General features: G+C 47.7%; 3 protein-coding genes and 1 non-coding gene across 4 annotated transcripts in view; 1 reads left to right on the top strand and 3 right to left on the bottom strand.

Moving 5' to 3' along the window:
• Positions 1-36,681: 36,681 nt before the first annotated feature.
• tada1 (transcriptional adaptor 1) lies at positions 36,682-118,852 on the bottom strand. The gene is made up of 8 exons (XM_038794975.1): positions 118,658-118,852; positions 98,111-98,202; positions 88,526-88,591; positions 86,213-86,310; positions 85,798-86,007; positions 83,443-83,594; positions 78,692-78,851; positions 36,682-38,253 (listed from the first exon to the last, which is right to left on the bottom strand). The coding sequence occupies exons 1-8, from the start codon at positions 118,729-118,731 to the stop codon at positions 38,104-38,106; spliced, it is 1,002 nt and encodes a 333-aa protein (XP_038650903.1). The 5' UTR covers positions 118,732-118,852; the 3' UTR covers positions 36,682-38,103.
• A 14,102-nt stretch (positions 118,853-132,954) lies between these two features.
• Positions 132,955-153,329, top strand: prdx6 (peroxiredoxin 6). The gene is made up of 5 exons (XM_038794976.1): positions 132,955-133,160; positions 137,431-137,587; positions 145,351-145,497; positions 152,431-152,577; positions 153,021-153,329. Exons 1-5 carry the CDS (start codon positions 133,072-133,074, stop codon positions 153,147-153,149), a joined length of 669 nt encoding a protein of 222 aa, XP_038650904.1. The 5' UTR covers positions 132,955-133,071; the 3' UTR covers positions 153,150-153,329.
• A 64,159-nt stretch (positions 153,330-217,488) lies between these two features.
• trnas-cga lies at positions 217,489-217,570 on the bottom strand. Its single transcript has one exon. It is a non-coding gene; the product is annotated as a tRNA-Ser (tRNA).
• Positions 217,571-272,308: 54,738 nt separating this feature from the next.
• The window catches only part of LOC119964231, a 901,051-nt gene continuing 885,001 nt past the window's right edge, over positions 272,309-288,358 (bottom strand). Inside the window, 6 exon segments of the mRNA XM_038793515.1 lie at positions 272,309-274,053; positions 275,904-276,018; positions 278,975-279,358; positions 280,667-280,859; positions 285,828-285,917; positions 287,373-287,494. Of these exon segments, the coding sequence (XP_038649443.1) occupies positions 273,773-274,053; positions 275,904-276,018; positions 278,975-279,358; positions 280,667-280,859; positions 285,828-285,917; positions 287,373-287,494 (1,185 nt within the window). The 3' untranslated portion in view covers positions 272,309-273,772.

The raw sequence follows: 288,358 nt of genomic DNA on the forward strand, positions 1-288,358 counted from the left end.
GAAAACATTGTCAAGAAGTAATTAGATATAGGTCTTGGGGCTAAAGGGATCAAGGAATATGGGGGGGAAGATGGGATCAGGGTATTGAACTTAATGATCAGCCATGATCATAATGAATGGTGGAGCAGGCTCAAAGGGCCAAATGGCCTCCTCCTGCTTCGATTTTCTATGTATGAAAAGGGTTTCTTAAAACCCCAAAGCGGAGACGGGCCTTCTGTGTTGAACACTGCTTCATTTCGCAGAGCATTCCCCTTTCTGCAGCTTCTAATCTCTTAGCTGGTCATTTTGCAGATCCAGAGACACTTCAGCCACAGATCCCATACGTGTCGTAAACTTGAGTCACCAAATAAACGGAGCAGCTCGCCACAAAACCACCATGTCAGCCGTGACTCAGTTGGGAGCAACTTCAATGCAAAAACCTGGGCTGACACTTCAGTTCAGTACTGTGGCAATGCTGCACTGCTGGAGGTGCCATTTTTCAGATGAGTTGTTGAGCCAAGGCCCTATGGCCTCTCAGTGGACAGAAAGGATACCATGGCACAAATTTGAAGCAGAGCAGAGTAGTTCTCTCTGGTGTCCTGACCAATATTTCTCTCTCAATCAACATCATAAAAACAGATTAGCTGCTCATGATTACATTGCTGTTTGTGGAAGTTTGTTGTTTGCAGATGGACCATCTTGTTTCTTGCATTACAACTGCGGCTATACATCAAAAATATTGCATCGGTTGATAGATTCTTTGGGATGTCATGAGGTTGTGAAAGGCATTGTACGAATTCAATTCCATCTTTCCTTGCCTCCCGAAAGCCACCACACTGCCATTAAATTTACCAAGGCAGAAGTCAAAAGGACTTTAGCTCCTTGACCCTTTTAAATAACACCAATTTTGGGTTCCCCACACTGCTTAACATATGTCAAACTAAGAGTGCTCAGCATAGGCTTTCAGTGCACAGGGACAGACCAAGTTAGTGAAATGTATTTTGGGTTATTTACAAAAATGGCTGAAGAATGTCACAATCAGACCTCTTCTCATGTTGGCAGCATTAGTACCTTGCATTTGCCAGCATGGCTCCCATGATGCTATGTAGCTGTAATAACCCTCACGAGGTCCATGGGCAAAGCTTAATCGATCTCCCCACATTACTTGTGGAATACGAGCTTCCCTGCTAGTGGGCGGAGGCTGGCCCAGCTGGGGCTCGTCACCATGTTATGTAAAAGCTGGCCCGGACAGGGACCTGCATTCTGATATTCACAACACAGATTTATTGCGTGTATGACTACCATAAACTTGTGTTTATTCACCTACAGGGACCTCCTGGGTCTTCATAGTCCCCCAAAACTACAGTCACTGACTGCTGCAAGGCTAATTGTTAACTCTCCCCCCTCAACTTCTCTCTCACTCATGTACATCAATACCTAGCTTCAAATTCCATCCCTCTTCCTGTCAGTGGCAGAACCAGACTGTTCCCAACCTTAGTGTTGTATCTGACCCAAGATAGCTTGGAACCTCATATCTGGATTGGAGGGTAGGTCTTATGAGGAAAGGTTGAGGGTATTAGGGCTTTTCTCATTGGAGCGAAGGAGGACGAAAGGTGACTTAATTGAGGTGTATAAGATGATGAGAGGGAAAGATAGAGTGGACGTTCAGCAACTTTTTCCTCAGGTGGATGTAGCTGTTGCAAGGGGGCATAACTATAAGGTTCATGGTGGAAGATATAGGAGGGATGTCAGAGGTAGGTTCTTTACTCAGAGAGTGGTTGGGGCGTGGAACGCACTCCCAGCTATGGTAATGGAGTGGGACACTTTAGGTACTTTCAAGTGGTTATTGGATAGGCATATGGAGTTCACTAGAATGGCTGGGTGGGGGTTGATTTGATCTTAGTTTCAGACTAGTTTGGCACAACATCATGGGCCGAAGGGCCTGTACTGTGCTGTACAGTTCTATGTTCTATCACTAAGATTGCCTGCTTCTACCTTGCAATATTGTCCAACTGTGCCCTCGCCTTGGCTCATGTGCTGCTAAAATTCTCATCTATGCCTTTATTCACTTCTAGACTTGACGAAGTCAAAGCTCTCCTGCTGACCCCACCTTCAACCTTCCATAAACTTCACTCTTCTACCCATATCCTAACTTACACTTCTCCCAATCCCTGTTCTCGCTGACCTAAGTCAATTTATGATCCAGAAATGCCTCCATTTCTTTGTAAATGTGTTTTTATTGGCTTTATATTTGACTTGTAACAACATTGCTGAATAAAGATTTAAATATAAAAGAGAAGAGAACAAAAGATCCGAAGAGAACACAGAGAAAACACAGAGAGAAAAAAACGAAAATGGGGAAGCAAAGTGAGTTGGTATAAATACACGGAAAACAGGTATTGAGATGTGAGGCCTGTCAGCATTCGGCCCCCAGTAATAAGTTATCCCAACCGCACTATTCCTATTGCACTATTTATATGAGACTCCATGTTATTAGAACACACAAGGGGCTTGTTTGGAGTTACCCAGGTGCGCTCACTTGTTGTTGCTGTGGCCACCCCTTCTTGTTTTTCCCTCTTTGGTCCCTTTGCCTTGCTTTCACTGTGTGCTGGGTGGTGTCCTGCCCCATCCCTTCTCTGGTCCCCCCCATCTCACTTCTCTTCATCCTTTGTCTGATTCGGTCCCTCCCACCCCACTCCCTTATTGGTTGCTGGTCACAAACAGGTCCTCGAAGAAGTTGGTAAATTGTGTCCATGTATTGGAGAAGCCCTCCTTGATCCACAGAGGCTGAATTTTATTCTTTTCAATTTGAGGAATTCCGCTAAATCGGGAAGCCAGTCTGCAGTCAAGTAGGAGTCTCAGACAAGCCATCAGGGAGGCAAAGGCTAGGATGTCTGCCTATCTCCCCATAAAGAGTTCTGGCTGTTCCAATACCCCAAAGACTGCCACTTGTGGGCACGGCTCCACCCTCACCCACACAACCTTGGACATGGCCTCGAAAAAGACGGTCCAGTACTCATCAAATCTGGGACATGACCAGACGGCATGGTTGGCCGGGTCTCCCTGGCACCCTTCAGATTTGTCGTCCACCTCCAGAACAAACCCCCTCATGCGTGTTCTGGTCAAGTGCGTACTTGAGGAGGCAAATTTTGCCCAGTTCTTCTTCCCACGTTTCCCTTATCTCGTCCAGTGGTGACCGTATCTCCTCCAGTAAATGTCCGTACATGTCAACGCAGCTGCCATACATAAATGCACCCGTGGTTAGAAGTCTATCCAGTAGGGAGTTTTTAAAAATTCAGTTACGGGATGTGGGCGTCGCTGATTTGGGCAGCATTTATTGTCCTTCCATAGTTGCCCTGCAGCAGATGTTGGTGACCTGCTTTCTTGAATTGTACAGTCCTTGAAGTGCAGGTACACCCATAGTGCTGTTAGTGAGGGAGTTCCAGGTTTTTGCCCAAGCGACAGTGAAGGAACGGCGATATATTTCCAAGTCAGGGTGGTGAGTGACTTGGAGAGAACCTCCAGGTGATGGTGTTCCCAGGTAACTGCTGCTCTTATCCTTCTAGATGGTAGAGGTTGTGGGTTTGGAAGGTGCTGTCAAAGGAACCTTGGCGAGTTCCTGCAGTGCATCTTGTAGATGGTACACACAGCTGCCACTGTTCACTCTTGATGGAGGGTTTCAATGTTTGTCGAAAGAGGAGCAATCAAGCAGCTGCTTGTTCTGGATGATGTCGACCTTCTTGAGCGTTGTTGGAGCTGCACTCATCCAGGCAAGTGTAGAGTATTCCATTATACTCCTGACTCATGCCTTGTAGATGGTTGACATGGTTTGGGGGTCAGGAGGTGAGTTACTCGCCATAGGATTCCTAGTCTTTGACCTGCCCTGGTAGCAACAGTACGAATGTGGCTAGTCCTGTTCAGTTTCTGATCGATGATCACCCCCAGGATGTTGATTGTGGGGGATTCAACGATGGTAATGCCATTGAATGTCAAGGGGGGATCGTTAGATCCTCTCTTGTAGGAGATGGTCATTGCCTGGCACTTCTATGTCATAAAAGTAACTTGCTACTTGTCAGCCCAAGCCTGGATATTGTCTAGGTCTAGCTGCATTTGAACATGGACTGCTTTATTATCTGAGCGGTCGCAAATGGTGCTGATCATTATGTAGTCATCCGCAAACATCCCCACTTCTGACCTTAGGGAGGTCATTGATGAAGCAGCAGAGAATGGTTGAGCCAAGGACACTGCCCTAAGGAACAGCTGCAGTGATGTCCTGGAGCTGATATGATTGAACTCCAACTACCACAACCATCTTCCTTTGTGCCAGGTATGACTCCAGCCAGCAGAAAGTTTTCCCCGATTTCCATTGACTCCAGTTTAGTTAGGGCTCCTTGATGCTATACTCAGTTGAATGCTGCCTTGATGTTAAGGGTAGACACTCTGCCCTTAACTCTGGCATTAAGCTCTTTTGTCCATATTTGAATCAAGGCTGTAATGAGGTCAGGAGTTGAGTGACCCTGACGGAACCCAAACTGAGCGTCCGTGAGCAGATTATTTCTGAGTAAGTGCCACTTGATAGCACTGTTGATGACTCCTTCCATCACTTTGCTGTTGATGGAGAGTAGACTGATAGGACAGTAATTGGCTGGGTTGGATTTGTCCTGTTTCTTGTGTACAGGACACATCTGGGCAATTTTCTACATTTCCGAATAAATGCCAGTGTTGTAGCTGTACTGGAACAGCTTAGCTAGGGGTGCTGCAAGTTCTGGAGCACAAGTCTTCAGTACTATTGCCGGAATATTGTCAGGGCCCATAGTCTTTGCAGTATCCAGCGCCTTCAGCTGTTTCTTGATATCATGTGGAGTGAATCGTATTGGCTGAAGTCTGTGATGCTGGGGACCTCCGGAGGAGACCGAGATGGATCATCCACTCGGCACTTCTGGCTGAAGATTGTTGCAAGTGCCTCAGCCTTGTCTTTTGCATATATATGCTGGGCTCCCCATCATTGAGGATGGTTATTTGTGGAGTCTCCTCCTTCAATGAGTTGTTTAGTTGTCCACCACCATTCACAGCTGGATGTGGCAGGACTGCAGAGCTTAGATCTGATGCATTTGTTGTGGAATCACTTAGCCCTGTCTATTACTTGCTGCTTAAGCTGTTTGATACACAAGTGGTCTTGTATTGTAGCTTCACCAGGTTGACACCTCATTTTTCGGTATGCCTGATGTTGCTCCTGGCATGCTCTCCTGCACCCTTCATTGAACCAAGGTTGATCCCCTGGCTTGGTGGTAATGGTAGAGTGGGGGATGTGCTGGACCATGAGGTTGCAGATTATAGTTGAATACATAGAACATAGAACAGTACAGCACAGAACAGGCCCTTCGGCCCTCGATGTTGTGCCGAGCAATGAACACCCTACTCAAACCCACGTATCCACCCTATACCCGTAACCCAACAACCCCCCCCCCCCCCCCCCCCCCCCCATTAACCTTACTTTTAAGGACACTACGGGCAATTTAGCATGGCCAATCCACCTAACCCGCACATCTTTGGACTGTGGGAGGAAACCGGAGCACCCGGAGGAAACCCACGCACACACGGGGAGGACGTGCAGACTCCACACAGACAGTGACCCAGCCGGGAATCGAACCTGGGACCCTGGAGCTGTGAAGCATTTATGCTAACCACCATGCTACCGTGCTGCCCTACAATTCTGCTGCTGCTGATGGCCCACAGTTCCTCATGGATGCCCAGTCTTGAATTACTAGATCATGCCACACAGCATGATGGAGGGTATCCTCAATGTGAAGACGAGACTTTGTCTCCACAAGGACTGCACCGTGGTCACTTCTACCGATACTCTCATGGACAGATGCATCAACACCAGGCAGATTGGTGAGGATGAGTCAAGCATGTTTTTTCCTCTTGTTGGTTCCCTCACCACCTACTGCAGTCCCAGTCGAGCAGCTATGTCCTTTAGGGCCCAGCCAACTCGGTCTGTGGTGGTACTACCGAGACACTCTTGGTGATGGACATTGAAGTTCCCCACCCAGTGAATATTCTGCGTCCTTACGATTCTCAGTGCTTCCTCCAAGGAAGAGGTAGTACAATAGCACAGTGGGTAGTACTGTTGCTTCACAGCGGCAGGGTCACAGGTTCGATTCCGGCTTGGGTCACTGACTGTGCAGAGTCTGCACGTTCACCCTGTGTCTACGTGGGTTTCTTCCGGGTGTTCTGGTTTCCTCCCACAAGTCCCAAAAGATTTGCTGTTTGGTGAATTGGACATCCTGAATCATCCCTCTGTGTACCTGAGCAGGCGTGGTGGACCGTGGCGACTAGGGGCATTTCACAGTCACTTCATTGCAGCATTAATGTAAGCCTACTTGTGACAATAAAGATTATTATTATTATAAGTTGTGTCCAACATGGGGGAGTACTGATTCATTGCTGATGGTGGACAGAACATGGTAATCAGCAGGAGGTTTCCTTGCCCATGTTTAACCTGAAGCCATGAGACTTCATGGGATCCAGAGTCGATGTTGAGGACCCTCAGGGCAACTCCCTCCCGATTGTATACCACTGTGCCACCACCTCTGCTGGTGTCCTGCCGGTGAGACAGCACATACCCAGGAATGGTGAGAGTGATGTCTGGGACATTGTCTGTAAGGTAAGATTCTGAGAGTGTGACTATGTCAGGCTGTTGTTTAACTAGTCGGTGCGACAGCTCTCCCAACTTTGGCACAAGCCCCAGATATTTGCAAGGAGGACTTTGCAGGATCGCCAGGACTGGGTTTGACATTGTCGTTTCTGGTGCCTGGGTCGATCCCGTTTCACTCCTTTTTTGTGTTTTCATAGCAGTTGAAAACAAGCAAGTGGCTTGCTCGGCCATTTAAGAGGGCAGTTAAGAGTCAACCACATTGCTGCAGGTCTGGAGTGTCCTGGTAGCTAGGGGAACATTGCTGTCTCCTTGTGGAGGAAGTTGCTTCATTGCATATATCGCAACCTGTTCCCTTTTGGGAGCTGTAACCTGTCCTACAGTTCCTCCAGAGTCGCTGTCCTGACTTTTATGTTTAGGTCCCCCACCATCAGTGTCCCCTCATCCTGTCTCCACCTTTTAAAGGAGACATCTAATATTACCGTGGTGAATTAATGGTTCTTGCAGATGGGGGGGGGGGGTCCATGGTGAATATTGCTATCAGTCCGCAGTGGTGCCTGAGTTGGTTCTACGCTCTAAGCGAGGCCACCAGCACTAGGCTTTTTGAGTATTTTGTGAGTGTGGCTGTGGCCTGTGCTCAGTGGGATGTCCCTGTTCACGAGGTCTTCTCCAGTTTTAGTTGCTTAATTGCCAGGGCAAATAGCCGCAGGGATAAGGGGCATGTCTGCCTCTTGACTGTGCAGCCAAAAGTATTCAGAGTGGTGGCGTTTGTTCGTAGGCTCGCCATGGGAGTGCTATACAGCAGTTCACCCATGAGGTGAATTCTGGCCCAAACTCGAACCATTCTAGTACCTCCATGAGGTATTCGGCTATGTCGAATGCCTTCTCTGCATCGAGGGAGATGATCATTTCTGGTGTCCCCTCTCCTGATGGAATCATGATCATGTTCAGCAGGTGCCTGATGTTGGCCGTTAGTTGTCTGCCCTTGACAAAACCCATCTGGTCCTCTGCGACTATCTCCATCACGCAACTCTCCAGTCGCTTCACCAAGGCCTTAGCCAGGACTTTGGCATCAGTGTTTAGGGATGAGATGGGTCGTATGACCTGCACTACGTCCGGTCTTTGTCTTTTTTAGTGATCAGTGATATTGAGGCCTGAGCTAGTGTGGGCGGCTGGGTCTCTCTCAATAGCAAAACATTGAACATCCCTGCAAGTGCTGGGCCAGTGCTGTCACAAATATTTTATAGAACTCCACCAGGAATGTGTCCGGATACAGTGCTCTCCCCGACTGCATTGAACTGATACGCTCCATGACCGCTCCCAGTTCTAGTATGCTTCCAGACCCTGGTTTCCTGGTAGGTCTGTCCTATCCAGATGTTTCCTACCCTCAGTCGGGTCCTTCTCCTTCAGGTGTGTCTCTTGGAGAAAGACTATGTCTGCCTTCAGGATTTTCAGGTGGGTAAAGACTCTGGATATTTTCACTGGGCCGTTGAGTCCCCTGATGTTCCAGGTGACTATCTTGATGGGAGTTTTCTGTTCCCCCCCCCGGCAGGGTCAGCAATACCTACCTCATGGACATGCCCCAGCAAGCCAGGATTTCCCATTGTCTGGAGCCATCCAAGATGGTCACTGTTGCCTTCTTTGTTCCAGCCGTCCACACATGCACCCTGTTGTAACCAGCATTCTACCCTCGCCTCTCCCCTCACTTGTTTCCCAATCCCCCCCCAACCCGGCTGTCACCCCTTTCCCCATGCCTCTGTTGGCTTTCCACCCCTGCCTCTCCCCCTCTTACCCTTCTCCCCTCCTTCTCCCTGTCCTGTTGTTCTGTCGTCCCCCGTCCCCCCTTCGGCCAGGTGCTCCCTCTCTTTCAACGTCGTGGCAGTCCCTCTTCTCTTACTTCCATGTGCTTGCATGTTTGCCAGTCTGATGGCTACGTGTCCTCAGGTGGTTATTCGATCTCGGTGGAAGGTGTGTTTTTGTTGGCTAAACAGATGATTTCCGGGTTAAAAGGACCTAAATTGAAGTTTCTAGAGGACAGCCACCTTTCGTGCAACTCATTGCTCCACCGGAAGTCAGAAATGCTTCAACTGTAAAAATCTCGTCCTCATTTTCAAATCCTTTCATGGCCCGCCCCTCTCTGCTTCACTAACCTAATCCAGCCTCACGGTCATCCTAGATCTCTGCATTTGAACACATCTGGTGCATCCTTGACTTTAGCCAGTTTATCACCGATGGCCGTGCCAGCTGCCTAGGTCCTCAGCTCTGGAATTCTCACCAGCTCTCACCAGTTTATTTTCCTCCTTCCGATATTCCTTCAAACCTTCCTCTTTAAGAAAGCTTATCCTCTGTGGTTCAGTATCAAATTTTACTTGAAAATGCTCCTGCAAAGCACAAAATAAATACAAGTTTCTTTTAGTTCAGCATGTTTTTCATCAACCCGAGATGTCAGGCGCAATATTAAAGTTTAGTGTTTTTTGTCTTTGTGCTTTTCTCCAATCAAGGCAAAGTAAGTCTTTAGTCAGAAACGTTTCTGTACCTTCTCTTCACAATTCATTCCACTTGCTCATTTCATATACGCATACAATGAAGTTTCAGAAGTTTCCCTTTCAAACACCCACCTACGGAGAGGAAAGCCCATCCTCCCACCATACATTGAGTATTTCATGATAGCTGAGCTATAACACATTTGAAATAATTTGCCCTATATTTCAGCATTAGGTTACTCTAAATAATTTACAAAGCAGCGTTGCTCGTTATGCTTTCCCTTAATTTGCTCTGTTTTAATTACCTTTGCTCAAGAGTCGCCAGGTATCTTTCTGATACCACCACAGGGTTCAAAGCCAAGTACTGATCAATAACTCGATACACCAGTTAGTAAGTTTGAAATCAATACACATTTATTTACACACAAAGTCAATTATTGCTCATGCATAAACTCTACTCGCTTAAGTACAACTATTACTAAAAGCCTATACTTAGCTTCGAGTGGCCCACCCAGTCAGAGGAACAATGGCCGTTGTCCGGTTCTGATACTGCTGGCTTCGAACTGGTATGGAATAGTAGCTAGGAGCGTCTATCTCATAGTGTGTGTTGACCTTAGACTTACTTGGTTGATGCAGCTGCTAGGCAGGTCTCTCCTCGCTGAGAGCCAAGGCCAAGAGAGCAAACTGAACTTGGGGATGCTATCTTATAGTCCCCAGGGGTTTCGAGCCCTTCTGGGAGGACCCCGGACTTGGTTCCAATTAATTGGACCATGTCCCAATCGTTCGTATTGATTTTCTCCAATACCGGAGGTGTTCCCTGATCGTTGGGCGGGCCCTATGTGGCCGTTGGCCTGCCTTTGTTTTAGTTCCCACTGGCGCTGGGGAGTCTGTCCTGGTCTCGATTGTTTCAATGTTTCTTTTTGTCCCTGGAGATAGCTCATTAATATGTTAATGGCTATTGGTTTCAGTTCTGTCTGGGTTCTGCAAATCTTAATCCACAGGAAACCTTGCACCTGCTTGTTTTCTCTAGTGTTGTCCATTTTTCCCTGCAGTCCTTGCGAGTATCCATTTTGAATCGGGACGTGGCTACCCCAGGTGGCTACAGCAGTCCAAGCCTTTAATTATCCCATTGTGACAAAATATAAATGAGTCACTTTTCCACTCCGAGCATGAAGCTTAAAACTCCGAGAAGAGCACTTGACAGGAAATTGGACCAAAAGCTTGGGAAAAACGACATACAGCAGCATTTTAAACATTCATTTTCCAGCCCCACCATCCCATCCCCCACCCCGTCCCCTCTGCCCTCTCAACTTGTTTCTATAACAGTTTATTTTTAAATTTAAGGAAAATGACATTGCCAGATGTACAAAATTGGCAGAATAGCTTTTTGTCTGTTTTTGAGACGGGTGTCATAATCAGGGTCTTTTCTTTTCAGAAGTGTCACTAATGATAACCCTCTGCTGTCTTGGGATCATGGAAACAGCATTACGCTGTTCTTAAAAATGGGCAAGCATTGCTGATCTTCTGGGATTTCCCTAGCCATAATGCAAATAAGTATCCCTTTGAACCACGCCAATTTGTGGCTGATTCACCAGACTGCATCTTCAATTGAACCTATCCAGATACCATAAAACCATAAGCTATAGGAGCAGATTTAGGCCCTTCGGCCCTTTGGGTTTGCCCTGCCATTCGATCATGGCTGATATGTTCCTCATTCCCATTCTCCTGCCTTCTCCCCATAACCCCCGATCTCCATATTGATCAAGAAATCCCCTTATTAATCATGGACACCAAACATGTGGTTGATGTGCTGTTGCCTCCAGGGCTACACACCATGAGCTGGATGGTGAAATCTGACAGGGGTCTTAACACAGAATATCGGCTGGTATTCTGTGTACTGAGGCACTTCAACCTTGTCAGAGGTACCATCATTCAGATGAGTCATTGAACAGAGGACTTGTCTGCCCTCCTTGGTGGATGTAAAATACCTCGTGGCCCTACTTGAAAAGCAATGCAGCTTTCCCTGTTGTCCTGGCCCTCAGCCATCCCTTAGTGTGTAGCACCAAGAGAGGTTACTACGTATCTGTTTGTGGAGGCCTTGTGGAACATAATGTTGGCTGCCGCTGATGTGTTGGGTAAGCTGGGTCTACGAGGACTGCGTTTACTGCAGTAGAGAGAGAGAGACAGGCTTCCAACACTTGAAGAAATGCAACTCAATTTTATTGAACACTTAACTATAATACATGCTATAACTGTGGGTCGACACTATGTTGACTTGACTGGAGACCTGAGGCTAACCTGACCAGACTATCTGATGACCACATGGTGTTTGTTCTAGTTGCTGCTCACGAGCTCTGACTGTCTCAGAGGCTGGGTCCCGAGAGAACGGGAAAACTAGTGCTCTTTGGCTTAATAGTGGCCGTGTCCTGTCTGGTGATTGGCTGCTGTGTTCTGTGTGTTCACTGGTCATCCTGTGTGTCAATCACTGCCTGACTGCACACCATCATATACCTGGATGTATATTATGACATCTCCCCCACTTTAAAAAAAAATGTGTTCAGGTCAATAAATAGTGAGTGTGTGCGTACAGGAGCCTGACTATATGCAGAATATGTTAACGTATTTACATGGGAAGGTGTCTAGTGCAGATAAAGGGCAGATTACACATGAGAAAAAGAACGATATGTGCAGATGTGTAAACGATGAGATAACAAGGTAATGCAACATTCAGACTATAAATTCAGTCTCTGTGGCGGATGACAAATTCAAGGGTGGGTCAGGGGCCACCTGCACTTGAACGGGCGGAGCTGCCTCCAATGTAGAGGTCGATAGAATAACTGGCAGATCGGTGGCCTCGTGGAAGGGCGCGTCCTGAGGAACCAGCGTGCTAGGCGGGACATCACGGTTAGGTGACGGGCGCGGAAGCCGACGCAGTGCCCGCCTATTACGCCGAAGAAAGGAGCCATCAGGCATGCGAACGAGGAACAATCTCGGGGCCACTTGCTTGACCACCACAGCTGTGGCAGACCAGCCACCGTCAGGTAGCTGAACACGAACCCGGTCAGCAGGGACCAGAGCAGGGAGATCTGTGGCATGGGCGTCGTACGCCGACTTGCATTGGGCCCTAGACTGTTGCATCCTCTGTAGGACAGGGAAGTTGTCAAGGTCTGGGATGTGGATGGCCGGCACCGTCGTCCGTAGTGTGCGGTTCATTAGCAGCTGCACTGGGGACAGCCCAGTGGACAAAGGAGTTGCCCTGTAGGCTAACAGCGCCAGGTTGAAATCAGAACCTGAGTCAGCAGCTTTGCACAACAGTCTTTTAACGATGTGGACCCCTTTTTCAGCCTTCCCATTCGACTGGGTTAGTGGGGGCTTGATGTGACGTGCCGAAAATTGAACAGCCGGGCAAAATCTGTCCACTCCTGACTGAAGAAGCAGGGGCTGTTGTCACTCATCACTGTGACTGGGATGCCATGCCGGGCAAAGGTCTCTTTGCATGCCTTGATCACCGTTGCTGAGGTGAGGTCAGTCAGTTTGACCACCTCGGGGTAGTTGGAAAAGTAGTCCACTAGGAGGACATAGTCTCGGCCCTTGGCATGGAACAGGTCAACACCAATTTTGGACCATGGGGAGGTCACCATTTCATGCGGCTGTCGAGTCACTTTAGGCTGAGCCGGCTGGAACTTTTGACACGTTGGGCAATTGAGGACCGTGTTGGCGATATCCTGGCTGATGCCTGGCCAATATACTGCCTCGCAGGCTCGACAGCGACACTTTTCGACCCCCAGGTGACCCTCGTGGATTTGGCCGAGGACCAACTCTCGCATGCTCTGTGGGATCACAATTCTGTCCAGCTTCATTAGTATGCCATCTACCACCGTTAGATCGTCCTTTACATTATAAAAATGGGGGCACTGCCTCTTTTGCCAACCATCCGTGAGATGTCGGATGACCTGCTGGAGTAGAGGATCCCTGGCCATCTCCTGATGAATTTGCGTGACCCTTTCATCAGTGGCCGGAAAGTTAGAGGCCCAGAATTCCACCTGCGCATCTATTTGACAGACAAAGTCAGTCTGCTCACACGGTGTGGTGGTGGATCTGGAGAGTGCATCGGCCACAATGAGCTCCTTGCCCAGGGTGTAGACCAGGTCGAAATCGTAGCGGCGGAGTTTGAGGAGGATACGTTGTAGCCGTGGCATCATGTCATTGAGGTCTTTTTGGAAGATGTGAACCAATGGCCTGTGGTCCATCTCGAACGTGAATTTGGGGGGTCCATACACGTAATCATGGAATTTGTCAATCCCTGTGAGGAGGCCCAGGCATTCTTTTTCAATCTGAGCATATCGTTGCTCAGTGGGTGTCATGGCTCTAGAGGCATATGCAACTGTGGCCCAGGAGGAAGAGTCGTCCCGTTGGAGGAGCACTGCCCCAATGCCAGCCTGGCTCGTGTCGGTAGATATTTTCGTCTCCTTGGCGAGGTCGAAAAACGCCAGCACGGGGGCCTTGGTGAGTTTCGCCCTGAGCTCACGCCACTCTTGCTCATGCGCGGGTAGCCACTGGAAGTCCGTAGTTTTTTTTACGAGATGGCGGAGAGCTGTGGTGTGTGATGCAAGGTTGGGGATAAACTTCCCAAGGAAGTTGACCATCCCTAGGAAGCGGAGGACCACCTTCTTGTCCTCAAGGGTCTTCATGGCGTTGATCGCCGACACCTTGCCTGCATCTGGCTGCACACCGAACTGCGGAATATGGTCGCCAAGGAATTTGATTCTGATTGACCGAACGAGCATTTGGCTCTGTTGAGTCAGAGGCCATGCTCGTGGATCCTGTGGAACACCCGTTTGAGGCGATCGATGTGCTCCTGAGGAGTTGTGGACCAGATAATGATATCATCAATGTACACTCGCACCCCCTCGATACCCTTCATCATTTGTTCCATTATGCGGTGGAACACCTCGAGGCGGAGATGATGCCAAAGGGCATTTGGTTGTAACAATAGCGACCGAACGGGGTGTTAAATGTGCACAGCTTTCGACTGGACGCATCCAGCTGTATTTGCCAAAACCCCTTGGAGACATCCAGCTTCGTGAAGAACTTGGCATGAGCCATTTCGCTGGTTAGCTCTGGTTAGCTGGTTTAGCTCACTGGGCTAAATCGCTGGCTTTTAAAGCAGACCAAGCAGGCCAGCAGCACGGTTCGATTCCCGTACCAGCCTCCCCGGACAGGCGCCGGAATGTGGCGACTAGGGGCTTTTCACAGTAACTTCATTGAAGCCTACTCGTGACAATAAGCGATTTTCATTTTTTTCATTTTGTTTAGGCATTGCGTGGTGTTCCCAATGATGTTACGGTTCAAATCTTTGGGGTCAATACAGATTCGAAGTTTCCCTGACGGCTTTTTGACACAAACCATGGGGCTAACCCAGTCTGTGGGTTCCGTGACCTTAGAAATGACGCCCTGGTCCTGGAGGTCATGCAGCTGCTGCTTGAGGTGGTCCTTAAGGGGTGCCGGCACCCGACACGGTGCATGGACCACAGGGGTGGTATTTGGCTTCAACAGGATTTTGTATCGGTAAAGGAGTGTGTCCATACCTTCGAACACGCTATGGTATTGCGCTATGATGTCAACGAGGTGGGCTTGGAAGTTAACATCTTGCGAGGCCATTGCCTCTGCGGGCGACATGGTGTGAACCCGCTGCACAAGGTTCAGGAGTTTGCAGGCCCGAGCACCGAGCAGGGAAGCTCTGTTGGTTCCTACAATTTCAAAACGCAGTGTTGCTTTTGAAGAACGATGGGAAACCACAAGCTGGCATGAGCCACTGGCAGCAATGGCATTGCCATTGTAGTCGAGGAGCTGGCAGGCCAGTGGAAGAATGCTTGGCTTGACGCGGATGGTGTCAAGGTCAGACTTTGAAATGAGGTTCGCTGAAGCGCCGGTGTCCAGCTTGAAACGTATGCGAGCCTTGTTGATCGTAAGGGTGGCACACCACTCGTCGTCCGGATCAATGCTCATTATTGGGAGTTGTTGCACCATCTTTGATAAAGGCAGCATATGCTTGGTGATGATGCCCACCCGGAATGGGGATGTGAGGCCCTCAGTGTCGGGATCTGGAAGACTGGCGGGGTTGGAGTCTGTGACTGGTTGCTGTACTGACCGGACGCTCCTGCGCTGTGGCTGGGATCCCTGGATGCTGGGCAGTGGAGCAGATCTGCAAAGGGCTGCGTAGTGGTCAAGCTTGCCACACAGGAGACAGCGTCAAGATTTCGCAGGACATTGCCACTTTAAATGGGCGGAGCCACAGTTAGAGCACGTCATGGTGCAGCTGTCAGGACGTTCCGTACGCCACCGTGCATGCGCAGTGGGGTCGAATGACGTGCGCACTTATGCGGTTCGGTCATCAGCCTTGCCGTCCCCTCGCGCGCATGGCAGGAACCCGGGAAAAGCGCCACTGTAAGCATGCAGGCAGGGGAAGAGCTACTGAAAGCTGGAAGGCCCCAGCTGGAGTTGGTGGCTTTTATTAAGATGGAATTCCATTGGCACCGGAGCGAGGCCACTCTGCGAGCTCTCCCCAACAGATCCACTTTTTACTTAACTTATACTCGTTCTTATCTCCCTATTATGTATTTTCTTTTATTCCTTTTTCTTCCCATGTACCTAATGATCTGTTGAGCTTCTCGCAGAAAAAAACTTTTCACTGTACCTCAGTACACATGACAATAAACAAATCCAATCCAGTCCAATTCGGGCAGCAGAGGAAGGAAATGCGGGAGGATCGCTCGAATGACATCGAAGGAGCTGTGGTACATACCCCTGAAGAGTTCTCTGAAATGGGTGGAGAAGTGTTTGGAGGTGCAGGGGTCACAGATTCGGGAGATCGATGGAGTGATCTCGGACCACAGCGATCGTGTGGTGGCTCTGGAGGCGGAGGTGGGGCTCCTAGGAGGCCGCTGTAAAATGTTGAAAGCAAAGGTGGAGGAATTGGAGAATACTTTGAGAAGGCAGAATCTGCGAATAGTGGGCCAGCCTGAAGGAGTGGAAGGTGTGAGTGCCATTATGTACGCCTTGAAGATGCTGACGGGGCTGGTGGCGGAAGGGGTGCTGGATAAGGCCCCTGAAGTAGACCAAGTGCATAGATCCCTGAGGCAGAAGCCTAGAGCTGGGGAGCCGCCGTGAGCAGTGATCATGAGACTCCACAAATTTGTGGAGAAAGAGAAGATTTTTGCGATGGGCCAGGAAGAAGCGGACCTGCAAATGGGAGGGTAACAAGGTTCAAATTTATCAGGACATCGGAGCCGAGTTGGCGAAGTGGTGGGCAGGCTTCATCAAGGCCAAGGCAGTGTTGTACCAGCAGCAGATCAGGTTTGGTGAAGTTATGGGTGACGTTCAGAGGCTGGGAGTATTATTTCGAGACCCCAGAAGAATGCAAAGACTTTATTAAGGAGCATAAACTGGTGAAGAACTGAACGGACGATGTTTAGGAACTGGGGTGCTGGCACTTTGATTTGGTTGGGAGCATGTTTGAAGTGGGGGTAAGGATTGGGGGATTTTCACCTCTTGGCGGGGGGGATGATTTGCTGTTTACTGTTGGGATTGTAAGGGATTGTAGGGGTGAAAGGTTTATGTGGGGACGGATGTTCCCCCCCACCCCCCCCCCCCCCCTCCTGTTTTATGGGACTGTTTGTGTTTAACATTTGTTTGTTTGCTTTTGGAGAAGGCTGTCTGGAGTTTAGGAGAAGTCCTTGTTTGGGTGGGGGAGGGTAAGGTCAGCAGGGAGCCTTTCTCCTTGAGTTGAGGGGTGGCGGGGGATTGGGAGGTCATTGGGAGGTTCCGTTGGGCAAGTGATGCTGGTGAACGGAAGTGAGGTGGTGTGGTAAAAGGCCGTGAGGGGTGGGCAGACCAAGGGGAGGTTGTTGCGACTTGGCAGGAAGTGAGAGATGACATGGTCAGGGGCGCAGAAGGGGACCATCTGGGATGGGCTAGGTATAGGGTAGAATTAAGTGGGCGGGTGTTAAGTAGGGAAGATGACGGAGGGTAAGGGAGATTGGAAGCATAAGCCTCCGGGAAGACTGGTAATGTGGAACATCCGGGGACTGAATGGTCCGGTGAAAAGGTTGCGGGTGTTCGCGCACCTCAGGAGCTTGAAAGCGAGGTGGTCTTTCTGCAGGAGACGCATCACCGTGTGAAGGACCCGGTTAGGTTAATGAAGGGATGAGTCGGGTTGGTTTTTCACTTGGGGTTAGATTCAAAATGGAGGGGAGTGACAATTTTCATGAGCAAAAAAATGGGATTTGTGAGTGCGAAGGAGGCAAGGGATCCGAGTGGGAGATATGTGATTGTGAGTAGCGTATTGAAAGGGGCGCCGATGGTATTGGTAAATGTGTATGGCCCAATTGGAATGATGTGGGTTTTATGAGGGGGTTACTGGCAGCAATCCCGGATTTGGCCACACACCAGTTGATCATGGGAGGAACATAGAACATAGAACATTACAGCACAGTACAGGCCCTTTGGCCCTCGATGTTGCGCCGTCCTGTGAAACCCTTCTAAAGCCCATCTACACTATTCCCTTATCGTCCATATGCCTATCCAATGACCATTTGAATGCGTTTAGTGTTGGCGAGTCCACTACTGTTGCAGGCAGGGAATTCCACGCCCATACTACTCTCTGAGTAAAGACTCTACCTCTGACATCTGTCCTATATCTATCTCCCCTCAATTTAAAGCTATGTCCCCTCGTGCTGGACATCACCATCCGAGGAAAAAGGCTCTCAATGTCCACACTATCTAATCCTCTGATCATCTTGTATGCCTCAATTAAGTCACCTCTTAACCTTCTTCTCTCTAACGAAAACAGCCTCAAGCCCTTCAGCCTTTCCTTGTAAGATCTTCCCTCCATACCAGGCAACATCCTTGTAAATCTCCTCTGTACCCTTTCCAATGCTTCCACATCCTTCCTATAATGCGGCGACCAGAACTGCACGCAATACTCCAAATGCGGCCGCACCAAAGTTTTGTACAACGGCAACATGACCTCATGGCTCCGAAACTCAGTTCCTCTACCAATAAAAGCTAACACACCGTACACCTTCTTAAAAACCCTCTCAACCTGGGTGGCAACTTTCAGGGATCTATGGACATGGACACTCTGCTCGTCCACACTACCAAGAATCTTACCAGTAGCCCAGTACTCTGTCTCCCTGTTATTCCTTCCAAAATGAATCACCTCACACTTTTCTGCATTAAACTCCATTTGCCACCTGTCAGCCCAGCTCTGCAGCTTATCTATGTCCCTCTGCAGCACGGTAGCATGGTGGTTAGCATAAATGCTTCACATCTCCAGGGTCCCAGGTTCGATTCCCGGCTGGGTCACTGTCTGTGCAGAGTCTGCACGTCCTCCCCGTGTGTGCGTGGGTTTCCTCCGGGTGCTCCGGTTTCCTCCCACAGTCCAAAGATGTGCGGGTTAGGTGGATTGGCCATGCTAAATTGCCCGTAGTGTCCTAAAAAGTAAGGTTAAGGGGGGTGGATGTTGGGTTACGGGTATAGGGTGGATACGTGGGTTTGAGTAGGGTGATCATTGCTCGGCACAACATCGAGGGCCGAAGGGCCTGTTCTGTGCTGTACTGTTCTAAGTTCTAAGTTCTAAGTAACTTGTGACATCCTTCTGCACTGTCTACAACTCCACCGACTTTAGTGTCATCTGCAAATTTACTCACCCATCCTTCTACGCCCTCCTCCAGGTCATTTATAAAAATGACAAACAGCAGCGGCCCTAAAACAGATCCTTGTGGTACACCACTAGTAACTGGACACCAGTCTGAACATTTCCCATCAACCACCACCCTTTGTCTTCTATCAGCTAGCCAATTTCTGATCCAAACTGCTAAATCACCCTGAATCCCATGCCTCTGTATTTTCTGCAATAGCCTACCATGGGGGACCTTATCAAATGCTTTACTGAAATCCATATACACCACATCAACTGCTTTACCCTCATCCACTTGTTTGGTCACCTTCTCGAAGAACTCAATAAGGTTTGTGAGGCACGACCTACCCTTCACAAAACCATGTTGACTATCTCTAATCAAATTATTCCTTTCCAAATGATTATACATCCTATCTCTTATAAACCTTTCCAAGACTTTTCCCACAACAGAAGTAAGGCTCACTGGTCTATAGTTACCGGGGTTATCTCTACTCCCTTTCTTGAACAAGGGGACAACATTTGCTATCCTCCAGTCTTCTGGCACTATTCCTGTAGACAAAGATGACTTAAAGATCAAAGCCAAAGGCTCAGCAATCTCTTCCCTAGCTTCCCAGAGAATCATAGGATAAATCCCATCCGGCCCAGGGGACTTATCTATTTTCACACTTTCCAGAATCGCTAACACCTCCTCCTTATGAACCTCAAGCCCTTCTAGTCTAGTAGCCTGTATCTCAGTATTCTCCTCGACATCATTGTCTTTTTCCTGTGTGAATACAGATGAAAAATACTCATTTAACACCTCTCCTATCTCCTTGGACTCCACGCACAACTTCCCACTACTGTCCTTGACTGGCCTTACACTTACCCTAGTCATTCTTTTATTCCTGACATATCTATAGAAAGCTTTAGGGTTATCCTTGATCCTCCCTACCAAAGACTTCTCATGTCCTCTCCTGGCTCTTCTTAGCTCTCTCTTTAGAGCCTTCCTAGCTAACCTGTAACTCTCAAGCGCCCTAACTGAACCATCAAATCACATCTTTACATAAGCCTCCTTCTTCCTCTTGACAAGTGTTTCAACTGCTTTAGTAAACCATGGTACCCTTGCTCGACCACTTCCTCCCTGCCTAACAGGTACATACTTATCAAGGACATGCAATAGCTGTACCTTGAACATGCTCCACATTTCCATTGTGCCCATCCTCTGCAGTTTTCCTCTCCATCCGATGCATCCTAAGTCTTGCCTAATGGCATCATAATTGCCTTTCCCCCAGATATGACTCTTGCCTTGCGGTATATACCTATCCCTTTCCATGACTAAAGTAAACGTAATCGAATTGTGGTCACTATCACCAAAGTGCTCACCTACCTCCAAATCTGACACCTGTCCTGGTTGATTACCCAGTACCAAATCCAATACGGCCTCGCGTCTCGTTGGCCTATCTACATAATGTGTCAAGAAACCCTCCTGCACACATTGGACAAAAACGGACCCATCTAAAGTACTCGAACTATAGTGTTTCCAGTAAATATTTGGAAAGTTAAAGTCCCCCATTAAAACTACCCTGTTACTTTCGCTCCTATCCAGAATCATCTTTGCAATCCTTTCCTCTACATCTCTGGAACTTTTCGGAGGCCTACAGAAAACCCCTACCAGGGTGACCTCTCCTTTCCTGTTTCATAACTCAGCCCATACAACCTCAGTATTCGAGTCCTCATCAAATGTCCTTTCTGCCATTGTAATACTGTCCTTGACTAACAATGACACCCCTCCCCCTCTCATACCACCTTCCCTGAGCTTCCTGAAATATCTAAACCCCGGCACCTGCAACAACCGTTCCTGTCCCTGCTCTATCCATGTCTCCGAAATGGCCACAACATCGAAGTCCCAGGTACCAACCCATGCCGCAAGTTTACCCACCTTATTCCGGATGCTCCTGGCACTGAAGTAGACGCGCTTTAAAGCACCTTCTTTCCTGCCGGTACACTCCTAGAACTTTGAAACCTTACTTATGACCTCACTACTCTCAACTCCCTGTTCTGGAGCTACAATTCAGGTTCCCAATCCCCTGCTGAACTAGTTTAAACCCTCCCGAAGAGCATTAGCAAACCTCCCCCCCCCCCCCCCCCCCCAGGATATTAGTACCCCTCTGGTCCAGGTGTAGACCATCCCGTTTGTAGAGGTCTGACCTACCCCAGAATGAGCCCCAATTGTCCAGGAATCTGAAACCCTCCCTCCTGCACCATCCCTGCAGCCACGTGTTCAACTGCTCTCTCTCCCTATTCCTCGACTCGCTATGTGGACCACGACTTGGGGCTGCTCCCCCTCCTCCTTAAGGATCCCGAAAACACGATCCGAGACATCACGGACCCTGGCACCTGGGAGGCAACACACCAACCGCGAGTCTCTCTCTTTCCCACAGAATCTCCTATCTATCCCCCTATGGAGTCTCCAATGACTAATGTTCTTCTCCTCTCCCCCCTTCCCTTCTGAGCAACAGGAACAAACTTTGTGCCAGAGACCTGTACCCCATGGCTGACCCCTGGTAAATTGTCCCCTCCCAACAGTATCCAAAGCGGTATACCTGTTTCTAAGGGGAACGACCACAGGGGATCCCTGTACGACTGCTTCCCCCCAGCCCCTCTCACCATCACCCATCTATCTTTATTCTTTGGCATAACTACCTCCCTGAAGCTTCTATCTATGACCACCTCTGCCTCCCAAATGATCCGAAGTTCATCCAGCTCCAGTTCCCTAACACAGTTTTTGAGGAGCTGGAGTTGGGTGCACTTCACACAGATGAAATCATCAGGGACACTGACGACGTCCCTCACATCAAACATTCTGCAGGAGGAGCATTGTACTGCCTTCCCTGCCATCCCCTCTAGATAAAAAATAAGAAAAAGAAAGGAAGAGCTTACCTGATATTCCCTCAACCCCTTAGGTTAGAGGAGGTGGCAGGGTGAGGGACACTACAAGTGTATTGTCTCGGGTTTAGCAACCGCCCGACATATAGACAGGTACTCACCTTCCCGACAGGGCCCTGCTCCCGCCGAAAATCCAGAGGCCGCTCCCGCTGAAAGGCAAGCAAATTTAAAGGGACATACTCACCTTCCCGACAGGCCCCTGCTCCCGCCGAAAATCCGGAGGCCATTCCCGCTGAAAGGCAAGCAAATTTAAAGGCACACACTCACCTGAGTATGCGGGGATAATTATCTCGGACCATGCACCCCACTGGCTGGAGATTCAGTTTAGATCGGGACGAGAGCAGAGGCCAGGATGGAGGTTTGACTCGGAGATGTTGGTAGATGGAGGTTTTTGTGATAAGGTGCAGGTGACGATTAAGGAGTATGTGGAGTTGAATCAAAATGGGTAGGTGTCGGCGGCCATTTTTTGGGAAGCGCTGAAGGCAGTGGTCCGGGAAGAAATTAATTAATTTAAGGTTCGTGCGGATAGGGAAAGGATGGCAGAGCATGACCATCTAGTGTGTGAGATAGTGGAGGTGGACAGGGAATATTCGAGGGTGCCCACCGTGGAGGAAAAAGTCGCAGGGGCAGTTTGACAGGCTGACAACAGGGAGGGCGGTAGGGCAACTGTGTAGGGCAAGAGGGGTGCAATATGAGTATGGAGAGAAGGCGAGCCGCATGCTGGCGCACTAGCTGCGGAGGCAGGCAGCATCCAGGGAAATATTGAAGACACGGACTGGGGCTGGGGATGTGATGTTGGGGGCTAGAGAAGATAAATGAGGCATTTAGGGAGTACTACCAGGGACTTTACGAGGCGAACCCGGGGAGGGGGAGGGGGACATGGTGAGCTGGAATTTCCCCAGGTGGAGGAAGCAAAGAGACAGGCATTGGAGGAGCCCCTGGGACTGAGGGGGGTCCTGGATAGTATCAGGGGTATGAAGTCGGGGAAGGCTCCTGAGCCAGATGTTCGAAGCACCTGACACCGCATCTGTTGGGGGCGTTTAATGAAGCACTGGAGAAGGGGGAGTTGCCGGAGATGATGGCGCAGGCAGTAATCACACCAATCCCAAAAAAGGGGAATGTGGGTCGTATAGGCCCATATCACAATAGAACACGGATGTGAAAGTATTGGCTAAGTTGTTAGTGGGGAGGATGGAGGATTGTGTCCCGGGGATGTTTGCAGAAGATCAAACAGGCTTTGTGAAGGGCAGGCAGCTTGCGAGTAATATAAGGCGGCTGTTGAATGTGGTGATGAATACGTCGGGGGCTCTGGTACTGGAGGTGGTGGTGTCCATGGACACGGAGAAGGCATATGACCGAGTGGAGTGGCAGTACTTGTTCGAGGTTTTGGGAATGTTTGGGTTTGGGCCGAGATTTGTGGCATGGGTACGGTTGCTGTATGTGGCACCAAGGGCGAGGGTGAGGATGAATGATATGAGCTGACAAAGCTTTGACTTACACAGGGGTACGCGGCAGGGGTGCTGCTTTCACTGGTGCTGTTTGCGCTGGCCATAGAGCTGTTGGCAATGGCTCTTAAGGGGACGGCGGAGTGGTGGGGGATTATGAGGGGACAGAGGGAGCATTGGGTGTCGCTCTCTGCCGATGATCTCTTGCTATATGTTTCGGATCCGTTGCAGAGTATGGGGAAGATTATGGGCCTGTTGGGAGGTTTGGAGGGTTCTCGGGGTACAAACTGAAAGTAGGGAAAAGCGAGGTTTTCCCGGTGAATGAGTTGGGACAGTGGACTAATTTAGGGGGGGGATGCCATTTATGGTAGCGAGGGATAGATTTAGGTATTTGGGGATTCAGGTAGCGAGGGAATCGACAGGGCTCCATAAAGCTGGTAGAGGCCAGGGAAGATCTTAAGAGGTGGGATACGCTGCACTTAACGTCGGCGGGGAGGGTCCAACTGGTGAAAATGAATATTCTGCCGAGGTTCTTGTTTATTTTTCGGGCTCTCCCGTTCTTTATACCATAGGCCTTTTTTCGGAACGTGGACACAATCATTTTGGACTTTGTATGGGCGGGGAAGGTGCCGAGGGTGGGGAGGACCTTGCTACAGAGGTAGAGGCAGCAGGGGGGTTGGTGTTACCAAACCTGTTTCATTATTTTTGGGCGGCGAATGTGGACAAGGTGAAGCGGTGGTGGAAAGAAGAGATAGAGTGGGTTATGAAGGAGGAGGAATCTTGTACGGGTCTAGTTTGAGGGCATGGCAGTGTTGCCAATGGCTCCGAGTAGGTATTCAGGGAGCCCGGTGGTGCAGTCCACGGTGAAGATATGGAATGAGTTGAGGAGGCATTTTAGGGTGGAAGGGATGTCGATGCTAACCCCGTTGTTCGAGAATCATGGGTTTGAGACAGGGGGATGGATAGTGTGTACAGGAGGTGGAGGGAAGTGGGGCGGTCAAGGTGACGGATCTGAATTTGGAGGAAGGCTTGGGCAAGTCAGTTCAGGTTATCTGCAGGTTAGGGACTTTGCACGAAAGATCTGGAGGGGGTTAGGTTGCCCGGATACACCCTGCTGGAGCAACTGCTGCTTCCGGATGTGGAAGGGGAGGGAAGAACTGGGGATGTAAACATGTGGCTGGGGAAGCAGGGAGGCGAGTGGGTGATGAAGATCAAGGAGAAATGGGAAGCGGAGTTGGGAGGGGAGATCAATTGGGGAGTATGGAGTGAGGCACTGCGTAGGGTAAACAGGACCTCCTCTTGTGCAAGGATGAGCCTGATAGAGATTAAGGTGGTGCACAGGGTGCATATGACTCGGGCGAGAATGAGTGGGTTCTTTCAGGGGGAAAATCTGTACAGCCTGTATAGTTGATTACTGGGAAGTATGTTCCCAGGGTGTTTATTTGCTGTAACCTGTTTTGATACATGTTAGCAATAAAATACATTTAAAGAAAAACAGGTTGATTATCAACCTGGAAACAATGTTCTAATACGCCAATGGCAGGTGGTAACGGTGGGAGAGACTCCTGGTCACTCATGCTTGATGTGGAGTGGCATCCCTCAAACTATAAGCCTCTCGCGACAGACTAGCAGCCCGTTCCAGGTAATATCCTTGCTCAGGGAACAAATGAAAGTCTGCGTTAGCGCACCACTATATGTGGGAAGTGAAACAACAGCAATAGTATACAGTGCACTCTCAAGAATGCAAAAACAGAGGACGTGGGAGCACAGCATGAAGGATCGATGGAGAATATCAGAAAAGATGATGAATTAAAATAGGAATAGAGCACAGGTGGACGCCAGGAAAAAACTACTCCTTTGCCCTCTCCCACGAGACGATAAACATTTTCTTTTCAAGTGCATTCCCAATTTGCTTTGGGGAATAATGGCAAACTTTGTCACTGGATAAAAGTATTTTTATTGGATTGTGTGGAAGTGGTCACTATTAATGGGCAATTATCAAATCCAACATACATGATTTCTGGAGTCCCTCAAGATTGCCAGATTCAGCACAGCAGAGTTTCGATATATGTGGATGTCATTAAAATTTATTTGGAAGTTAGAAAAAGAATCCAGGGCACTCAAATGCACTTCTCCAGAGTGAACCCTCGACTATGGTGCAGTGGCCCAGGGCATGGCAATTTGCCTTTAATGTGGCAAAGTGTGCAGTTTTACATTTTGGCTACAATAACCCTAATTCAGAGTCTCATATCAATAGCCATCTTTTAGCACATTCAACAATGAAAAGGTCATTTGGGTCTGACTGTTACAAGTAATTTGAAGTTTATAAACCATGTGGCTCAGGCAGCATAGCGGGCAGAAAATGCTTTACGAGATCTTTATTGAGTCGGGATGTCAGTGTTCATCATAAACTCTATAAGCAGCTGGTCGGCCGGATCTGGAATATGCACCCACAGTTTGGAATCCACACTTTCAGAGAGATATACAGCTGATAGAGAGAAAGCAAAGACGTGTTACCAAGAAAATCTTGGGCGGGATTCTCCGTTAATGGTGCTAAGTGTCATCTGGCCCCGATGAGCTGCGGTCCTGCATCGCACAGGAGGCAAGCACGGCACTGGAGCGGTTCACGCAGCTCCAGCTGCCGATACGGGCGCCAGCATGGCCGGCGCGAGTCCGCGCATCTGCGCCGCGGCAGGAGGCATTGGGGCCAGCGGTTTCGGCTATGTATCAGGAAGTCCAAGGCCTGAGGCATCTGTGCAGGTGGGGACCGAGGTCCAGGAGAGGGCTGTCCTCTCACAGGCAGCCATGTGCGAGAGCCACCTGGATGTTGCAGCAGCGCTCCTCAGCATGGCCCAGTCACAGCAGACCATGGCTAGGAACGTTGGCCGCATTACCCAGGCGCTGACCAGCATGGCACAGACACTGGGCGGGGTGGCCCAGTCTCAGAGGGAGGTGGCCGAGGCCCAGAGGGAAGTGGCCCAGACCCAGAGGGAGGTGGTTCAATCACTGCCTGATGTGGCACTGACCCATAGAGTGGTGACACAGTCGCAGCGTGATTTGATGCATCACAGACGGAGATGGTCCACTCCCTGTGCTCCATGGCAGTGAACATGAAGATCCTGGTCGAGACCAGAGCGGGCCTCCAGGACTAGCAGCGCCAGGTGGCTCCAAGGGATGACTTCGCTCACATGGCTGTCCCATGGAGTAGCCCGGGGGACATCGGGCACAGCAACAGAGGAGGAAGTGATGGGGCCTATACCAGTGACTCTTGTAGGGGAGGGGCCTGAACAGTGCAGCACCTCGGACTTCCCCTCCTCCTGTCCCTGATGCATCTGGTAGGCAGTGGGCAGAACAGGGCGGCACCACGCCACCCGGGACACCCGAGCAGTGGCCGGGTCCATCTCAGCTGGGTCGTCCCAGCAGGAGACCCGCGCCAATGGGCACCCTTGTCGAAGGGCAGGAGCCACAGTCGGTCGGCTCCGCTCCTGTTGTGCCATCTGGGGAACCACCTAGACGGAGTGTGAGGGCCCATAAGGCCAGAAAGTTAGACACGGTTCAGCCATCGGGATTAGGGCACAGACTGTATCAATATTTCTCCACAATAAACACCTGTAAACACCGTTGAAATCTGCCTGTGTGCTCTGTCTGATGGGTGTGGTGGTGGGGCAGTCAGTGATGTCACTGGGATTAAGGGGTGGTGGACGAGTGAGGTCCAGTGGTTGGACCGTGCAGCCTCACGCCCTCCCCCCCGACCGTCCCCATCACTCTGTCCTCAGCTACTCGACAAGGCCGAGTGATGAGACTGGCCAGCTCACATTCAGGGATCACCCAGGTGGAAGGTGCTACTGTGGGCATGAATCAGACATTGTCAAACGATGTGGAGCACGGAGCTCATTGCAGAGTGGGCTGTCATCATCCTCTATTCCATGGACCAGACCCACTGTCATTGCCAACCCAGTGTCCCCAGCTCGTAGCACCGTAGGTATGTATAACGGAAGGGTGTGCAAGTGGGCGGTTTGGTGGTGTGGGAGGTGAGGGGGTGTGGATCTGAGATGTGGTGGCCATGTCCCTGGCCAGTATCCCCCCTCTCTCGACCCCCTCCCAGTCGGTGAAAGCATCCCGTGCGTGCTGGCCCTTGCGATAACGTCGTGCGGCCTCCCCGGCCGTATGCCCTGCTCATCGTTCCCCTTGTCTGGATCCTCCTCATCGGACGAGACGTACCCCTCCTCCTCATCCCCCTCCTCCAGCACATTGCCCCTCTGCTGCACAATGTTGTGGAGGATGCAGCAGGCCACCATGATGCAGGCAATCCTCACAGCATCATACTAGAGGGCCTCTCCAGAGTGGTCCAGGTACCTGAAGTGCATCTCGATCACACTCCTGGTCGATGTATGGGCGTCATTGTTGGGGGTCTCCACGTCGGTCTGTAGCCTCCAGATACGTGCCATTAGCCATGGCCACAACAACTAAACCCTATCACCCAGGAGCCAACCCCTCAGCCACGGGGGTGCCCCTCGAACATGTCAAGAGTCACCGAGTGTGCCAGGATGAAGGAATCATGCACACTGCCCAGGTATTGGGCGCAGAGGTGTACAATGTGCAGCTGATGGTCACAGACCAGCTGGATGTTCATCGAGTGGTACCCCTTTTGGTTAGTGTACAGCGGCCTGTTATCCGCCGGTGCCCGTAGGTCTACATGCATCCCCTCATGCAGGGGCAGATTTAGCTCACTGGGCTAAATCGCTGGCTTTTAAAGCATACCAAGCAGGCCAGCAGCATGGTTCGATTCCCGTATCAGCCTCCCCGGACAAGCGCCGTAATGTGGCGACTAGGGGCTTTTTACAGTAACTTCATTGAAGCCTACTCGTGACAATAAGCGATTTTCATTCATTTTTCATCCCATCCGTTGCCCCCTGGACCCGGGGCATCCCGGCGATGGCAGCGAACCCCGCTGGCCGGGCATGCTGGTGGGCTCGGTCCGCATGGAACTGTAAGTATTGAGGGAGGCGTCTGGGCATATAGGGCCTCTGTGATGGCGCGGATGCACCTGTATATGCGAGATCCCGGGCAGGTCCCCATTCGACAACTGGAAGGACCCCGTCTCAAAGAAGTTCAAGGCGACCGTCACCTTAACGGTCACCGGGAGAGGGTGTCCTCACCCGTACCCCTGTAGTGCCAGGTGTGCCATCATCTGGCAGATGTGTCTTTCTGCTCAGCCGGAGTTTCCGACGGCATGGCAGGTCCTCGAATGACAGGCGGTGCCAGTACATGAGGCCTCATGGGCACGTCTCCTTGGCACCTCCTCCTTCTCGGCTTGTTGGGCGGCCAGACCTTCAGCCTGTGCGACCGCCATCTACCCCTCTGCAGCCCATTCCTCTGCAGCCCAATCCTCTGCTGGCCGTTCCGCTCCACTGCTGCGGCTTCCCCCTCCTCTCCAATCGGCCCCCACTCAAATGGCCGCAGGGCATCTCGCAGGGATGCGTCCATCGCCACGGTGGTCAGCCCTGCAGGTTGAAATGAAAAAAAAAATGAAAATCGCTTATTGTCATGAGTAGGCTTCAATGAAGTTACTGTGAAAAGTCCCTAGTCGCCACATTCCGGCGCCTGTCCGGGGAGGCTGGTACGGGAATCGAACCGTGCTGCTGGCCTGCTTTAAAAGCCAGCGATTTAGCCCAGTGAGCTAAACCAGCCCCTGGTTGAATGCCAAATGCATTGGTTGAATGCCAAATGCCATTGTCTGCAGGGGGTGAAAGGCCCACATGTTAGCATGCCGCATACTCCCGTGCCCAGGCAGGTTCCATGGGCTACATGGTGAACCTGCCACACATGTTCCTCCTCAACCCCCGCAGCCCTGCCCCGTCGGTGTCCAGCACCATGGGGGCCCCCAGTCCTGGCACCCATTCCTGCTGCCAGGGGTACCATTGCCCTCACTGGGGCTGCCGCGGGTGTTGCTTTTGATGGTCCGCCGGTGGGTAGGTCCTGCTGGGCAGGGTGTTCTTGGGTGGGGGGCGCACTGCGGCTGGGGTGCAGGGCTGGGTGCATCCATATGGACGGTGTCACTGTAGAATGTGGGGCCAAGGTGTGTGGTCAGTGAGGTGCGCAAGATGACCATCGTAATGACCGGTTGGTATCCAGGCACCGCCCCAGTCCTGTGAGGGGGGGTACACCCCGGCTTCCCGCCTTTTCTCCCCCCTCCCCTGGCCCTGATGGCCTCAGCCAGCAAGGCCGGTGTCTGGACCGGCAGCCCGCAGTCACTCCACACCATTTCCTACCTCCTCTCTCTTGCTCAGCAGCCACAACGCCAGGTTCACAACTTTTGAGAGCACAAGTGAACCCACCGTCGGGAACTCGGCCCATCAGCAGCAAAGACTCTCGGAGGCTCCAGAGAATAGGGTGTTAGGCCCGCTAATGATATGCCTACTGTACTTTTATCCATGTGGCGAGTGACACATTATGCCATTTTAGGGGTGACGGAGTATCCTGATTTGAGGTCAGACCGGCACCTACCGCGACTTTGGTGTCCAAAGCTATTTCTATTATTATTATTAGTTGATTAGAACCTTGGTAAGGCCACACGTGTTTTATTGCACACAATTCTGGTTGCCACACTACCATAAGGATGTGAAGGCTTTGGAGAGTGCACAGAGGAGCTTTACCAGGATGTTGTCTGGTCTGGAGGGTGTTAGCTATGTGGAGAGGCTGAATAGACTCGGACTGTTTTTAGTAGAAAGACGGAGGTTGAGGGGTGACCTGACTGAGGTCTACAAAATTATGAGGGGCATGGATAGAGTGGATGGGCAGGCACTCTTTCCCAGGGTGGAGGGGTCAGTCACCAGGGCACAGGTTTAAGGTCCGTGGGGCAAAGTTTAGAGGAGATATGCAAGGCAGGTTTTTTATGCAGGGGTAGTGAGTGCCTGTAACACGTTGCCAGGGGAGGTTGTGGAAGCCGATACATTAACGGCGTTCAATAGGTATCTTGACAAGTACATGGATAGGATGGGTATTGAGGGATACGACACCAGGAAGAGCTGAGGGTTTTGGCCAAAGTTGGTATCATGACTGGTACAGATTTGGAGGGCCGAAGGGCCTGTTCCTGTGCTGTATTGTTCTTTCTCAATTTTTTACCTCAACTCCACCTTTCGGCATTTTCCCTACATCACTTAATTTGCTCGTAATCAAAATCTATCAACCTATCTTTGGAGTATGCTCAACAACTGAGGATCCACAGCTCTCTGGCATGGAGAATTCCAAAGAATCACAACCTTGAGTGAAGAAATTTCTCGTCTCAGCACCATATGGCCAACCCCTTGTTCTGAGACTATGACCTTGTGTTCAAGATTCCCCAGTCAGTGGAAATATTTTCTGCAGATCAACTCCTGTCAAGTCCTTTAAGAATTTTATATGCTTCAATTAAATCACCTCTCATTCTTAGAAACACCATAGAATATACATCCAGTCTATTCAATCTCTCTTCATAGGACAATCTCTGCATCCCAAGAAGCAATTGAGTGAACCCTTTATTGCACTCCAAGGGCACGGAGGTCAAAAGTGCATTAAATAATTCAGGTGCGATCTCAACAGTGCCCAATGATAATCATGGAACCATTGTCAATTGTCGTAAAAACCCATCTGGTTGACTAATGTCCTTTAGAGAAGGAAATATGCTATCCTTCCCTTGTCTGGCCCGCATGACTCCAAACCGACAGCAATATGGTTACTTTTTAACTGCCCTCTGAACTTGCTACTTAGGGATGGGCAACAAATGCTGCCCATGAAAGAGTAAAAAACAATTCCTCAATCAGTCCTAATATGTTGCCCCAATCGCATATAATGTGGTGTAATAACCTCTTGTAGGGAAATTTATAAAATGTGTTTTGCAAATCCAGATACCACATTGGTTCTCCCTTATGGATCTTATTAGTTACATCCTTTAAAAAGTTCTTAACAGATTAACCAAATGCATTTCCCTTTCACAAATCTGTCTGTATTCTGTTTTATCATGTTATGATTTTTTAAGGAATCTGTTACCACACCCCTACTACTGATGTTAGGCTAATTATCTATAGCTCCCTTCTTCTCTATGTGTTTGATGCCTCTGCTAGTTCCTTATTCCCCATTATAATTTCACTCTCTAAAAGTACCACATTTACATTAACTAATGCTTTCCTATCTACATACCAATCAAACAAATCTCTTTCCTGGTCAATTTCTTGGTCCTTTGTCGAATTCTAAAAGCAGGGACCCTAAACTCTTAAAAGGTACCTGGACCTTAAGTGCTGTCATCTACAGGGCTATGGACTGGGTGCAGGAATGTGGGATTAGAAAAGGGACCGGAGTGTCCTTGGGCTGGCATGGACAAGATGGGCCGAATTCTCTGCTGTAACTTTTCTATGGCTCTCAATCTTAATGCAGCTTCCCAATCTACTTAGCCAATATGCCCCTCATACCCATGTAGTTTGCTTTGTTTAGATTGAAGATTTTAGTTCTATATGTAACTCAATCATCTTCAAACTCAATGGGTTGAATTTTCACTGCAGGGTAGGAAAGGGAAATCTAGACCATTTTGAGGTCCTGAATCTGCCCGCAGGGAAAACATAAATGGATCTAGAGGTTCATGGAGGCAACCACTTAATTGTTCTGGATATAGGCTTGGCAGCGAATTGATGACTGCGGGGAGTGGTAACAAAGGTGTGTCAGCTAAAGTGCAGGCCCAATTTTAACTCACCACGGCCGCCATTAGTGTGGCTGCCAATTCACTTCTGTGATGGCACAGTGAGTAATCAGAGAAAACTTCATTTTCACAATGTCGCACGAGGGACAGAGACCCAAAACCTTGCGCAGGACATCTCGAATTTCAGACACTGACCCAGAGGTGATGCCAGAGGCTGTGAGGAAATTGAGGGAGATCCGCTTCCTGATGTGGGCAGGAGGGCCAACCAAACCTGAATACACATCACTGCAATGACTCGCAGCAAAAACATGGTGAGAAGAACCTGGATTTAGAGCAGGAAAAGGTTCAATGGCCTGATATGCTCTGGAAAGGGGATTGCAAACCCCAATCCTCAGAAACAGTGTCTGGGCATTCAACCTCCAGCAAACATAACAGCTGTGGAGCTTCAGGGTATATGCAACTTCTGAACATGAAGATTGTGTCCACACAATTGACCCCTCCGAATAGCACATAGACATATTATTGCTGAGGACTTGTCATACTGATACATGCACCCTTCAAGTAAGTGGAGCAGCTGCCAATGGCCATAGAAGACAGTGATGCCATATCTCACTCGAGAGAAATAGGCACATAATACCCGAGAGACAATCCAAACAGTGGAGTTCTGCCCTACCTTCACATCATCACACAAATGGAGAAGGGACCAATGGAAAATCAGCGTGGCTGACCACACCCATCTCAGCAGAGCCATGTGACAGCTGTCCCCACCTCCTCCAAGGTCACCAGGAGAGCACTGCACAGAAGTTGTAAAGGGCTAACTTTAACACTAACTCTAGCTAGTGTAAGGAGCTGTGTAATAATTGTCACACAGAAAAGAATGAGGGAAATCTGTAAAGGGAGCAGTTCCTCTATCCAAGTGCTTTGTAATCCGGTACATAGTTCAGCATATAAATAAAGGTTACTTTGAAAAGCGATCTTCATCTCTAGCTGGATCTCTTGCCAAAAATAAGACACCCAACGTCTTCCAAGACAACCCAATGACGACAATAGATTGAGCAGCAGTGGCTCCATCAATAAAGAGGTGGCCAACTACAGACCACCGTGTCACCTAGTGGGTCACTAGGGTGTCTCCTTGCTGCAACTACAAATTTTTCTTTCTCAGCTCAATGCAAATAATACTTGAATCCACATCCGTGAGACTTCTTTAATTGATAGAAAGCCAATTGAAGGAGATCAAGGCTCAATGGTGATGGTAAAAAACCTCCGGGCAGAAGTGCTTCCTTTACTAGCAGCAAGAGTTTACATGATGGCTGCTTTTTCAATAGATGTGTTAACACCATTGGCACCTTAAGGGGGCATCCTGTACCAGACCATTCACCCTGGATCAGATGGCCTCATCTGAAACATTGCTGAATCAAATAATCACTGACATGCATGGCATCCTACCTCCCTGTTCAGCTGAAGCACCATGGTGCTCTGCACCCTTCTTTGTGTACAGTTTTGATAATACTACTGAGTTTTAGGGAATAGCTATAGATTGTATTTTAAACACTTTTTAAAACAGTTCCATTTGAATTTCTGTTAGTGGAAAACTTTACAATTAAGACAGGGAACAGAATGGCAACTGTATATCAGGAACACTGGTTTTAATGGATTTTATGACTTTAAAGTATACTTTTCATTTCTGTGGAACTTGGGTTAAAATGTGAATGTGATTGAGAAGAGAAGGGGGTGAACAGCCAGCTGTCGTGGTGCACATCGGCACCAACGATATAGGTAAAAAATAGGATGAGGTCCTACAAGCTGAATTCAGGGAGTTAGGAGTTAAACTAAAACGTAGGACCTCAAAGGTAGTAATCTCAGGATTGCTATCAGCACCACGAGCTAGTCAGAGTAGGAATGACAGGATAGATAGGATGAATGCGTGGCTCGAGAGATGGTGCAAGAGGGAGGGATTCAAGTTCTTGGGGCATTGGAACCGGTTCTGAGGAACGTGGGACCAGTACAAACCGGATGGTCTGCACCTGGGCAGGACTGGAACCGATGTCCCTGGGGGGAGGGGGGGGGGGGGGGGGGGGGGGTGTTTGCTAGAGCTGTTGGGGAGAGTTTAATGTGGCTGGGGGATGGGAACTGATGCTGGAAGTCGGAGGGAAGTAAAACAGGGCCAGAAACAAAAAGCAGTAAAGGGGGAAAGTGTAAGGCAGAGGAGCCATAGTCAAAAATCAAAAAGGGCCACAGAATAGGGTACAGTGACTGAGGAGTGTGTTAAAAGAGAAGTGGCCAATCAGAATTGAGGGTGTTGTGCCTAAATGCACGCAGTATACGGAACAAGGTAAATGAGCTTGTTGCGCGCATTGAAATTGGCCGGTACGATGCTGTGGGCATCATAGAGACATGGCTGCAAGGGGATCAGGGCTGGGATCAAAATATCCAAGGATATATGTCCTATCAAAAGGACAGGCAGATGGGCAAAGGGGGCGGGGTTGCATTGTTAGTAAGGAATGAAGTTCAATCGATAACAAGGAGCGGTACAGGATCAGAAGGCAAAGAATCTTTGTGGGTATAGTTGAGGAATCGCAAAGGTAAAAAGACCCTGATGGGAGTTATGTACAGGCCCGGGCAGTAGTCAGGATGTGGGGCAGAAAATAAATCAGGAGATAGAAAAGACATGTAAAAAAGGCAATATTACAATAATCATGGGGGACTTCAATATGCAGGTGGACTGGGAAAATCAGGTTGCTAGTGGATCTCAAGAAAGGGAATTTGTGGAATGTTGAAGAGATGGTTTTTTTGGAGCAGCTTGTGACAGAGCAGACTAGGGAACAGGCAATTCTGGATTTGGTGATGTGTAATGAGGCAGACTTGATTAGGGAACTTAAGGTGAAGGAACCCTTAGGGAGCAGTGACCACAATATGTTTGAATTTACCCTGCAGTTTGAGAGGGAGAAGCTGCAATCAGATGTAACAGTATTAAATTAAATTAGGGTAACTACAACAATTAAATAAGGGTAACTACAAAGACATGGAGGGAGGAGCTGGCCAGAGTTGATTGGAGAAGGAGCCTAGCAGGGAAGACAATGGAACAGCAATGGCAGGAGTTTTTTGGGGTTATTAGGGAGGCACAACAGAAATTCATCCCAAGGAGGAGGAAACATGCGAAAGGGAGGACAAGGCATCCATGGCTGACGAGGGATGTCAAGGACAGCATAAAGGCTAAGGAAAAGGCATACAAAGTGGAGAGATAGTATTGAGGGAGCAAGGGGGATTAGTGGGAAGCCTTTAAAAGCGAGCAGAGGACAACTAAAAAAGCAATAAGGAGAAAAGATGAAGTATGAATGCAAGCTAGCTAGTAATATAAAGGAAGATAGGAAGAGATTTTTTTTCAATTTGTAAAAGGTAAGAGGCAAAAATAGACATTGGACAACTAGAAAATGTGGCTGGAGAAGTAATAATAGGAGACAAAGAAATGACAGACGAACTGAGTAGTTACTTTGCATCACAGTCTGCTCACAACGGTATATACCTTTGGGGCCCAGGGAGTAAGAAATGGCCACTTCAGTTTACATAACTCTCCATACATATGTGGGGTGACACCACATGACCCTAATCCGATGGAAGAGGTGAATTTGAACTATTTCCAAATAAGGGATGTCAGAATAATGAGAAGTCGGGATGAAAGTTGGAAAAAGCAATATCTTTGTTGGCAGCTTTACCATGGCGGTGGTGGTATGATTGTTCTGAGACAAGTTAACATTACTTCAGGGACAGAAGAAGAGAAATACATCATCTGGAATGACAGTATTTGAGGAATCCAAGACCTTGAAGAATGAGAAACCTCAATGTTCTCTACTGTTTTTGGTTAAGTATATGGAAGATCTTGCTCAACAAATTTTACTTGATTCATAAATACTAGTTATTCACACCTTGTTAGGTCAGGCACAGTGAAGGAATCCTAGTGTTAGAAATGAAGAATTCAGAATTTACGAGATTTCACTTAGACCTCCCACTCCTCCTCTTCCTTTGAGGTCTTGTCACATTCCAGGACCTCACCATCCCCACAGTCCACAACTCTCTGAAGGACTAGTTTACGGAGAATGCAGCAGACCATTGTAATGGGGGAGACCTTACAGGAGTGTATTGGTACTGACTGATACAGCTAGAGGAACTGCATCTTCAGAAGTCCAATCGTCCGCTCATTGGCGGTCCTAGTAAGCAGATGTACGATCTCCATGCACTGTGTAGGATTCTCATAGAGAGGCGAGTAGCTATCTCGAAGTGATATCCCTGTCCCTGACTGGGGCAGTCTGGGCTGAAGGATGAAGAAGTCAGTGTATCTGGCAGAAAAGCGAGCACACACGAGGAAGTAGACCAGCTGAATGTTGACGGAGTTCAAACCCTTCCTGTTGATGAATGAGTGGATGGTCATTGGGTACCTTGGTAGTTAAGTGGATGCAATTGTTGATGCCCTGAACCTTGGAAAGTCCAGCTCCAGCAAACATCAGTAATCTACAAAATCAGTATCGTTCAACTATTTGAGATTCCGCCAAAGTTCACAGTTGATTCTTGCAAGGAGCTCGAAATGAAAAGGTCCAAAACCACAGCGACTTTGACAGCTACTAATTGCATCCTTGTACCAAGCTACCCACTGACCATCCACTCATTCAACTGGTCAGCTTCCTCATGTGTGCTTGCTTTTCTGCCAGATCTTTAGTGATGAAAGCAGAGACCCTCTTTAGTGAGAGGATGGAGAATTTGCATTGCTCTCTATGAGGCAACATCGATACCTCAATGAGCCCAGTGAAGAAAGCAATGAGGTAACTGTGGACTTGCCAGAGGAGGATTTATTGCTGGAACAGGGGAATACCAGTAAGGCAAAACAGTATTGATGCAATGCGATCAGGGAACGCCAAGCATGATTGGTTGACAAGGAGGAGTCAGAATTGAAGGTTCCAAAAAGAGCCAAACCAGGGGAAAAGAAAAGGAATAGAAGCAATGAAGTGGTGAAAGAAAGTACCATAAAATGACAATAAAGTATTACAATAACTAATTAATGAACTGTCAGACCACAGGTTAATGCCAAACACTGAAGCACTTTCAAAGTTATAACCAACAATCAAATACTTGTGTATCACCAAGATAAACATAGCTTTAAAGGAGAAAGTTTAAGAAACGCAAGCATATTATTAAGCATAATCTGTTCATCAGTAATTCAAAAGAATGAGCCAACTTGAAGTTATTTTTCAGGAAATGACTCAGCAGAACGGAAAGGGTTACATTCTGGGAAAGGAAGTCTGTTAGCAATTGTATTAAACTAATTTAACGGCCAACATCGTCACACATAAGTATTATAAATTATAAGAGATTGCATTCAAAAACAAAATACAGTGGAAAGTTACAATCTTTGAACACTATCTACCTTGGATTAGATTTTTAGGCAAACTGATAAGAAATCACACTTTATGGCTGTGCATTCCAAATTCAGAGATAATGTTTAGAAGCTTTTCACCAACACCTAAATGTCTCTGTTTTTTGTATATTTACATTTTAATGAATGAATTCTTGCAGTTTTACACATAAACTACAAACTAAAAATAAAATTATAAATACACAAAAAGTTAAAAAAAAAGCACCTGCGCATACAAAAAAAGACATACCTGCATTCTATCAATCGTTACAATTTTTTGTTGTACAAAAATAAAATGATTCCATGGTGTTATTACATTGCATTGGTAATCTTGAACCTGTAACCATTTTGCACATTGATAAAGAGGTCTTTGTTGAGTTAGAATGTTGAAGAAGAACTAGCAATGGCAAGTAGGGATCTCAAACTAACTGGCAAAGTTAGTTATTGTTCGTCTCATCAGTAGACAGGTACTAAACAAAATAGTCAAATAGGCCTTTAAAGTATGCTGTGGGATACACTGTACAAATCTTTGCTCAGCCAGTTTTGTCTGAAATTCTATCCCAGGTAACCTCAATGTAGACATTTCAGTCGATGAGATACAAACCCATTCTAATTGATTTATGAGAATATTTTATCAAAATTGTCAGACTGAAATTAAATACTAACTTCCATTTGTTTCAATTTACAGCTGTAATGACATGCTGCCAATGATGCTCATCACTATAACAGATTCTACCCAGTGATGACAGAGAGACAGAATGAGGTTGAGGTGGTATCGCATTCATTTGAATTGGAGGCAAAGCTCTAGCAATCTGAGCTCTAGCAATTGGGACAAAATCAGTCAACAAACAAGACCCTCCTTGACCGCCAGCCTCTGACGATGGATCTTATCCTGCTCCAATTCCTCATGGCTAGGATGCCAGAGTCTAGCCAATATCCTTTCTATATTCAAGGCGTAGACTGTGTGGGCCGGTATCACTTCCCTGTGTACCTACAAAAGAAAACAAATGGTAAGTGCAAAATAAAGTAGGGACAGATAAATTAGACAATTTGAAACTAGAAAAAATTCCGGATAACTTCAACCTCTGCTGATTTCCAAGTTGGATCCAAGAGTGAACTCCAATGAATGTTAATATTTACTATTGTGAAGAGCTGAAAAACCAAGGTGCAAGAATATATTCAACGGTTATGAGACCGGGTGTCAAAGCAATGGTTTGTAATGATCAAGACCCACTCTGATTGTCATCTCCAGGTTAGTTAAACTTGCACATGCATCTGTCCTTCAATAGAACACGGCTCCCGACAATCAAAGTGATACCCAGCTGCCCCATTTAGGATTTGGAAGAGACTTCCACCAGTGAATTAGTTTAGTCTTTCTCTGCCAGGCACCTATAACCAAATTCTTCAATCAATTATTTCAAGCATTTATTATACCAGAGGTAACAAAAAACAGATCATAGGGAGATGGGAATTAAAGTAGGCCATTCAGCTTGACGATGGTTGATCTATACATCAATTCCATTTACCCGCCTTTAAACCACATGCTCAATGCCCTTGTCTAAGAAAAATACATCAATCTTGAAAGCTCTAATTTCAGTATCTCTCCTTGCTCTTATTTCCTTATAACTTTTCCACATCAGCCCTTTCAAACCCTTTTAACACCTTAATGACCTTGATTAATTTCCCTTCGATTTATTATACAAAACAGAATACAAGTTATGTTTGCATAACATCTCTTCATAGTTTAACGCTCCCAGCATCATTCTAGTAAATCTTCACTGCACCTCCTTCAAGACCAAGATAATTATTTCCTGAGTTGGGGTGCTTAAGATTGAACACAGTACTCCTGCTAGGGTCCAAGAGGCTATACAACTGAAATATAATCTCTTTCCCATTGTATTCCAACCCCTTGAAATGAAGAAGCAAATCAGCAGTCTCTTTTTCAATGACTTAATTAATGCAAAACTCAATATAATATCACTATTTGCAAGTGATTCTGAATTTTCTTTCAAGATGGCAGAACCAAAAACAGAAAGTGTGTGCACAAAATCATTGACTTCTGGCTCTGCAACTCTTCAAAACTCATAATTACAAAGGTTTTGAAGATTACTCGCTCTTGATTTTACTGATGAGGCCAAAAATAGTCCAGAAATCAAGCTATTGTTCCTTGTAAGCAGATGACCAATGGAGATAAGTGCAAATGACTTTTCGCAAATGGTCATCATCATTATCAAGTCTGTGAATTGATCTTTTAGTAATGCCATCTTGGTTTCCCATTTTTGTTTCTAGGAGGAAATAGTTAAGCTAAATTCCAAAATTTGGAATTTTGTAAAAATGCTAAATGCATTGTGCAAAATGTAACCTGCAATGCTGGAATTCCGAAACATTACTAGCTCATATGAAATAATGAATACTGGTCCAATTAAAGAATTTTGAGCGCTGATGTAATTGTATTACATGCCTGAACTGCAGGCAGACTTGCAATTCTTTCAGAAAATGTGCCAGAGGGAGTATTGCTGGAGCATGGATGATACATCTGCACGGAACCTGCAGCAGGATCTGGACAATATCGAGGGTTGGGCTGACAAGTGGCAAGTTCCATTCGTGCCACATGAGTGCCAGGCAACGACCATCTTCTACAAGAGAGTCTCTTACCATCGCCCCATGACATTCAATGGCAGTACCATCGCTGAATCCCCCACAATCCACACCCTGGGGGTTACCATTGATCAGAAACTGAACTGGACTAGCCACATTAATACTGTGGCTACCAAGGCAGGTCAAATACTAGGAATCCTACGGCGAGTAATTCACCTTCTGACCCCCTAAAGCCTGTTCACCGTCTACAAGGCACAAGTCAGGAGTGTGATGGAATACTCTCCATTTGCCAGGCTGAGTGCAGCTCCAACAACACTCAAGAAGCTCGACACCATCCAGGACAAAGCAGCCTGCTTGATTGCTCTTACTTCCACAAACATTCAAACCCGCCACCACCGATGAACAGTGGCAGCCTTGTGTGCCATCTACAGGATATACTGCAGTAATTCACCAAGGTTTCTTAGACTCAGCTTCCAAACCCATGACCATTACCATCTAGAAAAACAAGAACAGCAGATATCTGGGAACCCCACCACCTGAAAGTTCCCCTCCAAGTCACTCACCACCCTGACTTAGAAATATATCGCCGTTCCTTCACTGTTGCAGGGAAAAAATCCTTGAACTTCCTCCCCAAAAGCACAGTGGGTGTACTTACACCACAAAGACAGCAGCGGTTCAAGAAGGCAACTCACCTCCACCTAGGGCAGCTAGGGATGCACAATAAATGCTGGCCTAACTAGCAACGCCCGCATCCCATAAATGAATTAAAAAACCTCTGTCACTTATGAAATCTGATTTTCTATTCCATCAGAAACAATCCCCCAGATACTTTTGGAAGAGTGGCTCTTCCTTCTCCCTGCGGTGGGAAACATTTCATAGCACTATGGTTCAACTTTATTTAATGTACTGCCATCAAATTGTCTGTTCTATTATAAGCATGTAGACATGAATCAACTGGCCCTTTAATATTTTATTTTTCTCAACCCTAAACATCAAATATCTTCAATTGAATTTGTGGTTAACATTTCATGTTGTTTCATAATATTTCAAGATGACAAATAGCTTTACATGACAGGACGCATCTGTCATAGCTTAGTATTAGATCACTGCTGATGGCATTCACAGTAAAAAAAAAACACTATTAACCCCTATAACAATTAAAATGGGTCCAATTAAAGAGTCTTGTGAGTTGATGTAACTGCAGGGCAGTGTTTTTTAAACTGCGGGTCACGGCCTGAGGGTGGGTCGTGGGCAGGTGTCGGGAGGGTCGCGGAGCGATCAGTCGTGGCTTTCCCAATCGTGACAGAAGTGCCCAACGGCCACGACCGGCTTTTAAATTGGGAATGCTGGCCGTGACCTGCCTTTAGATAGGAATGATGGAGTCTTCCCGCCTGAACCGGCACCAAAGAGCACGTCACGCACACGGCATGTACACTGACATCATGTGCCCTGTCGGTCTGTGCTTTGGGCACAAAATCATGGAGGAAAAATTCCTCCATATTGTAGTTGCCAGAAACAACAGGACTGTGAAGAACTGAATGTGGATCATTTTGTAAAAAGGAAGAGAGGGCCAGAGATGCAAACAGGCCAAGAGCTCACAACTCATTCTGCTGGAGAGAGCTGATCAGGAGAGTCCACAGCAGGATAAAGCAGTGCTGGTGTGAGCTGTATACAGAGCATCTGGTGAACAACCCATTAAGAAACTAAAATTGGCCACAGACTTCCGGTGGTGGCCATGGAGTAGGAGGTCGCACATTTGGTAGTTCCCGCTTGTGACGAGTCTTTTGGACCTTTTCTCCCATTGTTTTCGGAATTTTATTGGATAAATCAGTGGACAGTGAGACAGCGAGGAGAAATACCCCACCAGTGTATGGAGCAGTGGACAAGAAGTGGCCGTGTAAGGAGACATAGTCAAGCAAGGAAGATTTGTGCAGAGCCGGCAGCGCAGGAAAACATGATTGATCGGGTGGAACAGGGTCTAGAAACCCACGGATGGGCGATTCAGAAGGTGGAGGAAATGGTGTCCAAGCAAGAGGACCATTTAACTCCTTTGGAGGCCGAGGTGGGGCTGATGAAGGATGACCAGAAAAGGTTGCAGGAGAAGTTGGGAGGACTTGGAGAACAGGTCCAGGAGACAGAACCTAAGGTGACGTTTCGGATGCGAGGCATATGTGGCAAGTATGCTGTAAAGGTTGATGAGAGATGGGGCATTTACGTGACCCTTGGAAGTGGACAGAGTGCATAGAGCTCTTGTGAGGAAGCCGCAAGCGAATGAACCGCTGAGGGTGATGGTGGTGCGAATGCACTGGTTCCTGGACAAGGAACAGATTTTGAATATGCAGTGCTTGCTGTAACAAGGGGTAATTGTGGTTTCTTGTTCCCTTTTTTCTTTTCCTTGGTTGCTTTTGCCCTTTCATTTTCTTTGGTTTTCGTTGTGATAAGATGTTTGAGCAGCTGCTCAGAAATGTAAAGATACTTCCATTGGAAGTTGGGTGGAGGGATTTTTTCTACTGTTTGTTCACTGGGGACTGTGATGCTTTGAATATGTATGTCCAAGCGGGGGGAGGAGGGAGAACAATGGGGAGATAGGATGTCTGGCGCCATGGGCGGGAGCTACCAGGCTAGCTAGCTCACGGAAACGCAGTGGGGGTGAGGTGATAAGTTTGATATGGGGGGGGGGGGGGTTGGGTTTCTGGTGCGGTTACTAGGGGGGAGGTAGGGGTGGAGGGAGGAGCTGCTCTGCACACAGGGGAGGAACTGTTGCTAGGGGCAAAGGGGAGGTCGAGGACAACGGATGCCCGAGCAAGCGAGGGACGTGGGCTGGCGGCTGGCCCAAGAAGGGTGATGGCTAATAGGCGACTTGGCCAATTACTTGGAACGTCAGAGGGCTAAATGGGCCGGTTAAGAGGGCTCGCGTGTTCGCGCATCTGAGGGAATTGAAGGCGGACGTGGCAATGTTACAAGAGACACACCTAAAGGTTATAAACCAGACCAGATTGTTGAGGAAGGGGTGGGTAGGCCAGGTATTTTATTCAGGGCTGGACTCTAAGACTGTGGGGGGGGGGGTCGCGATCTTGATTAACAAACGGGTGGCATTTGAAGCAGGGAGAATCATGTCAGATGCGGGGGGGGGAAAGGTACATTATGGTGTGTGGAAAACTTGAGGGGATGCGGGTGGTACTCGTGAATATATATGCACCAAACTGGGATAATGTGGAATTTGAGGCCGGTGTTAGGTAAGATTCACCCTTTCGGGGGTGGTTGATACCGAGTACTCAGCAATCGCGGTGTCGGATCATGCCCCACATTGGGTGGATCTATGGGCTAGTATGGAAAGAGAGCAGTGCCCGTTATGGAGGTTGGATGTGGAACTATTAGCAGATGAGGGTGCGTGTGGGTGGGTGAGCAAGTCCAGCCAGAACTATTTGGAAATAAATGATATAGGGGGAGGTCTCAGCAGCAAAGGTGTGGGAAGCTCCGAAGGCAGTGGTTAGAGGGGAGTTAATTTCGATATGGGCCCATAGGAAAAGGTGGAATGAGCAGAGAGGGATAGGTTAGTTGGGGAGATACTCTAGGTGGATAGGAGATATTCGGAGGCCCCGGAGGCGGGGCTACTGAAGGAGCAGCGGAGGTTACAGTTGGAGTTTGGGCTGCTATCTACAGGGAAGGCCGTGGATCAACTGAGGAAGGCAAGGGGAGCAGTGAATGAGTATGGGGAAAAGGCCAGTAGAATGCTAGCACACCAGCTGAGGAAAAGGGAGGCGGCCAGGGAGATAGGGAGAGTAAAGAACAGAGGTGGGAATGCGGTCCTGGACCCTGTGGGGGTGAATGAGGTGTTTAAGGACTTTTATAGCAAGTTATATGAGTTGGAACCCCTGGCTGGGGTGGAGGGGATGTGGCAGCTCTTGGGTCAGCTGAGGTTCCCAAGGGTGGAGGAAGAACTGGTGGAAGGGCTAGGAGCCCCACTTGAGGCCCCAATTGGGCTAGGAGCCCCCAATGCTCGTGAGGGCATTTAATGAGGCAAAGGAGAGGGGAGTCCTTCCCCGAACAACGTCGCAGGCCTCAATCGCATTGATTCTGAAGCAGGAGAAGGACCCTGAGCAATGTGGCTCATACAGGCCGATCTTCCTATTGAATGTGGACGGTAAACTGCTGGCTAAGATATTGGCCACAAGGATAGAGGACTGTGTCCTGGGGTGATAGGGGAAGACTCCGCGGACGGGGTTTGTAAAGGACAGGCAACTCATGGCCAATGTTAGAAGGCTCTTAAATGTTATCATGATGCCCCTGGCCCCGGAATGGGAGACATTGCACAGGTTAAACTTGTCTTGGCTTGCAGAACAAATGAAGAAGGACTTTAGGACATGGGACATGCTCCCGCTACCACTGGCGGGGAGGGTACAGACCGTGAAAATGATGGTCCTCCCCAGTTTCTATTTGTCTTTCAGTGTCTCCCCATCTTTATCCCAAGGGCCCTTTTTCTAAACGGGTGAATAAGGTGATTTTGGGCTTTGTGTGGGCGGGTAAAACCCCGCGAGTGAAGAAAGTGTTGTTCGAGCGTAGTCGGTGGGAGGGTGGGTTGGCGCTGCCGAGCTTTTGTAACTACTAGGGAGTGGCTAATATAGCCATGATGATTAGGAAGTGGGTAGTGGGGGAGAGGGTGTGGGAGCCGGGGGGGGGGGGGGGGTGTCGGTGTGGGAGCATGTAGAGGCGGCATCATGCAAGAACACATGTTTGGGGGCACTAATAGAGGCACCTCTGCCATTCTCGCCGGCCCGGTACTCCACAAACCCGGTGGTAGTGGCGGCTCTAAGAGTCTGGGGGCAGTGGAGTAAATATAGGAGAATGGAGGAAGCATCGAACTGGGCCCCGATTTACAACAACCATCGGTTTGTGCCGGGAAACTGAATAGAGGGTTTCAGAGATGGCAGAGAGTAGGAATTGAGAGGATGGGAGATCTATTTATAGACGGGAGCTTCCCCAGCTTGAAGGATTTGGAGGAGAAATTTGAATTGACAGCAGGAAATGATATCTGTAGGTATGGGATTTTCTGAGAAGACAGGTTCCGACCTTCCCGCTCCTGCCACCACAGGGGATACAGGACAGGCTTGTTTCCAGAACATAGGTGGGAGAGGGGAAGCTATCAGATATTTGCAAAGAACTTATGGAGTCGGAGGAAACTCAGATAGAGGAACTAAAGGGCAAGTGGGAAGATGAGCTAGGAGGAGAGATAGAGACGGGTCTCTTGGTGGATGCCTTAATCAGGGTTAACACATCCTCATCATGTGCCAGGCTTAGCCTGATACAATTTAAGGTAATCCACCAGGCACACATGATGGTGGCCCGGATGAGCAAGTTCTTTGGGGTAGAGGACAGTGTGCAGGTGCACGGGAGATCCAGCAAACCATGTCCATACATTTTGGGCATGCCCAAAGCTTAGAGGGTTTTGGCAGAGTTTTGCTAAGGTTATGTCCACGATACTTAAAACACGGGTGGCACCGGGTCCAGAGGTGGCAACCTCGGGAGTATCGGAAGAGCCGGGAGTCCAGTGGGCAAAAGAGGCCAACGTCTTGGCCTTTGCCTCCCTGGTAGCCAGATCTTGTTAATGTGGAGGGATCGACGTCCCCGAAATTAGAGACCTGGGTTAGTGACATGGCTGGGTTTCTCAATCTCGAGAAAATAAAGTTAACCCTAAAAGGGTCAATGTTACGGTTCGTCCGGAGGTGGCAGCCATTCGTCGACTTTCTCTGAGAAAATTAGAATGTCAGTAGAGGCAGAAATCTGGGGGGGGGGGGGGGGGGGAATTAGGCTATTGTTTCATTGTTTGGGGGTGCGAGGAACGTGATAGGGATGGAAATATTGTATGTACCATTTTTATGTTGTGGTTATTATTATTATAAAAACTACAAATACCCTAATAAAATGTTTTTAAAAAAAATAAACTGAAATTGGGAACAGAGTAGTATAACAATGATTTCTTGAGGTATGGCTTTAATTGCACCAATGCAAATCAGGATGCAAAGCCCATGTGTGTTATATGTGGATACATAGAATTTACAGTACGGAAGGAGGCCATTCGGCCCATCGAGTCTGCACCGGCTCTTGGAAAGAACACCCTACCTAAGGTCAACACCTCCACCCTATCCCCATAACCCAGTAACCCCACCCAACACTAAGGGCAATTTTGGACACCTTGGGCAATTTATCATGGCCAATCCACCTAACCTGCACATCTTTGTGACTGTGGGAGGAAACCGGACCACCCGGAGGAAACCCACGCACACACGGGGAGGATGTGCAGACTCCGCACAGACAGTGACCCAAGCCAGAATCGAACCTGGGACCCTGGATCTGTGAAGCGATTGTGCTATCCACAATGCTACCGTGCTGCCCCAAACATACTGGCAAGTGAGAATTGGATGCTAACTATGTCTTACCTTGCAGACATCTTTTCAATTCTAAACAAACTGAACCTCAAATTGCAAGGGAAGGGTGATGATTGCTTTCGGCCCTGTGAAGAAATAGATACTTTCTTTCCTAAAGTCATTGAAAGTTTGGCAAGTGCAAGTAAAAAGCCAAAACTACCATATGTACTGCTCCAACACATTGATAAAAAGTGTTAGTAAGGGATCTATCAGTCAGGGAACTGTCAATAGACTGGCAAGCCTTATTCAGTCGCATCTGGCTGCACTGATCAACAGTTTTTGTCGCTACTTTCCAGAGAAGTTTCAGACATTGAAAGTGGTGGGTGACCAATCCTTTTGAGTTTAAGACCCTAGAGTCAATTATTAACTTACAGCTGACTCCAAATGAAGAGACTGAACTTTTGCGCTTCACCTGTGAACAGCACATTAAAAACATGCCACATGTCCACGTGGTTGTCTGCATTCTGGAGTAGTGTCGCTGAGGAGTATCCAGTGCTGAGTAGAGTCATAGAAGTTTACAACACATAAAAGCCTTTTCTGCATTGGTCAAATATAACCACATAACTATTCTAATCCCATTTTATAGCATTTGGCCCATAACTTTGTATGTATGATAGTGTCCCTTTAAGAGATGTTTTTGTCTTATCACATGGCTTCAGTGATGTTATTGTGTGGGTGGAGCTGGGCCGTGGCTCTGGGAGTGGTTTTACTTTCATTTTGGTTTGGGGCTTCTTTGTGGCTCTGAGTTTTGCCTTTCATTTTCACATTTGGCTGCTGTACTCAGAAAGAGAAGTATCTCGGCATGTCTCTCTATCTTCAGTTTAAAAGCTGTTTCCAGGTTACTTGATAACTTAAAAGTGATAACTGTTGTCTGGACGGGATTCAAACCTGCTGTTCTGGAAAGAAAACAGGTGTATCCATACCAAGTGTTAAAGATAGTAAGAGTGCTGTGTGCTGGGCCACACCTTTGAAAAGGGGTTTCTGGTTTATGGGATCTTGTTATTAAATTGGAACCGTTAAAGGGGGGGATGTATTAAGGGTTATACATAGATTACTATAGTTGTGTGGGGTATTTATGTTGGTAGTTAATAAAAATGCTTACTGTGTGTGTTTATAAAAATGTTAACTAAATTCTTAGAATAAAGCTTGTTTTTGATTAAAAGTGCTTAAGGCCTCTGTTGAATAAAACCTGAAAGGCAGGCCCTTGTGTTCATCGTAATCAAAATCGAAATACAGTTATAGATCAGGTGAACTCCATGATATACTTCGGAGTTTTCTAACAGCTGGCCCATAACAAATGGCATTGCAAGTGCACATCTAAATACTTCTTAAATGTTATGAGGGTCTCAGCCTTCACCACTCTTTCAGGCAGCAAGTTCCAGACTCCCACCACCCTCTGGGTGAAAATGTTTTTCCTCATATTGATTCTAAACCTCCTGCCCCTTATCTTAAATCTATGCCCTCTGGTCATTGATCCCTCGACTCTATGCTCTTAAACTCTATGCCTTGGCTACTAAAGGCAAGTATCCCACATGCCTGTGAACCTGGAGTGAGATCGTGAAGACCATGCAGGCTCACTTATTGCATTAAATTTAAGTGTAAATAATGATTCGCAAAGGTCAACTGGCGCTGAGGCACTGATGTTAACTCTGTTAGCGATGTTATAAGACAGAGTCTATTTTGCTAAAGCTAAGGAATAACACAAGTACAATTACAATGTTCGGTGTAGTCTACAGGCCGTCAACTAGTGGGAAGGCTGTAGCAGAACAAATTTGCCACAAAATCACAGAAAGGTGCAAAAATTACAAAATACTTATAATGGGGGACTTTAGTTATCCAAATATAGACCGTGATAGTAGTGCAAGGGCAGAGAGGGATGGAAGTTCCTACAGTGCACTCAGGAAATATTATTATTCATTCATGGGATGCAGGTATCGCTAGCTAGGCCAATGTTCTTCCCTATCCCTACTTGCCCTTGAGAAGGAGGTGGGGAGTTGCGGTTTTGTAGCTTCTGCACGGTCGCGCCAATGTACCACGCTTCGGGACATTCGGAAGATGTCATAGTTTCTCCGCTCTGCTCTGGGGAAACACTGGACAATGAATGGCAGTCTGTCGGTTGTGTCCCGTGTTTGTCTTCAGAGGAGGAAAGGATGTCCCAAAGTGTGATACATTGGCGAGACCATGCAGACGCTACGACAACAGATGAACGGACATTGCACGACAATCGCCAGGCAGGAATGTTCCCTTCCAGTCGGGGAACACTTCAGCAGTCAAGGGCATTCAGCCTCTGATCTTCGGGTAAGCGTTCTGCAAGGCAGCCTTCAGGACGTGCGACAACGCAGAATCGCCGAGCAGAAACTTATAGCCAAGTTCCACACACTAGTATGGCCTCAATCGGGACCTTGGATTCATGTCACATGATAATCACCCCCCCACCATCTGGCCTGGGCTTGCGAAATCCTACCAACTGTCCTGGCTTGAGACAATTCACACCTCTTTAACCAGGGATTACCCCTCTCTCTGGATCTTTAAAGACTTAATTACCTGCAAATGCTCGCATTCAAAGTATCGTCTTACATCTTTGACTTTGTCTATATATATGTTTCTGGAACTACCTCTTCATTCACCCGAGGATGGAGCAGTGCTCCGAAAGCTAGTGATTTGAAACAAACCTGTTGGACTTTAACCTGGTGTTGTAAGACTTCTTACTGTGCTCACCCCAGTCCAACGCCGGCATCTCCACATTATGGCCTACAAAGACATGAGGGAGGAGCTGGTCACAGTTGATTGGAAAAGGAGCCTAGCATGGAAGTCAGTGGAACAGCAATAGCAGGGTTTTTTGGGGAATATTCGTCAGGCAAAACAGGAATTCATCCCAAGGAGAAGGAAACATGCTGAGGGGAGGACAAGGCATCCATGGCTGACAAGGGAAGTCAAGGACAGTATAAAAGCTAAAGAAAAAGCATATAAAGTGACGAGGATTAGTGGGAAGGCAGAGGATTGGGGCAGCACGGTAGCATTGTGGATAGCACAATCGCTTCACAGCTCCAGGGTCCCAGGTTCGATTCCGGCTTGGGCCACTGTCTGTGCGGAGTCTGCACATCCTCCCCGTGTGTGCATGGGTTTCCTCCGGGTGCTCCGGTTTCCTCCCACAGTCCAAAGATGTGCAGGTTAGGTGGATTGGCCATGATAAATTACCCTTAGTGTCCAAAATTGCCCTTAGTGTTCGGTGGGGTTACTGGGTTATGGGGATAGGGTGGAGGTGTTAACCTTGGGTGGGGTGCTCTTTCCAGGAGCCGGTGCAGATTCAATGGGCCGAATGGCCTCCTTCTGCACTGTAAATTCTATGGATTGGGAAGCCTTTAAAAGCGAGCAGAGGACAACTAAAAAAACAATGGGGGGGGGGGGGGGGAGAAGATGAAGTATGAGTGCAAGCTAGCTAGTAATATAAAGGAAGATAGGAAGAGATCTTTTCAATATCTAAAAGGGGAGAGAGAGAGGCAAAAATAGACATTGGACCACTGGAAAATGTGGCTGGAGAAATAATAGGAAACAAAGAAATGGCAGAGGAACTGAATAGTTACTTTGCATCAGTCTTCACAGTGGAAGACACCAGTGAGATGCCAGCGCTCCAGGAGGATCAGGGGGCACAGGTGAGTGCAGTGAAATGAAAATCGCTTATTGTCACAAGTAGGCTGCAAAAAGCCCCTAGTCGCCACATTCCGGTGCCTGTTCGGGGAGGCTGGATAAATCACAAGGACCAGAGGGACTACACCCCATGGTTCTAAAAGAGGTAACTGAGGAGATTGTGGAGGCACTGCTGGTGATATTTCAGGAATCACTGGAGGAAGGAAGGGTCCCAGAGGACTGGAAAGTGGCTAATGTAACACCGCTGTTTAAGAAGGGACGGAGGCAGAAGACAGGAAATTATAGGCCGTTTAACCTGACTTCAGTCATTGGTATGATTTTAGAGTTCATTATTAATGATGAAATTGCAGCGTACTTGGAAGTGCATGATAAAATATGACTGAGTTAGCACGGCTTAGTCAAGGGGAGGTCATGTCTAACAAATCTGTTAAGAGTTTTTTGAGGAATTAACAAGGAAGTTGACAAAGGAGTACCAGTGGATGTGATTTATTTAGTTTTCCAGGCCTTTGACAAGGTGCTGGCTAGGAGACTGTTCAATAAGTTAAGAGCCCATGGTGTTAAGGGTAAGATCCTCTCATGGATAGAGGATTGGCTGACTGGCAGAAGGCAGAGAGTGTGGATAAAGGGGTCTTTTTCAAGATGGCAGCCTGTGACTAGTGGTGTGCCTCAGGGGTTGGTGCTGCGACCATAACTTTTCACAATATACATTAATGATCTGGAAGAAGGAACTGTAGGCCCTGTTAAGTTTTCAGATGATATAAAGATCTGTAGAGGGACAGGTAATGTTGATGAAGCAGGCAGGCTGCAGAAGGACTTGGGACTAGAACACAAGACCAGGGATGTATTTCTGAGGCTACATAAGGCTCTGGTCTGACTCCATTTGGAGTATTGTGAGCAGTTTTGGGCCCCTTATCCAAGAAAGGATGTGCTGGCCTTGGAATGGGAGGTTCACATGAATGATCCCTGCAATGAAGAGCTTGTGGTATGAGGAACGGTTGAGGACTCTGGTTCTGTACTCGTTGGAATTTAGAAGGATGAGAGGGGACCTTATTGAAACTTACAGGATACTGCGAGGCTTGGATAGAGTGGACATGGAGAGGATATTTTCACTTGTAGGAAAAAACTAGAAGCAGAGGACACAATCTCAGACTAAAGGGACAATCCTTTAAAACAGAGATGAGGAGGAATTTCTTCAGCCAGCGGCTGGTGAATCTGTGGAACTCATTGCCGCAGAAGGCTGTGGAGCCCAAATCACTGAGTGTCTTTAAGACAGAGATAGATACTTTCTTGATTAATAAGGGGATCAGGGGTTATGGGAGAAGGGAGGAGAATGGGGATGAGAAAAATATCAGCCACGATTGAATGGCGGAGCAGACTCGATGTGCCGAGTGGCCTAATTCTGCTCCTATGTCTTATGGTCTGATTGGGAGAGGCGTTGCCATGGGGAATGCACCAGTTGATGACGACTGACAGCCAAACAGACATTCTGCCTACCACAGAAATTATTAATGTAGGATATAAATTTCAGTGCCAGTGTGATGCTAGGTATGTATCCCAAAGACTGGCAGATCGTATCAAACATCATATCCCAGCTGCTGTTTGCAATGGGAAGACAGTACCCAACCAGCGCCCGCTGGTAAAACTCAAAAACAGTGCCCAGTGCCACAGTGGCACAGTGGTTAACACTGTTGCCTCACAGCACTTTCTTCCTATCTGCTTGGGTTTCTTCCGGGTGCTCCGGTTTTCTCCCAGGGTCCAAAAATGTGTAGGTTAGGTGGATTGGCCCTTAAATTGCCTTACTGCCCAAAGGTTATGTGGGATTACAGGAATAAGGTGGGGGAGTAGGCCTGGGCAGGGTGCTCTTTCAGAGGGTCGGACTCAATGGGCAAAATGGCCTCCTACTGCACTGTAGAGATTCTATGATATGATATGATGTGATCCTGCAATTGGACAGCATTTGCCAAATTACTCTCAGCGTGCTAAGAATTACACTGACAACCAATTTAAGATAGTCAGTCGGGCTTATAGTGTGATCCATTTGAGTGTACTGGAAGCTGCATATATTTATACACTGAGCCATGCTCTTTGGAGACAGAAAGAACACATGCACACATTGTGCATGTTTGGGTTAAACTAAATAAGTGGCAGGCATTCGCTAATTCATTCCACAGAGCAATGTCTTGACCAATCAGGGTCAACTTGCCAACCAATCAGCATTCTCTTCTGCTAGTGCAAACTGTTCTTTTCCCCTTATACTGGTATTCTTGCAAAGTGTCCTGACGAGTGCAAGACTAAAACACCGGACGTGTCTCTTTTTTCAGCAATATTCATTTTTGTAACATAGTGATGAACACTGATACAAAAATGTTTTGAGTTTGTACTGTCAATCTCCAATTCCAAATTCACCCCATGCTGAGCCATGATTATCTCTCGGAAGAATTTGATTGAGAGGCTTCCTGTGTGGAAAAAATGGAGACAATGTAATGATCTCAAAAGGGGGACCTCATCCAAACTATTCGATTAACAGGCAAGCTTCAAAGGAGAAACATTTCACACACATTCCTTCAAAAAACTTCAATATTCCCAATGCTTTTCATTGTAATGTGGGCGGAACGGTAGCACATTGGTTAGCACTGTTCCTTCGCAGCTCTGGGTCTTTTTAAAATTGGCAGGCGGTAACTAGTAGGGTACCGCAGGGATCGGTGCTAGGACCCCAGCAATTCACAATATATATTATTGATTTAGATGAGGGAACAAAATGTAATATCTCCAAATTTGCAGATGACACCAAGTTGGGTGGGAGGAGGATGCAGAGAATCCTTCAGTGTGATTTGGACAAGTTGAGTGAGTGAGTAAATGAATAGCAGATGCAGCATAATTTGGAGAAATTAGAGGTTTCTGGGAGCAAAAACAAGAAGGCAGACTATTATCTAAATGGCCATTAGTTAGGAAAGGGGAATGTGCAAGGAGACCTGGGTGCCCTCGTACACCAGTCACTGAAGCAGGCGGTAAAGAAGACAAATGGTTGCTGGCCTTCATCAAGTACAGGAGCAGGGATGTCTTGCTGAAATTATATAGGAGGAAGCCACACCTGGAATAGTAAGTGTAGTTCTGGTCTCCTTATCGGAGGAAGGATGTTCTTGCTCTAGAAATAATGTAGAGAAGGTTTACCATACTGATTCCTGGATGAAGGATCAGTGTATGAAGAGAGATTGGTTCGGATTGTATGCGCTGCAGTTCAGAAGAATGAGGGGGATCTCATAGAAAGCTAAACAATTCTACCAGGACTAGACAGGGTAGATGCAGGAATAATGTGCCCGATTTTGGGGGGGGGGGGGGGGGGGGGGGGGGGGGGGTGTTCCAGAACCACACTACAGGTAGGATGTGGTTGCACAAGAAAGGATGAAGAGATTCAGCAAAATGATGCCTGGGCTGGAGGATTTCAGCTATGAAGAAAGGTTGGTTCGGCTGGGATATTCTCCTTAAAGCAGAGAAAGCTGAACTGGGACCTGACTGAGGTGTACAAAATTATGAAGGACATAGATAGGGATACACAGGAGGAAACCCCCCTTAGTAAGGGAGTCAATAACCAGGGGCGTAGATTTGCGGTAATGACAAGAGATTTGGAGGGAAAGTTTTTCACCCAGAGGGTGGTGTATATCTGGAACTCACTATTTGAAAGGGTGGTAGAGGTGAGAGCCCTCACAACATTTAAGACGAGTGCTTGATATTCCATAGCATACAAGGCTAAATGCTGGAAAATGAGATTAAAATAGATAGATGCCCAATGGTTGATGAGACACAATGGGCCAAAAGAGCCTCCATCTGTGCTGTATGACTCTATAACTCTGCCCCTCATCAATAACTGTGAGAATATCTTTAATGTCTTAATTGCGAACAAGAATTGGTTTCTTCCTTGCAGCCGGTCTATTACGTGCATGGTTTAGATTAGATTATTCTTGTCTGTGCGATAATTCTACTCTCACCATTTCTTCATACAGGAAGCCTCTCAGCCAAGAAATATCTTTATTCTGCCAACTATTAATGCCAAGTCTCTTTAGTCCAAAAGTGACAGCCCCCGAGCAGTATTAATTAGTTGCAGAGGACAACTGTCTGACTTTGTGTAGACACCCGCTAACACATTGACTACTTTCTGCTGAATTACAGAAACTGCTGTGGCAAGGAGAAACACAGCAGCCAGAAAAAAATTCAAAACACATTTTTTAAAACACAGTTAATCTGTTTTAAGGATGTCGACGGAGGGATCAATATGTAGGGGCAACAGAACTTCCCTTTACTTCTTTGAAAGTCTTACCTCAGTGGTAGCACTCCTGCCCAAGTCACGTGAGAAACATGCGGTTCTAAACTTGCGTTAAAAACAAGTGGAATAGCATTACAACTGTGACTGCTACTCCTTGGAAGCCCTGGCCCAATATATTGAAGGCCGAGGTAGGCAGATTTTTTAATTTCCAAGGAGCCAAAGGTAGGCAGGAAAGTGAAGTTCAGGCCACAATCAGATCAGCCATGATCTAACCGAATGGTGGAGCAGGCTCAATGGGCCTACAACTGCTTCTCACTCTCGTATTCTTATGTCCAACAATTCAGTGTAATACAACAATTTGCCTTTATAAATATATAATAAATTTAACAACGTATTCCAAGGTGCTTTACAAGCAATATGTGATGGCAGATCATTTGAGGAGTGAATTCCAGTAGTGCACATATTTCCTCAGATAATATTGAAAGGCTGTTGCTGGTGACTAGACTTATGCATGGAGATATGTCAATCACTGGTGCCTGTGGATCATTTTCCCATGAATCAAAGTCAGAGAATATAAAAGTTGCAGAAGCAGAACGGCATTGTTCACTAGGTCAAAGCAGCACTGGGGAGTCACCATTAGAAATCCTAGATACTGGGGTGGTTACAGGCAGTAAAGTCTTTGACAAGCTTCAAATTGATTTAGGATACTGAAACTGATCCCTGTGAGCACCAATTGATAATGCTTCCTTTTGCTGAAATCCAATAAGTGAAAATCAGGTCTGCCTTATTAACAGTCAAATTCTGCAGCTGAAAATTATTTCCCCATGCACATAACTTTAGATCAGATGCAACTCAACTCAACAGACTTTTCTTTCAATTATATTATTCAATAGTCCTCTCTTCAATAGCTAGGATTAGTAATGTAATTTCCTCAGAACACCGCCATACTTAAAATCACCTTTACAGCAGCCATTTTAGAGATACTGAGAGAGGGAGGCATTGTCTGAGGTTCCGTCTCACCAGCTGACGTGTTAAACAGAGACTCTGTCTGAACTCTCTTGTGATAAAAACAAGCAATGTGTCAGCCTCTCGAGCAATCTGTAAAGCTCTTTTACACAGTTAAAACATTGCTGCTCTGGTTCTGAACTCAGGATGTTTAGATTGGGTGGTGGCTATTAAAAATGTCGTCAACATAATTAAGTCAGACAATTAAAGAGGAAGAAAGTCAGACAATCCATTAGTCTTCCCAGTGACTGAGGAAATTTAAAACTTAGATTGACATCATCCCTACAGGTTATATTCTGATTGCTCAGAAGCCTTTTATTTAATTAACTAATAGACTGTAGAGCTTCAAAAAGAGACAGCTCCAAATCTGGGCTTCCAGTGGGTCAGTCAGTTTTTGCCCCACAAGAATAAGAGCATGTGCAGGCCACAGGGCTCCTTGAGCCAAAACCAAAATTATAACTGAATTTGGACCTGGTCTCCACTTTCCCGTCCAATTCCCAAACCCCTCAATTTCTTTGTGCAAAAAAGCTATAAATCTCAGCCTTGCAGATATTCATTGGCTGAACATGCACAGCCCTCTAGGATAGGGAATTCCATAGGTTCACATCACCGAGTGAAAAAAATTCTCCTCATCTCAGTCTGTAATGGTCAACTTATCCTGAGAATATTCCCTCGGCTCCCTAGCCAGGGATACACCTACTCAGTTAAGACCTCTCAGAATCTTGTTGGTTTCATGGAGATTGCCTCTCATCCTGAGGACAAAAGACTATGCCACTCGATCTCTCTTCACATACGGCAATCCTCACATCTCATGAATCAATCTAGTGAATACTTGTTGCACCCCAAAGCACTTACATAGTCCCTTATTTGTCAAATACTGTAACTGTATTCCAGATCTGGCCAATAGTGCCGTACAATTGCAGCAAGACTGCCTTACTTTGTACTCCAACCACTTTACAATAAAGTCCAACATGTCATTTGCTTTCTTAATTTCTTGGTCCATCTGCACATTAACTCTGATATTGGTGTACAAAGAAATGCAAATCCCTCGGAACATGAGCATTTAATAGTTTTGTAACCTTTAAATAATATTCAGCTTTTCTCTTATTTCTATCAAAGTGAACAACTTCACATTTCCCCACATTATACTCAGTATTTCATCTTTCTGCCTACTCATTTAACACATTTATATCCTTTGTGGACCTGCAACACTTTCCCACCTAGCTTTCTATCAAAACTGAAGTACATTAAACTTGGGATCCTCTCATCTAAGTCATCAACAACATTTGTGAAAAGAGGAGACTTCAGCAGTGATCCTCGCAAAACCTCATTGGTAACCAGAAACTGACTTCCTCATTCTTATTATCAGTCCATTGACCAAACCCGCTAGCTATATTAACAAATTACACCCAACCCCATGACACCTCACCATGTGCAACAACCTATTTCGTGCCACCTATTAAATGCCTTTTGAAAATCCCAATTTACTACATCCACTGGTCCCTGCCATTTACACCTTCAAAAAAACCCTAACATTTGTAAAACACAATTTCCTTTTCATAAAAATACTACTGACCTCCGCCTAATATTATGATTTGTTTAAGTGCCCTATCACTTTCTTAATATGGATTCTAGTATTTTCCTGATAATCTATGTCAGGCTAACTGGCATATGGTTTCCCATTTCCTTTCACATTTCTCAAATAGCATTTACTCCCTTTCAATCCGCTGGGACCATTGAAATTTTGGAAGATTACACCTGGAGGAGGAGGCCCCCCCCGCCCCGGTCTAGGGGATCTTTTGGCTTTCAATCTCATTAATTTCTCCAGTACTTTCTCTTTATTAATATTCGTTCTCATTACGTTACTGGTTTGCTATTTCTGGTATGCCTTTTCCATTTTCCACTGCGAAGACTGAAGCCATTTACTTATTCCCCAATTTAATTTCTCCTGTTTCACCTCTAACGGGCCAGTGTTTACTTTTGCAACTCTGCATTTTTACCTACTTACAATGTGATTTTTATATTACTCTCTTTCTATTTTCTCCCTCCGTCAATATTTTGTTCACTTTTTTCTGAAATCTAAAGTTCTTCCAATCAACATTATTTTTTTGGCATTAAAAGACTATATGATAACAAAACATTTAAGTGCTGGGTATCAAGGGGACAAGATTATTTATTTATATTTTTTTAAACTTTAAAAAATATATATTTTTATTGAGGCATTTATAAAATAAAACATCAAACACAACCACAACCAAGATTAAAAAGATAACCAAAAGATAACAAACAGGAGTTCACATCGTAACTCAATGAATAACCAACAACCGCAGCCCTCCCTCCCTACCATACCCCCACCCTCTCTGCATTCACTTTTTCCTGTTAACCTTAAACCCACCCCACCCTCCCTATCCCTGCTGACTTAACTGTCCTGGAAGAAGTCAATGAACGGTTTCCATCTCAAGGCGAACCCTTCCAGCGTCCCCCTCCAGGCGAACTTAATTTTCTCCAGCCAAAGGAAATCTGCAAGACCACTCATCCACACCCCTGGTTTCGGCGGCTCAGATCCACCCCAACAGGATCCGTCACTGGGCTACCAGGGAGGCAAAGGCCAGAACATTGGCCTCTCTCACTCCATGGACTCCCGGGTCTTCCGGCACTCCAAACACTGCCAATTCTGGACTCGGAACCACCTTCACCCTCAGTACCTCCGACATCACGTCAGCGAACCCCCGCCAAAATCCCTGCAGCTTCGGGGAAAACATGTGAACATGATTTGCGCATCCCCAGCGCACCGGCCACACCTATCCTCCAACCCCTCAAAGAGCCTATTCATTCTAGCCACCGTCATATGTGCCCTATGGACTACCTTAAATTGAATAACATTCAGCCTTTCACACGAAGATGAGCCATTCACCCTCCTCAAAAGCTTCCTCCCGTAGCCCAGCCTCCAGTTCTCTCTCTCTCTCTCCACCCCCCCCCCCCCCCCCCCCCCCCCCCCCCAAGCTCATCCTCCCACTTTCGCTTAACTACTCCTATCGGGGTGCCCTCCCAATCCATCAATTCCTTATATACACCTCTGACACCCTGCACTCTCCAACCCCTATTGTCGACAACACCTTGTCCTGCAACCCCGGGGGCGGCAGATCAGGGAAGGACGGCACCTGTTTTCTCACTTAGTTCCGCACCTGTAAGTATCAGAACCCATTTCAACCCCCGAAACCTCCCCGTCCAGGCCCCCAGAGCAAACTATGATTCCCACAGATCGGAGCCCAATCCGAGGCCTCTTCGAGCATCAAGTGCTGTTGCCATTGTCCCCACATCCTGAGAGCGCCTCTGCTACCGGACTTGTGGAGTACCTAGCATGCGAGATCGGCAGAGGCGCTGTTAACAGCGCTGCCAAACTAATACCCTGACACGAGGCTGCTCCATCCACTCCCATACTAAACCCTCCCCCACTAACCACTTCCTTACCATGGCTATATTTACTGCCCAATAATGATTCGTTAAATTTGGCATGGCCAACACTCTTCTCCCTCGCCCCGCTCCAAAAGCGCCTTCCTTACCAGAGGGACCTTCCGCACCCACACAAATCCCGATATCAACGAGTTAACCTTCTTGAAAAAGGCCTTAGAGATAAAATTCGTGAGCTTCTGGAATAGAAACAAAAACTTCCAGAGCACATTCATCTTTACGGACTGCTCCCGCCCCGCCAATGATAACGGAAGCACATCCCACCTTTTAAATTCACCCTTCATTTGCTCCACCAACTGAGCCAGATTCAACTTGTGCAATTGCTCCCACCCCCGCCCCACCTGGATACCCAGATACCTAAAGCTCACCTGCACTACCTTAAACAGCAGCTCGCCCAGCCTTCTCTCCTGTCCCATTGCCTCGATTGGGAAGACCTCACACTTTCCCGAAAACGGCCAAATTCCACCAAATTGTCCATAATATCCTCTATGCTTTCCAGTGGGTTTGATATATACAACAGGTCGTCCGCATATAGGGACAGCCTATGCTCCACCTCCACCCCGCACAATCCTTTTCCAACCTCTAAGCGCCATCGCCAATGGCTCTGTCGCCAAGACGAAAAGCAACGGGGAGAGTGGGCAGCCCTGCCTCATCCCCCCGGTATAACCTAAAGTACCCCGAGCTCACCCAATTCGTTCTTACACTCACCACCGGCGCCCGGTATAGCAATCAGATACAATCCTCAAACCCCTGCCCAAACCTGAACCGCCCCAATACCTCCCACAAATACTCCCACTCTACCTGATCAAAGGTCTTCTCCACGTCCATCGTGACCGCCACCTCCACATTCCATCCGTCCGGAGGTATCATTATGACATTTAACAATGCCTCCCTTTTACGAATCCAGTCTGGTCCCCCCATCACCTCCGACACGCAATCCTCAATCCCAGAGGTCAGAATCTTAGCCAACAACTTGGCATCCACATTCATTAGTGACATTGGGCGGTAGGACCCACACTGTTCCTGTCCTTATCTTTCTTCAGGATCAGAGATATTGAGGCCTGCGACAACATAGCGGGGGAGCTCACCCTTCTCCCTCGCCTCATTAAATGCCCTCACCAGCAGGGGCCCCAGGTCTCCCAAAAACTTTTTATAAAATTCTACTGGGAAAGTGTCCAGGCCCTTCCCTGCCTGCATTGTCCCCATACTCTCCAGCATCTCCACCGATCCAATGGAAGCTCCCAGCCACTCTACCAGGCCCTCCTCCACCCTGGTGAATTCCAACCTGTCCAAAAGATCCCCCATTCCCTCTCCCACCCGGCCGCGGGCTCTGATTCATAAAGCCTCCTATAGAACTCACTCACCCCTACCGGATCCAATACCACTTCACCTTTGCCGTCCTTCACCCTGCCAATTTCCATCGCCGCCTCCTGCTTCCTGAGCTGGTGGGCCAGCATCCTGCTAGCCTTCTCCCCATACTCGTACACTGCCCCTCTGACCCTCTGCAACTGACCCACTGCCTTCCTCGTGGACACCAGCCCAAACTCCATCTGGAGTTTCTGTCTTTCTTTCAACAATCTCGTCTCCGGGGCCTCCGCGCACCCTCTGCTCACCCGCAGAATCTCGTCCACCAACCTTGACATCTCTGCTCACTCCTCCCTCTCTGTGAGCCTGAATTGATATAAACTCCCCGCTGACCACTGCCTTGAGTGCCTCCCGTAACATGGTGGCCGAGACCTCACCTAGTCATTTACTTCCACGTAGCAGCCCCACATCCAACTGTGAGGAAATGAATAAATGAATGTGATAAAATTAGGCACTAGGACCCTGAGGGCACTGTGGTCACAGACAGAACAAAGGAAAGCAGAAGTTTCATGGCTCGCGGGGGATGGTAACCTCGTGGTCAGAAGGAATCAAAGATGCTGGGGTTACAATGCAAAGTGACCAATTAGGATATAGGGCCAGGTCAGGAGGTGTATAGAATGACCAATGGGAAGCTTATATGTGAATCTTACTGTGATTTTGAATATATCAGCAGAAGCTTCTTTGTATTCTGTCTCTCTTTATTCTGGGCTCTCAGAAGACAGTGTGTGTGTCCTGAGGTCCTATGGATTAAGTCAGCCTTGCAAGTTGGTTATTATTAAATGATATGATACCTGCAAATCCATCTCAGATTTTATTGAATCTAGACTGACAGCAAATTAACCAGGGATCCACATTTGGTGCCGAAACCCGGGATTTCTCAAGACGGACATACCGGCCAGCTGCGAACTCAGAATTAGGCCGGTCTGGACTGGGAGGGTGGAAATGGGCCCACAACGTGAGTAGCTTAAAATTGCCACGTTGATCTCCCCTTTCCCATGGACTGATTGGCCTGGTCAATCGCGGCTGACACGGAGTGACTGTCTCGACGAAATCAAAGGTCAGTCTGATGGATTTAAAGATTTTCTTTCAGTCATTGCAGGTGTGGTTAAGTTTTGGTATGAGGCAAACAGTTCAGATGGGAAATCTGATGAGATGTGGTCTGGTGCCTCAGTTGTATGAAGCAAACAGTTCAGATGGAATTCTGATGGGATGTAGGTCTGGTTAAGTTTTGGTATTTTAGCGAACAGTTCAGATGGAATTCTGATGGGATGTTCGGTTGCATGTGAGTAGCAAATTAAAAATTGGCTCTATTAAATTATATTTTGATTCGGTTAAGGTCTTTAACGGATTGATGTGCTAGCGCGAAACAGTTCAGTAAAAGACCGCTGATGGAATGTTGGCGCACACTTCAATCCCGTTCTATTCTAATTTGATTTTAAAAAAATTGGTTAAGGTCCGTACTGGGTTGATGTGATGTCCGAAACAGTTCAGTAGAGGAAGGATCGCTGATGGAATGTTTGCGGACAGTTCAATGCCGTTCAACTATAGCTTCGCGAAGATATGGGTTGTTTGAATGAAACAGAATTGGGTTATAAATGACTTGTGTGTTGATGAATGCATGTGTACGGATGTGAATTCCTTTGTCTGAATGGAGATCTCCAATGAATGAATGAGTCTGTTTGATAAGAATGTGATAACCTCTGTTCCTAGTTTTGTGAAATGTTGTGTTTTAGGAGGTATTAAAGTGAGAGTTAAAACGGAGTAAGTATTTGAAAGTTCTTCAGAACCTTAGTAATAATGATGTTAATTAAACATAATTCTCAGGAAGAAAACAAAAATTGAAATCAAACTGTATAAATTGGGATTCGTAAATGATTAGTTGCAACTCGGCATAGTCTTGGCTGGAAAAAAATAAATAAATAAAATGAGGGAGATAAATACAAAAGTTTCAAATCAATTAGAAGTAAAATAAATGGCCGGCACAGCAATGTGCTTGGGACAAAGATTTCAAGCAGTCAGCTTTGTGTAAGCTGTACTGCATGGCTCCGCAGGGTCCTAGTGCCCGACGAGCACGAAAAGTCACTTGCAGAAATAATGATGTTTAGCATGTTATAGACATTGAAGAAGGAGATTTGGAGAATAAAGATATTGGACCAGAAGTTAGATTAAGAGAATTAATTGCAGTATCAGGAAATGAGAATCTGATTGCAGGGAAATATTTAATGAAAAAATTGATGCAGAAAAATTAAGATATTAAAACCAATTGCTAATTTAGAGGAAGTTTGGGTGAAGCTACCAACTAAGACTTCAGGGAACATCATCCGTGAAGCTGTAAGATGTGAAGACAAGATTAGTTCAGATTCTGAGTACACATACAGTTGAATTAGGGCAGCATGGTGTCTGGAGCAAATGAAATTGTATCACATTTAAAACAAATGATCCGATGGGGGAGAAGACAGTGAATTAAAACCTGTTCGCAGCATTGATTGGACAGCTGATAAAGTTCAAATGTCATGTTTGGATCTTACTTTCATACAAATCCGGTCGTCATCAACATAAAGTAATTAAAGTAAATACAGTAGCACTATCAGGAATGTATCAAAGGAAGGTTTTTACCAGATTGGATCACTGGGTGAGCAAAAGGGGAGGAGTTTGAGATTCTTCGCATCTCACTCAGGGGTGCAATATCAGAAGGAGGAGGCTTAACAGGCCACAAGGGCGGTGATTAATGGCCCTCAGTTTAAAATGGTTCACAGTGAGTATCAGGAAACCACAAGTCTGGATTGTGGGGCATTCTGTAGCCCGATTGTTTGGACTGGTAGTAGTCATATGAAACCCAGGAGACGGTCAGATACTGAGTATTCAGGAGAATGGATAATGCATTTGCAAAGACAGCGATGGGATGCTGCAGCCCCCAGGGAGATTTGGGGCATTCAGGTTTGTCCTGATTGTTTTGTGGAATATCAGGCAACTTTAATGATTGAGGTTTGTGACCACAGAGGGGATTTTGAATCCAAGAGCATGGAGCAGTGCAGCACAGGGCAGGCCCTTCGGCCCTCGATGTTGTGCCGAGCAATGATCGCCCCGCTCGGACCCACGTATCCACCCTATACCCGTGGCCCAACAGCTTCCCCTCCCCCTTGCCTTGCTATTGGGACACTGCGGGCAATTTGGCGTGGCCGGTCCACGTAACCCCGCACATCTTTGGACTGTGGGAGGAAACCCACGCACACCGGGGGGGGGGACGTACGGACTCCGCACAGACAGTGACCCAGCCGGGAGTCGAGCCTGGGATCCTGGAGCTGTGAAGCATTTGTGCTAACCACCATGCTACATAAGTGTCAGTGTAAGTGGGATAGATTAATGACAACGTGCAATTACTGCAAGGATAATTTGGCCGACAACAATGTGACTTTAAAAGGCTGTGCAATCTTGTAGACAAGTGACAGACTTATGGTATCGATTTGTGAGGCAGTACATGGGCTATGCTAGATGGTACTTCTGGGATATCCAAGCACGGATAGGAAGATACAAATTAAGAAATAGGACCCTCTCCGCCTTTGACCTGTTCGTTTTAGTTTCAGATGAAGCAACGATCATACCGATGAAGAACCTGAACAACACTCTGCAGAAGAATGTTTCAGACAGTATGGGAAAAAACTAATGATACAATTGGCTACATGTTTGAGGGAATTGAATGATAGAGCCCGGAAGAAAAATCTTACGGGTTAGCAACAAATCAAAATATCAAATTATTACTGAATACTGAAACCTCCGGTCAGATATCTCTAACGGGACGTTAGCTGATGGGTGATCTGTGGTCTCCAGGAGGGACGTATTACGCGGAGGAGTTATTAAGGGTCTCGGCAGACAGCAGTGACTGACGAGGAACCCCCATATTTTAAATGACAGTAGTCTGGAACAGTGCATCTCAAACTATCTGATGTGGCGTACCGGCAGTTTTTCCAATGTGCCAGGGACCGGTGAGCGAAACAAGCCAATCCAGGATTACTGTCTCTTTCTTTTCTGTAAACACTCCACGTACCGGTGCGTACACGTACCACACTTTGAGAGGCACTGGTCTAGAATATTAGCAGCTTGCTGCCGCGAGGGGAAATTTGTAACCAATATAGCATTGGAGAGTATAACAGTTGTTACAGACTAAATGTCCTGTAAGTTGTTAGGGACTGTTATGTATAAATTCAAATGGGCTGTAACCACAAGAAGTTACCTGTACTAAGTGCGTGAGTGGTGTTTAAGAAAAAACAAATAATGGCAAGTATACACTCCATGCGGTAAGGAAAATGAGAATAGACAACAGGGGGTTGAAGAAAACGGAGCTATTGTCTCAAGTAAGCCAGGGCTGGCGGGCTACATAATTCAGTACAATGTTTGACGTCAGAGTCAGGAAGTCAGAAGGAGAGAAACATGATTGGTTGACGCTCCTGCAATTAATAAAGCAAGATAATCAGTGCATGATATAAAATATCAGCAATTACCATTCCTATGGGAAACGGAAAGCACTTCCTACAAAAAAAATCCCAGTGAGGGATAAGGACCTTTTGGTCGCTGATGGACTGAGCTGTGGGCTGCTTCTAAGGGACATGAGGACGCTTTTATGGTGCTACTGCCCCGAGGTAGTCAGATGCCTTGGAGGTAGTGGGACACCGGAATGGCTATTGTGTTACCTTCCTGAGTGGTGCCAGCTACGGTTCACGGTGATTGGACTTGAGGAAAGCACCTCACAAAGGGTCTATTGACACTGGTCTGCGAGATGGATGCATTTACCATTGATTTTCCTGCACAGTTTACAAATTATGACATGTAAACACGAATGACAAGGCTGAGGGATAGTTGCTAGTCAGTATAACTATAAGAAGGATATAAATCCTAAGGGAAACACAGTAGTACTGAGGATGGCTATCTATCTAGTCAGATTCAGTTCGGGGTAATCTCTCATAGCTTGGTCAAGGGGATTTACCTGCTGCATGGATTGATAATACTTGTTATTATAATTGTAGACTGCACAATCATTGGATGCTGCCGATAGGCTTGGCCCATCATTATTCACCAAAGATGACATCTCGTCACTGGTGACCATCACACCAGACGGAAGAGGACGGAGAGCCAAAGGCTGTAAAAATGTGATGAGGTGTTTATGTACGGAATACTGGCTCAGTTAAGTTCTGTTAACGGGCCTCATATTTTATTGGATAGGTTAACAAGGAGTCCTGCTCCCAGTTGGGGCAGACGCCAGCAGTTAGACTGTGCGGATAGACCGCAGGCAGCCGGGTTGGTTGAGAGACACAATCAGACCCTCAAAACTAAATTGGCTAAATTAAGAGCGGACACGGGGCCGACATGGCTTAAGTTGCTCTCCGGTGTCCTCATTCAGCTGTAGGTCACACCTGCAGGATCGGCCTGGCTCTCTCCTGCCGAGTCTTTTCCGGCAGGCCCATTAGAACTCCCGGGAACCTGCCTGTTCCCAGATTGGTCCAGTTTCACCATCTGACTAAAGAAAGGACTAACTATGTTCTAGCCCTCACTAACGCCCTCAAGGAGCTCCATGGCCAGTACCGTGCAGCTCACTCGTCACCGTCCCTATTACATAGCTCGCTCTCAGTGCAGCCTGGTCGTTATGTCATGGTCAAGAATTGGACTCGGAAAGGGTCAGAGCCACGATGGGAGGGGCCTTTCCAAGTTCTCCTTACCACCCCCACTGCAGTTAAAGTGGAGGGGTGGAGTGTTTGGGCCCACCTCCACCACTGTAAAAGGTTGGTCACTAACCTGCCTCCCTTCCCCAGCGCTATTTTACAGGTGTGAAGCATGATGGGGTGGCTACACGCCGCCTGTGTGATCTTCGGCAACGCCTCGCTTAGAGTGACATCGGCGGCGGTAATGGAACAGGGGAATATCATCTACATCTGTAACCCCAACCGAAGTACCCGGACATTCCACCTCTGCAAAGATGACGTTCTTTGCTGCCCCCATATACGAGGACGTGGTATCGACTCATGGAAGGTCATCCGGTTAACGGACCAGGCAGGACTTATGAAGCAATTGCACCGGTCCCAACGATGGGAAGGGAAGACTGCATGGACATTGCCTTGTTTTTGGAGCATATGTAAATTTGATTTTGGATGTGTTAACCTTGATGCCTTACAGGTAAAATCAGACTATGAGGAGGGGGTAGGAAGAGGTTGTGAGAGAGAAAGAGGGACTAGACAGAGGAAGGGCTGTGTAAGAGGGGAGGTACAACCAGACGTAGATTATCAGGAGATGTACTTAATTTATTTAGGATCCGGAATGAGGGAAACCTGGACGGTATGAATCTCTTCTAGATTTACCACCGCTTGTATGGCCAGGGGAGGGTTGTCTGCTACCCAAACCCCACATCGGTGTCTAGGTTATGTTCTGTTTCACCGCTTTGGGGCACTCCCCCAACTGTGGTTCATTGTCAGAGTTCCGAGCCACCGCCCGAGCAAGTTACTCTTCCTTACGATCCAGGTTCGGCCCACCGGCTATTCGCCTTCCCCTTCCTGGGGATAATTCCCACTCTCACTAGGATAAGCTTCAACGGTGGAGGGCATATATATCTAGCCCCTTCACTCCCAATAGAGATTCCCGGTCATATGAGAATTGTTTCAGCAGTGAGAGGTACGGCTGTTTGCTGGTAGAGATGAAAATGAATATAACATGTCTGTCCTCCACTTGTACTGATCCAAAGTGTTGCATAACCCTGACATCAGGTCAATGTGCCTGTTACAATGCCACTTGTGACCCGTTGACGCTAGGCATCCAGCTCCTTTGTAGCTGGGCGAATGTCTCTCATATCACTGTTGAGTCTAGGGCGTTCCGCATTGCTATGAGGCCCGAATGGGCGTTCCAAAGCTGGATGAAATGGGCTACTGGGGGTTCCCTGCTCAATCAATATACTGATTGTGATGCCAGCCGGTACACGGAGCAAGGATACTACTTTTTCTTCAATGGTACAGCGGCCAATGTTTAGTCACTCCCATTTCCCCGCCAAATTGCTATCGGGACTCTAGTCCCCACCACAGTCCCCTGCCCCACTGAGTGGATACTGCACCATAAATTGGCGCGTCGGTCAGTCTCAGACGAATTTTTCGAAGGTTGGAAGAAACCTCAGGTTCCAGCACCCAACCGGGGCCACTCAGCCGGATGGGGAATTCTGAGCGCCTAGACACTGGGGGGGTGTGGGGGGTTCCTTGGCGGTCAACGATAGGAAGTATTTTATTTGCGGCCTTACCATCCTGGGAAACGAGACCTTAGGGGCCCTTGGGGCACTAACCAGGGAATTATCTCAACTCAGGTTGTTTGCCATGCAGAACCGTTATGCTCTTGACTATCTTGCCTGCATCTTTGTGGGCACGATCATCCTTAAATGCGTGATGGGTAAAATGCAGGATGCCGTGGAACAAATAGCCGCCGCCAGAGTCTTGACTGTTAGGATCCACGAGCATGCAGCGGCCGATGAGGTGCTGCAGTAGGATTTAGAAATGCAGCAACAAGTTTTCCTAGATGAGGGGCCGTGACTGCGGCTTGGACCGATAGTTTATCATGAAATGATAAAAGGAGGGAATGAGGAAATGAATAAATGAATGTGATAAAATTAGGCACTAGGACCCTGAGGGCACTGTGGTCACAGACAGAACAAAGGAAAGCAGAAGTTTCATGGCTCGCGGGGGATGGTAACCTCGTGGTCAGAAGGAATCAAAGATGCTGGGGTTACAATGCAAAGTGACCAATTAGGATATAGGGCCAGGTCAGGAGGTGTATAGAATGACCAATGGGAAGCTTATATGTGAATCTTACTGTGATTTTGAATATATCAGCAGAAGCTTCTTTGTATTCTGTCTCTCTTTATTCTGGGCTCTCAGAAGACAGTGTGTGTGTCCTGAGGTCCTATGGATTAAGTCAGCCTTGCAAGTTGGTTATTATTAAATGATATGATACCTGCAAATCCATCTCAGATTTTATTGAATCTAGACTGACAGCAAATTAACCAGGGATCCACAACTGGGGCATAAACATTAACTAGGACCACAGGCATCCTCTCCAATTTCCCACTTAACATCATGAACCTCTTCCCCGTATCCGCTACAATATTCCCCAGCTCAAATGCCACACACTTATTGACCAGCACTGCCACCCCACGCGTCTTCGTATCCAACCCCGAATGGAAAACTTACCCTACCCACTCTTTACTTAGCCTTGCCTGGTCCCCAATCTTCAGATGCGTCTTTTACAAAAAGATCTCATCCGCTTTGAAACTCCTCAACTGCGCGAAAATGCACGGCCGTTTGACTGGCCCATTCAGGCCCCTCATGTTCCATGTGACCAGCCTGGTCAGAGGGCATTCCCCCCCCACCCCGATTAATCATACCCCTTCTTAAGCCACCCACCCCCCTGCCACGCTACTCTCCAGGCCCACCGTCAACACCCCCACCAATATAGCGCCACGGCAACAACACCTTAGTCAGCCCCCCCCCCCCCCCCCCGTCTTCCCCTAAAGAAACAACAACCCCATCCCCCTCTACTTCACGAACCACCTGCTTACCCCCGTGCTCCCATTAACTAGCCCACCCAGCTAGCTTGGCAGCCCCGCCCAAGACACCACAGCCTCCAACCCCCCACTGATTCCTCCCCCCCGGTTCGCTCACCTCGCAACCAATGAAAAACAATTAAAAAAAACAGAAGAAAATTTGAAAAAGCTACAAGCACTTGCCCCGTCATCCCTCAAAACATCGCGGAGGAGAAGAGTTCCCCAAACACCAACTAAACAAAATATACAAGAATTACCAAAGACCAGAGAGAAAAAAAAAGGGAAAAGCACATTCACCTCCACACCCCTCCTCCATAGTTCAATGTCCTCTTTCACCTGCCAGTCCATTGTTTCTCAGAAATTCCATGGCCCTAGAGGGTGAAATTTGCCCTAAGGGGATCAGTGCAGGGGTTCTTCAGGAGGTGGCAATCATTCCTAGATTTCCTGGTAGAACGGTAGAAAAAGGCCAGCAGCAACCCGGGGGGAGGGCCGTCTCTCTGTTTTGGGCTGAAGGGACGTGTATATATGTTCTTTGCTAATGACGGGCGTTAATTTATTTCTTCTTTTTTGTATACATGGGGGGAGTGGGGATTTGTTCTTTCTGTTCTTAGTATTTTCTGTTATTGATATTTTGTGAAAATTTGAATAAAAATTATTTAAAAAAAAAGAAATTCCATGGCCTCCATCGTGTTCCAAAATAGCGCTCTTTATTATTAAAGGTCACCCAGAGAGGAGCCGTGTACAGCATCTCAAACTTCACCCCCTTTTTAAAGAGGGCATCCTTCACCTGATTAAACCCGGCCCTCCACTTTGCCAGATCCAGGCCCAGGTCCTGATACACTCGCAGCTCACTCCCATCCCATGTGCATCTCCTCGTTTGTCTTGTCCATCTCAGGATCTACTCCTTTTCTAACAACCAGTGAAGACACACCACCATTGCCCTCGATGGCTCGTTCGCCTGCGGCCTCCTCATTAGCGCCCTATCCGCTCAATCGACCTCCAGCGACCGGTCAAAGGCCCCCTCGCCCATCAGCTTTTCCAGCATTCCAGCCACATACGAGGCAGCGTCCACTCCCTCAATGCCTTCAGGCATTGATACAAATCTCAAGTTCTGCCTCCGGGGGCAGTTCGCAAGGTCCTCTACTTTCTCCTGCAGCCGCTTCCGGGTCTCATGAATTACTCCCATCTCGACCACTAACGAAGCCAGCTGCTCCCCCACTGCCTCCTCCACTTTCTGGATGGCCTGGCCCAGGCTATCCAGATCTGCTCCACTTCTCCAGCATCTGCTTCACTCGGTCGATTCCCGACTTCAGCAGGTCTACAGCCTTGGCTAGGTCCTCATGGGTCTCTCTCTCCTCTGCTGGCTTTACTTATTTAAGAAGTCCACCAGTTGGTCCATCGACCATTGGGTAGGCAGCGCAGGCTCTGTACCCTTCGTCATTTTGGCGCACATAAAATCCCCTGCTCCAGCTGCTCCCTTCTTCTTGACCCACTTCTGGTCTGTGGATCCATCCACCAGTCCCATCAGTGGAGTCAGACTTCCCTCTGGTAAGCCCTACACCTTTTTCAGCCACACATCCACCCTCCCACACATGGAAAAGGTCCGGAAAAAAAAAACTCCTTGAATGGGAGCTGCATCTACAAGTTTGCTGACAATGCAACCATAGTGGGCTGGATCTCGAATAACGACGAGTCAGAATACAGGAGGGAGATGGAGAACCTAGTGGAGTGGTGCAGCGACAACAATCTCTCCCTCAATGCCAGCAAAACTAAAGAGCTGGTCATTGACTTCAGGAAGCAAAGTACTGTACACACCCCCTTGTCTGTAGGCAACAGGTCAAACTGCATCTGCAGCTTCTTCCTGCTAGCCAGGAGCTCTGAGGTTGGATCATTCCAGTACCTGCGGTCTACATCCAAGATATCATCCACCAACTTTTGGCATGACTCCCTCCACTCCCTATCCATATGTGCCTTGTGTGAAATGATCACCCATCTAATCACTGCTTTCAGGCCGTTCCATAGAACCAAAGAGTGAGATAACCCATTTGTCTATTGCCCTCATTATCCGTTCACAGAACCCTAAGTTTGCCAATAACCCCCCCATCCAGCTTCCATGCTGGATGTTGAACCGGAACTATTTCTAACACCAATCTAGCAGGTGTGGAGCCTGGCCCGAGATGACTATTCAGCTTTCCTCATCCCAGGCTAAGAGACTTTCCCATCATAAAAAAAACAATTTTCGAATATACTTTAGTGGGGAGAAGAGGAGAATTCCTTACCCCCATTGTGCATAAACCGCCATTGATCTGCCCCCATCTCCTCCATAAATGCCAACAGCACCGTTGCTACCCCCGGAGGGGCCAACTACTTCAGTTTAGACCAATCTAGTTTTGGATTCAACTCACAATTCAAGTCTTCCCCCAACAATAACTGATGCGCAGCCAAGTCTGGTACTGTGGCCAACAATCTCCTCATGAATGTTACATTGTCCCAATTTGGAGCATATACATTCACCAACACCACTAACTTACTTTGCAGTGTTCCAGTGACTATAACATATCTACCTCCCTGATTTGCCACAACACTGAAAAGTAGGTTAGTGATGTTGGTGAATGTATATGCTCCAAATTGGGACGATGTAACATTCATGAGATTGTTGCCAGATCCTTCCCGCCAGAAAACAGACTCTTATTTATAAAGATGGCCACCCTCCAGGCCCTGCTATCAAAGCCCGAGTGAAACACCTGGCTCATCCAGCCCTTCCGAAGCCTGGAAGACCCGCATGTGGGTCTCCTTCAAAACCATCACATTGGTCCTTAAATTCTTCAGATGAGAGAACATTTTCGATTGTTTCACTGGCCCCCCCTAAAAGCCCCAACGTTCTATTTAACTTGTCTGACCAGGGGAGTCTCATGCCCCTCCTCTCAAGTCAGCTATTCCCATCACCAGGGATTATCCCCACCCACTTGTAAACGCTTGGGGCCAACGCCCGCCCAAGATGGCCACCAGCCCCACCCAAAAGGTGAGACAGAGAAAAATCCCACGTCACCGTCAGCAATCTACCTTACCATCCCCCTCCTCCCCCACGAAACACACCTTTTCGGTTAATCAAAATCTGTCTGACCAGGTCCAACAGGCCGCAGCCCCACCCCCCCCACCTCACTTCCATTCACTAGCTAAGCTCCAACTACTAATAAGGTAGGACCCCCCATTCCACTGCAAAGGAAGGCCTAAACACTTCTTAATCTTCCATCTTGGGCCACATATTATCCCCATTACTGCCTTAATTCTTCCCCAACTTCTTTGCGCCCCCCTTCACTCCCCCAACAACATATAGACAAAAATATTTAACCCCAAACAATCCGTCCTGTCAACATCCATTAAAGTTCCATTCAAACCCACTCAATTCAGTCCCAAGTCCTTGTTTTTTGATGAAAGCCTCCATCTCCTCTGACATCTTGAAAAAGTGATCCTTTGAGTTGTGAGTGACTCTCAATCTCGCCGAGTACACCAAACTAACACGTACACCACTTCCTATACAACGCCAACTTCACTTTATTTTATTTTTGAAATTTAAAGTATCTAATTCTTTTTTTCCAATTAAGGGGCAATTTAGCGTGACCAATTTATCTACCCTACACATCTATTTGGATTGTGGGGGTTAGACCCACGCAGACACAAGGAAGAATGTGCAAACTCCACATTACTCCACATGGGTGATCCGAAGCCGCAATTGAACCAGTGTCCTCGGTACCATGAGGCAGCAGTGTCAACCTCAACCTGTTCTCCAGGTCTTCGACCGTAAACCTCAGACCCTTATTCCTCTCATCCATCACCAGCAGCTCAGCTTCCAGTGAGGCTATTTGATTGTTGTGCCATGGCAAGGTCTCCTCCAATCCCTTCAGCACCTCTCCACGCTCCCACACCACCTGCAAAGTTGTTCCCAATCTCTCATCGGGCTCAGTACGTCCTCCACAGACGGAGAGTCCCAGCATCTCCGTTCCTAGCCTTTCAAAGTTCTTGTCGAATTGTCTCAAATTCAATTGCCATTACCTCCATTGGCATATCTACTGTGATAGGTGCGGCCCCAACCAACAAGGTTGCCTTCGCCATCTTTGCTCCCAATGAGCTTTGCACCCTTCTCCGCCTTCGATGAAGGGCTACCACTTGCAGCCTTCTTTCCAACATTCTTTTTCACAGCTTTTGACATCTTCTCAAAGTACTGTTAGATGGGTCAGATTTGACAACCAATTTCAAGCTTAAAATGCTGACTAAATTGCTTGTGGTGCCAGAAGTGTGGCCCTGTCTGTACTCCCTGGAGGAACCACCTCTTTTGCATTCTGATCCCTCACCCGCAGAGGAGGCTGAGCAAATATTCTCGACCTTTTCACTGGGCCACCCAACCACCTCACTTTCCAGTGACCAACTGAATCCCGGGGGGACTCCCACCGCACCCCCACCTTCCATTTCCACCAAGAGATTATCAAGCATCTGCCCAGAGAGTGTAGGCCAAGGCCACCCAAGATGGCCACTAAACCCACCCACCAAGTGAAACAAAAGAAAAGTCTATGGTCACCATCAGCGAACAACCTTCACCACCCCTCGCAGAACAAAAGCTCTCCCACACATACATATTGATTACTAAAAAAATGAACAATACGCCCAATAAAACAAAGATGCAAGGCTCATCAAACCAAGCAAAACTGGTTCAATGATTTGCAGCTCCCCCCCTCACTCATGTTAGCTAGTTTAACTTACTGTTAGCGGGGCAGCGCCCACCCAGGGAAAAAGAAAACACTGCTGCCCGACCCGGGTATAAAAAGTAAAACATAATCCAGCCAACATACCAAGATCAAATTCCCACCTAGAGCTCTATATTTCCAGCAATGTTGCAAAAAACCCAAACCCCTCAGAACAATGAACCTCCCATCAACATACGACGTTTGAAACAACCATCTCACTGAAGAACAAAGAAAAGCTAACAGATATATACAAAAATACCTCCAAACCCTTCCCCATCCACAACAACAAAAGTCCCCACAGAGCACAATTAGTTAGAACCAAATGCATCAGACTCCTCCGGTATATCAAAATAATGGTCTTCCGACTCGTAGGTAACCCACAGCTTCGCCAGGTACAACACCCCAAACCAAACTCCAACGGTGGCCTTAGTTTTATTGAAGGCCACCTGCTTCCTTGCCAGTTCAGCTCGGATGTCGTGGTAAATCCTGACGAGGTTACCTTCCCATTTCCAATCTCGACGTTCTTTGGCTTACTTCAGGGTCCGCTCCTCCTCCTGAAAATTGAAATAGAATGCTGACCGCTTGTGGTGATTCATTCTGTCAAGGCTTCAGCCGGATACTTCGATGGGCACTGTCCAGGTCTGGAGGAAATGCGAGTCCACGCATCATCTTCCCATCATCTTCCCAAATATCTGCGAAAAATAGCAGGTGGTAATCGGCCCTACACACCCTCTGGCAACCCCACGACTCGGAGGTTCTGCTTCCTGAACCGGTTCTCAAGGTCATCCACCTTGGCTCTCAGAATCTTGATCTTCTCAGCCACCAGGGTGATCTCAGCCTCCAGCGAGACAATTGCTCAGTATATCTCGATAGAGCCTTCTCCACACCCACCAACACCTCACTGTGCTCCTTAACCGTCTTGGAGGTCTTTTCCAACTTCACTCAGCTGACACCTAGAGCCTCCTCAATCGACTTTCGAAGGGTTTCAGACAACACCATCCACTGTTTTTAAAATTGCTAATCGAACTCTGTCGATAGCACGCTGGTAAGCATGTCCACTGTGAACGGGGCGGCTGCAGCTTTTTTCCAAGAGAACCAGGCGGAGCCTCCGAGTCTGTCAACGAGTGTCTGTCCGCAGGCTTATCTTCAACCTTTCTTGGCATTTTCCAGAAACAGACTCTTTATATCTTCAGACGAATAGTTTTCCACAAGAACACCCCAAAAACCAGCCAAAAAGACCAAGTACCCTGGCGGGAGCTACCTTGTGCGTGACTCTCCCTACATGCCACCACTGGAAGTCCCCCGGTTATTTATATATTCAACAAGATTAATGGATGGGAATTACTGGCTGCAGAATTCCAGCCTCTGGCTTGTAGCCATGGTATTTATATGGTTGATTCAGTTCACGTTCTTGTCAACAGCAACTTCTAGCATGTCTCAAATGCTGCGGTGCATTGTGCAGTCACCATTGAACATCCCCACTTCAGAACTTGCGATGGACAGAAAGTCATTGATGAAGCAGCTGAAGATGGTTAAGGAATGATGGTTACCCTGATGGTTACCCTGAGGAACTCCTGCAGTGATGTCCTGGAACTGAGATGACTGACCTCCAAATGATTGCCTAGGTACATCTCCACAAATGCTTGCTGCTCTTCAAGTTGAAATTCTCCATCAATGATTCCAACAGGCTGCCTCAACCCTTCAGGACATCTTGGTTAACCCCGACTTGATCTGGTGTCTATGTACCAATGCTTTCTAGCAGGGGCACAAGACCTGGACAGGAATGTGAAAACTAGTTCATTTGCCCCTATCCCATTTTTAAAAACAGCAACGTCAACTGTAATATCTTTATATACACCCCAGCCAAGGGGAGTTAACATAATTCAGACCTGACCTTCTAGATTTGCAGGAATTAATTCTACATTAACTGTACCACGAGAAATGTTAATGTTATGGGAACTCAATATTATGAGCAGAATAATTTCAGAAATTAAATTCATTTTGTGCTATTCCTATAAAATGTTATACATGGTCCAACACCATGACCATGGATTGGGACAGAGGAAGAGATCGGGAAGAAAAGAACAGGAGGAAGAGAAGGAAGTGGGGCCGGGACATGGTATGCAAGAAAAAAAAATTCTGGCAAATGAAGGGGCCTAGCCAACTCTCTCAATAGGATGTTATAGGCAGTGTAGAAAGTAAGGAACCTGTCAGTTATTTCTCCAGGTTCTAAGTGGAACAAAGTTCCTGTTCACATTCACTGCTCAGTTGGGAGATGAAAAAAAAGAGAACCTATAATACAATGTTTCTTAGCCTCCGTGGCAAGTCCTGTTATTGTGTCAGGGGATAGTATTTTGTACTGCACAACTGAGCCAACGGTCAATGTTGCATGACAGAATAAAGTGTACTATTGTGTCCAGATCAGTTTGCCATCCCTAATTTTGAGGAAAACCTTTGCTGCTGTGGGGTCAGCATGTGCATGTTTAGTACTTGTTAACGTTCAATGCAGAGTCTTTGAGGAAATTCAAGAGGCATGATCAACAGGAATGGATGGGGGCACGGTAGCAAAGTGGTTAGCTCAGTTGCTTCACAATTCCAGGGTCGCAGGTTCTATTCCCGGCTTGGGTCACTGTGTTGAGTTTGCACTATCTTCCCGTGTCTACCTGGATTTCCTCCGGGTGCTCTGGTTTCCACCCACAATCCAAAGACATGCAGGTTAGGTGGATTGGCCATACTAAGTTGCCCTTAGTGTCCAATGAGGGTTGGGTGGGGTTCCTGGGATAGGGTGGAGATGTGGGCTTGAGTGGGGTGCTCTTTCCAAGGGCCGGTGCAGACCCGATGAGCCAAATGGCCTCCTTCAGCACTGTAAATTCTACGATTCTAGGAGCAGAACTGCTGGAAAGACAAGGGAACCCAAGGATTAAAACGCTAATTATGGGAAATCACTGGATCTACAGAGAGTCAAGGAATTTAATTGATAGGCATAGATCAGAATTTTGCATTAGCAACAAAACAGCGATGGAGGCATTTGTGGTAATCAGATCTAACATTTTGCTCAACGTGGGTGGGAGACAGCTAAAACAAATATTTATCAAATGCAGACACAAAGAAAGATCATAATAGTGGAAAGGAAAAGGGACAGAGAAAGGGAGTTACTGCGCGTGCCTATTTCAGTGTGAAAAGCAGCCACAGCAGCACTTCAATTACTGTTGTGAATATCAATTCAAGGTTTATGTTTTAGTTTTTTGGGGAATTTAAAATTAACCTGCAGAAAATGGGATGAATGCAATTAAAGCAAGCTTGAAGTCTTTTACATTTTAAAATGGTTGGGACCTTGCTGCCTTAAGAGGTTAACAGACAGAAAGGCAAGATAATTAAAATGCTGAGCTTTACAGATTGACAGAAAATCTCAAGAAATGACAGCTCAAAAGATGGCCCATGTTGCTTAGTTAAGTCAGAAGGCATAGAGCCATGAAACAGCAGGTGGGCTTAATAAAGAGCTGAAGACGTGCGCCGGGGTTCTCCGAACCCCCCAGCGGGTCGGAGAATCCCCGGGGGAGGCGCGAATCCCGCCCCGCCGCCGGCTGCCCTATTCTCTGGTCCGGGGGTGGATCCTACCCCGCCGTGGTGGTGGTGGGGGGGGGGGCACGGTGACCTGGCCCACGATCGGGGCCTACCAATCTGCAGGCGGGCTGGTTCCGTGGGGGGGGGGCCTTCTTTCCCCCGCACCAGGTCCCCATATTGCCATGGGGCCGGCGCAGAGAAGGGAACCCCCGCGCATGCGCAGAAATACACATGCCATTCCACGCATGCGCGAGATCATGCCAGCCGTTCCGCGCATGCGTGAACTCGCGCCAGCCCTTTGGCGCCGGTTGGAGTGGCGCCAACTACTCCGCCGTCAACCTAGCCCCCCGAGAAACTAGAGAATTCCTCACTTTCGGGGAGTGGTTGGCACCGGTTTCCCGCCGGCGTGGGGACATAGCCCCGTTTTCAGAGAATCCCGCCCGTGATGTCTGCAAAACTTGTATAAAGTGATCCTTTTGTTTTGGCAGTTAGACCTATACTAGCTTAAAAGAATTTATTAAATTCTGAAAAGTTGTAAAATCCATTTATTTCATCACACCAAAACATTAATTGCAAAGGACGTGATAATTAATCCAAGGTCAATTTGAGGACAATCCAGAGCAGGTTACCTCATTCAGACATTAGTATATGAAAATCTCTATTGTAGAGCAACCTAGAAATACAACTGTGATTTCCTCATAAGGGCACATTAACCATGAAGTTTTAAATAAAATCTAAACCCCACTTAATGTTATGCAATTGATAGGATTGTAAAGTGATTCCTCTATTTCACAAAAATTATTTTACAATGTTCTAGTTCCCAAATTTCAGCACCACAGGTAGATGGATAAAAGAAAAATACTACTAATGCTGGAAATTTAACCAAAACATTGGAAATAAATCTGCTTCCAGCTCCTGAGATGCTGCCAATGTTCCAAATTAAATATGGCTGTGAGAGAGATAGTTAGCTACTAGATTGTCTGTTTGATTGTAGACGGGAAAAGCGGTCCTTTCTTTGCCATTGATAATTTTCTTACACACTTAAATGCTAATGGATTACTGTACTACACTATGACCAACTTATGAACTTTGACACAATATGTGCCCCCAATATCAAGAAAATGAAACATGTTGCAATGGCACCTTCAAGCTGTTCATGGAATAAACATTTTCTGGAAAACTACCAAACACAGATTATGGGCAAGTTCTTTTGGAAATGGCAAAATTTTTCAACAGTGGCTGAATATCTAAGTATTGGAGGATGAATAGATTTAGATTCAATTGTAAAGGTAAAGTCTGCCATAGTCCCAGATGACCATAGGCTGCTTTCCCTTTTGAGGGAGAGCTGACTGGTGGCAATTTAACCCGAAGATCACCACACCTAAGGCGAGGGGCAAGGTTGAGAAGATGGGCCTTCATGAATAATCTCAGCCGGTATGGGAATTGAACCCGCACTGCTGGTCTTGCTCTGCATCACAAACAGCTGTCTAGCCAAGTGAGCTAAACCAGCCCCCAAACAATGGAAAATGCGCCCTTGAACGGGCTCAAACCAGCAAACATCCAGTTAACAGCCAACGCGTTAACCAATTGCACCACAAAGACTGATAAGATTCAAGTGAAAGAGCAACGGTAACAGGCAGATATAGTCCAAGTACAAAGCAGCAGGATTCAGCATTTATACTTGCTCACTCCATATAGTTTCTCATGGCTTGTTATTTATTGATTGAAAGGAGGAGAAAACCATATACAAAAAACTGGTGATGGTTTTATTGAGTACAATTTACCTGGAGGGCTCCAAGAAGGTCATACATGTTGACAGGTGGTAAGGAAGCTAGCATATCTTCACCAGAACAGGCTAGAAGAAGAGCTGCCTGTTGCTCTACATCGTCTGGTGAGAGATGGGAACCTGGATTCAGTCCAACAGTTACGGGCATCCCAGTCGGACTATTTCAGAGGAAAGAAAAAAATTAAAACCGTATTCCTTGGCACAAAAATACTTTCATTACTACAGAGGATACAAGTTGGGTTGGCAAAACGTTAACATATTAGTAACAGAACTAAAAATATGCACTGTGTCATATAAAGAGTTGCGTCTTTGGGAGTTCCAATTTTTTCAAGTGAAAGATTTTCCAAACACTTTACATTGTGTAAAGTTAGAGCACAGGACGCCCACCACTAAGGGCGTGATCCACCGGCCACTTTGTGATCTAGCTTGAGCGCTGTGCGGCCAGTGAATGCTGGGAGAGACCTCCGCCGGGTTTCCCGGCAGCCTTCATACCTCGTGGGATCTACCAAAGTCTCGCGAGGTCTCGAACATAGAAGCACGTCCAAAAGTCGCGGCATCAAATGGCATACGCTGAAGTCGGTTTTAAACTGACTTCAACGAACATACTCGGGTTCTACCAGCCTCCTGTGATCGACAGGCCTCCCCAGTGCCGTAGCCAGGCGCCGTTCAGCACTGCTCCACATAAACGTGGCCAGGCGAAACGGCACCCGGGTGGTCTCCAGGCTGGGTCCCTGGGTGGTCAGGGCAAGTGCAGGCTGGCTCCCTGGTCCTCCCCCTGGAACATGGTGCCTTGGCCCAGCTGGCACCTTGGCACTGCCACCTGGCACTGCTAGGGTGCCTGGACGACACTGCCAAGCTGGCAGGAGCACAGCCTGGGTCCAATGCAAGGGTGCCCGAGTGTCAGCGTGACTCTGTCAAGACTCAGGGGCCATGCCCATGAAAGGAGGGGGATATGAAGGGTGATGGTTGTGCATGGAAAGTAAGTAGGGGCCTCTGGGATGTTGGGTTGGGTGGGGGGGGGTTGCAGGGAGGGCCTAGAAAAGTGTGTGGGGGGGCCTGAAGAGGCATCCATGGACCCCAAAGTGGGGTGTCCTCACTTGGGCACTACTCCACCCTGCACCCCTCCCCCATGCGCGCTGGGGTGACATGGTTGGGAAGTATTGGGGACCCACAAACTCTCTTACTGACCAGGGCACCAGAGCCCCCTTTCAAAATGGCAGCCTGATCTCGGAGTTCAGCTTCCCAATGCTGAAAAAATTTGTAAGTGTGAGCTAAACTGGTGAGAAACTCCTCAGGTCCAAAAAGGTAACGCAAGTGTCATTGGATAGTGATATGAAACTCGTTGACAGAGCCAGCGGGAAAATCCCCGAAAAACCTTCCACAAATGAACTTCAAAAGTTTTCACTCAAAACCAGAAAATACTGAACAATCTCAGCAGGATGGCAGCATCTGTGGAGAGAAAAGGGAGCTAACGTTTCGAGTCTGGGTGACTCTTTGTCAAAGCTCCTGTTGAATCACGCCATATGTTTGCAGGGAAAAATCACAGCAGAATTGGCAAACGCTCAGTGACAGAGGATAAATCGAATAACAATATTTTCCATCAGAGATTACATGGGAATGGTTTAACATTTGAAATGGCAGCATTATGATGAAACATCATCACACATCTGGAAGTCACTCAGCAACTTCATGATTGGAACTCTGTTACTTCAGCTCCCTCATATGGTCAAACACAATAATGCTCCAAGTCAATTGAAGTACCCAGCAATAAATAGCAACAAAATGCATAACCTGTACATACACAGAATATGAATGTAGAAACATGTCCCAAAAGGTATATAAAGAAATGGACATCAAGCCAAAGAGAAGGAATGACCAACAGCTAGGTCAAAGAGTTGAATTTAAAGTACGGTCTTAAAGGAACAGGGGAAGGAGGAAGCAAAAGAGAGTATTCCAAAGCATAGAACCAAGGAGGCTGAAAATACACCACTAAAATAGAGCAAAGGGAGGGGAAGAATGCATGAGACTGGAGAGGGGAATGGCGGGTTAGGTTTTGTAGTGCTCCAGGAGGCTATAGATTTGCGCTTAAATCCTCTGCGGCAATAGAGGAAAATATGAATTGGGTGACTGGGAGCCAATGCAGCTTAGCAACTCAATAGGAATTGATGTGGGCAGCATGGAGATAGAGTTTAGGATGAGCATAATATTTTGGAAAATGGAGGATGATAAATTGGTCAAGCAATTGAGTCAAATCAAAAATAAAATGTGAAAGAATGAAATGAACTGAAAAATCATAACACAACTGATATTTTTCTACATTTGATGAGCGGCGAAATGAGTCAACTAAAAAAAAGAGTAAAATCCAGTTCAAAATGGAAAACTGATTGTGGGCAGTTTTCCAGAAAGCCATGAGAAAAAACCTGAGCACTTCTGCAAGACCTGACCTAGCTCACTTCCCATTACTGACCTACTTTGGCTCCCATTCCAAACTGCCACTGCTGAACTGCATCATCTACAGTTCATAGAATCTAAATGTGCACTGCAGTCTCTAATTCTCCAAGTACTGTAGTGAGTGCACATATTGAATCAATTCTGTTACAGATACGGCAGAGGTGCAATCTCCTTGTCGCCATCAGCACCATTTCAGAAAGCATTCTGGCACGATCTGACAATAATACCAGGGGGCAATAGCAATAGTGGCAGTTTACCAGACAATTAATCCACAGGATGCTCATGAATTTTATCTTGCAAACTTACTCCCGTGGAATCAATATGGTATTTTCCAACACTATAATGGAATTTTGCCTTGCAAACCATTTGGATCTGGCAGAGGGGAGAATTAGCCTCTCGATTAGTTTTTTTTGGCGAGTTTCAAATACATTTGATTTCTACTTTTTACTTTTTTTTAATAATAATCTTTATTGTCACAAGTAGGCTTACATTAACACTGCAATGAAGTTACTATGAAAAGCCCCTAGTCGCCACATTCCAGCTCCTGTTCGGGTACAGAGGGAGACTTCAGAATGTCTAAATTACCTAATAGCACGTCTTTCGTGACTTGTGGGGGGAAACCGGAGCACCTGGAGGTACCCCACGCAGACATGGGGAGAACGTGCAGACTCCACACAGACAGTGACCCAAACCAAGAATCGAATCTGGGACCCTGGAGCTGTGAAGCAACAGTGCTAGCCGCTGTGCTGCCCACTTCTATACTTTGACCAGATTTACAAGGTTATTCAGAAGAATTTTAAAAATCTGAAGCACTGCAGAAAATATGACAACAATAATTCTTTGTCTTGAAACAACACTGGAAAAGCTTGAAGCTTTGGCTTACGTAAAAGGTAAAATGAATTTGATCAGGAAGCAAGGAGACTGAAATCTAGCTGGCTGTCTACTTGTTTGCAAGACATGTTAAGGTAGACTAACAAGTTCCAGTCCTACAGTCTAAATACAATATTATGGGATATTCAACTTGCCACCCAACTGTAAACCTGGTGCTGCAGATTGGCATGTCCAACTTTCATCCATCAGTTTTGCATTCAGGTAGCAACTTGAAAATCTACCTCTAATGTTCTTTTAAGAGCAAAAGAGACTCCCAATGTTTTGAATGCTTGCTTCAAATTGGATCCTGCAAGTGAATATACATTTAAAAATGAAAGCCATTGTGTATACTACAAATTTTAGTACCGTAATTACTAGTTAAATATTGTGGGAGACGGTGAGCAGGACGGTCGGCGAGAGGTAGCGAGCTGGAGGGGAGAGGCAGGAAGCAGGAGGGTCATCAAGCAGGATCAGGAGTGTCCGAAAGATAGCCACAGGAAAGACAAGTGAGGGCTGAGTATTAAACATCACTGGTATAGATATTCTTCACACAAAACTTTTTTCAGAAAACGGTTTTAAGAAAAGCCATTGTTGCTTTGAGTGCAAGGAGAGTCTCTCCCTGCACTTGCTCCAAAATGGCAATACCTGGGTCACGCACGTCGGCCCCAACGTGAAACAACTCTAAAAATGGAAGTCCTGATGCAAAGTGTTCCTACATCCGCAACATTAAAGCAGAACATGCTGAAAGAGACAACTTAAAACTTGGACTTGCTTTACTCTGTCCAGGAGTTACCATTTGATTTTAACAAATTCTGTTCTCCTATTGAGGCTTTTTGTATAATTCAGCCCAGTTCTGATGAATTATTCTCTTTTAGATGAGATGATAAACCAATGTCTGCCCTCTCAGGATGTATGCACTTTTCAACGAGGAGCAAAGGAAACCTCCTGGTATTTTGACCAATAATTATCCCTCAACAACACTCAAACAAATAATCTAGTCATTTGCCTCAGTACTATTTGCAGGGCCTTGCTCTGCACAAATTGGCATTTCTGACATCAGAAGAGTGACTAAATTTCAAAGTAGTTCATTGGATGTAAAGCCAAAGCATTAGCTTTCGAACATCCCACAGTTATGAAAAATGCTGTACAAATGCAAATCTTTCTTTTGTATAACCCAGAAGAACAAAACTTTTGTCCTGCAGGATCAGCAGTAGTTTACTGCAATACTATTATGCCGAGGAATGCATTATACTCACAATTTTTAAAAAACACATGAAAAGATCAACGGAGCTGCAGAGATTAATGGGAATGATAAAGTCTTCCTATTTGTTAAACTTCATGTTACTTTCAGGTTTATCCTTTCACTTCCTTATTTATCCTGCTTTCTTAAAATGGAAAATCTACATATATGCTTGTGATTGTACTTACCAGTCAATAATGTTGTTGTAGGCAATAATGCTGTTTTTTAAATATGGCTGGGGGTTAATACTACTCCCGAAAGCATACTTAAAATGGCCATCACGTAAACGGTATGATCTCCTCCTAGATATGACAGCTGTCAGAATGTCCTTCAGATGATTCTATTGGAAGAAGCACATAGTCACAAGGTGGAGCTGTATATTAAACTGGTTCATTTATGGGCATGGAGGTTTCTTTCTCCTACTTTCTTCAAATTATTTCTGGTTTCTGTTTTAGACTACTCCCATGGTGAATACCAATAATGTTCCTTAGAGTGTTTCTCACTTTCCTATACAAGATCCATTGTATACTTAATTAACAGGTGAACCTTTAGGAATTCAGCTATGAATTCTACTCTGCATGTCCATTGGATTATTCTTGGGTTCACAACATTTTGCTTTAGGTTTTATTTACCAAGCAACTGAATTAAGCAGATTTTTCTTATAAACAAATATTAGCTTTTCACAGAATTAAAATTAGCCAGCTCCTTGTAGAGTATAAAGTGGCAAATAGTGCACATCTGCTGTGCTATGATGCCAGTAATTTTGTAATAAAAAACTGTTCCTTTTCCATTTTTGGTTTAAGGAAACTTTCTGGCCTAACTCTCCAACAATTCCAGAGACTCACCAACCTGAAAGAATCAGGGTAATAAATACAAAACAGTGAATTGAAATAATTATTACATTTTAAAAGCAGCTGCCAATTACATATATGTTTGAACAAACCATTCAAGATACTTGTCTTTGACCTTGTCTCATTTGTATTTGGCTCTCTTGTTGGACACATCTGGTCTTGTTACACTAAGACATGCAAAATCAGCTAAGAAACTCTGCCACCAAGAGAGCTGATTTATTGAAGTATGGTCTTTTTTACCTGTTGGTGATTGTACAAATAATGTAGTGTCAGTTGCTCAATGGCACTTGCATTTTTAACCACACCTAGTACACTTTATTGAACTGCTAGTGTCTAATAAAGTGCTGTGCATGTGGCTCGATGGCTAGCACATCTGCCTGAGTGGCAAATCTAGACTAACACCTCACTGCAGAACCGGGAGGGGGGGCAAATGTTATGAGCGACTGATGCAACGAATGGACATATAAGCGGCGTTATATCAACTCATTAAAGTCACAGAAATCCAGTATTTACACCCCTTCACTCAGAGGAAGGGAGAAACTCAGCGACTGGAACAAACTAATCAAAGATAAACTGGCCAAATCATAACAAAATCTATGTGTTACAAATATTTCTAATGGTGCTACAGCATACTGGAGATGTATTTACCACTCCATTCTATGAATAATATAGGATCAGGCCATAATTTCCCCACAGATCAGTTCCTATTCTCGCTTGGGTTGTCTCAGATGAACACCTCGCACATCAGTAACGCCTTTAATAACACAGTAAAATATCCCAAGCACGTCATAGGAGCGTCCTAGGGGCTGGTTTAGCTCACTGGGCTAAATCGCTGGCTTTTAAAGCAGACCAAGCAGGCCAGCAGCACGGTTCGATTCCTGTACCAGCCTCCCCGAACAGGCGGAATGTGGCGACTAGGGGCTTTTCACAGTAACTTCATTGAAGCCTACTTGTGACAATAAGCGATTTTCATTTTTATTTTTCATTTCATCAAACAAAATTTGACACCAAGCCACATAAGGTGACATTTGGACTGATGACCAAACATTATTTTAAGGCACGTCTTCAAAGAGGAAAGTCAAGTTGAGAGGTGGAAAGATGAAATTTGAGAGGTTAGGGTCTTAGGAGTTAAAACACAGTCCCCAATAGTTCGGAATTTAAATTGGGTTGTGCATAGGTTAGAATTGGAAGAATACAGATATCTGTGAGTTAAAAGGCTGAAAGAGGTTACAGAGATGGACGAGTGAACCCACAGAGGATTTGAAAACAAGGCTAAAAAGTTTAAAATGAAGGTTCACCTCGGAGCCAATATGGGTCAGCAAGCATGGAGGTCTTGGCTGAGGGGACTTGGTGCGAGTTAGCACATGGACAGTAGAGGTTAAGTTTATGGAAGGTAGGAGAGCATTGGAATAGTGAAATTTAAAAGGTAACATGGATGAGTGCTTCAGCAGCAGATGAGGTGGGACAGGGACACAGCCAGGCAATATTACAGAATTAGACATAGGCAACTTTCGTGATTGCTTGGATATAATGGTCAGGAAATTCATTTTGAAGTCAAATGCCTGATCTCATCGGTAGAGGGTGATGTGGGTGCAGTGAGACCCGCACCAGAGTCTCATATATTATATATTTTTTAATGATGTAAATCTAATTTTATTCATAAGCAAACAAAAGGCAAATTCATCATAGTACCTCCACTGCATGCACCACCGCTGACACTGCATCTTCAGATACATTGTCCAGTTCACATTCATAAGCTGTTACTATCATCCGACCTTCTAGCTGGCCTCTGGTGGGAAGCACCATTGTATGAGTGCAAAATTTCACATCATCCTCTTCTTGAGGATCCTTTGCCGGAAAGTGTTGTGCGCCCAATAAAGGATTCTGCGCTTGAAAACGATGCTGAAGAAAAATACATTGATAACTTATTAAGCACAATGCCAAAGAAGTTTTATGCATACACACAAAAACAAAAGACTGGCTCTTTTGAGTACTGCGGGGGCTTTTCACAGTAACTTCATTTGAAGCCTACTTGTGACAATAAGCGATTTTCATTTCATTTTTTTTTCATTCCAGAAAGAGATTATTATGGTCGAAAATAACTCACTTCAAATTTTGCCCGTAGAGATGGAAACTTTTTTTTGCTTTTAGGTTTGCCAGATTTAGCATTGGATGGACTGGTCCACAATAGCGAAGTACAACCATCTGTAACAGGAACAGTACAAAAAGCATTATAAATACTGTTTAGCAGGACAGATAGCTGATAGCGTTGAATGCAAATGACTCAACTTGTCTTGCAAGTCACACAAGAAATTTGATATAAGTTCCTGCCAACCAGATCATGGCAATTTGAAGAGTAAGAGTGTATGAAATATGAACTTTCACCACATTATTTAATACATTGCAGAAAAACTACTGCTGCACCTTCTTTAGAAAAACATCTCAAGTGTGGAGCTGAAGTTGTTCCAGTTGTGGATGTGTGGTGCTAAGCATGCTTCCTCGTGGCACAATAACGAGTGACCTCAAAAGAATCAAGATTTCGACCCTGTAAATCAATGGTTGGAAATCCGTGGCCTAGGGGACACATGCGGCCCACAAGACCATTTTGTTGACTTTTGCCCACGTGCAGAGTTGCCACATTACGTGTTTCCACACATCTAGCTTTTTTTCCTACTGGTATGACTGAAGTCATATGCACGTAAAGCAAGGGCAAGTGAGGTGAATGCTGATTGCGCACAACATTGACTGTTCGAGCAGTGTACTCTCTCTGCTTCCAGTGCAAATATTTATTTTGGTTTTATCATTTTGAAGTCGATGATAGTTCTATTAATATATAAGCGATTAAGCATTTTTTCTAAATAGTCATGAAATATTTGGCGGCATGCCCTAAATCTGATTTCCATCTTGCAGCCCACTGAAATGAACTAGGGCCACTTCTTTTCAAAATAAATTTGGAGTACCCAATTATTTTTTCCAATTAAGGGGCAATTTAGTGTGGCCAATCCGCCTAACCTACACATCTTTGGGTTGTGGGGGTAAAACCCACGCAGGAACTGGGAGAATGTGCAAACTCCACAAAGACAGTGACCCGGGGCCGGGATTGAACCCGGGTCCTCAGCGTCGTAGGCAGAAGTACTAACCACTGCGCCACCGTGCCACCCAGGAGGGCCACTCCTGTGGCCCATTCACTCGCCTAGGTTTCCTATCACTGCTGCAAACAATTCTCATACGGTCAAAGATTCATCATAAATTAGGAGCCAAAAAGATTGGGAATAAATTTAGCTCCAGTTGCACATCTCTCTTTCATAAAGTACTCTGAAAGGGGAAAGATTTCCAGAGATCAGGGTTTCTTTGCAAAGTCTTGCACCTCTCCAGTTCAATGGTCCTTAAGCCTCAAGCTGTTTTCAAGCATGATAGGCATTCAGCACACCCAGCCCATCAGGAATTCTATCTGGAAAGGGAAAGGGGAGCAGAAGCAGAAACTTTAAATAAAACCATTGGCCACAAAATTGACTCATGACATTGAATACTTTCAATAGTTTTGATTACCAGATTCATTTCTGATTCCACTGCTCGATGCTCAATTACCTTCCTCCTAAACATGGAACCAAACTCTCAAACTGGCAACAAAGCAAAAGGGTACATCCTAATACAAATACTTCAGGATGAGCAACCTAGAATTAATACTCTATTTATATACAGGAGTACTTTTTCATGGTACATGCAACTTTCAGTTTCATCTTGATAACACAGTCCCCTATCTGAATTCAGATATTTCTGATATCGCATGGATGAGTAATTTCAATTCTCTTTAATCTGAAAGTGTGGGTTGAATTGAGCATCAGCTTTGATTTTTCTGTTTTGAAGCCAAACTGAACTTTCAACGGTATTGAGTACATTCCAGCTAAGTTCAATCCTGCATCCAGTGTATTTTGCTTTTGTTTCTCAGAATCAATTTATTTGGCTGGGTTTTAATGCCAAAGGTACATTTATGAAGTCGGGAATAATTCAACTTGGCAATGACACTTGATGAAATTCAAAGATGAAATAGAAAACAGAAATTAGCAACAAATTGGAAAAAACAATTTTGCTGTGCATCAATGAGCAAAAAGTCTCGACAACGGGCGGCATGGTGGTGCAGTGGTTAGCACTTCTGTCTCACGGCACTGAGGACCAGATTCAATGCCAGCCCCAGGTCACTGTTTGTGTGGAGTTTGCACATTCTCCCCATATCTGCGTGGGTCTCAACCCCACAACCCAAAGATGTGCAGGTTAGGTGGATTGGCAACACTAAATTGCCCTTTAATCGGTAAAAAAAAAAATTGGATACTCAACTTAGTTTCGGCAACATAAAATAAAAGAGAAAGCCTTTGGTTTCTTTAAATTCTTATCCTATTCAAATGTTTCCATTCCCACTTACCTGGAGTAGACACCATGATCTGACATCTGGTGAGAATGGCGAGCAAGAAATCATTATGAGAATGCACTGGAAAACAAAAACAATTTTCCTGTAGTATTAGCATTTAACCGTGGCCAATTTTGTGTCGTTGAGCATGGGCTTGTCCAAGAGCTTGGAATCAGTTTAGATTTCTATTATGATTCTGGCACATCTTAAAAATAACATTTGTTTACCTGTTAAATGGGCAAGTGTACTGAAACACTGCATCATCACATGACTGACTTGAAAGAATGATGAGGTCCCACAGATCTATGTAAAACTATTTGCGAAGTAGATGACTACCATGTCAGTTTTAATAAAATTATCTTGTGTGTTTTATCATTAAAAACCTCTGCTCTTTGCATATTGTACTTCCCACAGCAAATTTTGATCGTTTCTCCGTAAATCCTTCCTCCTCCTTCTCAGTGACTTCAATGATTCAGATTAATAATTTTCCCTCCTGCTTTCCGTCATTGGATATTCCTAACACTGCCAATGGCACAGCACAGCCCTGAGAACTTATTACTTACTGGTGAGTTTCCAATGAATGGAATCTGGTCATGAACCAAGTCCAGGCCTAACTGATTTCTGATTCAAGCCAAAGTCAGCTTCAAACGCCTCTAATGTCCTTGCCCCATTACGTACCACACACCATTCAGTCAAGCAAATTACTGTTTGATCAGAATTTGACTTTTCCTAGGATATTCTGGGAAAATTGAAACCAGAAGTCAATCTTGCTGGAAAAATAATGGCATATCAGTGACGCAGGCTTTTATAAACACACAAATCAGCAAGCTCTGGGAATTAAGAGGTATACTTCAATTTGCAAATCCCCAAAACTTTATGCATTTCACAAATGACATCACCTGGACTTTCCCTGTTATTTTTAAGAACTCATTGGATGTGCACATTAGTTGCTCATCACACTCACTGCAAAATGTTAAGAGCTTGTAACTAAATACCCTTTCAACAACATGATCAGTGATAATTCAATGGCAATTATCTCTGGCCCAGAAAGAGAATAATTTAAACTGCTTGGTACCATTCCTGCCGATAGTAAATTCTCAGATTTTGAAATTTTTTACCCTGCTTTTTCCTTCAGTCTCCTTTCCTTAACCATTCGTTCCTTTGCGATTTCTCTTTCGCCGTCTGATGCCACTCTAATTCACCCTCCTATTCAATTTCTCTTTCTTTCTCAATCCTTAAATCTAATTGGTTAAAAAGATAAATGTTGCTGGGGGTTCTGCGGGCATGTGGTGAGCCGTGGGAGAGCTATGGCTGACCGGCGCAGAAGGAGGGGGAAGACTCCCCAGATTCGGCTGGTCACATGGAACGCGAGGGGGCTGAATGGACCGGTGAAGCGGTCCCGGGTCTTGGCGCACCTGAAGGGGCTGGGGGCGGATGTGGCTATGCTCCAGGAGACGCACCTTAAGGTGGCGGATCAGGTGAAGCTGAGAAGAGGCTGGGTGGGGCAGGTGTTTCACTCGGGGCGTGATGCGAAGAATCGAGGGGTGGCGATTTTAGTTGGCAAGAGCTTGTCGTTTGTTGCGTCGAGTGTGGTGGCGGACAGTGGAGGTAGATACGTAATGGTGAGTGGTAGGCTTCAAGGGGAGCGGGTGGTTCTGGTTAATGTGTACGCCCCCAACTGGGACGATGCGGGCTTCATGCAGCGAATGTTGAGCCGGATCCCGGACCTGGAGACGGGGGGCTTGATCTTGGGAGGGGACTTTAATACTGTGTTGGATCCAACTCTGGATCGTTCGAAGTCTAGGACGGGCAAGAGGCCGGTGACGGCCTCGGTGCTGAGGGGGTTCATGGATCAGATGGGAGGGATAGACCCTTGGAGGTTTTTGAGGTTGGGAGGTAGGGAGTTCTCCTTTTTCTCCCATGTCCACAAGGCTTATTCCCGGTTTGACTTTTTTGTTCTCAGTAGGGCCCTAATCCAGAGTGGTGGGGGCGGAGTACTCGGCGATAGTCATATCTGACCATGCTCCGCATTCGCTGGGGGAGGGGAAGGATCAGCGCCCGCTGTGGAGGTTATATGTGGGGCTTCTGGCAGAGGAGGAAGTATGTGGGCGGGTCCGTACGGGTATATGGAAGCTAATGATAACGGGGAGGTGCAAGTTGGGGTGGCTTGGGAAGCGCTGAAGGCAGTGGTTAGAGGGGAGCTGATATCCATTCGGACGCACAGGGAGAGGGGGGAGAGGTTGGTGGAAGAAATGGTAAGGGTGGACAGGAGGTATGCGGATGCCCCGGAAGAGGGGCTTTTGGGGAAGCGTCGCAGTCTCCAAGCGGAGTTCGATATACTGACCACCCGGAAGGCGGAGGCGCAGTGGAGGAGGGCGCAGGGGGCGGTATATGAGTACGGGGAGAAGGCAAGTCGGATGCTGGCCCACCAGCTCCGGAAGCGGGAGGCAGTGAGATAGGAGGAGTCACAGAGGCAGGAGGGAACTTGGTGCGGAGTGGCAGGGACATTAATGGGGTGTTCAGATCCTTTTACGAGGGGCTGTACTGGGCGGTGCCCCCTAGGGAGGAGGGCGGGATGGACTACTTTCTGGATAAGCTGGAGTTCCCAAGAGTAGAGGTTGAGCGGGTGGAGGGTCTGGGGGCCCCAATCGAGCTGGAGGAGCTGATGGAGGCGCTGGGGAGCATGCAGACAGGGAAAGCACCGGGACCTGACGGGTTCCTGGTGGAGCTTTATAAGAAGTTTTCAGATCTGCTGGGCCTGCTGCTTGTGAGGACCCTGAATGAGGCGAGGGAGGGGGGGGCTCTGCCCCCGACGATGTCTAGAGCAATAATCTCACTGATCCTGAAGCGGGATGAGGACCCCCTCCAGTGTGGGTCTTACAGGCCGATTTCGCTCCTCAACATGGACACAAAGTTGTTGGCTAAGATACTGTCCAGGAGGGTGGAGGATGTGGTCCCGATGGTTATCCATGAGGACCAAACGGGATTTGTGAAGGGGATGCAGCTGAATGTCAATGTATGGCGGCTTCTTAATGTTATGATGATGGCATCGGCGGATGGGGAGGCGGAAATAGTAGCATCGATGGATGTGGAAATAGTAGCATCGATGGATGCGGAGAAAGCTTTTGACAGGGTGGAGTGGAGCTACCTGTGGGAAGTGCTGAGGAGGTTTGGGTTTGGTGAGGGATTCATTAGCTGTGTGAGGCTGCTGTATAGCTCCCCGGTAGTGAGTGTGGTGACGAATGGGAGGAGGTCGGAGGACTTTTGGCTGTCCCAGGGGACGAGGCAGCTCTCCCCTGTCTCCCCTGCTCTTCGCGTTAGCGATTGAGCCCTTGGCCATGGATGGCGCGGAGGGATTAGAAGAACTGGACGGGGATTGTGCGGCGGGGGGGGGGTGGAACACCGGTTGTCGCTGTACGCAGATGATTTGCTGTTGTACATCGCGGATCTGGCGGGGGGGGGGGGGGGGGGGGGGGGGGGGGGGGGGGTGCCAGAGGTGTTAAAGATACTTGGGGAGTTTGGGGATTTTTCAGGCTATAAGCTCAAAGTGGGGAAGAGTGACCTGTTTGTGCTGAACCTGGGGGACCAGGAGAGGGAGATAGGAGAGCTCCTGTTAAAGAGGGCGGAGAGGAGCTTTAGATATCTTGGGGTCCAGATAGCTAGGAGCTGGGGGGGCCTTGCATAGGCTAAACTTTTCGAGGCTGGTGGAACAGATGGAGGAGGAGTTCAGGAGGTGGGCTGCGCTGCCATCTTTGGCGGGTAGGGTCCAGTCAGTTAAGATGACGGTGCTCCCAAGGTTTTTGTTTCTTTTCCCGTGCCTCCCCATATTGATTCCGAAGGCCATTTTTAAGAGGGTTAATAAGAGTATTCTGGGGTTCGTGTGGCCGCGGAAGACCCCGAGAGTGAGGAGGGTTTTCCTGGAGCGAGGCAGGGAGGTAGGCGGCTTGGCGTTGCCCAACTTGTGTGGGTATTACTGGGCTGCGAACATGGCAATGATTCATAGGTGGGTGATGGAGGGGGAAGGTGCCGCATGGAAGAGGTTGGAGGTGGCGTCCTGTGTGGGTACGAGTTTGGGGGCATTGGTGACGGCCCCGCTCCCACTCCCCCCGGCAAGGTACTCTACTAGTCCGGTAGTGGTGGCTTCCCTCAAAATTTGGGGGCAGTGGAGTCGGCATTGGGGGGGGGGGGGGGGGGGGGAGTGTGAAGGCCTCAGTGTGGGCCCCGTTACGGGGCAATCACCGGTTTGCACCAGGGAGAATAGATGGCGGGTTTTTGAGTTGGCATAGGGCAGGCATCAGGCGGATGGGGGACCTTTTCCTCGATGGGAAGTTTGCGACTTTAGAGGAGTTGGGGGGAAGTGGGGCCTCCCCCCTGGGAATGCTTTCAGGTATATGCAGATTAGGGCATTTGTCAAGCGGCAGGTGGCGGAGGTTCCGCTACTGCCGCCTAGGGGGGTTGCAGAACAGGGTGCTCTCGTGGACGTGGGTCAGTGAGGGTAGGATCTCGGCAATTTATCAGGTGATGCAGGAGGAGGAGGAGGCCTCGGTGGAAGAACTGAATGCGAAGTGGGAGAAGGAGCTAGGGGAGGAGATCGACGATGGGACGTGGGGGACGCCCTGGGGAGGGTGAACGCGTCCTCTTCTTGTGCACGGCTCAGCTTAATTCAGCTGAAGGTGCTGCATAGGGCGCACATGACGGGGGCCAGGATGAGCCGGTTCTTTGGGGGTGGGGGGGGGGGGGGGGGGGGGGGGGGGGGAGGAGGAGGACGACAGGTGTGGGAGGTGTTTGGGAGGCCCGGCGAACCACACCCACATGTTCTGGGTGTGTCCGGCGTTGGAAGGGTTTTGGAAGGGGGTGGCGGGGACTTTGTCCAAGGTGGTCGGTTCCAGGGTGGAGCCAGGCTGGGGGCTCGCGATCTTTGGGGTAACATTGGAGCCGGTAGTGCAGGAGGCGAGAGAGGCCGGTACCCTGGCCTTTGCGTCTCTAGTAGCCCAGTGTAGGATTCGCTTACAGTGAAGGGATGCGAAGCCCCTGAGCCCGGAGGCCTGGATTAATGACATGGCCGGGTTAATCAGGCTGGAGAAGGTAAAGTTTGCGAGGCCCCAGTTGCTCAGTTACCCTCACCGTGCCATTATCAGCTCACACTTCCAGCAACTTGGATGGCACGGTAGCACAGTGGTCAGCACAGTTGCTTCACAGCTCCAGGGTCCCAAGTTCGATTCCCGGTTGGTTCACTGTCTGTGCGGGGTCTGCATATTCTCCCCGTGTCTTCGTGGGTGACCTCTGGGTGCTCAGGTTTCCTCCCACAGTCCAAAGATGTGCAGGTTAGGTGGAGAGGCCTTGCTAAATTCCCTTAGGTTAGGTTAGGTGGGGTTACTGGGTTACGGGGAAAGAGTGGAGGTGTGGGTTTAAGTAGGGTGCTCTTTCCAAGAGCCAGTGCAGACTCGATGGACCAAGTGGCCTCCTTCTGCACTGTTGATTCTATTCTTCTGCACTGTTGATTCTATTCTATTCTTACAACAGTTTTCCAAATTGAAGGGCATGGGGAAAAAAAATCAATGGGAGACCACAATAAGATGCCCTATCCAATCAAGGTTCACTGCCTAGTTTTTGATTACATTTGCACCATCCAGAAATCTCAATTGTTATATGCATATTGTGTGTCTGGATGCTACAATGCAATATTGAGTCATTTGAGTTCCAATGGAAGTTATAACTCGTCACTGTTTTTCCTAGCTGGTTGACATGTAAAGCGCATTGTCATTGTGTATCAAGTACTGCATTTCCAAAAAGCAGGATTTCTAAAAAAAATCTAATTGCGTGCACACAATTTGCTCATAGCAGCAAGTAGTTCCCAACACCCAACACCAAAGCTCAGGCAAAATGTCCAACTCAAGCCTCAGGCTCCAGTCAGAAGGCCAGGCTAATGTTGAGGCGGTGGTGGGGCACGGGAAAAACGGTGAATCTTCGAAAATTCAAGTCTAAATTTATGGTAGAGTTTAATTTTTGTCAGAATTGTACAATTTACTAATCTGTTCCAGGTGTAATTTCTAGCTCTACAATGTAACCTGAATATGGGAAGAAATAGTATTCCAAACTAACTTGAAGAAATTATCTGCCAATTAGATTAGTTAGTTTTGTATTTTTGATACAGGAATGGTAATTAGTTTTGAAATCAAGGAATTTGATTAGTGTATCGTGTCAAGAGACTTGCCATCGCCATAGAAATACATGGAACGGCATCAACTTGTACTTATGAACACCATCCACTAAACCTGCCAAAATTTTGGGTCTTGTAATAATAATCTTTATTATTGTCACAAGTAGGCTTACATTAACACTGCAATGAAGTTACTGTGAAAATCAAAGTAAATTTTTAAAAGCATGCTAATTCTTAATTACTCCAATAACAACCTCTCTGGCTCTGAAAATTAATTTTCACAGAGACATTATTGACACCCTTCAAGTTTCATTTACTGCTGGAGACTCAAGAGAAATGTTTATGTTTATTTTTTTTACCTCTTTTATCCCCTCTTTCTCTATTTCACTTCCTGATTTGGCATTGAAATTGACACATCCCGGTTCAGTCTGCCCCACTTCTAATAATACTGCAATCTGGCTGGTTAAGGAAACACACCATTGCTTGCTGTGTTCACACAGGTGGATTTCTAATCAATCACAAACCCCAGAGAACATCTGTGGCCAAGTGTTAAGAGTGATGAATGAATTACTGCATTAGTTCACTGCTGACTGCAAAATCCAGGCCATTTAACCTTTGTTTGATACCAGACTGTGATTAATTGAGCGAATCCCAATTTTCTATCTACAACGTTATGTCCTGACAAGTGATGAATGGGAGACCAAAATTTGATGTGATAAGGGCACAGTGGTTAGCATTGGGACTACAGCACTTGAGGACTTGGGTTCGAATCCCAGCCCAGGGTCACTGCCCGTGTGGAGTTTGCACATTCTCCCCGTGTCTGTGTGGGTTTCACCCTCACAACCCAAAGATGTGCAGGTTAGGTGGATTGACCACACTAAATTGCCCCTTAATTGCAAAAACAAATTGGGTACTCTAAATTTATTTTTTTAAAAGATTTAATGTGATATAATAGACATAAATTTGAGCACTTTCCACTGTGCTTCTTTCCTTCAATTTTCTCCATATCTAGCCCCAAGGTCATGATTGACACTAAACTACAGCTCTCAGGCCTTACACGCAAGTTACCAATTTCCATATTGTGCCGAATGAGAATTGGTCCACATAAATCCCGGCCAGGCTTTCCCTCATCATACCTCTCCAGCATCATATCTCAGCTGATTCATGTCTTGTACACTTCATAAATTTGCTGACTGCGTGCTCCCCCTCCAAACCATGTTTGCGACATTGCCCTGAGCCATTCTTATTCTTAACTCCTCTATCATGCTAATCTCCAAAGATTTGTCTTCACCACCCAAAAGTGATCAAACAAAATCCAAGAGACTACAGTGATCAGAGGACACAGCACCTGAACCCCAATGCATTTTATGTACAACAATTGTTGTCAGTTGGGACTCATCCAGTTCCTCTTCATCAATTCCACACTTACGGGAAGGGCGGCATGTGGTGCAGTGGTTAGCCTGGGACCTCCGCAATGAGGACTCTGGTTTGAATCCTGGCCCTGGGTCACTGTCCATGTGGAGTTTACACAGTCTCCCCATGTCTGCGTGGGTTTCACCCCCACAACCCAAAGATGTGCTGGTTAGGTGGATTGGTCATGCTAAATTTCCCCTTAATTGAAAAAGAAAAATAATTGGCCACTTCTAAATTTATTAAAACAAAATTCCACATTTACTCCACAAGCCAGAAAATTATCCACGAAATCTAAATTCTCAGAAATAAGAAATTGGCCTAGTTTTATGATTCTAGTCAATGCTAACACCAACACCAGTCTTATCCATCAGTTCTCTTACAAACTTGCTCAACCTTAATCATGCATCATGCACGCAATCAATAGTCCCAGAACAGTGAAAATGGACGTATGTCGTAATTATTCCAAAGCAGTCACCTGCCAGCATTGACAACTAGTGTTCAATTCCTCTTACTGACCACTCCTTCAAAAATCACAGAAAGCTTTATAGCGCAACGAACGATAGAAGTAAAGCAACACAGCCTTGACCCAAGCAGTTTGCAAAAATCAAAGGTATGCTAACTTCCAATTGCTAGATCAATATTCTGTAAACACTGTATGAGCACGCTGAAAGGTCAGGGTTAATTTCTTCATTCATGTTCATGGACTTGTCCAAAGCACTCAATTACCACTGGCCATATGATCGCCTTCTCAAAACTGCTAAAAACAGGAGTTGATTCACCCCAATTTCTTGGAAAAATTACTTAATTTTAAATCGCAAAGTATATTAAGTTCACCAACAGGTGGATGTGCACACATGCTGGAGTCTCCAGGGAACTAAGATGGGACCCTCTGTGTTCCTGGTCATGATCAATGAGGCCAACTGCAGTGATGTTGACACTGTCATTCACCATTTTAGATATATCAACAACCTGACAGTTATCAAAATGTGTAGCATTCACATCAAATCTCATATGCCAGCTGTCCTTAAGTACACAATTGATCTGTAGAGAATGAAATACACCTCAACCCTTAAGTGTGAGATTTTTGACATCTGCTTCTCTTAAAACAAACTTGCCCCACCCAAGACTGTCACTAAATAATGTCAGAATACAACATCATAACACAGTCAAACTGTATATTTATCCAGGCAGATCTTCCATTCTTCAGAAGCTGAAATATTATTCACTCTCAAGAGATGATCTTGTAACCATTTTTGCGTGGTTTTGTTCGCTCCTTTTTGGAAAATGGGACACCTATGCGGTTGTGCAGATTTACAAAAACAGCAATGCAAGGCCCTCAGAAAGGGGCTTGCAAAGTCTTAATAGCCCAAAATGCCATTGTTATTCTGATGTTTTACACAATTGCAGTATGGAGACACTCGAGAACAGACTTCATCAACCTGTCATTCTTTCATGGCATTACCGCCGAGCTCCAAACAGATCTCACAGCAGCTACCAACTATAGAACGCGGAACAACTATCAGAATAAAGATATAGTCCCATATCTCAACTGCCCAATGAATAAATTGTAATACTGGTCAAATTTGAACTCGGATAATATAAATGCCCTCATCTAATGATCAGTATTAATTTGTTCTATCACTTTTTTATTTTTACATTTTACTTGGAATGATTACCTCAATTCAGTCCTTGGCCATGGCAGAAGCTGATGTAAAAACATATAAACCTTTGATTAAGTTAAGTGCAACTTTTACTCTCAGATTTTGCACTGGATAGATCAGATGTTCTTTCTGGGGAATAATTTGAAAATGCTATGTTTTCATTAAGCAACAACATCGCCATTATATTAATCTGCATGCTTTGACTACAAAGAGAAAGGGATTAGGATGGAGGTAAATCTTGAATTGGTTCACAGCACCTCCTCGTGTCAGCAGATTTCAACTTCCTTTTCCTTTCCATTTGAGCATGGATTTTTGTTGAACACTCTAGCTGTTAGAGGCAAGAGAATAAACAGTCACAGATCTTACCATTATCGTGAGTAAGGAGTCTCCTCGCTTCCACATCAAACTCCTCTTTGCTTATCTTTTGCTTGAACCAAAGCTTCAAGTTTGCCCAATATCTGAGAAAGAAAAAGGAGACAAAGAATTTGCTTTTTTCTCAGCTCGTGGTTAGGCTCTGGAGTGCACTGTCTGAGACTGTGGTGGAGGCAAATTTAGTTTAGCTTCCAAAAAGGAACTGAATAAGAACTTGAACAGAGAACACTGCTGGCAGGGAAACTACAACCAAAACAACAATTTCATACAGAATAGGAAATCAGTATTGTTTAAGGAGAATATTACTGTGCTAGAGATAGGATGTTCTGGAAAACAGAATCCATTTGGTTCAAGTCAAGAAACAGCAGAGTGCCAAGACACTATGGGTGTATTATACATATCATTTATTAATGGGCACCAGTTTAGCTCAATTGGCGAGACAGCTGGTTTGTGATGCAGAGCAAGGCCAGCAGCGCGGGTTCAATTCCTGTACCAGCTAAGATTATTCATGAAGGCACGGTCTTCTCGACCTTGCCTCTCTCCTAAGGCGTGGTGATCCTCAGGTTAAAATCGCCACCAGTCAGTTCTCCCCTTCAAAGGAAAAACCAATCTGTGGTCATTTGGGACTATGGCGACTTTACCTTTATTGATTTGGAAGAGGTAGAGGACTACATTTGCAGGGTAATTACAGAGAATTACAACTATTTGCTCTTTTGAATTGAGGAAATGAGCAGTAAAATAAGCAAATTAAAGAGGAACGACAGACCTCTGGTGGGATACTGCAACAAAAATCAACATGTCCAAGGACATGTAACTGACCAAACTAAAATATCATTACCGGAGCTGATGATGAACCTCAGCCCCTGCAGCACCCGCAAGTGCGGAAAGTCTGAACAGCTATCATCTTAATAAACCCAATAAATTAAACAAAAATTACAGGGGTGACAGCCCCTGGTGGAGCACAGTAACTAAAACACCAAAAGCAAACTTAACTAAAAACAAATGACATTCCTGGAAGCGATGGTGCACCCAGCCCCATGACACCCCCAGTCGGGAAGGCCTGAAGAAATTATATGTGTGGGATTTAAATTATTCTACCAAAGGTTGGGATACTAAAAATTGTGATCAACTGTAATGGACAGTAGCAGTTCAGGAGTTTTTTTTCATCAGTATGATTCAGGCACAATGAGAAATGGAGTTATTGCTGGTTCTGGTGAAGAAGATGAGTCAAGTTAAGCGTTACTCGGGGGAAACAATAATGATTATATCTTCAGTTTTAGGCTCATTGTTTTTTTAAAATAAATTTTAAGTACCCAATTCATTTTTCCAATTAAGGGGCAATTTAGAGCGGCGAATCCACCTACCCTGCACATCTTTGGGTTGTGGGATGAAACCCACGCAAACACAGGGAGAATGTGCAAACTCATCATGGGCAGTGACCCAGAGCCAGGATCGAATCTGGAACCTTGGCGCCGTGAGGAAGCAGTGCTAATCACTGCACCACCGTGCTGCCCTGCTTTAGGCTCATTGCTGAATAGGAGAAGGAGCAATGTAGAGTAGAAATACTTAATTGCAGGAGGTCCGATTTCAGTGGGGATGAGAACAGTCTGTCCCAGGTGAACTAAGATCAAGGTTTGGCAAATAAAACTCTAACGGAGCAATGGGCTGCCTTTAAAGAGGTGATGGTTCGGGTACAGTCAATGTCTATTCCCAGGAGAGGAAAAGATAGGACAACCACAGCTAGAACTATATGGTTGAAAAGAGAGAGAGAGAGAGAATAATGAAGCACAGAATGGGATATACAACAGATCTATGGCAGGTTGCTAATACAAGCGAGAACCAGGCTGAATACAAGAAGTTCAGAGGGTAAGTGCATGGTAGCACAGTGGTTAGCACTGTTGCTTCATAGCGCCAGGGACCCGGGTTCGACTCCCTTGGGTCACTGTCTGTGTGGAGTCTGTACGTGCTCCCCGTGTCTGCGTGAGTTTCCTCCAGGTGCTCCAGTTTCCTCCCACAAGTCCTAAAAGACATGCTTGTTAGGTGAATTGGACATTCTGCATTCTCCCTGTGTACCCGGACAGGCGCCGTAGTGTGGCGACTAGGGGAGTTGCACAGTAACTTCATTGCAGTGTTAATGTAAGCCTACTTGTGACACTAGTAAAGATTATTAACAGAAATTAGAAAGGCAAAGAGAGAGTATGTGAAAAGACTGGCATCTCACACAAATGAGAATCCAGAAGGCATCTATGAGCATTTAAATAGTAAAAAGGTAGTAAGAGGAGGGGTGAGGCAGATTAGGGATCAAAACTATATGGAAGCAGAGGACGTAACTGAGGTACTAAGTTTGTCCTTTTCATCTGCCTTTACCAAGGAAGATTATGCTGCTAATGTTGTAGCAAAAACAGGACATGGCTGAGACACAGGATATAAGAAAGCTCTGGCTGTTAAAAGTAGGGAAAATCCCAAAATATTCCAGAAGTATATCAATGGAAGACGATAAATAGGGAAAGAGTAGGGCCCATTTGGGACCAATGAGTAAATCTGTGGGTGGAGCCAGAAGACATTGGTGGGGTGTTGAATGAATTCTTCACATCTGTCTTCACCCAAAAGAATGAAAAGATAGATATATAACTCAGGGAAAGAGACTGTGAAGTTCTTGAGCAAATTGCGTAGGGAGTGGCAAGATACTGGAGGAGTTGGCAGGCTTAAAAGTGGGCAATTCTCCAGGTCTGGATGAATTGTGCTCCAGGATGCTGTGGGAAGCGAGGGAGGAGACTGCAGGGGCTCGGACCCAATTTTTTTATTCCTCTCTGGCCACGGTGGAGGTGCCAGAGGACTGGAGAATAGCTAATGTGGGCCCACTCATTAAGAAAGGATGCTGAAATAAGCCAGGGAATTACAGACCAATGAGTCTCACGTCAGTGGTAGGGAAACTATTAGAGAATTCTGAAGGAAATATCTCCACTTGGAGAAGAAAGGTTTGATCAGGAATAGTCAGCATGGCTTTGTCAGAGGGAGATCACGCGTCACCAATTTGATTGAATTTTTGAGGTCAGTGCAGACTCGATGGGCTGAAGGGCCTTTTCCACACTGTATTATTACATAGAACAGTACAGCACAGTACAGGCCCTTCGGCCCACAATGTTGTGCCGACCATTTATCCTAATCTAAGATCAACCTAACCTACACCCCTTCAATTTACTGCTGTCCATGTGTCTGTCCAAGAGTCGCTTAAATGTCCCTAATGACTCTGACTGCCACCTCCGCTGGCAGTACATTCCACGCACCCACCACTCTCTGTGTTAAGAACTTACCCCTGACATCTCCCCTATACCTTCCTCCAATCACATTAAAATGATGTCCCCCTCGTGACAGCCATCTCCGCCCTGGGGAAAAGTCTCTGGCTATCCACTCTATCCATGCCTTTCATCACCTTGTACACCTCTATCATGTCACCTCTCTTCCTTCTTCACTCCAGTGAGAAAAGCCCTAGCTCCCTCAACCTTTCTTCATAAGACATGCCCTCCAGTCCAGATAGCATACTGGTAAATCTCTTCTGCACCCTCTCCAAAGCATCCACATCCTTCCTATAATGAGGTGACCAGACTGGACACAATATTCCAAGTGTGGTCTAACCAGGGTTTTATAAAGCTGCAGCAAAACCCCGCGGCTCTTAAACTCAATCCCCCTGTTAATGAAAGCCAACACATCATATGTCTTTGCAATAACCTTATCAACCTGGGTGGCAACTTTGAGAGATCTATGTACGTGGACCCCAAGATCCCTCTGTTCCTCCACACTTCCAAGAATCCTGCCTTTAACACTGCATTCAGCATTCAAATTCAACCTTCCAAAATGAATCACTTCACATTTACCTTGGTTGAACTCCATTTGCCACTTCTCAGCCCAGTTCTGCATCCTGTCAATGTCCTGCTGTCACTTGCAACAGCCCTCGATACAATCTACAACTCCACCATCGGCAAACTTACTAACCCACCCTTCCACTTCCTGATCCACGTCATTTATAGAAACCACAAAGAGCAGAGGTTCCAGAACAGATCCCTGAGGGACACTACGGGTCACCGAACTCCAGGCAGAATATTTTCGATCTACTACCACTCGCTGTCTTCTTTCGGCCCCCCAATTCTGTATCCAGACAGCCACATTTCCCAGTATCCCATGTCCCTTGACTTTCTGAATGAGCCTACCATGGGGACCCTTATCAAATGCCTTACTGAAATCCATATGTACCACATCCACTGCCCGACCTTTGACAATGTGTCTCGTCACAACCTCAAAGAGCACTAGAGTTGCTGGCGCCCCGGGCAAGCTGAACTTCGGCGCCCTTGGGGGGCGGGGCCGGGGGGGGGGGGCGGACCCGAGGGGGGGGGAGGGGGGGGGGGAGACCCGCCCTGGGGGAGGGCGGCCACCGCACATGCGCGGGTTGGCACCGGCCCAACTGCGCATGCGCGGGACCCGAGTCTCTGGCGCCCCCTAGCACATGGCGCCCCGGGCGACTGCCCGAGTTGCCGGTGCCTTGAGCCGGCCCTGTCAAAGAGTTCAATGAAGGTTGTGAGGCATGACCTGCCCCTCACAAAGCCATGTTGATGGCTTTAATCAAACTATGTTTTTCTAAATAATCATAAATCCTATCTCTCAGAATCCTTTCCAATATTTTGCTCACCACAGACATAAGACTGACTGGTCTGTAATTCCCAGGGATTTCCCTATTCCCTTTCTTGAACAGGGGAACAACATTCACCTCTCTCCAATCATCCAGTACTACTCCAGTGGAGAGTGAGGATGCAAAGATTTTCAACGGCGCAGCAATCTCCTCCCTCGCTTCCCGTAGTAACCTTCGGTATATCCCGTCAGGCCCAGTGGACTGATGCTTTTCAAAATTACCAGCACATCCTCCTTCTTAATATCAACCCGTTTGCGTCTATTAACCTGGTTCACGCTGTTCTCAAGAGCAACAAGGTCCCTCTCTCTAGTGAATACTGAAGCAAAATATTCATTTAGGGCATCCCCTACCTGCTCAGACTCCAGTGACAAGTTGCTTCCACTATCCCTGATCAGCCCTACTCTAACTCTGATCATCCTCTTATTTCTCACACAAGTGTAGAACGCCTCGGGGTTTTCCCTAATGCGTCCCGCCAGTGCTTTTTCATGCCCCCTTCTAGCTCTCCTAAGTCCATTTTTCAGTTCTTTCGTGGCTACCTTGTAACCCTCTAGAGCCGTGCCAGATCCTTGCTTCTTCAACCTTACGCAAGTTTCCTTCTTCCTCCTGACTAGAAGCTCCACTTTTCTTGTCATCCAAGGCTCCTTCACCTTACCATTCCTTCCTTGTTTCAGTGGGACAAAACTATCCAGCCATCGAAGCAAGTGCTCCTTAAACAACCCCGACATTACTGTTGTGCATTTCCCTGAGAACTATTCCCAATTTATGCTCCTCAGCTCCTGTCTAATAGCAGTATAATTTCCCCATCCCAATTAAATACCTTCCCATACTGCCTGTTCCTATCCATCTCCATGACTATGGTAAAGATCAAGGACCTGTGTGGTCACTGTCACCGAAATGCTCTCCCACCGAGACATCTGACACCTGGCCTAGTTCGTTGCCAAGCACCAAATCCAATATGGCCTTCCCCCTTTGGCTTTTCTACATATTGAGTCAGGAATCCTTCCTGTACACACCTGACAAAATCTGCTCAATCCAACCATTTGCACTAAGGAGGTTCCAGTCAATATTAGGGAAGTTGAATTCACCGATGACAACAACTCTGTTACTTCTGCACCTTTCCAAGATCTGTTCCTCCATCTTTCTGCTGCTACTTGGGGGGGGGGGGGGGGGGGGGGGGGGGGGGGTCTATAGAAAACTCCCAATAAGGTGACTGCTTCTTTCTTGTTTCTGACTTCCACCCATACTGCCTCAGTAGACAAACCCTCCTCAACTACCTCCTTTTTTGCTGCTATGATGCACTCCCTAATTAATAGTGCCACTCCCCTTCTTCTTTTACCTCCTTCCCTATCCTTCTTAAAACATCTAAATCCCGGAACATCTAACCATTCCTGCCCCTGTGAAATCCATGTCTCTGTAATGTCCACATCATAGTTCCATGTACAGATCCATGCTCTAAGTTCATCTCCCTTATTCCTGACACTCCTTACATTGAAACAGACACACTTTAACCTATTCCATTAAGTGCAATTTTGCCCTATCAATTGTCTATCCTTCCTCACAGACTCGCTGCTTATTATTTCTGCCTGTTCAACAGCTACCCTATCCTCTGATCCATAGCTCTGTTTCCCATCCCTCTGCCAAATTAGTTTAAACCTCCCAAAGAGCTCTAGCAAACCTCCTGCACAGGATACTGGTGCCCCTCCAGTTTAGGTGCAACACATCCTTCATGTACAGGTCCCACCTTCCCCAGAAGGTGTCCCAATGATCTACATATCAGAAGCCTTCCCACCTGCACCAGCCCTGTAGCCACATATTCAGCTGCACTCGCTCTCTGTTCCTTGCCTCACTTGCACGTGGCACCGGCAGCAATCCTGAGATTACTACTCTGCTCGTCCTGCACTTTAGCTTCCAACCTAACTCCCTAAAATCACTTTATAGGTCCTCATCCCTTTTCTTCGCTGTGTCGTTGGTGCCTATTTGCACCACGACTTCTGGTTGCTCCTCCTCCACCTTAAGAATCCTATAGGCTCGGTCGGAGGCGTCTCTGACCTTGCACCCGGGAGACAACATACCTTCCGGGAGTCTCATTCGCGACCACAGAATCTCCTATCCATTCCCCTAACCATAGAGTCTCCTATCACTATCGCTTTTTTATTCTCCCGCCTTCCCTTCTGAGCCACAGATCCAGGCTCAGTGCCAGAGACCTGGCTGATATGGCCTTCCCCTTGTAGGGTGTGTGTGTCCCCCCCCCCCCCTCCCCATTAGGCCCTTAAAAAATATATATATACTGCTGCTACTCTCTCAAGTGAACCCTCTAAAGTTGAATGATACAAATATAGCGTGCTGCCCCCTAAAAAAAAAGAAAAAAACAACTGTTACGTTACAGAATGTGGCTGAGATTCTGCCCTGTGAACCAGGTGGAAGTTCGCCCTCCGACTCTGCTCCAGGTCAGCTGCACTTTTTGTAAACTCCCAACTCCCCTCACGTTCTTTGAGGAAATGAAAGGAGCACCTTGCTCCCTCCTCACCCAACTCCCTCAGTCACTGAACTCCCAATTTGGCACTCTAATGCAGCCCAGTCCGCACTCCAGTGCAAAGTCAGCACTGTAAGATTGTCCACCTTCATACAGTTTCACTCTAGCCTCTGAAAACTGGCTTAATTCAATTAACTAATTAACAAGCTGCAAGTAAAGCCTCAGTAAACTCTGTTTAAAGCTGCTCTACAGCTGGTTTAAAACTCACCTTCTTCTCACCCAAACAGCAACTTTTAAGTTAATTTACTAAATAAAAGACTTTAGATAAAAATCAACCCTCAATATCCCTCAGTCACCAACCTCTCAATTTAGCACTCTAATGCAACCCAGTCAGCGCTCCAGTGCAAACAAAAAAATTCTCGTGATGTAAGTCAGAGGAATTAGAAAGGCTGCTTGTCCTTAAAATTGTGAAATCACCAGGCCTGGATGGGATGCATCCAAAGATGCTGAGCAAAGTAAGGTCAGAAATATTTTTTTAAGGCAGCAATGGATACAATGTACTGACTTAAAGACTAGCGGAGATAGATTCAATCATGGCATTCAAATGGGAAATGGACAAGCACCTGAAGATGTTCAGAAAACAAAGGTAATTCTAAAGGATTTATACTTGTATTGGTAAACATTAGAAATAAGGTATGTTGTGTTAGGTGAGTTTAATTTAATCTTTCTGTGCCTGGAAGGGTAACCGCTTATATTTAGATTCATGCTGGACAAAGGTGTTTGCCTGCGTGGTAGTTGGTTTCAATTCCAACTGTGATTCTATTGTGCTTAAGAGAGGGCTATGGCGAGACTTCCGGTTGCGGCTATGCGGAGCTAAGCCGCACGTTCGGCAGCTCCCGCTATTTAGGGACTTTTGGGCCGTTTCGAGGGCCCCAAACGGCGCTGTTTCTACGCATCCTGGTGGGGGAAGGTGCCTGGAAGAACTTGCCCCACATTATCTGGTGAAAAAGGCTGCAGAAACGCCCCAAAAAAAACGGGTGAAGAAAAACAAAATGGCGGCCGGCGCAACACCCGAGGACTGGTGGAAGTGGGCGCAGGAGCAACAGGCCTCGCTCCTACGTTGTTTTGCTGAGCTGAAGGCTGAGCTGCTGGACTCCATGAATGCAACTACGACCAAGCTGCTTGGGACCCAGGCGGCACAGGAGGAGTCTATTCGGGAGTTGCAGCGGCAGGCCGTTGAAAGAGAGGAGGAGGCCGTGGTCCTCGTTGGGAAAGTGGAGTTGCACGAGGCACTTCATAAAAAGTGGCAGGACCGCTTGGAGGAGCTGGACGTTCGCACGAGGCGAAAGAATCTGAGGATCCTGGGCCTGGCGGAGGGGCTGGAGGGGTCGGATCTCCCGGCGTATGTGACCACGTTGTTGAGCTCGTTGATGGGAGCAGAGTCCTTCCATTTGCCCCTGGAGCTCGAGGGAGCGCACAGAGTGATGGCCAGGAGGCCCAAGGCAGATGAGCCCCCGAGGGCGGTGCTGGTGCGGTTCCACCGATTCAGTGACCGGGAGTGTGTGCTGCGCTGGGCCAAGAAAGAGAGGAGCAGTAAATGGGAGAATTCGGTAGAATCTACCAGGACTGGAGTGCGGAAGTGGCTAAGCGGCGGGCCGGGTTAAACCGGACGAAGGCGGTGCTTCATGCTAAGCAGGTCAGGTTTGGAATGCTGCAGCCTGCGCGCCTGTGGGTGACATACAAGGACCGGCACCATTACTTCGAGTTCCCGGAGGAGGCGTGGGCCTTTGTACAGGCGGAGAAGCTGGACTTGAACTAGGGCCTGGGAACATACTTTGGCCGGCGCTGTTTCCGCTGTGGCTGTTTTGTTCCAACTGTTTCAACTTTTTCAACTTCGACATGTGTGTTATGTATGCTGGTTTTCTTTTTGCTCTGTTTACGGGTGGGTTTGTCTGTTGGGTATGGTTGTGGGGTAGGTGGGGAGTGTTGGGGGTTTGTGTTCTATATGTTCTCTTCTGTACGGGGCTGGGGATTGAGGGGAAACTGGATTTTGGGGAACTGCGTCAGAAGGGTGGGGTGTGGCAGTGTGAAAGCGCGGGCTTTCCTCTGGTCTCCTGCGCTGCGGGGCAGGGGGGTGGAGCTTGCGAAGGGGGCGGGGCCTCTACGGGTCTTTTTTCCCGCGCTGCAGTAATGCCAAGGAGGTGTGGCAAGAGGGGGATGACCCCAAGCCGGGAGGGGATAGGTTTTGGCGGGAGCTGCCGGGGTCAGCAGAAGTCAGCTGACTCACGGAAGTACCGTGGAGGGTGCGTCGCGGCTAGGAGGGGTCCTAGCCGGGGGGGGGGGGGGGGGGGGGGGGGGGGGGGGGGGGATACCGGGTTGCTGCTGGAATGACTAGGAAGGAGCCGATGAGGGCCGGGGGGGAAGAGGAGAGGCGCTATCGCCATGGGGAACGGGTCGAGCGGGGTGTGCTGGCCTGGGGCGAACATCTGCCAAGCTATGGCTAGTCGTCAGGGGAGGGGGGCGGGTTGCCCTCTGATCCGGCTGATTACCTGGAACGTGAGGGGGCTGAACGGGCCGGTTAAGAGAACCAGGGTGGTCTCCCACCTAAGGGGGTTGAAGGCGGACGTGGCTATGCTCCAGGAGACCCACCTGAAGGTGGCGGACCAGGTCCGTCTGAGGAAGGGGTGGGTGGGGCAGGTTTATCATTCAGGATTGGACGCAAAGAACCGGGGGGTGGCGATTCTAGTGGGGAAGAGGGTGGCGTTTGAGGCGGCTGAGGTGGTGTCGGACAAGGAGGGCAGATATATTATGGTGAGGGGTAGGCTGCAGGGAGAGAAGGTGGTGCTGGTGAACGTATATGCCCCGAATTGGGATGATGCTGGCTTCATGAGGCGCTTGTTGGGCCGCATCCCGGACCTGGAGGCAGGGGGCCTGATCATGGGGGGAGATTTTAACACAGTGCTGGATCCCACACTGGACCGGTCCAGTTCAAGGACGGGTAGGAGACCGGCGGCGGCCAAAGTGCTGAGGGGATACATGGACCAGATGGGAGGGGTGGATCCCTGGAGGTTTGGGAGACCGAGAGCGTGGGAGTATTCCTTTTTCTCTCACGTCCATAGGGTTTATTCCCGGATAGACTTTTTTGTCCTGAGCAGGGGGTTGATCCCGAGGGTGCAGGATGCCGAGTATTCGGCCATAGCGATTTCGGACCATGCCCCGCACTGGATTGATCTGGAGATGGGGGAGGCACGGGACCAGCGCCCACTCTGGCGCCTGGATGTGGGGATGCTGGCGGAGGAGGAGGTGTGTAAGAGGGTTCGGAGAAGCATTGAGGGGTAACTGGATACCAATGATACGGGGGAGGTCCAGGTGGGGATGGTCTGGGAGGCTCTGAAAGCAGTGATCCGGGGGGAGCTGATCTCCATCCGGGCCCACAGGGAAAGGAGGGAGAGGAAGGAGAGGGAGAGACTGGTGGGAGAGCTTCTGGAGGTGGACAGGAGATATGCGGAGGCACCGGAGGAAGGGTTGCTGGGAGAACGGCGCAGGTTGCAGGCCAATTTTGACTTGTTGACCACCAGAAAGGCGGAGACACAGTGGAGGAGGGCGCAGGGCGCGGTATATGAGTATGGAGAGAAGGCGAGCAGGATGTTGGCGCATCAGCTCCGTTGGCGAGATGCGGCTAGGGAAATTGGGGGAGTGAAGGATGGGGGTGGAAATGTAGTGCAGAAGGGGACAAAAGTAAACGGGGTCTTTAGGGACTTTTACGAGGGATTGTACCGGTCGGAACCTCCAAGGGGGAGAGAGGGGATGGAGAGCTTCATGAACAGGCTATGTTTCCCAAGGGTTCAAGAGAGGCTGGTTGAGGGGCTGGGGGCGCCGATAGAGTTGGAGGAGCTAGTCAGGGGGATCGGGAAAATGCAGTCAGGTAAGGCCCCGGGGCCGGACGGGTTCCCGGCAGAATTTTACAAAAAATATGCGGACCTGGTGGGTCCCCTGCTGGTGCGAACTTTCAATGAGGCGTGGGAGGGGGGGGCTTCGCCCCCGACGATGTCGCGGGCACTGATCTCTTTGATCCTAAAACGGGATAAGGACCCTTTGCAGTGCGGATCATATAGGCCTATCTCACTCCTTAACGTAGACGCTAAGTTGCTGGCAAAGATCCTGGCTACCAGGATAGAGGATTGTGTGCCAGAGGTAATTCATGAAGATCAGACAGGGTTTGTCAAGGGGCGGCAGCTCAACACGAATGTGCGGAGACTGCTCAATGTTATCATGATGCCGGCAGTGGAGGGGGAGGCGGAGATAGTGGTGGCGCTGGATGCAGAGAAGGCGTTTGATAGAGTTGAGTGGGGGTACCTATGGGAGGTGCTGGAGAGGTTTGGATTTGGGGAGGGATTCATCAAATGGGTGAGGCTGCTTTACGCGGCGCCGATGGCGAGTGTAGTCACAAATGGAAGGAGATCGGAGTATTTTAGGCTTTATCGTGGGACCAGGCAGGGGTGTCCCCCCTGCTCTTTGCACTGGCGATTGAACCGCTGGCCATGGCGTTGAGGGAGTCAGGGAAGTGGAGGGGTCTGGTGCGGGGGAGGGGGGGGGCACCGGGTATCGCTGTACGCGGACGACCTGCTGTTATATGTGGCGGACCCAGAGGGGGGAATGCCGGGGGTGATGGAACTGTTAGCGGAATTTGGGGGCTTCTCAGGCTATAAGCTGAACTTAGGAAAGAGCGAGGTATTTGTAGTGCACCCGGGAGATCAGGGGGAGGGAATTGGGAGGCTCCCCTTCAGGAGGGCAGTGAAGAGTTTCAGGTACCTGGGGGTGCAGGTGGCCAGGAGTTGGGGGGCTCTTCATAAGCTTAACTTCACCAGACTAGTGGAACAGATGGAGGAGGAATTTAAAAGGTGGGACATGGTGCCGCTATCGCTGGCGGGCAGAGTGCAATCCGTCAAAATGACGGTTCTCCCGAGGTTCTTGTTCCTCTTCCAGTGCTTGCCCATCTTTATCCCTAGGGCCTTTTTTAAAAGGGTGACCAGCAGCATCATGGGATTTGTTTGGGCGCATGGCACCCCGAGGGTGAAGAGGGTCTTCTTGGAGCGGAGTAGGGAAGGGGGGGGGCTGGCGTTGCCCAACCTCTCGGGGTACTACTGGGCGGCCAACGTGTCGATGGTGCGTAAGTGGGTGATGGAGGGGGAGGGGGCAGCACGGAAACGGATGGAGAGAGCGTCCTGTGGGGATACAAGCCTGGGGGCCCTGGTAACGGCGCCGTGGCCACTCCCTCCCACGAGGTATACCACGAGTCCGGTGGTGGCGGCTACCCTCAAGATTTGGGGGCAGTGGAGGCGACATAGGGGAGAAGTGGGGGGCTCGATGGAAGCTCCGTTAAGGGGGAACCATAGGTTTGTCCCGGGGAACATGGATGGGGGATTTCGGGGATGGTATAGAGCGGGCATTAGACAGCTGAAGGACCTGTTTATCAACGGAAGGTATGCGAGCCTGGGGGAGTTGGAGGAGAAATTTGGGCTCCCGCCGGGAAACATGTTTAGATATCTGCAGGTAAAGGCATTTGCTAGACGGCAGGTGGAGGGATTCCCTGCGCTCCCCGCGAAGGGGGTGAGTGACAGGGTGCTCTCGGGGGTCTGGGTCGGGGAGGGGAAGATATCCGATATCTACAAGCTTATGCAGGAGGTGGAAGAGACGTCAGTAGAGGAGCTGAAAACGAAGTGGGAGGGGGAACTGGGGGAACAGATCGAAGACGGGACATGGGCTGATGCCCTGGAGAGGGTAAATTCTTCCTCCTCGTGTGCGCAGCTTAGCCTCATCCAATTCAAGGTGCTGCATAGGGCCCACATGACTGGGACGAGGATGAGTAGGTTCTTTGGGGGTGAAGATAGGTGTGCCAGGTGCTCGGGGAGTCCAGCGAACCATGCCCATATGTTCTGGGCATGCCCGGCATTGGAGGAGTTCTGGAAGGGGGTGGCGAGGACGATGTCAAGGGTGGTGGGATCCAGGGTCAAGCCAGGATGGGGACTCGCGATCTTTGGGGTTGGGGTAGAGCCGGGAGTGCAGGAGGCGAAAGAGGCCGGTGTGCTGGCCTTTGCGTCCCTAGTAGCCCGGCGAAGGGTTTTGCTACAGTGGAAGGACGCGAGGCCCCCAAGCGTGGAGACCTGGATCAATGACATGGCGGGCTTCATTAAGCTTGAGAAGGTTAAATTCGCCCTGAGAGGATCGGTGCAAGGGTTCTTTAAACGGTGGCAACCTTTCCTCGACTTTCTGGCTCAACGATAGGGTACTGGGACAGTAGCAGCAGCAACCCGGGGGGGTGGGGGGGACACGTTGATTATGTTGGCTTATTTTATTTAAATTTGATTTATCTAATTTTAATTTATGGTTAAGTTCTCTTGTTTGGGGGGGGGGGGGGGGAATGTGATACATGTGATGTTACAGTATGGGGGGGAATTGTGGGTGTTATGGGGCTGTTAGTTGCATATTACTGCTTTTTACTATACTTGTTGTTATATTTTCTGTAAAAAATTCCAATAAAAATTATTTTTTTTTAAAAAAAAGAGAGGGCTATGGCATGCAGAGTAAATAACCAGGCAATTGGGGCCTTGCAAGGTAGAGAAGCTTTAGTTTAGCTAATTTGATTGCAGTTGGAGATAGGAGCTTTCACAGCTCTGCCAGAAATGTTCTCCCCGTGTTCTCGTGAGTTTCCTCCGGGTGCTCCGGTTTCTTCCCACAAGTCCCGAAAGACGTGCTGCTAGGTCATTTGGACATTCTGAATTCTCCCTCCGTGTACCCGAACAGGCGCTGGAAAGTGGCGATTAGCGGCTTTTCAAAGTAACTTCATTACAGTGTTAATTTATGCCTACTTGTGGCAATAAATATTATTATTATTAAACAGTTTGTTTTACAAGGCTAAAGAGGGAACATCACTCTCAGCCTTACTAGAAGTAAAGCCATACATAAAATCCCTACAACGCAGGAGGTCCTTTGGTTCATCGAGTCTGCACCAACCCTCTGAAAGAGTACCCTTCCTAGGCCCACTCCCCTATCCCTGTAACCCCACCTAACCTGCAGATGTTTGGACACTAAGAGCAATTTATCATGACCAATCCATCTAACCTACGGAGTAACGGTTAAGAAAACAGTTGACAGAAACCTAAAGTCCAGCTGGTTAAGGAAATTTGAGAAATTAAGGAAATTTTCCAAGTCTGGAGTTAATGGAATAGGGGTAACTGGGAACCAGAACAAATAACTGTTCGGTAAGGTCACTAAGAGTTGAAAAGACATTGGATCATGAGAGGCCAGAAAGATATCTAAAGTAGTGCTAAGGTTTGTGAGAAAATACTGCAGTTTGGGGAATATTATGTGAAATAATTGTAGAAATTGGTGGCTGGACCTCAAAGTTTGTACAAAAGTCTTTAAGCCAAAGGAAACCTGAAGGGGGAAGGTGTAAAACCTGAAAGCGAAACCTTGATGGAAGCAGCAGAGGTGTGACCTTTAAAATCAGAATTTGAAATCACGCGGGGGGAAGCCGGAGTTCAGTGAGACAAAGTGGCTCAGGGTATAAGAATCATCTGGGGGGATTTTGGGGAGAAATCCACATTCACTTGGGTTCAGAGAGGAGTGTCTTACCACAGTCACCTTACGTGTTAATGAGACCGTTGTAGCTTACAATGTACTTTTCAATCCGTGTTGATCTTAAAATCTGTGTGTATTTCTTAAGATAATGGGGAATAAAAGAGTATTGTATTATAATCCAATTTTTTCATGTTTAATAAAAATAATTTCTTATATTAATAATAATCTTTATTAATGTCACAAGTAGGCTTACATCAACACTGCAATGAAGTTACTGTGAAAATTCCCTAATCACCTGTTCGGTGTACTGAGGGAGAATTCAGAATGTCCAATTCAGCGGCCCCGTGACTCATTTCCTCCACATTTTATAAATAAAAGTTGCGGTCTTCTGAGCAAGGGTTCCATTCTGGGATCTTCCCGTCCAGTTATGATATCAACTAGGATCGTTACAAGGGAAAATAAATGTGGAACTACAGAGGGTGAAACTAGCCAGGACTCTTACACTGAGCCGCCAGTATGGACCCGAAGGTCAAGTGGCCTCAGTCTGTGTTGCAGCATTTCTAGAATTCTAATGTTGAAAAATGTTGCAAGGTGAATCTTAGAGGCTCAATCAAAAACAATGGATACCAAGCCAAAGAAGAAGAATCTGGGAAGGATGACTGAACGATTTGCAAGGGGAGATGGACTTTTAAGGATCTTAAACAAAGCAAAGCATAGGGTTTAGGGAGGACATGCAGGTTGCCGACCTTACGTAGCGGTCAGTTGTGGAGCAAAGTGAAGGGGGTGAGCGTACAAAACATGGTCAGGGTCAGAGAAACAGAAATTTGAGTGGTGTCGTGGGCTTGTAAGGCTAAAGAATGTTACAGTGATAGGGAATAGTGAGGTAATGTAGGTCCTTGAAGAGATTCAATGTAAAAATTAGAAGTTTAAATTCAAAAGATCAGCAGGGAGACAGAGATGAGTGGAGCTTCGTGCAAGATAGAAACTAGTCAATGAAATTCGGATGAGCAGAGGTTTATGGAAATTATCGGATGGGGCAGGATTGGAATAGTGGAGCACAGGGGTGACAAAGGCATAGATGAGGGTTTCAATGGTGGTTGGGCTACAGAGAGGAAGTCAGAAGCTCAATTGGGAGTCAGATGGAAGGCTGATACAGTGGGCCAGGGAGAACGATGGGAGCCACTGACAAGGATACAAGTTTTGTGGCGAGGTTAGCAGATAGTGGATTCAGTATTCACTAAGTTTGGCTGGAGAAATTTGTAGTCCATCAAGACTGAAAATTAGACAACCAGTCTGACAAATGAAGGAAGCTGGAGAGGTGATGGATTGTTGGAGCTAGGTATCACCATCATACATGTGGAAGGTAACCTTATGTTTGCAGAGTATGTCATTAAGGAACAATGTATGGATAAGGAAAAGGAGATGGCGAAGGATAAACCCTTGGGGTAATCGGAGGAAATGGGCAGGAAGAGAGGAATTGTTGGATCCATCCCGGATCAGAAGGAAGCATGACTGTACCACTTAATTAGACAATGAAGCAAAGGCATTGGAGGAAGATAGAGTGGCTAGTTATGGCAAAGGCTTCATTGGAATCAAGGAGGATGTGAAAGGATAATGCACCACCAGAGATTGCCATCTGTGACTTTGGTTAAATCGTGAACTCACAGGTCACCAAAGGCAAACAATCATATTTTGACAAAATCTTGGGAGTCAAACAATTTTATCTCTCTAGCTGAAGGTAGATGATACTTTTTGACTACAGTCAACTTTTTGACTACAGTCAACTTTTTGACTACAGTCAACTTTTTGACTACAGTCAACTTTTTGACTACAGTCAACTTCTCTTCACTTAAAGTTGCTCGATTAGCACAACATTTCCACAGCTTAGTTCAAATTATTGTATAAGTCATGTTTGTTGGCACACATAAAAATCTTCAATACAATCAAGAATAAACTATTACAATTTGGAACTTAATGGGTTAGAATACGCGCTCTCATCTTTGGGATCTCAGTCTGGAATCAGCACAGAAAGATTGGTAAAGTTTTGACGCCAGGAGGCTAAATGGGTCACCACTGAAGTGAAATCTATCCATGATATGTTGTTGTGCAAGGATAGAGTATTTTCCTTAGATTTTTATGCATTCTAAATAACTGTATTCCTGTATAATTTGTGGAGTATAAATGATAAATTAGCAATGAACACCAGAAAAGTAACAAGAAAGAGAAATGCAATAGAAAACCATTGACTTTGACTGCAGAGTCACACAGTGGTGAAATAAAGCTGATGAATTAACGACAAGCAACATGTGGAGCAGGGGTTTGAATTTCCTTTCCCAGTGCACTGGTTAACACACCCACATTAAATTCATGCATAATGCAGACATGGTAAGGGTGTTAGGGGCGAAGAGTCCAAATGAGTTGGAATTTGTACAAGATAGAAGAAGATGGTCAGTGTGAAGGGTGTTACATAGTTCGGACCAGGAGATGACTGCGTTTGGAGAGGGTGAGCCTGGAACAGTAATGATCAATAAAATAATTCATGGAAAGTCTTTACACAAACAGGAGACATGGAGCAGCATGGTAGCACAGTGGTTAGCACTGCTGCCTCACGGCGCTGAGGACCCGAGTTCAATCCCGGCCCCGGGTCACTGTCCATGTGGAGTTTGCACATTCTTGACGTGTCTGCATGGGTCTCACCCCCACAACCTAAAAAGATGTGCAAGGTAGGTAGGTTGGCCATGCTAAATTGCTCATTAACTGGAAATAAAGAATCGGATGGTCTAAATTTATAAAATAAAAATATTTTTTAAAAACATGTGATGACGTAAAGAAATATCATTTTTCCAATATCACTTATGGTATACTGTGAAATAGGGAGTATGTGGATATGTGTGACTAATTTAATTAAATTGAAAACAGTTAGACTGTAAAACTTATCATTGAAAGGGATTATGTGTAAAAGTAAGCATTTGAAGTGGAGATCCACAAAGATAAGATAGAGCACCGAGCAACATAAAAAATTTAAATTAAATAAATAAATCATCTTTATTGTCACAAGTAGGCTTACATTAACGCTGCAATGAAGTTACTGTGAAAAGCCCCTAGCCGCCACATTCCGTTGCCTATTCGGGTACACGGGGAGAATTCAGAATTCTCAGCTGTTACGGGAATGGAACGCATGCTGCTGGCCTTGTTCGCTGTTATTAGTCCACTGTGTCTGCGTGGGTTTCCTCAGTATGCTCCGGTTTCCTCCCACAGGTCCTGAAAAGACTGTTTTCTCCCTCTGTGCACCCGAACAGGCGTCAGAATGTGGTGACTAGGGGCTTTTCACAGTAACTTCATTGCAATGTAAACCTACTTGTGACAATAAAGATTATTATTAAGAAAGTTAGGAAAAATGGGGTTTAAAACATACTTAAGGAAGGATTGTAGGCTTTATGGGTAGAGAGTGGGCATGTAATGAGCTGTGTTTCGAGAGAACTGTGAAAGAAACAAAGTGAGCTTTGGCCATTCTCAGGAAAGTGCTTGTCTGCTCCTGAAAGCGAAGTAAGAGAGGGTGAAGTCTTATGAAATACCTCTCCTTTGGCAACATTGGATGTGTTGTCGTAGCATTCCTGGATCTTTTTATGAATTAAGAATCTAAATGGACTGTTGCCTGTAATAGTGTGTTTTGGCTGTGCAGGGAACTCGGCAGAAATCTTTTGTGAAATACTTTTAACTGTGTAATTGTAATCTGGTTTTAATTTTGTTCATAAATGTATTAATTGAACATTTAAAATCTACAAGTGGTATTGGAATTCTTGCTTCTGGCTTCAGTGAACATCCCTTCTCATAATAAAATACAAATTGCAAATAGTATTCAAAGATGGAACTTCGACAATCCTGTGTGGTAGAGAATTCCAAAGATTCACAACTCTTAGAGTAAAGTAACTTTTCGACATCTCAGTCCTAAATGATTGGCCCCCATATCCTGAGACTGTGGCCATGTTTTAGTCTCCCCCTGCAGTGGAAAGTCTCTTAACATCTACTCTATCAAGCTGCTTCATAATTTTGGATGTTTCAATGAGATCGCCCCCCATTCTTACTCCAGAGAATATTAGCCCAATTTCCTTAGCCTCCCATCATAGGACAACCCCACTCATCCGAGGGGGCAATTTAGTGAAACTTTGCTATACCATCAATGCAAGTATATCCTTCCCTTAATAAGGAGACCAAAAAAACATACAGTGCTCCAAATGTGGTCTCACCAAAACTCAGTACAAATGTAAAAAGACTTCTTTATTCCTGGACTCCAATTGCTATAAAGGCCAGCTTTCTATTTGCCTTCATAATTGCTTGCTGTACTTGCATGCTAACTTTCAGTGATCCTTGTATGAACACACCCAAACATCAACATTACAAGTTTTGCAACTTTAAAATAAATATTCTGCTTCTCCATTCTTGTAACCAAAGTGAATGACTTCACATTATATCCCATCTGCCATCTTATTGCCCATTGACTAAACCTGTCTTCATCTCTGCAGCCTCCCCACAGTTTACCTTTCCATCTAGTTTTGTACAATCAGCAAATGTAAATACATTACTCTCTTGTCTAATTCATGCATATAGATTGTAAATAACTACACCCCAACATCAGTTTTGCAGCATTCCACTAGTCAGTCTGCCACTTTGAAAAAATCCAGTTTAAAGGTCTCTCCCTGCTTCCTTTCTATGAACCTTTAACCATGCTAATATATTACCCCCAGCTCCATGGGCACTTATAAGACCATAAGACATAGGAGCGGAAGTAAGGCCATTCGGCCCATCGAGTCCACTCCACCATTCAATCATGGTTGATTTCAACTCCATTTACCCGCTCTCTCCCCATAGCCCTTAATTCCTCGAGAAATCAAGAATTTAATCAATTTCTGTCTTAAAGACACTACCCTTTTGTGCAGCATCTCATCGAATGCCATTTGGAAATCTGGCTCCTCTTTATCTACCCTATTAGGTATATCCTCAAAACACAAATACATTTATCAAACAAGATTTCCCTTTTGTAAAAAACCTTGTTGAATTGTTCTAATATTTATAGAATTTACAGTGCAGAAGGAGGCCATTCGGCCCATCGAGTCTGCACCGGCTCCTGGAAAGAGCACTTTTAGGATGTTGTATTCTAATGGACACGCTCTTCGATTTTCTTTCAATTTAAAGCTATTAACCAGGCTAAATGAGAGTTTGATGGAAAACTCTATGAGGTGTCAGTGCACTCTCATTTAGCATGACTAACATTTATTGGGGGAAAATAAAGACCCTTCCCCATCTTGAGTTTGCGATGTTGAAAACTAAAACTTTTTAAATTAATAGTCACCAAATAGACTCAAGCATTATCCAATGTGATCTATTGTTTCCTAATTATTTGAGTACTTTTTAAAAATAAAAACTGCCCCTATCGGTGCACATTAGACCCATTCATTACCTAAACCTCTGGTCTATATCAAAAAATAAATCAGCACTGATGCAAAAAAAGGATAGTGGAGGGTCAGATCTGTGCCTTTTGAACTCCAGAGAGAGCAGGGGCAGCTGCCTGCAGACAGAGGTGTCAGCTTCAAGACACACACCTTCCAGGCCTGGGCTCGCTCTGCTGCTGGATTTAAATTATAATTAAAAGGGCCCCCCACCACCCAGAGGATGGCCGCAGGGCCCAGGCAGTGATAGTAAAGCCGGCCAGCAGATAGCCATAAAAGGGTTAATGTTAATGGCGGCTTTGAGTGGCCCCAGGCTCCAGTAGCAGCAGCACCGCCCCCGCCTCAGCCCCACTCACTGCTTCACATTCTCGCCTAACGCCTCCGTCAGGGTCTTTTTCGCGGCCTCCAGCTCGTTGATGTGAGTCGCCATGTCCAGGAAGGAATTGACGGAACAGTTACTGCTTCTCCTCACCGCCTGAAGGCGTTTACACAAAGTCGCTGGAGGAGCCGCTCAATCCCGCCCCCTGCCGGTCTGGAGGACCCGCTCAATCCCGCCCCCTGCCGGTCTGGAGGACCCGTTCAATCTACTCCCGGCCCGGAGGACCTGTTCAATCCAGCCCCTTTTGCCGGTCTGGAAGACCCGCTTAATCCCGCCCTGTGTCGGCTTGGATGACCCGCTCAAACCTCACTCCCTGCCGGCCTGGAGGACTACCCCCGCAATCCACCCCCCTGCTGGATTGGAGGATCCGCTCAATCTCTCCCCTTGCCGCTTGAAGGAACTGTTCAATCCAGCCCCATGCCGGTCTGAAGGCCACGCTCTGACTCGCCCCCTGGTGGCCTGGAGGACCAGCTCAGGGATGGACCCTTGGAGCCAGGCACCACCAACTGGAGCAGAATAGGACATTGTAACCCTGTCACTAACCTCCCCACGAAGGCACCAGAGGGATGAGATTATTGACCATTCTGAAAGTATCCAGCCAGAGTAAAAATCCTGCGACTTTCATGCTTTTACGATGTCCCCAAAATCTTTCCCAACCAAAGCTCTTTTGAAGCAGTTATTCCCAGATCTAATATTAGGCAGCTGCAATCTGTACCAAACAAGCTCCCGCAAAGAATAATGGGATAGATGGGCAGACATCCCTTTGAGTGGTATTGGTTTCAGGATGAATGTTGGCCAGGATACTGGGGCAAACTTCATGTGCCCCTTTTGAACATTGGCGGGGGGCTGTTCACATTTCATCCAAAAGATCAAATGGGACCTATGTTTACTGCCGCATTTGAAAGACATTTGGCTCTTCAAGGCTGCTCTGCCATTCCAGAAGATCATGTTGATCTTTCACCTCAGCTCCGCAGAGTACATGCCCGATGTTTCTCCCAGGTTTACTGGCAGCATGAGTTGTAGAGCGAGAGAGGATGAATGTTGAATGGTCACAGTGTGCTGGCTGGAGGGTTGTGAAGCAAATGGAGTTGGACTTGTAGCTTGGAGGCTAAGAAGGAAGCTGGGAAGGGATGCAAGGGAGGGGGAAGAAAAGAACCTTGCGTAAAGGATCAGCAGTTGGACTCTCTACCTTAAAGTAGTGAGAAAGCCAGGTTGTGGGGGACATATAAAACAGCAGCTGCCTCCACTCGAGTGATGCTGGTGACCCATATGTGTGAAACAAGACACACATAGCTTAGACCTGATAATAGTAGGTCTGAACTTTCTGGAAGCCTTTGGAGATGGTAATTTTGGATATAGCCCCAGGGGAGATCAGGTGTCCCTTTGGATTGTTAAAAGTAGGCTAGAATGTGTGTAAAAAGCACATACACGCATTAACTGCCAAGCTCATTGGAAATGTCACAAGTGTCAAGTGGAAGTGTCAAAATGAACTGGCAAAGGCAACTGTCATGCTGTGAAGGCATTTAAAATTCCTGCACTTTAAATCTGGAGAGTTTAAAAAATCATTACTTGCTATTTTGCTTTGTCTAATTCCCTAAGACTGAGGGCTACCATTATTCGGTTAGTGCTGTATGATTGATTTCACAACCTACCGTTATCACAATGGGGTGCCTTCCATCACACAGTTATATTGACAGCTCCAAGAGTATTTGAGGTGGAACTATGAATTTAGTGCTTGTTTTATAAGGGATCCAACAGTTGAATGAAACATTTGTTTTAAAGGAATGTAGTTGAAGGAATGTAAGTGTTGTGAATGTTTTTGTGAATAATTTATTTTAAAAATAAGATCTGTAATAAACATTTGAGCTTTTTTAAATTTTATCTCAGCATGGATCCTGATGTAAGTCCGTGGTGAAAACTGGAGGAGTTGACATGGTAAATAAGGGCAAAGGGTGATAGGTAGGGGGCATTGGTTGGCCTGAATCGGCATAGGAGCTATAAATGGTTATGGGGTTGGTAGAGGGGCATAAATTGGATGAAAAGTATAATGGGCCAGGGGAGTGGTAAACAGTCATAGGCTGGCGTGAAAGGTATGAGGGATTATGGGGTGGGTGGAAGGAATGAGATAGTATTGGTTATAGATCATAGAATCTACAGTGCAGAAGGAAGCCATTTGGCCCATTGAGTCTGTACTGGCCCTTACAAAGAGCACCCCACTCAAGCCCACGTCTCTACCCTATCCCTGTAACCTAGTAACCCCCACTTAACCTTTTTTGGACACTAAGGGCAATTTAGCAGGGCCAATCCACCTAACCAGCACATCCTGGACTGAGGGAGGAAACCGGAGCACCCTGGGGAAACCCACGCAGACACGGGGAGAACGTGCAGACTCCGCACAGACAGTGACACAAGCCGGGAATCGAACCAGGGACCCTGGAGCAGTGAAGCAATTTGTGCTAACCACAATGCTACCATGCTGCTGGTTGGCATGGATGGGGTGAGAACTGTTGCTTATCTATTGACTTTTTAAAAATCTTGCACACAATGCTAGAGCACACAGGCATCTTCCATTCTGTCAGCCTCCATATCCGGCTGGATGCCAGGCCCACAGGTTCACAGCCCTATGAACCATAGAATCATACAGTAGAGAAGAGGCCTTTGGCACATCAAAGCCTGCACCGACAAAAGACTACTTTAAATCTGCACTAATCCCACTTCCGAGCACTTGACCCATAACCTTGAATGTTATTTGATTTCATGTGCTCATCCAAGAACATTTTAAAGATTGTGAGGTTTCCTGACTCAACCACACTTCCAGGCAGTGCATTCCAGATTCCCACCATCCTCTGGGTGGAGTTTATTTTCCTCAAATCCCCTCTAAACCACCTGCCTTTCACCTTAAAATTATGCCCCCTTGTTGTTGACTCTTCAGCTAAGGGGAACAGCTGCTTTCTATCCACCCTCATAATCTTATGCACCTCAATCAGGCCCCCTCTAAGCCTCCTTTCCTCCAAAGAAAACAACCCAAGCTTATGCAGCCTCTCCCCACAGCTAAAATATTCCATCTCAGGCAACATCCTAGTGAATCTCCTTTGCAACCTCTGTAGTGCAATCACATCCTTCCTATAGTGCAGTGACTAGAGCTAAACACAGTATTCCAGCTGTGTCCCAACCAACATCCTGTACAGTATCAACATAACCTCGCTGCTCTTATAATCTATGCCCCGACTCAAAAAGGCAAGTGTCCGTATTCCTTTTTAATTACCCTATTCACCGGTCCTGCTGCCTTCAGGGATCTGTGGACAAGTACCCCAAGATCCCTCTGTTCCTCGTGTCCTGCCATTATGTGGTGATCCACTGTGTAATTGTGTGTGTGCCTGTATTAGGGGATGTACAGTAGTACCTATACTACAGGTTCACCGGTAGCCCCTGCTGGCTAGCTCTGCCCACAAGGAGCCGTATAAATATGCATGAGTTCTCCTGAGCAGCCATTGTACCAGCTGCAGTTGGAGGATAAACATCTAACTGTAATAAAGCCTCTATTGTACCAATTTGAGTCTTTAGTACGATTGATAGCGCATCACATTCATTGAAAACTGCCTTGTCGTGTTACTCCTTCCAAAGTGCATCAAACGTTTCATGGTTAAATTCCATCTGCCACTGATCTGCCCATCTGACCCATCCGTCTATATCATCCTGTAACCTCAGGCCTTCTTCTTCATTGCCAGTGACCCAGCCAATCTCTGTGTCACCTGCAAATTTACTTATCGTTCCCTCCACATTTTCTTCTATATTGTTTTTATATAACACAAACAACAGGGACCCAATACTGATCCCTGTGGTATGCCACTGGACTACCACCACTACCTGTCTCCTATCATTAAGCCAATTTTTGATCCACCTTGCCACATTATCCTGGATCGCATTAACTTTTACCTCCTTTTCAGCCTCCCATGGGGAACCTTGTCAAATACTTTGCTGAAATCCATATAAACTACATCAACTGCATGACCCTCATCTACACACCTGGTCACCTCCTCAAAAAATGTAATCAAATGTGTTATGCGTGACCTCCCTCTGACAAAGCCATGATGACTATCATTAAAATTTTCCCCCACTGCTACCTTACATACCTGTCCGACTTTGTTCCCCAGAACTAGGTCCAACATTGCACAATTCCCTGTTGGATCTTCGACATATTGATATAAAAAGCTATCTTGAGCACATTTCAATAAATCTGCCCCCTCTAAACCCTTTACAAGGTGACTATCCCAATTAATGTTGGGGAAGTTGAATTTTTGTTTTTACACACCTTAGTGAATTGTTTACATAGGTGATCCTCGATTGCCCACTGCCTATTTGGTGCGCTAATACATTCCCAGCAATGTGACTGCCCCCTTTTTATTCCCAAACTCTACCCACAAAGTTGCATTAGAAGACCTTCAATAATATCGTCCCTCCTTATTGCAATATCAGACTCCTTAATTAGCAATGCAACACCACCTCCTCTTTTACACCCTTCCCTGTGGTGTCTGAAAATCCTACGCCCTGGAATGTTGAGCTGCCAGTTCAACCACATCTCTGTGATGGCAACAACATCATAATTCCACATGTCAATACACACCCTTAACTCATCTATCTTACCTGTGATACTAGGATGAAAGTAGAGGCCACCCAGCCGCTCCTTACTCCCTTGAAACTCAACGTGCTGTATCCCTATTGCAATAACATTATGTGTTCCCTCCCCCTGCTGAACTAGATGGAATCCCCTCCCAACAGCACTAGCAAATCTACCCGCAAGGATGTTGGTCCCATTCTAGTTCAGGTGCAGACCATCCCGCATGTACAGATCCCATCTTCCCCAGAAGCAATCCCAGTGATCCAGGAATCTAAATCCCTCCATCCTGCACCAACTCTTGAGGCTCACATTCATCTGCCCTACTCTCCTATTTCAGTACTCACTAGCACGTGGCACTGGGTGTAATCCAGAGATTACAACCTTTGAGGCCCTGCTCTTTAGTCTACTGCCTAACACCCTAAATTCTTGATGCAAGGCCTCATCCCTCATTTTACCTGCATAATTGGTACCAATGTGTACCACGACCTTTGTCTGATCACCTTCCCCCTTCAGGATGCCCTGCATCTGTTGTGTAACATTCCTGACTCTGACCCCAGGCAGGCAACACACCATCCTGGAGTCTAGACTGCGGCCGCAGAAACACCTGTCTGTTCCCCGAACTAATGAATCCCCTCTCACTATCGCTCCTGCTGACTTCTTCCTTCCCATTTCTCATCTCAGTCCTAAATGATCAACTCTTTAGACAAAAATTGTTTGTGAGCCCTAGTTCTAGAGTCCCCACCCAGGGGAAACATCGTCTCAGCATTTACCCAGTCATTTACCCAGTCATTTACCCAGCATTTACCCAGCAAATACCCTTAGGTATTTTATACGGTTTAATTGATATCAGCTCTCATTCTTTGAAACCCTCAGAAAATAGGCCTTATCTGCTCCATCTCCTCATCGGGCAATTTCCCCTCATTCGAGGAATCGTTCTCGTGTACCTTTACTTCATCCAAGTAAAGTATGTCCTTCCTTAGTTAAAGGAGACCAAAACTACACATAGTCTTCCAGATGTAGTTTCACTAATGCCATGCATTGATATTTATTCTTAAAGGCCAATCAGATCCACTGATCCCTTCATTCACTCTGATGCTTCCAAAGTCAAGAACACCAAAACTGCTGTTGGAGGCCTATAAACAACTCCCGCATATACATAGGTACATAGATAGAAGATAGGAGTAGGAGGAGGCCTTTTGGCCCTACGAGCCTGCTCTGCCATTCATCACGATCACAATATGGATTGCTTATTATTTCTTACCTCTACCCAGGTTCTACATCTTGATTTTCCAAACTAACATCCTTGCTTGCAATTCTCTTTACCTCATTGTTCATTGTCAGGGTAATCCCTCCTCCTTTTTCCATTTTCCGTATCTCTTCCAGGAAGTGCCACATATCTTGCAATATTGGACTGAGCATCAGGAGCACTTTGCACTCTACTTTTTTTTCCCTTTTAAATCCAGCAGATCAGAAGAGGGGGACTTCAGTTTCAGTTTTCATCCAAACTGTACCTCCAGGGAAGCAGCGTTCCCTTCTAAACGGTTCAGGCCTCAAATTTATCCTCCAGGCATATGCAGAATTTTCTGATTCAGAGATGAGAATGCTAATGCTTTACTAAGGTAAATAGCAGAAATTACAATACTAGATTTATTAAATTATCAAATGCTAGAATATACAGACAGTTATTCATTTACGGGATGTGGGTGTCACTGGCTAGGCTTGCATTTAGTGCCCATCCCTAATTGCCCTTGAAAATGTGGTGATGAGCCACTTCTTGAACCGTCTCAGTCCATGTAGTGTAGGTATACCCACAGTGCAGTTAAGAAGGGAGTTCCAGGTTTTTGAACCAGCAATAATGCAGGAACGCTGATATAGGGCAGCACGGTGGCCTAGTGGTTAGCACAACCGCCTCACGGCGCTGAGGTCTCAGGTTCGATCCCGGCTCTGGGTCACTGTCCGTGTGGAGTTTGCACATTCTCCCCGTGTCTGCGTGGGTTTCGCCCCCACAATCCAAAAATGTGCAGAGTAGGTGGATTGGCCACACTAAATTGCCCCCTTAATTGGAAAAGATAATTGGATAATCTAAATTTATTTTTAAAAAAGGAACGCTGATATATTTCCACGTCAGTATGGAGCGTGACATGGAGGAGAACTCCATGTCACGCTCCAGGTGGTGATTTTCTCATGCATCTGCTGCTCTTGTCCTTCAAGGATCCATGTTTGGAAGGCACTGTCAAAAGAGTCTTGGCAAGTTACATCTTACAGATGGCACACACTGCTGCCACTGAGGGCGTAAATGCTGTGGGTTGTGGCTGGGGTGCTAATCAAGTGGGCTGCTTTATCCTGGATGATGTCGAGTTTCTTGAGTATTGTTGGAGCTGCTCTGATCAAGGCAACTCCTGACTTGTGCCTTGTAGATGATGGACAGTCTTTGTGGAGTCAGGAGCTGAGTTACTCACTGTATATTTCTAGCCTTTGACCTGCTCTGATAGCCACATTATTTAGCTGGCTGGTCCAGTTCAGTTTTTAGTCAATGGTAAGTCCCCAGGATGTTGACAGTAGGGGATTCAGGAATGGTAATACCATTGAATGTCAATGGGTAATGGTTAGATTATGCCTTGTTGGAGATGGTAATTGCCTGGCACTTGTGTGTGAGAATTTTACTTGTCACTTTTCACCCCATGCAGACATCCGGTGGCAGCAAATAGCTGAAAGTCACACGATGGGTGGCTCCTGCTCGAGACTCTGGTTTTTGGACTTTAATGCCCGGTTTCAGGGGCGTTTTTTGAATAAACTGGTACAGGAAAGCATAAGGAAGGTGCGGAATGTCGAAAACCGAGAAAAAAGCTGTTGGGAAGAAGGGGGTGACTGAAAGTTCACCGTCGGGTGAATGGTTCAGCCTGGCAGCAGGAAAGATGGTGGAGGCTGGATCGCCGGGTGGGGCCGTGCCCCTCACAATGGAGGCGCTGACTGAGGTGATGGCTGGAGAATTCGAGAGGCAGTTCGCTAAACATATGGAGGTGCTGCAAAAGGAGATAATGGCTGCGATGAAGGATTGGGTAGAGGCGGCAGTGTTGAATACATTAGTCGAGGTACGGAAGCAAGAGGAGACGGAAGCAAGCAAGCCGGAAGCAAACGTTCCACAGAGAGCAGTTATAATTTGTTTTCACAAGTTTCATGTTAAGGAGAAGGTCCTGAGTTGGGTGAAGCAAAGGCATGAGGTGAAGTGGGAAGCTTTTGGTATTCAAATATACCAAGACTTGACGATGGAGCAAGCGAGAAGGCGGGCGGCCTTCGGATGGGCAAGGCGGCACTTTACAGTAACTGCGTGAGGTTTGGCATGGTCAACCCGGTGAAGCTGATGGTGACCTACAATTCGAGAGACTTCTACTTCGAGACGGTGGAGGCGGCAAAGGCGTTCATGAAGGCCGAAGGACTGGGACTGAAATGAGAAGTGGGAGTGGGGTTAGGACTTGGACTGAGGGGATGGGGATTGTGTTTAGTCTTTATCTCTCATTTTGGGTTGTGTTGTGTTCTGTATTGGTGCGGGGAACAGCAGGGTTTTAGGGTTGAATAGGGATGGGTAGTTTATCTTTGTTATAGCTTACAGTTGGTTACAATTAGATTGGGCTTTGGGGCTATGGCGGTTTTCTGGGGCACGGCTTTTGCACTGGCTTTGTTTGATTGTCTTTGTTTTTAGTGACTGGGTCATGGGAGAGGGGATTGGGAGGAGGGGTGCTTGGGCAGGTGACTCCGTACTAGCAAGCGAAGGTTGGCTAGGGAATGGGAGTGTGGTGAGGGGAAGAGGCTGCGTTTGTTGGAACCTGGTCGAATAGGTTTCGATGGGCCTGGGAGGTGTGAAAAGTGGGGGATGGGATCGATACTGGGAGAGGTGTTTGCAAGAGAGAGTGGATGGGGGGATTCTGGGAGGGAGGAGGGGTTCGACAGTAACAAAGGGAGGGGTGGGTCAGGCACGAAGGGCAGGGCCTGGGGTTATGATGATGGCAGATAGGAGGGGGGGGCAGTGAGAGACCCCCTCCCCCCAACCCGGTTAGAATGGTGACGTGGAATTTGAGGGGGTTAGGGGGGCCCGTGAAGAGATCGAGGTTTTTTACACACTTAAAGAGCTTCAAGGCTGATGTGGTGACGTCGCAGGAGACCAGTCTTAGGGCAAAGGAACTGGTGAGGCTTTGGAAGGGTTGGTTGCATCAGATTCTCCACCGGGGTTTGATAGTAGTGCTCGGGGTGGGGCGGGGGGGGGGGGGGGCTGGCAGTATTGGTGGATAAAAGAATGAGGTTCCAGATGGTGGTGGCGGACCAGGCTGGCAGATACGTGATAGTGACGGGAACGCTAGAGGGGAGGTTGGTGGCACTGGCAAGCACATATGGCCCCAACTGGGATGATGCACGGTTTGTGAAGAGGGTGCTGAGTGCCATTCCGGATTTGGATACCCACAAGTTGATAGTGGGGGGGGGTCAGCAATAGTGATTTTGTACCATGCTCTGCACTGGGTGGATGTTGTTTTGGAGAAGGGGATGGTCCAGATCCCGGGGTGGAGAATGGACGTGGGGTTGCTAGTGGACCAGAGCTCTTGTGATCAGATCGGGAAGGTGATCTAGTAATATGTGGGATTTCACTGCATGGGTAGGTGGTTTGGGAGGCTCTGAAGGCAGTGGTGAGGGGACGGTGATCTCGTTCAAAGCTAAGATGGAGAAGGGGGAGAGTGAGGAGCAGCAAAAATAGAAAGAGGAGATCCTGGAGGTGGATGGGAGACACGGGGAACCTGGCCCTCTTGTCCAAGAGGAAGGAGCTGCAGGTGAGGTTCGACCATTGTCCACAGGAAAAGTGGTGCACCAGTTGAGAAGGGTGAGGGGGGTGGTGGTGGTGGTGGTGGGGGGGGGGGGGGGGAACGGTCTACGAGTATGGGGAGATGGCAAGCTGCATGCTGTCTGGCAGCTCCGGAGGGAGGCAGTGGAGAGGGCGATAGTCCAGATACGGGAAAGGATGGGGAAGTTGGTAGTGGCCCCGGAGCTGGTCAATAAAGTACTCAAGGAGTTTTATATGGATCTACACAGATTGGAGCCACCAGAGGAGGTGCAGGAGAAGAGGGAGTTCCTGGATGGTTTGCAGTATCGAAGGCTGGGTGAGGAGGATAGAGCAGGCTTGGAGGGGTCAGTGGAGGAGCACAAGATGAAGGAGGCAATTGGAAGGATGCAGGCAGGGAAGGCAGAGGGACCTGATGAGTTTGCAGTTGAATTCTATAAGAAATTTAAGGAAAAGTGAACCCAGCTGATGGTGGGAATGTTTGAGAATGCGATGTGCAGGGTTGTCTTGCTGCATATGATGAGCTGGCTTCGATTTCGCTGATGCTAAAAAAGGTTAGTTACCCAGTAGAGTGTGGGTCATATAGGTCCACATCCCTACTGAAAGTAGATGCCAAGGTATTGGCAAAGCTGCTGGCTTCAAGGCTGGAAGGATGTCTTCCAGAGGTGATTGGGGAGGATCAGGCGGGGTTCATGAAGGGAAAGCAGCTGTTCTCGAAAGTGAGGAGATTTCTGAATGTGATCCTATCTCCGGCAGTGGGAAAGGAGACAGAGTTGGTGGTAGCGCTGGATGCAGAGAAGACATTTGATCGAGTAGAGTGGGGTTACTTGATGGTGGTAATGGAGAGATTTAGAATTAGGCTGACGTTTGTGGCGTGGGTGCAACTGTTGTACAAGGAGTGGATGGCGAGTGTTCGCACTGACAGCATGAACTTGGGGTACTTTGCACTGCACCGGGGTATGAGATAGGGGTGCCCTATGTCCCCCGCTGTTGTTTGCATTGGCTATAGAATCCTTAGCCATTGCGCTAAGGATAGTGATGTGGAATTGCGTTTGAGGCTGTGGAAGGGGATAGTGGGGGGGAGGATGGAACATAGAGTGTCCCTATATGTCGATGATATGCTACTGCATATCTTGGAACCGAGCACATTGGCAGGGAATATAATAGGGTTGCTCCGAAGATTCGGGACGTTCTCCGGGTACAAATTGAATGTAGGCAAGAGCAAGTATTTCATGGTCTCCCAGCTGGGAGCAGGGTGGAGGGTGGCTGCCATTCTGTTTGGCGGCAACCCACTTTAGGTATTTAGGAGTACAGATGACCTGGGATTGGGGAGGGCTCTGAAAATATAATTTTACCAGTTTGGTGGGTCAGTGAAGGCTGATCTGTCAAGGTAGGACAACCTCCCTCTGTCATTGGTGGGTGGGTGCAGGTAGTTAAAATTAATGTGTTGCCGCAATTCTTGTTCTTATTTTTGTGTCTGCTGGTCTTTTTATCAAAGTATTCCTTCTGGGGGGTGGGGACAAATTGATCTCCTCGTTTATCTGGGGTGAGAAGTGGTCACGATTAGGAGGGTGTTTCTGCAGAGAGGATAACAGACGGAGGGAAGGGGGGGCAGTGGTGTGGCTAGGCCTCCCAAACTTGCTGTATTATTATTGGGCGGCGAATACGGAGAAGGTGCAGGGCTGGAGCAAGGAGGGGGAGACTCGATGGGTTAATATGGAGGCGGGCTGGCGTAGGGGGTCAGGGTTGCGGGCACTGGCAATGGTACCGCTTCCAATGGCTCCAGGAAAGTACTCAGTGAGTCCGGTGGTTGTGGCCACATTGAAGATCTGGAGGCAGTTCAAGCAACATTTTAAGCTGTGGGCAGGGTCAGGGCAGGCAAAGTGGGAACAGGAGTTGTGGGGGCGATGGTAGATGGGATTGAGGTGTGAGGTGCTGAATGCTTTGACCTCGTATGAGAGGCAGGGGCTGAAACAATTGAAAGTCGTAGAGGGTGCACCACACAAAATCAAGGATGAGCCGGCTGTTCGAAGGGGTGGGGGATGTCTGTGAGCGATGTGGGAAGGGCCCGCAAATCATGTTCATATGCTTTGGTCCTGCCCGAAGTTGGAAAGGTTTTGGAGGACGGTATTTAGCACAATCTTGGGGTCTTGCATATAGATGTGAAGCATTGTCCCCTATAAGTCATATTCGGGGTGTCGGACTCGAACTCGAAGATTCTGTACAAATCAAAATCCAAACCACTAAAGATATCTTTGAAGGAGAAGGAATAAAATGGATCTTTGCTGCTAACCTTGCTAGCTACTGGCATCTGGTGCTCAATGCATGGTAAAACCTAGAAGCCTGGGATGGAAGGCATCAAGGCACCTCTACAGCTTCGGATTACGGGTAATGTAGACAAAAATTGGAGGGTGGTGAACCAACAGTTCAAACTCGATGTTGCAGTCCTTGGTCTGCAGGAACAACCCGATGAGAGACGAATTGTGTTGCTGCTCACGGCAGGTCCCCAGGCATTTGAAATTTTCAACACTTTTGTCTCTGAAAACGAGGCTAACAAGAAAAGCTTTGACAAAGTTCTTAAACAATTTGATCGGCATTGCTCCCCTAAAAAAATGAGACCTTTGAGCGCTTTATATTCCGTTCGTGCACCCAGAACGCGGGAGAGGCATTCGATAGCTTCCTCACCGACTTGCGATTGAAGGCGCAGTCATGCAACTTCAGCACACTCCAGTCATTAATGATGTGCGATCAGATACTTTTTGGAACCTCCAATGATAAAGTACGTGACTGGCTTCTGCAGGAAACAGACCTGCAACTTGAAATTGCGATTCAAATACGTCACGCGAGTAAGCTTGCAGCAAAGCAGCCCAGCACGCTGAATCTCCGGCATTTTGACGCGAAGGCGGAAGGGGCAGCAGACGCCATTAGTGTGGTGACGCAGCTGAATAAGAAGCGTGCTCCCAGTGCGGCAACCATTTTGAGCGCCCAATCCGATCCTCCATTTTATGTCCGCGATGTGGCAAATGGCATTTGCCACGGCAATGCCCTGCTTATGAAAAGACGTGTGCTATCTGTAATGGCAGGAATCATTTTGCAACCAATGTTATTCAAGGAGAAGACCTGAACAAACAAAGAGTATCAGCGCTATTGATGAAGTGTGCCTACAGGACATATTCTTTGTAGACATGATCTCCAGCAAGGACAAGGAGACTCAAATCATACCAAATAACAATGTATTTGTACCAATCTGCAGCAATAGTGAATTGAAGGCAGATAATGATAAAGATAAATGGACAGTGATAACGGTCAAGCTTGACACCAGTGGAAGGGCCAACCTCATCAACCTGTCCGATGAAAAAAACTGCGGTTTCAACCAGAACTGTATCAATAGAATCATAGAATTTACATCGCTGAAGGAGGCCATTCAGTCCATCCAGTCTGCAACGACCTTTGGAATGAGCATCCACCCAAGCCCACACCTCCATCCTATCCCCGTAACCTCACCTAACCTTTATAGACACTAAGGGCAATTTATCATGGCCAATCCACCTAACCTGCACATCTTTGGACTGTGGGAGGAAACCAGAGCACCCGGAGAAAGCCCACATAGACACGGGGAGAACGCGCTGACTCCGCACAGTGACCCAAGCCGGGAATCACACTGGAGCTGTGAAGCAACAGTGCTAACCACTGTGCTGCCAATGGTAACAAAATCTCGGTGTTAGGAGCATGTGAGCTTGATGTCAATGTCAAAAACAAAATTCACAAGTTGAAATTTTCTGTGGTGGCGGCGGACTGCGAGTGTTTGATTGGAGTTAAGGCGTTTGAGGAACTACAGCTCGTCCGACGAGTCTACAGTGCAGACAATGCTGCGACAGGCTCTCATCCCTCAGGAGACTCCATACTGAATGATTTCCCTGAAATTTTCCAAGGTTTTGGGATGTTACCATACACGTACAAGATTCAATTGAAGGAATATGCAAAGCCTGTGATTCACGTGCTGAGATGTATGCAAGCACCATTAAGGGACCTTTCATAGAATCACTAAAGTGCAGAAATCGGACATTCGGCCTATCGAGTCTGCACTGACCCTCTCAAAGAGCACTCCGTCTAGACCCACTCCCCTGCCCTATCCCAATAACCTAACCTGCACATCTTTGGATTGTGGGAGAAAATCGGGGCACCTGGAGAAAACCCCCGCAGACACCGGGAAAATGTGCAAACTCCAGTCACCCAAGGTCAGAATCAAACCTGGGTCCTTGGCGCTGTGAGGCACCAGTGTTAACTATTGTGCCACTGTGGAAGGCAGACTGTCCCCACCTTAGCTCAGAGAAGACAAAGGGGAGATTTAATAGAGGTGTTCAAAATTTTTAAGGGGCTTGTCTAAATTAAGGATAAAATATTTGCAATGGCAGGAGGTTCAGTAATTGGAACTCATAGATTGAAATAAGTGGCAAAAGCTTAAGGGAGATTGGGGAACTTTATTTTCGATCATGTTATGATCGAGCATGCACCATCTGAAAGGGTACGGGAAGCAGATTCAATAGTAACTTTCAAAAGGGAATTGGCTAATTGGTAAAGTTTACATGACTATTGGGCAAAGTTTGTGGGAGTGGATGGTCCTTTCAAGTACAGTGTTCGCTAACCATGAATTTGATATTAATATTACAAAGCTCTGGCTAACTTTAATTCATGCTTACTTCTTGCCTAGCTGCAAATGAACCTAGTAACATGTCGCACATGGATGATCTTTTTATTATTTCGCCGAGATCAGTAATTGATAGGGTTTTGCGGGCAAGTAAGCCGGCCCAATTGAGTAAAACTCGCGTGTTCTCCCTCCAAACCTTATTGGTGCAACACACTTCCTCATTCCCACCCCCTTTTATTCCTGTGCAGTCTCTGGTCTGTTCCTGGTAGTCGGGTTAAAACAAGATTCAAGTTAACAGCAATGGGGATCAATCTGGGCGACGTGTTCCCAAATTTTGAAGCTGACACAACTGCAGGAAGGATTAAATTTCATGAATGGCTGGGAAACTCGTAAGTTTTAAGAAAAATTAAACAGCTTGTAAATTTCAGACGTATGGAACGTTGTGACATGCGGCGCCTGCGCAGAACCCGCCACTTGCAAACGCGCGTTTCATGTACAAAAATCAAAGTTTGTGTGTTTTAAACTGCTTTTTTATAAAGTGTGAGAGCGGCTGCGTGGCTACTCATTGAAGAACCTTAGAAATGTTGCTTACACGATGTAGGGTCCTATAAGCAAACGCAAAGAGACACAGTGGACAGATCATGCCATTCTATATGGGATTTGTGTGTGTGTCTGACAGATATTCAGTGGTGAAGATAAGTGAAAATGTAACGTTAAATATTGAATGTCATGCTCTTAAAACGGAAGCTGTGCTGCTGTTCTCTGCAGTGCGCAGTTGCAATGACCTTATTCTGAAGTGCATGTGTGTTGTCATGGAGGAATATAGGGGGGTGGGAGGAGGACAGGGGTCACGCTGCCCACCTGTTTCTGAACCAATAACCCAGTGGGTGTCTGCTGTCGAGGTTCGGTGTGCAATCACGTCCCAACGATCTTTAAGCTGTATGTTAAAGTCGACAGTATTCTGAACGGTTACGCCACTCCCCAAGGGAACAGAGATCAAAGTGATATTGTCTGATTAAAGTTCAACTTTCGACAGATGCTGCCATACCTATTGGAGATTTCCAGCACCTGCAACATTCTGTTTTTGCCCCTTTCTCTTAAAATGACTGCAGCCTGATTAAGTTAATACTCTTGTTTTCAGCCTGATTAAGTTAATACTCTTGGTTTTTTTTAAACTAAAAAGCGTATCTGCTAGTTGGCTGCAATTGGGAAGGTTGTTCAAAACTTCAAACAGCTTCTTGAAGCAAACCAAATGTCCTCTTCCTTAAACCCTCCCGCAAGCATGAATCTTTCATTCCGAAAATGCATGATGTGAGGCGGTTTCTCTGGTTCCCCCAGCTGTGTGTTTCTCGGTGGCGTGTTATTCGCTGGCGGCGGGATTCTCTACTTCCATTGAAGCCACCCTACGCTGCCAGGAAACCTACTGGAACAGGGGGCTTGATTCTCCCCTACCCGGCGTGACGGAGGGTCCCGGCGTAGGGGAGTGGCGCCAACCACTCGGGGGTCGAGCCTCCCCAAAGGTGGGGAATTCTCCCCACCTTTGGGGGCCAGCCCCGTGCTGGAGCGGTTGGCACCAGAAGACTGGCGCAAAAAACCGGCACCCCCGGCAGCGGGGCTGGCCGAAAGGCTTTCGCCGGTCTGTGCATGCGCCGGGGTGACGCCAGCTGCTGCTGACGTCACCACCGGCGCATGCGCAATGTGGGGTTCTGTTCCGCTCGTGGAAGAGAAATAGTGCACCCAGGGCACTGGCCTGGAGTCTGAGTTGGGGGCCCCGATCGCGGGCCAGGCCACCGTGGGGGCACCCCCGGGGTCCGATCGCCCCCCCCCCCCCCCCCCCCAAGGACCCCTGGGGCCCGCTTGCGCCACTGATCCCGCCGTTACAGAGGTGGTTCAAACCTCGGCGGCGGGAGAGGCCCATCCGGGCCGGAGAATCACCGCAGGGGCCTCGCCGATTGGAGTGGCGAGATTCCTCCCGCCGCCACTTCCCGGGTGGCGGAGAATCTCTGCCACGGTGGGGGCTGGATTTTCGGCGGCCCCAGGCGATTCTCCGACCCTGCTGGGGGTCGGAGAATTTTGCCCCGGGCATGCAAACGGCTGGAGAATTCTGGCCGTGATTGCAGTATCCGGCAACTATTAACCTTATCCTACTAGATGTTTCTGGGAGAAACCAGCTCCCAGTGTTTTACAGCACCAATCCAAATTCTGTGTTCACCGGAGGTGAGAACAATGAGGGTATTTCATTGAAACATAAAATTCTGACAGGTTGGATAGACTGGATGCAAGGGTGATGTTTCGCCCTGACTGCGAGGAGAGAGCTGTCCACAACGAGGGGTCACGGTCTCCAGATACGGGGTAAGCCATTTAGGACAGGGATGATCAGAAATGTCTTCACTCGGTCGTGAAGGCTGTGGATACCAAGTCACATAATATATTTAATAAGGAAAATAGGTATATTTCTAAACACTAAAGGCATCAAAGAATACGGGGAGAGAGCAGGAATGTGGCGTTGAGATGGAGCATTAACCATGGTCACACTAAAATCTAGTTTCTATCCTAGGGACAGGGTCGATCCCTAAAAAACTGGGTCAATGAGTTGACTGCTGGAGATGTTGTATTGTACAGTGTAACTGTGGAGAATTGGCTCATGGCTGCCAACCTCCCAAAATCTAAATTTAAAACCAGAACAAAATATAAAGCAGCTTAAAATAATTTAAATGATCTACTTGCTCTTCGTGCTATCATCCGAGTTTCTACATCCCTTCAGATCGCGGTAATATTATTATGAGATACTTGAGATCTTTGCAGGTTGTCTTAACCCCCCCACAAACCATCATTGATCTCCTCCTGGAGTATGAGCTTCCTAGATAGGGGGCAGAGGCCACCCCCTGGGGTTCATTATGTACTAATATAAAAGCTGACCCAAAGCAAGGTCTGGTGGGGTTAGTTTTCCCAGCAAAGACTGAACTGGGTGCAATATACTGCTTTGAACAGAACTCTAAATATAGTTAAATAAATCCCATGTTCATTTACTGCCAGCTTCCTCAAGTTGGAAACAGGTATTGCTACTTTTAGAGTTACCTTGCAAGGTTGGTTGCCAAATATGCTGCACAACTAGACAGTATATGCAGCTAAAACTAATTAATTGAAACATAAATGGGATTGATTTCTTTCAGTTTAAAAAAAAAAATGGAATGCAGTAAATGAGTAATTTGAGATATGATGTGTGTAAGTGTACAAGGCTTTGGGCTTATGAATCTCACAATTTTTTACCTCTGGGGGTTTTCCTCGCCTCCAGCCTCGTACTGTTGCAGAACTACTGATAGATCATGATTGCTGTCATTATACAGCAACACCATTATCACTGTGTCACACGACTACCAGGAGCTAAAGAGTTTTTTAAAGCTGCGTTTTAACAATTGTGAATTTTGTCTTCCTTTTATTTTTCTGTGCTTTGAAAGTAAGTTCTGGACTGGAGTTCAGATTCACGCATACCAAAAAGGCGTGGAAAAGATTGTTCAGCAACCTTGCCCAGGAAGTGGTTAGGAAGCGACCTGGAGTACAAAAGTTAGCCATTATTCTATTCATGTTTTGCTCTCTGCCATTCTGCTCCCTCCCAGGCCAATTTAAGCTGCAAGTGGATGTGTTTGGATTCATATGGGAACTTTGATGGCCTGTTAAATACTCTCCGAACAGTTACTGTCAAATGTTTTCCCTGACTGACCATTCAAGCGAGATGCTAAACGTTGTCTACTCTGAGACCATCCATACCCCAGTCAGGAGAAAATGCCTTCCTGTGCATTCCTAGAGGGGAGAAATAGAACACAAAAGAAGCACGATAGGAGGAGGGTCATGTGAAATGTAGGCACTGCACAGACCAGTTAGACCAAGTTGCCTGTTTCTGCGTTGAAAATTCGGTGTAAGATCTAACGGGGAAAGTTGTGTGTTTTTGGATAGGGAACATAGCTTGGAAATACCCAAATTAAATCTTCTGCATAAACACTGATAGAAGTAGTATCTCGTCACTTTTTTTTAGTTTTGAAAAAGCAACTCTTTTCAAATGATGAAGAACATCTGAGCTAGGAGCAGGCAATTAATTTACTCCATGTCCCAGCATCCACTGCACTCTGTGGTAGTGAATTCCACAGATTCACAATCCTTTGAAGGAAGTAATTCCTCCTCATCTCTGCTTTAAATCTGCGACCCCTTATCCTAAAACTATGATCTCTCATTCCAGATTTTCCCCACAAGAGGAAGCATTCACTTTGTTGATACCTTTTATCATCTTGTATGCTTGAATTAAATCTCCTCTCATTCTTCTAAACTCTCTGGAGAGTATGGACCTAAACTGCTCAAACTTCTCTTCATAAAACAAACCCCAAATCTCCAGAATCAATCTAGTGGACCTCCTCTGAACTCCCTCTAATGCAACTACATCCCTCCCCAAATAAGGGAACCAAAACTGTATGCAGTACAGTTGCATAAACACGTCTCTACTTTTATACTCCAATCCTTTAGCTATAACGGTCAAAATTCCTTTTGCCTTATTTATTACCTGCATAGTACCTTTCTGTGATTAATGCACGAGGACACCCAGATCCTTCTGCACCATTTTGTAAAAATGGGATGTGGTGTACTGATGGCTTTTTGTTTGTTGTTCAGATGGGGCATCCTGTGCTCCCACCCAGCAGACTACACCCCTGTCTGCACCACAGAATTGGGCCGCATGGCAAAGTTGGCTTCGGAATTTCAAAAACGCAACGTGAAAATGATAGCTCTCTCAATTGACAGTGTTCAGGATCACCATGGATGGACCAAGGTATAATTCACTGCATTGAACTTAACAGCTATCCACTTAATGCATTGAACTTAATACTAATTTTATTGGTAATAAAAAACAAAAATGCTGGAAAAACTCAGTAGGTCAAACAACATCTGTTGAGAGAGAAACAGAGCTAACGTTTCGAGTCCAATAAGACTCGCCTTCAGATCATTGAGATCACCTCCACTTTTAAACAACAAAGCAAAATAGAGGAGTGCCAGTTATAATAGAATATTGTCATGTGCTTTGCTTAGAAGTGCAAAATTGTGAAATAATTTATACGGGAGTCACGTTATGAGAGAATTTTTGAAATATTAAACAAATAATTTCAGTCATGCGCATATATAATATAGGACACTCTAATGTCTGAAGGGAAATAAACTTGCTCTTTACAATGCAGTTCTTCAAGTCCAGCAATTTATCTAAAAGGGTCAAATGATACCAGCAATCTCAAATTAGTATGGTGGCAACCTTATTGAGACATACAGGATTTTCAGGAGGCTTGACAGGATGGTTGTGGGAGAGTCTAGGACCAGAGAGCATACTCTCAGAGTACGAGGTCGCTCATTTAAGACGGGAATGAGGAGGAGTTTCTTTTCTTGAGGGTTGTGAAACTGTGGAATTTGTTGTTGCAGAGCTGTAGGTGCTGGGTTTGTTACTGCAGAAAGCTGTAGGTGCTGGGTCCGTTACTGCAGAGAGCTGTAGGTGCTGGGTTCGTTAATGCAGAGAGCTGTAGGTGATGGGTTCGTTACTGCAGAAAACTGTAGGTGATGGGTCCATTACTGCAGAGAGCTGTAGGTGCTGGGTTCGTTACTGCAGAGAGCTGTAGGTGCTGGGTTCGTTACTGCAGAAAGCTGTAGGTGCTGGGTTCGTTACTGCAGAGAGCTGTAGGGGCTGGGTTCGTTACTGCAGAGAGCTGTAGGTGATGGGTTCGTTACTGCAGAAAGCTGTAGGTGCTGGGTTCGTTACTGCAGAGAGCTGTAGGTGATGGGTTCGTTACTGCAGAGAGCTGTAGGTGCTGGGTTCGTTACTACAGAGAGCTGTAGGTGATGGGTTCGTTACTGCAGAGAGCTGTAGGTGCTGGGTTCGTTACTGCAGAGAGCTGTAGGTGCTGGGTTCGTTACTGCAGAAAGCTGTAGGTGCTGGGTTCGTTACTGCAGAGAGCTGTAGGTGCTGTGTTCGTTACTGCAGAGAGCTGTAGGTGCTGGGTTCGTTACTGCAGAGAGCTGTAGGTGCTGGGTTCGTTACTGCAGAGAGCTGTAGGTGCTGGGTTCGTTACTGCAGAGAGCTGTAGGTGCTGGGTTGTGAAGTATGTTCAAGACAAATTTTTAATCCGTTAGGGAATTGAGTGTCATGGGGGTAAGGCAGGAAAGTGGAGTTCAGGATCATCCGGCCAGATCAATCATATCTCATTGAATGACAGAGCAGTCTCAATGGGCAGAATGGCCTACATCTTATAGCCACAATCCCTGTTGTGGTCCAAGCACAACATGTATCTTTCTTTTTTCACCGCTGGCCCATATGGGGTCTTTTTCAGGATGGTAGCCGGTGACTACTCGTGTGCCTCAGGGGTCGGTGCTGGAACCACAATATTTCACAATATATATTAATGATCCGGAAGAAGGAACTGAGGGACTGTTGCTAAGGTTGCAAATGATACAAAGATCTGTCAAGGGACAGGTAGTATTGAGGGAGCAGGCGGGCTGCAGAAGGACTTGGACAGGCTAGGAGAGTGGGCAAAGAAGTGGCAGATGGAATACAATGTGGAAAAGTGTGAGGTTTTGCACTTTGGAAGGAGGAATTTTTTTCAAAATGGGAAAATGCTTAGGAAATCAGAAGCACAAAGGGACTTGGGAGTCCTTGTTCACAATTCTCTTAAGGATTACGTGCAGGTTCAGTCGGCAGTTAGCATTCAGGTCGAGAGGGCTAGAATACAAGACCAGAGATGTACATCTGAGGCTATATAAAGCCCTGGTCAGACCCCATTTGGAGTATTGTGAGCAGCTTTGGACGCTGTATCTAAGGAAGGATGTGCTGGCCTTGGAAAGGGTCCAGAGGAGGATCGCAAGAATGAAGAACTTGTTGTATGAGGAACGGTTGAGGACTCTGGTTCTGTACTCGTGGAATTTAGATGGATGAGAGGGGACCTTTATTGAAACTTACAGGATACTGCGAGGCTTGGATAGAGAGGATATTTTCGCTTGCAGGAAGAAACTAGAAACAGAGGACACAATCTCAGACTAAAGGGACAATCCTTTAAACAGAGATGAGGAGGAATTTCTTCAGCCAGAGGGTGGTGAATCTGTGGAACTCTTTGCCGCAGGAGGCTGTGGAGGCCAAATCACTGAGTGTCTTTAAGACAGAGATAGATAGGTTTTTGATTAATATGGGGAGAAGGCAGAGAATGGGGATGAGAAAAATATCGGCCGTGATTGAATGGCGGAGCAGACCCGATGGGCCGAGTGGCCTAATTCTGCTCCTATGTTTTATGGTCTTGTATTAATCTTTACTCACATAAATATTGTACATAGGGCAATAAAGGGCTGAATTTTATGGCCCCCCTCCCCCCGCCGGCCATGTTTTCGGTGGTGGTGGAGGGGGCAGGTAAATGTGATAGGTGACTAGACCACCATCTTCCTGCCTAACCCTGACCTATAATACAGTGAGCAGGCGGTGATTCACCACCCTCTGGCTGAAGAAATTCCTCCTCATCTCTGCTATTTAAAAAAATATATATTAATGGGACTTGAGCTTGTTAACGGCCCAATTGACTGGAATTATTCACTGCCCAGGCCATAACGCGGTTGGCATTGGCAGGCAGGAAATAGTGGAGCCTCTACTTTTTCACCATCTGAAGTGATAAAATGGGAAGGAGGAATGGTGCCTGTTTTGGGAGGTATCCTGTAGGTTTCAGGGGCCACCTCGCTTTGTGTTTCCCCACCTAGCCTCCAAAACGCATCTTCGAGTGTGCCCGATCATTCCTGCTTTAAAAACTTGTATTAGCTATAGTCTCGGAACCAGGCACCACCCCTCTCCCCTAAAACTTAGCCCCAAATGTCACCAGTATAGCTTTAGAGCACGGGCAAATGCAGAGTTTCTTCATGATCTAGCAACTGGAACCTACCCGTGTAGGAATGAAGGGATGGGGAAGGGCAGAAAGATTCCACATTGTGGAACCATTTGCAGAATTAAACTACTGGCACCAAGCATCCCTTGTAGCATTGAGCCCTATAACATTTTCAGTGGTACTTGTCTTAGCCCTGTCTTTGCATTTGCATGCAGCATAGGTTATTCATAGGGGAAGGAAGTTGTTACAGAAGTTGCTGAACCTGTTTTCGGTGGATGCAATCCAATGATGAGCTGTAAATCTGACTGACATGTTTGGCAGAAAGGTTGTTATTTTGATTTGCCAGCAGCAGAAATGTATTTGAAGATCAGATAGATTTTATTTATATATATTTTTTTTAAATTTAGAGTGTCCGATCCTTTTTTCCAATTCGGGGACAATTTAGCGTGGCCAATCCACCTGCCCTGCACATCTTTGGCTTGTGGGGGAGAAACCCACGCAAACACGGGCAAAATGTGCAAACTCCACATGGACAGTGACCCAGAGCCAGGATCAAACCTGGGACCTCGGCGTCATGAGGCAGTAATGCTATCCACTGCGCCACCGTGCAGCCCTAGATCAGATAGATTTTAGAGCATCAATGAGTTTCATATATTGACATAATGAGAAAATATGGAGAAATTTTCTTCCCACATCCTAATTCCTGCAAGTTCCATTCACCTATCATCCCCCACTGTGCCCATTGACCTAAATTGGTTCCTGGTTTGGCAAAATCTGAATTTTAAAATGATCGTCCTTATTTTCAGTTCCCTCCAGGGCCTCGCTTCTTTGATATTGTCCAGCCCTATAATCCTCCAAGGCCTCTGTGTTCTCCAATTCTGTTGTGAGTTCCTGATTCCCTTTGCCCCCATTGTTGGTGGCTGTGCCTTCAAAAGTTGAGGCCCCGGACTGTGGTTAAACCCCTCTTTTTTTGCCTTCTTTAAAACCTATCTCTTTGACCATGATTTTGATTACCTATCCTAATTTCCTAATGATGAAACACTTTTTTAAAATGTTTTACTACATAAGAGGCACTATATAAATGCAAGTTGTTCAAATCTGATATTCCCAATGTTTGGCGTTGATGGTCAGAATGGATGAGAGTCTAGAATGAAACAAAATTGTTGTTTAATTAGCATGCTGCCATAAAACATTAGTATATATGTGCTGGGGCGGGGGGGGGGTGGTGGTATGGTGCAGTGGTTAGCACTGTTACCTCACGGCACTGAGAACCTGGGTTCGATCCCAGGCAACTGTGTGCAGTTTGCACATTCTCCCCATGTCTGCATGGGTCTCACTCCCGCAACCCAAAGATATGCAGGGTAGGTGGATTGGCCACACTAAATTGCCCCTTTAAAAACCAAATTATGCAAGGGTTCACAGTCTAGGGACATGATGCAGACAGTAAGGCCTGTGATGAGGAGAGATTTCTTCACTTGGAGGATTGTGAACTTGTGGAATTCAAGGCTGCGGAAGCCAGGTCACTGAATATGTTTAGGAAGGAAATAGATAGATTTCTAGACACGAAAGGCGTCAAGGGATATGGGGAGAGAGCCAGAGTATGGTGCTGAGATGATATTAAATGGTGGACAGATTTGAGGGGCCAAATGGCCTGCTCCTATTTTCTATGTTCAACTTTGTTCTGTTTTACCAATTGCTGACATTTGTCCAGGAGTTTGTTTAGAAGCAAAGTACAGCCTATCTTCAGCCATTTTGTATCACAGTTGAATCATAGTTGCTACAGTGCCTGTTGTGCAATTAAAAAAAAAATATAGTACCCAATTCATTTTTTCAAATTAAGGAGCAATTTAGCATGGCCAGTCCACCTAGTCTGCACATCTTTGGGTTGTAGGGGCAAAACCCATGCAAACACGGAGAGAATGTGCAAACTCCACACGGACAGTGACCCAGAGCCGGGATCGAACCTGGGACCTCAGTGCTGTGAGGCAGCAGTATTAACTAGGCACCACTGTGCTGCCCTACATGTTGTGTAATTTAACACTGGATTATTGTGGTTCATTTATGCACCTTAGGACTCTGCTAGTGTAATCCCTGCCCTTCTGTTTGCGGTCTAACTTATCCAACGTGGATAAAACTTGCTTAAGTAATAAATCACGATAGAATGGTGGAGAAGAGTCGATGAGCCGAATGACCTAATTCTGCTCCTTATGAACTTATGAAATCAACAGGAAAATTGTAAAGAGTTTTCAGTGTCCCTGGCAACTTAAACCTCTTATTCTTAGGCCGATAGTATAACCAGCTATTATACTCATTATTACTTCACTTGAAATCCACCAGTCTGTAATGCTGCCAACACAGCTGATGCTTTTGTTTGTTTTGTTGTTCTTTTTTTTAAAAAAACCTTTCAACGGCATTCCCACATCCTGGACTGGATAAGAGTATCGGAAGATCCTTATTTAGTTGCACGCAGTGTCATTGAGCTGATAGGAATTTGACTCTTTTTTTTTTTAACTTAAACAAAAAACAGTCACTGAATGGTTCCTCTGTATGTCTATACTCTGCAAAATGCTGGTGTCCGGCAACTCCAACTGGCCAGATTCTGCAGAAATTTTGATGCTAGGCACGCATTATTTAACTGTTACATGCCCAGGTACACGTTCTGGCAGTGGCTTTATAAAACTCCTTCACCGTACCTTGTTGCAACAGTTCAAATAAAGCAATAATAAGTTATAGAACCAAAAAAACACAATTGGTGCAAAAAACGCTGGCTTTGCCATTGTTCCGGTGCTGGCTCTCCAATTGACGTTGTCCAATCTAAACCTGTTTCATGACTGCCTTTCTGCATTATTTTTCAAATACTTATCTAGCTGGGTCACTGTCTGTGCGGAGTCTGCACGTCCTCCCCGTGTGTGCGTGGGTTTCCTCCGGGTGCTCCGGTTTCCTCCCACAGTCCAAAGATGTGCGGGTTAGGTGGATTGGCCATGCTAAATTGCCCGTAGTGTCCTAAAAAGTAAGGTTAAGGGGTTTGGGTTACGGGTATAGGGTGCATACGTGGGTTTGAGTAGGGTGATCATGGCTCGGCACAATATCGAGGGCCGAAGGGCCTGTTCTGTGCTGTACTGTTCTATGTTCTATCTTTTTAAGCTCAGAGTCTGCTGTGATTGTCACCAAATGTCAAATATTGCCAAATTATTAGCACACAATAGTAAATGGAAGACGTATTGTTCTCCCACTCCTTTCCTGACCTTAAGAATATCTTATTATCAATGATTTCCAAATGTTGAAGATTTTATGCAAAGTTGTGCAGCACAAGACAGTTCAAACTCAAAGCAAAAGTAAAACCCAGTGCCACAAACCAGCTCCAAACCAAAGCGAAAGTAAAACCAACTCCCAGAGTCACAGCCCAACTTCACCCACGCAATGACATCACTGAAGCCATGTGATAAGACAAAAACATTTCTTCAAGGGATACTCACATGACACTCTATCTTCTTTGTGCCCAGAAGGTAGCGATGCCTAAATTTGATTGTCTTCCATTAATAATTTCAGAATCTATTAGAAATTACACTTGAACCTCTCTTGAGCTAGCCAAACTTTCCATTTACCCATACATTGACCGTAGTGGGGGAGAGGCATCATGTTAAATGTCTGTATGTGGTGACGGAGTGGAAATCGTGTGCTCTCTCTAACATGAATGAGTGCAAGGAGCTACCTAGCTAAACTTTAAGACTCCCTTATTAAATCAAGAATACCGTGGCCCTGTTGAGGAAAAACTAGGTCAGCTGTTCTCACTTCGGTTTCCATATGGATTGAGCAATAGCATTTTTCCCTCTGTGCACCCGGATCAGCGCCGGAATGTGGCAACTAGGGGCTTTTCACAGTAACTTCATTGCAGTGTTAATGTAAGCCTACTTGTGACATTAATAAAGATTATTATTATTATAATAAACACCAGTGCAGGAAAAATGCATTTTCTTTTGAGGACTGAAGAGTGTTTGTGTAACAAGCTCAGGGTCTTCAATCCGCTCCAAGATTTATGCACATAATCCATCCTGACACATGGAGTGCAGTATTGAAGGAGGACTGCCCAGTTGGGCCTGGCCTTTGGATTGAATGTTGCATCTGAGGCATATATATATACCTTAAAAATCCCACAACAGAGTAGGGAATTCTGCATTTTTTGTAAATTCATTCAGGGGATGTGGGTGTTGTTGGCTGGGCTAGCATTTATTGCCCATCCATCTGAATGTTTTGCTGGGCCATTTTAAGTTAATATTTTTCCCTTAAACAGAAACACTAGCTTAACAGCTCACACTGCATTTTTTTGTAGATGTTTGATATGTACTGCTGAGTGCCAAAGAGCTGCTGAATGTGGCCATTGTATTTCAAAGTAATGAATGTAAGACACTTGTTCGTTCTCACTAAAGGAAGGCTCTGAGAATCAGAGGTGGAATTAATCGTTGGTAAGTCTCCTATTGGGGTGAAAATATATAAGCAAGTGTGCATTATGAGGTCCTTAGCTGAGATGGTGCATTCTGTAGACCAGGAATAGGTTGGCCATTCAACACTCTTGTCAGTCGATTGAAGGCAATGTTATGTTTGGTAGGTGCCTTCCCATGGAACTCAATTGGGGGCAGTTGTAATAGTAAAATCTCTCTGGATACACATGCTGACTTCTGTTTGCCACGTGCAGGATATCAATGCATACATCGGGGCATCGAATGTTGAAAAGCTGCCATTCCCCATCATTGCCGATGAAAAGAGAGAACTGGCCGTTCAACTGGGAATGCTTGACCCTTCGGAAAGGAACAAGGAGGGCCTACCACTGACTGCTCGTGCTGTAAGTTCACCAATGCAAAGGCTAGCGTAATGTGGCTCAACCTGTTACTTTTATGGGGCAAATACCATTGGAGGGCTTTAGTACTTGGCTACCCACATTATGACCCTCATTTGTGAATCGGCAACTTCCATACAGGATTCTTGTTCTACATCGGGTCTGGGAGAACAGTGTGAAAGCAGACATGCTCGACGTTTGAAGGCACCCTTTTTACTTGCCTGAGCAAGTTTTTGAAAGCTGTGCCAGGAAGCAGGGGACGTTGGGAGGTTTTTTTTAATAACCAATTTTATTGAGGTAGTTTTTGGCTTTGTAAACAGTTACAGACATCAGCAGAAAGAAAGCAAAAATGTGCAAACATCCACGTACATTCAATACTCCAATCGTAACATACTGCACAAGCCCGCTCCTCTCCCACCGGTACTACCTGCCATTTTATCCCTCCTACTCTACTCTACTCCCCCCCCTCCCTTGCTGTTGCTCACTCTCCCACAAAGAAGTCAATGAATGATTGCCACCTTCGGGCGAACCCCTGAACAGATCCCCTCAAGGCGAACTTAATTTTTTCCATACCCAGGAAACTCGACATGTCCGCAAGCCACAACTCAGTCTACGGGGGCTTTGAGTCCCTCCACGCCAATAGTATTCGTCGCCGGGCTATCAGGGAAGCAAAGGCCAAAACATCGGCCTCTTTCTCCCCCTGGACTCCCGCGTCTTCCGAAAGCCCAAAAATTGCCACCCCTGGACCCATCGCCACCCTTGTTTTTAGCTTAGGGCATGCCCAAAACATGTGTACGTGGTTCGCTGGTCCTCGCGTACCTAGCGCATTTGTCCTCTATCCCAAAGAATTTGCTCATCTGAGCCACCGTCATGTGGGCCCGGTGAACAACCTTAAATTGAATCAGCCCGAGCCTGGCACATGTCGCGGTCGAATTTACCCTACTCAGGGCCTCTGCCCACAGCCCGTCCTCCATTTCCCCGCCTAGCTCCTCCTCCCATTTAAGTTTCAGTTCCTCCGTCTGGGACCCTTCCTCCCTCATGAGCACCTTATAAATATCAGAGACTCTACACTCCCCTTCTTCCCCCCCTAGAGACTATTCTGTCTTGGATCCCCATTGGCGGGAGGCGTGGGAAAGATGGGACCTGTCTACAAACAAAGTCCCGCAGCTGTAGGTACCTAAAATCATTTCCCCTTACCAGCCCAAAGTTCTCCTCCAAGCTCCTCAAACTCGCAAAGCTCCCTTCCAGGAACATATCGCCCACCCCCGCCCGCTGCCATGCTCGAAACCCTCCATCCATACTCCTGGGGGCAAACCGATGGTTGTCGCAGATTGGCGCCCAGACAGACGCCCCCATCTCCCCCACATGCCTCCTCCACTGGCCCCATATCCGCAGGGTCGCCACCACTACCGGGCTGGTGGAGTACCTGGCCGGCGGCAGCGGTAGAGGAGCCGTGACCAGGGCTGCCATGCTGGAGCCCCTGCACGAAGCCGCCTCCACCCGCTCCCAGATAGACCCCGTACCCACCATCCACTTCCTTATCATAGCGATGTTGGCCGCCCAGTAATAATTAATCAGACTCGGCAAAGCCAGCCCTCCCTCGCTGCGGTTCCTCTCCAGCATCGCCTTCTTCACCCGCGGGGATTTTCCCGCCCAGACAAAGCTCATGATCATCCTGTTAACTCTTTTGAAGAAGGACTGTGGGACAAAGATCGGGAGGCACTGAAAAATAAACAGAAATCTAGGGAGGATTGTCATCTTTACAGTCTGCACCCTCCCTGCCAGCGACAGCGGGAGTGCATCCCATCTCCGAAACTCTCCCTTCATTTGCTCCACCACCCTGGCCAAATTTAACTTGTGCAGCCTGCCCCAGTCTCGTGCCACCTGGATTCCCAAATACCGGAAATTTTCCTCAACCAGCCTAAACGGTAGCCCTCTCAATCTGTTCTCCTGGCCCCTTGCCTGTACCACAAACATTTCACTCTTGGCCGTATTTAATTTGTATCCTGAAAACTGGCCGAACTTCCTCAACATTCTCAGTATACTTCCTATCCCGGCCACTGGGTCCGACACGTACAGGAGCAGGTCGTCTGCGTAAAGAGACACCCTATGTTCTACCCCGCCCCTCACCATCCCCTTCCATCCCTCTGCGGCTCTCAGCGCAATCGCCAGCGGCTCTATGGCCAGCGCAAACAGCAGCGGGGAGAGCGGGCAGCCCTGTCTGGTCCCAGGGTACAGCCTAAAGTACTCCGACACTTCTCTGTTAGTCCTGACGCTGGCCCTCGGGGCCTGATATAATAATTTTATCCAATCCACCAGTCCCTCCCCGAACCCAAACCCTCTGAGCACCTCCCATAGATAGTCCCACTCCACCCGGTCAAAGGCCTTCTCGGCGTCCATCGCCACCACTACCTCCACCTCCCTGCCCGCCGGGGGCATCATTATCACATTAAGTAATCTTCTCAGGTTGGCCTCCAGCTGCCTACCTTTCACGAACCCAGTTTGGTCCTCCCCAATCACCTCCGGTACACAGTCCTCCATTCTAACCGCCAGTACCTTTGCCAGGAGCTTGGCGTCTACATTAATCAGGGAGATTGGCCTGTAGGACCCGCATGCCTCTGGGTCTTTACCCCGCTTCAATATCAGTGATATAGTGGCTTGCAATATTGTCGGCGGCAGGGTCCCTCTGTCCCTTGCCTCATTGAAAACCCTCGCCAAGACTGGGCCCACCAGCTCAGAAAACTTCCTATAGAACTCTACTGGGTATCCATCCGGCCCCGGGGACTTCCCCGACTGCATGGCCTTTAGGCCCCCCAGTACCTCCTCCACTCTTCTAGGGGCCCCCAGCTCATCCACTCGCCCCCCCCCCCCCCCCCCCCCCCCCAACCTACTGTTGGGAATGTTAACCCGTCCAGAAACCTTTTTCATCTCCTCTGGTTCTTCCGGCGGCTCCGAAGTATACAGCTTACGATAGAAGTCCCGGAATACCTTATTCAATCCTGCCGGGTCCTCCACTTTGCGCCCCTCCCCATCCATCACTCTACTTATTTCCCTGGCCGCCTCCCTCTTCCTGAGTTGCTACGCTAACAATCTGCTAGCCTTTTCCCTATGCTCGTACACCACTCCCCTCGCCTTCCTAAGCTGTTCCATGGCCCTACTCGTGGATAGTGCCCCCAGTTCTGCCTGTAGTCTCTGCCTCTCCCTGAGTAAAACCTCCCCCGGGGACTCCGCGTGCTCTTCATCTATCCAACCCATTTCCCTAACCAATCTATCCATCTCTGCCCGGTCTGCCTTGGCTCTGTGGGCCCCAATTGAAATCAGCTCCCCCCCGCACTACTGCCTTTAGCGCCTCCCACGTGGTCGCCGCTGAGACCCCCCCCCCCGTGTCATTCACCTGCAAGTAATTTTGCATACATCTCCGAAGCCTCTCGCAGATCCCCTCCTCCGACAGCAGTCCCACGTCTAGCCTCCATTGCGGGCGTTGGTAGCTCGCCCCCCCTAATCTGCAGGTCTACCCAGTGCGGGGCATGGTCTGAGATAGTAATTGCCAAATATTCCGTGTTCTTTACCTCCCCTATACAATCCCTGCTTAGTACGAAGAAATCTATCCTAGAATATATTTTATGGACGTGCGAGTAAAACGAGTAGCCCCTTCCTGTTGGCTGTCTATCTCTCCAGGGGTCCACTGCGCCCATTTGCTCCATAAACCCTTTCAGCTCCCTTGCCATTGCTGGGAGCCTACCCGTTCTGGGACACGACCGATCCAAAACCGGGTCAAGGACCATGTTAAAGTCCCCCCCCATTATTTGCCTGCGAGAGTCCAGGTCCGGGATCTTCCCCAGCACTCTTTTAATGAAGTCCACGTCATCCCAGTTCGGGGCATATATATTCACCAGCACCACTCTTCTCCCCTCCAGTCTGCCCCGTACCATCAGGTATCTGCCCCCCCTGTCTGCGGCTATGCCCTCCGCCTCAAATTGCCACCCGCTTGTTGATCATGATTGCCACCCCTCTGGACTTCGAGTCCAAGTCCGAGTGGAAGACCTGGCTAATCCAGCCCTTCCTTAGCCTGGTCTGGTCTGACACTTTCAGATGTGTCTCCTGCAACATAATTACGTCCACCCTCAGGGCCCGCAAGTGCGCGAACACCCGTGCCCTCTTAACCAGCCCATTCAGTCCCCTGACGTTCCAGGTGATCAGCCTGGTCGGGGGGCACAACCCCCCCCCCCCCCCCCACGCTGGCCAGCCATAGCCTTTCTCGGGCCGGCCCCCGGCCCGTGCGTCGCGCCATTCCTGGCCCGCCCGTTGGCTGCCTCCACCCTCGACCTCCTTTCCAGTGCCTATTTCAAGTCCCTCCCACGTCAGCAGAACAACCCCCCCCCGCCCCCCGTCCTAACAACATCCCCCGATACCCCCACCCCTGCCATCCACTGGCTGTGATATCTCCCCCCCCCCTCCCTCCGCCCACCTGACTCCCTTGACTAGCCAATCTGCTAGCCCGGTGACTCAACACTCCGGCACCTTCCTGTCTCAATCCCATTGTTTCCCCGTCCTCCTCCCCACTCCCTGGTGCCCCATCCCCCACTCCAACCCACTGGAGCAAATTCACTGGCACAGGAAGGCATGGACATCAACAAAACAAAAAAAACCCCAACCCACGTCCTTGGCCCCCCTTGCTGACCGGCCCCCCTTCGTTACCGTGCCAGCTCCAGTGTCCTCCGCGAGCTGCACAAAAAGTACAAATCCGCCCAAAAAGGAAAAAACAGAAAAAGAGAGGAAAAAACAAAAACATAAGAGAAAAAACAACCAAACCAAAAAAAAAACCCAAACCAATGTCCATGAGCAAAGGAAAGAGTCCCAAATGTTCCGCTTGGCACCTTTTGACCCAGCAAAACGTTGACCAGCAGTCCAGGCCCACTTAGCGTACCTTCCCACGGTAATCCTCGGGCCCTAATTCGCGTCCGTGGGGCCTCTTTTCGGGACCAGCCCCTGATCCCTCGCAAAATCCATCCCTTCTTCAGGCTCGGAGAAGTAGTGGTGCTGACCCTGGTGCGTGACCCATAAACGAGCCGGGAACAGCAGACCAAACTTCACGTGCTTCTTGAACAGCACCTCCTTGACATTCTTAAAGGCTGCTCGCCGCCGTGCCACCTCCTGGCTTAGGCCCTGGTAAATGCGGAGGACACTGTTATTCCACGTGCTGCTCCTGGTGCTCTTTGCCCACCGCAGCACCCGCTCCTTGTCCACGAACCTGTGGAACCTAATCACCATCGGGCGGGGGGGGGGGGGGGGGGGGGGGGGGGCCTGCCTCGCCTCGCCTCGCCTCGCCTGGCCTGCACTCTGTATGCCCCCTCCAGCTCCGGCGGTCGCGGAAAGGCTTCGGCCCCCATCAGCAGCATCAACAGGTCTGCTACAAACACTGCGGCATCAGCTCCCTCCGGGAGGCCGACCATCCTTGGGTTGTTCCTGCGGACTCTATTCTCCAGCTCCTCCACTCTGTCCAGCAGTCTTCTCTGCCGCTCCTTCAGCCCGTCAACTTCTAGCGCCGCAACCGTCTGCGCATCCGCCTGCTCCTCCACCGCCTCTCCCAGCTCCTTAACTTTAACATCTTGCGCATCCAGCCTCTGGTTCAGCTGATCCACCGCTTTCTGGATTGGGTCCAAGCTGTCCCGCTTCAGCGCTTCAAAACTGGACTTCATTACCTGGAGCATGTTATCCAGCGCCTGCTGGATTGCTGAGTCCAGGGTCAGTGTGTCCGCCATCTTAGGTTCCAGGTAAGTTTCTTCAGGTCCTTGTCTCTGTCCCTTTTTTTCTCTTTTCTTCTGCCTCCTGGACTCCCGCTGTTCCATGTGCCGCAGCCCGCTCCTCAGCACTTTCGCTGCCGCCTTCCTTCAGGTCCGTGGCCCCGCTATCGTGGGGAATCAGCCCCTAAACGCCCGCCGGAGTGAGAGCCCGCCGAATGTGTGGCTCACTCGGACATCGCCGCCACCGGAAGTCCGGGACGTTGGGAGGTTTGACATTACTTGAAACCCGGAAGGAATTGGGCCTGGAGTTCTGTTGTGAGTGCTGAGTTTACTTCGTTCATATTCTGGTGCTATTGGTGATGGGTGTACACTGTTGTTGTATCACAGTGTGGGCTGGTGCTACTGGTACTCCATTAGGGGCTGGATTCTCTGTTTTTGGAACTAAGTCCCCACGCCATCGTGTAAACGGTGGGGCGGGATGTTCTGCCCCGCCGCGCCACATTTCTGCCTCACCACGTCGGTGGGATGCTCCATTACGCTGGCCAGTCAATAGGATTTCCCAGTGGGGTTTTACGACAAGAAAACTGGCGTCAAATGGCCACAGATTCACCGTTTTGCTGGGGGCAGCTGTCGTAGAGCTCGCAGTTCTAGCTGTTGATGCAGCCCACAGCACTTCAGGGTCAGAAGGCATGCATTCGCAATGCCCCAACACTTCAGGGTCAGAGGGCATGCATTCGCAATGCAGCGGCCGCGTCGTGCTCCATGGCGAACACAGCCTGCAGACCTGGACCGGCTAAATAGTGACCTGCGTAGGCTGCTCGCGCGCTCAGACCGCCCACCCATATTGCTCCCAGCCCCCAATGAAGTCTCCCCTGCCCGCCGATCAGCCCTCCCCCGACTGTGGCGGCCCCACACTGAGTACGCAGCCGCCACGCGAGGATCCCTGACGATGAGACCGCACGAGACCTGCGCCGTTGCAAATTTGGCTGGTCGGCAATGGAGTATCATGGGGCGTGCCTCAGGCAATGGCTACATGCTTATATTGCATCTTTCCTTGATGAACCACAGATTGCATTAGCTTCTCTCCTAATTGCTCACTGCACTTTCGTGGATGGATGTTAACTGGGTTTAACTGGATTTTAACTATCGCTGACTGAACTAATAAATAAATAAGTGCTTTCTCCTTTTTCTTCAGGTGTTTGTTATTGGCCCTGACAAGACACTGAAGTTGTCCATCCTGTACCCAGCCACCACTGGGAGGAACTTTGATGAAATTCTCAGAGTTATTGATTCCCTGCAGTTGACAGCTTACAAGAAGGTGGCCACACCAGTGGACTGGAAGGTGAGGGCCTGCCCTATGCAGCATATCCACACGCTGCTGTAGCCCCTGAACTTTATGTAGCCAACAACTAGAAAGAGCACCAATTCATGGGGACGGTGCTCAAGAGGCTTGTTACGGGGGAGGAGATGGGGCTGACTTTAATCTTTCTTGCCATGTAGAGAAATGGGTGATGGCAAATCAGTATCTGTACATCTTCCCTGACGTTTGCAATGATGGAGAAAATGGGAGGGCTGTGAAAGTGGCTGCATGTGTTTTTGACTAATGATAAAAGTTACAATTGGAGTTATTTTCTCCCAAAAGTTAGGTGGAAAATGATAGCATTTCGGCACCCATTCAAACCATTCGCTGATACGGGTAGGGTTTGGTCTAATACTAGCAGAGGTTGTTGTAGTATTTTTCAAAATGTATTGGTAGCAAGTTTTAACAACTTGATTTCTCCACAGGCTGGTGGGGATTGCATGGTCCTTCCCAGTATTTCTGAAGAAGACGCAAAAAAACTCTTCCCGAAGGGAATTCAAATGCAGGAGCTTCCTTCCTCCAAAAAGTACTTGCGCTTCACGCCTCACCCGTGAAGCACGTCAGCAGACTCTTCACATCTACATGAAATGCTACACTACTTCCCCTCCGTGCCTGCTGTTGCTTCAAAGGTTACTGAAGGTGGGCAAACAAGAATCACATTCTAATGATGATTGCCTTTTTTTGTGATGGGTTTTCTCAATGTAACCTTTCTACAATAAAATAATTTGCTGGAATGTGGCATTTGTGAAGTGTATTTGTAAATCCACTCTGCTTGGGCAAACAATGTAGTGAACATGATTACATTCCAAAGCACCCATAAGGATTTAATGTCCGTGTTGCGGCCAACTTGGAAATGCGACGGGACTGTCAAATCTCGCAAGATGCCTCATTGGCCAAGATCCAGATTAACCTATTTAAATGAGTCATGTTTACGCCGTTCCTCCCAAGGCCTGGGAACTAATGTTTGTGCCTGGGAGGCCTCGCCATGCTGCCGTTTAGTGCTGGCCCCGCAAATGTGGACCAGGTGTAACGGCACCTGGGGGAATCTCCCAGGCCATCAGAGGGTCCTGGGTAGTCGAGCTCCGGGCAAGGTGGCACCTGGGCACCTTTGCACAGCCTGTGCTAAGGATCGGGCCTGGGGGGTGTCCTACCTTAAGAGGAGGGCGGGGAGCTCGAGGACCCTCTGGTTGGGGCATTGGTTCTGGAAGACATGGTGGGGATTCTGAGGGGGGTTGAAAGATCGGGGCGGCATTAGAAATTGTGCCCCGATCTCTTCCTGCACTGATTATGGGCAACCTAGGCTAGCGAGTAAGCCACATGAGTGGCCTTCCTTCATCTTAGTGGGCCACAAGATTGATTTCCCATCCTCCCCCGCACCAAACTCTCCTGCTGCAAACAACATCAACATGCAAAGACCGGAACAACCCCCAACCCCACAGAACAAAGGATAATGGCCCCCCAGAGAAAAGAATGTCCTTCTCCTGCCAGTCCATTGTCTCTCACAAACTCCATCGCTTCCTCCGGCACCCCAAAATAATATTCTCGACCATTATAAGTCACCCAGAGGCGAGCCGGGTACAACATCCCAAATTTCACTCCCTTCTTAGAGGACAGCCTTCACTTTGTTTAAGTCCACTCTCCTCTTGACGAGCTCCACTCCCAGCTTCTGGTATACTCAAAAGTTCACATTCCCTCCCAGCCTCGTCTGTCTGGCCCATCTCAGGATCCGCTCCTTGCCCAGAAAACATTGCCCTCGGCGTCTCATTGCCCTGCAGCTTCCTCATCAATGCCCTGTGTGCCCTGTCCACCTCGGGCTGTTTGAAGACCCCCTCTCCTAGCAACCTCTCCAATATCTTGTCCATATACGAGCCAGCGCCCACTCCCTCAATGCACTCTGGCAACCCCAGGATCCTCAGGTTCTGTCTCCAGGAGCAGTTCTCCAGATCCTTCACATTCTCCTGATGCCGCTTCTGGGTATCTCTCATCATCCCCATCTCGGCTGCCTCTCTTCCGGATGCCTAAACCTCCGTGGATTCAACTCCATGGGGGCAGCACGGTAGCATTGTGGATAGCACAATTGCTTCACAGCTCCAGGGTCCCATGTACGATTCTGGCTTCGGTCACTGTCTGTGCGGAGTCTGCACGTCCTCCCCGTGTGTGCGTGGGTTTCCTCCGGGTGCTCCGGTTTCCTCCCACAGTCCAAAGATGTGCAGGTTAGGTGGATTGGCCATGATAAATTGCCCATAGTGTTGGGTGGGGTTACTGGGTTATGGGGATAGGGTGGAGGTTTTGACCTTGGGTAGGATGCTCTTTCCAAGAGCCGGTGCAGACCCGATGGGCCGAATGGCCTCCTTCTGCACTGTAAATTCTATGAAACCCGCCCCTCAACAAGGGTCCAACACAGAATTGAAATTGCTCCCCATTATCGCCTGATGTGAATCCAAGCCCGCAATGGATGCAAACATCTTAACAAAGTCCGCTTTGTCCCAGTTGAGCACGTAGACATTTACTAAAACAACTGGCACCCCAATCAAGACCCTGCTCACCATCGTGAACCTCCCTCGGGTCCCGCACCTCACTGGCCTCCACAAATACCACCCTTTTATTAAACAGGATCGCAACCCCTCTTGACTTAGAGTCAAACCCCAAGTGGAATGTCTGCCCCACCCATCCCTGAGCCACGTTTGGTTCTTCACCCGCAGGTGTGTCTCTGAAGGAAGACCACATCTGCCCTTAAACTTTTTAAATGCGCCAACACCTGAGACTACTTAACCAGACCATTCAGTCCTCATACGTTCCACGTCACTATATTCACTAGGGGTTTCCGAACGCCCCAAACCCCCTCCCTCTATTAAGGTCCACCACCCCCACCTAACTCACAACTTTCCCTGCCTCCAGGCTCCCCTCTTGTCAGGGTCCACCCAAAATGGCCACCCCCTTCCATCCTCTCCTGCATCCAACCAGAAAGTTACTTACGTCATCAGTATATTCCCCTCCCTCCTCTCCCCGTAACATCACAATTAGCCCTCCCCTAACCCATGCTCCTTGACAAAGCCATTTGCTTCCTCTGGCATGGTAATGTTCTTTACTCTGAAAAGTCACTCAGAGTTTGGTCGGGTACAACAACCCAAATTGGTTCTTGCTCCACAAGAGCGCTGACTTGGCCTTATTAAAACCTGCCCGCTGTTTGGTTGTTCTCCCCGTGCGTGCCCACCCGGTTGGCCCAATGTCCTGGTAAATCCGCATCTGATTCCCCTTTCCGGCTCGTGTTGACGTCATCTACCTTGGAATCCTCTCCTTCTCCTGAAACATGTGCATCCGGACGATCACTGCCCGCAGCAGCTACCCAGCCCTCGGCCTCTGTTGTAGTGACTGGTGGGCATAATCCAATTCTGGAGCTTTTTTCGAAGACCACCTCCTCGACCAGCTTCGTGAACATGCTCGATATGTAATCCGTGGCACTTGTTCCCTCTATCCCCTTCGGCAGCCCCACAATTCTTAAATTCTGTTGCCTGGGCCGAATCTTTTGGTCATGATCCTTCCCCCTCAGCATCTTACAGCCACAAATATATGAATGGGGTGGAAATCATAGAATTTACAGTGCAGAAGGTGGCCATTCGGCCCATTGAGTCTGCGCTGGCCCTTGGAAAGAGCACCCCACTCAAGCATATACCTCCTTCACCCCATCCCCTTAACCTAGTAACCCCAATTAACCTTTTTTTTGGACACGCAAGGCAATTTAGCATAGCCAATTAACTTAACCCGCACATCTTTGGACAGTGGGAGGAAACCCACGCACGCACGGGGCGAACGTGCAGACTCCACAAGGACAGTGATCCAAGCCGGGAATCAAACATGGGACCCTGGAGCTGTGAAGCAACTGTGCTAACCACTATGCTACCGTACTGCCCCACTGGGAATGGAAGGATACGGACTCCGTAAGTGCAGACCGCTTTAGTTTAGGCAGATGCCATGGTCGGCACAGGCTTGGAGGGCCGAAGGGCCTGTTCCTGTGCTGTATTGTTCTTTGTTCTCCCAACATCACTACCTCCGTCTCCCAACAGCACAATCCGGTCACTGTGGTCAGACACCGCCCTTTCCTCTTTGATTATTATACTTTATGATTCCAGACCCTTCTCCACCCATTCCAAAATCTCGCGAAGAGAGGCTACTGCTCCCTAAGTCGCCTTGGACCAGTCCTCTGGCATCTCTTTCCAATGATGCCGAAACTAACCCTCTTGATAAAATTCATCAACTGCCCCACAGGCAGTGGGGCAGGCGATGGCGACGCTCCCAACTCTGCCATACTTTCAGTTGCTACACCAGCGGACCTTCCACCTCTTGAACCAAGGCTTTACTCAACTTTTGCCGGGTGTTGTAGCCCACCGACATTCCACTTTGGAGGAGAAACAAACTCCCTCCACTTATTCTGCAAAGTTTACAAGCAAAGCACCCATTAACCGGACAGAAAGGGCCAAAACCTAAACTTGTAAGCAGGAGCTGACTTGCGTGTGACTGATCAGCTCGTGACTGCCACCGGAAGTCTCCACTACACAGTGAATGGTAGAACCCTCAAGAGTATTGAAAGTCAGAGAGATCTAGGTGTACAGGTCCACAGGTCACTGAAAGGGGCAACACAGGTGGAGAAGGTAGTCAAGAAGGCATACAGCATGCTTGCCCTCATTGGCCGGGGCATTGAGTATACGAATTGGCAAGTCATGTTGCAGCTGTATAGAACCTTAGGCCACACTTGGAGTATAGTGTTCAATTCTGGTCGCCACTCTACAATCTACACACACTACCAGAAGAATGTGGAGACTTTAGAAAGGGTGCAGAAGAGTTTTACCAGGATGTTGCCTGGTATGGAGAGCATTAGCTATGAGGAGAGGTTGAATAAACTTGGTTTGTTCTCACTGGAATGAAGGAGGTTGAGGGGCGACCTGATAGAGGTCTACAAGATTATGAGGGGCATAGGCAGAGTGGGTGAGACATTTTCCCAGGGTAGAGGGGTCAATTACTCGGGGGCATAGGTTTGAGGTGCGAGGAGCAAAGTTTAGAGGAGATGTACAAGGTAAGATTTTTACACAGAGGGTAGTGGGTACCTGGAACTTGCTGCCGGAGGAGGTGCTGGAAGCAGGGATGATAATGACGTTTAAGGGGCATCTTGACAAATACATGAATAGGATGGGAATAGAAGGATACAGACCCCGGAAGTGTAGAAGATTTTAGTTTAGACGGGCAGCATGGTCAGCGCAGGCTTGGAGGGCTGAAGGGCCTGGTCCTGTGCTGTACTTTTCTTTGTTCTTTGAATCTATAATGAATGTCGTACATAAATGGAAGTAGAGGCTCAAGGCTAGTGCAACACAAGGAACAGGTCCATCATTTGAGCTAGATCAGAAACCGTGTTCTGCTAGGAAGATTAATCATTGGTCAAGGACAAATTAATAATAATAATAATAATCACTTATTGTCAAACGGAGTCTTCAATGAAGGTACTGTGAAAAGCTCCTACTCGCCACATTCCGGTGCCTGTTCGGAGAGGCCGGTATGGGAATTGAACCCACGCCGCTGGCCTTGTTCTGCGTTACAAGCCAGCTGTTTAGCCCACTGTGCTAAACAATCCCCTTTATTCCCAATACTCACTGTCCGAGGGTTAAACAGATGCACCACACCCAACCTGCACTGTTCCTATCCCACTCTGGAATTGTTGGTAAAACCTATCCCAAGCAATTTGCACAAATGATGTAAGGCTTCCCTCTGACAGCCTCCAGCAGCTGCAAGCCCCTCAGCCCCTCAATTGAGAGGCTAGCCAGGATGATCAGCTTTTTGGATGGTACTCGGTATGGCCTAATTGGATGCCAGAATGGTGGATGATAAAGGAATTGGTGGGGGTGGCTTTATTTGTGCAATCCTTGAATCAGCTGGGATTCGGGGAGCAGGCCACAACCCAATCTTTCGTAGGCGCCTAACCAATGTCAGAGGTGCAAAATGTGGCAGGCAGCTGGGAACTTTCCCTCCCACCTGATGTGAATAGTTGTTCGGACCTGCTTCCATTGCAAGTGAAAGCCAGACTCCAAATTACAGGAATCCTGAGCCTGTGTCTCTTCATCCTGCCCATTTTGTCCAGGAGCTGTGCATTCCTTGGGGGCAAAGGTCTATAACGATGCTATATTGTTCTAGTATCTACTCATTATGCTGCTTCAAATTTGCTTTTCATTTGTAAATTAAGCCAGCAGTTGCTTTTGACTGTTATTCTGTGGGCTCTGATATCCAATCTGCAGAGGATGTGGTATTGTCACTGAATATAGCATAAATTACAGCTAGCAAGTTTTTGTTATTAGTCCATCAGATACACATCTCGGAAAGGCAGAGTTTAGTAAAGGGGCAAGATTTAGATAACAGGTCTGATTATAGAAATAGCTGCCGTACTGTTGAAAAAGAAAATAGGGCAGAAATCTCAATGCAGGCACACGGATAATTTTTAAATTGAGGTAACAAATGGTGCGAATGTGAATGTATTTTGCACCAAACTAGAACAAGGAGCGGTAGAACGATTTGGTCACAAATTGAAGACGTGCGAGACTAAATGAGAACCAGAGATTACCAGTTTAAGGTGATTGACCGAAGACACAATGGCTAAGTGAGGCAAGACACAGTTAGTCAATTGGACCTGCAATCCACGGCCTGAGAGTGTGGTGGAGGAGGATTCAAACATGGCTTTCAAAAGATCATTATTGGAAGAGATAAATTGTCAGGGGAGTGCCACTGGATGCATGACATGGTGGCCTCCCTAGTTGTAGACGCTCTATGATTCTATTTTGTGATTGTAAGGAGCACTCTCAGAACTCTCATTCTGTGGAATAGACTGCCACCTAGTGAATTTAATGGCACTTCACTCAAGCTGTCAAGACCAACATCAATTGGGAGAGTGAAGATAGGCCCTGGAACAGAAGGTAACTTAGAGAATGAACATGATCTACTGAAGGGTATTTGTTCACCTTTATTTTGTTGTGCATCCCAAAGTATCAGACAGACAGTGTGTTTAAAACAAAATGTGGTGACTTCATTTGAGATGTAGAAAATGCAAAACTATTGGGATCCAATCATATCTTTATTCTGTCAGTTCATATCTCATGAATCTATGACAAATCATGTCCAGACCATGTCCTTGGTCATCTGTTTTATTTCCTTATTTTTAACTAAGTAACAAATATACTTTTTAAAAATAAATTTAGAGTAACCAATACTTTTTTTTCCAATTAAGGTGTAATGTAACGTGGCCAATTCATCTATCCTGCACATCTTTGGGTTGTGGGGATGAGACCCACACAGATACGGGGAGAATGTGCAAACTCCACATGGGCAATGAGCTGGGGCTGGGATCGAACGCAGGTCTTCAGTGCTGTGTGGCAGCAGTGCTAACCACTGTGCCACCGTGCTGCACCAGTGAAAAATATACTTCAATGCAGAAACATAAAGCAGTCATAGTTAGAGATGTGTCTCAACACCAACAGTCCACTGCAGAAGTGGTTGGGTTACAATGACTAGCAAGCAATGGCTTACAGCAACAATGGGTCATTCAGTACTCTGGGCAGTTCTTATATACTTTTTCTCTGCCTGGGCTGCGGGAGAACTCCCACACTTCCATCACATGACCCTGTAAGCCGCTGCATCATCATTTGACCACTCGATCTACAGTACCCCTGTGTGATATTGCGTAAAAACGCTAAATATTCTTTCCTCCTGATAATTTGTATATAATTTAGTACAAGCTTTGGAATGGGGGCTGGGTGTGGTAACAAAGGTATTGTGTTATATGTTATTTCCATGCAGAAATATATATTTGTAAAGTAACAGATTCTATGTACTTCACCATTATAAAATATCTTAGCAGTGGATATTCGGAATAATGGAGTCACACTTACTGGAAAATTTGGCAGAGACCCAGCGGGGAATCGAACCTTGCGCTGCGAAGCCACCGTGCTAGCCACTTGTAATTTCTGGGCAAGTGCCAGAATAAATCGGTGAAAATCTGTTCTTAAAAACTACATAGGTTACCAAATTGCTTTCAGGAAAGGGAGCTTTCACCCATCCCTAAGCTAAACAATTTGGGACCTCAGCCCCACACTACACAATTGATCCTCAATGACCTTTGACACAGCCTGGCATGTGCTCAATAGTGCACATGTCAGAAATAGGAAAAATACCTGATGGGCTTACTTGGAACAATCCTGACATTTTATCAAGACAGCCCAAGACATCACCATCTTAGTCTGGGCATGCAATGTGCTGCTCCTTCATCCTTGTTGAATCAGTATTCTGAAATTCTAATCCTAAAATGAAATAGGTTGACTATGATTTTTGAGGACTATCCCTCCCCTGTTGGTATAAGGCTTTGGCTGGATTATGATTGGAGAGTTACTTCAAAATGGCTTTCCTTCACGATAATGCTAAGAAGTGGAAAGATAGAGTCAATTGGATTCTGAAGTGAGGCTTTCCTCTTCTAGAGAGTTCTGTTCACCCAGAGTCAGATCAAACTCTGGGTGCAACAGTCTGACAGGAACTTCGCATTGGTGTGAAGTCAAACCATTTCACAGAAACTTTCCTGTTGTAGCATAAATGCAAGCATGAATAAAGTAAAAGTAATCTTTACAAGTGGGCTTACATTAACACCGCAATGAAGTTACCGTGAAAAGCCCCGAGTCGCCACATTCCAGCGCCTCTTCGGGTACACGGAGGGAGAATTTAGAATGTCCAAGTTACCTAACAGCACGTCTTTCGGGGTTTGTGGGAGGAAACTGGAGCACCCAGAGGTAACCCACACAGGCACAGGGAGAACGTGCAGACTCCGCACAGACAGTGACCCAAGCCGGGAATCGAACCAGGGACCCTGGCACTGTGAAGCAACAGTGCTAACCCCTGTACCAAGAATAGCTGTTAATGTGTGCATCTATCTGACTGCTGGAAAAGTGCATTTAAATAAAGAACAGCTCCCTGCAAAGGAATTACAAAGCTCTTAACTCATTCAAGGGTTTCAGGTAACATCATAAATTAAAGGTTCCAACAATTGCTTACAGATCTGAGTCCAATTCCTTTTATCTCCGCATCATTACGCAGTAAGAACTATTATGAAAAGGTGTGAGAGAGGAGGAGGTAAGCCTTTTTGGTTTAATCTCTAAATTAGTGGTCACACTGACAGTTCCTGGTACAGTACACTTGCAAAATAAATGGATGCATGCATCGTGTTTTATGATCTCAGGACATTCCAAATGCTTCATAATGAATAAGCTACAAGTTTTTGAAGTGTGTTCTGTGTTTTAATGCAGGAAAGGTGGCAGCCATTTTCTGCACAGCAAGTTTCCCACAACAGTAATGTGAGAATGATCAGTGTTGTGTTATGCTTCTTCGTGTAGCATAAGCTGCTTCCTTGATGTATACTCTGACAAAGGAGGGTTCAGACTTGGAGATAGGTTTAACACATTTACTGAACAGTTAACAATTCTCCTACTTGGGTTCGATTCTCCTGCTGATCTTATCGTAACTCAGCCTAACTAACCAGTCTGCTCTAATCCATGTGGTGGGTGTGATTCCTCTCTGAGTGTCGCCTATGGAAAGAGAAAGAGCATGTGTTCCCTGTCCTTTTATATGGGTAGCCCCCTTGTGGTAGTGTTATCTCTGGGTGTGTCTTGACTGCCCATTGGTCGTGTCCTATCTTACTGATCTATTGGTTGAATGTGTAATGATGTCTCTGGTGCTCCCTCTAGTGTTTATTTAGTACTAGTGTATCTACATTAACCCCTTGTGCATCTACAGTGATGCATGTCACCACAATCAGATGATCTGTTTTTTCAAGTGATGTTGATGAGGGATAAATATTGGCCAAAACTGCACAGAGAATTCCCCTGCTTTTTCAGGATCTTTTAACCTCCATTTAAAAGTGCGGACGGGGCGTCAATTGAAAATCTCATCTGACACACGGCACCCCCAACATTGCAGCATTCCCACAGGACTAGACTGGAATTCCCGCCTAACAAATGGGCTTGTGCCTACACATAATTTCTGGGGGTTAGCTCAACTGGCTGGATGGCTGGATTGTGATGCAGAGCGACACCAACATCACGGGTTCAATTCCTGTACTGGCTGAGATTATCCGTGAAGGCCCCACATTCTCAACCTTGCCCTCGTCTGAGGTGTGGTGACACGCTTATTAAGCCACCACTAGTCCGCTCTCTTTCAAAGTGGAGAGCAGCCTATGATCCTCTGGGACTGTGACGGCTTTCACACATAATTCCTTCAAATGTCCACTCCACTCGCATGAAGCAGTTCCTGCCCCTAGATCTGGCCATGCCCCTAGGCTGGCATGGTGGGGTTCCACAGACTGTGCCCATTTGAGGGAGTTTGTTGCACTGTGCCCAGAACCTTGGGTGCACAGGCACAAATGGTTCCAGTATTAATCATGCCACGGTGATCAGTATTCAGTCGCTCTGCGAATTGCTTTAAATTATTGTAAATTCAGTCATGGGCAGGCAGGCCACATCAGTAGAGCTTCTATTGAATCCTTGGTCTTCTAAACCAAGGACAGATCAAAGCTGTCCAACTGAAGTCATAGTGGTGTGTCTTTCTCAGCGATGATTGATTGAATTTACAATTATTCAAATTGAAATTAAAATAATTTAAAGAAATTTAAAAGTTAACCCGAGAGCATGAAATTGGCCAGTTGAAGAATGGTTGCTTTTTTTATTTATTTATTCTTTGGGTGTAGCAGGCTGGACCAGCATTTGTTGCCCATCCCTAATTGCCTTTGAACTGAGTGGCTTGCTAGGCCATTTCTGAGGGTAGTTAAAAGTCAGCCACAACTTCCGGTGGCGGCTATGAAGGAGTAGGTCGCACATTTGGTGGCTCCCACTCGGGTCGGACCTTTAGACCTTATCCCCCGATTTTAAAAAATAAATAAATTTAGAGTACCCAATTCATGTTTTCCAATTAAGGGGCAATTTAGCGTGGCCAATCTACCTAACCTGCACATCATTGGGTTGTGGGGGTGAAACCCACACAGACATGGGGGAAATGTGCAAACTCCACACGGACACTGACCCAGAGCCGGCTTTCAAACCTGGGTCCTCAGCACCGCAGTCCCAGTGCTATCCATTGCACCACATGCCGGTTCCCCCGATTTTTTGTTGGACTTGGTTCGGTAAATTGATGGTGGAGGCAATTGTGAAGTGCATTCCTACATCAGTGCATGGAGAGGTGGACCAGAAGTGTTCGCAAAGGAAGCAATAGGCGAACAGAGAAGGCTTGGGCTGAAGGGAGAAAGCATGGCGGATGACCGGGGTCCTGGCTTGCCGACCCAGTGGTCGACGGAGCAGCTGAAGCAGTTCATACAGGAGGGCTTTGCCAAGCAGAAGCAGGAATGCTTGGACCCGATTAAGGAATAGATTGCGCGGCTGGAACGTAGACTGGATGCTCAGGATCGGGTGATCGAGAAAGTGGAGAAGGCACTGACTGAGCAGGAGGAGCACCAAGCTGCAGTGGAGTTGGAGGTGGGGATGCTGAGAGACCAGTTGGGTTGGGTCTGAAGGAACGGATGCAGGGGCGTACATAGCGGGAATGTTCGAGACGTTACTGGGGAATGGGACGTTTTCCCGACCCTTGGAGGTGAACAGGGCTCACTGAGCACTCGCGAGGAAGCCGCATGTGGGGGACCCCCGAGGGCAATGATGGTGAGATTCCACAGGTACTTGGACAAGGAGACAAGAATTTTACGGCGGGCCAGGCAGACATGGAGCTGTAAATGAGAGAATAGTATCCTGCGGATCTATCAGGACCTGAGTGCAGAGGTGGCCAGGAGAAGAGCGGGGTTCAACCAGATAATGTCGACCCTGATCAAGAAAAAGGTTAAGTTTGGACTGCAGTATCTGGCCTATCTTTCGGTCACGTATGAGGAGCAACATTTTTATTTCGAGTCGCCCGAGGAAGCGATGGACTTCGCTAGAAGGAAACGGCTGGTGGGGGACTGAGGGTCTTTGAACTTTGCTGCAGCGCTCATGTTAAAAAAAGTTTATTGTTTTTCAGATGTTATTTGTAATGCGTTCTGTATTGATTTGAGGCAAGTTGCAGAGCTGTGTGAGTTAAAGTTTACATTTGCACTGATGGGAGATGGAGGTTTGATTGTTAGATGTTGGATTTTCTGTTTGATCTTTTCTTTGTTTTTCGCATTTTTTTTCCGGGCAATTGTATTGGGATTGTTTTTCTTTTGCATATGTGTGTCCAAGCCAGGGGGGGGGGGGCAATAGGTTTGAGAATATCTCGCGCCATGGGCGGGGGTCACCAAGCTAGCTGGGGTGCTAGCTCATGGAAGTGCAGTGGGGGTGAACAGATGTTATGCTTGTTGAAGGGGTTGATTTACATTGTGCTGTTACGGGGGGGGGGGGGGGGGGGGATGTTCTGCTGATGGGGGAGGGTCTTTTGCTGTGGGACAGAAAGGAAATGGGGGGCGGAGGCTGCCTGGGGGTGGGCCGGCGGATGCATTGGGCACGAGCTGGAGACTGGCCCAAGAAAGGTGATGGCTGATCGGCGAAATGGGGGGGGGGGGGGGGGGGGGGGGGACGTGGTAATGTTACAGGAGACGCACCTCAGAGTAAGAGATCAGATTAGATTAAGGAAGGGATGGGTCGTACAGATTTTTCACTTGGTGCTGGACTCTAAGACTAGAGGGGCCGCGATCCTGATTAACAAGTGAGTGTCATTTGAGGCGGGAAGAATAGTTGCGGATGTGGGAGGCCGGTACATTATGGTCAGTGGGAAGCTGGAGGGGCTGCTGGTGGTTCTAGTGAATGCGTACGTGCCAAATTGGGATGATGTGGAGTTTATAAAGAGGATGTTGGGGAAGATCCCTGTCTTGTTATGCTCTTGGCGTAGCATAAGCGGCTTCCTTGATGTTCACTCTGACAAAGGAAGGTTCAGACGTGCAAATAACTTCAACACGTTTATTAAACTACTTACAATTCTCCTACTCGGATTCGCCACTACTGTTAATCCTTCTATAGCTACTCAGACTGATGAACCAGTCTGCTACAATCCACGTGGTGGGTGTGATGTTGAATCAACCCTGTGTCTGTACTCACTGAGTGTCTCCACTGGAAAGAGGAAGATCATATGTGCTGTGTCTATATATGGGTTGGTTTAATGCCCTCCTGTGGTAGTATCACCACTGTTTGTCTTGTGAATGCCCATTGGTCGTGTCCTATCTCACTGGCCTATTGGTTGAGTGTCTGTGTGTCATGTCTCTGGTGCACCCTCTAGTGTATAGCTAGTCTACGTGTACTTACATCAACCCCTTGTGTATCTACAGTGATGCATATCACCACAATCCCGCACTTGGATTCGCATAAATTGGTCATGGGGGGGAAGGGGGGAAACTTTAACACAGTCATCAACCCTGGACTAGACCGGTCGAGCTCAAGGACAGGCAGGGTACCAACAATGGCAAAGGAGCTAAAGGGGTTTATAGAGCAAATGGGGGGGTGGACCCATGGAGATTTGGGCAGCCGAGAGTGAAGGAATTATCCTTCTACTCACATGTGCATCAGGTGTACTCCCAGATTGACTTTTTTATTTTGAACAGGGCTCTACTGACGGGGAGTGGACACGGGGTATTCGGTGATCACAATCTCGGATCATGCCCTGCACTGGGTTGACCTACAGGTTAGCAAGGAGAGTAGCCAGCGCCCGCACTGGAGGCTGGACGTGGGACTTTTAGCTGATGAAGAGGTGTGTGGGCAGCTGAGGAAATTTATTCAGAACTACCTGGAAGTTAACGCATGGATGAAGTTTCGGCGGCGGTGGTCTGGGAGGCATTGAAGGTAGTGGTTAGAGGGGAGCTGATCTCGATACGGGCCCACAGGGAGAAGGTAGACAGAGCAGAAACGGACAGATTGATAAGGGAAATACTATAGGTCGACAGAAGTTATGCAGAGACCCCAGAGGCAGGGCTTTTAAGGGAACGATGGAGGCTACAGGCGGAGTTTGGCTTGTTAACTACAGGGAAGGTGGTGGAGCAGCTGAGGAAGGCGAGGGGGGCGATTTATGAAAATGGAGAGAAGGCCAGTAGAATGCTTGCGCAGCAGCTCAGAAAGCGGGAGGCAGCCAGGGAGATTGGGAAAGTAAGGGACGGGGATGGGAAACTGGTCGGAGATTCAGCAGGGGTTAATAAGGCGTTCAAGGATTTCTACAGCAGGTTGTATGAGTTGGAACCCCCAGCTGGGCCGGAGGGGATGAGGCACTTTTCAGGGGGCTGAAGTTCCCGAAGGTGGATGAGAGGTTTGTAGAAGGGCTGGGGGCCCCGATTGGGTTGGAAGAGATAGCGGAGGGTCTGAAGGCCATGCAGTAGGGTAAAGCCCCGGGGCCGGATGGGTACCCAGTGGAGTTTTATAAAAAGTTCTCTGGGATACTGGGGTCGCTGCTGATGAGGACATTCAATGAGGCAAGGGAGCGTGGGATGCTTCCCCCGACGATGTCACAGGCCAATATCTCATTGGTCCTGAAGCGGGACAAGGACCTGGAGCTATGCGGGTGCTGAAGTGTTGGGCAGTGTAGACGTGTGAAGCTAACATATGCCACCAACACTGAAGAAGGTTCAACACTATTTTATTAACTACTTATAAAATAATAGGCATACAATAACTGTGGGTTTAAACTATGCTAGTTTAACTGGAGACCTGTGCCTGTCCGAACCAGTTGAATCTCTCAGCACGTGGTGTGAGTCTGTAATAAACTTGATGATCTCTTGTGCTGCTGAGAGGCAGCATCCAGAATGAGCGGGAAAAGTGATGCCCTCTGTCTTTATAGTGCGTGTGTTCTAACTGGTGATTGGCTGCGGTGTTTGTGCATGTTGATTGGTCCTGGTGTATGTCCATCAGTATGTGTGTCTGCACCATGATATACTGGTGTATATTATGACATCCTCCCCTTTTAAAAAAATGTTGATGTGAATGTGTGACAATAAATAGTGTGGGTGTGTGAAGAATGTTCCTAATTACATGTGAGGTGCGAAGACATATGTACAAATCTATATGCAGGAAACAAAGCTATATACAAGGGAAGGTGCCTGGTGCAGATAGTTAATATGCAGCAAATTGAACAAGAACAGTGCTATATACAAACCAATAGAAAAGATTTTAACAAGGAAGGAAACATCTCAGAAAGTCCATAAATTTGCAAAGTTCATAAATTCAGTCTCTGTGGTGGGCGACAAACTCTGGTTGACCGCCTCAAGGGTGGGTTGAGAGCCGCCAGGTCAGGAGCTGGGTGGGCTGCAGCACAGTCAGGGAGAGGCAGAGTGACCAGAAGCTCTGCACAGTCCATGGCAGGGTCAGCAGAGGGGCTGGGTGGGCTGCAGCACAGTCAGGGGGAGGCAGAGTGACCAGAAGCTCTGCACAGTCCATGGCAGGGTCAGCAGAGGGGCTGGGTGGGCTGCAGCACAGTCAGGGGGAGGCAGAGTGACCGGAAGCTCTGCACAGTCCATGGCAGGGTCAGCAGAGGGGCTGGGTGGGCTGCAGCACAGTCAGGGGGAGGCAGAGTGACCAGAAGCTCTGCACAGTCCATGGCAGGGTCAGCAGAGGGGCTGGGTGGGCTGCAGCACAGTCAGGGGGAGGCAGAGTGACCGGAAGCTCTGCACAGTCCATGGCAGGGTCAGCAGAGGAGCTGGGTGGGCTGCAGCACAGTCAGGGGGAGGCAGAGTGACCGGAAGCTCTGCACAGTCCATGGCAGGGTCAGCAGAGGGGCTGGGTGGGCTGCAGCACAGTCAGGGGGAGGCAGAGTGACCGGAAGCTCTGCACAGTCCATGGCAGGGTCAGCAGAGGGGCTGGGTGACTCTGGAACATGGCGAAGGGCACACCGATTGCGGTGCCGAATGGATCCGTCCGGTAACCTAACCAGGAAGGAACGGAGGGCCACCTGCCTAAGGACAACAGCAGGTGCAGACCAGCCACCATCCGGTAGATGAATGCGAACCGTGTCGTTTGGCTGGACGTTGGGAAGATCAGCAGCACGTGCGTCGTGTGTCACCTTTTGCTGCGCCTGAGATGTCTGCATCCTGTGAAGCACAGGGACATGATCGAGATTGGGGGTGTGAATCGATGGCACCGCCATCCTGAGTGTGCGGTTCATCAGTAACTGTGCAGGCGACAGCCCAGTGGAGAGCGGGGCGGAGCGATAGGCCAACAAAGCAAGATGGAAATCAGATCCGGCATTGGCAGCCTTGCAGAGTAGCCTCTTGACTATATGAACCCCCTTTTCCGCCTTGCCATTGGACTGAGGGTACAGGGGACTGGATGTGATGTGTGCAAAGTTGTGCTGCCGGGCGAAGCTGGCCCATTCCTGGCTTGTGAAGCAGGGGCCATTGTCCGACATCACTGTGAGCGGGATGCCATGCCGGGCAAACGTCTCTGCATGCCCGAAGGATAGCAGAAGAATTGAGGTCGTGCAACCTGATGACCTCCGGGTAGTTTGAGAAGTAATCAATGATTAGCACATAGTCCCTGCCCAATGCGTGGAACAGGTCAATGCCCACCTTGGTCCAGGGCGATGTGACCAACTCATGGGCATCAGGGTCTCCCGTTGTTGGGCGGGTTGAAAACGCTGGCAGGTGGGGCAGTTGAGTACCACATTGGCAATGTCATCGTTGATGCCCGGCCAATAGACAGCTTCCCTGGCCCTGCGGGAGGGAACACCTAGATGGCCTTCATGCAGCTGCTCTCGGACCAGCTGGTGCATGCTGTGCGGGATCACGATGCGGTCTAGCTTCAGGAGAACCCCATCAACGATCACCAGATCGTCACGAACATTGTAAAACTGTGGGCATTGGCCCTTGAGCCACCCGTCCATCATTAAGTGCATGACACGCTGCAGAAGGGAGTCAGCCGCTGTCTTGCGGCGAATCTGTACCAGGCGTGCGTCCGATGCTGGTAAGTGGGAGGCTGCGAACTGAACATGAGCGTCGACCTGGCAAACGAACCCTTCGTGATCGCATGGAGTGGTGACCGACCTAGAGAGGACGTCGGCAACGACAAGGTCTTTGCCAGGGGTATAAATGAGTTGGAATCATTTATTGATTTACAAATCAAGCTCCGGAGCTTGAGCAGAATGCATTGGAGGCGAGGCGCCAGATCATTCAAGTCCTTTTGCATTATGTTGACGAGCGGACGATGGTCGGTTTCAACAGTAGACTGGGGAAGTCCATATACATAGTCGTGGAACTTCACGACATCGGTCAGAAGGCCGAAGCACTCCTTCTAAATTTTCACGTAGCGCTGTTCCGTGGGGGTTATTGCCCGTGACGCATACGCAACGGGGGCCCATGACGAGGCCTCATCACGCTGCAGAAGCACGGCTCCAATTCCAGACTGACTGGCATTCGTAGAGATTTTAGTCTCCTTGTTTGGATCGAAAAAGGCCAGCACTGGGGCCGTGGAAAGCTGGGCCTTCAGTTCCCTCCACTCGAGCTCGTGGGCAGGGAGCCACTGGAAGTCCGTTGTCTTATGAACCAGGTTTCTGAGAGCCCTGGTATGCGAGGCGAGATTGGGAATAAACTTTCTGAGGAAATTTACCATGCCCAGGAACCGGAGGACCGCTTTCTTTCCCTCGGGCATTTTCATGGATGTGATGGCAGCAATCTTGTCCTCATCCGGCCGCACACCTAAATGGGAAATATGGTCGCCCAGGAATTTAATGTCCGACTGGCCGAAGGAGCATTTGGTCCTGTTGAGGCGGAGGCCATGTTTGTGAATGCGCTTGAAGACGCGCTTGAGGCGGCTGGTGTGTTCCTGCAGGGTGGTGGACCAGATTATTATGTCGTCGACGTAGACACGGACGCCTTCGATTCCCTCCATCATCTGTTCCATTATTCTATGGAATACTTCGGATGCCGAGATGATGCCAAATGGCATTCGGTTGTAGCAGTATCTGCCAAAGGGCGTATTGAATGTGCACAGCTTTCTGCTCGATTCATCCAGCTGGATTTGCCAGAAGCCTTTTGAGGCGTCGAGTTTTGCGAAGAGTTTGGCGTGGGCCATTTCACACCTGAGTTCCTCACGTTTTGGAATCGGATAGCGCTCCCGCATGATATTCCGATTAAGATCTTTAGGATCTATGCAGATCCTTAGCTCACTGGACGGTTTCTTCACACAGACCATGGAACTCACCCAGTAAGTCGGTTCCATGACTCGGGGTATGACCCCTTGGTCCTGGAGGTCCTGGAGCTGTTGCTTGAATCGGTCCTTAAGGGGCGCTGGAACTCTGCGAGGTGCGTGTACCACAGGCGTGGCGTTGGGTTGGAGTAGAATCTTGTATATATACGGGAGCGTGCCCATGCCCTAGAAGACGTTGTGGTAGTGTTGGATGATGGAGTCAAGTTGCGCCCTGAAGTCGGTGTCAGGAGAGGCAGACACGTCGCTGGGAGAGAGAGAGTGAACCCTCTGCACTAAATTCAGCAGCTTACATGCCTGCGCACCAAGCAAGGAGGCTTTCGAGGCGGCAACGATCTCAAAGGATAGTACAGCTGTGTGAGCACAGTGCGTCACCTCCAGTGGCCCCTTAACAGCTGCTTAACAGCTCACCCTGTCCACTGCCATCCACGCGATATTCCCGCATCCAGGCCCGCTGAAATGTCACGGTAAGCTCCCCACGAGGCAGAACAGGTCCAGGTTATTAAGTCTCCCCAGGCAGGAGCCACTGGCAGTGATGGCATTTCCGTTGTAATCAAGCAGTTGGCATGTAGATGGCAGGATGGCAGGTTGGACACGGAGGCTGCGACGGTCAGATGACGCAATGAGATTAGCGGAGGTGCCAGTGTCCAGGCGGAACCTCACAGGGGACTGATTGACCGTAAGGGTGGCACACCACTCACCATCCGGATCAATGCTGTGTATCGGAATGGGTTTGGTGCTGCACTTAGGAGACATACTGTGCTGGGTTATGAAGCCAACTTGGAAAGGGGCTTGCAAGGCATCGCTGTCAAAGTTGAAGGACAGGACTGGAACAGGTTCGTTGATTGTGGGCTGAATGGCCCGGACATCCCTGCGGGGCTGGCTGGATCTCCTGAAACTAGCAGGCTGGGTCGACCTGCATAAAGCAGCATAGTGGCCAAGTATGCCACACTGCAGACAGTGTCGGATCTTCGCGGGACATTGCTGCTTTAAGTGGGCGGAGCCACAGTTGCCACACGCCTTTGCATCGGCATGTTCGTTGTGCCACCGCCCATGCGCGGGACAATCCAGCGAGGTGCGCGCCTGCGCAGAACCTTATTCGACGTCACCACGTTCGTTGCGTGCCAGCGCGGGAGCCCGCTAAAAGGCTGCCATCGTCCAGGCTCAGGGCCTGGGGAGACTTAATAACCTGGACCTGTTCTGCCTCGTGGGGAGCTTACCGTGACATTTCAGCGGGCCTGGATGCGGGAATATCGCGTGGAGCGTGCTCATGGAACACGCAGGTCTCAATGGCAGTGGACAGGGTGAGCTGTTAAGCAGCTGTTAAGGGGCTCCGACTGCACACCAAAAACTATCTGGTCACGTATCATGGTGTCAGAGGTGGACCCGTAGTTGCAGGACTGCGCAAGGACACGGAGGTGGTATTAAAGGGCTGGAAAGGTTCGTCCTTACCTTGTAGGCGCTGCTGAAATACATATCGTTCGCAGCTCTCGTTTACCTCGATCTCGCAGTGGCTGTCGAACTTTAGGAGGGCCGTCTTAAACTTTGATTTATCCTCCCCGTCAGCGAAGGTGAGCGAGTTAAAGATATGGAGGGCATGGTCCCCGGCTGTGGCGAGTAAGAGGCAGCTTCCTGGTCCATGGCCTCGAGGTATAGCTGGAAGCGCTGTTTAAAATTCTTCCAATTGGAGCCCAGGGTTCCGGTAATGCGGAGTGGCAGCAGCAGGCAAACGGTGCCCATACTGCAGGATGGCTGAAGACTGGTGGAAGGTTGATCACTGTAAGGTAGGTCTCAGAAGTACCAACATCCCTCAACTACTGGTACCATGAAGTGTTGGGCAGTGTAGACTTGTGAAGCTAACATATGCCACCAACACTGAAGAAGGTTCAATACTATTTTATTAACTACTTATAAAATAATAGGCATACGATAACTGTGGGTTTACACAATGCTAGTTTAACTAGAGACCTGTGCCTGTCCGAACCAGTTGAATCACTCAGCACGTGGTGAGAGTTTGTACTATACTTGATGATCTCTTGTGCTGCTGAGAGGCAGCATCCAGAATGAGTGGGAAAAGTGATGTCCTCTGTCTTTATAGTGCGTGTGTTCTAACTGGTGATTGGCTGCGGTGTTTGTGCATGTTGATTGGTCCTAGTGTATGTCCACAGTATGTGTCTGCACCATGATATACTGGTGTATATTATGACAGGTCCTATAGACCGATATCCCTACTAAATGTAGACCCCAAACTGTTGACCAAAATCTTGTCCTCTAGGGTTGAAGACTGTGTTCCGGCCGTGTTTGGGGAGGACCAGACGGGATTTGTTAAAGGTAGGCAGTTGCCGGTCAACGTAAGAAGGTTGTTAAATGTGATCATGATGCCCCCAGAAGGTAGCGAGGTGGAGGTAGTGGTCGCAATGGATGCAGAGAAGGCATTGGATCGGGTGGAATGGGAATATCTATGGGAGGTACTGTGGCGGTTTGAATTTGGGTGGGGCTTCATTGACTGGGTCAGACTGCTGTATCAGGCTCCTGTTGCTTGTGTACGAACAGGTCAACATCGGACTATTTCAGGCTGCATCAAGGGATGAGACAGGGGTGCCCCCTCTCCCTACTGCTGTTTGCGTTGGCCATAGAGCCGCTGGCAATTGCGCTGAGAGCCTCAAGGGGCTGGAAGGGGCTTGTCTAGGGGGGAGTGGAACACAGCGTCTCGTCATACGCAGACGGCCTGCTCATATATGTTTCGGACCCACTAGAAGTGATGGAAGAAATTATGAGGATTCTGGGGGATTTTGGCCGGTTTTCAGGTTATAAACTGAATCTGGGGAAAAGTGAGCTGTTTGCTATCCAGGCAAGGGGACAGGAGAGGCGATTGGGGGAGCTGCCGTTTAGAGTGGTAGGGGGAAGCTTTCGGTAGCTAGGCATTCAGGTGGCACGGGAATGGGAACGGCTACACAAGTTAAATTTGGCACAATTAGTAGACCAAATGAAGGACGATTTCCAAAGGTGGGACGCGCTCCCGTTGTCACTAGCTGGGAGGGTACAGACAGTGAAAATGAGGGTCCTCCCGAGATTCCTGTTTGTGTTTCAGTGTCTCCCCATCTTTATTCTGCGGTCCTACTTTAACCTGGTCCATAAGGTGATCACTGGCTTTGTATGGGTGGGCAAGACCCCGCGAGTAAAAAAGGGGATGCTGGAGTGGAGCCTGCGGGAGGGCGGGCTGGCGCTGCCAAACTTTAGTAATTATTATTGGGCGGCGAATATAGCCATGATCAGGAAGTTGGTGTGGGGTGGGGGGGGTGGTTGGTGTGGGAGCGTGTGGAGGCGGCATCATGCAAGGGCACAAGTTTGGGGGCATTGGTAACGGCGCCTCTGCCGTTCCCGCCGGCACGGTACTCCACCAGCCCTGTGGTGGTGCAGCCCAGAGAGTGCCGGAAGACCCGGGAAGCCAAGAGGAGAGGGAGGCAGACGTTCTGGCCTTTGCTTCCCTGGTAGCCCGGAGATAGATACTATTAGCTTGGAGAGACTCAAAGAAATCTGCAGTCCTTATCTGGTCTCGCCTGCATGTGACTCCAGACCCACAGTGATATGGTTGACTCTTAAAAATGCCACTACGTTCGAGGGCAATTAAGGACGGGCAACAAATGTTGGCCTTGCCTGCGGTGCTCACATCCCATGAAAGAATAAAGAAAAAAAAATCCCACTGATTCAGGGGAGACTCTACAGTCGGGCTAATGTCAATGGATTTTGTGCAAAAGTTTGAGTGTAACTTCACCTTTAGCCAAACTGATGCAGTAGTCCCCAGTGCACACTTTGCCAATTGTGCCCTTCACAGAAACTCTACCCTTGTGTGTTCAAGTGTCTGAAGTAGGCCCCACAGCCTTTCAACTCTGGTGAGGGGACTACCTCTGAGTCAAGGTTGACACCTGAAATGGCCAAGAACTACAGGAGATTCTGTGTTCCCTGGTTAGTCATTGATGACATGATCCTGCATCTGGAGCCTGATGTTACTGAACTGTCAGCAGCAATTTTATTGCTGTAATATTAAACACTAAAAAAATACAGATTTACAGAATATGAAAATTTACTGTGCCATCTTTTCTCTTTTTCCTGACTTTCTCCTCCTTCCGGATTCTTTGTTTCTAGTTTACAACAGCATACTTTTATGTATATTACATTATTTTTGTGCCTCTTACTTTAAGCAAGAAAATAGATCTCAGCTACTTTTCTCCCTTCCTTCAGACCTACTTTATTTTCTTTGGCTGGGACCCGGGCCAATAAAAATGTTTTTGGTTTGCTAAAAATTTATTTCCACGTGTTTCCAGTAAATCAATGGGCAGAACATGAGGGCCCATAATCCTCAACCTCTGAACTAGTAATCCAGGACCACAGTCAACAAATCTGTGGATTTTATCAGTACCTCAACCCTCTCTTCAAGCCTACTTTGTATACCGTCACGTAGCATCTCTCAGCCACATTACTCTGGCAAGGGATTTGAATCTGGGATTAATCCTCCTCAATTGGGTTTATTCTGCATTCTTGCTGTCAATGCCTTCTTGGATCTGGAAAATATCAGCTAAATACTGGCACAAATTGGGCAAATGGACATTAGCTCACTGCTGTCACTAAAGCCAACTGGCAGAGTGGCTTGGCATTGGGGTAACAGTCAATAACAGCATTATAAGCAGCTGCCGCGAAGCTTGCCAAGAACAAGCAAACTTTTCAACGAAAAGTCGAACATCCACCGAAAACAAATCAACCAACCTAACCTAATTTACTTCAATTCAGTGGCCATCTCTGTTTTTAACAATGTAGCATGCCACTTCCGGTGTTGGGGGTGTGTTGAGGCAGACGCACAAAAGGTGGCTCTCCTCCTCGAAATTAGGCACTTTTAACCCAAAATGGTCCGCTAAACCCCAACCCCCCTCCAACACACCCCACAATGAAAGAAACATGCCAGGCAACAGCAATCCAAGGAGGCGAAGAGAGAAAGCCTGAGGCGATAGCAAACATGTGGGGCAATGATGTCCCAGCCACACCCGAACAGAATGGACCACCAGAACGTATGCTGGGCTACCTCCCGATGAATGAATGGAGGCAATTCCGAACAAAGGATCTCCAAGCGATCAAGGATGTTATCCAATTTGAAATGATGGCGACAGTGTAAGTGGTGGGATTGGTGACTCTGCAAATAGCACTGGAAGCAATGGAACAGCGGCTAGAGATGCAGGAGGCGACGAGCAGAGAGCTGGGGAAAACCGTGACCGACTAGAGCAATTGGATCGCCTCACTGGAGACGGAGATGGCAAAGGTAGTGGCGGCGCAAGGGACACTAAAGGGGAAGGTCGAGGATCAAGAAAACCGATTGTGCCTCCAAAATCTCGATATTGTAGAACTACCAGCGGGGCACCGAGGGCAGGAACCCTACAAAGTACGTGGCCCAGATAGGGCAAACCGGTTGAAGGGGAAAGCTTCTCCAAGCTCCCAGAAGTGGACCAAACCCACAGGTCACTCCGGCCAAAGCCCAAGGTAGGCAGCATCGTCGCGAAACTGCTCTGGTACCAAGATTGGGAAAAGATCCTGAATTGAGCTAGGCACACACGATCCTGTGAATGGGAGGGACGCTCGATGCGGGTGTAGAAAGACATTGGGACAGACCTGGCCAAGCGGCGGGCAGAATTTAACACAGGCAAGGTGGCCCTTTGTAAGAACAACGTGTGGTTCGGAATGCTGTTCCCTGCCAAGCTCTGGGTGACTTTCCAAGGTGGGGAGTACTATTTCACCACATCGGCAGAAGCAGATCAATTCGTGCGCAAGCATGGGCTGGGAATGCAATAAAACCAGCAGTGAACCAGACATTTAATCGTATCGGTCAACAAAAATGTAGAGACCATTTGCCCTGGACTGAACAGCCCCGTCTTCAAATCTGCAGTTGAGTCAGAGAAAGCAGGGGGTGAGAGCAGGCGGATGCAGAACTGGGTGAGGAAGAGGAAAAAGTGAAAGAGGCAGGCATCGTTCGGGGGAGGTATAGATCAACCCGAGGGGAGATGGGGCACCACACTAGCGAGTGAGCTAGCACAAGTGAGGGGAGGGCCGTGGCACAGCCCGGGTGGGGAGAGGGTGCCTGGCGACAGGGGAAGAGACACTCCAGATGGGGGGAAAATAGGGGGGGTTAAACAGAGGGGGAAAGGCTGGGGGGGGGGGGGAACTCATGGGGACGAGTGGCGCGGAAAGGGGAGACAGATCCAGGGGGAAATCAAGGGACGGGGGGAAAGGGCACTAGGCTGGCTACGACATGGTGGCAAGGGACACAAAGGCACCACAAACAGCCACTTTGGAGAACCCCCAAACAAAGTGAAACCCTGGAGTGCAGGGGACCACCCATATGGCGTTCACACAGATGGTGGCCATCTTGGGTGGCCGCTGGACAAAGGAAAACCCGAGAGTGCAGGGGCGCATCCACAAGGTAAGCATGGTTGACCCCACCAGGGGAGGGGACAGAAACCCTTCACCAGAATAGTCACCTGGAGCGTCAAGGGACTTAACAGCCAAGTGAAAAGATACAGAGGCCGGATTCTCCGAAATCCCAGCCAAGTGTTGACGTCGGCGTAAACACTGGAGTGGTGCATGCCGGCGTTAATGGGTCTCCTGGCCCAGCGATTCAGCAGCCCTCAGGGGGCCAGAAAGGCGCTGGGGTGCTGCACGATGCTCCGGTGCTGATACTCGGCTCTGCACTGCCGGCGCGGGACCGCGCATGCGCATGACGGCCGTCTCCGTGCCGGCATATGCGCGTAGTGGCTGCCTCTGTGCCCTACAGTGGGCCCGCGCAGAAGGAAGTAGGCCCCCTCCAGATCCCGGGCGCCCGGTTGCCCCCGATCGCGGGCCTGGACGCCGTGGAGGCTCCCCCCCCCCCGGAGTCTGATCCCTCAGCCCCCACCACTAGGATGGCCACCGCAGCCACGGGTCCGAGCTCCCGCCGGCCGGTACCAAGTTGGAACCACGTCGGCGGGACCCGGCGGGAATTCGGCCAGTTGACCGCGGAGAATCACCATGTGGGCCTCTTTCAGCGGCCCCCGACCAGGGCCGTATCGACCGCGTGGTCGCGATTGGCAGCGATTGTCCGGTCACTGGAGAATCGCATCCCAGCGTCGGAGCGGCGTGGCGGGAATTTCCCGCGTCACCGGCGATTCTCCGACCCTGCGTGACCCATAACAAAGACCTCCCCATGACAGAGACCCCCCCATATCAGAGACCCCCAAATCAGAGACACTCATATCAGAGACACCCAAATCAGAGACCCCATTACAGAGACCCCCATAATAGAGAACCCACATAACAGAGACCACCTACAATAGAGACACCAATATCAGAGACCCCCATATCAGAGACCCTCATAACAGAGACCTCCATATCAGAGACACCCAAATTAGAGACCCCCATATCAGAGACCCTCATAATAGAGACCCCCATATCAGAGACCCCCATATCAGACCACAATATCAGAGATCCCCATAACAGAGAACTCTTTTATCAGAGACCTGCCAATATCAGAGACTCCCCAATATCAGAGACCCCCATAACAGAGAACCCCATATCAGAGACCCTCATAATAGAGGCCACCTCATATCCGTGACCCTTCCATTAGAGGGAAGCCCCCCTACCAGGCATCCCCATATCAGAGACCTGCCCCAGATCAGGGACCCCGATAACAAAGAAACCCTTATAACATGAGACACAGAGACATCCAAAAACAGAAGCCCCCCATAACAGAGACCGCCCTTTATTAGAGCCCCCCATCTCATAGCCTCCAAATAGGAGCCCCCCATAACAGAGCCCCATATCAGATAACCCCCTCTCAGAGACCCCCACAACAGTGATCCCCAAAACAGAGATCCCCACATAACAGAGAACTCCCCTATAACAGGAACGCCCTATTAATAGGGGCCTCCTATCAGGAACTCCCATATCAGAGACCCTTCATAGCAGGGACCTCCCACCCTCTCAGAACAGACCCCCCCCCCCCCCCCCCCCACCGCCCCATCAGTTCCAGCTAAAGAGCAGTCCAGACAGAATGAGTGAAAATACCACTGATTTAAAACTCACCTGTCCCTTACAGCAGCTGTCTCAGGCAGAGAGAGCAACAGCTGTAACTTCATAGAAAGCAAAAACCATATCAGCAACATTTGAATCTCTTCAGGTCCTTTGATCTGCAAGGATTCTACTCATTTCAAAGAGAAATCAATTTTACTAGACTATAATTGACAGCTTCCATGCAGCCAGATGTCTAGATTGTTTAATTTCATTTCACTTTACACTTGAATGGATCACAAGTATCCTGCTTTCAACCTGACAGCAATGTTTATAAACATCTCGGAGTTAAGTGCTTTCACTTCCTCTTTTTCTCAGCAGAAAGCACTTACATGCTTTTGATGCGTCAATGATCTGTCAATCATAGCTAGATGTTTATAAACTGAATTTCTGCTGATCTTCCACCAGAGGTACGGTGGATAATTAGGAGACACCACCTACCTCCCCTGCCACCCCTCTGCCCCTGTTTGTTTTCTGACCGTAGCTACTCCAGATGCAGCCTCTACTGTAAGACATAATGTGAGCAATGTCCAGTTCAAGTTTTGACCTAGAGCAGCAGGAGACAAAATGGATGACTGAGTACAATGTCGGCCGAACAACAATAATTAAGGCATCTCAAACTGAACTTCAGACAACTGCTGTCGTCCAGTTCTCTTGAGGTCAAGTACACTGCATATCAACAACTTAAGGAGAATCAAGGGCATTAGTCTTCAAACATTTCAAACCTTCTTCCCTATTCTTGTGATCTTATTTGTGTATAAATGGTGTTTCTGCTGAAGTTCCACTGAAGTTACCCCAGAAATCATGAAAGAAATTATTGGTGGATCACTCTTGGCCATTAAATTAAAAGCTCCCAACGGCAAACTAAAACAACTCCCTCCAATATCACTATCTATCATCCAACATCAATAAATAGCCTAAATCCACCTGAAAGTATTTTTTGTACTATTTAGGCAGCATATATTTTCCTTTCTGGATTGAAGTAACTCTTTGAGGATAGTGGCTGCAGGAAGTGGAAATGGCACGCCAGGTTAGCACGTCATGTAGGGTGAAGCTCCTTCTAATCTGACCAACATGGTGTATCAAGCTGAGCACCAGGAAGACAGCCTCTCTATCTTCACCACCATTCCACTACCCCCCCCGCCACGCCACCCCGAGCACCCTCTCCCCCAGTGTTAGGCCAGATCTCCCTCAGTATCAGATCACTCCACGTCCTTTCTGACCTTTCGTACACCATCCAATCTCATAGCACGTCGCCAACCTTGCGACTCACCGCCATTTGCTTCTTTATGTGTTGTTGTGTGCTTTTGATCCAGTTGTGGTCTGCGCTGGTTTGAGATTTCGCTGACTTGTTTCACATCAGACCCATACAAATCATCATTCTATTGCGATGTGCTGCTTAAACATTTCAGGCCCCAGGAACCACGTGTTGACTCATTGACAGAAGGTACCATTGTCGATTGACCTGTTTGCACAGAGCTTTCTCATTATCTAACCACTAGCCCCTAACGTTGCTGTGGATGTAAATAAGTGACAGACCGGTGTCCATCCCTCCTTCCATCCCTCTTATTTTTTTGAACTTGACGATTAATGTTGCTGCAACAAGCACTGTTTTGCGTAGCAAGATTTTCATTGATGTCGAGGACTAATTATAAAACATCATAGCCCCCTTTGTAATCGCCTTTGTTTCTTTTTAAATATCAAACTTCCATCAATGATTAGACATTTCTAAGTTCATTCTAATTTCACTAAATAAAAATTGGAAACTCTACAGTAGGATATAGCATATTGAATTAAGTCTGTTGCGCATCGTACACTATTGCCTTGATGTTCAATAAGACTGACAATTTTGTTTTGACTATGTTTTAAACTGTAATCAAACTGGTAAAAATTTGACCCAATTAGGCTCAAAATCCTAAAGCTTCTTCACCTCATTACCTACAATAATATATAAATGTCACTGATGGAATTCAGTGAACTGGGTCCTTATAACAGAACGTGCCCACATTATACACTGTGGTGTGGCACTGCCAACTACTGTTATTACAGATGGCCAGTAGATGTAGGTGTCAGCTTCCTGTTGTGAATGAAATGGCCATTTACTGCCGTTGAACTCACTTAAACTGGGCACATTGCCACACTCAGAGAGGCACATACGGGAAACCCCACAATCGCCCCACAGTTTCTGCAGTTGGATTCGAGATGATTAATTTCCAGAAAAGTCAGAGGTTTTGAAAGAAAAATTGAGCAATTGCAGACTGTTTTGATGGTGCCCGTGTCTTTAAGTGGCACGTTTTGTGATGTGGTTCCTTTTAACTTCACCTCAAAAATTATTCTCCCTCAGCAGAAACCTGGGGCCGTGTTATTTTCTGCTGAAATTGTGCTTCTTCGTTGCGCAATATGTTGTCAATTATAATTTTAGCCAGGCTTCTCTTCTTTTGGGTTTGTGGTATTGGCTCTCAAGGCCCGAGGTTATTTCCTTCAGTTTACAAAACAAAGTAATATGAAGGAAACTTGAATTTTTATGACCTCTGAACCTAAATGTTAAATTAAGGTCAGACGATATGAACCATTTCCCCTCTTCTCGACAGAATCAATATTGAACTCAGACACGAGATGAAGAAATCTTTTAGGATGTGCCTTATCCCCACTGAGATTGTCAAAGGTTGTGAGCTGGATTCTCCGTCTCTGAGACGGTGTTGATGCCAACGCAGAATCTGTGGACTTCAATGACAGCAAAACTGGCGGTGCACCTGGACCGATTCAGCGACTGTTAAGGGGCTAGCACTGGTGCCACGTGGAACACAATCGATTCCAGTGAGAAACGGCACAGGATGCATCGGGTTTGGGGTTGACACTCAGGCGACTAACAAACTGCAGCCGCAAATACCCATTCACTCCCCACACACACCATCCCAGCCAACAATATGGCAGCAGGATGTGCAGCCCCATGTTTCATGGATACAGAGCTCGAGGCCTGGACAAGGTGGAGGCGAGGCGGCTGACCCTGTACCCTGGCCCGGGAAGGAGGCTGCCAGCTGCTGCTATTCGCTGTGTCTGGGCGCAGGTGGCAGAGGCGGTCAGCGCTGTGAGTAACACCTCCCGGACCGGCCAGCAGTGCCAAAAACAACTGTACGACCTCCTCAGGGCGGCCAGGATGAGTAGGCAGCACTGTGCCCCTGGCACCAACCCCCGTCTCACACACCTGTAACAAAACACCGCGCCCCCACCCGAAGGGTGGTTGAACCCCCAATCTGCACCTCATACGGCACCCATACCGGCCGCCATGACTCGTTGCCCTGGCCACTGAGGCCACCAGCTACCCACCCTCTGTGCTGCATGCGTTGGACAGTCTAACACTGTTGTCTTCTGTCACACCCCTCCCCCCCCCCCCCCCCCCCTCCCCAGGAGAAGGCCGCCCACAACGGCTGGGAGCGGGAGAAGGCAGGAGGAGGACCCCCGGACCTGCAGCCCCTTACTGTGGCAGAGCAGAGGGCCCTGGGCGTGGTAGGTGGCCCGGAGGAATAGGAGGTCACCAGGGTGGGGTTCAGCCGCTGGTGAGGAAATGAGACCCTGCTGAATTGTGCGTGTGTCAAACACCCCACCCCCCAACACCACCCCCACCCTACACCACCCCCACCCTCACCATCCTCCACCCAAATGCTCACCCCCACCACCCCCTGGCCCGCGGCCTAATCATGTGTCTTGTCTCGTGTCTTGCAGGAGCTGCTGGTGACAGGGCGGGTCCATCTGGCGTCCCCCGCCCCCAGCCACTGCCACAGCCGGAGCCCCCCGTGAGGGAATAAGTGACAAGGAAAGCAACTCGGACACCAGCCCTCCACACGAGACTCAGATCACCCCGGAGTTTGAGTCGGAGGATGACACTCATTATGCGTCACAGCTGCTTCCAAATACCCTCCACCATCCCAGAGACACTCACCTCGGTTGGGCATTTTAGTGGAGAGGCTCCTGGGACACTCTCTGGTGCACACCACACAGCTGATCGGTGCAGCAGGTGGAGGTCGGACCATCCAAGGTGGTGGACGGCCGGAGGGCAGACCAGCCCCAGGAACTAGCTGCCACCCAGATGGGTTTCGGGGTTCTGAAATGGAAAGCCCCATCAATAGTAGAGATGCAGTCACAGAGCCAGGGACTACACGAGGGGTTGTCGGTAAGATCCAGCATCTCCAAGTGCAGTTGGAGGAGACAATCACGAGCAGCAGCAGGTGGGGTGGTGCTGACCGACCATGTGTGTCACCCAAGTCAACACCGCACATGTACCAGAGCCATCTGGACATCACAGCGGCGTTCCTGAGTGTGACCCAGTCACAGCAGCCCATTGCTGGGAATGTCGGTGGCATTGCCCATGCGCTGTCCGACGTGGCACAGATGCAGAGGAAGATGCCCAGTCCCAGAGAGGATGGCGCAGTCACTGGCTGATGTGACACAAATCAGAAGTTGGTTTCACAGGCAATACGTGATGTGGTGCAGTCCCAGATGGAGATGGTCCACTCCGTGTGCTCCATGGCCATGAGCATGCAGACCCTTTTCAAGGTCAGAGCTGGCCTCTAGGGCAGGCAGTGTCAGGTAGCGGGGGAGCCTCAGGGGTTAGCTCTGCTGGCACCCCCATCCTATGGAGTAGCTCGGGGCCATCAAGCACCCCGAGGGAGGAAGTGGTTATGGGCCCGTACCAGTGACTCCCACAGGGGAGGTGCTGGAACACCGCAGCACCTCAGACTCCCCGCTCCTGTCTCTGGTGCATCTGGGGGACAGCGGGCAGAACAGGGCGGCATCATCCACCTGGGACTCCCGATTAGCAAACGGGCCCATCCAGGCCTGGTCGCCTTAGAAGATGCCTGCCAATTGGGACCCAGGTCACATGGCCGGACTCATAGCATGCCGCCTCCACAACTGCCGTGCTGACTGGGGACCCACTTAGTTGTAGCATCAGGGCCCGTAAGGCTGGAAAGCTAGACACCAGTTAAGTTGGCACAGGTGCAATGGATAGTTATGGGTACTAGGGTACAGACTGTAATACAGTGTCACATTAAACACCTGTTCCCACTGTTACAACCAGCCTCGGTGCTCTGTCAGATGGGTGTGGGGGGTGGGCTGGCCAGAGAGGGGGCATGGGGAGGAGTGAGTGGGTGGCCTGTGCTGGGCTCCCCCCCTCTCTCCCGCCCCCCCCCCCCTCCCCGCCCCCAACCACCCCACCATCGTCATCCCAGGGAACCAATGGGACCTTGTGATGTAATGGCCGGCTTCCATGCAGGGTTCGCCCAGGTAGACGGTGGAACCTGCTACCGTGGACATGAGCCAGAGCTCGTCATATGATGCGGAGCACCAGAGCTGCTCGCAGAGCAGGTTGTCATCATTCTACATCCCATGGACCACACCCAGTGTTACTGTCAACCCATGGCCTACACCACCCACGTAGTGCGGCAGGTATGTATCAGGGAGGGAGTTACAGGCGTGGGGGGGGGGGGGGGGGGGGGGTGGGGCTTGGGGGTAGGTTGCGGTGTCCATGCCCCTCGCCAGCTCCCACCCCCAGTCAGTGAATCTGGAGGCGATTAAAGCATCCTGTGGGCATTGGCTCTGGCGGAAACGTCCTTTGTCTGCCTCGGCCCCATGACTTGCTCATCCTTCCCTTTCCCCGCATCCTCCTCATCAGACCATGTCTGGCATTCCTCCTCCTCCTCCAGCACATCACCCTTCTGATGCGCGATGTTGTGTAGGACGCAGTAGGCCGCCATGATGCGAGGGACCCTCCCAACGCTATACTGGAGGGCCCCTCCAGAGTGGTCCAGGCATCTTTAATAATAATAATCTTTATTGTAACAAGTAGACTTACATTAACACTGCAATGAAGTTACTGTGAAAAGCCCCTAGTCGCCACATTCGGGTACACAGGGGGGAAATTTAGAATGTCCAAATGACCAAACAGCACATCTTTCATGTGGGAGGAAACCAGAGCTCCCGGAGGAAACCCACGCAGACACAGGGAAAACGTGCAGACTCCGCACAGACAGTGACCCAGCAGGGAATCGAACCTGGGACCCTGGCGCTGGAAGCCATAGTGCTAACCACTGTGCTACCATGTTGCCCATCTGAATCGCATATTCACATATGCTCGTGAAAGCACAGCTCGATCACGGACCTGGTCATTGCATGGGCTTCATTGTAGCGGGTCCCAGCGTCAGTCAGTGCCCTCCAGATAGGTGCCATTAGCCACAACCGCAGCGGACAACCCCTGCCAGGAGCCAACCCCCAGCCGGAGGGGAGTCTGAAACATGTCAGAAATCATCGAGGCGTCGTGCACACTGTCCGGGTATCAGGCATAGACATGCATGATGCGCAGCTGATGGTCACATATCAGCTGCATGTTCATCGAGTGGAACCTCTTTCAGTTAGTGTAGAGCGGCCTGTAATCTGCAGGTACTCGTAGGGGGACGTGCATCCTGCCGATCACCCCCTGGACCCGGGGCAGCCAGCTGATGGCAGCGAACCCCACTACTCGGGCACGTAGGCCCCGTCCACATTGAAATGGATGTATTGAGCCGCCTGGGCATATAGGACCTTCGTGACAGTGCGGATGCACCTGTGCACTGAGGTCTGAGAGACCCCGGACTGGTCTCCACTCAGAGCGAGGAGGACTCCGTGGCATAAATGTTTAGGGAGACTGTCACCTTGACGGCCACCGGGAGCGGGTGTCCTTCCTCCATACCCCCGTGGTGCATTGTCTCTCTGCTCAGCTGGAGTGCCCGACGGCATGCCCGGTCCGCCTGGTCCTCGAATGACAGGTGCTGCACATGAGGCCTCATGCAGCGCCTCCATGACACCTCCCCCTCCTCGGTCTGTTGATTGGCCGGCTCTCCATCCTGGGTGGCAGCCTCCAGTAAAACCTCTGGGGCATGCTCCACTGCTGCAGCTTCCTCCTCCTCCTCGAGCAGCGGCAACTTGGACAGCCACAGGGCATCCTCCAGGGCTGCAGTGATTAGCAGGAAGTCCACCATTGCTGGTTGAATTCCAATGTCCATTGTCTGCAGGGGGTGAAATGCCGACATGTTAGCATGGTGCGTACCCCCTTGTCCAATCAGGTCTAACGTGTTACATGGTGCCCCGGTTGGCACGTCGGACACTGAACCCGCATGTCCCCTCCCTCCCCCATCCCTGCACCCCTGAAATCATAGTAACCATTTTTCAATTTGAATCTATGATATTCACTGAAATCTTTACTTTACTGAAGAGCGTGGAGGAGAGGTGGGCCACCCTGTTCCACGACGTGGGAGGAAGGTTGGCACCCACCGCCGAACACCAGGCCTCGGCGCAGGTGACAGAGGTTGTGAGCACTGTGGACCCCACTGTAAGGACCAGACAGCCACATGGCCATCTCAGGGTGGCCAGTGTGAATAGGCAGCACTGTGCTCCTGGCACCAACCCCCATCCCAAACACCCGTAACCCCACCCCCACCCAGAGGGCTACCGAATATCACCCACCCGCAGTGTGCGTACCCCACCCTGCACCAAATGTCCTGCCCATCCTTCCCTTCCACCGATTACTCCTCAGAGTCAGATGAGCTCTGGCGTTCCTCCTCCAGCAGGTCACCCCTCTCATGCCTGATGTTGTGAGGGACGCAGCAGGCTGCCATGATGTGGGCGACCCTCTGAGTATCATACCGGAGGGCTCCTCCAAAGTGGTCCAGCCACCTGAATCGCATATTCAGGAGGCTGAAGCATGGCCCGATCATGGACCCGGCCGTTGTATGGGTGTCATTGTAGTGGGTCTTGGCGTCAGTCTGTGGCCTTTGGATAGGTGTCATCAGCCATGACCGCAGTGGATAACCCCTGTCACCCAGGAGCCAACCCCAGCTGGGGGGGTGGGGGGAGCGTCTTAAACATGTCAGGAATCGACGAGTGTGCCAGGATGAAAGCGCCATGCACACTGCCTGGGTATCGGGCGCAGACGTGTTTGATGTGCAGCTGATGGTCACATATCAGCTGCACGTTCATCGAGTGAAACTTATTTCAGTTGGTGTCGAGCGGCCTGTCATCTACAGGTACTCGTAGGGGGACGTGCATCCCGCCGATCACCCCCTGGACCTGGGGCATCCAGTTGATGGCAGCGAACCCACTGCCCAGGCATCCTTGTAGGCCCCGTCCACATTGATGTGGATGTATTGAGCAGCCTGGGTATGTAGGGCCTCTGTGACGGGACGGATGCAATTGTGCACTGAGGTCTAAGAGATCCCGGACAGGTCTCCACTCGGCGTCTGGAAGGACTCTGTGGCATAAAGGTTCAGGGCGACCATCACCTTGACGGCCACCGGGAGCGGGTGTCCTTCCCCCATACCCCCACAGTTGCCAGGTGTGCCATCATCTGGCAGATGTGTCACACTGTCGCCCTGCCCAGCCGGAGTCTTTGACGACATGCCCGGTCCGGCAGGTCTTCAAATGACAGGCACTGCCGCTACACATGAGGCTTCTTTCGGACCTTCCTTCCCACCTCCTCTTCGGCCTATGGGGGGCTGGCTTTCCATCCTCACCAGCTGGCTCCTGTTCCTCTGGGGCAGGCTCCGTCTCTGCAATGTTCTCACCGAGCAGCTCCTGCTCGTACTGACTCAGTGCATCCCCCACGGCTGCGGCCAGTAGAATGAAAGAATTCCGAAGTCCATTGCCTGCAGGGATTGAAAGGCAGGCATGTTAGCTTGGAGGGAACCCCCGTGCCTAACCATGTCCAGCTGGCCACACTGTGGCCCCAGCCTGCACTGCAGCCTCAGTCCCGCAGGTCCACCTCTTCGCCCTCCCTCCTACCCCAACCATTCACCCTGGCTGCCCTCCGCACTGCACCCCTGGCCCTGTCACCACGTGGGCCTCTGGCCCCAGCATCCGCCCCTGCTAGCAGACACCCATACCTGCCGGCAGGGGTATCGATGGCTGGCCCTACGCATGTCAGCAGTACTCATCGCTGCCCCTGTCAGTCACCCTCCTGTATAGGCTACTGTGGGCATCTTGCTTAGGTGGGCCATGTGATGCCCTACCAGTGGCTGCCACCCGGTTGTGGGAAGGTGGGAGGGGTTGGTGGGGTAGAGGGAGTGGTGAAGTGCAAGGGTGGTGGTGTGGGGCACCCATACGGCAGGTGTCACTCTGCTCAACCACGGGCCACGGTGGGCGGTCACCGTGTTGCACAGCAAGATGGTTGTCTTGCAGCCTGCGACAATGGTGGCCTGTGCCTGGACACTCCGATCCCAGGGTGGTCACCCCGACCCCACCATCCATCACCTGGTCAGCCCCGTGCCCCCCACCCCCCGCTACTACCCTCCCACCCCCGGCCCATGCGTACGCCCCCCCCCCCCCCCCCCCCCCCCCAACACGCCCAGCCAGTTCTCTCAGCGGCAGGTCCGGCAGCCCTCGGACGCCTCGGGAACATGTCCTACCTCCTCTCTCTCCCTCAGCAGCCATGGTGCCTGTTCCCCGATTTTTGAAAGCGCAAGTGAAACCCGTCGTGGGTAATTCCTCCTGATGGAGGCAGAACATCACGGAGGCCCCAGAGAATACCGGGCCGGGCCTATTAATGATATCCCAATGGTGTTAACCGTATGTGTGGAGTAGAATGCATTGACGTCGAGGCACCAGAGCATAGAGTTCCATCTGGCGCCCGCTTGGCGCTGGCCACGACTTTCGCTTCACGAGCGATTCTCCAATCGTGTTTTGTGATTCCGACATTGCTGGATGGAGAACCCACCCCTGATTGGTGGACTTGTTCATGCTCACTATCACTGCTGCACTTTAATTGGCAGGCAGGCATTTTGGTTCCGCCAAATGATTTTTGTCCACTGTATTTCCCCACATTTGTCTCTTTAACCTGGAATGAATGGACTACGTGTCATTTTACAGGTGAAATCATTGGTTTCCCGATGGCTACTGTCTATGTTACACCCTGAAGTGTGAAGAAGAAACAGAATTTAGTACAGAGACTGCTCCTTTCTTAGTTTCCATTCTAAACACCTCCCTGACAATTATACCATTTAACAGTTAAATAAAAGCCAGGGGAAACTGAACAACAATACAACATGGAACCTGAGATTCAGACCTCTGAAGGGAAGTTCGGAATGGGAGCAGCCAGGTGCCAGGGAGCAATGCTCCCATTGCAGTGTCCCATAGTGCAACATCACGACTCAGTGGAAGAAACACCACATTACAGCATGTCTCTGAAATGGGAACATAAAAAGTTATTATCCCTTGAAGGGAGAGGAAATATAATTTGAATTCATTTTTCTGTAAAACAGTGAAAAGTAATAAAACTTATGCTCTCCAATAACAAACATTTGAAAATATTTGCATAATCCTTTGTTATATCCCCTGTTCCTATTACAGTTTGGCACCAATTTATAGATACTGATAGGATCCATGTGTTTGCAAGTGAGATCTCGTCACATCACAACAACAATATGCATTTATATAGCACCTTTAACATTGTAAAATGCCCCAAGGCATTTTACTGATGACCTACAAGCCAGGCAATGACCTAGCTTTAGGTAGCATTTTAAAGGATGGGAGAGAGGTGGAGAACTAGAGAGAATTCTCGAGATTAGGGCCTGGATAGCTGGCTGCACGGGTGCCAATGAATGGCAGAAGGATCTCAGGGATGCATTGGAAGACACAAGTGGAGGAACGCAGAATTCTCAGAGACTTGTGGATCTACAAGGGGGTTACTGAGGTAGCATTCGGAAAGAATGGCAACTGAGGTGCAGAATCAGGGCGGCACGTGGCACAGTGGTTAGCACTGCAGCCTACGGCACTGAGGACCTGGGTTCAAATCCAGGCCCTGGGTCACTGTCCGTGTGGAGTTTGCAGATTCTCCCCTCGTCTGACGAGGAGGGTGCAGGGGAGGGTGAGGATGGGCAGGACATGGGGCCCGGATAGGCACAGGAGGCCGCACAATGTTTGCTCCAGGATTGACGGGCAGGGGGCAATCTGATCGCCTCCAGATTCATCGACGGGCCGGAGATCTGGCCAGCGGCATTCTCTTCCCTGCAATCCTCTCCGTGATACATACCTGTCGCACTATGGGGTACGGGCCCTGGGTTGACAGTAACAACGAGACTGACCCATGGGATGGAGGATGAAGACAACCCGCTCTGGGATGAACTCTGGTGATCCACATCGTTTGACATCTGACTCCTGCCCACGGTAGAATTTTCCACCATTCACCCAGGTGATCACTGCATGAGAGCTGGCCATTCCATCACTCGGCTCGATCACGTTTCTGGGGTGGCGCAGGTGGGGACGGGGGGGTTCTGTGGGGTGGGACACTGAAGGGATGAACTGCGTCCCCCCAATATCGCCCTCACCCACGCCCCTCTGCAACCAGCCCAGACCAGCTCACCTCACACACCCCCTGACAGAGCACCGAGACAGGTAATAAAATTATGCACAGGTGTTTAATGTGAAAACATATATACAGATTTGTGCCCTAGCTCCTATCACTAAACTATGACTTGCACCATGCCAACTTAACTGGTGTCTACTTTTCTGACCTCAATGGGCCCGAACGCTACATCTACATGCATCTCCAGATGGTACATCAGGAGTGAAGGCGGCCTCCTGCTATTCTCACCCTGTGACCTGGGTCCCCTTTGGTGGCCGTCTTCTGGGGCAACTGGGCCTGGAGAGGCCCAGCTGCTGCTCGGGTGTCCCAGGTGGCATGGTGCTGCCTGTTATGCCCGCTGCCCATATGATGCGCCAAGGTCAGGAGGGGGTGAGTCCGGGGTGATGCGGTGTTCCAGCACCTCCCCTGCGGGAGTCACCACCAGGGGCCCCAATATCTTCTCCTCCTACGGGGTGCCCGATGGTCCCTAGGTCAGTCCACGGGACGGGGATGCGAGCGGAGCTAACCCCCAGAGGCACCCCCACCATCTGGTGCTGCCATCACAGCCAGGGTGTGCATGCCCGCGGCCATGGAGCACAGGGAGTGGACCATCTCCCTCTGCGGATGCGCCACATCACGCTATGACTGTGCTAACAACTTCTGGGTCTGTGCCACATCAGCCAGTGACTGCGCCATCCCCCTCTGGGACTGGGCCACTTCCCTCTTTGTCTGTGCCACGTCAGCCAGTGCCTGGGCAATGCTGGTGGCGCTCTCAGCCATGGCCCATCGTGACTGGGCCATGCTCGGGAGCACCGCTGCACGAGGCCTCTGAGAGGGCAGCCCTGTCCTCAATTGGTCACCAGTTGCACAGAATGCCCCAGGCCTTGGACGTGCTGATCCATGACCGAAACCTTTGCCCCCAAAGTCTCCGCCATGGACAACACCCGTGCAGTGTTGGTTTGGGTGACATGCCTGGCCGGCACCACCTACTGCTCCTGCACGGTGTTGAGCTCCTCAAACTGCACCTGCAGGTACTGGGGTGCTCACTAACAAGCCCTCATGCAGTCCCTGCCCCTGCGACTGTATCTCCATAATCCATGGGACTGTCTGTTCCAGAAGCCCGAAACCCATCTATATGGCAGCTAATCCCGTGATCGGCCCGCCCTCTGACCATCCGTCCCCTTGGGTGTTCCTTTCTCCACCTTCTGTACCAGATCAACTGTATGGTGCGCACTAGATGGTGCCCCAGGAGCCTCTTCACTCACATGCCCAACCGAGGTGAGTGTCTCTGGAATGGTGGAGGGTGTTGGGGCCAGCTGTGTCGGGAAATCAGTATCATCCTCCGACTCGAGCTCCGGGGTGTCCTGGGTTTCAAGTCGATGGCTCCCGTCGGTGTCGGTGTCGTACTCATCGCTGGTCAACACCTGGGATTCTGGCTGGGGTCGGGAGACACCCAGAAGTGCCTGCCCCATCACCAGAAACTCCTCCAATACACAAGACAAGATGCACGATTAATTAATAATAATCTTTATTGTCACAAGTGGGCTTACAGTAACATTGCAGTGAAGTTATTGTGAAAAGCCCCTAGTCGTCACATTCCGAAGCCTGTTCGGGTACACGGAGGGAGAATTCAGAATGTCCAAATGACCTAACAGCACGTCTTTCAGGACTTGTGGGAGGAGAAGGTGCAGACTCCACACAGACAGTGACTCAAGCCAGGAATCAAACCTGGGACCCTGGAGCTGTGAAGCAACAGTGCTAACCACTGTGCTGCTCAGGGCAGGGGGGCGAGTGGGAGTTTTTTGGGAAGGGGGGAGGGTGGGTGTTTGTGATGGGGCAGTAGGGGTGGTAGTGGTGGTGGAGAGGGGGTGTCACGGGGAACTGCAACTCAGTGGGGTCTCACTTCCTTGCCTGATGCCGACCTCCACCCTGGTGATTGGCCTTTCTTCAGGTCGCTGACCACATCCAGGACACTCTCCTCTGCTGCGGTGAGAGGGCACAGGTCCGGCAGTCCTCTCTCCAGTCTTCTCCCTATCCCAACGGTTATTGGCGGGCTTCTCCTGGGGGTGGAACAGAAAACGCACAGTGTTATGCAGCCTGACGTATGCAGCCTGAAGTTAAAAACTCACCACAATTCTTAGAATTCCTCCTATACCAAAAAGGGTCGATATTCTAAATGGTGAACAGGGATTCTCACTCCCTGACTCCGATGCAAGCTTCGGTGGATGCTATTCAGGTCAAACTATATTTTCAAGTTATCCCCCGGTATAACCCATACCTTCACCAAAAAACTTTACCTACTTACCCCTTAGTAGCATCGATATCCTGGATCCTGCGTTGCTAAGTAAGTAAAGCAGGCTAATAACCACTGTTTCAGGTTAAAACTTTTAAGTTATTTTATTGTTATATTTTTTTTCTTTTTAAAAGATGCAATCACTGTCTTTACAGAAAAGTAAAAAGATCTTGCTTCTGGATCCTTTTGATTTGTTGAAGGGACCTACAGGCCCAACTTGACAATCAATCTTCTTTTTAAAATCTGGTCTTCTTTAGATGTATTCGCTGGTGAGCTCGGTTGCTATGTCCTATCTTTCCCATGTACCGAGCTGTGAGAGTTGACTCTGCTGGCTATCTCTGAGCTGATTCTGCCTCCTCTTTAAATCCTAGTCTTCCTTAGATGTATTAGCTGTTTTAGCTCGGCTGCTATGTCTTATCTTTCCCATGACCATAGAACATAGAACATAGAACAGTACAGCACAGAACAGTGCAAGATGACTGTAAGCTGACTCTGATTCTCTTGTTCCTTCTCTGCTTCTCTCCTCTCTCTGAGTTCTGGTAGTTCCTGCTCTGGTCTCTGGATTTATATTCTCTTTCTAACAGTTATTAAGTTTTTATGACTTTATTGTAAAGTAATTTTTATTTCACTTTGATTGTAAAAAGTATCTTTGATCTAAACATTCTAATACAACTAAGTATTCATTTTGACATGACCTCACCTCTCAGGTCTCTGATTACATTGTTTCCTTTGTGATGTTCAAAGTTGCTTTGGTTTAAATAGAGGTGTGGATTTTGGTTTGGTTCCTGCCACTTCTATAGTTTTATTTTCCAATTGTGTCCCCAGCTCATAACTTTGACTTTGATTTCAGCTTTAAATTATGTTTCTCGTAGACTGATAGTCTCCAATTTTCTTTAATTTACCTAATATCGGCAGAACTTCACACCTAGAATTGTCACCAAATTCAACTGAACCTCAACCTTTCCTTTCCAGCTGTTTACTAAGAGAGTTAATTTCAATGAAGGTGTGAAACATTGCTTTTAGCTGTATGCTAAAATCCACTTGGTTATAACTTGAAAGGTTTACATTTATCACCGAGCTCAACTGAAACCCTCATCCATGCTTTTCCAGATGCGTACTAAGATAGTTATTTTCAATAAAGGTGTGAGCCATTGTTTTTAGCTTCATACAAAAATCCTGTTTGGGAGAAGGAATCTGCATTTTATAATTCTGCTCTTTGCAGTTGGTGTTAACCCTTCGTGGGATCTTTCCCTGTATCCTCTCATGTTTCTCTCAGACCAGATATTGCCAGACTTCCATGTTTCAAATGACACATCTTTCCATATTATCAATTACAAGCCCAGGGGATGGGTAGCTGTGGCTTCAGTGGCCAAGGTACCCGGCCATGGCAGCCGGTATGGGTTCCTTCATGTGGTGCAGGGTGGAGTTTTGGCCGCCCTCTGGGTAGGGGGGTGGGGTTATGTGTGTGGGTCGGGGGTTTGTGCTAGGGGTACAGTGCTGTCTACTCACTCTGGCCGCCCTGAAGAGATTATGCAGTTTCTTTCGGCGCCGCTGGCCGGTCTGGATGGTGGTGCTCACGGCACTGACGACCTCTGTTGCCTGCGCCCAGGCCCGCCGAATGGTAGCGGCTGTCAGCTTCCTTCGTGGTCTGGGGTACTGTGTCGCTCTCCTTTCCTCCGTGGCGCCAGTGGAGTCTCAAGCTCGGTAAAACGGGGTGCTGCTCTCCTCGCTGCCATCTTTTTGGCTGAGATGGTGTGTTTGGGGAGTGAAGTGCGTGTGTGTGGCTGCAGCTTGTCAACCTCCTGAGGGTCGATCGCGAACCCAGTGAATCCGGCACCGTTTCTCATGGGAATCGATTGTGTTCCACGTGGTGCCGGTGCTAGCCCCTTAACGGTCTGAATCGGTCCAGGTGCGGTGCCAGTTTTGATGTCGTAGAAATCTACAAATCTCTGACACCAACATTTAGTCTCAGGAGCGGAGAATTCTGCCACGGGGCTGCCTTTAAAAATGGCGTCCCGAACCGCGAATATAACTGACTTACGTGCGGCCTCGACGGATTGGGGGTTCAAGAAATGGCAAAATACCGTTGGATAGCAGGGTAATCCCAGGAGATGACAGTCAGTCTGTTCAAAGTAAGAGCATCAAGTCCTAGAGAACGGTGCACAATTCTAAATGGTGGGGTGGCAGTGGCACGATGGTATAATCCAGTGACCAAGGGTAATGCTTCGAGGACCTAGGTTCAAATCCCATCAAAGCAGATCGTAAAATTTGAATTCAGTAAAAATCCCTGGAATTAAATTAATAATGACCATGAAACCATTGTTGATCTGGTTCTCTATTGTCCTTAGAGAAGGAAATCTACTGTCCCTTACCTGCAAGCCACTCAGTTCAAGAGAATTAGGAACAGACAACAATTGCTGGCATAATGAATGTGCAAACTCCACACAGACAGTGACCTGGTGCTGGGATCGAACCTGGGGCCTCTGTGCAGTGAAGCAGCAATTCTAACCACTGTGCCACTCCTGTTGATGATTTTTGACTTCTCTGTTTGTTTTGGAAACTTCTACATTTCCCCCTCGAATTCTGAACTATTGTGGACTTGTGATTGATCTGGTCTATACTCGTTGCCAACGTGTGGCTTGAGGCACTACCATGGAGACTTCCAGTATAACTGAACAAGGGTTTATTGGTAACAACTATACAGAGGAACAGAGTCACTAAACAGGTCTTCACTGTGTGTCTTCAGGGTCAACTCTGCCCGGGACCCCACTCCAAGGGTCCCGTATCTTTTCCCGATTGCTCGGGGCTCGCATACTCTCCCACGATAGGCCCTAAGCCGGTCATGTGGACTTTGAGGGCTTGCCCCTTGAAGGGGCTGTCCACCACACCAGCAATGTAGCTTTTACTCAGTGTCAAACTAAAGGCGCAATTCTATCCCTCTGTTGTTGCGCCCGGAGCACCAACTGCTATTCCCGGAGAATAGTGGGAGAGCCCCCAAATTGTGTTCACACTGGGCACCGAAAAGATTGTGATGCTCCCAGCCTGTGGCACTTGATGTGATGTGGATCACCCCCTCGCTGGACATGAACCAGATGAGAATATTAAAATTAGTCTTTCAAATCATTTAAATATGCTCAGCCTGTTCAAAGGCAGAGTCTCCTGGCTCCAGGGATTCTCCACCCCCACTGGCGCAGTGTGAGGCCAGTGGGTATCACTACTAGTTTCCAAAAAATGGAAACCACTCATGATGGCCGTGCCAGGTGGTGTGGCTCGGAGGCCGTTGGAGCCTCTCAGGTGGTCGGGGGGAGGGCAGAGCAGGGCAGTGTACCAGCTCTGCCCCCGACACCCTGGCTGTGGGTCAGTGGGTCAGTGCCAGGGTTCTCGGGGTCAGTGTCAAGCGGCAGAGCCTGAGTGGGTCATGGCCATGAAAGGGGCAAATGGGGAGGGGGGGGCGGAAGCCTGAAGGGGCTACATAGGGAGGGGGACTTGAAGAGGGTGCATGGAAGATTGGGGGGGGGATGAATGGGGGGTGCCTGAAAGGTGACGGGCAAGCCTGTAAGGGGGAGGCTCGAGGCAACTCCATCGTGCAGTATGGGGGGGGGGGGGTGCCATGCCCAGTGCCCCAATGCTGGTTAGGGTGCATGGTGGGGTGCAGGGGCTGGGTCATCCTCATGCCTCCTTGGTGTTGGCGGGAGGTGATCCGGACATTTATTGATGGGGGAGGAGCCAAGGGTACAGGGATAGGTTGGGGGAGTGGGCCGAGGGTTGGTGAAGACTCAATGGGCCGAATGGCCTCTTTCTGCACAGTAGGAATTCTATGGTTCCAGATATTCTACACAAATGTCCACATTAGGGTTGCCAATTATGATTGGATGAATTCCTGGAGGTTTCAGCACATGACCTTACACCTCTAACTGCGATGTCCCAGTCATACAGCCTATTCTTCCCCACCTCCAATCATTTTTACAAATAAACAAAGAAAACATTTGGAAAAAGTGTCAGAAGCACATTTTGCTGTTCAAGTGCCCCTCTGACTTTTCTTCCAGGATTGCTTGGAGTAGCCGAGAGAAATCTTTTATACCTGGAGACTTCAGGCTAATTCTGGAGGGTTGGCGACTCTAATCTATATCTCTCCCAGTGATTCCAGACCTTTCATAACTAAATACTTGTCCAATTTTGTTCCAAATGAGTTAATTAAGGAACATAAATTAGCAATGGATAGTGGTCTACTCCATACATGGAAGAAAAAAGTAATTTTATCCCTGTCCATTCACTCTCCATGTTGTATGCACACATTATGAAAAAAACACTGCATTCCTTGCACACTAGAGCACAAATCATTCAGCTTTGCTCCATGAGGCCTCAACTCGCATTTTCTCATTAACAAACAGCCATTAACTGCACATTTGAACTTTGGTCACGTCTGAACATTTCGGATCAGCAATTTAGTGATGCGCAACCACAAAGAGGGTTTTTTTCTTTATTTTGTTCCACCAACTTTTCCCCCTCCTGTCCTGAAGATTCCCGCTCATGCAGGGGTAAATTTGCTACCCGATTCTGTGGCAATTTTATCTTCCAGTTTTGAACAGCTGTGGTTAAGTTGAGTATCTGTAATACTGCCTCGGTTAATTCAGCATAGAACAGCAATTGCAGTTTGAACCGGCTGGTTTTACTGAGTACTACATTGTAAGTCACCCATCTTTATATATCAACTTATATATACTGCAATACCATTTATTTAGGATAATACTTCACCGGGGTCTAATCTTCCAAACCCATGACCCCTACCATCTAGAAGGACAAGGGCAGCACATACATGGGAACACTATCACCTGGAAGTGAATTTATTTTAATAAGTAAAGCTTCACAGAGGATTTCTCCCAATTAGTGAACTCTCTCCAGGCTATACTATTTCCTCTTTCATATACGCAGAAAGAAAGAATATATGTGCATTTATATAGCATCTCTCCCATCCTCAGCATTTCCCAAAGTGCTTCATAGCGAGTGAGTCACTATGTGATGTGTCATCACTGTTTTAGAGGCATGGAGAAGGGAATATTAAGCATGACTTATTGACTCAGGTACACTGTTCAACAATGGGAAATTAGGCACATCTGGTTGCAGCAATGCGGAGCTCAGCCACACGTTCGCCAGGAACGGACCTTTAGGCTCTTTTTAGGGCCCCCAGCGGTACTTGGTCGACGGTTCCCGACGTGGGAAGGTGTTAGCAGCAGATCCCCAGTGTTCTATGGTCTGGACCAGGAGTGGGGCCAGCAAAATAGCGGTGACAGCGCCTAGGAAAAAGCGGGGGAAGAAAAACAAGATGGCGGCCGGCGGAGGCCTCGAGGAATGGAGGCGGTGGGCGCAGGAGCAGCAGGAGACTCTCCAGCGCTGCTTTTGGGAGCTCAAAGTGGAGCTGCTAGAATCGCTGAAGGCTACTACTGACAAGCTGCTGGAGACGCAGACAGTCCAGGGGGTGGCAATCCGGGAGATCCGACAGCAAGCCTACGAAAGAGAGGATGAGGCCTCAGCCCTCGCGGTAAAGGTGGAGATGCATGAGGCGCTCCATAAGAATTGGCAGGAGCGGTTCGAGGAGGTTGAGGTGGAAGAATTTGCGGATCCTGGGCCTCACGGAGGGGCTGGAGGGGTCAGACCTGGGGGCCTATGTGGTCGTCCTGCTGAACTCGCTGATGGGAGCTGGGTACTTCCAGGGGCCCCTGGAGCTGGAGGGGGCCCACAGAATACTGGCCAGGAGGCTCAAGCCGAATGAGCCGCCACAGGCGGTGCTGGTGCGGTTCCACCGGTTCGTTGACCAAGAGTGCGTGCTTAGGTGGGCCAAGAAGGAGCGGAGCAGCAAGTGGGAGAACACAGTGGTGCGGATCTACCAGGACTGGAGTGCAGAGGTGGCTAAGCGGAGGGCCGGGTACAAACGGACGAAGGCGGTGCTCCACAGAAAGAGTGTGAAGTTTGGCATGTTACAGCCGGCGCGTTTGTGGGTCACCTACAAGGACCAACACTTTTACTTTGAGTCCCCAGAGGAGGCGTGTGCCTTTGTGCAGGCCGAGAAGTTGGGGGGGGGGGGGGGGGGGGGGGGGGGGGGTACCGGGTTGCTGCTGAAATGGCCAGGAAGGAGCTGGAGGATGCAGGGGGGGCCGGGGTGGGGGTTTGCTGCCATGGGGATCGGGCCGAGCGAGGGGCGCTGGCCTGGGGCGGGCAGGAGAGCGTTATGGCTAGTCGGCAGGGAGCCCTCTGATCCGGCTGATAACTTGGAATGTGAGGGGGCTGAATGGGCCGGTCAAACGGGCCCGGGTGTTTACGCACCTGAAGGGGCTGAAGGCGCATGTGGCTATGCTTCAGGAGACGCACCTGAAGGTGGTGGATCAGGCTAGGTTGAGGAAGGGATGGGTGGGCCAAGTGTTTCATTCAGGGCTGGATGCAAAGAACCGGGGGGTGGCGATCCTGGTGGGAAAAAGGGTGTCGTTTGAGGCGCCAAAGGTGGTGGCTGACAGTGGAGGGAGGTATGTGATGGTGAGCGGCAAGCTGCAGGGGAGCGGGTGGTGCGGGTTTTATACGGCGCATGTTGGGCCGCATTCCGGATCTGGAGACGGGGGGCCTGATATTGGGGGGGGACTTTAATACAGTGCTGGATCCCCCATTGGATCGATCCATGTCCAGGACGGGCAGGAGGCCCGCGGCGGCTAAGGTATTGAGGGGGTTTATGGACCAGATGGGAGTGGTGGATCCGTGGAGGTTCGCGAGGCCGAGGGCCAGGGAGTATTCATTTTTCTCCCACGTGCATAAAGCCTATTCCCGGATCGATTCTTTTGTTCTGAGCAGGGGGCTGATTTCGAGGGTGGAAGATGCCGAGTATTCGGCCATAGTTATTTTGGATCATGCCCTGCACTGGGTGGACCTTGAGCTGGGGGAGGAGAGGGACCAGCGCCCGCTCTGGCGCCTGGAGGTGGGACTGCTGGCGGATGGGAAGGTGGGCGGGCGGGTTCGGGGGTGTATGAAGAGGTACTTAGAGGCCAATGTAATGGGGAGGTCCGAGTGGGGACAGTTTGGGAGGCATTGAAGGCGGTGATTAGAGGGGAGTTGATTTCCATCTGAGCCCATAGGGAGAGGGGAGAGCAAAGAGAGAGGGAGATGTTGGTGGGGGAGATGGTGAGGGTGGACAGGAGATACGCGGAGGCTCCGGAGAAGGGATTGCTGGGGGAGCGGCGTAATCTTCAGGCCAAGTTCGACTTACTGACCACCAGAAAGGCGGAAGCTCAGTGGAGGAAGGCACAGGGAGCGGTGTACGAATATGGGGAGAAGGCAAGTAGGATGTGATGAACCATCAATCGAACGCGAGACGAGTTGCTGTACAAAAATTAGGCTTTAATAAGCTAGAAGTTAGCCCTGCGGTCGACTACAGTAAATGGCCGACCGCCGGGCATTCTATTTATACCTCGGTATGGAGGCGTGGTTAACTCAGCCGCTCGACCAATCGGAGAGCCGTCACATGACTGGTCTCAACCAATCGGTCGAGAGGCACATGTCCGACCTGGGCCAATGGTAAGCCGGTGTTCTGCACCAATAGCAGACAGCTATGCAAATCATACCACCACATTCACCCCTTGCGGAGAAAGAAGCCGGGGGGGGGGGAGGGTATCAACGAGAGCCGGGGGCGGGGTGGGGGGGGGAGAGAACTGGTGGTATGAGTAGCAGCCAGAGAAGGGAGAGAGAAAAAAATTTTCTCTTCTTTTTTTTAATTACATTTATTTGGCTTCCCACTGGCCCAGACAATTAACAATAGTACAAAAAGTCCCAACAAGGTCCATGGATTTGTTGTAATTTAAATCGATTCGATCAGTCTTTTCGTGGCCTGTGACGTTCTGGCAGACTGCCGCAGTGGATAAGGTGACGTCGGTTCAGCCGATGGTGGTGGTTCCACTGACGTCCTGGAGTCCGGGAGCGATGGTCCTTGAACAGTCGCTGTCACCCGAGCTGGCTGTGGAGATGCCATGGATGGGGAAAGGGTGGTCAGGGTGGGGCACTGGGGAAAAAAAAACAGGGGGCTCCACGGTGAAGGGGGGGAAGTCCGCACGCCAGCGGGTGCCGGGTCCCGGAGGGAGACCGTGTCCTGCCGACCGTCGGGGTATTCCACGTACGCATACTGCGGGTTAGCGTGGAGTAACTGGACTTGTTCCACCAACGGGTCGGACTTGTGCACCCGCACATGCTTCCGGAGCAAGATGGGTCCGGGGGCGGCCAGCCAAGTTGGGAGAGGGGATCTGGAGGACGACTTCCTGGGGAAAACAAGAAAACGTTCATGAGGTGTCTGATTTGTTGCGGTACAGAGGAGTGAGCGGATAGAATGTAGGGCATCGGGGATAACCTCTTGCCATCGGGAAATAGGGAGATCCCTGGACCGGAGGGCCAGTAGTATGGTCTTCCAGATGGTACCATTCTCCCGCTCGACCTGTCCGTTACCCCGAGGGTTATAGCTGGTCGTCCTGCTAGAGGCAATGCCCCTGTTGAGCCATGCCCATGCTGGAGTGGAGGATGTGAAGCTTCTGTGCCATGGTGGCGGGGCTGTTTGCGGACGCCAGGTATCCCTCGAGACATGCCAGTCAATGTTGAAAGATTTCTGAGGCGTTCTGAGTTTGCGGGCTGATGTGGAGGCATTCGGGCTTGATCCGGAGCTCCATCTTCAAAATTCTAGCTTATTAAATTGATGAACCATCAATCGAACGCGAGACGAGTTGCTGTACAAAAGTTAGGCTTCAATAAGCTAGAAGTTAGCCCTGCGGTCAACTACAGTAAATGGCCGACCGCCGGGCGTTCTATTTATGGAGGCATGGTTAACTCAGCCTCTCAACCAATCGGAGAGCCGTCACATGACTGGTCTCAACCAATCGGTCGAGAGGCACATGACCGGCCAGGGCCAATGGTAAGCCGGTGTTCTGCACCAATGGCAGACAGCTATGTAAATCATACCACCACAGGATGCTGGCGCATCAGCTCCGTAAGCGGGACGCGGCCAGGGAGATTGGTAGAGTGAAGGATAGGGGAGGAAATATGGTGCGAAGGGGGGTAGACTTTAACGGGGTCTTCAGGGACTTTTATGGGGAATTGTACTGGTCTGAACCCCCGGTGGAGGGGGGGGGGGGGGGGAAATGGGGCGCATTTTGGACAAGCTGAGATTTCCGAAGGTGGAGGAGGGGCAGGTGGAGGGGCTGGGGGCGCCGATTGAGCTGGAGGAGCTGGTCACTGGGATAGGCAGCATGCAGTCGGGGAAGGCACCGGGGCCGGATGGGTTTCCGGTCGAATTTTATAAAATGTATGCAGACCTGCTGGTTCCCCTGTTGGTCCGGACCTTTAACGAGGCAAAGGAGGGGGGTGCTTTGCCCCCGACTATGTCACGGGCGCTGATTTCCTTGATCCTTAAGCGGGACAAGGACTACCTGCAGTGTGGATCGTATAGGCCGATCTCGCTGTTAAATGTGGATGCCAAGCTGTTGGCGAAGATCTTGGCCACAAGGATAGAGGACTGTGTGCCGGGGGTCATTCATGAGGACCAGACGGGGTTTGTGAAGGGAAGGCAGCTGAACACCAATATTCATAGGCTTCTGAATGTTATGATGCCGGCAGTAGAAGGGGAGGCAGCGATAGTGGTGGCATTAGACGCGGAGAAGGCCTTTGATAGGGTTGAGTGGGGGTACTTGTTGTGGGAGGTGCTGGAAAGGTTTGGTTTCAGGGAGGGGTTTGTCAGTTGGGTGAGGCTGCTATATGAGGCCCCAATGGCGAGCGTAGCCACGAATAGGAGGAGGTCGGAGTACTTTCGGCTGCACCGGGGGACGAGACAGAGGTGTCCCCGTCCCCCTTGCTCTTTGCGTTGGCAATTGAGCCCCTGGCCATGGCGTTGAGGGAGTCGGGGAACTGGAGGGGCCTGGTGCGGGGTAGGGAGGAGCACCGAGTGTCACTTTACGCAGATGACTTGTTGCTATATGTGGAGGACCCAGTGGGGGGAATGCCGGAGGTGATGAAGATTCTCAGGGAATTTGGGGGCTTTTCAGGGTACAAGCTCAACATGGGTAAGAGTGAGTTGTTCGTCGTGCACCCGGGGGATCAGGAGGAGGGGATTGGTAGGCTCCCACTGAAAAGGGCAGGGAGGAGCTTTAGGTATCTGGGAGTCCAAGTGGGTAGGAGCTGGGGGGCCCTACACAAACTTAACCTCACAAGGCTGGTGGAGCAAATGGAGGAAGAGTTTAAAAGATGGGACATGTTGCCGCTGTCACTGGCGGGCAGGGTGCAGTTAGTCAAGATGACGGTGCTCCCGAGGTTTTTGTTCCTGTTCCAGTGCCTCTCCATCCTTATCCCGAAGGCCTTTTTTAGGAGGGTCAACAGGAGTATTACGGGATTTGTATGGGGGCATGGGACTCCGAGGGTGAGAAGGGTGTTTTTGGATCGGGGCAGGGATAGGGGGGGCTGGCGCTGCCCAACCTCTGTGGGTACTATTGGGCTGCCAACGCAGCGATGGTGCGTAAGTGGGTAATGGACGGGGAAGTGGCAGCATGGAAGAGGATGAAGATGGCATCCTGTGTGGGCACGAGCCTGGAGGCGCTGGTAACGGCGCCGTTGCCGCTCACTCCAACAAGATATACCACGAGCCCGGTGTTGGCGGCTACCCTCAAAATTTGGGGGCAATGGAGATGGCATGGGGGGGAGGTGGGGGGCTCGACGGAGTACCCAATACGGGGGAACCACCGGTTTGTTCCAGGGAGCATTGATGGCGGGTTTCCTAGCTGGCACAGGGTAGGTATTAGGAGGTTGGGGGGCCTGTTTGTAGATGGGAGGTTTGCGAGCTTGGGTGAGTTAGAGGGGAAGTTTGGGCTCCCCCCGGGGAACATGTTTAGGTACATGCAGGTTAGGGCATTTGCCAGGCGGCAAGTGGAGGGGTTCCGTCTGTTGCCCCCACGTGGGATATGGGACAGGGTGCTCTCGGGGGTGTGGGTTGGAGGAGGGAGGATTTTGGACGTGTACCACGTAATGCAGGAGGTAGACGAGGCCTCGGTGGAGGAGCTGAAGGGTAAATAGGAAGAGGAGCTGGGTGAGGAGATTGAGGAGGGGACGTGGGCGGATGCCCTGGAAAGGGTGAATTCCTCCTCTTCTTGTGCGACGCTTAGCCTCATACAGTTCAAGGTGCTACATAGGGCTCATTTGACCAGGACGAGGATGAGCAGGTTCTTCGGGGGCGAGGACAGGTGTGCTAGGTGCTCGGGGAGCCTAGCGAACCATGCCCATATGTTTTGGGCATGCCCAGCGTTGGGGGTATTTTGGAAGGGTGTAGCAAACACGGTGTTGAGGGTGGTAGGATCCAGGGTTGAGCCAGGCTGGGGACTCGCGATATTTGGGGTAGCAGCGGAGACGGGAGTGCAGGAGGTGAAAGAGGCCGGTGTTCTGGCCCTTGCGTCCCTAGTAGCCCGGCGGAGGATTTTGCTTCAATGGAAGGATGCGAGGCCCCCAAGCGTGGAGGCCTGGATCAATGATATGGCGGAGTTCATCAAATTGGAGAGTGTGAAATTTGCCCTGAGGGGATCAGTACAGGGGTTTTTAAGGCGGTGGCAGCCTTTCCTGGACTTCCTGGCAGAACGGTAGGAAAATAGGCCGGCAGCAGCAGCAGCCCGGGGGGGGGGGGGGGGGGGGGGTTGTTTTGGTGGAGGGGAGAAATGTATACATGGGTTTGTTGAATATGCCGGGTGCTAATCTATTTCTTCTTTTTGTAATTACTTGGGGGGGTTTTGGGGTTTTTTCCCCCCGTTTTTGTTGTTAATACTGTTTTCTTGTTGATATTTTCTGTTTTTGATATTTTGTGAAAATCTCAATAAAAATTATTTTTTAAAAAAACAATGGGAAATTAGTGGTGTGTCCATTCTTCTTCTTGTACAATTTTCCCATTCTTTCTGTGTTTCTGGCAAGGACTGTGAGCATATAATCCCATTTGAAATGAAATGAAAAATGAAATGAAAATCACTTATTGTCACGAGTAGGCTTCAAATGAAGTTACTGTGAAAAGCCCCTAGTCGCCACATTCCGGCGCCTGTTTGGGGAGGCTGTTACGGGAACAAATAACTAAACAAATAACTAAACAAATTTCCTGCCACAACAGTTCACCATGATAAGGATGCACATTGTTCTGCTTCTTAAAGGAAGTGGAGCAAAGAAACAAATATATTCCCACAGCTGAATGAATAAATGGCACTGTCACTGATAAACACTAGGATTTGTACAAGTTGGATCACTGCTGTGGACAGTCAGTGGTGTGCGGATAGCTATAGTTCCATGTATAATTTTGTTCAGGCTGTACCAACCAGCAATCGCTAACACTCGGCAAGCGTTCTGTAGTAATAGATTAAAACTCAGAATGGAATGAAGTCCAGCTGCATTTATAATGTTTCTGTGGGCACTTGGATTAAGTTGTTTCTGCCCATAAGATGCCACCGTATGATGCTATCCTGCTTCAGAACTTCAAGGTGGTGATCAAGCAGTTCTTTTGCAGTTGAGATACCTCGGCTAAGGCGATTTCCAAGTAACGCAAAGTTCCCAGCAGAGTGATGGTACCTTGACTAGCAACTCTCCTTTCTGCTCAGTGAGATATTTGCCACTGTGATCGTGATGGGTTCAGTGTCACAGCTACGTGGAGCATGTGAATTATAAGATGTGGCTCAGTGGGTAACACTCTGAGTCAGAAGGTTGTGGGTTCAAATCCCTACCCAGGAACCTGAGCATAAAATATTGGCTGGCATTTCAGTACTGTACTTAGAGGATGCTACACTGTCAGAGGTGCTATCTGTCAGAAAAGACATTGGTCTAAGGTCCTGGCTTCCCTCAGCTTGATCCCATGGTAATGTTCGGGAGCAGAGCAGAGGAGTTCTGCCCAATGCCCTAGTCAACATTTATCCTTTAACCAACACTTAAATGAAATGATCTGGGAATTTAATTAATTGCGCTTTGTGGAAGTTTGCTGTGTGAAAATTGGTTGAATACATGTCCCACATTACAGCCGTGACTATACTTTAGATTTATGTAATGGCCTTGAACCACTTTGGAACACCCTCAAGTGTATTATAAAGGTGTAAGATTTTTATTTTTATTTTAAAAATGCTCTGACAGTCATATTAATTTTTCTTAATAGAATGGCTTGTCAAAGGTGAGTGAGTTGTCCCATCCAGAAGACATAAAGGAATACATACATACGTTGACCAAGTTACTTTACAGTCTTTCTTTAAAATGGACCAAGGCTTTACTTTGACGTGCCTGACTAGCCAAGACTTGTACCAGAGGGATTTCTAAACTTCAGAAATCAGCAGAAATCTCATTGGGCGAGATTCTCCGCACTCCCGACGGTGCGGAGAATAGAAATGTTCTGACGCCCTCCCGCTATTCTCCCCCCCCCCCCCCCCCCCCACGCCCAACTCCCAATACGAATCGATGCCGCCGTTTTTTTACGGCCGGCAGCGATTCACAGCTGATAGATGGTCCGAGTTCCCAGCCCTTTACGGCTGATTTTACGAACGGCAACCACACCTGGTCTGGCCGTTCGTAAAAACGGCCGTAAACACTCGCATTTTATAACCATGGCACCGATTGGCACGGCAGTACCACGGCCATGCCAAGGGTGCCATGGGCCCGCGATCGGTGGGCACCGATCGCGGGCAGCGGGCCCGATGCCCGCGCACTATTTCTCCTTCCGCCGCCCCGCAGTATCCATTCGCGGGGCGGCTGAGGGGCATCCCGGCCCGCGCATGCGCGGGTTTCGCGCAAATGCGCGATGACGTCATCCGCGCATGCGTGGGTTGTAGTCTTCCAATCCGCGCATGCGCGGCTGACGTCATAGGACGCGTCAGCTGGCGCTGACTCCGGCAAGCGGGCTTAACAAAATCCGTTAAGCCCGTGATGCCGGAGCTTACGGCGTCAGGCTGCTAGCCCCGACCGGGGACCAGAATCGGTTCCCGGTCGGGAAGGGGCGCGCTGGCGTCAAACCCGCCCGGGTTTGACGCCAGCCTTACGATTTCTGCCCATATGGGAGAATCTCGCCCATTATCTTTACAGAGGCACTAATGTCCCCTGTGACTGCAGAAAATTTAATTTCAAAGAAAAATACAAACACTCTTTACATTTCTAAGGCAGAACTCTGGCCAACTGAGACAATGGGCAGATTCTCGAACAACGCTGGGTGGCAGATCTGTCCCTAGTTTCCATTCTCATGCCACCGCCCAAAGTGGCCGTGTTGCTCCAACCCCCACAGCAGGAAATACACTGGACAAACTTTGGTGTAGGTATGGCCAAGCACAGCCCTGGTGTAGTAGATCCTGAGAGGGGTCAAGGGGGTCATTCCATTGCCACTGTGTCCCTTTGCCACTGCCAAGCTGCATAGAGGGGAACCCCAAAGGTCCTCGAGGTAAGGTGGGCTTGGGCTGTGGGCTTGGGCTTGATTCCGGGACGCTCCCCCAGGATGGAGATCCCATGTCTGGACTACCCCTTCCAGCCGTGGGCATCCTGAAGATGACCGTTGGCATGGTGATATCAGGCAGCTGCTGCTCCACAGCATCATCCTGGTCAGACGTTTTAAACTCTGAAGTAGCCTCCTCACCCTGAACTGCTCTTCCTGACAGCTGATGAGCTGTAACATTACCAATAACGGAATGGAATAAGGAGCTGTTATCCCTTACTGAGATACTCAGAGAATCACGATAATGAGAAGTTAAGTGAACTTTGATCAATGTGGTACGAGAAGTGTATTTTTTGAGTGAAGTAATGCAGGAGGTAGTGTCCCTCTGTTCAATATAACAGTTATTGTTGGTTGACTATCTGCATTAATGAAACATTACTAATCCCTGCAGTGGGATCTTCCTGCCCCTCCAATGTCAATGAAGTTTTGCATGCCCGGCAGCACGCATTGTTGTGAGCTGACATTCGCATGACCGGAAGATGCCATAATCTTTGATTCTTGTATGAACAGATCTCTTGATTTTTTTTCTCCACAGATGCAGCCTGACCTGTTGAGTGTTTCCAGCACTCTCTGCTTCTATTCGAGGTTCTTATTGGAAGCTGAGCTATTGCACATAATCAGCAACTCCACATGTATTAGTTCTAACTATTATATAAAGAGGTGGCACGGCTGCACAGTGGTTAGCACTGATGCTTCACTGTTCCCGGATCTCAGGTTCGATTCCCGACTTGGGTCACTGTCTGTGCGTGTCTGCGTGGGTTTCCTCCGGGTGCTTCGGTTTCCTCACACAGTCCAAAGATGTGCGTATTAGGCGGATTGGCTTTAGTGTTCAAAAAGGTTAGGTGGGGTTACTGGGTTACGGGGATAGGGTGGAGGTGTGGACTTAAGTAGGGTGCTCTTTCCAAAGGCCGGTGCACGCTCGATGGGCCGAATGACCTCCTTCTGCACTGTAAATTCTATGATTCTATGCAGTTGCCTGCCTGATATTAATCAACACAACTGTATGCTGATAGTATGGGATCATCCTGTGTAAGTTAACAATTCAAACTGTCTCAATCATGCTCAGGAATGAAAAGAAATGTCTCACTCTGCCATTATGGTTGGTTTCAAATTTCTGACCACTTCCATTTGTTTTAATTACGTGCGCTAGAATAGAACCCACAATGTTCTACCGTGGGCAGTACGGTAGCATAGTGGTTAGCACAAATGCTTCACAGCTCCAGGGTCCCAGGTTCGAATCCCGGCTTGGGTCACTGCCTGTGTGGAGTCTGCATGTTCTCCCCGTGTGTGCGTGGGTTTCCTCCGGGTGCTCAGGTTTCCTCCCACAGTCCAAAGATGTGCAGGTTAGGTGAATTGGCCAGGCTAAATTGCCCTCAGGGTCCAAATTGCCCTTAGTGTTGGGTGGGGTTACTGGGTTATGGGGATAGGGTGGAGGTATGGGCTTGGATAGGGAGCTCTTTCCAAGAAAAGAGCAGACACGGTGCAGACCCGGTGCAGACTCGATGGGCCGAATGGCCTCCTTCTGCACTGTAAATTCTATGAAATCTATGAAATAAAGTCAACAGAGCTGCAAGGATAGTTTCTAAAACATTGTTCAGACAAGCAAAAAGAAATTGAACAAATTAATTTGTGCAGCACTTCTATCGGAATACAAACATGTTTTCACATTCTTTCAATACAGAACAATAGCTGAACAATAACGTGGACAGAATTTGTTTAAATCCTATTTGTGCAAAACCTGTCTCTTCCACTATAACATTGGAGAAGGATGAATTTCAGCGAGGAAGACAGGTGTACTGTAAGATTAGGCACAAATAGATTATTAAATAAATATGCAAGATTCGATAATATTGATACAAAGGGGTTGTCGAGAGTAAACCACTTAAAAGTGGCTTTTTCATCAAAGCATGAGTAAGGTATGAGAAGAGATAGCTGCAGTATGAAAATGTAATGTTGCTATGGGAAATAAATCAAAATAAATCTATGATTCGGCGAATAGGATGATAGGAAATAACAGTCTTATGTCAAAATATATACGGCCCCTTTATCACTATCTGGCAATTTGCTCATAAAGACTGGGAGGGCAGGGTCATAAAACACAGCAGGAACTTTGCTTTGCTGGTCTTGACTACAGGGTTGGATAAGTTTTCTTGCAATTTCTTCCCAGAAGTTTCTTGCATGGATGGTTTTAGCTGTAGTTCTATACACGTGTACAGTTTTGTAAGAAATGTTAAATGATAATTGTTTGTCGCCAGAATAAATGAAGTCAATTCTCAGATGTTTGCTATCTTTACCTTTGCAAATCTTTTAAAAGTAGAAGGAATAAAGTAACCTGACAATTTGTGTACTTGACATAAATGAACCGTTAAAGGGGACAAAAATCAACAATTACAGTTACTCTCGGAACCACAATGTACATAATCACCACAGATACTGTGCTTGCCCTTTACTGATTATATGAAAAAGGCACAGTGCATGTTGGAAGATATTATACTCTGGACTTGCTGGGAGCGCATGTGCTGTACAAATATTATTGTGGCCTTACACTTGGTCCAAGGCCTAGAACTACACAGCCGACTGAAATAGAACACTAGCACATTGTGCTATCTATGGACCCAGCAACAGGTAAACAGAACAAAGTATAACCACATTAAGCTTTTTAGTACAAAATGGCGGTCATTAAAAGGAAAAGGGGAAATGTTCAACAATTGACTTTCCACAGGGGGATTTTTCATCATGTAAAGAGATCTTTGGTAAAGTTGGATCTTTTGAGGATAATTTCCTCCCAACACCACCTACTCCTCATATCTCAGTTCCGAAAGTGTTTTCCCTCATGTCATACTGATGTGCCAAAAGTGCTACATTAATTAATGTTGTGCAGCAAAGCATTTTACATCCTGTGGTCATGGAAATAAAATGGCAGCTTTTCATTGTAGGGACAAAGACTTCAGGGGAATTTTTTACCCCCACATAATTGAGGGTGGGGGAAGACTCCAGCTTGCACATACTTGTCTGTCGCCATTTTTACAGCAGTGGGGTGCTCTTCATATTTAAATCAGGCTCCCAAAGTGCAATTGGGAGTCGGATTAACGTTTAAAGCTGGGTGACTTGGTTTTCAAGGCTCGGAAAAACCCAGCAGCTAAGATGAAATGAAAAAGGTGATGGGAGCAGCACTTAAGTACTTTTCGTAGCAGTACTTGTGAGCCAAGAGGAAGAGTAGTGCTCCCATCCAGCTCTTCAAGCACATGCTCGTAGTATTCGGAATAAAGTAATGCTCGTAGTATTCAGAATAAAGTAATGCTCGTAGTATTCAGAATAAAGTAATGCTCGTAGTATTCAGAATAAAGTAATGCTCGTAGTATTCGGAATAAAGTAATGCTCGTAGTATTCGGAATAAAGTAAATGCTCGTAGTATTCGGAATAAAGTAAATGAGTTGATGGCACAAATCATCGTGAATGACTGATTTAGTGGCCATTACTGAAACATGGTTAAAGGATGGTCACGACTGGGAGTTAAATATCCGAGGGTATCAAACTATTCGGAAGGACAGAGTGAATGGTAAGGGAGGTGGTGTAACTCTGTTATTTAAGGACGACATCCGGGCAATAGTAAGGGATGACATCGATGCTATAGAGGATAAGGTTGAATCCATTTGGGTGGAAATCAGGAATAGTAAGGCGAAAAAGTCACTGATAGGAGTAGTCTATCGGCCACCAAATAGTAACGTTATGGTGGGGCAGGCAATAAACAAAGAAATAACTGATGCATGTAGAAATGGTACAGCAGTTATCATGGGGGATTTTAATCTACATGTCGATTGGTTTAACCAGGTCGGTCAAGGCAACCTTGAGGAGGAATTTATAGAATGTATCCGCGATAGTTTCCTAGAACAGTATGTAATGGAACCTACGAGGGAACAAGCGGTCCTAGATCTTGTCCTGTGTAATGAGACAGGATTGATTCATGATCTCATAGTTAGGGATCCTCTCGGAAGGAGCGATCACAATATGGTGGAATTTAAAATACAGATGGAGGGTGAGAAAGTAAAATCAAATACTAGTGTTTTGTGTTTAAACAAAGGAGATTACAATGGGATGAGAGAAGAACTAGCTAAGGTAGACTGGGAGCAAAGACATTATGGTGGAACAGTTGAGGAACAGTGGAGAACCTTCCAAGCGAGTTTTCACAGTGCTCAGCAAAGGTTTATACAAACAAAAAGGAAGGACGGTAGAAAGAGGGAAAATCGGCTGTCGATATCTAAGGAAATAAGGGAGAGTATCAAATTGAAGGAAAAAGCATACAAAGTGGCAAAGATTGGTGGGAGACTAGAGGACTGGGAAATCTTTAGGGGGCAACAGAAAGCTACTAAAAAAGCTATAAAGAAGAGTAAGATAGAGTATGAGAGTAAACTTGCTCAGAATATAAAAACAGACAGTAAACGTTTTTACAAATATATAAAACAAAAAAGAGTGGCTAAGGTAAATATTGGTCCTTTAGAGGATGAGAAGGAAGTTTTAATAATGGGAGATGAGGAAATGGCTGAGGAACTGAACAGGTTTTTTGGGTCGGTCTTCACAGTGGAAGACACAAATAACATGCCAGCGACTGATAGAAATGAGGCTCTGACAGGTGAGGACCTTGAGAGGATTGTTATCACTAAGGAGGTAGTGATGGGCAAGCTAATGGGGCTAAAGGTAGACAAGTCTCCTGGCCCTGATGGAATGCATCCCAGAGTGCTAAAAGAGATGACTAGGGAAATTGCAGATGCACTAATGATGATTTACCACTATTCACTAGACTCTGGGGTGGTCCTGGTGGATTGGAAATTAGCAAACGTGACACCACTGTTTAAAAAAGGAGGTAGGCAGAGAGCAGGAAATTATAAGCCAGTGAGCTTAACTTCGGTAGTAGGGAAGATACTGGAATCTATCATCAAGGAAGAAATAGCGAGGCATCTGGATAGAAATTGTCCCATTGGGCAGACGCAGCATGGGTTCATAAAGGGCAGGTCGTGCCTAACTAATTTAGTGGAATTTTTTGAGGACATTACCAGTGCAGTAGATAACGGGGAGCCAATGGATGTGGTATATCTGGATTTCCAGAAAGCCTTTGACAAGGTGCCACACAAAAGGTTGCTGCATAAGATAAAGATGCATGGCATTAAGGGTAAAGTAGTAGCATGGATAGAGGATTAGTTAATTAATAGAAAGCAAAGAGTGGGGATTAATGGGTGTTTCTCTGGTTGGCAATCAGTAGCTAGTGGTGTCCCTCAGGGATCCGTGTTGGGCCCACAATTGTTCACAATTTGCATAGCTAATTTGGAGTTGGGGACCAAGGGCAATGTGTCCAAGTTTGCAGATGACACTAAGATGAGTGGTAAAGCGAAAAGTGCAGAGGATACTAGAAGTCTGCAGAGGGATTTGGATAGGTTAAGTGAATGGGCCAGGGTCTGGCAGATGGAATACAATGTTGGCAAATGTGAGGTTATCCATTTTGGTAGGAATAACAGCAAACGGGATTATTATTTAAACGATAACATATTAAAGCATGCCGCTGTGCAGAGAGACCTGGGTGTGCTAGTGGATGAGTCACAGGAAGTTGGTTTACAGGTGCAACAGGTGATTTAGAAGGCAAATGGAGTTTTGTCCTTCATTGCTAGAGGGATGGAGTTTAAGACTAGGGAGGTTATGTTGCAATTGTATAAGGTGTTAGTGAGGCCACACCTGGAGTATTGTGTTCAGTTTTGGTCTCCTTACTTGAGAAAGGACATACTGGCACTGGAGGGTGTGCAGAGGAGATTCACTAGGTTAATCCCAGAACTGAAGGGGTTGGATTATGAGGAGAGGTTGAGTAGATTGGGACTGTACTCGTTGGAATTTAGAAGGATGAGGGGGGATCTTATAGAAACATTTAACATTATGAAGGGAATAGATAGGATAGATGTGGGCAGGTTGTTTCCACTGGCGGGTGAAAGCAGAACTAGGAGACATAGCCTCAAAATAAGGAGAAGTAGATTTAGGACTGAGTTTAGGAGGAACTTCTTCACCCAAAGGGTTGTGAATCTATGGAATTCCTTGCCCAGTGAAGCAGTTGAGGCTCCTTCATTACATGTTTTTAAGGTAAAGACAGATAGTTTTTTGAAGAATAAAGGGATTAAGGGTTATGGTGTTCGGGCTGGAAAGTGGACCTGAGTCCACAAAAGATCAGCCATGATCTCATTGAATGGCGGAGCAGGCTCGAGGGGCCAGATGGCCTACTCCTGCTCCTAGTTCTTATGTTCTTATGTTTATGTTCTGCCATGATTGATGCACATGTCACCTCCAAACCCTTGATCTCAAACATTGTGGTGCAAATCTTTTCTGATTTGCAGGAACTGTCCTCAAGTGTCCCCAACAATGACTTTCTACTGTTGGGTTGACTGCCCAGCCATCTGTCAATTTGCCGGAATTAAATGCTGAGAATATGGGCCTGCCATTAAATTCAACAAGAGCCTGGTGTCTCCTTCCTCACCGCCCCATATATATAGGAGCCTTAAAGTATTGGTGGTGGGGGGGATTTACTTGGTTCAAAGTGTTTGTGTCACTCAAAATCACATATTCAACTCAGTGCTCTGCCCAACAGCAGGTCTTTGGCTCATTGTCTGTTGATAATTCATCCTGAGCTTCTGTCTTGGCAGTTTTTGTCAGTGGTGGTTTGCCATTGCCTGTCACTCACAAGGGCCGGGCGGAGAGGCAGGTCCCAAGCCTACCTCAGCTGAAACAGGAGTCAAACGCACACAATTGTCATTATTCTGAAACACATGGATAGCCAAATGAGCTAACAGACCCTATCAAAAATTAGCAATCTTTAAACAAGGAGCTTGACTGTGAGTTTTGGCTGGCTAGTCAGATGCCTGTTGTGGCACCCATGATTTTGAGGCCCTTGGATCACTTGCATCAGTCTGATGAGTTGCAGGGGGCCACACGGGCAGTTTACTGGATTAAGACTTGCTTGTTGACCAGATGGAGGGAACTCCCTGATTAACTTGTGACTCCCTCAATTCTCCACTCACTTCAAAATAGCAGCCCTCTTGTGGAGTAGGCTGTGTGTGTTTCAATTTCCTAAACTTTCCTAATGTGCGACATCTGTCGAAATATTTCACTATGAACTGCAGCCAATGATAGAATTATAGAAACCGAGGGAAGCATAGGAATTTTCACAATGCGATACAGCAATAAAATCCATTCAGTTTAGTGAAGGCTATGCAAGAGGACTTTAAAAATGCTGGTGGTTTGAAATGTTTTGGTGGATTTTAATCAGTTCATTGGAGACTGACAACTGAACAAGTCTCTCAGAAAAAAAAAAGTAATCACAGATTGAATTCTTGCATCATAAATTGCCCAAAGTGTTGTGGGCTTTCATTTGGAAATAAATACAGCACCAGCTCTTTTAATTGCTCAATCAGGGGGACATATTTCATTCAGCCAGAAAGCTTGATGTTATTTTCCATTTAAATTGTGCAATAAGCCTGCACACCATTATATTTCACTCAAAATCCGCCAGTCCGCAGTTTACTAATTCAGTACGAGAGAGTGTAGAGGGTACTGGAGGTCACCACAGCGAGGGTTTCTATGATTCAGCATGTGATCACAGTGAATTGCATTGATCTGCAGATTTTTTAAAAAGTGCTTGATTGGCATTGGCACAAAACGAGCAGTACTTTGTCCCCACACTGTTAAAATAAATTAACTTTAATTACCATGTTTACTGAGAGACACTCAGCAACAACAGTATTTATCAAATATATTCAAAAATATTACAAGCCAGTACTATCTTTGGGGACCTATATCATCCGTTTTGTCAGCAGCCATACAGCAAGTTGACACTTCTAACTCTCTGAGACAGATATCAAGAAAAACATATCAAGTGAGAAAAGTACAAACTGGATTTTGCATTTGAGTGAAACATGTTTGAAATGAAGATAGCAAAGATAACAGGCAATTTGCCCACAAGCAATGAGCAGCTAATTTCTTCTGTTGATGTTGGATTGGGGGATAAATATTTCCTCACATGTAAGGTAATTTGGACATTCTGAATTCTCCCTCTGTGTACCCGAACAGGAGCCAGAATATACCGACTCGGGATTTTCACAGTAACCTCATTGTAGTGTTAATGTAAGCCTATAATTTCTATGCTAGGGGTATAAACCCTATTCATTACTGCCCCTCCCCCCCCCCCCCCCCCCCCGACCCCAACCCCCAAACTCATCCACCTTCTTCAAGATCCTGCAATCACCGGTGTCCCCAAATGATAACCTGATAATAAATGTGAAACATTGAAAGGCAAAATTCCACCTGCACCTGTATTTGTTGTTGTTACATTCACCTTCTGCAGCAACCAACCACCAGGTACACATAATGACAGCACCCTTACACAGGGTGCACATTTTCCACTTGACATTGAGTCCCGCTCTTATCCCATTTAATGGCAATTTAAAAACAAGTGCATGAGAAAGGTCAAGGTCAAGTAAAGGCCATTCAGCCCATCGAGTCTCACCCTTATGTTGCCTCAAGTCTCCCAATCCAGCACCAGCTTTATTTAGAAAGTCCCTAATGTTTTTTTTATATCAGTTCCTCCCTGATTGGCTACCTATTTCAAGTAAGTATCACCATTTTACAGAGTTATGCATGTTTGCAGCGGTCTAATCAAATTAATCCCACAAAGAAACAGTGCCATCTTGTTTGTTGCTGTTTTCAAATGCATTATTTTCACTGCGGCCAATGAAAAATCAAACCCAAAACACTGAGGCCTAATTACAAATCATTATTACAGATCACAAAACGTATCTGTGAGGCAACATCAAAATACCCCCTGGTGCACTGTTCAGCTTCCTCAGACACAGCTGTTTAATTGGGCATGGTGCATTGGTCATGAGCCTAAAATCTATAATGTTAAACATCCGTTCAAACGGCAGCACGGTAGCATAGTGGCTAGCACAAATGCTTCACAGCTCCAGGGTCCCAGGTTCGAATCCCAGCTTGGGTCACTGCCTGTGCGGAGTCTGCACGTCCTCCCCGTGTGTGCGTGGGTTTTCTCCGGGTGCTCTGGTTTCCTCCCACAGTCGAAAGATGTGCAGGTTAGGTGGATTGGCCATGCTAAATTGCCCTTAGTGTCCAAAATTGCCCTTAGTGTTGGGTGGGGTTACTGGGTTATGGGGATAGGGTGGAGGTATGGGCTTGGATAGGGTGCTCTTTCCAAGAGCCGGTGCAGACTCGATGGGCCAAATGGCCTCCTTCTGCACTGTAAATTCTATGAAAAAAAACTGAAAACATTTGTGTGGTGCATGGGTTACATAATCCTCTATATTGATCAGTTAAAGAATGCAAGTATTGTCCAGTGATGGAGACTCTAGTCATATTTCTTTTTCCATCTACATTCTCCTGCATGACAGGGTGTTATATTTTACATGTCTTTGCCTGATGCCACTGCATAATCTATCAGAGGATGAGCATTTGCATTTTAAAGAGTGGCTTCAGACTGCCGACTTTCCAAATTGAATCCAATTTCAATAGAATTGTGCAACTGTGCAAATCCCTCACAAAACTAAAGTAAGTCTTCTTGTAATTTCAAGGTGCCTGTTCGTGAAATAATTTGCTCATCCCGCTGCCCTCACAGAGCAAAAGAACTACAGCATGACTCACACATAATGTACACAAATGATGGAAGAGAATTTACTTGAAGTCAGAGTGAGCCGTTTGTCTCAAATTCTTTTGAGTGAGAAATGGTTCTCAAAGGTATCCAGGCATTTTCTTTTTATCAAGAAAGTTTGGTTCACAATAAATACCACTGACACTTATTGCATTTCTTGTATATTTGAGAATATCTGTTCGCTTCATCCAGTTGACCACATTTACACTTAAGGTCATTATTATCGCGGGTATAAACGCAAAAAATGGAGTTCATATAACATTTATTTTTGTAACTGTAGTTTTGAAAGGTTACTTTGAAATCAGTTTAAAACACAGTTATTAAAGATTCAAATACTACTTTTGCTTTATGTGCAAAGGCACCTTGTTCTACGACTTCTGGTGGCGGCCATGGTGTGAGTGGTCCCACATTTGGCAGATCCCACTTGAGGTGGTTTTCTGGTCCCCTTCCCCGGTTGCTGGGTGGATGTTTTGGGGGATTAAGGTGCAGAGGTGGTAGAGGAAAGCTATACGCACTGTTGAGGTTGGTGGATGGATCCGTGGACCAGAAGTGGGTCGAGGGGAAAGGGGCTGCAGGAGCATGAAACTCTTTGTGCGACATTGGGGAAGATGGAGGAGGGTAAAGGGTCGGCCCGACCAACCCAATGGTCGATGGAGCAGTTGGTTGACTTTGTTCTAATTTATGCTTAGAGTATGTGACATCGTGTTCTGCAAGCAGATTGCTCCAAACAGAGTAAAGATTTCGGATCACAGCCACTGTGAGCAGGGTTCGAACCTACGCGGGGAAACCCCATTGGATTTCGAGTCCAACGCCTTAACCACTCGGCCATCTCAGCTGTTGGTTGACTGTCTTAACAAAACATTCAGCCAACAAAGGAGAGAGGCTCTGGAGGACCTGGCGAAGGTGATAGACCGGCTGAAAGCAGGGATTGATCGAGTGGAGCTGAGGCTAGAGACCCAGAGCCAGGTGATCCACAAGGTGGAAGAGGCAGTGGGGGAGCACAAGGAGCAACGTACTTCGTTGGCGTCCGAAGTGGGGATGCTGAGGGAGACTCAGAAGCTGCTCAAGGAGAAAGTGGCGGATTTGGCGAACTTCTGCCGGAGACAGAATCTGATAATAGTGAGGACGTTAGAGGGCATCGTGGGAGTGGACACAGGCTCTTCTGTGGCCAAGATGTTGGAGAAGCTAATGGGGGAGGCGGCTTTTGACTGGCGCCTGGAGGTTGATCGGGCGCATAGGGCACTTATGTGGAAGCCACTGGAGAATGAGCCACCGAGGGTGATGGTGGTGAGGCTACATTAGTTTCTGGACAAAGAGAAGATCTTGCGGTGGGCCAGGCAGATGAGGAGATGTACCTGGGAAGGCAAAGAGCTTCGGGTATATCAGAATCTGAGCACGGAACTGGCAAAGGGGACAGTGGGTTTAAACCAGGTCAAGGCTGCCCTCTTTAAGAAGGGGGTGAAGTTTGGAATGTTGAACCCGACCCGCCTTTGGGTGACCCACAACGGCCGCGAATACTACTTTGAAATGCCAGAGTAGTCAATGGAGTTTTTGAGAGACAATGAACTGGCAGGAGAGGGAGGACACTGAACATTCGGCGGGAATGTGAGGTGGTGTTGGTTCTTCCTGCCCCTCTTTGCCGTATTATGTTGGGCTTTTTTGTCTTGGGTGATGGCCAGGGGAGAACTTTTCTTTTCTGAGGGGCTGTTTAGCTCTTTCAATGTGTGCTTTTGGTGGGAGACGGAGGATGGTGGAGGGTGAGTGCACCATTTTTTCTTCTTTATAGTGTTATTGTTGTTGTTTTTTTTGTTGCCCGCTGACATGTATCTGGTATTACTCATCAGGTTGAAGGTTTAAGGTTCTGTTGAAGTTTATCTTTTTCAACTAATTTGCTGCATTCAAACTTGACAATTTGGGCTTCATAGCATTGTTAGAAGAATTCAGCATACCTTGTGTAAATGAGCATTGGTATGTTGTAAAGGTTTGGGCCAGGGTCCCAGGATTGATTCCCCGCTGGGTCACTGTCTGTGGAGAGTCTGCACATTCTCCCCGTGTGTGCGTGGGTTTCCTCCGGGTGCTCCGGTTTCCTCCCACAGTCCAAAGACGTGCAGGTTAGGTGGATTGGCCATGATAAATTGCCCTTAGTGGTTAGAAGGTCATGAGGGGTTATTGAGTATGGGGATAGGGTGGAAGTGAGGGCTTAAGTGGGTCGGTTCAGACTCGATGGGCCAAATGGCCTCCTTCTGCTGTTTTTCAGTTAAAAGTGCAGTGTGGAGCTTAGTGTCTGATTGGTTGAAGCTGCCCCCACCCTAATTGCTGAGAGGCAGTTATCTGTCAATCACCTGAGGCCTGTTGAGGCCTGTTTAGGGGCACATTGTATTATTCTCTTTGAAGGTAAGGTTTTTTTTGAGTCATCGGTTAGCTGAGGTCTGTATAAAAGACAGACAGAGAGCGCACACAGTAAGCGAGCACTTTTCCAGGAGACACATCCGGAGTGAGAGATTTAAACTTGGTAATTTGGTGCAGTGAGGTAAATCGGTGCAGAGTGTGAGGAGGTGCTTTTTAACCCTGGTAAGTGACTGGTAAGTAGTCTCTCTTTTTCTTTTCATTGTCTAATTTATTTATTTTTATTTTGAAATTCTAGTTGTTTAAGTTTATCAAGGGTTTAAGACATGGCAGGAGATCCCAGACCCGTGTCATGCTCCTCGTGTGCGATGTGGGAGCTCAGGGACACGTCCACTGTCCCTGGCTCCTTCACGTGCAAGAAGTGTGTTCAGTTGCAGCTCTTGTTAGACCGCTTGACGGCTCTGGAGCTGCGGATGGACTCACTTTGGAGCATCCGCGATGCTGAGGAGGTCGTGGTTAGCACGTTTAGCGAGTTGGTCACACCGCAGGTGAAGGTTACTGAGGGAGATAGAAAATGGGTGACCAAAAGAAAGAGCAAGAGTAGGAAGGCAGTGCAGGTGTCCCCTGCGGTCATCTCCCTGCAAAACAGATATACCGCTTTGGATACTGTTGAGGGAGATGGCTCACCAGGGGAAGGCAGCAGCAGCCAGGTTCATGGCACCGTGGCTGGCTCTGCTGCACAGCAGGGCAGGAAGAAAAATGGCAGGGCTATAGTGATAGGGGACTCGATCGTAAGGGGAATAGACAGGCGGTTCTGTGGACGCAATCGAGACTCCAGGATGGTATGTTGCCTCCCTGGTGCAAGGGTCAAGGATGTCTCTGAGCGGCTGCAGGACATTCTGGGGGGGGAGGGTGAACAGCCAGCTGTCGTGGTGCACATAGGCACCAACGATATAGGTAAAAAACGGGATGAGGTCCTACAAGCGGAATTCAGGGAGTTAGGAGTTAAACTAAAAAGTAGGACCTCAAAGGTAGTAATCTCAGGATTGCTACCAGTGCCACGAGCTAGTCAGAGTAGGAATGTCAGGATAGATAGGATGAATGCGTGGCTCGAGAGATGGTGCAAGAGGGAGGGATTCAAATTCCTGGGGCATTGGGATCGGTTCTGGGGGAGGTGGGACCAGTACAAACCGGACGGTCTGCACTTGGGCAGGACTGGAACCGATGTCCTAGGGGGGGTGTTTTCTAGAGCTGTTGGGGAGGGTTTAAACTAATGTGGCAGGGGGATGGGAACCAATGCTGGAAGTTGGAAGGTAGTAAAACAGGGACAGAAACAAAAGGAAGTAAGGGGAAAAGTGCAAGGCAGAGAAGACATAGTCAGAAATCCATAAGGGCGACAGTACAAGGTACAGTGACTGAGGGGAGCACAGTGAATAGGCCCAGTAATAACAAAAGGAATAAAACTGGAGATGTTAAGATTCAAAACAGAGGTAAAAAAACCAACATAAGTGTACTTTACCTGAATGCTCGTAGTATTCGGAATAAAGTAAATGAGTTGGTGGCACAAATCATCGTAAATGACTATGATTTAGTGGCCATTACTGAAACATGGTTAAAGGATGGTCACGACTGGGAGTTAAATATCCGAGGGTATCAAACTATTCGGAAGGACAGAGTGGATGGTAAGGGAGGTGGTGTTGCTCTGTTATTTAAGGATGACATCCGGGCAATAGTAAGGGATGACATCGGTGCTATGGAGGATAAGGTTGAATCCATTTGGGTGGAAATCAGGAATAGTAAGGCGAAAAAGTCACTGATAGGAGTAGTCTATCGGCCACCAAATAGTAACGATATGGTGGGGCAGGCAATAAACAAAGAAATAACTGATGCATGTAGAAATGGTACAGCAGTTATCATGGGGGATTTTAATCTACATGTCGATTGGTTTAACCAGGTCGGTCAAGGCAACCGTGAGGAGGAGTTTATAGAATGTATCCGCGATAGTTTCCTAGAACAGTATGTAATGGAACCTACGAGGGAACAAGCGGTCCTAGATCTTGTCCTGTGTAATGAGACAGGATTGATTCATGATCTCATAGTTAGGGATCCTCTCGGAAGGAGTGATCACAATATGGTGGAATTTAAAATACAGATGGAGGGTGAGAAAGTAAAATCAAATACTAGTGTTTTGTGTTTAAACAAAGGAGATTACAAGGGGTGAGAGAAGAACTAGCTAAGGTAGACTGGGAGCTAAGACTTTATGGTGGAACAGTTGAGGAACAGTGGAGAACCTTCCAAGCGATTTTTCACAGTGCTCAGCAAAGGTTTATACCAACAAAAAGGAAGGACGGAAGAAAGAGGGAAAATCGACCGTGGATATCTAAGGAAATAAGGGAGAATTGAAGGAAAAAGCATATAAAGTGGCAAAGATTGCTGGGAGATTAGAGGACTGGGAAATCTTTAGGGGGCAACAGAAAGCTACTAAAAAAGCTATAAAGAAGAGTAAGATAGAGTATGAGAGTAAACTTGCTCAGAATATAAAAACAGACAGTAAAATTTTTACAAATATATAAGACAAAAAAGAGTGGCTAAGGTAAATATTGGTCCTTTAGAGGATGAGAAGGGAGTTTTAATAATGGGGAATGAGGAAATGGCTGAGGAACTGAGGTTTTTTGGGTCGGTCTTCACAGTGGAAGACACAAATAACATGCCAGCGACTGATAGAAATGAGGCTATGACAGGTGAGGACCTTGAGAGGATTGTTATCACTAAGGAGGGAGTGATGGGCAAGCTAATGGGGCTAAAGGTAGACAAGTCTCCTCGCCCTGTTGGAATGCATCCCAGAGTGCTAAAAGAGATGGCTAGGGAAATTGCAGATGCACTAGTGATAATTTACCGAAATTCACTAGATTCTGGGGTGGTCCCGGTGGATTAGAAATTAGCAAACGTGACGCCACTGTTTAAAAAAGGAGGTAGGCAGAAAGCAGGAAATTATAGGCCAGTGAGTTTAACTTCGGTAATAGGGAAGATGCTGGAATCTATCATCAAGGAAGAAATTGCGAGGCATCTGGATAGAAATTGTCCCATTGGGCAGACGCAGCATGGGTTCGTTAAAGGCAGGTCATGCCTAACTAATTTAGTGGAATTTTTTGAGGACATTACCAGTACAGTAGATAACGGGGAGCCGATGGATGTGGTATATCTGGATTTCCAGAAAGCCTTTGACAAGGTGCCACACAAAAGGTTGCTGCATAAGATAAAGATGCATGGCATTAAGGGTAAAGTAGTAGCATGGATAGAGGATTGGTTAATTAATAGAAAGCAAAGAGTTGGGATAAATGGGTGTTTCTCTGGTTGGCAATCAGTAGCTAGTGGTGTCCCTCAGGGATCCGTGTTGGGCCCACAATTGTTCACAATTTACATTGATGATTTGGAGTTGGGGACCAAGGGCAATGTGTCCAAGTTTGCAGATGACACTAAGATGAGTGGTAAAGCGAAAAGTGCAGAGGATACTGGAAGTCTGCAGAGGGATTTGGATAGGTTAAGTGAATGGGCTCGGGTCTGGCAGATGGAATACAATGTTGACAAATGTGAGGTTATCCATTTTGGTAGGAATAACAGCAAACGGGATTATTATTTAAACGATAAAATATTAAAGCATGCCGCTGTTCAGAGAGACTTGGGTGTGCTAGTGCATGAGTCACAGAAGGTTGGTTTGCAAGTGCAACAGGTGATTAAGAAGGCAAATGGAATTTTGTCCTTCATTGCTAGAGGGATGGAGTTTAAGACTAGGGAGGTTATGTTGCAATTGTATAAGGTGTTAGTGCGGCCACACCTGGAGTATTGTGTTCAGTTTTGGTCTCCTTACTTGAGAAAGGACGTACTGGCACTGGAGGGTGTGCAGAGGAGATTCACTAGGTTAATCCCAGAGCTGAAGGGGTTGGATTATGAGGAGAGGTTGAGTAGACTGGGACTGTACTCGTTGGAATTTAGAAGGATGAGGGGGGATCTTATAGAAACATTTAAAATTATGAAGGGAATAGATAGGATAGATGCGGGCAGGTTGTTTCCACTGGCGGGTGACAGCAGAACTAGGGGGCATAGCCTCAAAATAAGGGGAAGTAGATTTAGGACTGAGTTTAGGAGGAACTTCTTCACCCAAAGGGTTGTGAATCTATGGAATTCCTTGCCCAGTGAAGCAGTTGAGGCTCCTTCATTACATGTTTTTAAGGTAAAGATAGATAGTTTTTTGAAGAATAAAGGGATTAAGGGTTATGGTGTTCGGGCCGGAAAGTGGAGCTGAGTCCACAAAAGATCAGCAATGATCTAATTGAATGGCGGAGCAGGCTCGAGGGGCCAGATGGCCTACTCCTGCTCCTAGTTCTTATGTTCTTATGTTCTTATGTTCTGCACTGCATGTTCTATGTTCAAACACTGCTGCTGGCAGATGAAGTCCCACAGTACTCCAGGTCATGGTAGCCATTATGTCATGGTGATTATTAAAGCACAATGCTCTCTCTTCGGGTACCATAGCCTCAGAGGGCATTGGAGACCACAGGCTCCCATGTGTTGTGTAGCCACCTGGGTTGGCCACCTCCTGACTTTAAAATGGAGATTCACTAAGAACGCAGGGAAAAATGGACAGGTACAGGGAAGCAAGCAGAATGCCAAGCTTCCTGTATATTAGACTCACATAAGCAGACAGCACTGAAACAGACGACCATCTGCATATTGATGAGCGGTCCCCGGGAACAATAGCAACAGTTAAGATAGTCGAGGCAAAGCCAGACTCCTCGGCGCCAGCAGGAGCCAACACAAAAGAAGCCAATGGACACTTAGGAACCGCCCAGCGATCAGGGAACAGCTCCAGTATTGGAGAAATCGATCCGAGTGATCAGAACTCAGTCCAATCACTTGGAAGCAGGTACGGGGTCCGCCCAAAAGGGCGCAAAGCCCCTGGGGACTATAAAGTAGAGTCCCCAAGTTCAATTCGGTCTTCTTGGTAGGGTATCCCAGCAGCTCGAAACAACCCTTGACAGAGACCTGCCTAGCAGCTGCACCAACAAGTAAGTGTCCAGTCAACGCACGCTACGAGATAGGCGCTCCTAACCCTTAGTCCATACCAGCTGGAAGCCTGCAGTCTCAGGATCGAACGAGAGGCCATTGTTCCCTGACCCAGTGGGTTCCTTTTCCAAAGCTAAGTATTGGCCTTTAGTGGTAGAAATAGTCTAGTTCAGTAGTATTTTATGCATGAGTAGCGATTGACTGTGTATATAAGTGTGTTTTAATTTGAACCTTACTAACTGGTGTATTGAGTTATTGATCAGCACTTGAACTTGAACCTTGTGGTGGTATCATAAAGATACCTGGCGACTCTAGAGTAAGGTTATAAAACAGAGCAAGTTAAGTGTAAAGCACATTTAGCGACAACGAGCAACAGTTGGTCCATGGTTACATCTGGCAAGGTACTGAAGTGACTTGCCATTGCCTTCTGGCTGACCAGGTGCCTCTGCCACTCCTACCTCTTGCCATTGGTTTATCGGAAGGATTTACAGGTTGCGACACTCAACCTGCTTGGCATCATCAAGCCATGGGGTGGGAATCGCTCCCAGAGCATCTGCCTTTGAGGTAGGGGCACTGCCCATTGCATCACATGATTTCCAAAGCACAACCGCTAATGAGTAATTTTCCTTGGAAGCTAGTCAGCCTGTCTGCTCATTTAGATCTGGCAGCCTCCTGAATTTCTAGTTGCTTTTGACATCTGGTTGATTGACTTTCTTCTTGAAATGTTGCAGTTCCTAAGGTGTGGGTACGCCAACAGTGATGTTAGGTAGGGAGCGTCAGGATTTTAGCTCAGGAACAGTGAAGGAATGGGAGGTCGAAGTCAGGATGGTGTGCAACTTGGGGCTGGATTTTACCAGCCTGGCATGTGTTAGGGGGAGCAGGGAGCATATACAACATGTTGGGTGACTAGACCACCACCTTCTCATCCACCCCTGAACTCACCCCCATAATATGCTAGGTGGATGAATGCTGAAATCAGCTGGCTGCCTGCCATGAGTAAATAAAGAATTGAAGGTATATTATGTTTGTTAGTAAGCTTATTGATTTGAATAATGCGCTGTCCCAGTCAGAACACAAATGGAGTGAGCAGGCATGGAGTGAGCAGGCATGGGCAGGCTGTTTTCTAACGTCAACATGAGAAAAGGCAGAAGGGGATACCTCATTTGGAGAGTTCCCTCTTTGCATCAGGGGCACTGCCTTTCCACCGCCCTTCCTTCTGCAGTGCCTGTCCTCCAAAATCTTCCCCATATACCCTTCGCCCCCCGCCCCGCCCCCGCGGACTCCAAGGTCCCTCCCCGCCCGAAAGCCCGGGAAATACTTTATTGGGCAGCTATCCGTCCTCTGCGTCCTCTGCTTGCAGTACCCACAGTGCCCACTACAGAGCTCTGGCGCTGCCAGGGCTGTTGGAGCTGCTGATCCATCAGATTGCCTGGCAGCTCCCAAGGGGGAGATTTCCTCCCACTGAGAAGCAGAAGTCCCATTCACAACCACTTTAGCCCAACCACAGCATATTATTGCTACGCGGCAGGCTTCTTCCAGCTGTGTTGATTTCCAGCCCACTTCCATTTCAAGGGTGGCAAGCAGTCCGCACACTGCCCCCCACCCCCCAACATCCCCTTGTTAAATACAGCGTACTGAGTGAACCTTGATGTTGTTATGCATTCGCTGTCTGAGCCAATCATTGTCGTAGATGTTTTGGGTTTGAGAGGTACCGCTGACAAAGACTCAAAGTCATTGCAGAGCATCCCGTGATTGTAGCTGCTGTGGTGCAGGGAGTGAATGCTCAATGTGGTGCATGGACTGACATTTATGCAGACTGCTTTGTGCTGAATGGTGTTAAGCTCCTTGAGTATTCTTGCTGCTGCAACCACCTGGGGGAGTGGAGAGTATTTTGTTACACTCTGACTTGTGTGTTGTATGTGGTGAAGAGGTTTAAAAATAGTGGAAGTGTTTCTTCAGCATCCCAGTGATTAGCTTTATCACAAGTCATATGACAGCATGGCTATCGTATGCATGAATCAAAGTCATCTACACCCAGTTTCCATCCTTTGGTTTGTCATGGTGGCACACACATGGACTGCCACAGAATGAAAGCATCATGACTGCTGCGAGGATATTGGGCATTAACTTGTGTCATATGCTGCGCTCCAACTGGACTTTAAGAGAGTGGAATCCCTTTCAGCTTCAGCACATGACAGAGTTCAGGAAGCAAAGTACTGTACACACCCCTGTCAGCATCAACGGGGCCGAGGTGGAGATGGTTAGCAATTTCAAATTCCTACGGGTGCACATCACCAAAAATCTGTCCTGGTCCACTCACGTCGGCGCTATCACCAAGAAAGCACAACAGCGCCTATACTTCCTCAGGAAAGTAAGGAAATTCGGCATGTCCGCATTAACCCTTACCAACTTTTACAGATGCACTATAGAAAGGATCCTATCGGGCTGCATCACAGCCTAGTATAGCAACTGCTCGGCCCACGACCGCAAGGAACTTCAGAGAGTCGTGAACAACGCCCAGTCCATCACACAAACCTGCCTCCCATCCATTGACGCCATCTGCACCTCCCGCTGCCTGGGTAAAGCGGGCAGCATAATCAAGGATCCCTCCCACCCGGCTTACTCACTTTTCCAACTTCTTCCATTGGGCAGGAGATACAGAAGTCTGAGAACACGCACGAACAGACTCAAAAACAGCTTCTTCCCCACTGTCACCAGACTCCAAAATGACCCTCTTATTGACTGACCTCATTAACACTACACCCTGTATGCTTCATCCGATGCCAATGCTTATGTAGTACATTGTATATCTTGTGTTGCCCTATTATTTATTTTCTTGTATTTTCTTGAATTTTTTTAAATTCCCTTTTCTTCCATGTACTGAATGGTCTGTTGAGCTGCTTGCAGAAAAATACTTTTCACTGTACCTTGGTACACGTGGCAATAAACAAATCCAATCCAATCAAGTTGACATGGGGTGCCCCCAAAGCATTCAGCCAATGGCACCCTGCATTGTGGGAAAGCCTGCAATCCTAGTAAAGCTATATACTGACTATATCAGGCTGCCTCTGGCAAGAGAGAACAAAATGAATAAAGAGCAGTAGTGAACTCCGTCATGCACCATTGGACTGCCACCTGTGAGATGTTGCCAATACTTCTAGACTTGACGGAGCTGGACACAAAAACGTTCATCTCCAGTCATTTTCATAGCCACTGGCAATGCTGTGCTTGTCCTGCCCTGTCATAATATACATCCATGTATATAATGGAGTACAGACAGGCAGTGATTGACACACAGGATGACCAGTAAGCACACAGAACAGAGCAGCCAATCGCCAGACAGGACACGACCACTATAAAGCCAGAGGCACCAGTTTTCCCGCTCTCTCGGGACCCAGCCTCTGAGACAGTCAGAGCTCGTGAGCTAGCCAGTGCAAACACCATGTGGTAGTCAGTAAGTCTGGGTAGGCTAGTATCAGGTCTCCAGTCAAGTCAGCATAGTGTCAACCCACAGTTGAACATGTATAATAGTTTAGACGTTAAATAAAATTGTGTTGCATCTTATCAAGTGTTGGAGGTCTGTCTCTCGCTACACTGCATCAAGTGCAGTCCACATTGACCCAGCCTGCCCAACACATCATGGTACCAGATTTGGATGCTGAGAATTGACGGACCTACCTTGAGTGAATCAGCGTTGACCAGCAAACAGCCATCCGGTGACATGGAAAACGTCCGCCCACCTCCGCAGCTCCGCATCGCCGGCAACCTCGGTGCAAACTGGAAGATCTTCAAACAGAAGTTCCAACTCTATCTCGAAGCCACCGACCTCGAGGCCGCATCGGCTGCCAGGAAGATCGCACTATTCCTCTCCACAGCTGGGGACCACGCTATCCACATCAACAACTCCCTAATATTCGCTGAAGGCGTAAACAAGACAAAATTTAAAACAGTCCTGCTGAAGTTTGACAGCCATTGCGATATTAAGGTGAATGAGAGCTTTGAACGGTAGGTTTTCCAGCAGAGGCTTCAGGGTAAGGATGAACCTTTTCAATCCTTTTTGACCCACCTCCGCATCCTCGCGCAGTCATGTCACTATGACTCGACAACTGATTCCATGATCCGGGATCAGATCGTTTTCAGGGTCCACGCCGATTCCCTTCGCCAGCAGCTCCTGAAAGTCAAGCAGCTCACCCTCACCATCTCCATCGAAACGTGCGTTCTCCACGAGCATGCTAACAATCGGTACTCCCAAATCAGGGCAGCAGAAACGGCAAAGCTAACCCCCCACGAGGCAGAACGGGTGCAGGCCATCACACAAATGCAGGGCCTAAATATTGAAGAGAGTGGCCATTTTGCGCGCTTTCCCCGGGCCCCTGTGCCTGCGCCCCACGGCCGAGGGGACGGCAAAACTGACGACCAGACTGCGCAGGTGCGTATGTCGTTCGACCGCACTGGACACCGGCGCATTGGCGAACTTCATCTCAAAATCCGATCTCGACACCATCCGCGTCAGGCCAAGCATTCTTCCACCGGCCTGCCAGCTCCTTGACTACAATGGCAATGCCATAGCTGCCAGTGGCTCATGCCAACTCGGAGTTTCCAATAAATCATTTAAAGCAACGCTGCGATTTGAGACCGTAGGACCTGACAGAGCATCCTTGCTCGGTGCTCGGGCCTGCAAACTCCTGAACCTGGTTCAGCGAGTCCACACCATGTCATCCTCACAGGCAACGGCCTCACCTGATGAAAACTTCCTGGCTCAAATTGATGACATCATCACGCAGTACCACAGCGTGTTCGCCGGAATGGGCACACTCCCATACCAATACAAAATCCTGCTCAAACCAAACGCCACCCATTGTGGTTCACGCACCGCGTCGGGTGCCGGCACCCCTCAAGGACCGCCTCAAGCACAATTACAGGACCTCCAGGACCAGGGCATCATATCAAAGGTCACAGAACCCACCGACTGGCTCAGCTCCATGGTTTGCGTCAAGAAGCCGTCAGGGGAGCTTCGAATCTGCATCGACCCCAAAGATCTAAACCGCAACATCATGAGGGAACATTAACCAATACCAGAACGAGAAGAGTTGACCAGCGAGATGGCTCATGCCAAATTATTTACGAAGCTGGACACCTCCAAGGGGTTCCGGCAAATACAGCTGGACGCATCCAGTCGCAAGCTGTGCACATTCAATACCCCGTTCGGTCGCTACTGCTACAACCAGATGCCCTTTGGCATCATCTCTGCCTCAGAGGTATTTCACCGCATCATGGAACAGATGATGGAGGGTATCGAGGGGATGCGAGTGTGTGTTGACGATGTCATAATCTGGTCCACAACTCTTCAAGAACACATCGATCGCCTCAAGCAGGTGTTCCACAGAATCCATGAGAATGGTCTCCAACTCAACAGGGCCAAGTGCTCGTTCGGTCAATCTGAAATCAAATTCCTTGGTGACCACATCTCGCAGCAAGGCATGCGGCCAGATGCTGACAAGGTTTCGGCGATCAACGCCATGAAGACCCCAGAGGACAAGAAGGCGGTCCTCCACTTTTTAGGGATGGTCAACTTCCTCGGGAAGTTCATTCCCAACATGGTGTCCCACACCACAGCCCTCCGCCATCTCGTCAAAAAGTCGACGGAATTCCAGTGGCTGCCCACTCATGAGAAAGAATGGCGTGAGCTGAGGGCAAAACTCACCAAAGCGCCGGTTCTGGCGTTCTTCGACCCTACCAAGGAGACCAAAATATCCACTGACGCGAGTCAGGACGGGTATTGGGGCGGTGCTCCTCCAACGGGATGACTCCTCCTCCTGGGCCCCAGTTGCGTATGTCTCCAGAGCCATGACGCCCACTGAGCAACGGTACGCTCAGATTGAGAAGGAATGCCTGGGCCTCCTGATGGGAATCGACAAGTTTCACGACTATGTGTATGGCCTCCCTAAATTCGTGGTTGAGATGGACCACAGGCCATTAGTCCACATAATCCAGAAGGACTTAAATGATATGACGCCTCGGTTACAACAAATCCTTCTCAAGCTACGCCGCTACGATTTTGAACTTGTCTACACGCCAGTCAAAGAACTCATTGTTGCAGATGCCCTTTCCAGATCTATCACCACACCGTGTGAACAAACTGACTTTGTCTGCCAAATCGACGCACAGGTGCAATTCTGTGCCTCCAACGTTCCGGCCTCTGATGAAAGGGTCATCCAAATTCATGAGGAAACGGCCAAGGATCCTCTGCTCCAGCGGGTGATGCAGCACCTCACGAATGGATGGCAGAAGGGACAGTGTCCCCAATTTTACAACTTCAAAGACGACCTGACGGTGGTGGACGGCATCCTCATGAAGCTCGATAGGATCGTGATTCCGCAGAGCATGCGAGCTATGGTGCTCGGCCAAATCCATGGGGGTCAAGAAATGTCGACGCAGAGCTCGGAAGGCAGTCTACTGGCCGGGCATCAGCCAGGACGTTGCCAACACGGTCCTCAACTGCCCTACATGTCAGAATTTCAGCCCGCCCAACCCAAAGAAACTCTGCAGCAACATGAGATAGCGACCTTCCCATGGTCCAGAGTCGGTGTCGACATTTTCCACGCCAAGGGGCGTGACTATGTCCTCCTGGTCGACTACTTCTCCAATTACCCAGAAGTGGTGAAACTGTCCGACCTCACGTCGAAGGCGGTGATTAAAGCATGCAAAGAAACATTTGCCAGACATGGGATACTGCTCACGGTGATGAGTGACAACGGCCCCTGTTTTTATTGCCAGGAATGGTCTGATTTTACCCAGCTGTACAATTTCCGTCACATAACCTCCAGCCCCCACTACCCGCAGTCAAACAGGAACACCGAGAAAGGGTTCCATATCGTTAAGAAATTACTATGCAAGGCCGCAGACTCAGGTCCCGACGTCAACCTGGCGCTTCTGGCATTTAGGGCAATCCCGCTGTCCACTGGGTTGTCTCCAGCGCAGCTACTCATGAATCGCACTCTGCGAACCACGGTTCCAGCCATCCATGTTCCAGACCTTGACCAACTCACGGTCATACAAAAGATGCAGCAATCTCGGACCCAACAGAAATCAGCATACGATGCTCATGCCACGGATCTCCCTGAGCTGGTCCAAAATGATCGTGTTTGTGTGCAGCTGCCTGACGGCGGCTGGTCCGCCACAGCTGTGGTGGTCAAGCAAGAGGCCCCGAGATCGTTCCTCGTCCGCATGGCTGATGGCTCCTTCCTACGATGCTGCAGACGGGCGCTGCGCAGAGTTCCACGCCCGCCACCTAACCATGATGTCCCGCCTCACACAATGCTTCCTCCGGACGTGCCCTACCACGAGGCCACCGATCTACCAGCAATCCTGCCGACCTCTGCGCCCGCCGCATTGGCAGCAGACCCGCCCATCCAAGTGCAGGCGGCCCCTGCTCCACCCTTGAGGCGGTCAACCAGAATTCATCGCCCGCCACAGAGACTAAACTTATGGACTGAACTTTTGCACAATTTTGTTACTTCATTGTTTTGACCTCTGTAAATATCATTTCTACCATTTCATCTGCCCTATATCTGCACTAGCGACACCTTCCTATGTATATAAGTTCCTTTTTGCATATTCTGTATATAGTCATGCACATATACAAGTCCACACGCACATGCACCTTAATATTTATTATCTGAACACAAACAATAAAAAATAAAGGGGGGAGATGTCATAATATACATCTATGTATATAATGGAGTACAGACAGGCAGTGATTGACACACAGGATGACCAGTAAGCACACAGCACAGAGCAGCCAATCACCAAACAGGACATGACCACTATAAAGCCAGAGGGCACCAGGTTTCCCGCTCTCTCGGGACCCAGCCTCTGAGACAGTCAGAGCTCGTGAGCTAGCCAGTGCAAACACCATGTGGCAGCTAGTAAGTCTGGGTAGGCTAGTATCAGGTCTCCATTCAAGTCAGCATAGTGTCAACCGACAGTTGAACATGTATAATAGTTCAGACGTTAAATAAAATCGTGTTGCATCTTATCAAGTGTTGAAGGTCTGTCTCTCGCTACACTGCATCAAGTGCAGTCCACATTGACCCAGCCTACCCAACACATCATGCCCTACGTTTGCAGCTCTGATTTGAGCAGGTGGCAGATTTCATCATGGACATTGTTACTGAAGCGGTCACCTTCCACATCTCACTGAAGTTCAGGCATGACAATTGCTCCCCGCACATTCTGGGATATAATAATCTTTATTATTGTCACAAGTAGGCTTACATTAACACTGCAATGAAGTTACTGTGAAAAGGCCCTAATCGCTACTTTCCAGCACCTGTTCGGGTACACTGAGGGTGAATTCAGAATGTCCAAATGACCTAATAGCACATCTTTTGGGACTTGTGGGAGGAAACCGGAGCACCCGGAGGAAACCCACGCAGACACGGGGAGAACGTGCAGGCTCCGCAGAGACAGTGACCCAAGCTGGGAATCGAACCTGGGACCCTGGAGCTGTGAAGCAACAGTGCTAACCATTGTGCTGCCATGCCGCCTGTGCTGAACATCCTTAATCCCTTTTCTTCTCTCTTTAGCAGTATCGTTGCTCTGAGCTGCGTGACCTCTCCCTCTCGTGCTGTATGGGGAATGTGCACCCGTGCCCCCATGTCTGGAAATAATTGGTTTGATGCAAAACCCTGAAATCAGCAAAAGGTCCACCAGTACCTGACTTCAACAATTTGAAACAACAATCATAAAGAGTATAACACTTGCAGGATAGAAGAAACAACCAATAGAAATGAATCAGCAGCTAACCTGATGGTTGATGGTTCCTTTAAATAGCACTGGGGAGGGGTCTTCCCTGCTGTGATCACATAGTCAGCTGGTCGAGGTTAAGAGAGGACATGAGTTGGAGCACTGAGCTCCAAAGCACACCAATTAGCATTGTGGTGTCCCTGCTCTGCATACTTGCTGCAGCCGCTCACTTACGTCCTAATGTCGATATGCAATCCAACACGGTTTATCCCATAATGCCATTTAAGCTGACTGCTTTGTCCTGAATGTTAAGCTCCTTAAGTGGAGCTCTCAAGGCATTTGTAGCACCCAAAGAATTGGTGTGATCAAGTCCAGTTTTCCTTATGTAAACACTGCGGGTTTCCAGCGGCTTTCCCCTTTCTTTTGTATTTATTGATTCAATGCAACTGCCAGATGAATAAATTTCAGAGCAATCATTGCCCACCGTCCTCTTTTCTATCTTTAACTAAAATATAATTGAGGTCATTCTCTCTTTGTCACTTTCCATTGTTTGCATTCAACAACTCATCAATTCCATTGCCTCCAGCAGCACCAGGTCAGCGCTCAAACTACAGCACACGACAAGAGGACTTGTGTTCAGAGCAGATGGAACTTTATCATTCTTCTGACATATCCTGGAGCTACATTTTTTACAAACAGGATCACCAATGCAGAGCTGTAGGCCAGGGGTTGGTGTCCGGATCACTGTTCTTTTTGATATATATTAATGACTTCGCTGAACTTGGGTAAACAGGACATCATTTAAAAGTTTGTACATGAAACAAAAGTCTTTAGAAACGGCAGAAGGACCCTTTGAAGACTGATATAAAAGCAATACACGATGATCTTTGGCTTTAGAAATAAAGGCATGGAGCTTAAAATAAACTCTCTTTCCTCACAGACACTGTCAGATTTATTGACCAGTTCTAGGATTTTCCATTTTTAATTCTGGTATATAACCAAATGAATTAGGAGCAGAAATAGGCCACTTGACCTCTTGAGCCTGCTCCACCATTTAATAAGATCATGGCTGATCTGATTGTAACCTCAAACCCACATTCCTGCCAAACCCCAGATAAATTTTCAATTCTCCCCCCCCCCCCCCCCCCCCACACCTTATTTAGGAAAAGTCTTTCCAGCTCTGCCGTAAAAATATCAGAAGACTCTGCTTCCACTGCCTTTTGAGGAAGAAATTCCAGGCAGTCATGACCCTCTGAGAAAAAAAAATTCTCCTCATCTCTGTCTTAAATGAACGACCCCTTATTTTTAAACCATGACCGAGTTCTAGATTCTCCCACAACAGGAAACATTCTTTCCACATCCACCCTGTCAATAGCCCTCAGGATCTCAAAGGTTTCCATCAAGACGCCTCTTACTCTTCTAAACACTTTTAGATTCCTTGAGAGATCACCAATCTCTCTCTCCCAGCCTCGAATATATTCAGTAATGGAGAACCAAAATCCTCTGGGGTAGAGAATTTGAAACTCACAATGGGCGGGATTTACTGACCATTTTGCCGCGTGTTTTTCGGCGGTGGAGGCGGCCCGCCAGCAGGATCAACCAACCCCGCCGTTGTCAACGGGATTTCCTGGTGACAGCACCCCTCATTGCCGGAAACCCTCGCGTTAGCATGGGACTGGAATTTCCAGGTGGCGTGAACAACCGTTAAACCCCGCCCACTATCCCCTTGGGTGGAATTTTCCGTGTATTCATGTCGGCGGGATTCTCTATTCCCGCTGCAGTGATTGGAGTTTTGACTGAGCTCCAAATTCTCCGATCACACTGGCAGCTGTCACGAGGCAAATTTGGAACGGCGAATCTCAGCCTTCATCTCCGTCCTAAATGATTGCAGCCATATTCTGAGACTGTGGCCCCAGGTTCTAGAATCCCTAGCCACATGTCTGCCCTGTCAAGTTCATTCTGAATCTTGTATGTTTCAGCTTTCATTCTTGTGAACATCAGCATAATGGCCTAATTTATTCAGTTTCTCCTCATCGAGCAAACTTCTCATTACAGGGGCCTCCCAATCCAGTCAACCTTCGTTGCCCTACCTCCAAGACAAAAATTCTTCTTGAAAGATTGCTATAAAAACTGCACACAATACTCCAGGTGTGGTCTAAGCACAACCATGTGATGGTTGCCAGACTTCCTTGTTCTTAAAATCCAATCCTCTTGCTGTAAAGGCCAACAAGTCATTTGTCTTTATGAGTGCTTGCTATACCCAGATTGCAACTTTCTATGTTCCCCGTATCAATACGCTCAAGACTCTCTCTGCATCAACATTTAATAGCTTCGAATTTTATAACAAAAGTTTTGTTTTTCTATTCTTATTACCACGGTGAATACACATTTATACTCCATCTGACACCTTGGGCTGGATTCTCCGTTTTTGGGACTATGTCCCCACGCTGTCATTAAAACTGTGGTCTTTTACGCCAGGAAAACTGGCGTCAAAAGGCCACAGATTTACAGCCTTGCAGAGGGCTAGTAGGCAGTTGTCGTGGAGCTCGCAGTTCCAGCTACCGATACGGACACCCGCACTTCCGGGTCAGAGGCCGCACATGCGTATGGCAGCGGCCTCCAGCAGCTGCGCCGTGATCCATAACAGACTCAGACCGCGGACCTGGACCACCAAAATAATGCCCCCGATCAGCCGCTCGCCCGACTCGGACAGCCCACACACATAGCCCCCAGTCCCGAATGAGGCCTCTGCTGTCCTGCCCCCGACTGTGGCGGCCCCGGACTGAGTCCGCAGCCGCCACCCGGTGATCACGGATGGTGTGACCGTGAGTGGTCCACGCTGTCGGGAGTTCGGCTGGTCGGGGACAGAGAATAGCGGGGCGGGCCTCAGGCAATGGCCTGAGGCGGTGGATATCGGCGAGGCATACTCCCCGAGTTTGCCACTTTTCGGAGAGTGGAGAATCGCGGAACCAGCGCCAGTCCCGATTTAGTGTGGGAAACTGGATTCTCTGCCCCATTGGCAAACACGATTATGGCATTGGGGTGCGGAGAATCCAGCCCCTTGTTGCCCATTCGCTTAACCTGTCTGTATCTCTTTATAGCCTCTCAGTGTCCTCTCCACAGGTTACATCCCACTTAGCTTTGTATTGTCAGGAAATCTAGATTCATCATTCTCAGCGTCTTCAACTAAGTCATTCATAAAGATATTAAGGGCAGGATTTTCATGGCCTGTCTGCCTTAAGACCAGAAATCACCATCCAAAGTCAATAGATCTTTTGCTGGTCCATTAGATTTTCAATCCTGCCTGCAATGTTTCCACGGCGGGTGGCCCCAGAACATTTAGGCCTTAATAGCTGAGGCTCCAACATTGTTGCTTGTGGGGCTCCACTTGTTACTGTCTTCCAACTTGAAAATGCTTCCTGACCATTATCCAATTCTCCATCCATGTTAATATGTTACCCAAACTCCTTGGGCCATTATCTTATGCCTCTATCTTCCATATGATGCCTTACTGAATCCCATTTAGAAATCCAGGTAAAATACATCTACCAGTTCTCCTTTATCCCATCTCATTACATCTTCAAAATGCTACAATAAATTTGTCAAATACCATTTCCCCTTCGTAAAACTATATTGATGCTGTAGTGATACCTCTATTAAATAATACACGATCAGACTACGTGAAGCAAGTACAGGCAAATGAACACCAGATGGCCTCACATCAGGACCTATATGAATGTTTTCCCGCTCTTTCTTAGAGGAGTGTGTGTCAGGATTGAAAAGAGAACAGAAGTGAGAAAGCTAGTGAGAAGAAGTTATTAGTTATCGTAGTTTTATATCTACTTATTTAATAGGTAATATTCTACAGTTGTCTATTTGTTTTACTAGTTTAGTATTAAGTAAAAAGAACTCACAAGATTAGTTTGTATTACTCAATAAATTACTAAATTGTTACTGGAAGATTACGGCTATCATTTAACAACTCAGTTTAATTAAGAGAGTAATAAATATATTACATCGTAATGTAACAGATGCTGTCTGGTCATACTAAAATTTTCTAAGTACATTGTTAAGGCTTCCTTAATAACAGGTTCTGGCATTTTCCAGATGACTGATACCAGGTGAATTGGCCTGAAGTTTCTCTCTCACTTCCTCTTGAAGTACTTACTAGAATGGTGTGATGGAGAGATGAGAGAAACAGGTTTTCTCCCATTGACAGCAAGGTAAAATGGAGATTTGATAGAGATGTTCAAATTCATAAAATTGTTTGACAGTAAATAAGGGAGGGCGGGCGGGGGATGCTTCCATTGGTAGAGGTGTTGGTGACCAAATGTCACCAATTTAAGATAATTGACAAAAGAACCAGGGACAACATCAGGAAAAATATTTATGCAATGAGTTGTTGTGAGCTGAAAGGGTGATGGAAGAAGATGCACGAATAACTTTCAAAAGGTGCTATGTATCAGAGAATACGTACCTACTGGTCTGTGTCATGTGATGTGTAGTGACGTCAGCAGAGTATTATGAACAGGATTTGGGCAGATCACCTTCTTGATTGTCTTGAGCAACACCCTCATAACACTCTATTGAGCTATGGTTTGTATTATCTCTGCCTTCTTTGCCCCTATGGGCAGGTCTAACTGCAGTATCTCTACCAAACTCTACAGCTTTGCTTTCGATTCCCCTTTTAAATCCTCCCAAGTGATTTCCTCCGCCTCCAGGACATATTTTGCAACAGTAAGGGCGAAAGTCTCTAGTCACTCCCTATCCAATACTTCAAATACCCGGAAAAATTAAAATGATCTCCACACATTCACTGTCTTTTAGTCCGATTTCCCCAAGCCAAACAAGGAATTATAAGTAAGAATACCTGCCACAAACCCCCAATTTGTTTTGGACACCTGGTCAGCTCTGAACAGTGGCTCAGAGGCTGAGCTAGAGCCATAGCTTTTTTAAATTTTAAGATGGTGTGGAAAGATTGATTTGATCTAGGAGTGATAAGATAAGAAATAGGGCTTGGTTATTTTATAAAGAAACATTATTAAAAGAAAAGAAAATAATATTCAAATAAACTTTAGCCCTAACAATAACAGATCACATGTGGTTTCTTAACCTTAACACACTAGTTCCCATTATAAACAGCACTGCAATAGAACATGCAGCTCTCATGCCACTTTCACAGGCAGCCAAAGGCAATATTTGCATTTATGGAACAAATTTTCTTCTGGTAGGGACATTCGTATTTAACTCTTTTTCGAAAGCCTGCCTCGGTGGCAACGTTTATAACCTTCTCGGTCAATTTCCAAAGCCTTCTCCTGTGTAACTGTCCAAAACAGGATTCATTCTGAGGATAGATTACAGGACAGTATTTTCTAGAGTTTAAGGGTGAAATTAATTAAGATTTCCAACATATTAAAGGGAGCAGATGATGGATAGAGAGAAACTGGTTGGGGAGTCTAGTTGGGGGGGGGGGGGGGGGAGGCATAGTCTAAAAATAAGGGACAGATATTTCAGCAGTCATAAGGAAAGTCATATGGACTGTCAGTCAAAGAGGATTCGCATGGAGTGGAAACGTTAACTGTTTCTCAGCCTGTGCCGCTGAACTTTAGAGCTGTCCACACAGGGGTGCTTTCTGTACCAATAAGGAAATACTATTTCCTCTGCTACCTCGGTGTCAAAGCAACTTTTTTGCACTGATAAAGGGTTGTTGGAGAGGGAGGTGTTCTCCCTCACATGAGGACACCAGCCTGCATGTTATCCCCACCTTGTTTGCCTCGTAAAGCAATGTACTTGCCGAGTGTGGCTGCTGCTATGCACAAGCAGCTCCCTGGTGTCACAAGTGAGAACTGGGTGAGTGTGGAGGACCAGATGCAGTTATCCATCTTGCTATGAAGAAGGATGCAGCTGACTTCTATAGAAGGACTACCGGTGAAACATACCCCAGACACCCCAAGCCTGCTTGTATGTGAAATGTAGTAGGATCAGAAATTCTCGTGTGTTAGACGTTAATGTGTGTGAATAAGTGGATATCATGAGAAGAGGCAAACTATCTGATGTGAATGAAAGGATTGAAGATTGCTGTTTGCCGACTTGACTGGTAGGACTGCACACAATTCTGTGATTAACAGGAAAGGACATAATCACATATGTTCAAAACTGCCTCTGGAGACTTACCAGAATAGTATTCGAATCATAGGCCTTTCCTGAACTTCCTGATTTAGACTGCCAAAGGGTGTTCTGTGAAATGTCTTTGTCATGTAATATACCACCAAAGATACGTTTATTATGCACATTATAATTTTTGGAGCTATTTAAATAGGCAACTATGACTTTATTGCTTGTCTGCAGTTTTATTTCTTACTTCTGTATCAGTAAATTACTTTTAAATAAATCATTATATATATGTATATATACTTATTGGCTTCAGCCTGAATGATATGGCCCCGTGGCATAATTCTTTCTCTCCACATTTGTTTACATTGGCAAGACAGCAACGATGAGATCTCCAAAGAGAATGAAAGAGTATTGGGATAATTTTCAGCCCTGCTCATAGAAACATAGAATGATTCAATAGCACTGCTGCCTCATAGCGCCAGAGACCCAGCTTTGATTCCAACCTCAGGTGACTGTGCGGAGTTTACACATTCTCCCCGTGTCTGCATGGGTTTTTCCTGGGTGCTCCAGTTTCCTCCTACAGGCCAAAGATGCGCAAGTTAGCTGGATTGGCTGTGCTAAATTGCCCCAAGGTGGGATTATAGGGTTAAGGTGGGGGATTGGGCCTAGGTAACGTATTATTTCGGAGGATCGGTGCTGACTCGATGGGCAGAATAATCTCCTTACACACTGTAGGGATTCTCTGATTCCACGATAAAGTACAAATGGATGGCATTTGGTCCATTGTGTCAGGGCCTCTTTAAATAAGCAGGACTGGCAAGCTTCCCTCCAAGTCACACACCATCATGATTTGGAACTGTATCACCATTTCTTCTGCATGTTCTCCCTATGTCTGCGTGGGTTTCCTCCGGGTGCTCCGGTTTCCTTCCAAAAGTCCCAAAAGACATGCCTGTTAGGTGAATTGGGCATTCTGAATTCTCCCTCGGTGTACCCGAACAGGTGCTGGAATGTGGCGACTGGGGGATTTTCACAGTAACTTCAGTGCAGTGTTAATGTAAGCCTACTTGTGACAACAATAAAGATTATTATTATAATAGACTCAAAACAAATCTCAATCGCCAGTAATGTGGCCTCCAGCTTCACTCAACCATTATACTGCTCTGGAATATTGAGACCTATCCTGGCTGAAGTATCAGATTAGCAATTGTAGCCTGTAACCATGATGTTCCAAGAGCCACTCCAGCTTTTCAGGCTCAAACCCCTCTTACAAGTCGATCATTAGGCTCACGTGTGGTCTGAAGAAGGTCTTGCCATCTTATGCTTGGGTTTTCCAAACTGTGAAGGTGAACTGCTTGGAAACATGCCTTTTCCATCACAAGTTTAACGCATGCTAATATTTTTTTGTCATGGAAGAAAGAGAAGCCAAAACAAAGTGTCCCTCAAGGTTTCTGTTCAGCCTATTCCACACCAATATGGGTGAGTCTTAACTGCCTCCTGAAGTGGCCTAGAAAGTCACCCAGTTCCTTCAAAACCATACCAACATCAGTCACTCAAGATATGGGCTAGCCATCATCGTCTTGGGGCACTAAGGGAAAGACAATAAACACCATCCTTGCCTCATCCCAAGAATGAATTAAAATAAAAACCTTGGTGCATTGAATGTGTAAAGTATCATAATGACTGGTCACAAAGTGCACTTCACAGATTTTACACCCTCAGTGCTAAGAAACTGGGCATTTTTCTTTGACACAAAATGCAAAAAGTCAAGAAGATTTTTTTTTAAACTGCACCATTCAAAAGCCGAAGAAATTAATCATTGCGACGTATTTTTTTTAGCTGCAGAAATGGATCAAGTAATTTACATACAGGAAATACAGCTGCTCCAAGTTCCACATTTTCAGCAATGTTTAATATAGAAGTCTCTAAAGCTGGTGTTAGAGGTCATTCCAAATAGCTGATCCCAACAGTCAGCTGACTCCAACACGAATAAAGTGCATCAGATGTTTGACAGGAAATATTCCTTTGGCAGGAATGTTCTCTTTCAGTCGGGGAACACTTCAGCCTCTGATCTCCGGGTAAACGTTCTCCAAGGCGGCCTTCAGGACACGCGACAACGCAGAATTGCTGAGCAGAAACTTATAGCTAAGTTCCGCACGCATGAGTGCGGCCTCAACAGGGATCTTGGATTAATGTCGCATTACATTCAACCCCCCACCATCTGACCTGGGCTTGCAAAATCCTACCAACTGTCCTGGCTTGAGACAATTCACACCTCTTTAACCTGGGGTTACCCCTATCTCTGGATCTGTAAAGATTTAATTACCCGCAAATGCTCGCATTCCAAGCATTGTCTGGCATCTCTGACTTTGTCTATATAAATGTTTCTGGAACATACCTCTCCATTCACCTGACGAAGGAGCAGTGCTCCGAAAGCTTGTGTTTGAAACAAACCTGTTGGACTTTAACCTGGTGTTGTAAGACTTCTTACTGTGCTCACCCCAGTCCAACGCCGGCATCTCCACATCACAGATATTTGACAGAACGTTGGTCATATTAAAGAAATTTCACTCATTACATTTAATAGGTGGATCTTTTTCTGTGGTAAGTAGCATAGATGGAGAGGGTGTGCAGAAACAGTGGCTGCAGATTTTTACAGTGTGTTCTAGATTTCAACACAAAGAGGTTAACACGGTGATCAAATTCTTATTACGTGGAAAGGGTAATGTAAGGCACCTTTCTTTTCATTGATGTTGTCAATGAATTTGAGCATCTCCTGCTGTCCCCGTAGATTAATTGAATAAATTCCCCGCACCATCCTTCCCGTACTGTTTTATTCCGAAATTTAAATCCCATTATCCTTATGCCTCCATGATTAGATCTCTTTGTAAGGCAAAGTATTGCAGCACAACCTCATGGTCGTCAAGGCTTCAGCCAGGCTGCATTGCTCTTCAGGCCCAAAGGTGCCACCATTTTCTGGGATTCAGAGCCCATGGATAATAGACCTTCAATCTTTGCTGCCCCCAACATTTCTCTTCCCTTGTATTTCCAGTGTGTGCTTAATCAATGGAGGTCACTGGGTATTTTGACCATGAAGGATCTGTGGGTGAGCCTGATCCTGTCCTTACAGATGCAGACTTCCCATTGACAATCCGTGTTTAGCAAAATAGCTTAACTGATTTTTTTTTACCCCTCCTTAGCTTAGGATCTGTGAGACCATCAGAAGGTATTAAACCTGTGTTGCTACATCTCAGTATTATATAATGTAGAATCACAGTGAACAGATTCTTATTACTCAGAAGGAGGCCATTTGGCCCATTGTGGCTCTCCCACATAGCCCACTGTCCCACTCTTTCCCTGTAGTCCTGTTATTGTTCATCCCTTTAAATCTTTCTCCAATGCCCTGTTGAAAGTCATGATCTGTCTTTCAAGCAGTGTATTCCAGATTATACCAACCCACTGCCTAAGTTTTATTTCTTCATCTGATTTCTGGTTCTTTTGCCAATCACAATTGGGGTGGACGGTGGCACAGTGGTTAGAACTACTGCCTCACAGCTCCAGAAACCTTGGTTCAATTCCGGCCCTGGGTTACTGTCTGTGTGGAGTTTGCACGTTCTTCCCATGTCTGTGTGGGTTTCCTCCAGGTGCTCCGGTTGCCTCCCAAAGTCCAAAAATGTGCAAGATAGGTGGATTGGCCATGATAAAATTGCCCCTTAGTGTCCAAGGATTTGCAACTTAGGTGGGGTTACAGAGATAGGCTGGGGGACTGAGCCGAGGTGGAGTGCTCTTTCAAAGGGTCGGTGCAGATTTGATGGGCCGAATGGCCTCCTTCTGCACTGTAGGGATTCCATGGTTCTTCTATGGTACACTAGCTGCTCCTAAACTAACACGGCAATTCATTCTGTAATCGGTTTCCTTGTTAAACAGTGACTACATTTCAACAGTAATTAATTGGCTGTGAAGCACTTCATTTTGAGGATGTTGAAGGTGCTGTTGAAAAGCAAGTTATCTCTATTCTGTCTTTAAGTTATTTCTTTACAATGATCTTTATCCCTCCACAGCTCCTGAGGCCCAGGTACTGGCTGTAGAGGCAGAACTTCAATCCAGTGAAATGACATCGGTAAATGATTTGACTCAAGTAATTACAACCAGAACCTCAGAACTTTAACTCCGGATGAGATTATCTTTGAACTCATACCCTCTCTGTTCAATCCAGGTCAACAGCCAAAGAAAATGTCAGGAGGGAGTGCCCATCGCTTAAGTAAGGCCTTTTTCTAAGCTGCTGCATGTCCAGTTTGTTTTACGTTTTGCTGAACTTGCATATCCTTGTGGTGCAACGTGTTCCATCTAAACTGGCAGCTATGCATTTTACTTTGTTTGAATTCAAGACTCCTTCTCACTTAAAATTGGATGGTTTCTTTGAACACACATCCAGCTGAGGCATCACTTGTGCAGGTCCCTTATGAACTGAATCTAGAGACAGCCTCTTAGTTCCTCGCATGCACGAGTCGAGAGCATAGATTTCAGAACATCATCAAAGTTAGGAAACAATTTTTTTTTTACTCTCTCCCTTTTTATTATCTAGTATCAAACCATCCCACTTATGGCCTGAGAATCTGCAGCACAACACTATGCCCAGCGTTTATTAAATCCCAGTTTAAATTATTAATTTCTCAAACCAACCTTCATTGTGGTCTCACAATTTAGCATCAAACAAAGTTTCAGGCAGCTTTGCGCTATTAACTCATGTCTACTAGCATGAAGGCGGCTGAATGAAATTTGAATTTAGGACCTGAACAGTTTTCAGAAAGAGGAGTCAAATTTAGTTGCTAGACTGTAAGAACCCAAGACTCCTTTGTTTCCTGAACAATCTGTCTTATGTTAAATGTTAGATGGTACATCATCTTGTGGCGGGAGTGTTTCTTTTTCTTGATAGGAGGGTGCAGTTGATACAGGCAAGTACCGGTTATCACCCAGTGCCCCGAGTCAAGCCTTGCTCCAGTTCTTGAGCGTGCAATCCAGGCTCAGACTTCAGTGTAGTACATGAGGGAGTGCAATGTCATTTGTGTTGTCTTTTGGATAGGCTAACAAACTGAAACTTCACCTGGCTGTTCGTAAATTGAAGTAAATTAACTCATGCCATTTATTTGAAAAACCTACAGGGAATTCTCCCAATGTCCTGGTCAACATTCATCCTTGAATCAAAAACATTAACTGGTCATTCATCCTATTGCTGTTTTTGGCAACATCTTCTTTGTAATCTGACTGATGCATTTTCATCCTGAACAGTGACAATCCTTCAACAGTAATTTGTTTCAGTTTGTTTGTTTTATTTGACCCTATCATGAGCTGACCTACTGACCCAGTTTACACCAAGGTCAACAACTTCTGACTCCATAACATTATCCATTTCTAGCCCTCAGTTTATCTCCTGCTAAAACCTTCCACAAATGTCCTTGTTACCTCTGGACTGGGCTAATTCAATGCTCTCTTGGCTTCCTCTTCACCTTCGTCTGTCAATAAACTTGAGCTCATCCAAAACTGTGCATAGCTGAATCCCATCTTGCACCATTAAGCCATCACCTCTGTCCTTCCTGCTCTCAATCTGCACCCCAACTGGCAATGCCTCCATTTTCCAAATCTCTCCAAGCCTTTGTTCTTCCCTGTATCTGTGCGCTCCTTCAGCACCACAAGTTTCCAAGATAGCTTCTCTTGCACATCCCTGATTTAAATTGCTTTACTGTTGCTGGCCATTCCATCAGCTGCCTGGTCCCTAAGCTCTGGAATCACCTCTGTTAATCTCTCCATCTGAAATGAAAATGAAAATCACTTATTGTCACGAGTAGGCTTCAAATGAAGTTACTGTGAAAAGCCCCTAGTCGCCACATTCCAGCGCCTGTTCAGGGAGGCTGTTACGGGAATCGAACCATGCTGCTGGCCTGCTTGGTCTGCTTTCAAAGCCAGCAATTTAGCCCTGTGCTAAACAGCCCCTAATCTCGCTTTCCTCCTTCAAGATGTTGCTGAAAATTTACCTTTTTGCATCTGACTTTTAATCCTATGCTCCAATATCTCATGTGGTTGGGTGTTGAGTATTGTTTGATTATTTCCATGTGGACCAGCCTGGGACATTCTACCACTTTGGGACTGTTATATAAATTCAAGTTGCTGTTTATTGGGCTCCTACACAAACCTTTTACTTTGCTGGGAATTGATGGCTGTCATAAGCAATAATCTGCAGAGCTTTTGAGAAAAAGAAACAGAAAGACAAAATTCAGGAAATCCTTTTTCAACTGATCAGCAGAAGTTTAATGAAAGAGTGACTCATCCAGTCAAAGCAGTAATTTCCACTCTCTGATCTCCATACAGTATTCAAAGTTAGCTAAGTCAAATAAATGTTTTTTTAAATGTCTGCCGTTGGTCAGTGTTGCCATTCATGTCATGGTAATAAGTTAATACATGCATGACAATCATTTTACATTTATTTTTGGACAATTGTTAAAAGCAAAATTATGAAAGCAATGCTTTTTTTCCTTTTCTGTTTCTCCCTCCAATGTCTCCCTGAAGCTATCGATGTGGTCAATCATGGCCATTTTCTTCAGTGAAACTGCTCTCGTCTGATTTCATTCCAGTCCAACTCCAACTTTCCTTCAGCGTCTCCACATGTTCCTTCAGGGTCATCTTCCAGGTGTGCGTCGACAGCACCTAGCTGACATTGTGCACCCCTTTCTTCAACCGTGCAACAATCTCCATTGTGGTCAGACTGCCTGCCTGGCATTGAGTTTTATGTGAGCCTTAGTAACCTAACACTCATATGAGCGTGAAATGGCTGTAGGGCGCACAGAGTAAATGGGGAACTCTTCAAAAGGGGGAAGGGAGGTCCCACCATCTGAAAAATTCAGGTCAGAATTTCCTACAACAGGGGGTCAAATGTCATTGCTTTCGGGCCCATCTTAAAACATGGTCAGTTTTCCATAAACTACAATACCCACTCACTGGCTGCCCACTCAGATTAAACAACATGGTATTAGGCTCCTGCATGGTACAGATATAAACTTCATATTTAAACACTCCCTTATAGCACCTTACTAGATCTGTCAACTAAATGAGATGTTAAATTAAGACACCATCAACCCTTCTAGGCTCAGGAAAAGATCTCTGATGAATTTTGAAAAAGAATGGAGGCGCCCTCCTTGGTGTCCTGGTCAATATTTATTTCTCATTCAAGACCACCGAAAAAAAGATTTCTGGCCATGATCACATTGTTGTTTGTGGAGTTTGCTGTGTGCAAATTGGCTGCTACATTTCCTGCAGTATAACAGAGGCTACATTTCAAATTTGTTTTTTTATTCATTCGAGGGATATGGGCATCACTGGCTAGGCCAGCAGTTATTGCCCATCCTCAATTGCCCTTGTGAAGGTGGTGGTGAGCTGGCTCCTTGAACCCCTGCAGTCCCTGTGCACCCACAGTGTTGTTCAGAAGAGAGCTCCCAGTGTCAGTGAAGGAGCAACGATAGATTTCCAAGTCAGGATGGTGAGTGACTTGGAGGGGGTTCTCCAGGTGGTGGTGTTCCCATGTATTTGATGCCCTTGTCTTTCTAGATACGTAGTAGTGGTCATGGGTTTGGAAAGTGTTGTCGAAGGAGTCTTGGTGAGTTGCTGCAGTCCTTCTTGTAGATGATACACATGGCTGCCACTGTTCATCAATGGTGGAGGGATTGAATGTTTGTGGATAGGGTGTTGCTCAAGTGGGACTGCTTTGTTCCGGATGGTGTTGAATTTCTTGAGTGCTGTCTGAACTGCACTCATCTAGGCAAGTGGAGAATATTCCATTACACTCCTGACTTGTAACTTGTAGATCGTGGACAGGGTTTGGGGAATCAGGAGGTGAGTTACTCGCTGCAAGATTCCTAGCCTCTGACCTGCTCTTGTAGCCAAGTGTGGGATGATAAATGATGGTAAGTGCCATTGAATGTCATGGGGAAATAGTTAGATTCTCTCCTGTTGGAGATGGCCAGTGCCTGCCATTTGTGTGGCACAAATGTTACTTGTCACTTATCAGGCCAAGCCTAGATATTGTCCAGGTCTTGCTGCACTTGGACATATGTTCATTGGTGATGAAGCCATTTGGAATATTTTGAGGTCATGAGAGAAAGTATATAAATGCAAGCCTATCTTCCTTTTTGCAATATTGGCATCCTGATAAATGCAAGTCCCTATTGGTAAAATGATTTGAGTTGTTGCAAACATTTGTCAACTTCACAGCCGAGGCAGGAAAGTACAAGCTTGTCCCAATAGAACACTTCTGTGTTCTATTTTAACCTATTGCAACTGGTGGAATTAATATTGGATATGTTCAAGAACGAACTCTATCATATCTCCTCCCCCCAATTCTCCCTCACTCCAAGTAATGACGTAAAGAATGACTTCAGGAAAGACCATCAGATGGAGATGGATGGAAAATCAGCATGGTATCAGGTGTCAAATTATGTTGATGATACAAATAAAACAAGCAATCAGAATTTACATCATTAGAGACAATCATTAAATAAAGTACAAAATAATACAGGAATTCTACAAACACTAACATTTAAGTACACAAATAATTACAATACATTGCAAAATGCAGGTCTCCTACAGAATAAAATGGAAGGTCCACTGCACCATGATTTGTATTAAATTCCATGGAGTATATGTTGTCAGGTTGAATTCATTAAATTCTCAATCATTAACATTCTATTTATAAGGTTTATCAAGTCACAGAACCGTTACGGGGCAGAAGGAGGCCATTTGGCCCATCGTGTCTGCACCGGCTCTCCAAACGAACATCATGGCTTAGTGCCAATCCCCAGCCTTTTCCCTGTACCCCTGCATATTGTTTCTATTTAAATAATCACCTAATTCCCTCTTGAATGTCTCAATTGAACCTGCCCCACCATCCTTCCAGGCTGCGCATTCCAGGCCCGAAGCAGGGAATTGGAATGCCTCATAGCCTTTTCATTCCTGTCTTATATGTAGACTGGTGTCTTTTCTCCTTAACTCCATTGGACATTTACTTTCGTATGGTGTGGGATGAGATGGTGACAATGGGAGGTGGGATTCAAGAGTTTTCTAGCAAATTCCAGACAGAACTGTTGCTGCCTGTCACAGAGTAGTTTTGGCACCCATTACCACGGGTCAGTTTCATGCTTGATTATTGGGCTGTGCCATCAGGGACAGGGTAATGCATAAGCAGAGATAGAACATAGAACAGTACAGCACAGAACAGGCCCTTCGGCCCTCAATGTTGTTCTGAGCCATGATCACCCTACTCAAACCCACGTATCCACACTATACCCGTAACCCAACAACCCCCCCCTTAACCTTACTTTTATTAGGACACTACGGGCAATTTATCATGGCCAATCCACCTAACCTGCACATCTTTGGACTGTGGGAGGAAACCGGAGCACCCGGAGGAAACCCACGCACACAGGGGGAGGACGTGCAGACTACACACAGACAGTGACCCAGCCGGGAATCGAACCTGGGACCCTGGAGCTGTGAAGCATTTATGCTAACCACCATGCTACCCTGCTGCCCGTTAGATCAAGGGCAACTTAACATGATGTTGCAAAATAACCAATCCTCACGTTTGTCACTTCTTACGGTCACTGACCTTTGGGGATTCATCATTGGGCTCAGAAACGATACCAGAGGATTTAATTTCCTTCTTTGCAAGGAAAATTTGCTGACCAGCTAAAATTCCACCTAACTTCTTCATTTTCTGTCTTAGCAACTCCAAAGAGGAGCATGCAGACAGACCGCAACTAGCTGAATGAAACCATGTGCTCTGCAAAATTACATTTGCAAATGCGATAACGTAGTTTGCGGACGGCCAGATGTGGGTATTGCCCAACAAATTCCAAAACAACAGCAATATCTTCCTGGTTCCTCTACTCGGCCAGCCGAAACCTTCCACAAAACCACGGCACAACTTTGATTCATTTGTCAATTCTTTTAATAGACTGACTTCAGAAATGGAAACTTTTATTTCATAATGGAAAACTTGAATGAAAGCAAGAATGTCAGCAAATGCCTTTGTTTTTGTTTGTGTGCAGGGGCTTTTAACCCCTCAACAAGGCTTTTCAAGGCAAAGAAAATCCGATTCTTGTCCAAAATCCAATTGTGGCGAAGGAGCGAAACCCACAGGACATTAACAAGACTGAAAAAAAGAGTGAAACAAAGTACTTCAGGGGACAAATGTTTCAGTTTGAAAAGCCTTAAGATTGTAAGAGGAAGGGCAGACTGATGGAAATGAGGAGTTGGAATGTTTTGAGACCTTGGGCAGTCAGATTAAATAAGCAAAAAGAAGAAAAATAGCCTCTTGTATTTCAGTAACACCTCTCACAGACGTAGGACCTCATTAGGCGCTGTTAAACAAATGAGGCACTTTTGAAGTGCAGTGATTGGTGTAATGCTGGAAACACAGCAGTCGAATTATGCATAGCAGGATCCCACAAACAAATAAATCTTCAGACCATCAATTTAGTTGTCACTTGAGTCACAAATACTGGCTAGGGCACTGGGGTAATCTCCAAAGCTCTTCTTCAAAATAGCACCATGGGATCTTTTATCTCCGCCAGAAGTTGTGGTGGGGGCCTTGGTTTTATGGGCGGGATTTAATGGCAAAGTTTTGAAGTGTGGTAGCGATGCTCAGCCCAGTGAGGCCGTCACCGCTATAGAATGTTAATTGGTCTACTTAATGAGGCCCCATGGGCTCCACGCTGTAAATGACTGTCCCACGGCTGATTTGCTGGGACGACGCTCGCCAACCCTCCGCTAACAAGGGAAAACAGCACTTAGACTGCTGCTGCACAGCCAACCCCACACAGCTCGTAGCTATGCCACCAAGGAAACCAGCCCCATGATTTGGGGATGCCAACCTGGCCAGACTGTTTCAGTTGAGATCAGACTGGATGACCTGTTCTCCCAAGGGTCTCAGAGAGTCAGCTACAGAACGGCTAGTGCCATCTGGGAGGAAGTGGCACCAGTTGTCAGCTTCGGGAGCATCACCAGGTGGGCTATAACCCAGTGCTGTAAGAAGGTCAATCACCTCTGCCGGCTGCAAGGGTAGATTGGCACCTGCCCCCTGGCCCTACCCCCTGCCCCTTCTCGCCAACCCCCCCCCCCCCCCCCCATGAGCACGTGAGTCGCACCGCCCTCACCCAGGGCAGTTCTGTACCCTGTCCCACCCATGTCCAGCAATGCTGCCCATGCCCCCCCCCCCCCCCCGCAATATTCCCCAACTCCCGATCCTGCCACAAATGGTCCATCCCCCTTTACACTGCACCCCTCCAGATTCCTCATCCGCTTCATACCCCCTATTCCCCCATGCAACCCTTCTCCCTCCCCCACCGAACCGCCCCCCCCATACCCGGGATGAATGGCGTGTGCAGCTCACAATGGCCACTCTGTGGACCTGCAGGAGAAGTTGTTCCCACAACAGATGGGAGAGGATCCAGACAGGTGGCTGGATGCTGGACATCAGAGTCCTCACCTCGCTATGAGAAAGGGGCCCTGGATGCCACTGGGGTGGTCAAGGACAGATCTGTCACCCATGTAGAGGTTGGCGAATGGCAGAGAGGTGAGGTATCAGCAGCCCACATCCAGATGTCCTGTCACACATGACTTGTTAATGCCATACAGCCTGACCCATCCCTCCTACTGTCCATTCTCCCGCAGGATCCTTATCCGATGGTGCCGACCCATCTGGAGTGGTCCTTACCCCCCCCCCCCCCCCCCCCCCATTCTCACTGCCTCCCATGAGAACACCTCGGAAGGGAGCTCTGAGGAGACCACCATATTCGTGGCGCAGCTATCACCCCCACACTCTAACAGCACAGATACACACACACATCGGTGGGTGACAGTCGTGGACAGTCCTCTGGGGCACAATCTGGTGAGCACCACACAGTTGCCGATGTCCATCAGGTGGAGGCAGGAACTCCCAGGCGAGACAGCAGTCGGAGGGCTGCTGGATCTCAGGACCCAGTTGGGTCACAGTCAGATGCTGAGTTGCTAGAACAGGTTTACCCGGAGCTGATGCAGACGCTAGGATGCGGCCATGATATTCAGAAGGGATGTCAATGGCACTCCAGGAGGTCCATAGCCAACTGGAGGAGTCCCAGAGGCTATGGGTGCAGGAGATGGCATCGGCAATGCATGGCACTGAGGCCAGCACTGCTAGCACGGTGACCACAATGGAGACGTTGGCAGCATCAGTGGAGGTGTCCAAGACGCAGTCAGTCAGTAATGGCCATGGCTGGACGCCTCAACAGCGTGTCCCAGTCGCTGGGGGATGTGTCCCAGTCCCAGGCGGACCTTGCTGAGGCGCAGTGGAGCATGCCCAAGTCTCAGGTGGGCATAGTCAAGGCACCGCGGAGCATGTTCCAGTTGCAGGTGGGCATTGCCGGGGCAACCCCTGACAATGGTGCATGTCAGAGTCAGCACCCAGAACAGGGTGCCTCCGGCCCCAGAGCCCACAGAGGGCACCTGCCAGGGGCATCGAAGGCCATGAGACGCTGTGGGCAGCAGGCTGCCTCCACTTCTGATGTGCATCTTAGGGACACACCTTGGTGCAGCAGTAGAACACGGAAGGCTAGGCAGATCGAGGATCACTGAGAGGTCAAGGGGTGGGGGGGGGGAGAGAGAGAGAGGGGGTGCGATGAGGGGGAAGGTGTACAGGGATAGGTTGGGATAGGTGGGATGTGGGCCAGCACCATCGGGGGATTGGGACAGTTGGGGACACATACGTATTGCATTTGAGAAATATGCCACATCTGATACTTGCATCCACAATGCCCTGCCCCAGGTTCCCGGGCATGGAGGCCCTGGATGCTTCCCCCACTCCATCGGCACACCACATGCAGGCAATGGTGGGAATGAGCACTCAGCAGACAGACAGGAGTCAGACTATGACATAGAAAGAAGGGCACCAGCGCTCAGCTCTCAGCTGGTAATCGACAGTGACTCTTTGACAGCACCAACACAGTTCCAACGCCCTGGATTGATGTTTCACTCACCTTGGGAGGGTAGATGAGGGGGTAGATTGGGAAAGAGGAATGGGGGGAAAGGGGAGAGGGGGAGAAGGGGTGTAGAGGTACGGGGAGGAGAGGAATGACATTTGAGGCCACATCCTAAGTGATGCAGGCGAGGATGGGGGCCTTCCTGGTCCTCCGGGCTGCTGGACCCTTGTCGCTGCCACCTATCCTCCACCCTCCGGCTATTCCTGCGGGTCCTCCTGCTATCAGCTCAGGTGTGTCCAAATCCAGGATAGCACCCAGCGCCCTCTTCACAAACTCCGCATCATCCCAGTTGGGGCCATAAACGTTCGTCAATGCCACCAACCTCCCCTCCAGTGCACCCATCACTATTACGTACCTGCCCCCCTGATCCGCCAACACCTTCTCCATCTGAGACCTCACCCTCTTGCCTACCAATACCACCAACCCCCGAGCTCTACTATCAAACCCTGAGTGCGAAACCTGATTCACCCACCCCTTTCTAAGCCTCACCTGATCCTTCACCTTCAAATGGATCCCTGGCAGCATCACCACATCAGCCTTTAAGCTCTTCAAATGTATGAAGCCCTCGATCTCATAGTCCACGTCACTATTCTGACTGGGGGTCTTTCACTCTCCCCACTGCCCCTCCTATCCGACATCATCATAACCCCTGGCCCTACCCCTTAGTCATGACCCGCTCCATCTTTTGTTACCGTTGAACCCCTTCCCCTCCCTCCCAGAATCCTCGCTCCACATCCTCTTGAAAACACCTCTCCCAGTATGATCCCCTCACCGCATCTTTCACATCTCCAAGGCGAATTGAAATCCCCACCTCACCACGTTCACTAACCAACCTCCACTAGTCCCTGCCCAAGCTGCCCTCCCCCTAATCCCCTCTTCCATACCCAGTCCCAGAAAAACAAACAAAACCAGTGCAATACTGTGCCCCCAAAAAACGGACATAACCCCAAAGCCCCAATATACCTGTCGCCAACTCTAAACAAAGGTAAACTGCCCTCCCCATTCAAACAATCCAAAACCCATACATTCCCTCCATCAAATAGAACATAGAACAGTACAGCACAGAACAGGCCCTTCGGCCCTCGATGTTGTGCCGAGCAATGATCACCCCACTTAAACCCACGTAACCCGTATACCCGTAACCCAACAATCCCCCATTAACCTTACACTACGGGCAATTTAGCATGGCCAATCCACCTAACCCGCACATCTTTGGACTGTGGGAGGAAACCGGAGCACCCGGAGGAAACCCACGCACACACAGGGAGGACTTGCAGACTCCACACAGACAGTGACCCAGCCGGGAATCGAACCTGGGACTCTGGAGCTGTGAAGCATTGATGCTAACCACCATGCTACCGTGAGGCCCCCAACAATACAAAACGAGAAACAACAAAAAAGAAAGATGAAGCCAAAGCACAGTCCCTATTGCCTCAGTCCGAGTCCCAATTCCAGTCCCATCTCCCATTTCAGTCCCATTCCTTCAGCTTCATGAATGCCTCACCACCTCCACCGTCTCGAAGTAGAAATCCCTCGAGTTGTACGTCGCCTTCAACTTTGTTGGGTAGACCCCTCCAAGCCTGCTGTAGAATGCCGCCTTCACCCATCCGAAGGACGCCCTGCCTTCTCGCCAGTTCCACTGCCAAAACCGGACATATTCGAATACCAACACCTTCCTTCCCACTTCACCTCCAGCTCAGGACTATCTCCTTAACATGAAACTTATGGGAGCAGATTACAACCGCCCTTGGTGGCTCATTTGCTTTTGGCTTTGGCCAGAGTGCCCTGTCCAGTTCATATCGGGAGGGTTCTCCCTCTCTCCCCCACCCCCTCCACATCAACTCCGCCAGCATCCCCAGGCCCTCCACCCCTTCAGGCAGGCCCATGATTGGCAGATTTTGCGTCCTTGACCTGTTCTCCAGGTCCTTCACCTTGGCTTTGACCCCTTTGTTAGACTCCATCACCCTCCGCAGCTCCTCACCCATTGAGGCGAACTGGTCAGTGTGCTGCGACAGAGCCTCTCCACTCCCTTCAGCTTCTCTCCTTGCTCCCGCAGCTCGGCCGATGTCTTCGACATTGCTGCCTTAACTGGGGCAATCACCTCCTCCATCCACACTTTCATCACAGCTATCATCACCCTTCACAACACCTCCAAATGCTTGGCGACCTGACTCTCAACCTCCCTGGCTATTACCTCGGTCAGAGTTTCCACTGTGAGGGGTGCCATCTTTCTTCCTGCTGGATTCACCAACCTCACTAGACAGCGTACTTTCACTCGCCCCCTTCTTTCCAGTGTCCTTCTTCTGGGTCTTCGACATCTCCCACCTTCCTTGTACTTTCCTGCATCATCTCATTCAGAAATTGCCCCTGAAATCAGATATTAAAGTCCAAAAACTAGAGCTTCGAGCAGGAGCCACCTAATGAGCGATCTCCACCTACATGCCGTCACTGGAAGTCCTGGGTAAATATGTTTAGTATAATAGTGGAAGTAATCTTCTTCAAAACAGCTTCAGCAAATGGGTATCTGAGTGTCTCGGTGCCTGAGAAGACAGTGAGGTTACAATCATCAAATGGGAACACAAGACATAATAGTGGAGGCATCAAGGGCAGCTATTGTTTGGACTTGAAATTTACACAGAGCGGATCTATGAAGAAATATTCCTCCATTAATTACATGAAGAAGCTTTGATGATTTTGCTTTATGTTTTGTACATAATCTGAACATGTTGCTGAATTCTGAATGGAGTTATCAGTCAAAGAGTAATGAGGGGAGGAGAGGGGTAACAAGCAAACGGAAGAGAAGAGAGAGTCCCAGAGAACTCTTAAGACAATGGGGAAAGGATTAACACACAGTGATGGTACATAGGCAATGGATAGCTATTAAACGATTAGTACATAGTATACAGTGACTTTATATTCCTTCAGAGCACAAGAAATCCAAAAGAAGTCAGTCAATTTAACAAACAAAGGAAGTTTAAGATTGCATAAGGTTAAAAGAAAGGACTGAGAAAGTTGCTAGAAATAATAGTAGATACCCGAGGCAATACTGGAAAACCCCTGCAGTTCCGGCAGCATCTGTGGAGAGCGGGCACGATTCTCTGGCCACATTGTGCTCGAGCGTGAGTGAGAGGGTCATTTACAAAACTTCCCACCTCAAAGCCAGTCTCTTATTGATCAGCGCCGCCATCCCTTCCTCTTCATACCCAACCCAGAATGGAACACTTACCCCACCAACCCTTCGTCAGTCTTGTCTGATCCCCCAACTCCAGCTAGGTTGGCTGAAGAAGCACAACGTCCCTCTTCAAACCCCTTAAATGCGCGGAAACGTGAGACCTTATAACTGGGCCATTCTAACCCCAAACATTCCGTGTAACCAATCGGGTCGGCCACCTGCCTCGCCGATCAGCCATAGCCCCTCTTTCCCTCTTTAGCCAGCTTCCCCAAGTCCACGCCTCGCTCACCCTCGGGCCTGCACCAAGATGCCCGCCCCTTAATCAACTGAGTCACAACCAACTTCACCCATGTCAGACCCCCCCACCATCCCACCCCTCATCCTCCCTCCCACGAACAAAGAAGAAGAAAATCCAACCCCCCCCCCCACCCCCCCACCCCTGCTCCCTCCACAGACCGACACCCCCACTTCACTCCCATTAACTAGCCACCCAGCTAGCATGGTGGTACCCACTTGAGAACACCTATCCCCCCACCCGCCCCTAGCCGCCCTTCAATTCCCCCAAAACATCAAAACCCACGTACCCACTCCGCACCTAGACACATTACATACACCAAGCCGCCTGGTTTGTAGACTCAAATTCTCCGCATCAACATCTACAAAGTACAATGTCCTCACAGTTCCCAGTCCAAGGTGTCTGATAAAGTGACTCACCTCCTCCAGCGTGTCAAAATCAAACTCTCAATTCTGGTGCACGACCCACAGGTGAGCAGGATACAACAGCCCAAACTTCTCTCCTTCTTTGTAGAGGGCAGCCTGGTTCTGATTGAAACCGACCTGCTGCTTGTCCAACTCCACACCCAAGTCTTGATAAATCCTCAACACATTCCCTTCCCAGTGCACTTTCTTGTCTCTTTCGCCCACCTCAGTATCTCCTCCTTGTCAAGAAAACGCCTCACCCGCACCACCGTCACCCTCAGCGGCTCTCCTGCCTTCAGCCTCCTCCTCAACGCCCAGTGCGCTCAATCCACCTCTGGGGGGGGGGGGGGGGGGGGTGTCCAAAGACGCCTTCCCCACCAATTATGCGAACATATTTGGCATATACTCCATGGTCTGCATTCCCTCAATTCCTTCAGGAATCCCCACGATCTGGTGATTCTGCCTCCTGGAATGATTCTCGAGGTCTTCGAGCTTCTCCAGCCAGCTCTTCTGGCTCTCCTCCACGAGCACCATTTCTGCCTCCAACATTGCCAGCTGGTCTTCATGCTCACCCACTGCCTCCTCCACCTTCTGCAATGCCAGGTCCTGCGCCTCCACCCTCTGCTCCACTCTCTCAATAGTCATCCACCACCACCTTCACCCGGTCCTCTGATGCCTCCTGTCTCTGCTACTGGAACTTACCATTCAGTAGGTCCACCAGTTGCTCAGCAGACCACAGGGCAGGAACGTCACCCCAGATCCCTCCGCCATCTTTTTCTCCATCACCCCTCGAATATTCTCTCGGCCAGGCTGCTGCATCCTACTCATTGCATTCCTCATCTGGTAAGCCATAAACCAGCTACTCTGATAGAACATGACTATTTCTCAGCGCTAGGCACCTCATACCAGCAAACACCCCTTAAATCAGGTGAAAAAGGACCAAGCAATTCCATCTCAAGCAGGAGCCACCAAATGTAAGACCACTCGCTCCATGGCGACTGGAAGTCCCTCCCCGCCCCAATAATCATAATCATAATCTTTATTATTGTCACGAGTAGGCTTACATTAGCACTGCAATGAGTTACTGTGAAAACCCCTAGTTGCCACATTCCGGCACCTGTTCGGGTACAATGAGAGAGAATTCAGAATGTCCAATTCACCTAACAGCACGTCTTTCGGGACTTGTGGGAGGAAACCGGAGCAGCCAGAGGAAACGCGTGCAGACACTGGGAGAATGTGCAGACTCCGCACAGTGATCCAAGCCTGTAATCGAACCCGGGATCCTGATGCTGTGAAGCAACAGTGCAAACCATTGTGCTATCCTGCCACCCACACTACTGATATCCTTCACTTCTACATTCAATGGATTAGCAATAGGCACCTAACCAATAATCTGGTGTGTGGATTGACTGCCCAATGTGAAAACCACCTGGCTTTCATGTTGAAATCAAAGAGACTAAAATCAGTCGGGTTTACAATGAGTTGGTGCGCACTCTCACGCCCACCCCCGCCAATCGGGTCCTGCCTGGGTTAGCTCCACAGGAGACTGAAGAACTGAATTGCCAGCTTCATCCCTCCAAAATCAAAGCAAAATGGATTTAGCAGGACTTCTCTTCCTATAATTTCCAATTTAGAAAGAACCCGTCTGTGCGTCCACCTGCCAATGATGTCTGCTGGAGGGCATGAATTTGCAAGGGAAGCTATGGAGGTGAAAGCAGACACACACTCCTGGAAGGTTTGGCCAAACAGCAGCTGGGCTAAGTGAGCAGCAGTGCCTTGGTACACTAGGAGTGGATTTTTTTCGAATGCACGTTTGAGATTTATATACGAGGCTAAACACTACTCTTGCGAAAAGGCATTTTTCTCAGAACATTTAATGACCAGGCAGTTTTTGTTGACGTGTAGGTTCTCTGTTGCTGACGGTGATTGTATCTGAGTAGCCAAAAGCAAAAGAAACTGCCCACAAAGAACATCCTGGTTCCGCTTTAGACAGGCTGCTGTAAATCTGATCAGACGTCCGGTGTAGAGTGCAGTCAATGCTGACAAGAAGATCCCTAGAACATGCCAGTCCCAATTACTATTCTCAATAATAAATTCCTGTAATTACTCTGATCACAAGAAAGCCGCAATGGTTCAGGTAACTTCCTAGTTTCAGTGGTACCGAAACAATCAGGAGGCACATCGCTCTTTCGATCAACCTATCTTTATTAAGTGTATTTGCAACATATGCATGGTATAAATTTAACAGGCAATGGTGCTCAGTAAAATATATCTTTGGCATGGGGTGAAAAGAAGGGTGTACACCAGCAGTGTGATTATAACACTGCATTTATAATAATAATAATCTTTATTGTCACAAGTAGGCTTACATTAATACTGCAATGACGTTTCTGAGAAAAGCCCCTATTCGCCACACTCTGGTGCCTGTTCTGGTACACGGAGGACGATTTCGGAATATCCTAATCATCTAACAAGCAAGTCTTTCAGGACTTGTGGGAGGAAACGGGAGCACCTGGAGGAAACCCACACAGACACAGGGAGAACGTGCAGACTCCGCACAGGCAGTGACCCAAGCCGGGAAGCGAACCTGGGACCCTGGTGCTATAGAACATAGAACATAGAACAGTACAGCACAAAACAGGCCCTTCGGCCCTCAATGTTGTGCCGAGCCATGATCACCCTACTCAAACCCACGTATCCACCCTATACCCGTAACCCAACAACCCCCCCTTAACCTTACTTTTATTAGGACACTACGGGCAATTTAGCATGGCCAATCCACCGCACCCGCACATCTATGAATCAACATTACTAACCACTGTGCTCCTGTGCTCTAATAATGGTTGCAGATATTACCCCAGGTTTTGCCATCAGCAGGAGAGGCATAGCAATCACTGTTCTTCTGGCTGACAGCTGCCCAGGGAACCTTCTCAGGTTTTGGGGGAGAAACGGGGTCTGAGCAAATCAGCAGCCGATTTTTCACTGCTTTTAACTTTTTATTTTCCATCGACTTGCCAAGGTTTATAATTTCAAACCGAGTCAAGACAATAGCAGGAGTAAGAAACAAGTTTCCAAAGAAAGGTTTGAACTATTCTCCTATAAACGTGGTGTCGGGTAATTGAAATAATTTGACATTAAACATTAATAGCCCTGAAGTAGGCAAATATAGTCATGAGCATTAACATCTTTAAAATAAGTTATCGGAGCCCTTTCTCAGCATGATGGTGTGGGAAAGTAACAGTCACAAACTTAATGACCGTCACAGGATAGGTAAACAATAGTGTTGTAGGAAGCACAGACTTCAACCTTCAGTTAGTTAAATTACAGCTGCAGCCTGTATAATTCTGCTTATTAGGATTTTATAACGGTGATATCCAAGAGGTATGTCCCACAGCCTTTGTGTTAGGCAGAAACCCTGTAGGAGCAGGTTACGTTCCCCAAGTATGTTTGTGAATAAAGTCTCTGGGCGTGATCTAATGAAAATAAAGAGACTGATCTGGGTGGGATTATCATAGAATTTACAATGCAGAAGGAGGCCATTCGGCCCATTGAGTCTGCGCCGGCTCTTGGAAAGAGCACCCTACCCAATCCCACACCTCCACCCCATAACCCAGTAACCCCACCTTACCTTTTTTGGACACTAAGGGTAATTTATCATGGCCAATCCACCTAACCTGCACGTATTTGGACTGTGGGAGGAAACCGGAGCACCCGCAGGAAACCCACGCACACACGGGGAGAATGTGCAAACCCCGCACAGACAGTGACCCAAGCCGGGAATCGAACCTGGGACCCTGGAGCTGTGAAGCAACTGTGCTAACCACAGGCTGCCCACTTAGCGGAGTTGTTCCCGGCACTCATAGCCCCGGCAATGACCCCACTATCTAACATCTATCTGTTGTTTTTCTGCCCCAGCAGGGAACCCCCCCCCCAACTCCCTGCCCTCCCCCCACCCCCTCCCACTGCCTGCCCTCCACCCCACCCCCCTCCCACTCCCTGCCCTCCCCCCCACCGCCACCCCCTCCCCTGCCCCCACCCCACACACCTCTCCCCTATCCCTTACCCCCCCATCCCTACACCCCTCCCCTACCCCCACACCCCCCTCCCCCACTCCGTCCCCCACTCCCCCCCAACAGGGAACGCCCCTCCCACGATCCCCAGCGTGGATACTATGCCAGCCTGGCACTCTGGCAGCGACATCTAGATACCCTGGACCCACACTCTGGCAGCACTGCCAGGGTGCCCAGGTGGCAATGCCAGGTGCCTGCATGTAGTCAGAAGTGCCAGGGTGCCACCCTGCTCAGGAGCCTGCCACCCGGGGCCTCTGATCGCTTGCGAGAACCCCCCCCCTCCCCCAACCTCCACCTGGTCTCTATTTGTGGGGACTATTATGATATGCATATAGGCAAGCTAGTGAAGGGTTAATTATTACATCTCAATGTAATACAAACACTAGCGGGCACCACCAGTTCTCAGCGATCAAGGAATGCTGGGTAGTTAGCAAAGGAGAAAGCCTGAGAACAGCACGAGAAGTAGATTAGATTAGAGAGAGTTAACGAGGATATCATTCGTAAATACTAGATTATTGACTACTGCTAGACAGATTCAATATTACCTTATTATTAATTATAGCTCAGTAGTGTGTGCAAATTTCGTTTAATTAATTGTCATCAACTAATGGACCATTGTGGATCAAAAGTTAAAGAACACGGCATATATACCACCAAGGTTAATATAACAGGGACTAGTACTGAACGACACCCGGCTGGAGTCTCATTGCCGAGGCCGATAGATGCCAAGTGGCTGATCGATCCTGCGTTACCATGGCTAAGTGGGTTTTTGAACCATTGTGGTTAGATCTCGCGAGGTGTAACAACCGTCGGGAATACAGCTGGAGGCCCCTCCCGAGGTTACTGGCCGCGTCCTGCCCCGATTCCGGCAGGTGCGGCCATAAGTGGTTTCAATCGCGAACCATAAAAAATGTCATTGGAATGGAGAACAGGCACAGTGAACAACCGGCTGCTGATTCGCTACAAACTCATTTTTTGCTGCTGGCATTTTAAAATTCCACTCCCTTACTGTCATCGGTATCTTTACAAGTGCAGTCCAAGAGGGTTAATGACAAATTGCTTTTTAGGTTTCAGACAAAAGAAAGTTGTCAATGTAGCTCATCTATTCATGGAGCGGCACAGCGGTTAGCACCGCTGCCACACAGCAGCAGGGACCTGGGTTCAACTCCGGCCTTGGGCGACTGCCTGTGCGGAGTCTGCACGTTCTGCCCATGACTACGTGGGCTTCCTCCGGGTGCTCCGGTTTCCTCCCACAGTCCAAAGATGTGCGGGTTAGCTGGATTGTCCATGATAAATTGCCCCTTAGTGTCCAAAGATGTGTAGGGGTGTTATAGGGATAGAGCAGGGGAGTGGACCCTAGGTAAGGTGGTCTTTTAGAGGGTCAGTACAGAATCGATGGGCCAAATGACCTCCTTCTGCAATGTCCTGACAGGCTGCAGACAATAGTCATAGGGTCCTGACAAAGTTATTCTACAGACACTTGCTTCCTGTAATAATTTTAGATATATTTGACCCCTATGGTGTGGATTGTGGCCAAGTGTTTAAAGCAAGCATTCACAGTGATATGGGCCGAGACTCCTGCTGTTTACACAATTCCAAAGTAATGTTTAGGAGGTTAATGGTGGCACCATAAAATGTTCATGGTCGTTCTCTATATCATCAGAAATAAAAGCTAGCTGTGCTCGCTCTCTCCTTCTCCAGGATATTTAGCCAATAGTGCTTCCTTCAAGCACTTCCACCAGAATATATTATTTCACTCTTCCACATCATTGGAGGTTTGTGGGGCCTTGTTGCAAAATTCTTGCCACATGACAGCAGTGATTAGTGCACTTCAGGAGTAATCAATTGGCTGTGAAATGCTGTGGGACATCCCGATGAGGTGCAAAGTACTGCGGAAACATAATTTTCTTTTCTTTCTTTCAATCAACTATTTTCAAGGTTACGACATAACTGCGCTCCCTCCTGCCAATCCCACAGAATTGCTGGCTATAACTCACCTCCTGTGCGAATGTGTTGTACTCCATAACGTCCACCTGTGAAATTCATCAGCCTGGTCCGACAGACTATAAAGTAATCCTTGAGGCTTTACTGACTAGACTTCTCTGTCTGCAGAAACAATGGGTATATTTGCCAGTGAAAATAATAAGTCACAGCAGCCGAGAAAACCAAGGCACGCACCCCATCGTCGTCACTATATTTCACAAAAATAAGTCTCAACATTTGGATTGAGACCTTTAATACAAATTTGACTGCCGAGAATTACTAACCACGGCACGTTGTGGTAAATTTTCCTTCACTTGCTATGCAATGTTAGAAGAAATGCTGTATATCTTTCTAATTGAATCATAAAATGAGACAGCACAGATGGGGCCCATTCAACCTATTGGGTCTGCGCCCGCCCCTTGAAAGAGTTATTCCAATTTATCACATTCCATTAGTCTTTCCTGTATGCCTGCAATTTTATCCACTCCAATTATCTTTGAGAGTTACTATTGAATCTGCTTCCATCAGCTTTTCAGGCACTGAATTCCAGAACAAACCAAATGTGCAAAGATATTCCTCTCCATCTGACCTCTGGATTTTCGGTCAACTCACCTTACACCTGGTTCCTCTTGTTCATGTCCCTGCGGCCAGTGGAAGCAGCTTCTCCTTATTTACTCTATCGTAATTAAACAAGTATGGGCCAGCTAATAAAATTCAGATCACAGTCAGTGATACCTGGGCTGGGGTTATGTATCGAATGGATATGCATACTTTACAGTGCAGTGTTAATTTGAATCAAATCCATGTGAAACATTGCTTAACATTTTCTAATTTCAATGTCCTGTCAGGCTGCACGAGTTGTTGAAGTGGACACTAAAGATCCGATGTGTCACAGTGTGAAGCACATTCACGTATTTTAATGTGATTGTGTGGTCGAAAAGGAAAAGTATGCTGTTTCTGGCAGTATTCCAAGAAGAGGGAGGGATCTCCTGTGTTTGGGCCAACATTATGTCCTCAACTTTAAAAAAAATTTAGTGATATTGCGAGTAATCATTTTTATAATTTCAGCATTGATGACATCAATAGGTTAACTGGGGGTTGGGATAATTATCAATGAACTGAATAGCTTCTCTCATCTCTAACTTTCAAGTTCTCGTACGCATAGATCAGGCGTTGAGTGATATATCACCAGGCAATCATTAACTTGAGCAAGGCGAACTTTCAGAACTTTAGGCCAATCCAGATGTTGCTATAGAATGTGTCTGAATAGAATGGGAAGGGGTGTAAGAACTGGCGTGATGCCATTACAGCAATCAACAGGGACAATATTAAAGAAAAGAATCAAAAATGATTCCAGCTCTCCCCTTTGCTTGGTGGGTTAGCATGATAGGGAGAGCAGGGCAATCTCAGCTTATTCTCTGCCTTTTACTGAGCTAACTCTCAGAATTCAACAAACCAGCTTCAGTACGCCCAATTAAGAGGCTGTTGTACTTTCATGCTTTTCTCTTGCAGATTAGTGGAAGGCTGTGCCCATTCATTCACAATCTGACAGATCGATGTGTGAACATCTCTTCCACTGCCATATATAACTATCTATATTCCAATCAATACGATTGACCAATCCTTTCTGATGAGAGGGATTTTATGGACTGCCACAATCCAACCTATCAACTATATTGAATACGTATACAGCATAGACATCAGGCATTCGGCCCAACTTCTCTGTGCTGGTCTTTGTACTCCACACTTCCACACAAACCTCCTCTTATTCCATCTCAGCCTTTCAGTATATCTTTCTATTCCTTTTTTTTCATGCACTTGTCACCTGGATGGCAAAACATATTGAGGTTTCGTGAAGGAATAAGGAGGTATGGCTCAGGTGCAAGCAGCTCGAATGAAGGAATTCCTTGGAGGTGTACAGGAGATAGGGAATATACTCAATAAGGAAATTAAGAGGGCAAAAGGGGGGCATGAGGTGGCGTTGGCAGAGAGGATTAAGGTGAATCCAAAGGGATTCTTTAAGTATATTAAATGAGGTTAGTGCCAATGTATTGGGGATAGTTCACTCAGGAAGCTGACAAGCTACAGCCGTATACACACACATGACTGCCCACACACACCACCCAGCCAACAAGATGGCAGCAATACACGTGGACAATGCTACATTGACACCAAGCTCAAGACCCTCCTGGGCACAGTGGAAGAGAAGCAGGCCACCCTGTACCCCAGCCTGGGAAGGAACTGCACAACCTCCTCAGGGCTGCTAGGGTTGTTAGTAGGCAGCACTGTGCCCCTGGAACCAACACCCCCCCCCCCCCCCACACACACACCTGTGACAACCTACCACCCCCCCCCCCCCACCCCCCCGCACCACCAGGAGAGCAGCTGAACCCCCACCCTGCACCATCTGCCGGCACCCATTCTGGCTGCTACGGCCGGGTGCCCTGGCCACTGAGACCACCAGCTCCCCCCCCCCAACCACCCACTCCAGATGAAGGCTGCCAATAACCGGCAGGAGTGGGGAAAAAACTAGAGGGGGACTGCCATACCTACAGCCCCTCACCATGGCTGAGCAGTGGTCGGCGGGCCAGAGGATAAAGAAATTGCGTGGGTGGAGGTCAGCCGCGGGCGATGAAGTGAGACTATGCTGACTTGTGGTTCCTCGTGACAATGTGTCAGCCAACCCTCAACACCACCCTCACATCATCATCTCCCCCACCCCCTCCACCCCCTCCCACCCCCTTCCACCCCCTTCCACCCCTCCACCCCCCCCACCCCTCCACCTCCCCCACCCCCTCCACCCCCCCCCCCCTCCACCCCCCCCCCCCCCCCCCCCCCCCCCCCCCCCCCTCCTGCTGATGACTGAAGAGATCAATCCTTGACAGGCAGGTTCAGCCACAGGTTTGCACACAAAGTGGTCATCAGATGTCATATGGATTGTTTTTAGAGTTGGCACCACTTGCCAAGCCACTGTAGCCATGGTGGTGCACACGAACACATAGGTGATGTCATAATTTTCCTGTCATTGCTTAGTGTTGCCTATGTGTGAAAAAAAATTAAATTTGGGGCTTTAAAAGTCCCCAAGCCAGCAAAGTCACCGCAGCTTGATGAGTGCCAATATACTTTGGAGATTTGCCTTTGAGAGAACTGCCGCATATGTCATTTTGTCCCACCACGAGATGCCCAGAACTTGCCACAAACAGCAAAGGTGGAGGTTGTTGGGCTTCCTTTCTTGATAGCTGCAAGTTGTCCATATTGCACTGCCATGCAAGGTACTGAGAACATAGGCCTCAAACCAGCAGTTCACACTTCCTTCTCTGCAAGCAACGGTTTTTCCAATGCATGTTAAGTTTGCATCAAGAGGTAGATGTGGACCAAATCTACAGCATACTCTAAAATATATTCACAGTCTGGATAAGGAGACATGTACTGGACAAAATAATCCAGTACTTGTGGTACTGCTGCGTTTGGGGTCTTCCGGTGGCAGCCATGAGCTGAGTGGTCACATGAAAAGTGGCTCTCATCTAAGAACATCGACTAAGGCCTTTTAACCCCAACAAATGTGCACCAGAGGCACAGGAAATCCCCTTCAAATCAAACCCCCCCCCCCCCCCCCACCCCCCCCCCCACCGACCGTACTGCCAGAAGGATGAAAAAGAATCAGCCACCCAGCCGAAAATCCAGTAGAAATGAGGGGAGGGAACCCTCAGCCTCGTAGCAGGGAACTGCACGTGGAGGCACAGAACTGGCGAGGGGCGATCCCGCAGAACTCCCAGCAACAGATCCAGGTGCTGATAGACAGAACGATGGGCTTCATCACCACCGAGTTCAGAAACATAGGGAGGTGATGAAAAAATAACTCATTGCGGCATAGGGAGGCAATGGACAATATGGAGTGGAGGCTGAAGGCCCAGGAAACAACGACATGGGACCTTGAAAAAGCCAAGGGGACCAGATAGTGGCACTCAAAGCCGAGATGGCAAAGCTGGTTAAGATCCAGAAGGGGTTGAAGGACATGGTCGACGACCAAAAAAACCGATCATGTCGGCAAAACCCGAGGATCATGGAGTTGCGGGAGGGAACAGAGGGGAGAAACCTCACGGAACATGTTGCAGAGTTGCTTAGGAAGCTGGTCAGCAAGGGGGGCTTCACCAAGCTCTCAGAGGTAGACCGCGCCCCCAGGTCGCTTCGGCAGCGTCCCAGGTCTCGGAAACCACGACGCACGATAATTGTGAGGATCCACAGGGTCCAGGACAAAGAGCGAAACCCAAGGTGGGTGAAGAGCACGAGAGGGTGCAAGTGAGAAGGACATTCCATCCACCTCTACCAGGACATTGCTGCCGACCCGGCCAGGCAACAGGTTGAATTCAACGGTTCCAAATCCGTGCTGCACGAAAGTAGGATGCGGTTTGGCATGCTGTATCCCGTAAACCGTGGATTACATATCAGGGCAAAGAACATTATTGTAATTCCCAGGTAGAGACCAACAGGTTTGTGCAGAAAAATTGACTGGGTAACAGCAGACACTGGCTGTAAGAATCTGAGAAGGCAGGGTGACCACAGGCAGAAGTGCGGAGGGGAGGGGGGGGGGGGGGTGGATGGAAGGGGAAAAGAGAAGCAGATGGGGTTAAATTGGGGAATCTGACTGTTGGGGAGCCGCTGCACTAACAAACAGGCTGGCGTATGGAGGTATAGCGAAGGAGGAGACTGCGGTGCATCGACCGGGAGAGAGGGACGCCAGAGAGGAAAGAAGGGGAAAACAGGATTTCAGGGACCAACTGCGCGGTAAAGAAAGGCTGGGTGGGACAAACGTTTCATTCATGTTTCAACACTAGGACAAGGGGGTGACCATAGATGCAAACAGATTGATATTAAGGAGGATGTGCTGGAAATTTTGAAAAGCATCAGGATAGATAAGTCCCCTGGGCCAGACAGGATATACCCAAGGTTACTACGGGAAGCGAGTGAGGAGATTGCTGCGCCGTTGGCCATGATCTTTGCGTCCTCACTCTCCTGGAGTAGTACTGGATGATTGGAGAGATGCGAATGTTGTTCCCCTGTTCAAGAAAGGGAATAGGGAAATCCCTGGGAATTACAGACCCATCAGTCTTACGTCTGTGGTGAACAAAATACTGGAAAGGATTCTGAGAGATAGTATTTATGATTATTTAGAAAAACATAGTTTGATTAAAGCCGTCAACATGGCTTTGTGAGGGGCAGGTCATGCCTCACAAACTTCATTGAACTCTTTGAGGTTGTGATGAAACACATTGACGAAGGTACAATGGATGTGGTACATATGGATTTCAATAAGGCATTTGATAAGGGTCCCCATGGTAGGCTCATTCAGAAAGTCAAGGGACATGGGATACTGGGAAATGTGGCTGTCTGGATACAGAATTGGGGGGCCGAAAGAAGACAGCGAGTGGTAGTAGATCGAAAATATTCTGCCTGGCGTTCGGTGACCCGTAGTGTCCCTCAGGGATCTGTTCTGGAACCTCTGCTCTTTGTGGTTTTTATAAATGACTTGGATAAGGAAGTGGAAGGGTGGGTTAGTAAGTTTGCCGATGGTGGAGTTGTAGATTGTATCGAGGGCTGTTGCAGGTTACAGCAGGACATTGACAGGATGCAGAACTGGGCTGAGAAGTGGCAAATGGAGTTCAACCAAGGTAAATGTGAAGTGATTCATTTTGGAAGGTTGAATTTGAATGCTGAATGCAGCGTTAAAGGCAGGATTCTTGGAAGTGTGGAGGAACAGAGGGATCTTGGGGTCCACGTACATAGATCTCTCAAAGTTGCCACCCAGGTTGATAAGGTTGTTGCAAAGACATATGATGTGTTGGCTTTCATTAACAGGGGGATTGTGTTTAAGAGCCGTGGGGTTTTCTGCAGCTTTATAAAACCCTGGTTAGACCCACTTGGAATATTGTGTCCAGTCTGGTCGCCTCATTATAGGAAGGATGTGGATGCTTTGGAGAGGGTGCAGAGGAGATTTACCAGGATGCTGTCTGGACTGGAGGGCATGTCTTATGAAGAAAGGTTGAGGGAGCTAGGGCTTTTCTCACTGGAGTGAAGAAGGAAGAGAGGTGACATGATAGAGGTGTACAAGGTGATGAGAGGCATGGATAGAGTGGATAGCCAGATACTTTTCCCCAGCGCGGAGATGTCTGTCATGAGGGGGACATAATTTTAAGGTGATTGGAGGAAGGTATAGGGGAGATGTCAGGGGTACGTTCTTTACACAGAGAGTGGTGGGTGCGTGGAATGTACTGCCAGCGGAGGTGGCAGTCAGAGTCATTAGGGACATTTAAGCGACTCTTGGACAGGCACATGGACAGCAGTAAATTGAAGGGGTGTAGGTTAGGTTGATCTTAGATTAGGATAAATGGCCGGCACAACATTGTGGGCCGAAGGGCCTGTACTGTTCTATGTTCTAATTAACATGATAGTTTCATTCACCGCGACAAGCACAATGATGGACCCCGGGGCTGGCGGGGGGGGGGGAGGGGGGGGGGGGGGGGAATGGGTGTGTGTGTGTGTGTGTGTGGCACAGGGGGCAATTTGTTATGGTCAGTACACCGGTAGTCTTGGTAAATATATAGTCTCCGAACTGGGACGACACAAAGTTTGACAAAAAAACATTGTAATCTGATCACGTGCCACATTATATGGACGCGAGGTTGGAGAAGGACCGGGCCCAATATCCCCCATGGAGCCTGGATACAGATCTCCTTGCCGTTAAGGAATTCTGCACAAAGATATCCCAAGCCATCAATGGTTATGTAGCCTGCAATCAGAACAGGGAGGTCTTGCCCGCCATGCTGGTGGAAAGGAAAATGCTGCTGATGGAATTTGTAGCAGCGTGGCCCCGCACTTGCAGGAAATGTTCCACAACTCACCGTCAATGGGGACCCTGCCACCCACAGTGGCCTAGGCCTCAATCTCACTGATCCCAAAAAAGGACACAGACCCGACAAAGTGTGGATCATACAGATCCACCCCTCTCCAAATATTGATGCAAGAAGTTCTAGCGAAAACATTGGGGAGGTGCCTGGAGAGCTGCCTGCCAGAGGTGATCATGGAAGATCAGATGGGTTTGCAAAGGCAGACAGCTAACAGGGAACATCAGATGCCTGCTGAATGTAATAATAACGCCATCCAGGGGGAAGGCACCAGAGGTGATCGTTTCCCTGGATGCTGAGAAAGCCTTCGATGGAGTAGAATGGAGGCACCTCATGGAGGTGCTTGAACGGTTTGGGTTAGGGTTCACCTCATGGGTGGTGCTCCTGTACAGCGCTCCTCTGATGAGCATACGGACAAACGCCACCAGCTCAGAGTACTTTTGGTTGCTAAGTGGAACGAAGCGGGGTACCCATTATCCCCACTCTGTTTGTACTGGCAATCAAACCACCGGCCATCACCCCGAGACTGGCATAGTGGTGGACAGGGATTTGGTGAGGGGGCAGGGAGCACAGTTGCACTCTGTGCAAATGACCTGTTTCTCTATGAGTCGAACCAGCTGGCCAGCACAAAGTCCAGGAGCCCAGTAGTCGTGGCCACACTAAAGATGTGGAACAAATTCAGGCGCCATTTCAAGTTTGGTGGTATGTCTATAGAAGCCCCCAGCTGCAATAACCATAGATTCATACCAGCAAAGATAGATGCCTTATTTGGAACATTTTGGGAGGGAGGTGGGGAGGGGGGGGGGGGGGGGAGGAGAAGAGGACAGAGGGACATTGAGAGTAAAGGACACGCACATGGACGGTAGAATGGTGACCTTGGGAGAACACGCGGAAAAGCTCCAACTCCCGAAAGGGAACAAGCTCAGATACCTGCAGCTGTGCGACTTTCTCCGCAGAGACCCAGACACACACTTTTGGACACAATGGTAAGGCTGGATTGGTTAGGAAATTTCAAATGTGCCAACATTTACAGATATCTCATGGAAAAGATCAGGATCCCATTGGACAAGACCAGACAGAACTGGACGGAGGAGTTGCGCATTGAGATGGGGGGGGGAGAGAGAGGACTCTGGAGCAAGGAGCTGCACAGGAAAAACTCCACCCTCTGCAGCGCCGGGTTAAGCCGGATGCTGCTCAAGGTGGTGCAGAGTGCATCTCCCCAAGACATACATGAGCAGGTTCTTCCCAAAGGTGGAGATTAAGTGCGAGCTCTGTCAGGGGGGGGGGGGGGGGGGGGTCCGGCCAACCACTCCCACATGTTCTGGTCCTGCCCCAGATTTGGACTTCTGGACAGCCTCTTTTGAGGCAATGCCCAGGGTTGTCGGGGAAGTGGGGGCCGCTAGAGCCATACCCATCTGTGGCAGTCTTTGGGGAGTTAAAGCATCCAGTACTCTACACATGGAGGAGGAGGAGGAGGGGGGGGGGAGCTGATGCCTTGGCCTTCGCCTCACAGATCGCCAGGTGGAGACCATCTAACTGATCACCAGGTGGAGACTTCTGCCAGGTTGGAAGTTGGCAGCACCACCCAGGGCCTCAAGAGTGGCTCTCAGACATGGCCAACTTCCTGAGATTAAAGATTAAATTCTCGATCAGAAGGTCCCCAGATTCCACGATACATGGAAGTTCACAAACCTCTGAAGGCGTTTGTAACATGGAACTAACTGCAGGGGGCAGGGGACGGGTGAAAGAGGAACGGGGTGGCAGGGCAGGATGTTCTGCCGGGATGAAAGGGAGCTCATGCACAGATGAGAGACAGGGAGGAAGGCCACTCGCCAGAGGGGACACAGCCTCCCCCTACACATGGAAAATCGAGGAGGAGCACCGTCTGAAACTCCCTTGAAAACTCAATGGGGGAAAACAGGACCTCCCCCTGTCAAAATAAGTGTAAATAGAAATAGAGAGTTCTGGCATTGATTGGAAATATAAGCGAATGTGAGCACAGCAACCTGGTTCATAGGGAAGTGACAACCTGTTGTATAGATGTTTATGAAGTTGCTGTTTATTAGCTTCTTCCTTGCGTTCTTGCCAATGGCTATCAGTTGTGTATAACTTTTGTTACTAAATGCCAATAAAGGGTGTCATGATGGCACAGTGGTTAGCACTGCTGCCTCAGTTCACCGATGACTTATTTTTTCAGGTCTATAACTTGGGTTTGATCCTGGCTCTGGGTTACTGCCCGTGTGGAGTTTGCACATTCTCCCAATGTTTGCGTGGGTCTCACCCCAACAACCGAAAGATGTGCAGGCTAGGTCAATTGGCCACGCTAAACATGTTGTATGGCTTGTAGTAAGAACAAGAACAGGTTACAGACATGGGAGAGACAATCCATGCTTATTTATAGCTGAGTTTCTGCATGAGTGACTAGCGCTGCATCACCAGCATAGATTTATCCATTAAGACATGTTGTATTATGGTCTCCACTTTCAGTCTGGATAGATTGCAGAGTTGGTCATCTGACCTAATATCTATAGATAAACACCTTCCAAATCTTGTGTAAACATTAAGCATAATCAACTTATCCACTTACAAACTAATCATGGAAGTTAAACTAACTCCCACCTTATTTGGAAAAGTTACACATACGGATTTCTTATGAGCGGAAAAATTGATGGATTATTTTAAGACTGAAGTAAGTTAGACCTTAGAATCATAGCATTAGCAATCAACTTTGAATCTGATCTAGCTAGCAGAGATAAAAGATAGACACACAAGTTGGGAAGGAAGAGAGTGAGAGACAAGGACGATGGAGGATACATCTAAGGCAACAGCAAAATAGCCAAAAATTTCAGATGGGGCAAGACATTTTAAAATGGGGAATGCAGAAGCTGCCCCATTTAAAAAGTTGTAAATCTAATTGTTCACACTACAACTTTGGTGAATACCGTTTCATGTTGAACAATGAAATGGGGGATGGAAAGGGGAGGGAAAACATCCTGACCACATCTGTAGATATGCCAGTGTCATTGTCTAACAAATCATCAATGCATAAAACACTTACTGGGGGAAAACTGGGACAAAGAGGGGGTGGAATGCTTGTATATAAAAATAATGCCAATAGTTAACTACTTTTGTTTTTCAACTCATCACCATACCATTGGAGAACATGTGGCTTGGCTATATTATTTGATCAGCTGGTGTTAAAAACATGACACTGCAGTTATACGATCATTGGCCTTGGTTTCTAGGATACAAACATCCATAACATCACATTAAGAGGAGCTCGCAACACATGGAAATTGCCTACTGGAGTACCAATGGGCAATGAAATAACTATTTAGATATGAAGTGCACACATAACGTGTGTGATATGTCAGGCCCTGCCTCCATTTCAACTGAATAAAATCAAACATTTGATGCGTTGAAATTTTAGTAACTTTTTATTTAAAACAAATTATATCATATATCAGGAACATGGAAGATGTTTCCAAAAGGTACACTTAGAAAAGTAAACTGCACAAGTAACAATATGATTTCCTCTAATACCTGCGTCAAGTGTAGTTGGCATAGCCCAGATGTTGAACCTTTTAGTGACGAGTGGTCTTGTGTAATTGTGCCTGTGTCTGATAAGTGAATCCTATTACAGGGCATCAAGTGGTTGATAAGCAACACAAAAAAATACATGGACCACCCTAAACCAGCTGCTGAGCTCTCCAAAATACCTTCTCACCACAACTCATGGGCACGTCGATTCATATTGGGAAAGGACACTGGAACGTTGAGTGTGGAAGACGCTAGAAATGTTAAAGTGCTTCAGCACTTGCAGTTTTTCTGGTGGTTAATTTATACATAGTGCAAACCTGAATTTGATAAGAGACAAATACTGTTAAGACATTCTTGGCATTTTTTGCTACTTTTGAAGGGATTTTTTTTTTGGATACATCTAATGAGTGAACACACATAATTAGTGCTCTCCTACACCTGAGAAGTGATTGCAATAAAATGAAGAGGTCAATGAATTAAGTGTCTGTTGGGTTCTTGACCATTAAAATCTGTACTTTCATACAGAAAGGATATTGCTTATTCTTTTATTACTGTAGGCTAGCCCACACAATGGCAGTTGTAAGTAATTGAACATATGAGGGACAAAAAAGTATTCGTATCTCAGATGATCTGGTCCCCTCTGCAGCTTTTAAAGATTTTTTTTTCCCCCAAAAGGTTTACAGTTACAAATATATATACCAAATAACAATTCAATATAAATTCAGTATAAAGCTGAACATCAATTCAAAACAAGTGCAACAACATTGGCAATAATAAACAATTTCATATTTCTTGCAGTTGTCCTACGTTGAAGGCAAGACAATGCTGTATAATCCAGAAGAGGTGAAGCCACTGGAAAAGTAAAGAGGGAAGGCAGGAAACATCTGCTGAAGAGTTCAAGGGCAATCTAAATACTTTTGTTGAAGTATTCATCATCCGGCCAGTGACAAGATGGTGGCTGGTTCACTTGCTACAAAGCGATCATGGAGGAACTCAGGCCAGATCATTTGCAAATAGTCACACAAAACATACATAACAAATATTTTTTTCTCTTTCGCCAAGCACATAATCTTCATCAAGTCTGTGGCTAGCCAGCAGACTTTGGTGACAGGCTCCAATCCTCCAGCCATTTTTCAAAAGAGCTGATGTGCAAAATATTTCAACATTTTTTCAGCATTGTGCTCAAAAGTTAAAAGTTCGGTCAATGCTATCGATGGTGTCCAATAATTTAAGTAGAATTCAGTCAAGGGGATTTATTCACATATATTGCAGGGCATTTCTAATACTGAGTGGTGTTTTTAGCTCTGACAGGTACAGCTGCATGAAAAGCGACACCCCTTACAGCCCAATCTTGCTGAGTCGGTGCGCTAATTTTCCTTTTTTGGCTGCTTCGAGTTGTGCTGCTTTTCCTGTTTTGGTTGCCCAGGGTTGCATTGATTTTCCTGTTTTGGATGCCCAGGGTTGTGCTGATTTTCCTGTTTTGTCTGCTTTGGGTAGGGCCAAGCATGAGTGGCTTCGCGGCAGAACCGGTTTGTTCGAGAAGCGGTTTCTCAGACGAAATTTAAAATTCAATTTACTCATAGCATAATACACATTGGCATCGTCTGGAATAACCAATTCTGAAAAGAAAAATAAATGTCCATGGTTATTTACACATGCATTTTGATTGGCTAATGCGTAGGATCCAACTGCAATTTAGATGTGGAAGTATGAATGGCTGCAAGGGTTCTGAATGTATGACAAATACACCCTTCTTGGATAGACTCAATAAATGAAAACAAATTATTTAATCTCAGGATATGACCAGAATTTATTGCTCCTTCCCAGTTGCAAACCCCCCTCCATTGAGAATATTGGTGGTGCCCACTCTCTTACTCACAGTTTGGTACAACTGAATGACTTGCTAGACCATTTCAGGAAGCAGTTACAAGTTAACAATGCACAGGCCAAACCAGGTAAGGATATCTGGTTTCCTTTCCGAAAGAACGTTGACATTGCAGAATTGGATCATTAGCAAAACAATTGGGTTATGTTCTTGCCAGTATTGAAGTATTATAGCTACTGTTGTGTTATCGCTGAAAAACATTTCCAAATATTCCATTATTGTTGGAGCTAAATCCTGTACCTAATACCATTGGGGAGGAACCATTATTGAAAGGAACCCCAGCATAAGACAGCAAGGTGGTCAACACTACTGTTCACAGCGCCAGGGGCCCGGGTTCAATTCCAACGTTGGGTGATAGTCTGTGTGGAGTTTGCACGTTCTCCCTCTGTCTGTGTGGGTTTCTTTCCACAGTCCTAGATGCGCAGGTTAGATAGATTGGCCGTGCTAAAAAATTGTCCTTTGGTGTCCAGGGATGTGGAGGTTAGGTGGATTATGGGGATAGGGCAGAGGAGTGGGCCTCGGCAGGTGTTCTTTTGGAGGGTAGATACAGACTTGGATGGGCTGAATGGCCTCATTCAGCACTGTAGGGATTCTATGAACTCAAAGATGAAACTTACTATCCCCATTTTCCTCAGGGCAATGAGGGATGCACAATAAATGCTAGCTTTGCCAGTAATATTTGCATCCAGAGAAATTTTTTTTAAAACTCTGATCAGACTAGAATGTAAAATGCATTGTAAAATTCCACGTAATGAGTATTCTGCTTGGTGGAGTCTGGACAGTTGAGAGTTTATAGGATTTTTAACCATGGCAGAATCAAAGCCTCAAAGACTGATCCTGACTTCAACTTTTCTCTTGGAGGTGTAGTGGGGACAGAGGATACAAAATTAGCTACTTTTCTTGCTTCATGGCCAGATTGTTGGAGGGCCAAGGTAAAAAAAAATGGTTCTTGATTTCAACAAACTAAAATGGTAATTTATTGGGGTGGGGGTGGGGTGGAGAAGAATAACCAGCTGGAATTAAGAAACTAATAAAGTTGATAAATTGTGAATTATTCAAATAATTGACTCCACTACCAACTCCACATGTCCATCTTTCAATATAATATCACTTTCAGGAGATTGGTTAACATAGTTCATAGATCATAAAATTAGTTGCTTTCATTGGATGCAGATAATAGCTGCTACTTAGTAAGGAACGTAATGTCAAACTCCTCCACGTTGGATAAAAAGCAAAAAAAATTGCGATTGTTGGAAAATCGCAAAAAGAAACTGAAAATGCTGGAAAAGCTCAGCAGGTCTGGTAGCATCTGTGGAGAGAAACCGAATTACAAGTCCCTATCATTTTTCTTAAGAGGAGTCACATTGATTCAAAACGCTAACTCTTTCTCTCTCCAGACCTGTTACCAGACCTGCTGCATTTTTCTAGCACTTTGTTTTTATTCCTCCAAGTTGGATCCAGCTGAGTGCAATCAGCCATGTTCAGTGGCAGGAATTTGAATTTTCCCAGTTTTGGTGAAATTAGGAAAAAATACTAATCTGCTGCCAGAGATGATGATTTATCACAAATTGAAACACCTCTCACCTCGCTCTTTTGAGATGATCTGTACTAGCTGATAATCCTCTGCATACAGTTCTTCCATGTTGTGCATGGTCACGGCTCTCTGGACAACAGCAGGCGCTTTCTCTTGGTTTGTCACCTAAGGAGGAAAAAGTATTTACTTTTCATTCAGAATAATGAAGTGCAAGGCCTTTCCAAAGGGCTTGAAAATGGTTGCTTTCACCCGGTGGATGAAAAGTAATATTGCATTGAATGCTGTACAAGTTACATCAGAGAAATAATACCCATTTATAAAACTGGTCTATGACCCTCGACCACCCCCAACTTTTTAAAACTTAATTGACGGGATGTGGGCGCTGGTTAGGCGAACATTTATTGCCCATCCCTAGTTGCCCTTCACAAGGTAGTGGTAGGTGCCTTCTTGAACCGTTGCAGTTCTTGAAGTGTAGGTACATCCACTGTGCTGTTAGGGAGGGAGTTCAAGAATTTTGCCCCAGCGACAGTGGAGGAGTGGCGATATAGTTCCAAGTCAGGGTGGTGAGGGCAAACTCCAGGTGGTGGTGTTCCCAGGTATCTGCTGCTCTTGTCCTTCTAGATGGTAGTGGTCATGGGTTTGGAAGGTGCTGTTTAAGGAACCTTGCAAAGTCCCTTAGTGCATCTTGCAGATGGTAGACATGGCTGCCATTGTTCATCGGTGATGGAGGGTTTGAATGTTTGTGGAAGGAGCAGAAATCAAGTGGGCTTTGTCCTGGATTGTGTTGAGCCGAGTGTTGTTGGTGCGTTATTCACCGTGGGATTCCTAGCCTTTGACCTGTCCTGGTAGCCACAGTATTAATACGGCTAGTCCAGTTCAGTTTCTGATCAATGGCAACCCTCGGGATGTTGATTGTGGGGGATTCAGCGGTAATTCAATGGTAATGCCATTGAATGTCAAGGGGCAATGATTAGATCCTCTCTTGAAGGAGATGGTCATTTCCTGGCACATGTGTGGCGCAAATCTAACTCACAACTTGTCAGCCCAACCCTGGGTATTGTCTCGGTGTTGCTGCATTTGAACTTGGATTCCCTGGATTGGGAGTGCAAAACCTGCCTTCATGCTCTGTAAACCATTCACTGTGAGCACTGAAGGTACATGCATGAATATACAAGAGTAACAGAGACCAGTGTTCTGTCACTAGGATTCCCGAGCAATTTTATCCACATTTGCAGGTTAAAGCAAATAAATTTGTACAAAAGATTCATTTAAATGCTCCATTTCTTTTCCTCCTGTACCATTTTCCTATTTTTGACATTTACTTTCCTAATGCCAAAAGGATTAGTCTGACATTTACTAATATTAGTGCATGTTTACTTAAAATAGATTTAGAAACTGATTAAGGAGACACTTCGCAACTTTTAGTTCCAGAGTGGAGTTCAAAAATGTAGCATCCACCTCAAAATGAGACACATTGGACTGGTGTTAGGTAAACAGGATACTTAAATGACCAAATGCACTGCAGTGTTTGTTGTGTTACGTAATTTGGAATAATAAGCTGCCATTTGATGCAGTTTTGAGTAAAAGATGCTCTAGATTTTGAAGTGAGTTCAATGTGTTTTATTGAACTATTAGCATAGTTCCCATGAGTCCCAATGTAGAACTGATCGACAGGAGAGAGTAGTACCTGGTGAGGTTCTATCAGTACTCGTGTATATAACGGTTGTAAAATAAATGTGGTTTACTTTTACTTACTTTGGACTCCCAATTCCTTACTAAAGAGGGTTTTGATAAAGTGAATAAGGAAAAACTGTTTCCAATTGAGAGGGAACCAATAATCAGAGGACAAAATGAAGGTAATTGACTTAAGTCAAAAGATGGAGAATGATTCTGTAGCTTTTTCTTCCACTCATTGCAATTTAACAGGAGTAAAAATATCCTGCTTTAATCGAGAGATTTTGCTGTAGGGGCTGGTTTAGCTCACTGGGCTAAATCGCTGGCTTTTAAAGCAGACCAAGCAGGCCAGCAGCTCGGTTCGATTCCCGTACCAGCCTCCCCGGACAGGCGCTGGAATGTGGCGACTAGGGGCTTTTCACAGTAACTTCATTGAAGCCTACTTGTGACAATAAGCGATTTTCATTTCATTTTCATTTAGTTGGGTCACTAGTTTAGTTTGTTGTAGTTCATAGATATTCTGTTTAAATAGACTATTGCTATACTCTTGCTCCAAGTCCGGTCTCAAATCCCACTCAGCTCCATCCCATCTTCAACTCAGGTCATAATTGTGTCAGCCAATCCTCATTTTGCAATGATTATATTCTAACTGACTGCTAAACTTTTAGATTTACTAGAGAAAGCTAACAAATATTTTCTTTTCTTCACAGAGCTCATCTAGGGGTTGTGTTCAATTATAACATTTAAATGTATCAACACCGAGGTATTTGGAAGGCACAATCAAAGAGATTTGAAATGATCTTGCTAAACACAAAATGCATGAGGATCATCAAGTTAGATTTTGAACTGTGTACATCTCCTCTCCCATTTTTGATTTGTTCTCTTCTATTTGGTATCCTTTAAATTCCACATGAGCCAAAGCCAAGGAAAACTTTGTAAAAATTACTCAATCAGCTAGCAGTAGCAGAGCTACCTGGTTAGTCATACACTAATTGAAGGACCCACGCTCCAATTTGCACCTCCTTACCACATTGTTGTGCAAGGAGTGAGGACTAATGGGAGGGAGGAATAGTAAAAATTAATAGGCATCATTCCCCAAATAAGCTTATTAAGAATGCTACACCTTGCTGTGCGCATTTAATGAGTACGGACAGTAAAAAGGTTCCAAGGCCAAACAAATAGTGCAACAGCACTCTAAAAGCAAGTTGAAATGATGGTCAAATTACTCAGGAAATAGAATATGTCTACTTCCCATGCTTTTGATGTAGTGAAGTCGCAGCGATAAGTCACACAACCATCTTTACTATGACTGCATGGCAATCAATGGTTCAGAGGCCATTTTTTTCTCAGAAATAAATGCCCCCTTACATTTTTGTTTCTCTACTGAAATAAATTGACAACCATCACACAACATGAACATGACTAAAGAAGAAAACCATGCACTTACCAAAACGTCTTTGTATGGACTTGTATTATCCTCCTCTAGGCAGACTCGGATCATTTGGGTTTCTATTGCATTGGGGTCGTAAATGGGACGAGATATATTGCAGCAGTTGGTTGAGGCAGAACGCTTGTGAGGCTTGGTGTGGCGGGCGAATGGCGATTTTGACACAATGCTGACCGAGGATGAAACTCCCGAGGAGGTAGCGACCGCAGAGGGCCCAGATGAAGATGAAGGCACAGATTTGAACGACTGCTTGCGAGGCTTGGTGTGGCGGGCTAATGGCGACTTTGACACAATGCTGACCGAGGATGAAACTCCCGAGGAGGTAGCGACCGCAGAGTGCCCAGATGAAGATGAAGGCACAGATTTGGACGACTGCAGAATAAACTATTTCAGAAAGAAAATCGTCAACAATTATATCTCAGGTAGGCCCTCCTTCCCAGTTACATCCATTATGTCATGATCTCTCCGATATTCCCTCAAAAATGGAGGCATTGCAGACACAATTATTTGGTCTGGACAGTGAGGAATGCACAATTTCATGGTCATTATACCGTGAAATATTTTCTTTGGTTCCTCCCCCTACAAGTTAAATACAGCTCTGATGAATGATGTCCTCTAATGTCTACTAGTTGTTAAGCCAACATTGTCAGTTATCATTTAGCATATTGCATGCAGAAGTGCACTGTGGGCCATTATATTTGAACATTTAAGCTACTCTCAAATTGTTAAATAATACATTTAGGATTTCAGTTTACACTCAGTATTTGAGCAATTCTATACTCAAAACAAATATTTACTTGCCTGCGTCATCTGACTACTCACTTGCAGCACGCACCTACACTGGTTGAAATTAAACACATCCAGTGGTGATATTATGTGCGCTTGTGCAAGCGAGCCAGCTGGTGCATGTGCAGGTGAGAGACAGCACCATAGATCGAAAGAAAGGAGAGACACAACATGAATGAGGTGTGGGGCGGGATAGATAGAACTGAAGAAATTAGGACTCAAATCACCCAGGTCACTGTAAAGCAGTTCTTCAAAGAATCCTGCAGATTATTGGTCATAAAGAGGCAGTAAAGTTGTTGAAGAGGAGGATTACAAAGTCTGAAAAAGGTAAAGCTGTACAGGGAGGGTACTTTAAAACACAAAGCACTCCAAAACAACCCAAAGCTTCCTTTGTACATATTTATACAAAACTAGCTTGTATTAGCCAAACTTCTATTTCATGTTAACAAAATCAGTTTGCAATCCGTACGAGTTAATTTTAATTTTTCTGACATCCGATGCCTTTGAAAACAACATGGTTGAGACAGAAGTCCCACCTTCAGGTTTGAAAATGCGAGGCCTCCCCACTTCGACCAGCGGTTTGCCCTGGGGCAGCATATTGCTGGTAGTGGCCAATTATGAGACTGCCGCTGGAGCCAGGTTCAAATTAAGGATGAAGGTTTGCCAAGAGGTGTCAGCCCAGTCAGATAGTCAGATGCCCGCAAAGAAAGGCAAGTCGGGTTTGGTCGGGCAGGAGGGACTGGTGATCATGACAGTTGTCGCTGAGCATCCTCGTATCCCATTGACTGTCAAATTACAATTGGAGAGTGGGGTGGGGTATGTATTAGATGATCCCAAACCTCCTTGGGGATGGTTGAACTCCTACGACAACATTTTGTGTGGTGAATGAATGCCTCTTTGCGTCACCTTTTTCTGTGGTTCTTTTCGAGTAGCCTTCTGCGAAGTGCATGGCTCTTTGATTCCCGAACTGCTAGAATGCGATGGTGAAATGCTGACCGAGTTGATACTCTCTGCTGAGATCCCACTCTCAGGGGATTTAGGCTGGTCAGAGTTCTTAGTTGGAGTGCTGCTTGCGTTTACGTCTGCCCCTAGAAATAGGCTGCAGGAGGGAAAGGCAAAAACACTGAAAAATGTCACTGCATTCCAGTTTTTTTACTGTTAATTCGAGCAGCACTTAGCTACCAGTGTCCCAATACATGAACAATTTTTGCAATATATTGAGGTACATACTCTATCCCACCTGAGCTGGTTATGCAACTTATTGAAATAAAAATAGAAAATGTTCGAAAGACTTCCAGTACCCATGGAGAGAGAAAGAGCCAAAGTTACAGGGCGAAATTCTCCGCCCCCCACGACGGGTGGGAGAATAGCGGGAGGGCCTTCCCGACATTTTTGCCGCCCTCCCACTATTCTCCCACCCCCCCGCCGAAGTCCCGACCCGAATCGCTGCCGCCGTTTTTTTACGGCCGGCAGCGATTCTCAGCTGTTAGATGGGCCGAAGTCCCAGCCCTTTCCGCCGTTTTTACGAACGGCAAACACACCTGGTCTTGCCGTTCGTAAAAACGGCGTCACAAACTCGCTTTTTATAACCATGGCACCGATTGGCACGGCAGTACCACGGCCGTGCCAAGGGTGCCATGGGCCCGCGATCGGTGGGCACCGATCGCGGGCAGCGGGCCCGATGCCCGCGCACTATTTGTCCTTCCGCCGCCCCGCAGTATCCATTCGCGGGGCGGCTGAGGGGCAACCCGGCCCGCGCATGCGCGGGTTTCGCGCAAAAACGCGATGACGTCACCCGCGCATGCGCGGGTTGGAGTCTTCCAAACTGCGCATGCGCGGCTGACGTCATATGACGCGTCAGCCGGCGCTAACTCCGGCAAGCGGGCTTAACGATTTTCGTTAAGCCCGTCTTGCCGGAGCCTACGGCGTCGGGCTGCTAGCCCCGACCGGGGACCAGAATCGGTCCCCGGTCGGGAAGGGGCGCGCTGCCGTAAAACCCGCCCGGGTTTTACGGCAGCTTTACGATTTCTCCCGTTTTGGGAGAATCGCGCCCACAGTTCGAAAGCCTAACAGAACCTATTACCCTATTTATATTTTGGTTACAAAGAACTATATTCAAAAAGGTTCCTCTTTGAGAGCTACTAACAGCAGTAATAAACTTGTATTTATACAGTTTTTTATCAATATCTTAAATCCTCCCCAGATGCATCATAGGAGTGTTATGTAATAAAATGAGTCATTGCGCTACAAGGGTTATGGGGGCATATTTTTATTGAATAGTATTGTTAACTTTGGCAATGCTTTTGTGTAGACCTGCCTTCATCGAGAGAGTAGAGTGTCAATGTATAGAGACTTTTAAATACAACAGTATGCATTATTTGAATCGGGCAGGCTTGATAATAGGGTAAATTTCTCTGCACTGCCCCATTATCTATGGATGAAAGGATAATTAGGTTGCCCCTATCCCATTGTGCCCATCTAAAACAGAGAGACAGGAGCACAGCAGTGCAGAAATTGTGCAAGCAAGGTAGGTATTTTGACTTTGTGATAAATAGATAAATAGAAACCTGGAAGAGTGCAACTGAGTGCAACTTTAGCAGTCGAGGAAGCTGCCGCACAACGGACATGGAGCTTCATTTACAGATTTATGTACTGTGTGTATCAAATTCATTTCATTTATAAGGGCAGGAAAGTGATACTGACTATTTGTGTTGGCTATCCCTCGATTTAAGGATGACGTCCACCGAGGATCGCAGGTTTCTACCACGGGCCTTCATGCAACTGAACAGACTGATTCTTAAGCCCCAGATCTTTGGGCACATAGGACAGGCTGTCCCACAAGACAGGGAGAGCCAGAATGCAGGATTTCCTTTCTTTATTTCCTTCTCTGCCACCCATCTGCTTCCCCATACAAAGTGTAATGCAGCCTGATGGACAAATTGTCGCAATTATGAGCAATTGGTAGTAAGCTCTTCCGAATCGTTGTCACCGTTGCTGTGCTGCATGGTGAACTTCACAATATTATTATCTTATTAGTATCACAAGTAGGCCTACATTAACAATGCAATGAAGTTACTGTGAAATCCCCTAGTTGCCACACTACGGCGCCTGTTCGGGTACACAAGAGGGAGAATTCAGAATTTCCAATTCACCGAACAAGCATGTCTTTCGGTACTTGTAGGAGGAAACCAGAGCACCTGGAAGAAACCCACGCAGACAAGGGAGAACGTGCAGACTCTGCACAGACAGGCGACCCAAGCTGGGAATCAAACCCGGGTTCCTGGCACTGTGAAGCACCAGTGCTAATCACTGGTTGATTAAATTTCTCGACGCTCTTATGTGTCACTGGTGCTTAGTCCACATCTCATCATAGTACAGGAATGTGGTGACAACACCTGCTCTGCACACATAGAACATAGAACAGTACAGCACAGAACAGGCCCTTCGGCCCTCGATGTTGTGCCGAGCAATGACCACCCTACTCAAACCCACGTATCCACCCTATACCCGTAACCCAACAACCCCCCCCATAACCTTACTTTTTAGGACACTATGGGCAATTTAGCATGGCCAATCCACCTAAACCGCACATCTTTGGACGGTGGGAGGAAACCGGAGCACCCGGAGGAAACCCACGCACACACGGGGAGGACGTGCAGACTCCGCACAGACAGTGACCCAGCCGGGAACTGAACCTGGGACCCTGGAGCTGTGAAGCATTTATGCTAACCACCATGCTACCGTGCTGCCCTAAGCATGAGGGCATACAAGACCCCAAACTACACATTCTCCCAGTGTCTGCATGGGTTTGCTCCGGTTTCCTCCCACAGCCCAAAGATGTGCAGGTTATGTGGAGTTATGGTAGGGGAGTAGGCCTCAGTAGGGTTGTTGCACACTCAATGGGCTGATGGCCTCTTTCTGCACTGCAGGGGTTCTATGATTCCTACATCACCACCCTCAATGAGAATTTGCTGCCGCTCTCCATGAAGCTATGTCCACTACAGAACTGGGCCAAAGATACCGCAGATGTAAGTGGATTTAGTTGCCCTTTGAGACCTGGGAAAAGAATTCCAGACAGGGTTGACTAATATATGGAGTATAAAAGTGTGGCATGGATGGGAGGTCTGCTGCATCTTGAACCCACTCATGCATATTCACAACACAGCCCACGTTGCCTGCCTGATGCCTTGTGCCCAGTTACAAGGTACCTGCAAATAAAAAATACATTTGTTGGGTGAAACATTGAGGCAAACTATTAATGCGAGCATTGCATGTCATGGAGGAAAAGGGTAGTGTGAGCATCGACTTGTACACCCAAGCATATGCAAAAATTATGAGGCCAGAAAATGGGGGTGTTTTGTATGCGATCCACAGCAAATCAAGGGCTTGCCGTGACATATTTTGGCAAAATGCAGAGGTCTAGATTTTAGACTGACAGCAAAACAGAATGAACAGTCCACTGAAATTGACAAAACTTTCAACCATCTCCGCACATGTAGAATAACTGTCATGGGTTCTGCAAGATTACAATAGAATCCCTATGCAAATTAGTGAACTTGTGAAAATTTCCACATTTATGCCGTTAGTCTTTCTGAATAAAAACCCTCGAAAAACTTGCAATTTGCTGAATGAGGTTTTTAAAATGGACATATCAACCTCAATTACTGCAAAAGCACCCTCATGAATCCCCAAAGACTAAATTTTTATTGTAGAATGTTTCTCCATTATTTAAAAATGTCTCCTTATTTAGCTACTATAACCCAAATAATAATTTGCTTTGCCATCTGAAATGTAAAGCGAAGATATGCAACTTTGTGTTGCAGTCAAGAGAGAATCCCACAATATGATTGGCTTCCTACTCAGCTGCCTGAAGATCCACTTGACTTGGCACCAGATTAAAATTTACATCAGGAAAGGGGAAATTCTTGCAGAGATTGCAGACGGTGGCATATTCAATAAGGATCTTCTCAGTGAAGGTTGGTGAGTTTGGTGGTTGTAGGGGGGAAAAGAGGTGGTGTATTGCAGGGATCTGATGCAGAATTCTACATGGAGTTGGAGATAGGAGAATTACTCCTTGAAGGCCCTGGGCAGAAATGGCCGTCTGCTAAGAAATCCCCCTTCTGCTGGAAAAATCCACTAGGTGTTTTGATTTTTGTGTTCAGATGACAAAGCACCGAGACTTTCCAGAATATTATTCCAACCCTGCTGTTAATCTAATTCTTAAAATTGAAAAATCCAATATTAAATGTTTAGTGCAGAAAATCTCCCAATGTTGCCACACCTTAAATGTGTACATAATCTTTCATCAAAATTGAGCAAAAAGACCCACAACATTATTTGATAGGAAACTGCACACAAAACTTTGATAACTCTGAATTTGGTCTTCAATAAACTACTGCAGCTAAAGATAGGGTTTGCCCTCAGGAACTTTTATATTCCATATTTAAGATGGTTAAATGTTCCAAAGTACTTAGAAGCAGATGCCATGATAAGTTTGCCAAAGGCTCGTGATGGGTACACATGGAATTTTGGATGAAGGATCCAAATGGCTGAGGAATCTTTTACCAATTGTGATGTGGAGAGAAGGATGGAATTCAATGGTGATTGGATCGTATCGCAGGATCTGTACAGGTCACCTAAGGCTGGAGAAATTAGAGGTAGAGACAGGCAAGGGCAGAGGTCACACAAGGGATAGGGATGTTGTGGATAGGGATATCAATTGAGTTAGTGAGGGCATGAGTCAAAGGGAATCAGAAAAGACTGATAGAAGATGAGCAGCAGATATTGGATGAGTTTGCATTCACAGATAACATAGCAGAGGGGGCTTGTGCCGCACAGGGGGCTCAGGCAGCAACACTGGGGGAGTCTTGACAAAAGCATGAATGAGTGTTTTCAGTAGTAATGGAGGCAAGGCAAGCATACGTTACATGTGATGTTGGCTAGAATGTAGTGATACACAAAATGTGGAAGAATATAAACTCAGAATGGACACAGTCTGTCTATTTATCCCTATTGCAAAGAAAGTAACCAGATGAGATTTCTCCACTGCTTATCGTGTGATACTTACAGGCTGAGACGTTTCGCCACACTCTGTCTGGATTTTGGTGATGTGGGACTAGTATCGTAAGCTGCCTCTAGATCACAGGACAAATAATAGCTGCAGGATGGCAGATAAACATATTTCAGACAAGGTTCAATTAAAAATAAACAGATGTGCTTGTTTAATAGTCTTGGCATTTTGAAGAACTCATTTGTACAAAAAAAATTTGCATGAGTGATGAATTTGCTTTTCAGGCAGGAGAACACTGCACATTACTTTGATTAATCATTAGCTACCACGACTGGGACGGTTCTCACTACGGGAATTGCAATCTTTTCTACTGCACAAAATGTAGCTAGAGAATAATTTAACTTTGTGTGTCAGACATTCTCAGATGACAGCCACCATTAGCATCGCAGCCTTTTTGTGGGACACACTGAAGGGAACAAAATGGTCCAACGTATACATCAAGTACTGGAAAATTAAGAAATGCTGGACTTGTAGAAAGTGAACTGATTAGCATTGGAAATCGAACTTCCAGCGCACAAGAATATAGAATAGATTGCAAATTCACACCCACAAGCTGCTCCTGGCCTCATCTGTATTATTACGTGAATGCACATAGCTGACAATGGACATCTTGTCACAAGGAATGAAAGGAGGGAATCAGCCACCTCGGGTAATTAACACTCCCTCTGAATACTAAAATGAGGGAACAGATCCTGTTTATTAGAAATAAAAGGAGCAGACAAAATATAGGAGGCAAAAGTTTCCGCTGCCAATATTTTCAGGTGCAATCCACCCAAAATCAACCAGCCCAAAGGAAAATAATGGAAGCTTTGCCCACCCACAAAACTAGCCATACTCCCAGCTCAAATGAATCAGTTTTCCAGGTACCTGCTCGACATGTCTATTTCCATCCGGAGAAGGAGTTTAAAATACTGTTAAAAGGTGCATGAATACTGGAGTTCATTTTAAGAGATTTATTTTTTTTAATTTATGAAGAAGCCAACTGCTGCAAATCAATGTAACTGTATAAAAAAATACAAGCTTGTAAAAAGTCATTTCTAATTATTTCAAATCTCAGGTGGTGGACTAGACATTGATTAAACTTATTTAACTGCAGTGCATCAAGTTTTGAGGCAACCACTTATTTTGTTTTTAAAAATGACACCCAAAATGCTGGCCTTGTTGGGTTATAGGTCAGGGATGTACAAACAGGTTTGAGCAGAAATTTTGAGGAAAAGAAACACTTCGCAAAACCAGCACAATTTACATCCAAAGTAAAAATTCAAAATGAGGTCTATGGACCAGTGTCTCAAATTTTTTGCATTTTCCTATTATTGTTCACTTATTAATTTGGTATATGTTACTCAAATTAATATAAACACATTTTGATACCACAATGGCACTGCTTCATCACGTAGCTCATCCAAATCACTCCATCATAAAAGCTATTCAAAACCAGTGAACGGAAAGACAACAAATAAACTGGCAGGCTCACTAATGGTGGAAGATTATACACACAGCCCTTAATGATTTAATCACCATATTCTTGCAATACCCACTTACCTTTGTTCGTCAGTCAAGTATTTTTGACTGTAGAACCATCTGATAAACTTCTGGACTGGATAGATGCTATAACTGTTGCAAGTAGACTGCAAGAATTTAATTTGCGCGATCACCTCAAATTCCTAAAAGAACATGGAAACAACAATTGAAAGTTTAAAAAATATATCACTATAACTGCTGCTGCTTTACCTTAGTCAGTGGAATTTTGAGTGCATCAAAACTTTGCTAGATACCTGATGCTCAGTGACTCTTGCCTCAAAATGTTTTACATTGGAGTAAATGACTCATGTGCCTCAGCAATATAAGTCCCATCTAGATTATTTAAGGATGGCTCCAAGGTATCATTCCACCCAAACTGTGCTTCAAAGATCAGTCTTTTAAAAATACCAATCACTTATGTCAGAACCAGAATAAACTCCTGATAGGCTTGCAAGAGTCAGCAAAGGAAGGGAGGGTGGAAGGTTGGGGAGGGAGGGAGGATGGAAGGGCAGGGGCAGGAAGGGAGGATCGGAGTGCGAGCAGGGGCGGGAAGGGAGGACGGGAGAGCGAGCAGGGGCGGAAAGGGAGGACGGGAGAGCTAGCAAGAAAGAAAGCGAGCTAGCAGGAGGGCGGGTGGGCAAGACAGAGAAACTACCAAGTGCACTTCATGGACAATGGGTGGCTGGAATATTCTGGAACCTAATCGCTGTAGAGTTTTCTTCTCATCAGTTGTGGCCCCTCTGTTGCATCTCACATTCAGTGCGCTTGACAGATACAAGGGGGAAAGGTTTTTCCAAGTCACCTTTGACAACAGCACGGTACAGTTGGGTTGTAAAGTGTAGGCCAGTTAAATACTGAACATCATCCATGACATAGAGGTCATTTAATAGAGCATGTCTCCCATCTAGGTGGGTAAGGCTATGTGCAATTGGGGTGGATGCCTATTTTGCATTCCACCTGATTATATGAACCACTAATGTCAAACTAGGCAGGGTGAATTATATACA

The sequence above is a fragment of the Scyliorhinus canicula genome, chromosome 4 (genome assembly GCF_902713615.1).
Source record: "Scyliorhinus canicula chromosome 4, sScyCan1.1, whole genome shotgun sequence".
NCBI lineage: Eukaryota > Metazoa > Chordata > Chondrichthyes > Carcharhiniformes > Scyliorhinidae > Scyliorhinus > Scyliorhinus canicula.

Bases quoted from the DNA above. Each gene is read 5' to 3' on its own strand.
- tada1 (XM_038794975.1), bottom strand. From the start codon at position 118,731: ATGGCGACTCACATCAACGAGCTGGAGGCCGCGAAAAAGACCCTGACG. The intron at 78,852-83,442 runs GTAAGTACAATC...CCTCTGAAATAG, and splicing joins TACAACAACATTATTGACTG to TCCGACTGGGATGCCCGTAA. The intron at 38,254-78,691 runs GTAAATTGTACT...TTTCTTTTGTAG, and splicing joins ACCTTCTTGGAGCCCTCCAG to GTACACAGGGAAGTGATACC.
- prdx6 (XM_038794976.1), top strand. From the start codon at position 133,072: ATGGGGATCAATCTGGGCGACGTGTTCCCAAATTTTGAAGCTGACACA. The intron at 133,161-137,430 runs GTAAGTTTTAAG...TTTGTTGTTCAG, and splicing joins CATGAATGGCTGGGAAACTC to ATGGGGCATCCTGTGCTCCC. The intron at 152,578-153,020 runs GTGAGGGCCTGC...ATTTCTCCACAG, and splicing joins CCACACCAGTGGACTGGAAG to GCTGGTGGGGATTGCATGGT.